This window comes from Oncorhynchus mykiss, chromosome 18 (assembly GCF_013265735.2).
Source record: "Oncorhynchus mykiss isolate Arlee chromosome 18, USDA_OmykA_1.1, whole genome shotgun sequence".
NCBI classification, from domain to species: Eukaryota; Metazoa; Chordata; class Actinopteri; order Salmoniformes; family Salmonidae; genus Oncorhynchus; species Oncorhynchus mykiss.
In genome coordinates, this window is record NC_048582.1 from 61,716,948 (window position 1) to 62,005,305 (window position 288,358).

The window sequence follows — 288,358 nt, forward strand, 5'->3', positions numbered from 1 at the left end:
CGAGGACGATCAGCTGTCCGTCCTGTCTCCCTGTAGCGCTGTGTTAGGCGTCTCACAGTACAGACATTGCAATGTATTTCCCTTGCCACATCTGCAGTCCTAATTTCTCCTTGCAGCATGCCTAAGGCACGTTCACGCAGATGAGCAGGGACCCTGGGCATCTTTATTTTGGTGTTTTTCAGTGTCAGTAGAAAGGCCTCTTTAGTGTCCTAAGTTTTCATACCTGTGACCTTAATTGCCTACCGTCTGTAAGCTGTTTGTTCATTAATTGTTTATGGTTCATTGAACAAGCATTGGAAACAGTGTTTAAACCCTTTACAATGAAGATCTGTGAAGTTTCTGGGATTTTTACAAATTATCTTTCAAAGACAGGGTCCTGAAAAAGGGATGTTTCTTTTTTTGCTGAGTTTACCTCCTTTTCTAAGGGAGCGCACACACTGCACTGAATGTCGATGTGCCTTTCATCTGCTGTTCGTTTACTGCTCGTTCACCGCACGTTTGACTGCCAACATTTCTACATGTAGAATCGGTTTGCACTCGGTTAGCAAATTACGGCTGGTGGTCAGAGGTGCTAAGTACTCTCGGGGTCAAACGCTACCGGTCTGTCTATACTAGATTCTTGCTATTTTGATTATTAGCCAGTTGGTGGAAATACGGAGTTACAAACTAAGACAAATAACTGTCCTTAGCTAAGGTGAAAAGACTAGATATACTTTATCAACTCTATTTTTCATCATCCTTTACAGAAAATTGTTAAAGAAATCACAGAATCTCTCTCAGAGTTGAGGACAATACAGTACATTTGACTGATGCTGCCTACCAGAAGGCTGTTAAACTGTAGTCAGTCTTGGCATAGATTTAGTGGATAGCCTAAAAATAACCCTGCTCTCCAACACAAAGCCAGTGTTTCAATCCAAAGTGTTTCTTAGTTTTTTCTAATCCACACTTTTATACACACAGTATTTGACACATTATGTATTAAACATGTTTGATGAATAAACATATCAAAACAGGTTTACGTGTAAACCTCTGTCGCTTACATCTCTAAATAAACTTCTTTGAGCAAAGTGATATGTCTACTTGACTGATTTCCATTCTTGAACCATGTCCGATTGTTAAAAATGAATCAAATTGAGATTGTATTCCAACATAACAAACAGGATTAAATAATGGTGCTTTATTTACAGTAAATGGCCTTGATTAGCTGGCATTTCAGAATGCTTTTCTTATTCTGGTTAACATGTAAAATCTTGATAGAACACCCACATGTTCTACTTTAAATCATTTCTAACTGTTTCAAGGCAGGGTATCTGGAAATGAAAATTAGACATGCAAATATGAGGACCCAAGTACAATGCTAATAATATTTAATTAATTTTATTACCATTTTCCATCTTATTATATACTGTAAGTGGTCTTTTTGGTACAGTTCATGCAATTAAGTGCAACCATATTTTGTTTACAGTGGGGGTGTGCACACTGCTCTCTGTTTCTGACCTGAAGCTTCCTGTGTTCTGAATACCAATCCTGGAGTCACTGCTCTGTTTCTGACCTGAAGCTTCCTGTGTTCTGAATACCAATCCTGGAGTCACTGCTCTGTTTCTGACCTGAAGCTTCCTGTGTTCTGAATACCAATCCTGGAGTCACTGCTCTGTTTCTGACCTGAAGCTTCCTGTGTTCTGAATACCAATCCTGGAGTCACTGCTCTGTTTCTGACCTGAAGCTTCCTGTGTTCTGAATACCAATCCTGGAGTCACTGCTCTGTTTCTGACCTGAAGCTTCCTGTGTTCTGAATACCAATCCTGGAGTCACTGCTCTGTTTCTGTCCTGAAGCTTCCTGTGTTCTGAATACCAATCCTGCAGTCACTGCTCTGTTTCTGACCTGAAGCTTCCTGTGTTCTGAATACCAATCCTGGAGTCACTGCTCTGTTTCTGACCTGAAGCTTCCTGTGTTCTGAATACCAATCCTGGAGTCACTGCTCTGTTTCTGACCTGAAGCTTCCTGTGTTCTGAATACCAATCCTGGAGTCACTGCTCTGTTTCTGACCTGAAGCTTCCTGTGTTCTGAATACCAATCCTGCAGTCACTGCTCTGTTTCTGACCTGAAGCTTCCTGTGTTCTGAATACCAATCCTGGAGTCACTGCTCTGTTTCTGACCTGAAGCTTCCTGTGTTCTGAATACCAATCCTGCAGTCACTGCTCTGTTTCTGACCTGAAGCTTCCTGTGTTCTGAATACCAATCCTGCAGTCACTGCTCTGTTTATGACCTGAAGCTTCCTGTGTTCTGAATACCAATCCTGCAGTCACTGCTCTGTTTATGACCTGAAGCTTCCTGTGTTCTGAATACCAATCCTGCAGTCACTGCTCTGTTTATGACCTGAAGCTTCCTGTGTTCTGAATACCAATCCTGGAGTCTGCCAATATGAGTCTTGAGCTTTTCTCCAGCGTACTACTACTCTGGCATGCACTGTTTTAACATTTCCAAACTACCTAGTGTATATATTTGACATTAGTGACCCCATTACCTGTGTGACTGCACAGAAAGTGGGTAACCCTACTCGAGGTTGCTTCTAGTGTAATGGGATTTTTCAGCAACCTGAAATAAAGTCTGACTTTTAATCCCCACACTGAGCCATCAGAGTTATGAACCACCAATACAACAACAGCATTACCTGTTCTATTCCCTCCATAAAGGTCAAGCCATTCTCAGTCACACACTGAAGCTGATACTCACCCGCTACTGGACACCCCTGACTGTTTCCCTGTGACGTCTGCAGTCCGATATGTTCAACTTCTGGTGCCGGCATGAGCCCTTTTCGGATGGATAAGCCCCTGGATCCGGCCCCTCCTCAGAGAGGGGCAACCAGGGTCTACTTTCTCTCTCAGCCGAATCCCACACCACCATGCAAGAAGGTTTAAGAGGACAAGCCTCCAAGCCTATCTTATGAGGCACTAAGACTACCTCAACTCCCCATCCTTCACTCCATCCTCCCAGATCTTATATTTTCTTTGAGGGGTTTGACTTCTAAAGTGACACACAAACACACACCGGCAGGACAAAACAACACTCAGCCCGGTTCCTCCAGATTCTGTCGACCTTTTATGGGTCACTGGTCTCCGGTGTCACCTTCCTTTGCTGGGTTTCCCCCCTCTTCGCTGCGACCACAAAACGGCCTGTGTTGCAGGTACAGTATATCTCAGTGAAGAGAAGGCTCTATGTTTATCTCTCTGTACCACCTCAGTGTGTTTCTTAGTTGTGTTAGAATCTTTCATGAAAGGTTGTAAAGGTTTGCAATATTTGAAAGAGGTTAACGACAAACCTATCCTGCCTTATACAGTGCATTTGGAAAATATTCAGACCCCTTGATTTTTTCCACATTTTGTTATGTTACATCCTCATTCTAAAATGGATTAAATAAAAAATGTTCCTCATCAATCTAAACATAATACCCCATAATGGCACAGTGAAAACAGTATTTTTGAAATTCTTGCAAATGTATTAAAATTTAAAACAGAAATACCTAATTTACCTAAGTTTTCAGACCCTTTAGCTATGAGACTCGAAATTGAGCTCAGGTGCATCCTGTTTCCATTGATCGTCCTTGAGATGTTTCTACAACTTGATTGGAGTCCACCTGTGGTAAATTCAATTGATTGGACATGATTTGGAAAGGCACACACACCTGTCTATACAAGGTCCCACGTTTGACAGTGCATGTCAGAGCAAAAACCAAGCCATGAGGTCGAAGGAATTGTCCGCAGAGTGAGACAGGATTGTGTTGAAGCACAGGTCTAGGGAAGGGTACCAAAACATTTCTGCAGCATTGAAGGTCCCCAAGAGCACAGTGGCCTCCATCATTCTTAAATGGAAGAAGTTTGGAACCACCAAGACTCTTCCTAGAGCTAGCCACCCTGCCAAACGAAGCAATCGGGGGAGAAGGGCCTTGGTCAGGGAGGTAACCAAGAACCCGATGGTCACTCTGACAGAGGTCCAAAGTACCTCTGTGGAGATGGGAGAACCTTCCAGAAGGACAACCATCTCCGCAGCACTCCACCAATCAGGCCTTTATAGTAGAGTGGCCAGAAGCCACTCCTCAGTAAAAGGCACATGATAGTCCGCTTGGAGTTTGCCAAAAGGCGCCTAAAGTACTCAGACCATGAGAAACAAGATTCTCTGGTCTGATGAAACCAAGATGAAACTATTTCGCCTGAATGCCAAGCGGCACTTCTGGAGGAAATCTGGCACCATCTCCACGGTGAAGCATGGTGGTGGCAGCATCATGCTGTAGGGATGTTTTTCACCGGCAGGAACTGGGAGACTAGTCAGGATCAAGAGAAAGATGAAATGAGCAAAGTACAGAGAGATCCTTGATGAAAACCTGCTCCAGAGTGCTCAGGACTCAGACTGGGGCGAAGATTCACCTTCCAACAGGACAAAGCACACAGCCAAGAAAATGCAGGAGTGGCTTCTCGACAAGTCTCTAAATGGCCTTGAGTGGCCCAGCCAGAGCCCGGACTTGAACCCGATCGAACATCTCTGGAGACACCTGAAAATAGCTGTGCAGCGACGTTCCCAATCCAACTTGACAGAGCTTGATCGGATCTGCAGAGAAGATTAGGAGAAACTCCTCAAATACAGGTGTGCCAAACTTGTACCAAAGAAGACTTGAGGCTGTAATTTCTGCCAAAGGTGCTTCAACAAGGTATTTATTTCGCAAAAAAAAAACACAAAAAAAATATTTTGCTTTATCATTATGGGGTATTGTGTGTAGACTGATGGGGAAAAACAACATTTTAATCAATTTTACAACAAGGCTGTAATGTAACAAAATGTGGAAAAAGTCACAGGGTCTGAATACTTTCAGAATGCACTGTACACTCCCTTAGAGATGAGTAGAGTTGTGCAAAGGAGCTCTAGCCCAACAGCAGCCTGTGTGGAATGGTGTAGTGGTAAAAAAAAATGGTGTGTAAACTCTAATCGCCGGTCTCTGTGAAAAAAGTAACGCTTCCTCTACTTTCAATGTATTTTTCTGCAAAAGGTGGGTAAACTGTTGGGCAAAACAAAAAGTGGGTAAACTGTGTTTACTTGCATTTACCCTCCACTACACCCCTATCTGTGTTCCCTTTGTGCCCACTGACAAACTCCTCACGTCGGCCGTTTAGATTGGCGGTCCTTCATAGAATCCCTTCCTCTGCACATACAGTATATGTGACAAAGGAAATCTGAGAAGAGCTCCCAAATCAATATAGGAAACAATTCAAAGTTCTATCTTTGCTATGACTTGGATTAATACGTTACATCCTAAAACAGCTTTAAAGGTGAACTGACTAGCTAAAGTTACAGCAGCATCAATTAAACTCAGCACAGACTCTGAACACAACAACTTTAAAGCGGTTTAAAGCTCCATCTCTCCTTTCTCTGATGTGCTGTCATTCAAAAACCTTCCTAACATGCACTAGGTGGCAGAAAGACAAAGATGCTCTGTTGCTCTAGTCTTTCACTTAACTCACATGAAAAAGGATCAAATGAAAAAGTATATGTTAAACATGAACATGCTCCCTGAAGTACCACATGTCAAACTGACACAGGATCATAGAAATATCTCCTGCATGTTTGTATTTTGTCCAAGGTTTTTGTAGGGACCCAATTCTGAACTGAATTCAGAAAAGGATGTAGCTACTATAAAGTTCAGCTAGTATGTCCCATATGAAGTTTGAGTAAGCCCATCCATGCACAGTTCATCAGGGGGGGCATCACTGCTGCCCCCTGCTGCTCCTGGGAAGTATTGCTGACAAGTAAGATAAAGTGATTCCATTGATTCTTTCCACTGAATTTAGTAAGACTGCATTTGTTGTCCTAACTTTTCACAAGACAAACCACAGTGAATACAAATTAAACAAGGATGAAGAACTAATATCATAATCACACATAATAAATCAAATGAAGAACTACTGTTTTTATATTAGTTTTAGGCCTTCTTAGAGACCAGGCCAAACACAAACTTCAGAAAAGTTTATTGCTCACTCAGGGCTGTAAAATATAAAAAGGCAAACCAGTTTCTCTCTGCGTGACTTCACCATCATTAAACACAGACACTGAGGTAGTTACGATTAGTGCCTGGGAGGGGGGCATTAGTCAGAACTAACTGGTAACTTATTTTCTCTCAGGCTGGAGGCATACCTCAACCACCCAACACGGTTGCTATGGACACCCAACAACAAGAAAAGGGGTAAGGTGTAGTATAGTAGTGGGATTTCAACCATGTCCCAGTCAGTTAGGCCTATAGAGAAAGAGGTGGGACTCTTGTTAACCAATACCATTTATTATGTTAACTCTTCTGCGAGATCTGGGGTTTTCAAGTCCTGAGTAATCTCTCTTACTCTCATTAAGAGCAGTTTGCTTGCATACCACTGGCTTCCAACTGTGAAGAAAACAGTTGAGGAAACCGAGCAATGAAAAGAGTTTGGCTGGCTAGCTTGTGCTTTCACTGAATGTTCTCCGTCTTCTAACAGAGGTGTCTGTCTTCGAGATTTACCTTTCTCTTTTTTAGTGGATCCCTCATTTAACCTCACTTTGTTGTTGTCTATTTTCTGGGTTTTCTGTCCAGGCCTGTGACTGTAGCTTTATGGGGCATGGCTACTGAAGGGTATGGCGTGCAAGCAGTCAGCTAAAGGAACAAGCCTTTCCTTATGACGCTGCACATTCACAGGCAAGGACTCTGTTTCCAAAGAGGGATTAGCTATACAGGACTGGTTTTCAAAAGAGGGATTTCTACAGCTCACGTATATGCACATTTATCATTTGTTCCTGGTCTCAGCCATGATCACAGAGAGAACCATGACAATACATAATGAATTCCACAAAAACAACCCCCCTCCATAGGCCACAGTGCTATTTTTAAATGTTATAAAATATTTGGTATGGCCCTTCCAAATGGGCACAAACAATGTTCTTTCCACGTCTTTTCAACAAAGAAAAAAATGTATGTTTTTCATTCTTAGGACATTGAAACAACACGGAAAATGAATTGGATTTGCAAAAAAAAATCATAATTATCGTAAAGGATTTTTTTGCATTTTTTGTTTTTTATTCACCCAACTTTGAACCGAAATCCAATGACATGGTTCACATGTTGGTCGATTTCACTTTTAATTTACTTTAGTTGACAACTCAATCAAATTGACGTCTGTCAGTACATTATTAATACAAAGTAAATATATTGAATTCAATGCAAAAAGGTATGCTTCAACAGTATTGATGGTTGAGTAAATACACTGCATTCATTGCAAAGAGCTATACTTCAAGAGTGCTGACTCATACGTCAATACTTTGCATTCAATACAAAATAGGTGGTGATAAAGCTGCAATGAGTAAATTCGTTTCCTTTTTGATGACATTACAACAATATATTTGAAAATGTCACAAAATAGATACAATCTGGCATGTTCTTCTCTATTTCCAGTCAACACTTGCCTAACCAGGAAGTCCCTTGACATAGTCAATTATTGTCTGACAGAGATGTGGCAAACACAGCCGCTAACATTACAATGGCTTGCGAAAGTATTCACCCCCTTGGCATTTTTCCTATTTTGTTGCCTAACCAGGAAGTCCCTGGAATTAAAATTTATTATTGGGGGGTTTGTATCGTTTGATTTACACAACATGCCTACCACTTTGAAGATGCAAAATATTTTTCATTGTGAAACAAACAAGAAATAAGACAAAAAAACAGAAAACTTCAGCGTGCATAACTATACACCCCCCAAAGTCAATACTTTGTAGAACCACCTTTTGCAGTATTTACAGCTGCAAGTCTCTTGGGGTATGTCTCTATAAGCTTGGCACATCTAAGCACTGATATTTTTGCCCATTCTTCAAGGCAAAACTGCTCCAGCTCCTTCAAGTTGGATGGGTTCCGCTGGTGTACATTAATCTTTAATTCATACCACAGATTCTCAATTGGATTGAGGTCTGGGCTTTGACTAGGCCATTCCAAGACATTTAAATGTTTCCCCTTAAACCACTCAAGTGTTGCTTTATCAGTATGCTTAGGGTCATTGTCCTGCTGGAAGGTGAGCCTCCGTCCCAGTCTGAAATCTCTTGAAGACTGAAACAGGTTACCCTCAAGAATTTCCCTGTATTTAGCGCCATCCATCACTCCTTCAATTCTGACCAGTTTTCCAGTCTCTGCCAATGAAAAACATACCTACAGCATGATGCAGCCACCAAGCTTCACTGTGGGATGGTTTTCTCAGGGTGATGAGAGGTGTTGGGTTTGCGCCAGACATAGAGTTTTATTTGATGGCCAAAAAGCTCAATCTAACCAGAGTACCTTCTTCCATATGTTTGGGGAGACTCCCACAAGCTTTCTGCCGAATACCAAACGTGTTTGCTTATTTTTTTCTTTAAGCAATGGCTTTTTTCTGGCCACTCTTCTGTGAAGCCCAACTCTGTGGAGTGTAAGGCTTAAAGTGGTCCTATGGACAGATACTCCAATCTCCGCTGTGGAGCTTTGCAGCTCCTTCAGGGTTATCGTTGGTCTCTTTTTGCCTCTGATTAAGGGGGCTGAGAACGCACCCTTGTGGTGCCCCAGTGTTGAGGATCAGAGGGGTGATGTTGTTTCCTACCCTCACCACCTGGGGGCGGCCCGTCAGGAAGTCCAGGACCCAGTTGCACAGGGCTGGGTCGAGACCCAGGGTCTCGACATTAATGACGAGTTTGGAGGGTACTATGGTGTTGAATGCTGAGCTGTAGTCGATGAACAGCATTCTTACATACAGTGCCTTGCGAAAGTATTCGGCCCCCTTGAACTTTGCGACCTTTTGCCACATTTCAGGCTTCAAACATAAAGATATAAAACTGTATTTTTTGTGAAGAATCAACAACAAGTGGGACACAATCATGAAGTGGAACGACATTTATTGGATATTTCAAACTTTTTTAACAAATCAAAAACTGAAAAATTGGGCGTGCAAAATTATTCAGCCCCCTTAAGTTAATACTTTGTAGCGCCACCTTTTGCTGCGATTACAGCTATAAGTCGCTTGGGGTATGTCTCTATCAGTTTTGCATATCGAGAGACTGACATTTTTTCCCATTCCTCCTTGCAAAACAGCTCGAGCTCAGTGAGGTTGGATGGAGAGCATTTGTGAACAGCAGTTTTCAGTTCTTTCCACAGATTCTCGATTGGATTCAGGTCTGGACTTTGACTTGGCCATTCTAACACCTGGATATGTTTATTTTTGAACCATTCCATTGTAGATTTTGCTTTATGTTTTGGATCATTGTCTTGTTGGAAGACAAATCTCCGTCCCAGTCTCAGGTCTTTTGCAGACTCCATCAGGTTTTCTTCCAGAATGGTCCTGTATTTGGCTCCATCCATCTTCCCATCAATTTTAACCATCTTCCCTGTCCCTGCTGAAGAAAAGCAGGCCCAAACCATGATGCTGCCACCACCATGTTTGACAGTGGGGATGGTGTGTTCAGCTGTGTTGCTTTTACGCCAAACATAACGTTTTGCATTGTTGCCAAAAAGTTCAATTTTGGTTTCATCTGACCAGAGCACCTTCTTCCACATGTTTGGTGTGTCTCCCAGGTGGCTTGTGGCAAACTTTAAACAACACTTTTTATGGATATCTTTAAGAAATGGCTTTCTTCTTGCCACTCTTCCATAAAGGCCAGATTTGTGCAATATACGACTGATTGTTGTCCTATGGACAGAGTCTCCCACCTCAGCTGTAGATCTCTGCAGTTCATCCAGAGTGATCATGGGCCTCTTGGCTGCATCTCTGATCGGTCTTCTCCTTGTATGAGCTGAAAGTTTAGAGGGACGGCCAGGTCTTGGTAGATTTGCAGTGGTCTGATACTCCTTCCATTTCAATATTATCGCTTGCACAGTGCTCCTTGGGATGTTTAAAGCTTGGGAAATCTTTTTGTATCCAAATCCGGCTTTAAACTTCTTCACAACAGTATCTCGGACCTGCCTGGTGTGTTCCTTGTTCTTCATGGTGTTCTCTGCGCTTTTAACGGACCTCTGAGACTATTACAGTGCAGGTGCATTTATACGGAGACTTGATTACACACAGGTGGATTGTATTTATCATCATTAGTCATTTAGGTCAACATGGGATCATTCAGAGATCCTCACTGAACTTCTGGAGAGAGTTTGCTGCACTGAAAGTAAAGGGGCTGAATAATTTTGCACGCCCAATTTTTCAGTTTTTGATTTGTTAAAAAAGTTAGAAATATCCAATAAATGTTGTTCCACTTCATGATTGTGTCCCACTTGTTGTTGATTCTTCACAAAAAAATACAGTTTTATATCTTTATGTTTGAAGCCTGAAATGTGGCAAAAGGTCGCAAAGTTCAAGGGGGCCGAATACTTTCGCAAGGCACTGTAGGTATTCCTCTTGTCCAGATGGGTTAGGGCAGTGTGCAGTGTGATTGCGTCGTCTGTCGACCTACTGGGGTGGTAAGCAAATTGGAGTGTGTCTAGGGTGTCAGGTAGGGTGGGGGTGTTATAATGTTCCTTGACTAGTCTCTAAAAGCACTTCATGATGACAAAAGTGAGTGCTACGGGGTGATAGTCATTTAGCTCAGTTACCTTAGCTTTCTTGGGAACTTGAAGCATGTGGGAACAGCAGACTGGGATAAGGATTAATTGAATATGTCCATAAACACACCAGCCAGCTGGTCTGCGCATGCTCTGAGGACGCGGCTGGGGATGCCGTCTGGGCCCGGCAGCCTTGCGAGGGTTAACACGTTTAAATGTTTTACTCACGTTAGCTGCAGTGAAGGAGAGCCCGCAGGTTTTGGTAGCAGGGCGTGTCAATGGCACTGTATTGTCCTCAAAGTGAGCAAAGAAGTTGTTTAGTTTGTCTGGGAGCAAGACATCGTGGTCCGCGACTGGGCTGGTTTTCTTTTTGTAGTCCGTGATTGACTGTAGACCCTGCCACATACCTCTCATGTCTGAGCCGTAGAATTGCGACTCTACTTTGTCTCTATACTGACGATTAGCTTGTTTGATTGCCTTGCGGAGGGAATAGCTACACTGTTTGTTTTCGGTCATGTTTCCGGTCACCTTGCCCTGATTAAAAGCAGTGGTTTGCACTTTCAGTTTTGCCCAAATGCTGCCATCAATCGACGGTTTCTGGTTGGGGAAGGTTTTAATAGACGCTGTGGGTACAACATCACCGATGCACTTGCTAATAAACTCGCTCACCGAATCAGCGTATTCATCAATGTCATTGTCTGACGCTATCTGATTGGTCGGACCAGCGTTGAACAGACCTGAGCACGGGCGCTTCCTGTTTCAGTTTCTGGGAGCAACAAATTGTAGTCGTGGTCAGATTTTCCAAAAGGAGGGCAGGGGAGGGATTTGTATGCGTTGCGGAAGTTAGAATAACAATGATCCAGGGTTTTGCCAACCCGGGTCGCGCATTCGATATGGTGATACAATTTAGGGAGCCTTGTTTTCAGATTAGCCTTGTTAAAATCCCCAGCAACAATAAGTGCACCTTCAGGATATATGGTTTCCAATTTAGATAGAGTCAAATGAAGTTCTTTCAGGGCCATCGATATGTCTGCTTGAGGGGGATATACACAACTGTGATTATGATCGAAGAGAATTCTCTTGGTAGATAATGCGGTCGGCATTTGATTGTAAGGAATTCTAGGTAAGGTGAACAAAAGGACTTGAGTTCCTGTATGTTGTTATGATCACACCATGTCTCGTTAATCATAAGGCATACACCCCCATAACTATAGGACTGACAAGAGCAGGGTCAAAGATCAAGCACTGATCTCTATCTCTCTAGCCAAGTTGAAAACCTTGGATCTAGAATCTGCATTAACACATTTGTCAGTATGTTTAAACTGGAAGGTTGTTGAAATCGTGTAAGGTCATACCTCACACTTGATAGTCCACATGTTGGGAAGTTAACTGTTATTTCAAATTGTATTGTTGAGGACCTTTCAAAAGCCAACTAGTGAACCACTGAATATGGGTAAATATGTCATCTGACACCATTGATATTGAAACCCAATTTAATTCATTCTACCACAATATCTTCATTGCTCTGTTTTGTCTAATCACAAGAGTCCAACAGACTCTATGTCGTCATTATACAACAGCATCCCTCCTCAACAGATCAGCTTGTTCTATCAAAACTGAACATTAAACAAAGACGTTTCATTGGGTCTGCTACCTCCCTTATTTACAGTTAAGCTTTTTTTCCGAGAGATTTCAATAGATTGAATTGTAATACGATGCAATTCGTTTGAAATGCCAAGCAAGCAACCTGGTAAGCAAAAACCTGAGTTCACTCCCATGTTCATTCACTGAAATGTTGTGTGACTGAAAATAACAAGGAATGAGGACTATTGAGGTGTTCTGAGAAATCTCCCGGGGATTTCCAGGCATCGAGAATCAGGAAGAAGCAAAGGAGAAAGAGAAAGATATCAAATGCTTATTTGTTACACAGGCTAACTAATTGACTGTGTCGAAAAGCTTAGTCCTTCCGCCCATTATAGGGTGGAAAAGCCCCTTCTGAAAGATAGCATCTGTACCAAGCTTATTAATGGTACTGAGTCATTTAAATGAGCCTCTACAACCTGACTATGGCTCTTTGAATTGTCTGCAACTTAGGCCCACTAGTATAGGATGGAAAGGCCCTTCTTAGTCAGATATGGAGGACTCATTGTGGGCCGTTGCCAACACAATGCTAAACTGAAGACCCAATGAAGCTAACAGCAGGGGGTTAATATCAGTGGAAGCTAGCTAATAATCTATTATTCTGTTACACCACTAATCTATTATCTTTATCTCAGTGATCACCTATTCATCCATTTACCATACAAACGGTTAGCATTAGCATCAGATTAGCATCTGAAACAGTCAATCCCCAATCCTCAAAAGAGTTTAATCTGACCAGACAAGACCCATTATAATCCTGCCAGTGTGGTCTCTTGCATGTGAAAATGTCATATCTGACTGTTTTCATCAGGTCAGTAGAAGAGTTTTTTAGTTGTAACAAAGAAACGTTCAGACAAGCATGCAAGAACACTTTTGGTTGGTTCATTCTCTTCAAATGCGGCTTATAAAAGTTGCCTCAGAGTGTGCGTGTAAATCTCTGATGCAACTTGTTTGGTGTGAAATGATAAGGTTGATAATGTAACGACTGTTTGTCCATGGGGATAATACTAAAGCTCTCCGTGTTTATCTTTACATCAAAGTCTTAAAACGTAGCACGCTGAATCATAATCATCACTAATGAAGTGAGAGTTGAGTGGGGGGAATAAAGTCACAGACTATCACAGAGGAGCATAACGACTGTTAGAAGTCTTCATTAAAACCTTACAAAGCTTTAAACATGTTACAAAGCTTGTAACCATGGAAACATCTAGGCACACTATATGCCTTGATGTCTGTGTCATGTTCTCTGTTTCAACCATTATAAACCTCATGAACAGATTCTCTCTACTGCTTTAGGAAAACAAAGAAAGACTGAAGGTTTCTCAACAATATCATTTTCCCAACAAAGGATTTGAGGAAGTGTTTTTTGTTGTTGTTGAAGCAACCCGTTCAACACAAACACTGAGTATACAAACATTAAGAACACATGCTCTTTCCATGACATAGACTGACCAGGTAAATCCAGGTGAAACCTATGATCCCTTATTGATGTCACTTGTTAAATCCACTTCAATCTGTGTAGATGAAGGGAGGAGACAAGTTAAAGAAGGATTTTTCATTCTTGAAACAATTGAGAATTGGATTGTGTATGTGTGCCATTTAGAGGGCGAATGGGCAAGACAAAACATGTAAGAGCATTTGAATGGGGTATTGTAGTAGGTGCCAGGCGCACCGGCTTGTATCAAGAACTTCACGCTTAATAGTTTCCCATGTGTATCAAGAATGGTCCACTACCCAATGGACATCCAGCCAACATGACAACTGTGAGAAGCATTGGAGTCAACATGGGCCAGTAACCCTGTGGAACACTTTCGACACCTTGTTGAGTCCATGCCCCAACGAATTGAGGCTGTTCTGAGGGCAAAAGGAGGTGCAACTCAATATTAGGAAGGTGTTCCTAATGTTTGGTATGCTCCATGTATATTAAGTTAAAGTGATGAATCCTGTGCCATTGTTCGTTCCATAAACTTCATAAATAGCCTGTTCCTCTACTGCTATGAACTCTGTTCATGCCATCACATCACTTCAACATCCCTACTTTATATCTGGCTTCATCATACCATTAGCACTGGATAACTTCCAATCAGGTAGTCTATTAGTAGCCTACTATGTGGAGAAACCAGCGTAGAGAAATCACTTGGTTTAAATCAAAGACAATTTCCTGCCTGACCATATACAGTATCTGTGGGCTGTTCCGCCAAAAAACACACCAATCACAGCTCAGTTGACAAACACAAATAAATCCCATGGACAAACAATAGAAATAAAACAACAAAACGATCTACAGACTAAAGTGTTATCTGTGGGTACTTTGAGAGGGGGACGGGGTTAGTGTGTAAGCTATGAGTGTGTGTGAGGGGCTGAGGGTTTTTAAAGGGAGATATGGGGGTAGATTCAGATCAGAGGGGGATGGGGTTAGTGTGTAAGCTATGAGTGTGTGTGAGGGGCTGAGGGTTTTTAAAGGGAGATATGGGGGTAGATTCAGATCAGAGGGGGACGGGGTTAGTGTGTAAGCTATGAGTGTGTGTGAGGGGCTGAGGGTTTTTAAAGGGAGATATGGGGGTAGATTCAGATCAGAGGGGGATGGGGTTAGTGTGTAAGCTATGAGTGTGTGTGAGGGGCTGAGGGTTTTTAAAGGGAGATATGGGGGTAGATTCAGATCAGAGGGGACTTTAGAACATGAGCTGTTTGAAAACACAAAAGTGTGAGAGCCTCACGCTCAACCCTGTTTTAAACTAGTTTAATGCTAGCTGTTCCTCTGCAACGCCTCTGTCAATTCAATTCAATTCAAAGGGCTTTATTGGCACGGGAATGTAAACCTTAACATATGTTTACAATGCCAAAGCAAGTGAAATTGACAATAAACAAAAAGGGAAATAAACAATCAGAAATTAACAGTAAATGTTACTCGCAAAAGTGTTAAAAGAATATAAACGTTTCAAATGTCATATTATCGCTATGTACAGTGTTATAACGATGTGCAAATAGTTTGAAAGATAAAATAAATAAACATAAATATGGGTTGTATTTACATTGGTGTTTGTTCTTCACTTGTTGCTCTTTTCTTGTGGCAACAGGTCAGAAAAACTGCTGCCGTGATGGCACACTGGGATTTCACCCAGTAGATATGAGAGTTTCTCAAGATTTGTTTTATTTGTATTATTCTTCTTTGTGGGTCTGTGTAATCTGGGTGAAATATGTGTGTCACGACTGGCTGAAGGACGGGACCAAGGTGCAGCATGGTAAGCGTACATTTCCTCTGTTTTTTAAATGACGCCGACAAAACAAAGAACAAAACCAAACCGTGAAGCTTTGGGCTATGTTCCCTGAACAAAGACAAACTTAACTTCCCACAAAACAGGTGGGGGAAAAGGCTACCTAAGTATGGTTCTCAATCAGAGACAACGATAGACAGCTGCCTCTGATTGAGAACTACAACCGGCCAAACACATAGAAATAGAAAATCATATAACATAGAACATAGACTGCCCACCCAAATCACACCCTAACCAAACCAAAATAGAGACATAAAATGCTCTCTACGGTCAGGGTGTGACAATGTGTCTCTAATATGGTCGTACATTTGCCAGGAGGTTAGAAAGTGCAGCTTGGTTTCCATCTCATTTTGTGGGCAGTGTGCACATGGCCTGTCTTCTCTTGAGAGCCAGGTCTGCCTATGGCGACCTCTCTCAATAGCAAGGCCACACTCACTGAGTCTGTAAATAGTCAAAGCTTTTCCTAATTTTGGGTCAGTCACAGTAGTCAGGTATTCTGCTACTGTGTACTTTCTGTTTAGGGCCAACTAGCATTCCAGTGTGTTCTCTGTCTGCCAGTGTGTATCTGTAGCTCACAGGCTCTGCCCCCTAGGAGCAGAGGGGGTCGTGAAAGTATAAAACCTCTTGGGCTCCCTCCAGCCAGACTGTAGACCTACTGGAAACCATAGAGACACCTGAGTGTCGCCCCACTGGCTAAACTATCCCGTCACAATGCTGTCACGGTAAGTGAGCACTAACACAAGGGTGGCTTGCATTGGGTATTTGGTTTTGACTTACGTGTGTGTACTGGAACTTTTAAAATGACACAATCTATTTGGCATATTTGGACAGCTGTATTCTTGGGGGAAGTGTATTTGTTAGTCTACCTGTAGAAGGAAACTTGAGACATTTAGACCTGCTGAGGGTATTTCAATGATAGAGAGAGGCGAACCGTTTAATTCATTGTTTTTGTGGGATCGCAATAGCTTGGCAATGTGTGTGTTATTTTTGTTGTTGTTCCAGATTTCCTTTTTTCTTGTTCAATCCTAAAATTCAATAACAATAACTTTACAACTGATGTCAATGTTGATACTGGTACAAGATAAAGTGATGGGACTCTAAATAGTCTTTAAAAAGATTTTTGAGAATTTACCTTTAAAGTCAAAATAGTTCACAATAATCCTTTATTTGACTTTTCATGATATTAAAAGATCAAAAGTATATCATGTACCAACATATCATTGATTCATTTTTATGAACTTTTCATTGATAATTCATTATCCATAATATATATTGAACATAAGAACATCCATAAGATACTTGGCATTGCTGCAAGTTACACATATTCTTATTATAATGTAATGAGCAGGAAAAACACAGTTCCTCCTACCTGCTTCCATTCAAATACTCTTTTTCCTTTTCCACTGCCACTATGACCTTAAGATGGCTTCTGGGAGAAGTCATTACATCTGTTTGACTAAAGTATTGTTTTAAAAGTGTACTGACCAGTTCTATCCCCGTGTTCTTCATTCTAACAGAACGTTGATTGTTCCTTTGATCTTTGCTTTGGCTGGTCTTGCTCTCTCAGCCCCCATTACTGGTAAGAAAACACTAAATGAAACCTTCTGTTAAATCTTATAAATGTTGGGGAATTTAGAATATTTCCATCAGTAACTACAGCTTAATAATAATGTACATTTTTTATAATAGGTGAACAAGACGGTTTCCATTTTAGTTTAATTTCAGTTTCAACGACAAAACATGCTTTACCTTTCCAGTTATCCAGTCTGTAAGCTACTATAAGCTACTATAAGCTACTCTAAGCTACTATAAGCTACTCTAAGCTACACTGCAAACATCAAGTGAGCAAACAGATAAACCAAAATGACCATTACATTATGTTTAAGGAGGCCTTTGCAATGTATACGACGACCTCCATCCATCCCATTGACTCACAACTTCTCCACAACGGTAGTGTAATCAGAACCCAGGTCACTCTGTGGAGACACAAAAGAGGTCTGTTCTCTTGTGCCTGATTGTGGGATAGAGAGAGAAGTAGGCTGGGCCTTACATATGGTCTATTCAAATGGAGATAAATCCCCAAACCCCTAATCATGCTCCCCTATGCATCTTTCATTTGCAGATGGAACAGAGGGAGATAATGACGGTGACGTGTAATTTGTGTTTTATCGCGCCGTTCATAATTACCACAACAGTTAGAAAATGACAGGCTAATAAGCTTTGTTAATTATAAGTAGTGTATACACATGAATGTATTTGTATTTAGTCAGAAGTAGTGTTTATGATGGAACAATGACACCATTCATTGTGCTGTGTTTCAGAGAGAGCTGCTGCTTTGCTAGAGCACCTTAATGTTAAGCACACTGACAAGCCCTCCAGTCAAAGCCTACACACATAGGTTACATATGGACCGCTTCCGATATGTGCTTTGTCTTCTGATTTCATTTACATTCATTTACAAAACACTGGACTGAAACCAGTGTTGCATGATTGGATACATTAAGATATTGAGTTTTATAGTTTGGTATTGGCTTAGCTGGGTGATCATTGGCAACTGACAAAATGGGTGCTATGATACTTTTCTGGTCTCAGGTGCCAAAGATGGCGAAGGCCCCACTGGCAGCCCGGTAGTTGCAGCAGCAGCTGGAGACTCTGTAGGTTTGTATTGACTCCAATGTATCTCCTACCCAATACATAGTTAAACACACCAGGTATGTACCATTTCATACCGACAGAAACTAAACAGAAAACCTCTGTTGTTCACAGGGACCACAGATGGGACTGACTCTAGTAAAGAGCTGGCTGGAGGTATGAGTGGCTGGGTTTGGGGACTGGGGGAATCTGTCTTTCTATCAAGGAAGAAGTGTATGACGTAGAATCAACTCAACTCTCAAGGAAACCAACTCTGTAGATTAGAACAATAATTACGATGGTGATTCCCCCTGAAAGTAAAAACCTTAACTGCACAGTACCAGTGAAGGACGTTCAACATGAGAGAATTAAAAACGGAGCTGTTGATTGTGACGCTAATTTGTTTTTAGGTAGCAGACAACATGGGCCTGCTTTGAGACTATCATGGAGACACTTAACTATCCTCTATAGAGGAACTGTAATATTGGACACTCACATAAACCTGTATGTATACACTATAACAACAGCACCCATGAGACATATCTAGACAAATGCTTTCTAGACCAGACATGAGTAAATTGTCATAGTTTCACCTGTCCCCAGAGAGCGGCAGAGACCGCCCTAGAGACTACTATGACACTCAGGTGTTTTCTGTTAATAATTATGATTCCCTTTTAAGTGAGGTGTGTTTTCTGTTACTAATGATGATAACTTTTAAGTGAGGTGTCTTTTCTGTTACTAATGATGATGTCTTTTAAGTGAGGTGTGTTTTCTGTTACTAATGATGATGTCTTTTAAGTGAGGTGTCTTTTCTGTTACTAATGATGATGTCTTTTAAGTGAGGTGTGTTTTCTGTTACTAATGATGATGTCTTTTAAGTGAGGTGTGTTTTCTGTTACTAATGATGATGTCTTTTAAGTGAGGTGTGTTTTCTGTTACCCTTTGCAGAAGCTTGATTTGTTTTCTGTGTGCGTTGTCTCCTTAGTAGTTATCGAGTCTTAGTGTTTGTTGTTTTCCCAGTTTTACATGGTACCTACTGTTGAATGTTTCCCAGTAAAGTATTTACATTTCTTCTAAACCAAGGGTTCCTTGATTGGTTCTCTTCTCTGTTCCTGGGTCCTACCTCATCATGCCCCATAAATGTGTCAGAGTCTGACTATTTGCTGTGGGGCCATGCTGAAGGTTTAGACAGTTGACCGAATAAACCAAAGGCTTCTCAAATCCAAGCCAAAGTTATATCAATTCCCCAAACCTTTTCATGCCATAAAACATTTTACTTACTGCCTTCTTCAAACACACATTCTATAACATCCACTTTAAACACTATTTGAAAGACAGTAAGCCCAATCAAAACCATTTACCAATTAAAAAATATAGTAATATTGATCTTGTCCAGACCAATTTTATTACTGAAGAGTCCATGGCTAAAACAAGTTCAATGGCCAGACGACAAACTCCAACTCACCCAATGTTTTCTTCTTCATTTATCAGATGTGAGTAGCAGTAATACATCCACAGACACAAGCAGTGAGTCACCAATTCATTTGAATGGAAATGAAGCTAACTGGCTACTGGGGATTTCCTGATAATTACAGTAATGGTGACTTCAATGACAGCATCAAAGTCACCCGTCCTTGTCTTCTAGATGGAGATACCAGCGTGGAAACCACAGGCAGTCCTGATGCCCCTGATGCCCCAGGTGAGGCCTAGGAGTAAAATACACAAAGGTCAAATGTCAAAGATAAGGGTTATGGCCAAAGGTCGAAATCATTCAATAAGAATGAGCCGGTTGACATTTATTGTCATGAGTCTTGTCCTGGAGGAAGAACTGAGAAATTCCCCCTTAGATTGGCAAGCTGCAAAGTCAAAATTGGCTATATTGTAAAAATTAATGGTCTTAATTTCAGGTTAGGGTTATGCATCAGGGTTTTCATTGTGGTTAAGGTTAGGGTTAGAGTTCAAATCAGATTTTATGACTTTGTTGCTGTGCCAGCTAGTGACTATTCTGCAGAGCTGCCTCCAGAACAAGATTAATCACGAAAAATGCTAACCAGCTGGTCAAAATATGTGAAAGTCCCTGTTGATGATGAGGATTTGTTATTTCAATTCATGCAGTAAAATATTTTTTGCCCAGGCGGGTGTCACGTGCTGTGCCTTGAAGGGCACATCAAATACAGTGCCTTGCGAAAGTATTCGGCCCCCTTGAACTTTGCGACCTTTTGACACATTTCAGGCTTCAAACATAAAGATATAAAACTGTATTTTTTTGTGAAGAATCAACAACAAGTGGGACACAATCATGAAGTGGAACGACATTTATTGGATATTTCAAACTTTTTTAACAAATCAAAAACTGAAAAATTGGGCATGCAAAATTATTCAGCCCCTTTACTTTCAGTGCAGCAAACTCTCTCCAGAAGTTCAGTGAGGATCTCTGAATGATCCAATGTTGACCTAAATGACTAATGATGATAAATACAATCCACCTGTGTGTAATCAAGTCTCCGTATGAATGCACCTGCACTGTAAAAGTCTCAGAGGTCCGTTAAAAGCGCAGAGAGCATCATGAAGAACAAGGAACACACCAGGCAGGTCCGAGATACTGGTGTGAAGAAGTTTAAAGCCGGATTTGGATACAAAAAGATTTCCCAAGCTTTAAACATCCCAAGGAGCACTGTGCAAGCGATAATATTGAAATGGAAGGAGTATCAGACCACTGCAAATCTACCAAGACCTGGCCGTCCCTCTAAACTTTCAGCTCATACAAGGAGAAGACCGATCAGAGATGCAGCCAAGAGGCCCATGATCACTCTGGATGAACTGCAGAGATCTACAGCTGAGGTGGGAGACTCTGTCCATAGGACAACAATCAGTCGTATATTGCACAAATATGGCCTTTATGGAAGAGTGGCAAGAAGAAAGCCATTTCTTAAAGATATCCATAAAAAGTGTCGTTTAAAGTTTGCCACAAGCCACCTGGGAGACACACCAAACATGTGGAAGAAGGTGCTCTGGTCAGATGAAACCAAAATTGAACTTTTTGGCAACAATGCAAAACGTTATGTTTGGCGTAAAAGCAACACAGCTGAACACACCATCCCCACTGTCAAACATGGTGGTGGCAGCATCATGGTTTGGGCCTGCTTTTCTTCAGCAGGGACAGGGAAGATGGTTAAAATTGATGGGAAGATGGATGGAGCCAAATACAGGACCATTCTGGAAGAAAACCTGATGGAGTCTGCAAAAGACCTGAGACTGGGACGGAGATTTGTCTTCCAACAAGACAATGATCCAAAACATAAAGCAAAATCTACAATGGAATGGTTCAAAAATAAACATATCCAGGTATTAGAATGGCCAAGTCAAAGTCCAAACCTGAATCCTGTTTTGCGAGGAGGAATGGGAAAAAATGTCAGTCTCTCGATGTGCAAAACTGATAGAGACATACCCCAAGCGACTTCCAGCTGTAATCGCAGCAAAAGGTGGCGCTACAAAGTATTAACTTAAGGGGGCTGAATAATTTTGCACGCCCAATTTTTCAGTTTTTGATTTGTTAAAAAAGTTTGAAATATCCAATAAATGTCGTTCCACTTCATGATTGTGTCCCACTTGTTGTTGATTCTTCACAAAAAAATACAGTTTTATATCTTTATGTTTGAAGCCTGAAATGTGGCAAAAGGTCTCAAAGTTCAAGGGGGCCGAATACTTTCGCAAGGCACTGTATATACATTACCGTTCAAAAGTTTGGGGTCACTTAGAAATGTTCTTGTTTTTGGAAGAAAAGCACAAAATGTTGTCCATTAAAATAAGGACATTTGTAAGTGACCCCAAACTTTTGAACGGTATTGTATATATACTTCATCTGCATGTCCACTTTAAAGTCACTCCGAATTGGACAAAGCTGTTAGAGACAAACTTTAGCCTCATATCTACTGTCAACAAAAACAATGGCCAAAATGTTGTATAGTTGTATAATCAATAACAAGGTAAGAAATTACACAGTATTTTCAAGACTTCCAATAACACTAATGTTATTATGTTAAGATGCAGCTGAAGCAGCAGGCAGCCAAGATACAACTGATGCAGCTGGTGAGTGAAGCGATAATGTCATTATGTTAAGATGCAGCTGGTGAGGGAAGCGATAATGTCATTATGTTAAGATGCAGCTGGTGAGGGAAGCGATAATGTCATTATGTTAAGATGCAGCTGATGCAGCAGGTGAGGGAAGCGATAATGTCATTATGTTAAGATGCAGCTGGTGAGGGAAGCGATAATGTCATTATGTTAAGATGCAGCTGGTGAGGGAAGCGATAATGTCATTATGTTAAGATGCAGCTGGTGATGGGAAGCGATAATGTTATTATGTTAAGATGCAGCTGGTGAGGGAAGCGATAATGTCATTATGTTAAGATGCAGCTGGTGAGTGAAGCGATAATGTCATTATGTTAAGATGCAGCTGGTGAGGGAAGCGATAATGTCATTATGTTAAGATGCAGCTGGTGAGGGAAGTGATAATGTCATTATGTTAAGATGCAGCTGGTGAGGGAAGCGATAATGTCATTATGTTAAGATGCAGCTGGTGATGGGAAGCGATAATGTTATTATGTTAAGATGCAGCTGGTGAGGGAAGCGATAATGTCATTATGTTAAGATGCAGCTGGTGAGTGAAGCGATAATGTCATTATGTTAAGATGCAGCTGGTGAGGGAAGCGATAATGTCATTATGTTAAGATGCAGCTGGTGAGTGAAGCGATAATCTCATTATGTTAAGATGCAGCTGGTGAGGGAAGAGATAATGTCATTATGTTAAGATGCAGCTGGTGAGTGAAGCGATAATGTCGTTATGTTAAGATGCAGCTGGTGAGGGAAGAGATAATGTCATTATGTTAAGATGCAGCTGGTGAGGGAAGCGATAATGTCATTATGTTAAGATGCAGCTGGTGAGGGAAGCGATAATGTTATTATGTTAAGATGCAGCTGGTGAGTGAAGCGATAATCTCATTATGTTAAGATGCATCTGGTGAGTGAAGCGATAATGTCATTATGTTAAGATGCAGCTGGTGAGGGAAGCGATAATGTCATTATGTTAAGATGCAGCTGGTGAGGGAAGCGATAATGTCATTATGTTAAGATGCAGCTGGTGAGGGAAGCGATAATGTCATCATGTTAAGATGCAGCTGGTGAGGGAAGCAATAATGTCATTATGTTAAGATGCAGCTGGTGAGGGAAGTGATAATGTCATTATGTTAAGATGCAGCTGGTGAGGGAAGCGATAATGTCATTATGTTAAGATGCAGCTGGTGAGGGAAGCGATACGTTTTGAGAGATGTTCTTGCCACCCAAGGCCACAGCTTCCTCGTTCATTTGTGTACAACAGCTACTTTTACCCCCAGAAAGTCTAAGCACAACTGGGTACAACAGCTACTTTAGTCAAAACAAAGATACAAAGTGAAACACAAATTCTTCTAGAGTTATTATACATTGTACAAAATGGTAGTTAGAGGTGACGCTTGGATCCCCAATTCCCCCTTCCATGATGCATGTGTAAATATTGTACTATAAATTGTGCCTTTCAGTATTATACTTAGTGTCTTCAGAAAGTTGTCATACTTATTCCAAATGTTGTTGTGTTACAGCCTGAATTCAAAATATATATTTTTTTTCTCACCCAGCTACACATAATGACAAAAGTGAAAACCTGTTTTTAGAACATTTTGTAAATTTATTGAAAATGTAATACAGAAATATCTAACTTACATAAGTACTCATACCCTGAGTCAATACTTTGTAAAAGCTCACCAATTACACCTGTGAGTCTTTTTGGATAAGTCTTTAACCTCTACGGGACGGTTGAGCTAATGTAGACTAATGTGATTAGCATGAGGTTGTAAGTAACAAACAAAAAATCCCGGGACATAGACATGATGACAGTGAGAAGGTGTCAGCAGAGGTTTTGGGTAAGACATTTTCTCTCTGAATTCCTTGTTCAATAACCAAGCTCTGACTTCACTGATCATCAGAACATAGTATCATTATAACTGTAACAAACATCATCAGTGTAATAAACATTTCTATAAACATCAACAGGCAGACTTAAAATATATAATACATCTATGTTGCTTTAAATTATGATTTCAGAATCAGCAGATGTGGATAAGTCTCCAGAAGATGACTCCACAGAGTCTCCAGAAAGTGATTCCACAGAGTCTCCTGACAGTGACTCCACAGAGTCTCCTGACAGTGACTCCACAGGTAAGTGTTAAAAACAGACTGATTCAAAAGCTAAATCTGTAAGTTAAAGTACATGGCAGCTGGTGAAGATAAAGACAGATGAAAAACATGCCAAAAATATGAGGACAGTATGATGTGGAAAAGTGCACAATACCCAACATTAACGTTGGAGATACATATCTAAGAGTATTTTTCTTTGTCCATCAGATCAGTGTTTCCCAACTCCAGTCCTCAAGTACCCCCAACAGTACACGTTGATTCAACTCATTGAGGTCTTGATGATTAGTTGACACGTTGAATCAGGTGTGCTTGTCTGGGGCTACACCAAAATTGTGTGCTTTTGGGGTTCTAGAGGACTGGAGTTGGGAAACTGCATTAGATGACAATAAAGTCAGATGATGCCTCTGAGGATAAGGGACTAAAGACTTGGATTATGTATTTACAAAAAGAAATACTTGGATTCTGACATTAACTAATCATAACATGAGGCAGGTGAACTCCTTGCTGAGAAAGACACAACATAGTTATCTTCACAGTATTTTCAATACTGTGAAGTAAAAAACAGTAAAAAACTGGCAGTAAAAAACAGTTCCTTTGTTTTGGTCGTGAAGAACTAGAATGGTCACAGTGCAGTTGGTCATCCTCTGTCATTCCACAGACAAGGACGACAGGGACGATGCTGTAAATACCACCGTTAGTACTGTACCCCACCCCCCCCCCCCCCCCCCCCCCCTCAAAGCATTGATAAATAGACAATACATGACCCTGTCTAATGAAAACATGATTAGGTACTCATAATAATACACACAATGAACTTTGTGTTTCTTTTTAAGATGAAGTGTTGACAGATGTGCAAGCTGACTCTGGTAAGTATGAAGAACAATGTCAAGGTTTTCATCATAATGTTGTACTAGATAGATTGGCAATACAACGATATCAAATAATAGCTTGCAAAAGTTTGATTACATAAATCATGTGTGATTGTAGATGTGACCAGTGATAACACGGAGCAGGCCATGGCGACAGACAAAGATGACGACAAGAGTGACTCAGGTGTGCTAAATTGACATTTCTGAACTGGATATTCATTGTCTGGGAAACTGTCATTTGAGTCATTCTACCCATCAGTTGGTCCTAAACCTGTTATTTTCTTCAGCTCAAGAGGATGCAGATGGGAAGGATACTGCAGGTGAAGAAGAAATGTTAGATAATGACTCTGCAGGTGAGTCTGCTCATTGAAGGTTGTGCATCTCTCACCCACAAAGGGTCATTATAGGGAAGGTCTCTCTACTGTTGTCCCCCAGGGCTCAGTACTATGACCTCTTTTGTTCTCACTACTGGTGTCCCCCATGACCTCTCTTGTTCTCAATTGGTTCAGAACTACATATTCTACGTCATATACCGTAATAATTAATTACCAGAATGTCTAAACACTGTCACTTTTCTGCAGATGCTGCCACAGACAAAGACGATAGTGATGAGGATAAGGACATTGAACTAGATGGTAAGGCTCCTGCAGAAGAGAAGGACAGCGCAGAAGACACAGAGACAGAGGAAGCGACGGACAGCGACAGCAAACAAGACGACGCAGACTCAGACACTAAGGATGACAAGCCAGACAAAGACGACAAGAAAGACAGCACAGATGACAGCAGAGACAGCGACAGCTCAGACGACCGCAAAGACAGCAGCGAAGAAGAGGCCCAGGTTCCGGAGGAGGAACCAGAGCACCAGGAAATAGAAGAAAAGGACAGCGAGAGCCAACAGGACACCTCAGAAGAAAACGACAAGCCAGACAAAGAAGATGAGAAAGACAGCGACAGCTCAGACGAAAACGACAAGCCAGACAAAGAAGATGAGAAAGACAGCGACACCTCAGAAGAAAACGACAAGCCAGACAAAGAAGATGAGAAAGACAGCGACACCTCAGAAGAAAACGACAAGCCAGACAAAGAAGATGAGAAAGACAGCGACAGCTCAGAAGAAGATGAGAAAGACAGCGACAGCTCAGAAGAAAACGACAAGCCAGACAAAGAAGATGAGAAAGACAGCGACAGCTCAGACGAAAACGTCAAGCCAGACAAAGAAGATGAGAAAGACAGCGACAGCTCAGACGACAGCAAAGACAGCAGCGAAGCGGATGTCCAGGTCTCGGAGGAGGAACCAAAGCAGCAGGAAATGGACATGAAGGAGAGAGGTGACGTGGGGGAAGAGCAGGCCAGCCCTGAAGACAACATCAAGGAGGGAAGCCCTGTAGGGAGCCAAGACTTTGAGCCTCTACAGGATTCGGAGGAGGAGGCGGAGATGGAGTCAAAGGAGGAGGGAAAGCTGGAGGAGGCGGAGAAGGAGGAGGAGGAGCTGGATGCGGAGATGAACCTAGACACAACAGAGTCCGACAGTAAGGAGGACAGTAAGGATGACAGTAAGAATGAGATTAAGGATGAGAGTGAGGATAAGACTGAGGCTGACGCAGACTCCAACAGCAAGGAGGACATTGGGACCAGGGATGCCCCTAAACCACAAGAGGATGACAGTGAAGAGGACACTGATGATAGCATGATGAAGGAGCCCAAAGGTGCGGTTACCACTACTAAACCATAGAAATGTAGCTAATAATTAGGCCATAATGAAATGTACATATGTGATTCCCTGTAAAATGGGCTCCCTAGTGGCCCAGCGGTCTAAGGCACTGCATCTCAGTGCTAGAGATGTCACTACAGACCCTGGTTAGATTCCAGACTGTATCACAACCAGCCGCGATTGGGAGTCCCATAGGACGGCGCACAATTGGCTCAGCGTCGTCCGGGTTTGGCCGGGGTAGGCCATCATTGTAAATAACAATTTATTCTTAACTGACTTGCCTAGTTAAATAAAGGTTAAATAAAAAATATAAAAGCACTAAGTACTATATTGTGAGTGGTAATGGTACCATATTGTGATAACTGAAACACCACTTTCTGATACAGATTCTGATGATGCTGACAAAGATGATATGGACAAGGATGCCTCTGGTATGTCAATCTTTCTTGCATGTCACTTGATCCCCTTGCTTGTTAATCAGCTGATCCATGCAGCACTGAATCAAAGAGCCTGGAGTCATTCGTATCAAACGTTCCATCATTTCATATTATTTCTCGATGTTATGCACATTTTCTTTTCATAGACTCAGAGGATGACAAATCTGAATCTGATGCAGAGCCAGGCACAGATTCACACAAAGGTTTGTTTCCTCTTATCCTGAATCATATCACCTGTGCTTTCAAATGGCTTGGTCTTTAGCTGTTGTAACGTTCTAATTCATTATTGTGGGTCAACATCATGTATATTAATCTGGTCTTTAGATGAGGATGAGACCGACGAGGATTCCCAGGATGTGTCAGAGTCCATGGCGAAAGGTTAGTCAAAGCCATACAAACAAACGTTCACATTTGAATAATTGAAATAGTAAAATAAAGTCTGTTTCGTGTTTTTTCCCCTCAGATGACGATATGGATGATGATGACATGATTGGGGAAGAAACAATGGCTCCAGATTCAGAAGGTAAGGACCAAAACTGACTTACATCTTTGGGTAGTTACCAATGAAAGGCCCTATCATTCTAAGGCTTCCTCGACCAGGGGAGGAAACAGTGCATGTGTGTGCACCAACCAACTCAGTCAATGTGCCATGAAGTAAACATATCTTTTGTCCCTGTGACTTCTCTGATCAGATGTCTGTTTGTTTGAACAGAGATAATGAAGTCTGATGAGATGTCTGTCTGTTTGAACAGAGATAATGAAGTCTGATCAGATGTCTGTTTGTATGAACAGAGATTACATCTCACAACATTATGCAGACACAAACACACATGCACACACACACACACACACACACACACACACACACACACACACACACACACACACACACACACACACACACACACACACACACACACACCACACCACACCACACCACTCTTAGCACTGTGCAGGGAGTTATCTGACTCATTTATCCAAACACATGAGGTACAATGACAAGTATGAGGAAGAGAACAACACAAGGATGAAAGAACGTTAAAAAAAGACATATAAACCTGCATACTGGGAGCACATAACAGAGCTTTACTGGGAACAGTGTGGATTGGAATAAACATCCTTTTCTCCCTCAGCTGTTCCAGCTGACATTCTGGACCAACCAGACCAACAGGATTACATGACACAGGGTGCCTCTCACGGTAATGTCAGCAGAACATTATGATCCACCAAGCCACATTAGCATATTAACATATCATATATGCAATTTAGCAGACACTTATTTTCCTCAAATAATCTATACCCACACACATTGACTCAGTACCGGTACCTCCAGTATTTTTTTATTTAACTAGGCAAGTCAGTTAAGAACAAATTCTTATTTACAATGACGGCCTACCGGGGAACAGTGTAGTTAACTGCCTTGTTCAGGGGCTGAACGGCAGATTTTTTACCTTGTCAGCTCGGGGATTCAATCTAGCAACGTTTCGGTTTCTGGCCCAACGCTCTAACCACTAGGCTACCTGCCACCCCGTATATAGCCTCGTTATTGTTATTTTATTAGTGTTCTATTAATTTTTACTTTAGTTTATTCAGTAAATATTTTTCTTATTTTTCTTCAAACTGCATTGTTAGTTAAGGTCTTGTAAATCAGCATTTCACAGAAAGGTGTATTCGGCGCAAATACAATTTGATTTGATTTACAGTCCTGTGTGCTAACATTTGACTTGTGTACATCTCACATCCGTTTCAGATATATTTAACCCATCTGTCACACTCTGACATAGACCACCATGGATTCCTAAAGAGAGATGGAGGTGATCCATTGTACTGTATGATACTTTCAGAATGTATTCACTTCTATGTACTGTATATCTCATTTTGTTTGCAGGCGCTGATGCACCGACAGCCCAGTCTTAGCCCTGAGGGTTGAGGCCACATGACGCTGTGAATGGAAACAGTTTGATAGGTAGATAAAGCCATATCCATTGATTTGTACTTACTATAAGAGGAGAGGTACATTGTACATTGAATAATTTTTTGACTTCATTCCATCTCTTTTCATTGCAGTCCCATCATGGTGAATCCCACTTAAAACCAACAGGTCCTCCTGTAGTCATGACAACAAACAGCGTAAACGAAACTTACGTTCCTTAACCCTCTCTTGCCACTCAAAATGGTGAAGGTGTCAACGGGGATACAATTAAATTATTCTACTGTTTTGGTGTACATTACATTTTTACCCACTTTTTGACTGCATTGTTGTTTTTTTGGCATCTCAAGGGTAGTTTAATATTTGATCATGGAGAATATATATTTTTTCAACTTTGTTTTTTGTTAAAGGCAGTTTATTTAAGTTGTGACATCATCATTATACAAGTTACACCCCTGTCTTATCAACTAACGTGTTGATAAAATGGTCAACATGTTGCCTTACAATGCCCTTGAAAAAAACAGAAGTCTGTTTTTTAAAGATAGCATTCAGTCATTGTAGGTTTGCTAGGTTTCTGCAGGTTGTGGGTTACTACAGTTTTCCTCTTGCTTTCATGTGATGCATTGCTGTCTCAGTCCTTGACCGATAACGGCTGCTACATTTGAAAAATAACTCCTACTGGCTCAGTTCAACATTCATTTTAAAGTTATGAGTAACATACGGTTCTTTATTTTAAAAAATGAAGTGTACATACAATGTCTTTGATTAAGTATAATTTACATTCGTTGGACAAATGGTAAAATAACAATTGCATAGACATAATGAGAATTTAATTTCATAACTGTATGCACACAGGGGGAAAATCTAATAAATATTGAGTTGTCAGATCATTTTGGGGGGGCGAGTTTGTTGGGATAAAAAGCAGTATGTGTGTGTTTTTGTGAATGTGTAAAGGATGTGCTGATGAAACGAGAAGCAAGTAAGAAGCCTACTCACCGACTACCAGGACATTACAATAATATCAACTATAAATAATATGATAATACAATGAACAAACTAAATATAATGTCATAATAATAATCAATGGAGTTACATTGTGATACATTGACAATTGAAATACAGACACGTGTCAAGTTCAATACTAGCATACAAAGTCCTACATCCAGGGTCTGGGATAATATACCACATTAGTAACCAACACAGCAGATAACCTTTTCAGACATTGTAACACTACAACAACACTGAATAACAACACTGTAATAAAAGAGATTATGCCAATGATGACATGAAGAAGAGGTGTTAAGTGCACTGGCCTGGTAGCAAACACTGTATAACACTGTACTATACAGGTAAGTCAGGGCCTGGTAGCAAACACTGTATAACACTGTACTATACAGGTAAGTCAGGGCCTGGTAGCAAACACTGTATAACACTGTATAGCTACAGGTAAGTCAGGGCCTGGTAGCAAACACTGTATAACACTGTATAGCTACAGGTAAGTCAGGGCCTGGTAGCAAACACTGTACTATACAGGTAAGTCAGGGCCTGGTGCCACACATTTCTTCTAAATGGTATCTTGAGATACCACATTCCATCAATTGTTTTTCATGTCTTCCAGTATATGCTGTTCAAAACTCATGTTTCTGACAAACCTTTCATTGTGGATGGATGAGTATTTCCAGGTAATGATATTCCTTTGGCCTTCTTTTATTTCAATCCAACAGTGTCACTGTGGCATTTTGTCTTATAAGAAAGCATCATGGCATTGCTTATTTCCTCGTTCCTTGGCCTTGTTGACAAAGCGAGCCACTTTGTGGTGGTTTCTGAAAGTGGCGCAACTGTCCAAGCGTCCCGGTAAGAGGACGGAAATGACCAGTAAGAGACAGATGTACAGAACACACGTTTATTGCAACACTCAAGACATGCATGCACACACACACACACACACACACACACACACACACACACACACACACACACACACACACACACACACACACACAGCAAACAGGATGTGGACTAGGTGGAAGTGAAAGTGTTGTAACGTAAGAGATTTACGGTCAAAGATGCCCTAAATACCAGTCAGGGATTCCAGAAGAAGCATTGTACATGTGGATGTGAGTTGAGGTAGAGGACAGGAATTTCTTGAGGTTATTTCAACCTGTCCTTGAGACAACAAAAGAGTTCAGGGACCAGGTCAGCTGACTGTTCTCTGGCAACCTGGTCCCTAACACATACTGTAGTTGTGAAGTGGCCTTTCGGCAGCAGGACAGTAGACTCAAGGCGTCTGCATGCTTCCCAACCGAAGCAATTCGTAGGAGTTTGTGCATATATTATGACAACGTTGATTTATATTTTTATTATCCCTTTTTCTCCCCAATTCATAGTTACAGTCTTGTCCCATCACTGCAACTCCCGTGGGGAGTCGGGAGAGCTGAAGGTCGAGAGCCATGCGTCCTCTGAAACACGACCCTGCCAAGCTGCACTGCTTCTTGACACACTGCTCACTTAACCCAACCGCACCAACGTGTTGGAGGAAACACCGTACAACTGAGCATGTCAGCATGCATGTGCCCGGCCCGCCACAGGAGTCGCTAGAGCACGATAGGACAAGGACATCCAAACCGTTCCCTAACCCGGATGACGCTGGGCCACTTGTGCGCCGCCTCATGGGTCTCCCGGTTGCGGCCGGCTGCGACACAGCCCGGGATCGAACTTGGATCTGTAGTGACACTACAAGACCACTGTGCCAGTCGGGAGGCCCCTATTTTGTGACGTTTTGTCAGTGTTGGACTTCGGTGAGGCTTTTTCAGATGTTTGGGCCCCTGAAACCTGGGGGTCTTCTCACATTACAAATAAACCAAATCTGGTGGTCCAGACAGGACCCAGACTGCATGGAGACGGAGGAAGAGGAGGAGAAAGAGGAGGTGTCACACACTGATCTGTTTCACCTGTCTTTGTGATTGTCTCCACCCCTCTCCAGGTGTGACCCATCTTCCCCATTACCCCCTGTGTATTTATACCTGTGTTCTCTGTTTGTCTGTTTCCAGTTCATCTTGTTTGTCAAGCTAACCAGCATTTTTGTGTCAGCGCCCGCTTTCCCCAAATCTCTCTTTTCTCGTCCTCCTGTTTTTTTACCCTTGCCTGTCCTGACCCTGTGCCCACCCACCTGACCTGACAGGACGGCAGGCAGGCTCAGGGTCAGGTCAGGCAGAGGTTGGTAATCCAGAGGTGGGGCAAAGTCCAGGACGGCAGGCAGGCTCAGGGTCAGGGGCAGGCAGAGGTTGATAATCCAGAGGTGGGCCTGCCCCTGACCCTGAGCCTGCCTGCCGTCCTGGACTTTGCCCCACCTCTGGATTACCAACCTCTGCCTGACCTGACCCTGAGCCTGCCTGCCGTCCTGTACCTTTACCCCTGTTGCTTTAATAAACAGTGTTACTCCGACACGGTCTGCATCTGGGACTTACCTTGATACCTGATAGGAAGAGATGGAAGAGGAGGTGAGGGGAAGTGAACCAAAGACAAAAGCCTCCAAACAGCTCAGAACAAAGGGTCTGTGCCCTGCCAGAAGACGAAGTAGAAGGCTACATATTGTCCTCTGTGTGAATGGCTGGTCACCTCTAACCTGAGTGGTGGTCTGGTTGATGAAACAGAGAGTGGTGGTGGTACTGGAGCGTACAATGGGGACTACACCTGTAAAGACAGACTACATCTCCACTGGTTAACCTTTGAGGGTGATGCTGGATCAATCCACCAGCCCGTCAGGCCTCTAATCTCGGCCGTTACCCAAGCTTGGCTCCAAGGCCACTTTCAGCCCACAACAGGAACCCATTGTCCCAGCCCAAGGAGCCTAGCGGTCGCATGATGTGGGGAGGTCGGACATGGATCTAGCTAAGAGGAATCTTTAGGAGTCCATAACATGCTGACCACACCATGTGTGTGAACATGGCAAAATAGATGTACACATAGATGTTATTCAATCATTGCATCCACACTCCTTGTGCACGTCAATGAGCGTCTGCGTAGCCAGGCACTAAAATATAACTTGTTTCTGTTTGTGACGCATGATGCACTGCAAGATCCGCCTCTCCCATCTACTCATTAGGTTTTAGGAGCATATACCCACGTGGGTGATTGAAAGACAAACTGAGGTCCACACTCCAATCCAGTTGGTGGTGGTAATGCACCTTAAAGTTGGTTGGTAACCGCTATATAAAGTCAAAAGAAGAAGAAGAAGCGTGAAGGAGAAGAGATTACTAGAAACTAACTCGGTTAACCCTTTTATCTGTGAATTAATTGTCGGATTAGATGACCTTGTGCATTTCAGGTAACATAACTACCAAGTATTCATATCCCACGACAAATTAGCTAGCAACAGCAAGCTAGCTAGCTAAATTGCCATAAATGTTTAATGCTTTTCGACCTGTCCACAAATTAATATAGTTGGTTCAGGGTTCGTTTTGATATTTCAACCTGCATGTTCTGATGGTGTCTGGTGTGGGTGGACAAAATCAACATGCACGCGATGGCACACACCCGGTAAAGTCAGCATGTAACACTATAAAAAGGCAGCCTTTCTATATGTTCTCCCCATCAACCCTGTTATTTTGATATCCAAAGGGAGGAAGGGTCGCATCTCCTGCAGACACACTTCCTCCCAGTACCAGTCAGTCCCAAACGTTCTAAAGAGAATTAGGCCATAGTGCTGGTTCTGTTCAGTTGACTAATGAACATAAGAACTGGATACTAGAACTACACGTGTACTACATTGAAAATGTCCCAAATTGACTTGAATTACAAAAAGTAAAGTCACGGTTGTTGCTAAATCAACTATTCAAGTAACGGGGCGATTGATTTAGAAACGTGTAAAAAAGATATGAATCAATGTATACAGATGAAGTTTCTCTGTGCCACTGAAGTCTATAGAGTTAAAGTTATTGGGTTGATTAAGGGAACATTTGGTCTTATATTTCAGTGAACAACAGCTGTCTGTTTTAATGGCAGAAGTAATTACTTTTGTTATGAAAGATATATTTATCCAGTTTATCAGGAAGAATTTATTAAATCAATAAGTCTCTGAGCCTCGAGATATTAATGACAGTGTAAAACACTCAGTCGGCTGGTGTTGACCTGGGCTGGGACTGATGTGAATTAGCAAGCTCAGCAGGAATGCAATCACCCAATACTGGAGAAGAGGGCTGAATTAACAGTGGCTCTCTGGACACCATTGGGTGTAATGTACTATTCTAGTTGGCAGACAGAGGAGGGACTAAACAGCAGTGTGCCCCACCTAAGAACAGCCCTTAGCCGTGGTATATTGGCCATATACCACACCCACTGTGCCTCAGGCTCACGAGTGGCACAGCGGTCTAAGGCACTGCATCTCTGTGCAAGAGGCGACACTGCAGTCCTTGGTTCAAATCCAGGCGGAATCACTTCCGGTCGTGACTGGGAGTCCCATAGGGCGGTGCACAATTGGCCCAGTTTCGTCCGGGTTTGGCTGGGGTAGACCGCCATTGTAAATAAGAATTTGTTCTTGACTAGTTAAATAAAGGTTAAATAAAAATTGCTTCATTATAAACTGGGTGGTTTGAGCCCTGAATGCTGATTGGCTGAAAGCCCTGGTATATCAGACCATATACCAAGGTCATGACCACAACATTTCTTTTACTGTTCTATTTACGTTGGTAACCATTTTATAATAGCAAAAGGCACATCAGGGGGTTGTGTTATATGGCCAATATACCACGGCTAAGGACTGTTCTTAATAATCCCGTCCTCAGAAACACCACTGCTGCGCTTTTCACCTCTCCTATCTGTCAGCGAACAGGAAATGAGAACAGAATGCAGAAGGCTGCTCTTTTTCATTTCATAAGAAGGGCGGCTGTGGCCTCCACTGTCAGAAGGGTGGCTGTGGCCTCCACTGTCAGAAGGGCGGCTGTGGCCTCCACTGTCAGAAGGGCGGCTATGCCCTCCACTGTCAGAAGGGTGGCTGTGGCCTCCACTGTCAGAAGAGTGGCTGTGGCCTCCACTGTCAGAAGGGCGGCTATGCCCTCCACTGTCAGAAGAGTGGCTGTGGCCTCCACTGTCAGAAGAGTGGCTGTGGACTCCACTGTCAGAAGAGTGGCTGTGGCCTCCACTGTCAGAAGAGTGGCTGTGGCCTCCACTGTCAGAAGGGTGGCTGTGGCCTCCACTGTCAGAAGAGTGGCTGTAGCCTCCACTGTCAGAAGAGTGGCTGTAGCCTCCACTGTCAGAAGAGTGGCTGTAGCCTCCACTGTCAGAAGAGTGGCTGTAGCCTCCACTGTCAGAAGGGTGGCTGTGGCCTCTATTGTCAGAAGAGTGGCTGTGGCATCCACTGTCAGAAGAGTGGCTGTAGCCTCCACTGTCAGAAGAGTGGCTGTAGCCTCCACTGTCAGAAGAGTGGCTGTAGCCTCCACTGTCAGAAGAGTGGCTGTAGCCTCCACTGTCAGAAGGGTGGCTGTGGCCTCTATTGTCAGAAGAGTGGCTGTGGCATCCACTGTCAGAAGAGTGGCTGTAGCCTCCACTGTCAGAAGGGTGGCTGTGGCCTCCACTGTCAGAAGAGTGGCTGTAGCCTCCACTGTCAGAAGAGTGGCTGTGCCCTCCACTGTCAGAAGGGCGGCTGTGGCATCCACTGTCAGAAGAGTGGCTGTAGCCTCCACTGTCAGAAGAGTGGCTGTGGCCTCCACTGTCAGAAGAGTGGCTGTGGCCTCCACTGTCAGAAGAGTGGCTGTGGCATCCACTGTCAGAAGAGTGGCTGTGGCATCCACTGTCAGAAAAGTGGCTGTGCCCTCCACTGTCAGAAGGGCGGCTGTAGCCTCCACTGTCAGAAGGGTGGCAGCACCCTCTACTGTCAGAAGGGTGGCTGTGGCCTCCACTGTCAGAAGGGCGGCTGTGGCCTCCACTGTCAGAAGGGTGGCAGCACCCTCTACTGTTAGAAGGGTGGCTGTAGCCTCCACTGTCAGAAGAGTGGCTGTAGCCTCCACTGTCAGAAGGGTGGCTGTGGCCTCCACTGTCAGAAGAGTGGCTGTAGCCTCCACTGTCAGAAGAGTGGCTGTGGCCTCCACTGTCAGAAGGGTGGCTGTGGCCTCTATTGTCAGAAGGGTGGCTGTGGCCTCCACTGTCAGAAGGGCGGCTGTGGCCTCCACTGTCAGAAGAGTGGCTGTGGCCTCCACTGTCAGAAGGGTGGCTGTGGCCTCTATTGTCAGAAGGGTGGCTGTGGCCTCCACTGTCAGAAGGGCGGCTGTGGCCTCCACTGTCAGAAGAGTGGCTGTGGCCTCCACTGTCAGAAGGGTGGCTGTGGCATCCACTGTCAGAAGGGCGGCTGTGGCATCCACTGTCAGAAGGGCAGCTGTGGCCTCCACTGTCAGAAGGGCGGCTGTGGCCTCCACTGTCAGAAGGGTGGCTGTGGCCTCCACTGTCAGAAGGGCGGCTATGCCCTCCACTGTCAGAAGGGCGGCTGTGGCCTCCACTGGCAGAAGGGCGGCTGTGGCCTCCACTGGCAGAAGGGCGGCTGTGGCCTCCACTGTCAGAAGGGCGGCTGTGGCCTCCACTGTCAGAAGGGCGGCTGTGGCATCCACTGTCAGAAGGGCGGCTGTGGCATCCACTGTCAGAAGGGCAGCTGTGGCCTCCACTGTCAGAAGGGCGGCTGTGGCCTCCACTGGCAGAAGGGTGGCTGTGGCCTCCACTGGCAGAAGGGTGGCTGTGGCCTCCACTGTCAGAAGGGTGGCTGTGGCCTCCACTGGCAGAAGGGTATCTGTACTCTTAATGTTGGTCTCAGTGCTGAGAGGTTAGACTAGAGGTATAGAGGTTACAGCTCATGTCAGGGGGATTCAAGGAAGGCAAGATGGTTGAGCAACCTGGCCCGTTTTCTCTCCCCTAACTAGGCTTACTCTAGTATATCTGGCTGCATATTGAACTTTGAGATTGCTGAAATGCCAATATCTTTGGCAATGACAAGGAGTGACAAGGAGTGGAATGTTATCTACAGAGACTGGTACTCAGGATTACTCTTCATCACTGTCCAGATCTGTCCACAGTCTCACTCTCAGCAAGATCCATCAGTTAGAGACTGCCTGCCTCCGGGTTTGTTTGGATAAATTGAATGCTCATATTGGAATGACCTTTTTTTTAAATTATTCCTGTTTGTATCTCTATCTCTAATGTTAATGTGTTTTAGTAGTATGTTCACCTGTAAGCAAAGAAACCTAGCTAGGGAGAAGCTGAGCTCAATTGGTAGGGGCTGGGGTTATCCCACAAGTCCTGAGAGGGTTTAAAACATATAGCAGTCAAGCTTAAGGAAGTCTAAAACCCCGTGTGCTACAGTTGCCTGCTGTGGTGGTTCATTTCTTTACTATGGAATGAGGAGAGACAAACTTATCACACAAGTCAGAGTTATACTAAACTAAATCTTTAATCACTTATTAATAAGGGAGCAGGTCAAAACAACGCACACATATAAAGTGAATCGATTGAGTGCTCTACGATAATGATGGCTGGTCATGGCTGGTCGACAATTCACACTCAGATGATTCGTTGAGAGCCCCGAGACAAAAGTACAAATGTATTTTATAGCCAAGATACATACAACCCTTTCAACCGACATGATGAACAACAGATATATAGAATGGGTCACAAGGTCAAGATTTATATGAAAGATACTTATAATCCATAGCAGACAGTATCTGCTGTGTCAACAGCTTTCATTGTGTAGAGACCAGTGTCTGGCCCTGTATAGAACAGAAACATTAACTCATGCTCTGGAATGCTCTTTAGGTTTTATCACCCCAAAAAACATTGTAAATCTCCTGTCAGTGTTATCTCCCAGAGGCCCATCCTCAGTAGAACACACACACAATAGTTAAGAATACTCTATTCTGTTGCTTAAAACAACCACTTGATGCTTCTGTGTTTCCCACATAGACCTTTACAAAACATGTTGCCACGGTGAGTAAACAATGAATAGCTGCAAATGTTGCGTATAATGAATCCTGTAATTGGTCATATTGGTAATGAAAGATTGCATATTGGTCCAGGCTTATTGTTTTGTTTTGTTCAAAGCGTGAGATTTTGGTTAGGCCTTGAATATGATTATTGTTCTGTAATGTTGATGTGATTGATCAATGTATGATTTGACTCTCTGGGCTGGTATCCATCCACACAATGAACAATTTACTAGTAATGCATTGACATTTCATATGATTGGGGTAGTTGGTTTTCAAGCGCTTGAGAAATAATTGATAAAACCTAAATCCATTTTTGCTGTTGGTATTGTTGTTGAAGATGACATCAGATCTGATAAAATAGATGACTCTGATTCTCAGTTCTAGTCTTGGCTTTATTGGCTTGGTTTGGCCCTCTTTCTTGATTCTTCCTCTTAATGTCATACAATTGATATGATTGCTTTGGAATACTGCGCCCTAGTGACATCTCATATGTATGCAGGACATAAATATGACATGGATGTACTGTAGGTTTATGGCAAATTTATCAATCCACAATGAAACTTCACTTCCATCTGCAAAACTGTATTTCAATTTAAATCATACACTTCAGATTGGAGAAGGAATATAATTGATCCTTGATATTAAACGGTTGATATAAACTTATACATCCCTCCATCTTTTGATATACATCTTTATCTGCAGAGATATTTAATTACTTCTGTGGTTGTCTTTTTGGCAACAACAATTTCAACTGCTCCCGTGGAAGGTATGGAAGAAGCTCATTGAATTAAAGTTGTATTAGTATTCATTGTGATATTTGAACAGATAATCAACTTAATACCTTCTTTCTTTAGAGAAAAAGCCAGAGAAGATAGAAATTGAGGTAGAGGAGGGTGAAGTGGAACTCTCAGAAGAAGGGGTATGAGATGGGAAGGGAGGGAGGGAGAAGGAGGGGAAGGCAGATAGTTGTGTCAGGATACCACAGGACCAGCCAGTGCTGGTGAGACGAGGATAATGCTATGCTAAATGTGACATTTTAATGCTATTAACAAACTAAAATGGTGTCCTCAATAATCCCAACAACAAACAAAATATAAAAGTGAAAATCTGAATATGATAAAGTCACAAAACAGGACAAAAGAGTACATTTAAAGTAAATGATCACATATTCTTGGAAGAAAAAAAAACTGTCATTAATCATATTCCTCTCCAATGGAGTATTATACCAGAATGATTTTTGTTTTGTTTTTTAAATTGATAAAGACGTAATCATATGAGTCCCTATGTGGTGAAGGGCTAGCTATGAGTTGTGTTCCCTCATGTACTTTCTGTATTGATTTGTTGTTAATAATAATTTTAAAAAATAATAAAAAGGGCTAACTATGAGCATCTGACCAATCAGAGAATGCGTGATCAGTGCATGGACAGAGTCTGATTGGCTGAAGCCACGAGCGTGTGGGTGATCGATATCGCTCAGTAAGGAGGGAGGACGTGTACCCGCCTGGTCTCAGTCGCAGCGGTGCCCGACAAGGGTGCAGGGAGGGAGTATGGACCGCGGTTTGAGTCTTTTAACGTGCTATTTGATGCCTATAGCTATTTGACGTGTCAGATAAGCTTGTTGACCAATCAGAACCTACAAACATTTTTAGTTATTACACATTGATTACACTATCACTCGTATGTCATATGTCACAACGATTAATCGATAGGCATGCTATGATGCTGGTAAAGTTTTGTTTCGCGCACCTGCCCTTCCCCAATCTCTGGACAGTGCTGGTCATAAACAAGGCTAGCTAGCTCATGTATGCAAACAATGTTCTTCCCCAAAAACATAGCAAAACGACATAATATGTATCAGTAGCTGTAGTTAGCTAGCTAGCTGTCATCATCTAAAACAGTTCTTATTTGATTAATGGTGGTCGGACCCATCTATGTGAAGCTAGCTACAATAAGGATTAGTGGAATTTACCGTTAGCCTTCGGAATAAAAGTCTGTAATTGACAGTGATTCAAATTAATACAAAACGTGGAATTATGCCATAATTTAATAGATCATGCTAAATGAGCCTTGAATGTTGTTATATAAAAATACAATAATTTGTTCATTTGACAAAAATTGGTTGAAATCACACTGGATGTAGGGTTAGGGTTAGCACTTAAGAATTGCATTGGTGGCATACTTATTTCACTGTACAGCCTTACCTATGGATTTTGGATCAATGACATGTTGTATCAGTCTACTCAGTGACACCCAGAGAACCTTTAGCATCGTAGCTCTTATTGCGGGACTCTGAAACCACTGTGAATTGAGCCACATTTATTGTACCAGTCAACCTACTGTGTGTATTGAACACTAATCCAGAGGAAAAACAATACAACATGAATGTTTTGGAGACTGATAACTCTGAGGAGGACTTTGGGAAAAAAGTACTTGGGTACTGAGTAGACTGATACCCCATTTCATTAATCCCCAATCCTTAGGTAAAGCTGTGTATTGCAATATGAATGTCAATACGCACAATAGGCTGACTGGGGAGGTGATTTCACAGTCCCGCAATAAGAGCTACAATGCTAATACTTGTGTAAACTCTTCACAGTTGTGTTCTGTGGGTGTCACCGAGTAGACAGATACACAATTTCATTGCTCCACATTCCAACCTTGTTTAACATTATCTAGTCTAAATATGGCATGATTACACCAAACCTCTGCGTCACTTTCAAAGAGGGTCTTTTATTTTGAATGCGAACCGAAAATTCCACCATTGTGGCTAATCCTTATTGTGGCTAGCTTCACAATACATAACCCGGTCCAGTCGAGCTGAACTAGCCAGTTGAAGTTAATTGGCTGATTATAACTTTAGTTTTGATCAACAGGTTTGAGTAGATGGCTGGCATAGTTATTTTCATGAATTGAAGTTCAAATTCAATAGGCGAACAGCAAGTGGCTACCTAGCGAATACTTACTTACATTGATTCCTAAATCATTGCTAAGAATATTCAAAATGACTGCAGTTTATATCAAATCAAATGTATTTATATAGCCCTTCGTACATCAGCTGATATCTCAAAGTGCTGTACAGAAACCCAGCCTAAAACCCCAAACAGCAAGCAATGCAGGTGTAGAAGCACGGTGGCTAGGAAAAACTCCCTAGAAAGGCCAAAACCTAGGAAGAAACCTAGAGAGGAACCAGGCTATGTGGGGTGGCCAGTCCTCTTCTGGCTGTGCCGGGTGGAGTTTATAACAGAACATGGCCAAGATGTTGAAATGTTCATAAATGACCAGCATGGTCCAATAATAATAAGGCAGAACAGTTGAAACTGGAGCAGCAGCACGGCCAGGTGGACTGGGGACAGCAAGGAGTCGTCATGTCAGGTAGTCCTGAGGCATGGTCCTAGGGCTCAGGTCCTCCGAGAGAGAGAGAGAAAGAGAGAATTAGAGAGAGCACACTTAAATTCACACAGGACACCGAATAGGACAGGGGAAGTACTCCAGATATAACAAACTGACCCTAGCCCCCCGACACATAAACTACTGCAGCATAAATACTGGAGGCTGAGACTGGAGGGGTCAGGAGACACTGTGGCCCCATCCGAGGACACCCCCGGACAGGGCCAAACAGGAAGGATATAACCCCACCCACTTGCCAAAGCACAGCCCCCACACCACTAAAGGGATATTTTCAACCACCAACTTACCATCCTGAGACAAGGCCGAGTATTGCCCACAAAGATCTCCGCCACGGCACAACCCAAGGGGGGGGGGGCGCCAACCCAGACAGGAAGATCACATCAGTGTCTCAACCCACTCAAGTGACGCACCCCTCCTAGGGACGGTATGAAAGAGCCCCAGTAAACCAGTGACTCAAGCCCTGTAATAGGGTTAGAGGCAGAGAATTCCAGTGGAAAGAGGGGAACCGGCCAGGCAGAGACAGCAAGGGCGGTTCGTTGCTCCAGAGCCTTTCCGTTCACCTTCCCACTCCTGGGCCAGACTACACTCAATCATATGACCCACTGAAGGGATGAGTCTTCAGTAAAGACTTAAAGGTTGAGACCGAGTTTGCGTCTCTTACATGGGTAGGAAGACCATTCCATAAAAATGGAGCTCTATAGGAGAAAGCCCTGCCTCCAGCTGTTTGCATAGAAATTCTAGGGACAATTAGGAGGCCTGCGTCTTGTGACCGTAGCTTAAGTGTAGGTATGTACGGCCGGACCAAATCAGAGAGATAGGTAGGAGCAAGCCCATGTAATGCTTTATAGGTTAGCAGTAAAACATTGAAATCAGCCCTTGCCTTGACAGGAAGCCAGTGTAGGGAGGCTAGCACTGGAGTAATATGATCAACATTTTTTTGGTTCTAGTCAGGATTCTAGCAGCCATATTTAGCACTAACTGAAGTTTATTTAGTGCTTTATCCGGGTAGCCGGAAAGTAGAGCATTGCAGTAGTCTAACCTAGAAGTGACAAAAGCATGGATACATTTTTCTGCATCATTTTTGGACAGAAAGTTTCAGATTTTTGCAATGTTACGTAGATGGAAAAAAGCTGTCCTTGAAATGGTCTTGATATGTTCTTCAAAAGAGAGATCAGGGTCCAGAGTAACGCCGAGGTCCTTCACAGTTTTATTTGAGACGACTGACAGAAGATCTCTTTGTTTCTTGGGACCTAGAAGAAGCATCTCTGTTTTGTCCGAGTTTAAAAGTAGAAAGTTTGCAGCCATCCATTTCCTTATGTCTGAAACACATGCTTCTAGGGAGGGCACCATGTTTCATTGAAATGTACAGCTGTGTGTCATCCGCATAGCAGTGAAAGTTAACATTATGTTTTCTAATGACATCCCCAAGAGGTCAAATATATAGTGAAAACAATAGGGGTCCTAAAACGGAACCTTGAGGAACACCGAAATTTACAGTTGATTTGTCAGAGGACAAACCATTCACAGAGACAAATTGATATCCTCCCAACAGATAAGATCTAAACCAGGCCAGAACTTGTCCGTGTAGACCAATTTGGGTTTCCAATCTCTCCAAAAGAATGTGGTGATCGATGGTATCAAAAGCAGCACTAAGGTCTAGGAGCACGAGGACAGATGCAGAGCCTCGGTCTGATGCCATTTAAAGGTCATTTACCACCTTCACAAGTGCAGTCTCAGTGCTATGATGGGGTCTAAAACCAGACTGAAGCATTTCATATACATTGTTTGTCTTCAGTCAGGAAGGCAGTGAGTTGCTGCGCAACAGCCTTTTCTAAAATGTTTGAGAGGAATGGAAGATTCGATATAGGCCGATAGTTTTTTATATTTTCTGGGTCAAGGTTTGGCTTTTTCAAGAGAGGCTTTATTACTGCCACTTTTAGTGAGTTTGGTACACATCCGGTGGATAGAGAGCCGTTTATTATGTTCAACATAGGAGGGCCAAGCACAGGAAGCAGCTCTTTCAGTAGTTTAGTTGGAATAGGGTCCAGTATGCAGCTTGAAGGTTTAGAGGCCATGATTATTTTCATCATTGTGTCAAGAGATAAATGTACTAAAACACTTGAGCGTCTCTCTTGATCCTAGGTCCTGGCAGAGTTGTGCAGACTCAGGACAACTGAGCTTTGAAGGAATACGCAGATTTAAAGAGGAGTCCGTAATTTGCTTTCTAATAATCATGATCTTTTCCTCAAAGAAGTTCATGAATTTATCACTGCTGAAGTGAAAGCCATCCTCTCTTGGGGAATGTTGCTTTTTAGTTAGCTTTGCGACAGTATCAAAAAAGGAATTTCGGATTGTTCTTATTTTCCTCAATTAAGTTAGAAAAATAGGATGATCGAGCAGCAGTAAGGGCTCTTCGGTACTGCACGGTACTGTCTTTCCAAGCTAGTCGGAAGACTTCCAGTTTGGTGTGGCGACATTTCCGTTCCAATTTTCTGGAAGCTTGCTTCAGAGCTCGGGTATTTTCTGTATACCAGGGAGCTAGTTTCTTATGAGAAATGTGTTTAGTTTTTAGGGGTGCAACTGCATCTAGTGTATTGCGCAAGGTAAATTGAGTTCCTCAGTTAGGTGGTTAACTGATTTTTGTCCTCTGGCGTCCTTGGGTAGACAGAGGGAATCTGGAAGGACATCAAGGAATCTTTGTGTTGTCTGTGAATTTATAACACGACTTTTGATGTTCTGAGCAGATTATTTGTTGCAATTGCAAACGTAATAAAATGGTGGTCCGATAGTCCAGGATTATGAGGAAAAACATTAAGATCCACAACATTTATTCCATGGGACAAAACTAGGTCCAGAGTATGACTATGACAGTGAGTGGGTCCAGAGACATGTTGGACAAAACCCACTGAGTCGATGATGGCTCCGAAAGCCTTTTGGAGTGGGTCTGTGGACTTTTCCATGTGAATATTAAAGTCACCAAAGACTTATACTGATCATTGTTTTCATTGGTGCTAGCTAGGTACCAAGCTAAAGCTAGCTAGCTACCCCAGAAATTGCTAATAACATCAATATGAAAGATATTTGCATATTTTTTTTCCTGCTTGTTTGATCCTGATCTTATATCAAAAGCTTACACCGACGTTTTCCCATTCGGTCGAACAAATAATGGCTTATTACCAACGCGGTATTGTAAACACATCGTTCGTGGCCGGCGTATGCTTGTTTGCAGACTTTGTACAGCTTTGACAGTGCTACTGATAGTAATGACAGCACTTAGCTTGCAAGTGCAAATTCAGCACACACAACATTCGATAATATAATTGTGTTATTTGACGTGCCAAATTAAAAGTTTATTTGACGTGTATCTTTTTTGACACGCAAAGACCCAAAAGGCGTTCCATACTGGAGAGGCAATGTAGTCACACCCGATGGTCACAGTCACACCTGGCAACGGTGCCATGCCGAAGAACTGATGGAGAGGGCTCCCCTGACAGGAGGAAGCCCGGGATCTGGTCTTCTGTTGCATAAGTCCAAGAAGACTGTATATTCTGCTCAATATGGGCAACATGAGCGTCCTGTACTCCGTATGACATCTGCGGCAACGTCCACTGCGCTGCAACTCCCTGGTATCCAAACGTATAAGAACAATCCGCATGCTGGGTTGTTGGGGATGCAGCCCCATCTGGTGCCGAGTAATATCCCACAGATGGAGGAAAGGGGCCACATGGTCCATGCTGCATCGTAGGCAGGCGTGGCTCCAGAGAAGGGGTATAATCCACATCGTAGTAGTTCACTGGATACCCCGGAGCCATACTCCACTGCACTGCAGGGGGTCAGTGTGGAAAATACATTGTGTGGTCTCTGTGGGCCTCCATACTGAAGTGGTGTCAGCAAAGTCACAAATTTGTCTCTAAGGACCATGAAAGAGAGCGACCTGGCTCTATGTATTTTCCTGGTTTGTGACTCACTGACACCTAATAATTCCCACCTCAAAGTTGTGTCTCAAACAGACCGTTTCCTCATTGAACATGTTGTCATGTTGGCTCATTGGCTGAGCTGGCCAATCAGCAGTCAAGTCACATGAATATTTTTACTGACCGGTATGCACCCACACCATTCTATTGTTGGGGTGCGTACGCCCACACTGTTCCAGCACAGAAGAGCTGCTTTTTAACATACTTAATTAAAACAATTTGTAAGGGAAACTATTTCACTTTGTGACATTTTATTTGAGGCTTTCATCCATCAAAAACAGATCTTACATTGTGAGTTAAACTCACTACAGAAGTCTGTAATATGTTTCAGTCTTACAATACAGGATATATATTTGTAAGTGAATGTATTGACATGTTTTTAATGGACTCTTAAATAAGGTTGTCTAGACTTAAAGGCTGCTTTCCCTGTAGGTATAAGCGCTCAGCCTGACACCTCGTTAAGGTGCTAAGGGAGGATTTCCTTTATAACACTCAATCCAAATACAATTTGTACATTTGAAAAATATTTTCTAGGAACCCATTCACTTCCTTTCCTGGTTTGGTAATAGTATTGGCTGTAAATTGGTAGTGTATCAGGTTACATATGGACATTATGTGTAGGCTGAATCTTTATTTTATTTATTTCACCTTTATTTAAACAGGTAGGCTAGTTGAGAACACCTTTATTTAACCCGGTAGGCTAGTTGAGAACAAGTTCTCATTTGCAACTGCAACCTGGCCAAGAAAAAGCAAAGCAGTTTGACACATACAACAACACAGAGTTACACATGGAATAAACAAACATACAGTCAATAATGCAATAGAAAATCTATACACAGCATGTGCAGATGAGGTAGGATAAGAGAGGTAAGGTAATAAATAGGCTATGGTGGCAAATTAATTACAATATAGCAATTAAACACTGGGATGGTAGGATGTGCAGAAGATGAATGTGCAAGTTGAGATACTGGGGTGCAAAGGAGCAAGATAAATAAATACAGTATGGGGATGAGTTAGATTGGATGGGCTATTTACAGATGAGCTATGTACAGGTGCAGTGATCTGTGAGCTGCTCTGACAGCTGGTGCTTAAAGCTAGTGAGGGAGATATCAGTCTCCAGCTTTAGTGATTTTTGCAGTTCGTTCCAGTCATTGGCAGCAGAGAACTAGAAGGAAAGTCGGCCAAGAAAGAATTGGCTTTGGGGGTGACCAGTGAAATATACCTGCTGGAGCGCGTGCTGTGGGTGGGTGCTGAGATAAGGTGGAGCTTTACCTAGCAAAGACTTATAGATGACCTGGAGCCAGTGGGTTTGGCAACGGCTATGAAGCAAGGGCCAGCCAATGAGAGCACACAGGTCGCAGTGGTGGGTAGTATATGGGGCTTTGGTGACAAAACAGATGGCACTTAGTTAATTAAAGCTACAATTTTAAAAAGCATAACTTCAATATCAGAAGGAAGTAATGGCATTAGGCCATACCATTGCATTCTCATATTAAATATACAATACATAATATATGGGCTGCGTTAGCACAATAGAAAAACAAATCTCACTAATGATTATTTTGGCTGATCAGATCAGTTCTTTTGACAATGATTGGATCAGAATTGGGCTTCCTGTGTAAACGTAGCCATGGTGGCACTGAATGGCCTGAGGTGTTTCTGTCTGCTTCAGGTGGTGGAGGTGGTGAAGGACATGGTGGTGGAGGAGGATGTGGTAGTGGAGGAGGAGGTTGTGCAGGTGGAGGTGGTGGAGAAGGAGGAAGTGGAGGACTTGGTGGAGGATGACGTGGTGTAAGAGGAAGTGGTGATGGTGGTGTAAGAGAAGGTGATGGTGGAGGAGATTCACATGCTTTACCCTCTGACCCCAACTCCCATGGTAAAGCCTTGTTCTGTCATCTACTGACTATCACCATGTTATTACCACTTTATTCTAGGCTGTCATGTTAAGTGCTACGAGGAGTTTCATTTAAACAATCTGTTTTTACTGACCTCTTAACATCCCCTGTCTATCAGATGCTTCTTTGCCTGTACATGCAGGTTCCTCTTTAGATACCAGTATTGCAGGTAAAATGACTTATTTATATTTTGAATTATCACACAATTAGCTTAATTAATCAAGACGTATAATGATTGAAGTGATGTGTATATTGAATCTGATAAATTATTTTGTCTTATCTACTGGAATTTTTAAAGCTGTCTTGCATTAACTTCCGCTACCTGACCCAGTCTCAGGGATGGCTAACTCTGGAGATCTCTTTGATCTCCACTGAGTTGCGTAAATCAGATTTTCACTAAATCAGCTTTTCACTTTCATAAATACACCCAGTCATTACAAAAAATACAGGCTTCCTTCCTAACTCAGTTGTTGGAGAGGAAGGAAACCGCTCAGGGAGTTTAAAGGCTGTGATATGAGAAAACTGAGGATGGATCAACAACATTGTAGTTACTCCACAATACTAGCCTGAATGACAGTGAAAAGGACTCCTGTACAGAATAAAAAATATTCCAAAACACGTATCTTGTTTGCAACAAGGCACTAAAGTAAAACTGCGAAAAAATACAAAGTGTTATATTTGGGGTCAATCCAACATCACTGAGTACCACTCTTCATATTTTCAAGCATGGTGGTGGCTGCATCATGTTATGAGTGTGCTTTTCATCGACGAGGAAAAGGGAGTTTTTTTTTAATGAAAAGAAAGGAATAGCGCTAAGCACAGGCAAAATCCTAGAGGAAAACATGGTTCAATCTACTTTCTAACAGACACTGGGAGACAATTCACCTTTCAGCAGGACAATAACCAAGGCCAAAATTTGGAGTCCAATATACACTGGAGTTGCTTACCAATACAGCATTGAATGTGCCTGACTGTCCGAGTTACAGTCTTGACTTAAATCTAATAGAAAATATATGGCAAGACCTGAAAGTGGTTGTCTAGCAACGCTCAACAATCATTTTGACAGAGCTTGACATTTTTTGAAAAGATTAATGGGCAAATGTTGCTCAATCCAGGTGTGTAAACTTCTAATCGCTGCCAAAGGTGCTTCTACAAAGTATTTACTCAGGGCTGTGAATACTTATATAAATGAGATTTTTCTGCATTTAATTTTCAATAAATTTGCAAAGATTTCGAAAAACATGTTTTCACTTTGTCATTATGGTATATTGTGTGTAGATGGGTGAAATGTAAAAAATATATATATTTTGAATTCAGGCTGTAACACAAAATGTGTAATAAGTCAGCTGTGTGTACGGCTGCATTCACATAGGCTTTGTAATAGGTGAATTACCTTATCTATCTTGTAGCCTATATTCATTACCAAAACAGCCTTGCTTTAGTGTATAGGGCACTGTCCATTGTGCTGATACAGCACAGTGAAGATATGCAACAACAAAAAAATGCGCCAACTTGTCACTTCAAAAGCACAGTCAATGGTCTCGGAGTGTCGGCATTTGAACTTGAACTAGGTCTGTTGTGGTATAGCATAAAATAAGCACAATTAAATATAAATCCAAAGCAAGAACCCCTCAAAATTGTGCTGCATCACTGATTTCAACTGCCCCCTTAGTCACTTTATCCTGGCGGCGGATCTGCTATGGATCCCCTTGGTGTAAGTTCTCACCTGGACTATACAGGTGAGTGTTTCCTCACCTGGACTATACAGGTGAGTGTTCTCACCTGAACTATACAGGTAAGTGTTCTCACCTGGACTATACAGGTGAGTGTTCTCACCTGGACTATACAGGTGAGTGTCCAGGTGAGGGTGCTATGTTTCACACCTGTCTGGTATATTCAGTTGCTTCTCCATCATTTCTTCCCTTAATTGCGTATTCTCATTCAGGCATTATCGAGGCACAACTTCCTCATTGGTGTAATAGGTGAGTGTTTGTGTGAACTTATTGACTTTTCTTTTAAGGTGCTTAAAGTTGGTTCTTCATCAACTGTCTGTCGTTCCAGGTAGTGTGGAGGATCTTTATGGTCCTGACATCCGTATTGACATCTCAGGTGGGTTTGTCGTAATAGCCTTTCTGTGTCTGCTTTGTGTTGATTCTTTGCTGACCACCCATAAGTAACACTGATGGAGGTTACCATAAAGGATCTGTTGTTCTTTGTTCAATCAGAAAGATCTAACCAACTCTGTTCTGTTAATAGATGACACTGGAATAACTTCTCAATTAGATTCAACAGGTACAGTTGAAATTACATGGAAACAACGTTGATTCAACCAGTTTTTGCCCAATGGGATTTCAGTAACAGGTGCAAAAAATCTAACTAACTGATTGGATTAGTTTAGAAAAATATTTGTCATGTATCTTTGTGTTGCATAAGATTAATCAATCAACCAATGTACATGCAAAAACACAGGTATTATTATTGTTTATATAAATAAATAATCTGCAGTAGAGCATGCTGGGAAATATGATGATGATAATATGGTACAAATTTGCCACACCAGTGACAAAGCCGTTAGTTCCTTTTAAGTGGCAGAAAAGTATCCCTTTTTTTGAGTGTGATGAAATAGTCAAAACAGTTTAGTATTTTCCTGTTTAAAAACATATTTTTGTCAGTGTCAAATATCAGACAGGTCAGAGGCAGTAGTGATGACAATGCATTATATTAAAAGGTGTGTGAATCAGACCGTATTGTTGTCCTTCCTGAGCATTCTAAATGTAACTACTACTTTTGTGTGTCAGGGAAATTGAATGGAGTAACGAGTACAGATTTTCTATAGGTGTCATGTTGTGTCTTGTCTCTGTCCTTTCCCTTCACCCTGTCTCCCTCTGCTGGTCGTTGTTAGGTTACCTTTTCTCCCCCGCTTTCTCCCAGCTGTTCCTTGTCTCCTCTAACTACCCATTCACCCCGTTTCCCACCTGTTCCCTTTTTCCCTCTGATTAGGTCCCTATATCTCTCTCTGTTTCTGTTCCTGTCCTTGTCGGATTCTTGTTTGTGTTTCATGCCTGAGCCAGACTATCGTCATGTTTGCTGTAACCTTGTCCTGTCCTGTCGGAATCTGCCGGTCTATCTGAGCCTACCTATGTTTGGTCATTAAAGAAGCTCTGTTTAAGTTAGTTCGCTTTTGGGTCCTCATTCACTCACCATAACAGAAGAATCCGACCAAGAATGGACCCAGCGACTTCGGATCCTCTCCAATCAGCCGTCGGGATCCAGGGAGCGATGCTAGGCAGACACGAGCAGGAAGTGTCTGCTGCTCGACATGCCGTTGAGACCCTGGCCACCCAAGTCTCCAACCTCACAGAACAGGTTCACCATCTCCGCCTCGATCCACCGGCCACTTCCAGGGCTTTCGAATCTCCGGAGCCCAGAATCAATAACCCGCCGTGTTACTCTGGGGAGCCCACTGAATGCCGCTCGTTCCTCACCCAGTGTGATATTGTGTTTTCTCTCCAGCCCAACACTTACTCCAGGAGCACTGCTCGTGTCGCCTACGTCATATCTCTCCTTATTGGACGGGCTCGTGAGTGGGGCACGGCAATCTGGGAGGCAAGGGCTGAGTGTACTAACCAGTATCAGGACTTTAAGGAGGAGATGATACGGGTTTTTGATCGATCTGTTTTTGGGGAGGAGGCTTCCAGGGCCCTGTCTTCCCTATGTCAAGGTAATCGATCCATAACAGACTACTCTATTGAGTTTCGCACTCTTGCTGCCTCCAGTGGCTGGAACGAGCCGGCTTTGCTCGCTCGTTTTCTGGAGGGTCTCCGCGCAGAGGTAAAGGATGAGATTCTCTCCCGGGAGGTCCCTTCCAGCGTGGATTCCCTGATTGAACTCGCTATTCGCATTGAGCGACGGGTTGATCTGCGTCACCGAGCTCGTGGAAAGGAGCTCGCGTTCTCCGTTGCCCCCCTCTCCGCATCACTACCATCTTCCTCTGCCGGCTCGGGAGCTGAGCCTATGCAGCTGGGAGGTATCCGCATCTCGACTAAGGAGAGGGAACGGAGAATCACCAACCGCCTCTGTCTCTATTGCGGTTCTGCTGGTCATTTTGTCACTTCATGTCCAGTAAAAGCCAGAGCTCATCAGTAAGCGGAGGGCTACTGGTGAGCGCTACTACTCCTGTCTCTCCTTCAAGATCCTGCACTACCTTGTCGGTCCATCTACGCTGGACCGGTTCGTCAGCTTCCTGCAGTGCCTTAATAGACTCTGGGGCGGAGGGCTGTTTTATGGACGAGACCTGGGCTCGGGAACATGACATTCCTCTCAGACAGTTAAGGGAGTCCACGGCCTTGTTCGCCCTGGATGGTAGTCCTCTCCCCAGGATTCAGCGTGAGACGCTACCTTTAACCCTCACTGTTTCTGGTAATCATAGCGAAACCATTTCTTTTTTGATTTTTCGTTCACCTTTTACACCTGTTGTTTTGGGCCATCCCTGGCTAGTTTGTCATAATCCTTCCATTAATTGGTCTAGTAATTCTATCCTCTCCTGGAACGTCTCTTGTCATGTGAAATGTTTAATGTCTGCTATCCCTCCTGTTTCCTCTGTCTCTTCTTCACAGGAGGAGCCTGGTGATTTGACAGGGGTGCCGGAGGAATATCACGATCTGCGCACGGTGTTCAGTCGGTCCAGGGCCACCTCTCTTCCTCCACACCGGTCGTATGATTGTAGTATTGATCTCCTTCCGGGAACCACTCCCCCCCGGGGTAGACTATACTCTCTGTCGGCTCCCGAACGTAAGGCTCTCGAGGATTATTTGTCTGTAGCTCTTGACGCCGGTACCATAGTCCCCTCCTCCTCTCCCGCCGGAGCGGGGTTTTTTTTTGTCAAGAAGAAGGACGGGTCTCTGCGCCCCTGCATAGATTATCGAGGGCTGAATGACATAACAGTTAAGAATCGTTATCCGCTTCCTCTTATGTCTTCAGCCTTCGAGATCCTGCAGGGAGCCAGGTTTTTCACTAAGTTGGACCTTCGTAACGCTTACCATCTCGTGCGCATCAGGGAGGGGGACGAGTGGAAGACGGCGTTTAACACTCCGTTAGGGCACTTTGAATACCGGGTTCTTCCTTTCGGCCTCGCTAACGCTCCAGCTGTCTTTCAGGCATTAGTCAATGATGTCCTGAGAGACATGCTGAACATCTTTGTTTTCGTTTACCTTGACGATATCCTGATTTTTTCACCGTCACTCCAGATTCATGTTCAGCACGTTCGACGTGTCCTCCAGCGCCTTTTAGAGAATTGTCTTTTTGTGAAGGCTGAGAAGTGCACTTTTCATGCCTCCTCCGTCACATTTCTCGGTTCTGTTATTTCCGCTGAAGGCATTAAGATGGATCCCGCTAAAGTCCAAGCTGTCATTGATTGGCCCGTCCCTAAGTCACGCGTCGAGCTGCAGCGCTTTCTCGGCTTCGCAAACTTCTATCGTCGTTTCATCCGTAATTTCGGTCAGGTGGCCGCTCCTCTCACAGCCCTTACTTCTGTCAAGACGTGCTTTAAGTGGTCCGTTTCCGCCCAGGGAGCTTTTGATCTCCTCAAGAATCGTTTTACATCCGCTCCTATCCTTGTTACACCTGACGTCTCTAGACAGTTCGTTGTCGAGGTTGACGCGTCAGAGGTGGGCGTGGGAGCCATTCTTTCTCAGCGCTCCCTCTCTGACGACAAGGTCCACCCATGCGCGTATTTTTCTCATCGCCTGTCGCCGTCGGAACGTAACTATGATGTGGGTAACCGCGAACTGCTCGCCATCCGGTTAGCCCTAGGCGAATGGCGACAGTGGTTGGAGGGGGCGACCGTTCCTTTTGTCGTTTGGACTGACCATAGGAACCTTGAGTACATCCGTTCTGCCAAACGACTTAATGCGCGTCAGGCGCGTTGGGCGCTGTTTTTCGCTCGTTTCGAGTTCGTGATTTCTTATCGTCCGGGCTCTAAGAACACCAAGCCTGATGCTTTGTCTCGTCTCTTCAGTTCTTCAGTAGCCTCCACTGACCCCGAGGGGATTCTCCCTGAGGGGCGTGTTGTCGGGTTGACTGTCTGGGGAATTGAGAGGCAGGTAAAACAAGCGCTCACTCACACTCCGTCGCCGCGCGCTTGTCCTAGGAACCTTCTTTTCGTTCCCGTTCCTACTCGTCTGGCCGTTCTTCAGTGGGCTCACTCTGCCAAGTTAGCCGGCCACCCTGGCGTTCGGGGTACGCTTGCTTCCATTCGCCAGCGTTTTTGGTGGCCCACCCGGGAGCATGACACGCGTCGTTTCGTGGCTGCTTGTTCGGTCTGCGCGCAGACTAAGTCCGGTAACTCTCCTCCTGCCGGCCGTCTCAGGCCGCTTCCTATTCCCTCTCGACCGTGGTCTCACATCGCCTTAGATTTTGTCACCGGACTGCCTTCGTCAGCGGGGAAGACTGTTATTCTTACGGTTGTCGATAGGTTCTCTAAGGCGGCTCATTTCATTCCCCTTGCTAAGCTTCCTTCTGCTAAAGAGACGGCACAAATCATCATCGAGAATGTTTTCAGAATTCATGGCCTTCCGTCAGACGTCGTTTCGGACAGAGGTCCGCAATTCACGTCTCAATTTTGGAGGGAGTTTTGCCGTTTGATTGGGGCTTCCGTCAGTCTCTCTTCCGGCTTTCACCCCCAGTCTAACGGTCAAGCAGAACGGGCCAATCAGACTATTGGTCGCATCTTACGCAGTCTTTCTTTTCGCAACCCTGCGTCTTGGTCAGAACAGCTCCCCTGGGCAGAATACGCCCACAACTCGCTTCCTTCGTCTGCGACCGGGCTATCTCCTTTTCAGAGTAGTCTCGGGTACCAGCCTCCGCTGTTCTCATCTCAGTTCGCCGAGTCCAGCGTCCCCTCCGCTCAGGCTTTTGTCCAACGTTGCGAGCGCACCTGGAAGAGGGTCAGGTCTGCACTTTGCCGTTATAGGGCGCAGACTGTGAGGGCTGCTAATAAGCGTAGAACTAAGAGTCCTAGATATTGTCGCGGTCAGAGAGTTTGGCTCTCCACTCAGAACCTTCCCCTTAAGACGGCTTCTCGCAAGTTGACCCCGCGGTTCATTGGTCCGTTCCGTATTTCTCGGGTCATCAATCCTGTCGCAGTTCGACTTCTTCTTCCGCGATACCTTCGTCGCGTCCACCCGGTCTTCCATGTCTCCTGTATTAAGCCCGTTCTTCGCGCCCCCGCTCGTCTTCCCCCCCCCCCCCATCCTTGTCGAGGGCGCATCCATCTACAGGGTCCGCAGGATTTTGGACATGCGTCCTCGGGGCCGTGGTCACCAGTACCTTGTCGATTGGGAGGGGTACGGTCCTGAGGAGAGGAGTTGGGTTCCCTCTCGGGACGTGCTGGACCGTGCGCTGATCGAGGATTTCCTCCGTTGCCGCCAGGTTTCCTCCTCGAGTGCGCCAGGAGGCGCTCGGTGAGTGGGGGGGTACTGTCATGTTGTGTCTTGTCTCTGTCCTTTCCCTTCACCCTGTCTCCCTCTGCTGGTCGTTGTTAGGTTACCTTTTCTCCCCCGCTTTCTCCCAGCTGTTCCTTGTCTCCTCTAACTACCCATTCACCCCGTTTCCCACCTGTTCCCTTTTTCCCTCTGATTAGGTCCCTATATCTCTCTCTGTTTCTGTTCCTGTCCTTGTCGGATTCTTGTTTGTGTTTCATGCCTGAGCCAGACTATCGTCATGTTTGCTGTAACCTTGTCCTGTCCTGTCGGAATCTGCCGGTCTATCTGAGCCTACCTATGTTTGGTCATTAAAGAAGCTCTGTTTAAGTTAGTTCGCTTTTGGGTCCTCATTCACTCACCATAACAATAGGAATCTAGTGGAGTAAAAGTAAAAGTAGTCTAAAATATAAATACCCCAAAAAATGACAATTTAAATACATATGTAGCTTCCAGACAATGTCTACACACCACGTCTAGAGTCTCATCTTTCAGAACTGAGTTGATAGCCCATAGCTTTCCAAAGTTAAAGCTAAAAGAGTGATGGCACTGGCACCCATATCGCCTAAATCAGGTATGTAAGATTAGCTCACAAATTTCTCAGCTTCTGAGTATCACAGAAACATAACCCTTTGATTGAATAACAGACAAATGTTCATAACAAGTGGCTATGGGGGAAATTTATCCAAATATTTGTTAAAAACATTCAACAACAATTTGTTTGAAAAATCAAATTTGACTATAATTGTGGGAGATTTTTAGAATATATGATATTTTAGGGAATTTAAACAATTTACCATTTATTTAGGGTCTAAAATTACCCTGTTGGTGCTTTTAGGGTTTTTAAAAAACAGTCTAGGGATGAAAATTCCCAGAATGTCTATCTGTCAGAGTAGGCATAATGTGTCCTAGTATTTCCAAAATGTTAGCCATCACCACTCACCGGTAAATTTTTCTTCATCCCTTTCCTGCTGGTGAACATGGCCTCGTCTTTCACGACAACATGACAGGTGGGTCCTACCTACAGGTGTAGGATCTTCATTTTGCCTATATTGTCACAGCAAAAATAATCCTGCAGCAACAGGATTTGAATTTTTAGTCCATACTGTTACTTGATCGGTGGTTAGGCTATTAGCTGGCCAAAAGTAGGCTACATTAAAAGTGAAATAATGTTAATATAACCGTGTTTTAGTGTTTTTATTTAAAACACAAAGCTCATTTGGGATTTCCCGCGGTGTAGGAAAATGATCAGCAGCAAAAGAGTGATCAAATTAAGATCTGTAGGGTTGCAAAATTACGGCAAATTTACCAAAATCCCCTGGTCTTCCTGATTCTGGGAATCTTCGAATAGGGGTTTCTGGATAAACTGAATTTGGGGAATGTTACCGGAATTTTGTAACCCTAGTCCGACAATAATGGAATCAATGATGCAAGGTGTCCTAGGGATTAGAGGGATCACTTTTTACAATGTACTGTAGTTGTACGAGATTTTGCAAAATACAAAATTGTTTAGGCTATATTTAATTTGCCACTATGTTCATTTCACGACTGAATGTGTGAAGTGACGATGATGCGCCACAGTTTGGGGGTTCGCGCAGTAGGCTACGCTAATTTTGCGGTATATCAGCTTTTAGAGCATAATTATGACTTTCACTCTATCGGCCCTCAAACAGATACTAAAGGTAAACCACCGCCTTGAAACCTTGAGATTACAGTGAGTTTTTAGCAAAGGCCGAGACTGTGGATCCGTCGGTAACCGCATCACTCCACCCCCATCTCACCCCCTCCCTTGGAGCTCCTGGAAATATCTGTATCATGTATTTCTTTACCTCTACTTTAGGCAAAACATTTTGTGGACACTGTAATAGGAATTTTCAAGGTGAATAAAAGAAAAGTTGCAAATAGTAAATAAAAATTAATCTGGTTTAATACAATTCAATCAATGTGGTTTATTACAAGTTGCAACAGGGAGACAACGTCCAGCATCAGAAAATGTCTAACTCGCCCTCTCTAAGCAGGCCCTTATATATTAATATTCCATAAACACCCCCGAGAGTCTTGTAGGAAGTCACAACATCAGCTGCTACAGAATTACACAGGGTCACAGAATATAACAACAATCAGTGTCCTTGGTTCTTGTTCCTGCAGTCTGGCGTCAACCACTATCAACAGACATGAGAACAATCCATAACATTCAGTATCAAGTCTAGTGACCATCAACCCATACACAAATGAGTGTCTCAAAGTAAACTGGAAATCATGTGTATTACAGAAAGGGGAATCTATTCAACTAAATAAAGCGAGTATTGCACTCTATATATAAACTCCCAGTAATTTATTGGGTAAACCTGAAGGCACAGTGATGCCGAAACATTGGTGTTTTACCCAATAAATTACTGGGAGTTTATATATATATATAGAGAGAGAGTGTGTGACTCTCTTTATTTATTTTTATAGCTTCCAGTTTATTAGAATCAGGGGGTAGATTCAGATCAGAGGGGGACGGGGTTAGTGTGTAAGCTATGAGTGTGTGTGTGAGGGGCTGAGGGTTTTTAAAGGGAGATATGGGGGTAGATTCAGATCAGAGGGGGACGGGGTTAGTGTGTAAGCTATGAGTGTGTGTGAGGGGCTGAGGGTTTTTAAAGGGAGATATGGGGGTAGATTCAGATCAGAGGGGGACGGGGTTAGTGTGTAAGCTATGAGTGTGTGTGAGGGGCTGAGGGTTTTTAAAGGGAGATATGGGGGTAGATTCAGATCAGAGGGGACTTTAGAACACAAAGGTGTGAGAGCCTCACGCTCAACCCTGTTTTAAACTAGTTTAATGCTAGCTGTTCCTCTGCAGTGCCTCTGCCTATCTTTCTGTCTCTCAGTGTGTCTCTGTGGCCCCCTAGGAGCAGAGGGAGGGGTGAACGTATAAAACCTCTTGGGCTCCCTCCAGCCAGACTGTAGACTTACTGGAAACTATAGAGACACCTGAGTGTCGCCCCACTGGCTAAACTATCCCGTCACAATGCTGTCACGGTAAGCGAACACTAACACAAGGGTTGCCACTTTTGGGTATTTATTTTTGACTTACATGTGTGTACGGGAAATTTTTAAATGACACAATCTATTTGACATATTTGGACACCTGTATTCTTGGAGGAAGTTTATTAGTCAGTCTACCTATAGAGTGAAACTAAAGATGTTTACAGCTGCTTGGGGTACTTCAATGATAGAGAGTGGTGAACAGTTGAATTCATTGTTTTTGTGTGTTTTTTGTGTGTGATCACAATAGGTTGGCAATGTGTGTGTCATTTTTATTATTTCAGATTTCCTTTTTTCTTGTTCAATCCTAAAATTCAATAACAATAGATTTACAACTGATGTCAATGTTGATACTGGTACAAGATAAAGTGATGGGACTCTAAATAGTCTTTAAAAAGATTTAGGGAATTTGGGAAAATGCTCAAGTCTTAGTCAAGATGTTTAATAAACATCCTTTGTTTTTGACTTTTCATTATATTACAAAGATGAGTTGTATAATGTACCAACATTTCATTGATAATTCATTATCCATAATATATATTGGACATAAGAACATCCATAAGATACTTGGCATTGCTGCAAGTTACACATATTCTTATTATAATGTAATGAGCAGGAAAAACACGATTGTCCATTTTACTTAGTCCTATTTGCTTTGCATTTTCCACTACCACTAACTACCCTAAGATGCTTTCTAGGAGAAATTATCTCTGTTTGACAAAATTACGGTTCTCTTTCAAATAATCGTTTGGTGTCTCACAACGGAAATTTGCTGAATAAGTTATTCACTACGGAAGATCCAATCACACGACATCTGTAGTAGGCAGACAAGTCGCGTGGCCAATGAGGAGTGGAGCCTCCTCAACAAAAGGTGCCACAGTAAAAGTATAAAAATAAAGTCAAAATAAAACAGAACAAAAAGTATGTTTGAATGACACCGAGGGGCAGTGTTTTTACAGCTAATGCCGGTTTGCCTGAGGCAGATGCCTTGCAGGTGTTTGTGCACATACACAGGTAAATAGTGCCATACATGCACTCAAACATATTCAATTGGCCTTGCTGTTATGATTTTTGTTGTCCTTGATGTTTTTTGCATTGTTTTGTTTTCGTCTTTTTTTCCTCTTTTGTTCATTTTCTTGGTTATTGGGGGGATTATTTTAATCTTATTTTCTCGGATGGTTGAGGGGCAGCTCTTGGGGAACTGTGGGGGGGGATCTAGGAGTGCTGGTGGCCTGGCGGTTGTGAGCTTGGGCCGGTGGCCGATGGATCGCTGGTCCGTGTCCCCGTTTTTTACCTTGTGGGAGATCTGTCAACGTGCCCTTGAGCAGGGCGTTGACCCTGGTTGCCTCTGTGTGTCGCTCTGAATCGGAGTCTGTTAGATGACTAATATAATGTAGTTGTTGAGCGGCTTCACAGCAAGTATATTGTATGTTTTAGCCTATAGACAGAAACTAAAACAGGAAACCCCAGTGCTCAGGTCTGTCAGCTTCTATGTCAAGGCCATCAGACTGTTAAACAGCCATCACTAACATTAAGTAGCTGCTGCCTCAAATCTCTAGCCACTTTAATAATAAAAAAAATGATGTAATAAATGTATCACTAGTCACTTTAAACAATGCCACTTTATATAATGTTTACATACCATACATTACTCATCTGATATGTATATACTGTACTCTATACCATCTACTGCATCTTGCCTATGCCGTTCGGCCATCGCTCATCCATAAATTTATATGTACATATTCTTATTCATTCCTTTACACTTGTGTGTAAAAGGTAGTTGTTGTGAAATTGTTAGATTATCTGTTAGATATTACTGCATGGTCGGAACTAGAAGCACAAGCATTTCGCTACACTCTCATTAACATCTGTTAACTATGTGTATGTGACCAATAAAATTTGATTCGATGTTTTAAATATAAAAAAGTGCCACGGTATTTGTCACTCTCTTTCTAGCAAAGATCATTACACTCTCCTCAGCATGACTTGGTCCCTGTATTCACCACGAGATAATGCTACCGAACGTAGGACTTCAACCTCTATATATACAGTGGGGCAAAAAAGTATTTAGTCAGCCACCAATTGTGCAAGTTCTCCCACTTAAAAAGATGAGAGAGGCCTGTAATTTTCATCATAGGTACACTTCAACTATGACAGACAAAATGAGAAAAAAAATCCTGAAAATCACATTGTAGGATTTTTAATGAATTTATTTGCAAATGATGGTGGAAAATAAGTATTTGGTCAATAACTAAAGTTTATCTCAATACTTTGTTATATACCCTTTGTTGGCAATGACAGAGGTCAAACGTTTTCTGTAAGTAATCACAAGGTTTTCACACACTGTTGCTGGTATTTTGGCCCATTCCTCCATGCAGATCTCCTCTAGAGCAGTGATGTTTTGGGGCTGTTGCTGGGCAACACGGACTTTCACTCTCTATGGGGTTGAGATCTGGAGACTGGCAAGGCCACTCCAGGACCTTGAAATGCTTCTTACGAAGCCACTCCTTTGTTGCCCGGGCTGTGTGTTTGGGATCATTGTCATGCTGAATGACCCAGCCACGTTTCATCTTCAATGCCCTTGCTGATGGAAGGAGGTTTTCACTCAAAATCCCTTTGCAGAAAAACAGCCCCAAAGCATGATGTTTCCACCAGCATGCTTCACAGTAGGTATGATGTTCTTTGGATGCAACTCAGCATTCTTTGTCCTCCAAACACGACGAGTTGAGTTTTTACCAAAAAGTTATATTTTGGTTTCATCTGACCATATGACATTCTCCCAATTTTCTTCTGGATCATCCAAATGCTCTCTAGCAAACTTCAGACGGGCCTGGACATGTACTGGCTTAAGCAGGGGGACACGTCTGGCACTGCAGGATTTGAGTCCCTGGCGGCGTAGTATGTTACTGATGGTAGGCTTTGTTACTTTGGTCTCAGCTCTCTGCAGGTCATTCGCTAGGTCCCCCCGTGTGGTTCTGGGATTTTTGCTCACCGTTCTTGTGATCATTTTGACCCCACGGGGTGAGATCTTGCGTGGAGCCCCAGATCGAGGGAGATTATCAGTGGTCTTGTATGTCTTCCATTTCCTAATAATTGCTCCCACAGTTGATTTCCTCAAACCAAGCTGCTTCCCTATTGCAGATTCAGTCTTCCCAGCCTGGTGCAGGTCTACCATTTTGTTTCTGGTGTCCTTTGACAGCTCTTTGGTCTTGGCTATAGTGGAGTTTGGAGTGTGACTGTTTGAGGTTGTGGACAGGTGTCTTTTATACTGATAACAAGTTCAAACAGGTGCCATTAGTACAGGTAACGAGTGGAGGACAGAGGAGCCTCTTAAAGAAGAAGTTACAGGCCTGTGAGAGCCAGAAATCTTGCTTGTTTGTAGGTGACCAAATACTTATTTTCCACCATAATTTGCAAATAAATTCATAAAAAAATCCTACAATGTGATTTTCAGGATTTTTTTTCCTCATTTTGTCTGTCGTAGTTGAAGTGTACCTATGATGAAAATTACAGGCCTCTCATCTTTTTACGTGGGAGAACTTGCACAAATGGTGGCTGACTAAATACTTTTTTTGCCCCACTGTATATATATATATATTTATATAAACTCAGCCAAAAAAGAAGCATCCCTTTTTCAGGACCCTGTCTTTCAAAGATAATTCGTAAAAATCCAAATAACTTCACAGGTTTTCATTGCCATGCTTGTTCAATGAACCATAAACAATTAATGAACAGGCACCTATGGAACGGTCGTTAAGACACTAACAGCTTACAGACAATTAAGGTCACAGTTATGAAAACTAAAGAGACACTAAAGAGGCCTTTCTACTGACTCTGAAAAACAACAAAAGAAAGATGCACAGTGTCCCTGCTCATCTGTGTGAATGAGCCTTAGGCATGCTGCAAGGGGGCATGAGGACTGCAGATGTGTCCAGAGCAATAAATAGCCGTACTGTGAGACGCATCATCGGACTGAACTTGTTGTCATTGCAGGCAATCTCAATGCTGTGCTTTACAGGGAAGACATCCTCCTCCCTCATGTGGTACCCTTCCTGCAGGCTCATCCTGACATGACCCTCCAGCATGACAATGCCACCAGACATACTGCTCGTTCTGTGCGTGATTTCCTGAAAGACAGGAATGTCAGTGTTCTGCCATGGCCAGCAAAGAGCTCAGATCTCAATCCCATTGAGCACGTCTGGGACCTGTTGGATCAGAGGGTGAGGGCTAGGGCCATTACCCCCAGAAATGTCCGGGAACTTACAGATGCCTTGGTGGAACGGTGGGGTAACATGTCACAGCAATAACTGGCAAATCTGGTGCAGTCCATGAGGAGGAGATAGATGCACTGCAGTACTTAATGCAGCTGGTGGCCACACCAGATACTGACTGTTACTTTTGTTTTTGACCCCCCTATGTTCAGGGACACGTTATTCCATTTCTGTTAGTCACATGTCTGTGGAACTTGTTCAGTTTATGTCTCAGTTGTTGAATCTTATGTTCATACACATATTTACACGTTAAGTTTGCTGAAAATAAACACAGTTGACATTGAGAGGACGTTTATTTTTTTGCTGAGTAACTGTAATTGCTGTATTGTGAAGTGGAAACATCTAAGAGCAAAAACGGCTTATCCACAAAGTGGTAGGCCACACAAGCTCACAGAATGGGACCGCCGAGTGCTGAAGCTCGTAAAATTTGTCTGTCCTCAGTTGCAACACTCACTACCGAGTTCCGAACTGCCTCTGGAAGCAACATCAGCACAATAACTGTTCTTCGGGAGCTTAATGAAATAGGTTTCCATGGTCAAACAGCGGCACACAACCCTTAGATCACCATGCGCAATGCCAAGCATCGGCCGGAGTGGTTTAAAGCTCACCACCATTGGACTCTGGAGCAGTGTACACACGTTCTCTGGAGTGATTAATCACGCTTCACCATCTGGCAGTGCGACACAAGAATCTGGGTTTGGCGGATGCAAGGTGAAGGCTACCTGCCCGAATGCATACAGTCAACTGTAAAGTTTGGTGGAGGAGGAATAATGGTCTGGGGCTGTTTTTCATGGTTCGGGCTTGGCCTCTTAGTTCTAGTGAAGGGAAATCTTAATGCTACAGCATACAATGATATTCTAGACGATTCTGAGCTTCCAACTTTTTGGCAACAGTTTGGCGAAGCCCTTTCTTGTTTCAGCATGACAATGCCACCATGCACACAGTGTAAATGCTTTGTCGAGATCGGTATGGAAGAACTTGACTGGCATCCATAGAGCCCTGACCTCAACCCCATCGAAAACCTTTGAAATGAATTGGAACGCCAACTACGAGCCAGGCCTAATCGTCCAACATCAGTGCCTGACCTCACTAATGCTCTTGTGGCTGAATGGAAGCAAGTCCCTGCAGCAATGTTCCAATGTCTAGGGGAAAGCCTACCCAGAAGAGTAGAGGCGGTTTTAACAGCAAAGGGGGGGACCAACTCCATATTAATACCCATGATTTTAGAATGAGATGTTCGATGAGTAGGTGTCTACATACTTTTGGTCATGTAGTGTATACACTACTATTCAAAAGTTTGGGGTCACTTAGAAATGTCCTAGTTTTTGAAAGAAAAACACATCTTTTGCCCATTAAAATAACATCAAATTGATCAGAAATACAGTGTAGACATTGTTAATGTTGTAAATGACTATTATAGTTGGAAATGGCAGATTCTTTATGGAATATCTACATAGACGTACAGAGGCCCATTATCAGCAACCATCACTCCTGTGTTCCAATGGCACGTTGTGTTAGATAATCCAAGTCTAGAGTGAGGAAGTGTCTCCATCATTTATGGCCAAGTGTTTACTTCATAGGCATGACGCTAAGGCAACTCTTTTCAGACTACAGGTCGACCGATTATGATTTTTCAACGCCGATACCGATTATTGGAGGACCCAAAATGTTGATACCGATTAATCGGCCAATTTTTATTTATTTATTTGTAATAATGACAATTACAACAATACTGAATGAACACTTATTTTAACTTAATATAATACATCAATAAAATCAATTTAGCCTCAAGTAAATAATGAAAAATGTTAAATTTCGTTTAAATAATGCAAAAACAAAGTGTTGGAGAAGAAAGTAAAAGTGCAATATGTGCCATGTAAGAAAGCTAACGTTTCAGTTCCTTGCTCAGAACATGAGAACATATGAAAACTGGTGTTTCCTTTTAACATTAGTCTTCAATATTCCCAGGTAAGAAGTTTTAGGTTGTAGTTATTATAGGAATTATAGGACTATTTCCCTCTATACCATTTCTATTTCATTAACCTTTGACTATTGGATGTTCTTATAGGCACTTTAGTATTGCCAGTGTAACAGTATAGCTTCGGTCCCTCTCCTCGCTCCTCCCTGGGCTCGAACCAGCAACACAACGACAACAGCCACCCTCGAAGCAGCGTTACCTATGCAGAGCAAGGGAAACAACCACTGCAAGGCTCAGAGCGAGTGATGTTTGAAACGCTATTAGCGCGCGCTAACTAGCTAGCCATTTAATTTCGGTTACACCAGCCTCATCTCGGGAGTTGATAGGCTTGAAGTCATAAACAGCCAATGCTTGACGCACAAAGAAGAGCTGCTGGCAAAACGCACGAAAGGCACGAAAGTGCTGTTTGAATGAATGCTTGCTCCTGCTTCTGCCTACCAGCACTCAGTCAGATACTTAGAAACTTGTATGCTCAGTCAGATTATATGCAATGCAGGACACGCTAGATAATATCTAGTAATATCATCAACCATGTGTAGTTAACTAGTAATTATGATTAAATAAAGGTATATAAAGGTATATTAAATTAAGGTATATAAAAATTTAAAAAAATCGGCGCCCAAAAATACCGAAATCGGCCCTAATTATTCGGCCTATCCGATTAATCGGTGGATGTCTATTTCAGACACTGGTTTTCTATGGCTCTATGGCCCTGATTTGTTGTTATGATCTGAGGGATGAATCTGTCCGATTATCCTGGCTTTGGAGAGCATATGGGAGTTGGCTACATCCCATTGTGAGGTGGCAAACTATTATTACTTATGTAACCCCGGTTCTCTGAGTGAGTATCTCACTGCAGTTCCCTGCTTGCAAGAGCGCAAGGAAGAGGGACATGCTTTAGAATGACCAGAGAGCAGCTCCATGGCACTTTTTATTGAGGAGGCTCCCCTCCTCATTGGCCACGTGACTTATCTGTCCACGACAGACGCTGTGTGATTGGATCTTCCGTAGTGAATTGCTTATTCAACAAATTCCCATTGTGAGACACCTCTATCATCAGAGAACTGGGGTTACAGAAGTAACCTTAAGTTTTAAAAGTGTTGTGACCAGTTCTATCTCTGTGTTCTTTATTCTAACAGAAAGCTGACTGTTCATTTGATCTTTGCTTTGGCTGGTCTTGCTCTCTCATACCACGTTACTGGTAAGAAAACATTAAATTAAACCTTATACATCTTATAAATGTGGGTGAATTTAGAACACTTCCATCAGTAACTACAGTTTAACAATAATGTACATTTTTATAATATGTGCACAATATGTTGTCGAGAGACGATGGTTTCCATTTTAGTTTGATTTCAGGTTCAATGCAATGACGAAACAATGCATTACGGATTTCCTGCTTCACCTTTCTAGTTATCCAGTCTCTAAACTACACTACAAACATTAAGAGAGGGAATATGAGACTGTCATGGAGACACTTAACTTTCCCATATAGAAGAACTGCAATGTCGGATACTCACATAAACACACCTTTACTTTTTCCACATTTTGTTGTCTAACAGACTGGATTTAAAATGGATTCGATGGATTTTTTTTGTCACACCCCATAATGTCACAGTGAAATGTATATGCTCATTTTTTTTCACTAATTAATACAAAATGAAAAGCTGAAATGTCTTGAGTCAATAAGTATTCAACCCCTTTGTTATGGCAACTGTAAATACGTTTAGGAGTAAGACTTTACGGAACAAGTCACATAATAAGATGCATGTGTGAAAGAATAGTGTTTAACATGATTTTTTTAGTGAACACCTCATCTCTGTACCCCACACAATGCAAAATAAATGTGGCAAAGCAGTTAACTTTTTGTCCTGAATACAAAGTGTTATGTTTGGGGCAAATCCAATACAACATGTTACTGAGTACCACTCTCCATATTTTCAAGCATAGTGGTGGCTGCACCATGTTATTAGTGTGCTTGTAATGGTAAAGGACTGGGGAGTTTTTCAAGATAAAAAAAGAAACAGAATGGAGCGAAGCACAGGCTAAATTCTACCTGCTTTCCACCAGACACCGGGAGATGAATTCACCTTTCTGCAGGACAATAACCTAAAACACAAGGCCAAATCTACACCACAGTTGCTTACCAAGAGACGGTGAATGTTCCTGAGTGGCCGAATTACAGTTTTGACTTAGAACTACCTGAAAATAGTTGTCTAGCAATGATCAACAACCAACTTGACAGACCTGAAAATAGTTGTCTAGCAATGATCAACAACCAACTTGACAGAGCTTGAAGAATGTTGCACAATTAAGGTGTGGAAAGCTCTTAGAGACTTGCCCACAAAGACTCACAGCTGTAATCACTGCCAAAGGTTCTTCTACAAAATATTGACCCAGGGGTGTGAGATATTTCTGTATTTCATTTTCAATAAATGTGCTAACATTTCTAAAGACATGTTTTCCCTTAGTCATTATGGTGTATTGTGTGTAAATATACAGTACCAGTCAAATGTTTGGACACACCTACTCATTCAAGGGTTTTTCTTTATTTGTACTATTTTCTACGTTGTAGAAAAAAGAAGAGTGAAGACGTCAAAACTATTAATTAACATATGGAATCATGTAGTAACCAAAAAATTGTTAAACAAATCAAAATATATTTTTGATTTTACATTCTTCAAAGTAGCCACCCTTTGCCTAGATGACTGCTTTGCAGACTCTTGCCATTCTCTCAACCAGTTTCATAAGGAATGCTTTTCCAACAGTCTTGAAGGAGTTCCCACATATTCTGAGCACTTGTTGGCTGCTTTTTCTTCACTCTGTAGTCCAACTCATCCCAAACCATCTCAATTGGGTTGAGGTCAGGTGATTGTGGAGGCCAGGTCATCTGATGCAGCACTCCATCACACTTTCTCGGTCAAATAGCTCTTACACAGCCTGGTGGTGTGTTGGGTCATTGTCCTGTAGAAAAACATATGATAGTCCCACTAAGCGCAAACCAGATGGGATGGCGTATCGCTGCAGAATGCTGTGGTATCCATGCTGGTTACGTGTGCCTTGAATTCTAAATAAATCACAGACAGTGTCACCAGCAAAGCACCCCCACACCATCACTCCTCCATGCTTCACGGTGGGAACCACACATGCAGAGATCATCCGTTCACCTACTCTGCGTATTACAAAGACATGGCGGTTGGAACCAAAAATCTCAAATTTGGACTCATCCGAACCAAAGGACAGATTTCCACCAGTCTAATATCCATTGCTCGTGTATCTTGGCCCAGGCAAGTCTCTTCTTATTATTGGTGTCCTTTAGTAGTAGTTTCTTTGCAGCAATTCGACGACCATGAAGGCCTGATTCACGCAGTCTCCTCTGAACAGTTGATGTTGAGATGTGTCTGTTACTTGAACTCTGTGTAGAATTTATTTGGGCTGCGATCTGAGGTGGCATTATCTTCCTTTCCTGGATCTTCCTTTCCTGTGACGGTCCTCATGAGAGCCAGTTGTCATAGCGCTTGATGTGTTTTGCGACTGCAATTGAAGAAATGTTCAAAGTTCTTGAGATTTTCCGCATTGACTGACCTTCATGTCTTAAAGTAATGATGGACTGTCGTTTCTCTTTGCTTATTTGAGCTATTCTTGCCATAATATGGACTTGGTCTTTTACCAAATCTTCTGTATACCACCCCTACCATGTCACAACACAACTGATTGGCTCAAACACATTAGGAAGGATAAAATTCCACAAATTAACTTTTAACAAGGCACACCTGTTAATTTAAATGCATTCCAGGTGAATACCTCATGGAGCTGGTTGAGAGAATGCGAAGCGTGTGCAAAGCTGTCATCGAGGCGAAAGGTGGCTACTTTGAAGAATATAAAATATAAAATGTATTTTGATTTGTTTAACACGTTTTTGCTTACGACATGATTACATATGAGTTATTTTACAGTTTTGATGTCCTCACTATTATTCTACAATGTAGAAAATAGTAAAAATAAAGAAAAACCCTGAGTAAATGTGTCAACTTTTGAATGGTACTGTATATATATATATATATATATATATATATATATATATATATATATATATATATATATATATATATATATATATATATATATACACACACACACAGTTGAAGTCGGAAGTTTACATACACCTTAGCCAAATATATTTAAACTCAGTTTTTCACAATTTCTGACATTTAATCCTAGTAAAAATGCCCTGTCTTAGGTCAGTTAGGATCACAGAATAATAGTAGAGAAAATTATTTGTTTCAGCTTTTATTTCTTTCATCACATTCCCAGTGGGTCAGAAGTTTACATATACTCAATTAGTATTTGGTAGCATTGCCTTTAAATTGTTTAACTTGGGTCAAATGTTTCGGGTAGCCTTCCCACAATAAGTTGCGTGAATTTTGGCCCATTCCTCCTGACAGAGCTGGTGTAACTCAGTCAGCATTGTAGGCCTCCTTGCTCGCACACGCTTTTTCAGTTCTGCCCACAAATTTTCTATAGGATTGAGGTCAGGGCTTTGTGATGGCCACTCCAATTTCAATGGCCAGACGACGAACTCCAACTCACCCAATGTTTTCTTCTTCATTTATCAGATGTGAGTAGCAGTGATACATCCACAGACACAAGCAGTGAGTCACCAATTCATTTGAATGGAAATGAAGCACACTGACTACTGGGGATTTCCTGATAATTACAGTAATGGTGACTTCAATGACAGCATCAAAGTCACCCGTCCTTGTCTTCCAGATGGAGATACCAGCGTGGAAACCACAGGCAGTCCTGATGCCCCTGATGCCCCAGGTGAGGCCTAGGAGTAAAATACACAAAGGTCAAAGATAAGGGTTAAGGCCAAAGGTCGAAATCATTAGAGTGCAGGATGTAGTTATTACGATTAGTTATGAGGATGCATGGCAATTTGTATTTCAATTTAATGCAGTGGAATATTTTCTCACAGGCAAGTTCTGCATGCTGTGCTGTACTGAAGACTGCATCGAGGAAAGCAGCCATGTCGGGAGCCAAGGTTGTTGGGTGCCCTGTATGGAGGCATGTTGGAAGGAATGTATGGAGCCTTATATGGATCTCTGTATGGAGCCCTGTACACAGGATTCGTCAAAGGTGTGCGACAGTAAGGGGGACATTAATGAGGACAGTAAGGGGGACATTAATGAGGACGGTAAGGGGGACGGTAAGGGAGACAATAAGGAGGACAGTAAGAGGGATGGTAAGGGAGGCAGTAAGGAGGACAGTAAGAGGGACGGTAAGGGGGACGGTAAGGGAGACAGTAAGGGAGACGGTAAGAGAGACAGTAAGGGAGACGGTAAGGGGGGCGGTAAGGGAGACAGTAAGGGAGACGGTAAGGGGGACGGTAAGGGAGACGGTAAGGGAGACGGTAAGGGAGACAGTAAGGGAGACACTGAGGACAGTACGGGGGACGGTAAGGGAGACGGTAAGGGAGACGGTAAGGGGGACGATAAGGGAGAGAGTAAGGGAGACGGTAAGGGGGACGGTAAGGGAGACAGTAAGGGAGACACTGAGGACAGTACGAGGGACGGTAAGGGAGACGGTAAGGGAGACGGTAAGAGGGACGGTAAGGGAGGCGGTAAGGGAGGTGGTAAGGGAGACGGTAAGAGGGACGGTAAGGGAGACAGTAAGGGAGACAGTAAGGGAGGCGGTAAGAGGGACAGTAAGGAGGACATTAAGGGAAACAGTAAGGAGGACGGTAAGAGGGTCAGTAATGAGGACAGTAAGAGGGACGGTAAGGGAGGCGGTAAGGAGGACAGTAAGGAGGACAGTAAGAGGGATGGTAAGGGAGGCAGTAAGGAGGACAGTAAGGAGGACAGTAAGAGGGATGGTAAGGGAGGCAGTAAGGAGGACAGTAAGGAGGACAGTAAGAGGGATGGTAAGGGAGGCAGTAAGGAGGACAGTAAGGAGGACAGTAAGAGGGATGGTAAGGGAGGCAGTAAGGAGGACAGTAAGGAGGACGGTAAGGGAGGCAGTAAGGAGGACAGTAAGAGGGATGGTAAGGGAGGCAGTAAGGAGAACAGTAAGGAGGACAGTAAGGAGAACAGTAAGGAGGACAGTAAGGAGGACGGTAAGGAGGACGGTAAGAGGGATGGTAAGGGAGGCAGTAAGGACAGTAAGAGGGATGGTAAGGGAGGCAGTAAGGAGGACAGTAAGGAGGACAGTAAGAGGGATGGTAAGGGAGGCAGTAAGGAGGACAGTAAGAGGGATGGTAAGGGAGGCAGTAAGGAGGACGGTAAGGGAGGCAGTAAGGAGGACAGTAAGAGGGATGGTAAGGGAGGCAGTAAGGAGGACAGTAAGGAGGAAGGTAAGAGGGATGGTAAGGGAGGCAGTAAGGAGGACAGTAAGAGGGATGGTAAGGGAGGCAGTAAGGAGGACAGTAAGGAGGACAGTAAGAGGGATGGTAAGGGAGGCAGTAAGGAGGACAGTAAGAGGGATGGTAAGGGAGGCAGTAAGGAGGACAGTAAGGAGGACGGTAAGGGAGGCAGTAAGGAGGACAGTAAGAGGGATGGTAAGGGAGGCAGTAAGGAGGACAGTAAGAGGGATGGTAAGGGAGGCAGTAAGGAGGACAGTAAGAGGGATGGTAAGGGAGGCAGTAAGGAGGACGGTAAAGGAGGCAGTAAGGAGGACAGTAAGAGGGATGGTAAGGGAGGCAGTAAGGAGGACAGTAAGAGGGATGGTAAGGGAGGCAGTAAGGAGGACGGTAAAGGAGGCAGTAAGGAGGACAGTAAGAGGGATGGTAAGGGAGGCAGTAAGGAGGACAGTAAGGAGGACGGTAAAGGAGGCAGTAAGGAGGACAGTAAGGAGGACGGTAAGAGCGGCGGTAAGGGAGACAGTAAGGAGGACAGTAAGAGGGACGGTAAGGGAGACAATAAGGGGGACAGTAAGAGGGACAGTAAGGAAGTCAATAAGGGGGACAGTAAGAGGGACGGTAAGGAACTCGATAAGGGAGACAATAAGGGGGACAGTAAGAGGGACGGTAAGGAAGTAGATAAGGGAGACAATAAGGGGGACAGTAAGAGGGACAGTAAGGAAGTCGATAAGGGGGACAGTAAGAGGGATGGTAAGGAAGTAGATAAGGGAGACAATAAGGGGGACAGTAAGAGGGACAGTAAGGGGGTTAGTAAGGGAGACAGTAAGGGGGACAGTAAGGGAGACAGTAAGAGGGAAAGTAAAAGACAGTAAGTGTGAGTGTAGTCTAACATTGCTCTTAAGTTCCTTAGCCCTCCCTTGGCCCTCAAAATGGGGAAGGTGTCTACAGAGATACAATTGAATTATTATGCTGTTTTGATGTGCATAACATTTTTCCCCACTTTTTTTGACTGTATTGTTGTTGTTTTTAACTTCCTGATGTTTTGAGATCCTCTCTAGTGTTTACAGGACATAAGGGTCTGATTGGTGAAATCAATGCTAGCAGTAATATACAGAATGACAATGTATGAGAAGTAATGTGTCGCTGCAATACTGACAAGTAATGTATCCAATTCCAATGATAATGAGTACATGATGCGTGAGATGTTCAATAAAGAATCATTTTTGTGATGTGGATTTTTGCCACTATGCACAACCTGACTCCAGGGCCAAGCCTCTCCCCCTTCAGAAGAAGGCCTCTGTCAGGTTTATTATGGGTTTTATGGTATAAAATCACATTTTATAATGAAGTTCACTGCTTTACTTTGAGTTTATTTTGATTTCTCGGTTCTCTTTGTTTTAAGATACTTAGTATGTTGCATTTATTCAATATAATCACTTATGACAATCAAAGTTGTAACACATAAGATAAGAACGATTGACAGGTAACATGTTTTTTGTTTATTGATTGTTTCTGCTGTTCAGGATTTCCCCTTCTGCTATACAGATAATGTTATGCCTGTTCAGTGCATTTTGGTTCCTGGAAGACTGTTTGCTCTCCCACTGCAAGATGTGCCCCGTTACAGTGCTGGATGAAGAGGCACGTCTGTCAATCCACTAAAGAAAAGTATGGAATGTTGGATTCAAAATTCTTGGTGCCCCTTAAATTTGGTTAACCTCTCTTAGGTCAGGAGTCTTCTTCTCAAAAACCCATTGGAGGAAAAGCTTTCTCATCCAATGGGTTTTGTGAATGAGACGAGGAAAGAGAGGAGAGGACATGAGGAGTGTGCAATTGAGATCTTCCCAATGTATCCTAGGTGACCTACCTGAGTTGAAAGGCCAATGGCTGTAATTCAGCTATAGGTAGTTTCAAGTGATAGATATACAGTATCTAATATACGGTCTTTTCTGACCAAGAGGGTGGACAACATTGACTAAAAGTTTTGACCAGGGTCTACGTACTTGGAGAGCAAACAGTGATAGGATGACTTTGTAATGATGATTTTGTCCTTCAATTGTTGGGATATTCCAAGGAACCTGCCTGTCGGGGGGGTGTGTATCTTAGGTTAAGCCAATGCTGGTGCGACGAGGAAAATGCTAGACGGGCCTAGGTTAAATGCAACAATGTAATGCTATTAAAAAACTAAAATCGTGCCTTTCGCCCCCATGACTAACAGAGGTCAAAATAAGGATAAATGCCAGACTTTTCTGAATAAAATGAGGTAAAGAATACACAGAGCGTAGAAATTTCTAATATAACTAAATAAATTATATGCAACTAATAAAAAATGACTAACTTTCTTTAAAAAAAACTATAAAGTTATTTTTGAAGGGCACCACTCAGACCTATAACGTTAGGACCAATTTCCATCGCTCAGACCTATAACATTAGGACCAATTTCCATCGCTCAGACCTATAACGTTAGGACCAATTTCCATCGCTCAGACCTATAATGTTAGGACCAATTTCCACCACTCAGACCTATAACATTAGGACCAATTTCCATCGCTCAGACCTATAACCAATTTCCACCACTCAGACCTATAACATTAGGACCAATTTCCATCGCTCAGACCTATAACCAATTTCCACCACTCAGACCTATAACATTAGGACCAATTTCCACCGCTCAGACCTATAATGTTAGAACCAATTTCCACCACTCAGGCCTATAACGTTAGAACCAATTTCCACCACTCAGGCCTATAACGTTAGAACCCATTTCCACCACTCAGGCCTATAACGTTAGAACCAATTTCCACCACTCAGGCCTATAACGTTAGAACCCATTTCCACCACTCAGGCCTATAACGTTAGAACCAATTTCCACCACTCATGCCTATAACGTTAGAACTTATTTCCGCCACTCAGGCCTATAACGTTAGAACCAAGGAGGACGAGGAAGTGGAGGCGGAGGTGGTGGTGGGTGATGTGGTGTAAGAGGAAGTGGTGATGGTGGTGTAAGAGAAGGTGATGGTGGAGGAGATTCACATGCTTCACCCTCTGACCCCAACTCCCATGGTAAAGCCTTGTTCTGTCATCTACTGACTATCACCATGTTATTACCACTTTATTCTAGGCTGTCATGTTAAGTGCTACGAGGAGTTTCATTTAAACAATCTGTTTTTACTGACCTCTTAACATCCCCTGTCTATCAGATGCTTCTTTGCCTGTACATGCAGGTTCCTCATTAGATACCAGTATTGCAGGTAAAATGACTTATTATTAACTGTTAGGGCTGTCAGAGTTTATCAGTTAACTCTAGTTAACTTTTTATAAAACATTTTTTTTAAATTGACATAATCTATACAGTTAAAAGGAAGAATTCTATGTTAAAACAAGGTCAAAGAAAGTGTGCCTTATCAATTTAATAGATGTTGCTAAATATGACTTTTGTAAATCAGGATGTCAATATTGTTGTAATGCTTTTGGTTTAAAAATAATCTTTAATTACAGCTCAATTTCAGCAAATTAAGAATTTGCGTTTAATTGTTATTTTTACCATTTCAAATCTCTATTAATGGTTAATTATCACACAATTACCTTAATTAATCAATTCCTATAATGATTAGTGATTTCTCTATAGAAACACCAGGTTGTTTTACAAGCTCTGTCTGAATGGCTGTGGTTTGCCTCTATTCAAGAGATTGAACTAACAATCTCTTAGTAGGTGCAGGGAGTCATGGCAGTTCAGTGTCACACGTGCAAGCCCTAGGTAATCTCTCTGCCTTGCCTTGGTTCAACTAGATCTGCTCAGCATTACACCTCTATAACAATAGTCCAATAATGCATTACATACATCCTGGATACATTGTATTGACAGTAGACCAAAAGGAATTAGAAACTTATTTTAGGAACAGTGGTTGTCCTCTCAGGAACAGGGGTTGTCCACCCAGAAACAGGGATTGTCCACCCAAGAACAGTGGTTGTCCTCTCAGGAACAGGGGTTGTCCACCCAAGAACATTGGTTGGTTGTCCTCTCAGAAACAGGGGTTGTCCACCCAAGAACAGTGGCTGTCCTCTCAGGAACAGGGGTTGTCCACCCAGAAACAGGGGTTGTCCACCCAAGAACAGTGGTTGTCCTCTCAGGAACAGGGGTTGTCCATCCAGGAATAGGGTTTGTCCACCCAGAAACAGGGGTTGTCCACCCAGGAATAAGTCATATCCCTCTAAATGTACACTGCTCAAAAAAATAAAGGGAACACTAAAATAACACATCCTAGATCTGAATGAATGAAATATTCTTATTAAATACTTTTTTCTTTATAGTTGAATGTGCTGACAACAAAATCACACAAAAATTAAAAATGGAAATCAAATTTATCAACCCATGGAGGTCTGGATTTGGAGTCACACTCAAAATTAAAACCACACTACAGGCTGATCCAACTTTGATGTAATGTCCTTAAAACAAGTCAACATGAGGCTCAGTAGTGTGTGTGGCCTCCACGTGCCTGTATGACCTCCCTACAACGCCTGGGCATGCTCCTGATGAGGTGGTGGATGGTCTCCTGAGGGATCTCCTCCCAGACCTGGACTAAAGCATCCGCCAACTCCTGGACAGTCTGTGGTGCAACGTGGCGTTGGTGGATGGAGCGAGACATGATGTCCCAGATGTGCACAATTGGATTCAGGTCTGGGGAATGGGCGGGTCAGTCCATAGCATCAATGCCTTCCTCTTGCAGGAACTGCTGACACACTCCAGCCACATGAGCATTGTCTTGCATTAGGAGGAACCCAGGGCCAACCGCACCAGCATATGGTCTCACAAGGGGTCTGAGGATCTCATCTCGGTACCTAATGGCAGTCAGGATTCCTCTGGCGAGCACATGAAGGGCTGTGCGGCCCCCCAAAGAAATGCCACCCCACACCATGACTGACCCACGCCAAACCGGTCATGCTGGAGGATGTTGCAGGCAGCAGAACGTTCTCCACGGCGTCTCCAGACTCTGTCACATCTGTCACGTGCTCAGTGTGAACCTGCATTCATCTGTGAAGAGCACAAATGAAAAACGTCCTGCACGGTGTTGGGCTGTAAGCACCCCCCCCCCCCGTGGACATCGGGCCCTCATGGAGTCTGTTTCTGACCGTTTGAGCAGACACATGCACATTTGTGGCCTACTGGAGGTCATTTTGCAGGGCTCTGGCAGGGCTCCTTCTTGCACAAAGGCGGAGGTAGCGGTCCTGCTGCTGGGTTGTTGCCCTCCTACGGCCTCCTCCACGTCTCCTGATGTACTGGCCCGTCTCCTGGTAGCGCCTCCATGCTCTGGACACTACACTGACAGACACAGCAAACCTTCTTGCCACAGCTCACATTGATGTGCCATCCTGGATGAGCTGCACAACCTGAGCCACTTGTGTGGGTTGTAGACTCCGTCTCATGCTACCACTAGAGTGAAAGCACCGCCAGCATTCAAAAGTGACCAAAACATCAGCCAGGAAGCATAGGAACTGAGAAATGGTCTGTGGTCACCACCTGCAGAACCACTCTTTTATTGGGGGTGTCTTGCTAATTGCCTATAATTTCCACCTGTTGTCTATTCCATTTGCACAACAGCATGTGAAATGTATTGTCAATCAGTGTTGCTTCCTAAGTGGACAGTTTGATTTCACAGAAGTGTGATCCACTTGGTGTTACATTGTGTTGTTTAAGTGTTCCCTTTATTTTTTTGAGCAGTGTATTTGTATAAGCATATCTCAATGGTCCCTTGCAGATTAACTTCGTATCATATTCAATGTGTTTACCTTATAGGCTCAATGGAACAAGCAGGAGGGAGCTCCACTCTCATCATCATATATGAGACTCATCCACTACATACAGCCTGCAGGTATCATTCACTACATACAGCCTCACAGCTTCACCTCGTGGCTATGACCACATCACAGCCATGATAAAAAATGCCATAACACATGGACATGAGTGTATTATTGGTTTTATACAACAGATTACCAGCATTAAAAATCAAGATTATTTCCAAAACCATCCATTTTTCAACAAAACGTGATGCAACATTCACTAACACTTGTTGTCAAGTGACATTTTAGGCGTTCTATTTCGCTATTCGTATTAACTGCCATGTAAAGCAAAACTACCCAAGAGCTGGTTGATAGTTCCAGAACCTTAGTTTCTAGGAACGCTGTCCATGGTTCTGAAAACAGCGCTGAAACATTGTAGCAAAGACATTGATACAACAGATCAAAATAGAAACCACAATGTCACAGCAGTGACTGCTATGTATTTTTGATACTGAATTGCACATTTCCACGGGGCAGAGATCCTTCCCTAGGGACTCATACACGCAGCCACAATGATTCTCTCTGTCTCTTTCCATTGGATTTTTTGTGGTTCTTGGTTTCTTCATTTACATTTTTTTTTCATTGCAAATGAGTCTGGCTGCAGTTTGTGATTTCCTTCTTTGCCACTTCGGCCTAAGTGCAACTGCAAATCAAACCACACCTTATTTAGTAGGTGGCTACACATTCTGGAGAATATTACCCTTCTCCTGTTTTGAAACAGTTGCCAGATTGATGTTTATCCCCGTTTCTAACAGCCATTACAGAAAGCACTTCACTGCCCAGTTGGTTTGTCTTGATGTAGCTAGCTTCTTCATTTTCTCCTTTTCTTACAAAGTTGTCCATAGCAAAGTCCTCCTCCTCCTCTTCTTGTTGGAACCATTCATTAAACGTTAGTAGATAAAACAAATCAAAAGTAACTTTAAAATCATCTATGACGAGTTAGGTAAGACTAGTAGTTGTAGTAGTGGTAGTGCGCTGCTTGGTAACGATGTAAACAATGCCAATTTATATGAAAGTGGCCAATGTGTATGCTGTCTCATATACAGTTGAAGTCGGAAGTTTACATACACCTTAGCCAAATACATTTAAACTCTGTTTTTCACAATTCCTGACATTTAATCCTAGTACAAATTCCCTGTTTTAGGTCAGTTAGGATCATCACTTTATTTTAAGAATGTGAAATGTCAGATTAATAGTAGAGAGAATGATTTATTTCAGCTTTTATTTCTTTCATCACATTCCTAGTGGGTCAGATGATTACATACACTCAATTAGTATTTGGAACCACTGCCTTGAATTGTTTAAAACTTGGGTAAAATGTTTTGGGTAGCCTTCCACAAGATTCCCACAATAAGTTGCGTGAAATTTGGCCCATTCCTCCTGAACGAACTGGTGTAACTGAGTCAGGTTTGTAGGCCTCCTTGCTCGCTTTTTCAGTTCTGCCCACAAATTTTCTTTAGGTTTGAGGTTAGGGCTTTGTGATGGCCACTCCAATACCTTGACTTTGTTGTCCTTAAGCCATTTTGCCACAACTTTGGAAGTATGCTTGGGGACATTGTCCATTTGGAAGACCCATTTAAGACCAAGCTTTAACTTCCTGACTGATGTTGCTTCAATATATCCACATCATTTTCCTGCCTCATGATGCCATCTATTTTGTGAAGTGCACCAGTCCCTCCTGCAGCAAAACACCCCCACAACATGATGCTGCCACCCCTGTGCTTCACGGATGGTGTACTTTGGCTTGCAAGCCTCCCCCTTTTTCCTCCAAACATAACGATGGTCATTATGGCCAAACAGTTCTATTTTTGTTTCATCAGACCAGAGGACATTTCTCCAAAAAGTATGATCTTTGTCCCCATGTGCAGTTGCAAACCGTAGTCTGGCTTTTTTATGGCGGTTTTGGAGCAGCGGCCTTTCAGGTTATGTCGATATAGGACTTGTTTTACTGTGGATATAGATACTTTTGTACCTGTTTCCTCCAGCATCTTCACAAGGTCCTTTGCTGTTATTCTGAGATTGATTTGCACTTTTCGCACCAAAGTACGTTCATCTCTAGGAGACAGAACGCTTCTCCTGCCTAAGCGGTATGACGGCTGCGTGGTCCCATGGTGTTTAAACTTGCGTACATTTGGAAATTGCTCCCAAGGCTGAACCAGACTTGTGGTCTACTTTTTTTCTGAGGTTTTGATTTTCCCATGATGTCCCATGATGTCAAGCAAAGAGGCACCGAGTGTGAAGGTAGGCCTTGAAATACATCCACAGGTACACCTCCAATTTACTCAAATTATGTCAATTAGCCTATCAGAAGCTTCTAAAGCCATGACATAATTTTCTGGAATTTTCCAAGCTGTTTAAAAGGTACAGTCAATTTAAAGTATCTAAATGTCTGACCCACTGGAATTGTGATACAGTTAATTACACGTGAAATAATCTGTCTGTAAACAATTATGTAAACAAAAATGACTTGTCATGCACAAACCAACTTGCCAAAACTATAGTTTGTTAAAACTTTTTATGGCTGCAGGGGCAGTATTGAGTAGCTTGGATGAAAAGGTGCCCATTGTAAACGGCCAGCTCCTCAGTCTCAGTTGCTAATATATGCATATTATTATTGGTATTGGATAGAAAACACTCTAAGGTTTCTAAAACGGTTTGAATGATGTCTGTGAGTATAACAGAACTCATATGGCAGGCAAAATCCCGAGGAGAAATCAAAACAGGAAGTGAGAAATATGAGCTTGGTATGTATTCACCACAGTTCCCAATGAAATCCCTGAGATATGATGTTGCACTTCCTAGGGCTTCCACTAGATGTCAATCGTCTATAGAAATTTGAATGAGACTTCTGTGTTGTGGGACTGAATGAGAGCAGAATCTATCAGGTGACTGGCAGTCAGTCATTTTTTGATCACGCACATTCCTCATGGCATCTATTGCTCATCAAGACACAAAGAATACTCCGGTTGGAACTTTATTGAAGCTATATGTTAATCAGCATTTGAAGGTAGTTGAATTGCAGGTGTGTCAGACTAAAATATATCTTCACTTCTTAAGGTGCAGAAAATGTGGAACTGGAACCTGCTGACTTCCATATGAAACCTTGTATCAAGTTTCTACGCTACAGATTTCAGTGTACTGACCAGTCGGCAGGACAGAGAGACAGTGATCAAGCCCACTAGCAAATTTTGTTGTTTGTGTTGGTCTATTTAAACTTAAAGATGACACTGTATATAAACTTTTTGCGCAATTATATACAAGTTATCCTGTACGTTATATTTTATTTGTTGCATAAACGAGAAAGACAAGAGGCTACCAAAAACTGATTCAGATGAATACGGATCAGTGTTTTAAATCCCTGTGAAAATTGCACAAAAGCTCAAACAATATACTCAATCTTTATTAAGGTTTGTTATTTTGGAATTTCAGCAAGTACTGTACTTCCCAGTAGAGAAAATGTGAGAAATATTAATCTCCACTGTCAGAAACGGTACATTGCTAAATGTATGTTACTTGAAAGTAAACTCTACATTAAAAGTAACATCTATTTTTGACCATCAAACTAATGTCTCCATATTTTTCATGTTCTGAAGGGGGAGCACTGTTTGTTCTCCAATTGCCCGTTCAACTGATTACTCAATCAGTTGCAACTACAATATCACCTTAAATGCAGCAGATAATGTACAATTCATTTATTTGATTTGAAACATACCATATACAAAATATTGTTCTCGTGCGTAATATGGGATTCTCCGGTAATATGGGATTCTCCGGCGGTAAAATTGGTAAAAGTTCTTAACTCAAAACTCCGCACATCAATACACTCCAATAATTCCCCCTTCTCCGTCTCAATGGCCATTAATAAAAAAAAACTAACTAGTTTGAACAAACTAAAAATGACCTCCGGGGGCAGTAAAAGTAACATTTCACAAAGTTCCTCACACTCGAACCAATATTCAATTGTTTTCCTAGAAAAGGATTTGACATCAAAAAAAAAAGAAGAAGCTTGAAGGAAACAGGCTTCCAAATGAGGACCATAGGACTGAGTAGACATTGAGGGAGGATAAACATGTAATCCTGCTTTAAGTTAAGCTATTTTCCAAAAAGCAACTCATAATGGGATGTGCTGGCTCGCAAATAATTCACTCGGGGATATTATGTCCGTCTCTTGTCATAGACAGAAAGCGTCCTAAAAGCAGTCTGTACAATTGCATAAAGGGCCAGTCTTAATTCAAAGGATTTGATTTCAAGACATGAATACTTGCTGTGAACAAAAGGGTTATCCACTAAAAGAGGGTTCAAATGCATTCCTGACCACCCCCTTTTGGTATTTGCCCTAGAACTGCACTGCTGATTCCCTGCACTAGAACAGTGTTCCCCAACTCCAGTACCACCAACAGCACACGTTTGCTCCAGAGAATCTCACCTGATTCAACACAGAGGACTTGATGGTTATATGGCAAGTTGAATCAGGTGTGCTGTTGGGGCTCGCATGGTCTGACCTAGGTATTAGATGGATGTACCTAATAAACTGGCCAGTGGGTGTATATACACTTTAAAGCTAGAGTCCTTAATCAAAACAATAAAGCCCCCCCCCCCCCAGATTCTGCATTGGTAAAAAGCTGAGGTATAGGCCTAGAGAAATGTAACCTCTCAACTTCATAGAGCTGAAGATGCAAGGACCCCAATTAGAGATCCCAATTAAGTTATTCCCCCTAATTTCGTGGTATCCAATTGGTAATTACAGTCTCATTGCTGTGACTCCCGTACGGACTCGGGAGTCGAAGGTCGAGAGCCATGCATCCCCCGAAACACAACCCAACCATGTTTTGAGGCTATATAGTGTTTGTTTACAGTTACACTGAACAACAATATAAACACAATATGTAAAGAGTTGGTCCCATGTTGCATGAGATGAAATTTCCCAGAAATGTTCCATACAGACAAAAAGCTTATTTTTCTCATTTTCTGCACAAATGTGTTAACATCCCTGTATTTCTCCATTGCCAAGATATTCCATCCACCTGACAGGTGTTGAATATCAAGAAGCTCATTAAACAGCATGAACATTATACACGTCTGACTTGTGCTGGTGATAAAATGCCACTTCAACATGGGCAGTTTTGTCACAACACAATGCCACAAGTGTATCAAGTTTTAAGGGAGTGTGCAATTGGCATGCTGAGTGCAGGAATGTCCACCAGAGCTGTTGGCAGAGAATTGAATGTTAATTTCTGTACCATAAGCCACCTCCAAAGTAATTTTAGAGAATTTGGCAGTACGTCCAACCGGCCTCACTAAAGCAGACCACGTGTAACCAGGCTAGCCCAGGACCTCCACGTCTGGCTTCTTGTCTGAGACCAGCCCCCAGACAGCCGATGAAACAGGAGTATTTCAGTCTAATAAAGCCCTTTTGGGGGGAAAAACATATTCTGGTGGGCCTCTACACCCTCCAAGGCCCATTCATGGCTACATCCCTGCCCAGTCATGTGAAATCCTTAGATTAAGGCCTAATTAATTCCAATTGAATGGCTCCCTTATATGAACTGTAACCAATAAAATCTTTGAAACGGTTGCATTTATATTTTGGTTCAGTATACATTGTTTACAAACAAAACAAGATTTTAACTTGGGGTTCTGATGGGGAGCGACAGTTGAACTAAGCTCATGAGGCATTTCTAAGTTATATTCTTCTAGAATGCTTAGATGTAGCAACTAAAGGATTCTATCATTAAAACTTCAATAACTGAAATACCAACAGCATTCCATTATGAATTATGCAATGAAAACATGTCAAACAAAACACTTTCTGCATCTAATGTGAATAAATCAAGATAATGGTGCAGTACAAATATTTAAAAACACTTAAAAGTATAAAGGTACTACCATTATATCAATAGGTAAAATAAAATAACCCCCCCCCCCCCCTCCAGAAAAAATCGAAATAAAAAATATAAAGTGTTTTTTCCCCAGAAACAGTAATGTACTGGATCGATGCCCTGTGTTACAACAATTATTCTGAATACTTCCACTTTTATTCATTAAAGAAACTTGGTTGTCAATGCTTAACTTGACCCGGTAATGATTACGCTTTTAGGGAGTTTTATTTAAGGCCCGCCAATAAGACCACAGATAATTCAACCCTGGAAGTCATTTCCAAGAGCTGAACAAACCATTGCAGTAATTTAAAATCGAACTTCTGTTTCGATTAATCTAAAGCAAAATTCTTTCACTAGGAAGTTTAAGCCTTGAAATGAATGAAGCTCAATAGCTCAGAGAATAGTGAAAAACCATAATTTGGATTCAACCGGGTTGTTTTGTCATTATCTGCACATGAACACGACAAAATAAAATTAAACATACTAGTTCATCCCTTTATAAAAAGTTTCTTCAGGATAATTTGGGCTTGTCTGGTGCTGCTATGTCAGAGGTGAGTGAGATGGTAGGTTCCTCTTCAGGGTCCTGGCTGAAATACAAGTCCCCCTCCAGCAGAGTGGGGAGGTCCGCCCCCCCGTTCTCATTGGTCAATGGGTCAGTTAGTAGCATTGGCTGGTTGGTGTACTGGACAAGCTGCTTCCCTGCTTTAATCAACATATGAAAACACATGAGATCATTTTTTGCATAGGAAAATAAGCATAATTAAATATAATGGCTGAGCATTGTATAATATAAATCAAGGTAAATTGGAAGCACAGTGTAGTTTATTTTATTGACTACTGGCGTTAACGTAATCCCAGTGATACGCTTGCTGGAGTTAGTGTTGATAACTGGAGTTGATTGAGAGGAGTACGTTTAACTCCATAAGAGTAACCAGAGACAGGGAGAGATATCCATGGGGTGAGTATCCACAGCCCCTTTACACATCTTTTGAGAATACAGCAAGAAGTTTAAGCCGCACATATTCAGAGTTGATTCAACCGTGTGAATTTTGGCAGTATGTAGTATGTGCGGAATATGTTGCTTTTTGGGCGACCTGACCAAATTCAGATAGAAATGTGAGTTATACATCAGTCACTCATTTAAAGCAACTCGGAGAAGTGGCAGCTCCATTCTACACTCCCCATTTGCCTGCTTCCCATTCTTAAGTTTCATTTTTTCACAGCTGAAGGGTTTTTCCTCGGCTTCGAACAGCTGATAACCAAAAATATGGTATTATCGAAAACATATTTCACACTGGTTTAAATGATACAATGATTCTCTGCACTGCTTGTTCTGTCACAAACTTAAATTAGGCGAACAGTTGAGAATTTTTAGCAACCAGGAAATGTTGGAGCAAATTCCCAGCATGCTCTTTTGCAGGAAGATTTTTTTGTTTGTTTTTGTTCATTGATCGTTATTAACCTTATGGTATACAAAGATAAATACACATTTTTCTAAACTAATCCAATTTTTAAGTGGTTAGAATTATTGCAGCCGTTAGTATACCTGTTCTAGGTAGTCATTTAAAATGACACCTTTCAGTCTGGCAATCACTGACAGCCGGTTGTGGTGGATGTAAAGTTACGATTGTTGGATGTCTTTCTGGCTGGATTCCATAAGGAATTAGATGTCACAGTAATTGGTGGTAACCTGATCATTCATTCATTCAAATAGCAGTGGGAAATATGCTAATTAGGCTTTACTCCCTACAGTGTTAAAAAAGGTAATCTACTAAAGTGGAAATGTACTCCAATTGAGTTGATTATTCAAAACACAGAAAAATCTAAAATGACATGAGTTTATTAAAAACACAAAACTGAAACCAGAGTAGTTTTGACTCTAAAATGGGGGTGGGATCAAATGGTGTTGAATTTGACTCCATGATGGTAGCAGCAGCGGCGGTACTATCAGCGGCGGTACTATCAGCAGCAGTAGAAGTGGCAGTACTATCAGCAGCAGTAGAAGTGGCAGCGGCGGTACTATCAGCAGCAGTAGAAGTGGCAGTACTATCAGCAGCAGTAGAAGTGGCGGTACTATCAGCGGCAGTAGAAGTGGCGGTACTATCAGCGGCAGTAGAAGTGGCAGCGGCGGTACTATCAGCGGCAGTAGAAGTGGCAGCGGCGGTACTATCAGCAGCAGTAGAAGTGGCAGCGGCGGTACTATCAGCAGCAGTAGTAGTGGCAGTACTATCAGCAGCAGTAGAAGTGGCAGCGGCGGTACTATCAGCAGCAGTAGAAGTGGCAGCGGCGGTACTATCAGCAGCAGTAGAAGTGGCGGTACTATCAGCAGCAGTAGAAGTGGCGGTACTATCAGCAGCAGTAGAAGTGGCAGCGGCGGTACTATCAGCGGCAGTAGAAGTGGCAGCGGCGGTACTATCAGCGGCAGTAGAAGTGGCAGCGGCGGTACTATCAGCAGCAGTAGAAGTGGCAGCGGCGGGACTATCAGCAGCAGTAGAAGTGGCAGCGGCGGTACTATCAGCAGCAGTAGAAGTGGCAGCGGCGGTAGTAGCAGCAGCAGTAGAAGTGGCAGCGGCGGTACTAGCAGCAGCAGTAGAAGTGGCAGCGGCGGTACTATCAGCGGCAGTAGAAGTGGCAGCGGCGGGACTATCAGCAGCAGTAGAAGTGGCAGAGGCGGTACTAGCAGCAGCAGTAAAGTGGCAGCGGCGGTACTAGCAGCAGCAGTAGAAGTGGCAGCGGCGGTACTATCAGCGGCAGTAGAAGTGGCAGCGGCGGTACTATCAGCGGCAGCGGCGGTACTATCAGCAGCAGTAGAAGTGGCAGTGGCGGTACTATCAGCAGCAGTAGAAGTGGCAGCGGCGGTACTATCAGCAGCAGTAGAAGTGGCAGCGGTGGTACTATCAGCGGCAGCACTATCAGCAGCAGTAGAAGTGGCAGTGGCGGTACTATCAGCAGCAGTAGAAGTGGCAGTACTATCAGCAGCAGTAGAAGTGGCAGTACTATCAGCAGCAGTAGAAGTGGCAGTACTATCAGCGGCAGCGGCGGTACTATCAGCAGCAGTAGAAGTGGCAGCGGCGGTACTATCAGCAGCAGTAGAAGTGGCAGCGGCGGTACTATCAGCAGCAGTAGAAGTGGCAGTACTATCAGCGGCAGCGGCGGTACTATCAGCAGCAGTAGAAGTGGCAGCGGCGGTACTATCAGCAGCAGTAGAAGTGGCAGCGGCAGTACTATCAGCAGCAGTAGAAGTGGCAGTACTATCAGCAGCAGTAGAAGTGGCAGTACTATCAGCAGCAGTAGAAGTGGCAGTACTATCAGCAGCAGTAGAAGTGGCAGTACTATCAGCAGCAGTAGAAGTGGCAGTACTATCAGCAGCAGTAGAAGTGGCAGTACTATCAGCAGCAGTAGAAGTGGCAGCGGCGGTACTAGCAGCACACGGTCACTCCCATAAAACATCACATAAAAATGAAATGGATATTCAGCATGATATACAGTATATTAGGAGTTCTTACCGGTGTAGTTGTCACTTCTCTCAGCCCCTTTAGGTGGATCCGATGAAAGCAAGTCCTGGATCTAGAACAACGGGGGCCACAGTGAGACTAACTTATTTCATGAACAAAACAAAAGCAGTAAACAGCTAAAGACACAATCATCTTACCCTGCCAAGGCAGAGGGTCTATATCCATACCTCTTCCACCCCTTCAGGTCAATCACAACCAAAACCTCCCACCACCTGAACAGGTTCTTCCCTTGTATAGTGGCCCTTACCAACCCGGCCACAGTGATCTTCTCATTCATGGACTACAGTTCACTATTCATCCACTGACTATGCATCCTGAGTAGCGCAGTGGTCTAAGGCACTGCATCTCAGTGCTAGAGGTGTCACTACAGACCCTGGTTCGATCCCGGGCTGTTTCACATCTGGTTGTGATCGGGAGTCCCATAGGGCGGCGCACAATTGGCCCAGGGTTTGGCTGGGGTAACCAGTCATTGTAAATAAGAATTTGTTCTCAACTGACTTGTCTAGATAAATAAAAAGGTAAATAAAAAAATTCAAGCACATTGCTCTTTGCGCTCAGAATTGATCCAATCCAGATTGTACGTACACAATGAACACCAAGCGATCATGCCCTTTGCCCTGAACCCGTAAAGTGCTTTATTTACACAGTCAAATTTTAAGAACCTTGCTAATATTGAGTTGCACCCCCACGTTTTTCCCCTCAGAACAGCCTCAATGTGTCAGGGCATGGACTCCACAAGGCGTCTAAAGCATTCCACAGGTATGCTAGCTCATGTTGACTCCAATGCTTCTCATAGTTGTGTCAAGATGGCTGGAAGTCTTTTGGGTGGTGGACCATGATACAAACAGGAAACTGTGGAGCGTGAAAAACCCAGCAGCATTGCAATTCTAAACACAAATCAGTGCGCCTGGCACCAACTACCATACCCCGTTCAAATGCACGTAATTTGTCTTGCCCAGTCACCCTCTTAATGGCACACATACACAATCCATGTCTCAGTTGTCTCAAGGCTTAAAAATCTATCTTCAACGTGTCTCCTCCCCTTCATCTACACTGATTGAAGTGACATCAATAAGGGATCATAGCTTTCACCTGGTCAGTCTGTCATGGAAAGAGCAGGTGGTCATAATGTTTTGTACACTGTGTATAAATCTGTATGCGCAACTCATAATGCAGCTTATAGTGTTGTCTGTAGATTTTAGCCTGATGTTCATTGTGTACATAAAGTGGATTGTGTAAATTCTGTCTGTATATCGTCTCTGTATATTCTGTTCATTGTCGCAGCACCATTTCACAGAGTCAAATTCCTGTTCATGCAAATGTATTTGGCGAATAAAGGTGATTTTGATTCCGTCTAACTTACACTGTCAAGGCTCTCCAGGTCGAATTCAGAGCCAGGCAGGGAAGAACTGAAGAACTGAAAGACAAGTAGTGGTAGAAAACATTATTATCCCATGGGGTTCAGATGAAGCAGATGAACAAAAACAAGACACCGGAGGAATTAGAAAATAGACATGAACCATAACTAACTCTTGTTGGTTTCATCTAGTCATTGTCCTCACTCACATCAGGTTGACCACCTAGCATCATCCTTCACAAAGCCACCGTCCCTTTAAAACACACCTAGAATTGCCCAGCAGCGACAAATCTCTAATCTGACCGGTTAGTGTTCCACATAGGAAACGCCCCAGCATACTGTTGTTGGGACAGAATATAGTAGCCCGATGTCAATCTGGTCCCACAAACAGATCCGGGATCAGGCTAAGAAAAAGGCTAAACTTACTTCAAAGAAGGGTGAGGACTCAAAATTGATGGACTGTGCATTCAGGATAGTCTGGAGGTTTTCCAGGCCATTGTCGATGCTGTCCAAATGGTCACTGAGCTCACTCCTACACCAAAAAGAGAAATCAACATGGTTCATATTCATCTTTGAACATCTCCCTGACTAAGCACACGCATTAAAGCAAATTAGCTGCTTAAAACGAATGGTAGTTAAATCAACCAACAACTCATTTCACTTGAGCTGCAGAAGCCATTGGAAAAGCAATAAGTGGGACACACAATCACTGAGTTGTGAACCTGAAGCCCAGAAAGTGGAATGGTTTGCCTATAGTTCACTGGGCCTGTCACATCAGGGTAGCCTAGTGGTTAGAGCGTTGGACTAGTACCCGAAGGTTGCAAGTTCGAATCCCCGAGCTGACAAATCTGTCATTCTGCCCCTGAACAGGCAGTTAACCCACTGTTCCTAGGCTGTCATTGTAAATAAGAATTTGTTCTTAACTGACTTGCCTAGTTAAATAAAGGTAAAATAAAATAAAAAATTAAAACCACTCACAGAATGATTGCCGTTTGACCTAAATGGAGGGTAGACTTTGCGGATGAGCCGTATGCAGTTAGATTAACATTTGGACAAACCATGCCAAAATCAGCCATTTTTTCAAGCCCATGTGTGTTCAAAACACTGTTAATAATCAACAATGACACAAGTTGGTGCCAAATACTGAGGAGCACAATCCGCTTGTAGACAGGGATATGGTAAACTATTAGAAATGATACAAGCCTTAATAATGATTCAATATATATTTGCTCAATAGATACACAAATCACTTTGTTTATTTCTCTTACTACAGACCACACAGGCTTGACAGTTTGTTTTCTGGGCTTGTTGCTGGTGGCAATGCCAGGTACAGCAGCGTCAATCAAACATTCTGGGAGATGACAACAACAGTGTTTGTGGGCCAACTGAAATGCTAACCCTGGGATAGGTCTGAGGTGTAGAGACGAGGAGGGGCAGGGGAAGAGGCGGGAGACCTCTGACTTCTGTGTAGAACTGAAAAGATAAAAGAACAACAGCTGGAAAGAGGAGAGCAGACTACTACACACGGCACCCCATAGGTTGACTAAAGCCCAGGGGTGGGGATTACATAGGCTACGCGGCTTCTCATTGGCTGAAAATTAGAATAATGGGCATTGGGGGCACAGGAACAGAATTCGTAGCTGGTTTAAAAAGGAATCCTGTAATAAAAAATTTAAATGTACGGACACTCTAGGATACATGTATTTTGTCAGAGTACGATTTCAATAAAACAAACACTTTCATTTCAGCAGTGACACCGAAACTGTACAAGTCATTGACAGACAACACCCCCCCCCCCCCCCCCCCAAAAAAAGAGGTAAAAGAAGGAGGATGTTTGAGTGAGAGATGAACAGCATCGCTAATATATCGTAAACCATCTACATAAAGATAGAGTAGATTAAGATATACAGTATGCATTAGTTTGATTAAACATTGAGCAGCTTATTATGTACCGTTAGTAGCAACAGCCAGGATCCTACAACTAAAAAGCCAAGATGAAATGCAAAAAATAAACAGAACTATGTCTAAAATGCCAAATAATCCATGTTTGGTTTGAAAGAATTAGCTAAGTCTTTGAAGTGTATACTTAGCAACACTCGGGACAAGCCAGTGGGTTTGTTTATGTAGAGCTTGTTGAACGACGGTGCTTATTAAACTAGCATAAAGTGCTAACAGCTGCCCTATTTATCAGTGGAGAGCTGCTTTGCGTCGCTAGCACATCCTCCTGATGCAATGTGATACACACAGAGATGGTGGCGCATGGGGAGAAACCTAGGGCATTAGGCTGGTTGCAGACGTCGACTGGCATGGGACAACAGAATATAAAAGATAATGAAAGGCTAGTGTGATGCAAGTGGATCGTAAGCGATGGACACACCCCGCCACGACCAACGGTTAAAAGCGTCAGGTGGAGTTCCTATCACTTGCTGTTGCCGCAGTGTGTTGAACAAATTTGAAATACAAGAGGTGAAAAAAAAAAAAAAAAACCTTTTTAGTAGAGAACTAGGCTCGTTGTGGTAATCTGTTGCTAGGTGTTCGGTGGGAGGGGCTGAGGGACAGACTGGCAGTGGAACCTGGACACGGTGACATAATCTGGGGATTACTCACTTGTCTAGACAGGCGAGGCTGAGACACTTCTGCTCCGTAGGGGTCGTGGGGGTGGGGGCCGCATTAGGCTCGTTGCTCTCCTGCAGGATGGAGTTGATGAAGTTGATGGGGGACAGAGGCGTGTCAACCTGGACCCCTGCCCCCCCGATCACAACCTCAGCAGGACACACCTCCTCCAAAACGTGACTGGACGGCTCCTCCTTTATGTGGACCAATGGACTCGTGCTGAAGACAGGAAGAGAAATTGACATTTTTTAAATTAGTGTTTATTTGGTATAGGGTAAGGAGTGGTTCCTGAATTTTAACAGTCACTAACCTTTCCTCCATCCACTCATTGGTGACCTCCACATGGCTGGCCTGAGCCAGGTCAGTGACATCTGAGATAATGGGGCCGTTGTTAAGTGACGACTCCGCCGTGAAGAGACCTGTACTGGTGAATGGGGAGCCCGAGGGCTGGGAGTAGGACACACGTTCACAAGAATACTAAATCTGCCCTGACATCCTAACAAGATCAGTTATGTAACACAGGCTTAAATAACATTACACCTTAGTGGTGCTCCAGCAACCACACCTCTCGGAATGCATTACCTCTGGCTGATTAACAGCCTGAAAAAAAAGTGACTTACAGTAGCTACATTCCCATGTCTGAGATATGAGTTGTTCATCTTTCCTGGGGAGCATCACACTTCTTGGTAACTTCACTAGCCTACATCAAAACATGCCTTGCAAATCCCTCAAATTGTAAAGTACAGCTGTATCAATAGCATAATTTGGCCTAAATATATTACTGTGAATTCAAATCAGCCCCCCCCCTCCAAACTCACAATACAAGAAGAGTGCTTTCTATCTGATATTACTACAGTATTTCAAGAGTGCAGGCCTGTTCCATTTATACCACCAGAAGGTGCCAATCTAGGCTAGGTTCCAGGAGAAGGTGAACTCACAGAGATAGAGGACGAGGCCTGAAGGTGTTCCAGAGAGTACTGCCTGCTGTACTTGGGCATGGAGTGGGCGGAGCTGCTGTCGTTCAGCATCAGGGGACTGTAGTACCATAGAGAGACCAGACAAGAGTCAGACAAATAAAAAAAACAGACCACTATTTGAGTGAATGAGAGGTTGCTATTCTAAATGACTTGCATCTTTCTCTTCATCCCCAGGACTCTGTTGGACTGCACCAGGGTCACTAGGAACTGGATGAGCTTGGGGAGACATTAGCACAGTAAGCAGTTGAACAGGGTGATATGGACAAAAAAAACATTTCACAATACATTTACTGGATTATCACAATAATGACAAATAGAATGTTAGGTTTATAACATGAATGTGAACTGAGTAGGCTACTTGTGTATATTACTGTACCCATAGTACTACCACCACCTTTGAATATGGTTGTTAAAACCTCTTTAGGCTAGGGGGCAGTATTTTGATGTTTGGATGAAAAACGTGCCCAAAGTAAACTGCCTATTTCTCCGGCCCAGAAGCTAGAATATGCATATAATTAGCAGATTAGGACAGAAAACTCTAAAGTTGACAAAACTGTCAAAATATTGTCTCTAAGTATAACAGAACTGATATGGCAGGCGAAAACCTGAGAAATCCATCCAGGAACTACACTTTTCCATTGCAAGCCTATCCTCCATTTAAAGGGATATCAACCAGATTCCTTTCCCTATGGCTTCCACAAGGTGTGAACAGTCTTTAGACAGTTTCAGGCCTTTATTCTGAAAAAATGAGCGAGAATGATCACATCGCGTCAGTGGATAGTCAGATGTCCTCAGATTTGTGCATGCGTGTGCACCTGGAGCGAGGCCTTTTATTTCTCTTCTATTGAAAAAGCTACGGTCCGGTTGAAATATTATCGATTATTTATTGTAAAAACAACCTGAGGATTGATTATAAAAAACATTTGACATGTTTCTATGAACTTTACTGACACTATTTGGAATTTTCGTCTGCCCCGTCATGACCGCACAAGCCTGTGGATTACTGAACAAAACACGCTAACCAAATGGAGGTTTTTGGATATAAAGAGAATCTTTATCGAATAAAACAAACATTTATTGTGCAACTGGGAGTCTTGTGAGTGCAAACATACGAAGATCAAAAGGTAAGTGATTAATTTTATTGCTTTTCTGACCAATCTACTTTGCTGCTAGCTGTTTGTAATGTTTTGTCTGCTGAGAGCTGTCCTCACATAATCACATGGTTTGCTATCACCGTAAAGCCTTTTTGAAATCTGACACGCCGGCTGGATTAACAACAAGTTAAACTGTTTTGGTATATTGTACTTGTGATTTCCTGAACATTAAATATTTTTAGTATTTTTTTTATTTTTACATTTCTATTACTCAAGCTGCCACTTTCCATTACTACATGCCTTTAGAAACACAAGACCGGCTGCTCGCTTTTTAGTCAGACAGCCAGCAAGCTGTTCCTTTGTGTCTGACCACAGAATCTGTTTGATTCTCTGTGTTTGAATTAGTTCATCGATGGTGCTAATCTCAAGACGAAGTTGTTTCTCTGTGACAGACTTGGTTGACTTGACAGCATCAACTAGGGAGAGTAGTAAGTTGCCAGTGACAAACTACAGTTGAGAACAGATGTGTCAAAAAGACGGCATAGCCAATTCCATCCGCAAGAACAAGGGGTTTTCCAGCAGGTGTGCTTCGGACAACCCTTCTGTTCCGTTTTGACTGCTAACAGATAGGTGAGAAACTTCCTCCTTCACCCATTAACACGATTATATGTCCACCTTGTGTGCCTCCATCTGTAAGGTTCCCTAGGGAAGCATCACTAAAGACAACTCGTTTCAGAGTCATCTTTTCCAACATGCTGAAACTTCAGTCACTTGTTGTGATTTCAGTTTACGAACAACTTTGTTTGCCCCATGGATGGTTTGTACAGTGGCGTGTTGTGTTGGTTGCCAAGTTGCAGTCAAACAATACATGAGATCTACTCTGTCTAGCAACCCATAGAATTTGACCTCAATTGATCAGCTTCAATTCCACAGAGAGGGGATTTCCTTTGTACGGCTCTTGAAGTATCCATGTGGATGGGTTGAAGATTCTTGACAGAGCTTTCCTGTTGCATCAGTATAGTTTAGTCAACTGTAATAAACTCTATGCCAACATAAAAACTATGATGATCCTCACAGCCAACCTAGAAAACAGCTTTGAGGTGTGGAATCACAGTTGTAGCAAAGGTCTGTTGAGCCACCCCAGATGAAGTCATCAGCATGATCGGCAAATACTTCAGTCACATTGCAGTCTTGATCAAGCCAATAGAAGACTGCAGGATCCACCTGTGGCATTTTCCCACCTGTACTCAGCCTTGTTGCCTTGACTTTGTTGTACCAGTAGAGTGATTCATCTGCCAGGCCCCACACACACACACTTTTTTCGTTTCCACAGTGTTCCTCCGCACTTAGCTTCAGGCGGAAGTTAATGTGAATTTCCCTTGACAGATCTGTTCCCTGCAAAACTGCAGATTTGATGTCTGTGGAATGAAGTTTCCATTTATTCTGGCAGATCATCGTCGGCAGCAATTGGAGTGATTCTGAGGCGCATGTCAGTGAGTCTTTTGGGAGTCCATTAGCAGCCAGCACCTCAAAACCTCTAGCCACTAGACATGGTTTTGGCACAATTCCAGTCAAGGATTCTTTAAGGGTACAAGCCCACCTTGTTGAGACACATTTTTGGCCAATGTCTGACTTCCACAAACACTAAATTTTTCCTCCAATTACTGAGTCTATCTAGTTTAGCGGAGTCAAATGACACGTCCTTGGTTTCAAGTATATCATTTTGAATGTCATTCTACTTTTCTCGATCTTCCATTGGTTTAATTCTGAGATGGTCTACAAGTGACAGGTCAGCTGACCCCGTTGTACCAGAAAGTGTAGCTGGTTCAGAGTACTGCAAGCTGTACCAGTTCCGGTGTTTTCCTTTGGATTTTCCTGCTCGTCCAATGACTGAATACCACTTTCTCTGTCCATGTATTTAACAGTTTGTCCAGTTTTTAGATTGGAACAACCATGTAACTGTTGAATGTTTTCCTAATTTGAATCCTCAACAATATTACCTGTATCATGGTTGAAGGTCTCTGCTCCATTTCCTGTGTCAGTTTCCATATCATTGGATGCGACATCTGATAGGTTTGTGTCTGATAATGTGTCGTTGTCATTTTCAGTAGGAGGCGGAATCTCAGCAACAGCAATCGTGAGTGATGCACCAGGACACTGGTGCCTCACAAATATCACCACACCACCTTGATGACTCTGGGTCCTTTCCACTCTTGACAGTCAACTCGTTTGTAGTACACTTTGTTTCCAGTCTCGTACTTCTTATCTGTGGATCGAAGCAGTTGACGCAGAGCCCTGTGAATTCTCTCTGAACACACTTCTTCAGTGAATGCTTTTGTCACTGCATGTAGTTCTGAAAAGGTGCTGTCCCATCCATGCACTCACACTGGTCCCTTCTAGTGGTGGTAGCTTGTCAACCAGTACAGAGGGAAGATTATGGTTCTGCCCGAACACTAGTTGGTATGGGCTGTAACTATGAACATTGAGTTTATGGCCATCAAAGCCCAATCTAGGACGGTTTTCCAGTCACACCCATTGTCTTGCTTCACTTTAAGCATGATCTCTGTGAGTGTTTGATTATGACTCTCCAGAAGTCCATTGCTCCATGGACTATATGTGGCAGTTGTCTTTACTTCCATGTTGAATTTCTCAGCCATTTCTCTTATTTCATTATTATTGAATTCTCCATTGTCACTGTACAATTTCTGGGGTGGGCCATGCACACATATCCAGGAATGAATGAAGTGCTTGAAGATTTCACTGGGTTTCTTTTTATTCACAATGCTTCCAGCGCTGAAGCATGTGAAGTGGTTTATTCACAATGCTCCCAGCGCTGAAGCGTGTGAAGTGGTTGATTATGTGAAGGTTCCACACACTTGGTCCCAACTCATGTAGATCTACAGCCACTGGTTCATTGTATTTGGAAGCCAGTGGCAAACCAACAGCTGGTCTGGGCTTAGGTTTGCTGTATTTCTGGCATGTCTCAAAACGGTTAACTATCTGCCATAGAATGGAAGTACTCTCATCATCATTATTCCCAAAACTGCTGAGTAACTTCTGAAGTCTGTCAACCGTAGCATGTCCAAACTGTTTGTGAAGTTAACAATACTTTGTTTTTCTTCTGTGGCCATGTGCTCCGTGTCCCTGAGAATCGCCATGCGCTCCGTGTCCCTCAGAATCTCCATGTGCTCCGTGTCCCTCAGAATCTCCATGTGCTCCGTGTCCCTCAGAATCGCCATGTGCTCCGTGTCCCTCAGAATCGCCATGCGCTCCGTGTCCCTCAGAATCGCCATGCGCTCCGTGTCCCTCAGAATCGCCATGCGCTCCGTGTCCCTCAGAATCGCCATGCGCTCCGTGTCCCTCAGAATCGCCATGCGCTCCGTGTCCCTCAGAATCGCCATGTGCTCCGTGTCCCTCAGAATCTCCATGTGCGCCGTGTTCCTCAGAATCTCCATGTGCTCCACGCGCAATGGCGCGCTCGTCTGGTTGTCTTGCGAACGTTTGAATGTCTTCTCTGCTGCTCAGAGTAATATGCCGCGTCACTCACTTGCATTCCATCAGTTATTGACGTGACAAGTCTTCTCACCAAAAATCATTTTTAGTGCTGACCTGAATGACGCAAGTCAGCACAGTACAAGCAGTCAAAGACAACTGTTTCTCGCTCCCATCCAGACAGGCAGAATATAGCAACTTGAAAGCTAACACGGCATCCGGGAGAACCATGTCGTACTTGCGCATCCTATTGCTCAAGTACAAAATAAATGACGTAGTCCATTCGAAATCCATTATGTAGTCTGTCATTGCAAACACAGAATCCAGTGCCTTGATCAAAGTTATCATACCGTCGTCCTTGTTCAAATCCTCCACCGATATTTCCAGCGCTGTATGTCTCACTCTTCCCTCAAGTGATAATACCATTGCAAGTGCTTGCTTTCTCTCATCCAAATTAGTAACCTGTGTCCAGATTCCAAGTTAGAAAAATTAACTTTCATACGACCTCTTCTCATCGAAGCGAGGTGGCACATTGTAGTTATTAGCCATCCTCTGCTACCAATGTTAACTCAAAATGACACAACAACTAGGTTCCAGTTTAATAATGTTTACTTCACCATAGTACATAGTCGCCATCACACTCAGGCCAGGTCCATCTAGTCAGACTACTGGGCAGGCGTACTAATAGCAGAGTGATAGCACCATAATAACAGAACTATAGGGATACTTAAAACATGAACTTAACAGTTGTTACAATCACATTTCTCTAGTACAGGCTACTTATCGTGATTTCCGATGTCAATAAAACGGACTCGATAATTGGTTGGTATGGTCTGTGTTGATAATGTTCAGTTTATGGTCCCAGCTCTAGTTAACAGGAAAATATTTGTTGATTTACACTGAACAAAAATATAAAAAACACAACAAGTGTTGGTCCCATGTTTTATGAGAAGAAATAAATAAATCCTTATTTCCTTAGTGAACGTCATTCCAAGAGTTATCACATGAACTACTATGTTAAACATAGAAGAGTCTACTTGTTCTGGGTGGTCAGAGAAGAGGCAGGTAACGCAGGTTTACCTTGTTGACGACTTTCTGTTGCTGGACGTGTTTCTGTCGGAGGCTGGCCACCTCTCTCCACAGAGTTTCATTCTCACTGGAAAGACAAAGGGGATACTCGTTTACAGATAAATAAACCACACATAACAAATCCATTGAACTTTAAATGGAATACAGGGACAGTACATTTCCCTTCCATTCCCAATCCCATGACCTCCTCTAAGGGTATGTCAGGGATGCTTGCTGTAATGACAGCAGTCCTTGACATTGTGATGTTGTTTCCTACGTCAAAGTTGAATAGCCTAATAACCCGTTGCAAAGCATATTTGAAATAAATCAGAAAGTACAAATCTCAGAACAGCAAGTCATCCCTAACAGACCTAAATCTCCACAGTACATGTAGCCAAGATTGGGGGGGGGGGGGCCTTAGGCTCTCATCTTTAAGACCCACCCATACTGTGGAACACCTATCAAGGCACAGCAGATTTTTTACTGCGCTGGTAAAGATTTGAGGAATAGTTGAGGCAGTTTATTTTGTTAAGTTAATGGCTATTGAAAGATCTTAGCGCGACGTGTTTATTCAGCTTTTTTAGTGCAGTCTATAAAGACCCTGCCCCTCCACCTGGCTCTTAAAGCCTGGCCCCTCAGACTCTGGTTTAGATACTTTGTAGGTGTGCTCATGGGCCTGATTCATCCATACACATGTATCACATTAAATGACATGCCCTGGACTCGGACAACACCTAGCCCAGTCCCACATCTATTTGTGCTGTCCTGCAATCTCCTATGGTCTCAGTCCCACTGGAGTTATCAGAGTAAGCAGTTCTAGAACCAGGCCAGAACCAGGCTAGACAATACCTTGGTGAAATATGTCAGATCGAGTCTTCTGGCTCCATCATAAAATATTTAAGAATCAAAATCTTTATTTGCAAAGTACATCAACATGTACCAAGAATTTGACCTGGTGAAATGGTGCTGCCACAATAAACAGAATACACATTTTAGATATTTCAGAGTTTGTTTAGCATTTTAGTCTTTTGTCTTTATTAAGGCTACTCTCAGATTCTGCAAATGAAACTATTCTAGACCCCCCCCCCCCCCCCCCCCCCCAATTTTTTTTTTATTTAAAACAAACATTAGGCGTAGCTTCGAGGACAAAATGAAAAATAAATTTGCTGATAATCAAAGCTTAGGCCTTACATCCTGGCATTGTTACAGAGTAACGCATGTTAACCTTAAGAACCTCCAGCACACTGATGTGATATTAAAACCGCGACCAAACCAGGGTTGAAGGACATGAGTACTGGGGTGCCATCGGAGTGCTACAGGGCCCCCATACTTCCAGTGTGGGAAAGAGAGGTGCTTTATCAGTGGTCTCTGTTGCCTTGTAAACCACTCTGCCCTGTAAAAGCCCACCATCTGTGCTGACCTCCCTGTGGGGCAGACGAACAGGGATTTATAGGGTCAGGTGTGGATTCCTCACCATAGGGCCCAACCCAGAACACCATTCTAACCAATACTGAGGGATTATTTGACATGTGAACGGGATCAGATAATTGGAAACATACCTATTACTTTTTGGCGCGTCAGATTTGTTCAAGGGTCAGAGGGGAGGTGGAATATGGTAATAGAGAACAATACAGTTTTTTTTCTCCCTAAGAAAGCGTGAGAGCCACCCACCTCGGGTGATGGACAGCCATCATTCTTGAGTAACATATCTTAATCAAATAGGCAAATTGGATAAAACAGATTAGATAAAACAAGGTAAATAATCCCATCTATTCTAAGACATGGTGAGAGACTGTCATGCTGTGCCGATGGACACGATGAATGAGGTCACAATAAAATCTGCTGTGCGTATTGCATCATGGTACCATGCAGAAAAAGTCTGGTTTATTAACCTGTTTGGGACAGGAGAGAAAGCCCTTGGTGGCAATGAAGAGTCCAAGGGTGAGGTCCAGCTGGAGAACCCAAGCGCGCCTGTGTGCGCGTGTAGGAAGGATTGTAATAATGATGTAGGTTCTGACATGCACCCGGACGGGCTACAGGCAGCTGGTGAACAGCACACCCACATCATCCCAGCTGCATGAGAAGAACCTCATGCTTTTAGAATGGCAACGTGGTGTCCTGAAAGATGAGCCACCATTATATTGTCCCAGAGTGGGGCACACTGACACAACCCAATGGGTTATCCCACATAACTGCTACAAAATGGGAACTCTCCACTTTGAAACCACATCTGATGAAGACATTATAACCAATAACTAACCAGGCTGAGTTATGTCAGTATCCACATCATTACTGCTACAAAACATGGAACTCAGTCTGATCAAGTCCTCCAGAAAAAGACCACACAAAAACAAACCCTGGACCTAATTCAATCCAAACCTGGAAACACACTTGATCACAACATGGAAACAGACCAGGTCCAACTCTCAATTGAATGTTTTTTGTTTTATAGATTAAATAAGTAATTTAGCATTTTTAAATATTGGTTTTATGTTCTACCACCATAAGAATGTATATCAATAGACATACTCTATTAATAATTGTTTAAAGTTGGTGAAAAATATTTTGAAAGCTATAATTTATGATAGCTCTGTAGATTTAAACAGCACACGGACATAGTCAGGTGCCAGCATTAGTGGATTCGGCTATTACAGCAGAAAATCGAGGACATAGCCATGCAATCTCTATAGACAAACATTGGCAATAGAATGGCCTTACTGAAGAGCTCAATGACTTTGTGACGTAGAAGTCCATCACTGGCCGCGGGCAGCATTTGGTTCTTTAACGCACACACACATTCATCACTCCTCCCTGCTCCGTTATCAGATAAGGTCACAATGTGGGTCGACACACAAGTTAACTTCTCTGTCTTAGTACATACATTTCACACTTATGTCAATGTTCATAGTTAATATAAGCAATATGTATTATACTCATCCATGTTGTGGATGAGCGTTTGTTTGTTTGTTCTGTTCCTCTCTATCTCTGTATCTTCCGGGTATGCTGGGTAAGGACCCGAGCTAAGAGAATTGGGCTGACTTTGTAGTGCCTGTCCCAAATGGCTCATTAATGTAAATGAGAATATTGAAAGACACTGTCAGTAGTAATGTCATTTTATAACTGTTATGTTGTGATAGTTTCATAAACATGTTGCAATGTATATCCTTTAGTATGTTTAGTTAAATGGAAAATGTAGGTTTGTATTGGTAATTGCTCAATGAATTAGTGTTAATTGTTCTGAGGGGAGAGGCTAGCCCTACAAAAGGAGCCTTTCTTTCAGTTCATGGAGAGGCCATTTTGGATTGAGCTGTGAATGGGGCAGCATTGTGTTTAGCTGGCCCATAAGGTATATGTTTGATGGCAGTACTGTGGATGGGGCAGCATTGTGTTTAGCTGGCCCATAAGGTATATGTTTGATGGCAGTACTGTGAATGGGGCAGCATTGTGTTTAGCTGGCCCATAAGGTATATGTTTGATGGCAGTACTGTGGATGGGGCAGCATTGTGTTTAGCTGGCCCATAAGGTATATGTTGGATGGCAGTACTGTGAATGGGGCAGCATTGTGTTTAGCTGTCCCATAAAGTATACGTTTGATGGCAGTACTGTGGATGGGGCAGCATTTTGTTTAGCTGGCCCATAAGGTATATGTTTGATGGCAGTACTGTGGATGGGGCAGCATTGTGTTTAGCTGGCCCATAAGGTATATGTTGGATGGCAGTACTGTGAATGGGGCAGCATTGTGTTTAGCTGTCCCATAAAGTATACGTTTGATGGCAGTACTGTTGTTTTCGTTCCAGAATCACTTTGTAAATAAACACCCTGAAGCACAGAAGAACATTTGGGGCTCCGCCATCTTTTTATTTTGATAGAGGTTAGGTTTTCCAGTATAGCTTTCTGGCCTACTCTACGTGACAGACTTTCAATGTGGCATTATGAGATGAAAGTCAGTTCATCAAATTTCTGCCCTGGTTAACTAAGTGCTGTTATTGTCAAGTGGAACCGTTTAGGAGCAACAACAGCTCAGCCGTGAAGCGGTAGGCCACGCAAGCTCACAGAACCGGACCGCCGAGTGCTGAAATGCTTAGCGCATAAAATTGTCTGTCCTCGGTTGCAACACTCACCACCGAGTTCCAACCTGCATCTGGAAGCAACGTCAGCACAAGAACTGTTCTGCAACTCCACATGAATGCCCATGATTTTGTAATGAGACGTTGGACGAGCAGGTGTCCACATACTTTTTGTAACGTAGTGTGTATATACAGTACTTCAGCCTATGACAGGCCTTTCGGAATCCTGCCTCATGCAGCCTAATCATCAGCTTTAAATAAACTGGCTTCCACCGCCTTAATGCAGCATGGTAGGCTACTGCAGTACTATAGGGACACACAGTATGCATACTTGCTAATATAGCAACACAGCAGCAAGGGGGTGGGGGGGGGGGGGGGGGGGGGGGGGGGTGGGAGAATATCTAATTGTGTGGAACTTAAAGGGTAAGCTGGTGAAGAGCGTTTTTGCATCATTCAAGGGGCAGTCAATTCTGAAACTGTTTTTGAATCTTGCATCTGTGTGGAGTTGTGGACTTGGGGGTTTGTACGTTGTACTATAGTTTGTTAGACATTCTGTTTGATTTAGTTCCCTTCAATGTATTAGTTAAGCTGAGTCGACCATCTAACATGCATGAGATTGAATCAGAATATACCTCTCAACGTTTCACTTACTGCTTCATGGCGATGATTTGGGAGTCTATGGTCTCCTGCTTGCCTTTTATGTTCTGCACGTTGGTCAGGATTTTCGAGACATCGTCTGAGCTCATCTTGAGGTCTTCATGTTTAACATTGGACACCTGAAAGGGAGAGAGAACATGACGAAATGGTTAAAGCAAAGAAAACTGCTAAAGCAAAAGAAAAGTATTAAAGTGAGGAGGGAAAGAGATAAAAACGAGCCTTCAGTGTAGGCCTTGGCCCCGACTGCAACCCTGAGGGATAGACAATGGAAACACAATGAAAAGAGTATGATTTGGTTATCAGTTTTTAGCCTGAACTGATCAGTTGGCCCGAGGCAGACTATATCAAGGTGCAGATGGAAGCGGCTGTAAATAAACAGACTGAGTAGAGTAGAAAGTGGCTGTGTCAGGCAACATCAGATTACCATCTCCCTGGCCTGCCTTCTCTAATCCTCCCATCCTCAGCTGTCTGGCTCCACAGAGGCCCCTAGATCAGCTCAATCTGGCCTGGGAGGAGAGCAGAAGAGCAGGCCAAGAACTTGGAGCACATGCTGTCTGACATGCTGTCTGTCTGAGGAGCCTGACTATACATTTTATATATTGGTAATACTGTCTAGGCTATGTCAAGCCCAGTATGAAGAAAGGTTTGATAGGTGATTCAAGACACGTCACATGATGCCATCTCCTCGTTTTGCACTTACATTGGTAACTTTCCGTTTTATATTTTCAAGTAGAGGCTCCTGTCCGCGGATGAAGTAGGGATGCTGGAATTCCATGTCATCCTTCTCAGGCTTCACCAGACCGCCCTGCTCAATGTGGACTACTTTGCGGAAGCCGTCTGTAGAAAGTTATAACAACAACTTACAGTTGACTATGGCACTACCATTCAATTTCTAGATACGTGGCAATTACCGTGCCTGTATTTACTGTTTCTAAAATGTGCCTGGTTTCTAGGTCATTGCATGCAATTATATCTTCCTCTTCCAAATCTTCTCAGTCTTAATAAATAACGTAAGTGGATTATATAACCAATTATAAATCAGGTGGTTCGAGCCTTGAATGCTGATTAGCTGAAAGCCGTGATATATCAGACCGTATACCACGGGTATGACAAAACATGTATTTTCATTGCTCTAATTACGTTGGTAACCATTTTATAATAGCAATAAGGAACAAGGGGGTGTGGTATAGGGCAAATATACAGTGCCTTGCGAAAGTATTCGGCCCCCTTGAACTTTGCGACCTTTTGCCACATTTCAGGCTTCAAACATAAAGATTTAAAACTGTATTTTTTTTTGTGAAGAATCAACAACAAGTGGGACACAATCATGAAGTGGAACGACATTTCTTGGATATTTCAAACTTTTTTAACAAATCAAAAACTGAAAAATTGGGCGTGCAAAATTATTCAGCCCCTTTACTTTCAGTGCAGCAAACTCTCTCCAGAAGTTCAGTGAGGATCTCTGAATGATCCAATGTTGACCTAAATGACTAATGATGATAAATACAATCCACCTGTGTGTAATCAAGTCTCCGTATAAATGCACCTGCACTGTGATAGTCTCAAAGGTCCGTTAAAAGCGCAGAGAGCATCATGAAGAACAAGGAACACACCAGGCAGGTCCGAGATACTGTTGTGAAGAAGTTTAAAGCCGGATTTGGATACAATAAGATTTCCCAAGCTTTAAACATCCCAAGGAGCACTGTGCAAGCGATAATATTGAAATGGAAGGAGTATCAGACCACTGCAAATCTACCAAGACCTGGCCGTCCCTCTAAACTTTCAGCTCATACAAGGAGAAGACTGATCAGAGATGCAGCCAAGAGGCCCATGATCACTCTGGATGAACTGCAGAGATCTACAGCTGAGGTGGGAGACTCTGTCCATAGGACAACAATCAGTTGTATATTGCACAAATCTGGCCTTTATGGAAGAGTGGCAACAAGAAAGCCATTTCTTAAAGATACCCATAAAAAGTGTTGTCTAAAGTTTGCCACAAGCCACCTGGGAGACACACCAAACATGTGGAAGAAGGTGCTCTGGTCAGATGAAACCAAAATTGAACTTTTTGGCAACAATGCAAAACGTTATGTTTGGCGTAAAAGCAACACAGCTGAACACACCATCCCCACTGTCAAACATGGTGGTGGCAGCATCATGGTTTGGGCCTGCTTTTCTTCAGCAGGGACAGGGAAGATGGTTAAAATTGATGGGAAGATGGATGGAGCCAAATACAGGACCATTCTGGAAGAAAACCTGATGGAGTCTGCAAAAGACCTGAGACTGGGACGGAGATTTGTCTTCCAACAAGACAATGATCCAAAACATAAAGCAAAATCTACAATGGAATGGTTCAAAAATAAACATATCCAGGTGTTAGAATGGCCAAGTCAAAGTCCAGACCTGAATCCAATCGAGAATCTGTGGAAAGAACTGAAAACTGCTGTTCACAAATGCTCTCCATCCAACCTCACTGAGTTCGAGCTGTTTTGCAAGGAGGAATGGGAAAAAATGTCAGTCTCTCGATGTGCAAAACTGATAGAGACATACCCCAAGCGACTTACAGCTGTAATCGCAGCAAAAGGTGGCGCTACAAAGTATTAACTTAAGGGTGCTGAATAATTTTGCACGCCCAATTTTTCAGTTTTTGATTTGTTAAAAAAGTTTGAAATATCCAATAAATGTTGTTCCACTTCATGATTGTGTCCCACTTGTTGTTGATTCTTCACAAAAAAATACAGTGTTATATCTTTTTGTTTGAAGCCTGAAGTGTGGCAAAAGGTCGCAAAGTTCAAGGGGGCCGAATACTTTCGCAAGGCACTGTATCACGGCTAAATGCTGTATCCAGGCACTCCGCGTTGAGTCATGTCTAAGAACAGCCCTTAGCTGTGGTATATTGGCCATATTGCTTAAAGACACAAACAAAAAGCACAAGGCTTTCACAGTATAAGAAATACATTTTAACTTCTACCTCAACTTCAGAGAAATAGCATCTATTAAAAAAGGTCCTCCGTTGAGTCTAATTAAAGCAGGGACCAGCGGGCCGGATACTGCCCGAGAAGGGGTCTAATCCGGCCAATGGGAAGTTTGAGTAAAAACAAACTCAATATACACTGCCCAAAAAAATAAGTGTTCCCTTTAAACAACACAATGTAACTCCAAGTCAATCACACTTCTGTGAAATCAAACTGTCCACCTAGGAAGCAACACTGATTGACAATAAATTTCACATGCTGTTGTGCAAATGGAATAGACAACTGGTGGAAATTATTGGCAATTAGCAAGACACCCGCAATAAAGGAGTGGTTCTGCAGGTGGGGACCACAGACCACTTCTCAGTTCCTCTACTTCCTGGCTGATGTTTTGGTCACTTTTGAATGCTGGTGGTGCTTTCTCTCTAGTGGTAGCATGAGACGGAGTCTACAACCCACAAGTGGCTCAGGTAGTGCAGCTCATCCAGGATGGCACATCAATGCGAGCTGTGCCAAGAAGGTTTGCTGTGTCTGTCAGCGTAGTGTCCAGAGCATGGAGGCGCTACCAGGAGACAGGCCAGTACATCAGGACACGTGGAGGAGGCTGTAGGAGGGCAACAACCCAGCAGCTGGACCGCTACCTCCGCCTTTGTGCAAGGAGGAACACTGCCAGAGCCCTGCAAAATGACCTCCAGCAGGCCACAAATGTGCATGTGTCTGCTCTACGGTCAGAAACAGACTCCATGAGGGTGGTATGAGGGCCCGACGTCCACAGGTGGGGGTTGTGCTTACAGCCCAACACCGTGCAGGACGTTTTTCATTTGCCAGAGAACACCAAGATTGGCAAATTTGCCACTGGCGCCCTGTGCTCTTCACAGATGAAAGCAGGTTCACACTGAGCACATGTGACAGTCTGGAGACGCTGTGGAGAACGTTCTGCTGCCTGCAACATCCTCCAGCATGACCGGTTTGGCGGTGGGTCAGTCATGGTGTGGGGTGGCATTTCTTTGGGGGGCCGCACTGCCCTCCATGTGCTCGCCAGAGGTAGCCTGACTGCAATTAGGTACCGAGATGAGATCCTCAGACCCCTTGTGAGACCATATGCTGGTGTGGTTGGCCGTGGGTTCCTCCTAATGCAAGACAATGCTAGACCTCATGTGGCTGGAGTGTGTCAGCAGTTCCTGCAAGAGGAAGGCATTGATGCTATGGACTGGCCCGCCCGTTTCCCAGACCTGAATCCAATTGAGCACATCTAGGACATCATGTCTCGCTCCATCCACCAACGCCACGTTGCACCACAGACTATCCAAGAGTTGGCAGATGCTTTAGTCCAGGTCTGGGAAGAGATCCCTCAGGAGACCATCCGCCACCTCATCAGGAGCATGCCCAGGCGTTGTAGGGAGGTCATACAGGCACGTGGAGGCCACACACACTACTGAGCCTCATTTTGACTTGTTTTAAGAACATTACATCAAAGTTGGATCAGCCTGTAGTGTGGTTTTCCACTTTAATTTTGAGTGTGACTCCAAATCCAGACCTCCATGGGTTGATGAATTTGATTTCCATTGATAATTTGTGTGATTTTGTTGTCAGCACATTCAATTATGTAAAGAAAAAAGTATTTAATATGAATATTTAATTCATTCAGATCTAGGATGTGTTATTTTAGTGTTCCCTTTATTTTTTTGAGCAGTGTACATCAAAATGACTTAAACCAAATGGAAACTGGAGTAAGGATAATGGACCTATAGTCATATAGTTTTTAAATCACTACAGTTAGGGAGCACCGGAAATTAAAACAATTACGGATAGAGGACTTTTCCCCCCCCAACTTTGACTGCAAGGAAACATAACCGATTTTTGGTGCGGCCCTCTGGACCTCGTTGAAGACCGAATGCAGCCCCTGGGGCAAAATGTGTTTGACACCGCTGGTTTAAAGGCTCATCATAATATAAGCAAATAATTAGGTAGAATCTACCAAAACACCCAGAACCAATCAGTGTAGATGCTGGAGGCAAATGTAAATGTATACGTGTGGATTTACATGAGTAAAATCTCTCTTCAACATAAGATTTGCTACTTTTCAGTTTACACTATACTTACTTTATAGCCTTGTGTGGGATGTGGCAATTACTACGTCATGTGTCATACCATAAATACCATAGTATATAGACAAACAAAATAAAGACAGCAATTCAAACTATACAGGAGCCTCTCATATAAACGATATTGCATATAACATGATTATGACGGCACGTTTTAATTCCATGGCATTGCCATGCCTAACATGTTAAATACATGAATGACAACTCACACATATTGAGCTGGCGTACAAAGCTGGTCATGTTACTGTGTTTGAAATACTTGGGAAGCACGTCCTTGGAGAATTGGCCCTGATCAAACACATGGAAGCTGTTGCCATTCTGTAAAGGAAGAGAAAGAACAGTAAATTATTTTGGCATAAAGACCTTTATCTACTGTATCCCTTTAAATAAATAGTGCACAACCCGTTTACCTTGGCTATGCCTATAATTATAACCACGGCTCATTTGTAAAAGAGACATTGGTCTCAACATGACTCCCTGGCAAAATAAAAATGGACTAAAGTAAGAATCAAGTTAAGCTGCTTTGGATGGCCTACGACAAAGCTAAACTAATTCACTACTTTGGGTCTGATAAAGGCTCTACTTACACTGATTATGGAAGGTAGAGAATGGTGTGAAGTCTAAGGCAATGGACAAGTTGGATCATGACGCAAGAATTTACTGATTATGTAGGTTAAAGAGAAAACAATGACGCCGGCCACTAATGGCAATGCATCCTAAAAACTTCATCAAATCAGTTAAGAAAATGTCCTAATTAGTAGATTTGTTTGTACATAATCTCAATATTCTGGGGTTAGTTCACATACACAAAACCTCCTACAATTTCACCATTGTGAAGCAATTCCTGTGCAATGACGGCTGAAATGATCCAGTGTCAAAGCGCAATAGAAGTGTTTTGTCTGAATGTTTGTCAGTTATTTTGCTATTTATTCACTTCCGGGGAAATGGATGCACAGATAGAAGTCCGCTGTTTGGACCAGAGTCCATAAACAGAGGATGCCCTTGGATAGACAGTGTATCAACACACACAGGATTGTCTCCTACCCAGTAGTAAGAGAAAACATAATTATGACTGTCAACGAGTGCAAAAGGTAGAGGCCAGATAATTCCTTATTAGTCAGCAACATCATTTGACATTTAATAAAATAAGAATAATAAATTGGCAGGTAGCCTAGCTGTTTGAGCGTTGGGCCATTAACCAACAAGGTAAAACAACATTTGTCGATGTGCCCTTGAGCAAGGCACTTAATCCTAATTTGTTCCACAAAACAACACATTTCACAGCACCTATCCGGTGTATGACATACCCTCCTTTGACACATCACATATGCTGCTTCAACGGTTTATTGTCTATCGTGTTGCCAAGTCACTTAATCCCTACCTACAGTGCCTTCGGAAAGTATTCAGACCCCTCGACTTTCCCCCCCATTTTTTAACGGTACAGCCTTATTCTAAAATTGATTAAATTGATTTGTTTCCTCAATCTATACACAACAGCCCATAATGACAAGGCAAAAATAGGTTTAGAAATGTTAGCAAATGTATTCTAAATAAAGAAACAGAAATAGTGTATTTACAAAAGTATTCAGACCCTTTGCTATGAGACTCGAAATTGAGCTCAGGTGCATCCTGTTTCTACAACTTGATTGGAGTTCACCTGTGTTAAATTCAATTGATTGGACATGATTTGGAAAGGCAAACACCTGTCTATATAAAGGTCCCACAGTTGACAGTGAATGTCAGAGCAAAAGCCAAGCCACGAAGTCAACGGAATTGTCCGTAAAGCGCAGACAGGATTGTCAAATCACAGATCTGGGGAAGGGTAAACAAAAATGTCTGCACCATTGAAGATCCCCAAGAACACAGTGGCCGCCATCATTCTTAAAATGGCAGAAGTTTGGAACCACCAAGACTCTCTTCCTAGAGCTGGCTGCCTGGGCCAAACTGAGCAATCAGGAGATTGCTCCCTGACCAAACGGTCACTCTGACAGAGCTGCAGAGTTCCTCTATGGAGATGGTTGTCCTTCTGGAAGGTTCTCCCATCTCTGCAGTACTCCACCAATCACTCTCAGACCATGAGAAACAAGACTCTCGTGTCTGATGAAACCAAGATTGAACTCTTTGGCCTGAATGCCAAGTGTCACATCTGGAAAAAACCTGGCACCATCTCTATGGTGAAGCATGGTGGTGGCAGAATCATGCTGTGGGGATGTTTTTCAGCGGCAGGGAGTGGGAGACTTGTCAGGATCAAGGGAAAGAGGAGCTGAGTAAAATACAGAGAGATCCTTGATGAAAACATGCTCCTGAGTGCTCAGAACCTCTGGGGCGAAGGTTCACCTTCCAACAGGACACTGACCCTAAGCACACAACCAAGACAACACAGGAGTGGATTCGGGACAAGACTGAATGTCCTCGAGTTGCCCAGCCAGCGCACCGACTCGAACCCAATCAAAAATCTCTGGAGAGACCTGAAAAAAGTTGTGCAGCAACCCATCCAACCTGGCAGAGCTTGAGATGATTGGCAGAGAATGGTACAAGCTCCCCAAATAGACGTGTCAAGCTTGTAGCATCATACCCAAGAAGACTCAAGGCTGTAATCACTGCCAAAGGTGCTTCAACAAAGTCCCGAGTAAAGGGTCTGAATATTTATGTAAATTTGATATTTCCATTTATTTTTTTAAACTGGCAAATTTCAAACCTTTCCTTTTTCAACTTTGTTGTGTGTTGATGGGGGATGGGTGGAAAATTCAAGGGGTCTGAATTATTTCCAAATGCATTGTACATACATGTCTACCTCAATTACCTCGTACCCCTGCACATCGACACGATACTGGTACCAAGTTATCGTTACTCATTGTGTATTTATTCCTCGTGTTATTCATCTTTTTTCTATTCATTGTTGGGAAGAGCCGGAAAGTATTTAACTGTTAGTCTACAGCTGTGGTTTATGAAGCATGTGACAAAAAATGGATTTGTGAACAAATTATAAGATTTGTTTTTAGACATAATGACCCGGCGTTAGCTGTACAACTTAGAGTAACATCAATTTATTGGCTACTGAGAATTCCAACATTGCGGCTAGCAAAGGGAAAAGGCTGTCAAATTGTTTACACAGCCACACCCCTTTTCACACACCCCCTTTTCTCATTACAATGCTGTAGCTAACGTTAGCGAGTTTCAATTAGTTTTATTTTTTTTGCATGGCTTTTTGGACACACAGACAGCTACATACTGTCTACACTCACAGTTAACCAAATTAAGTAGTTAGCTGCAGACAGGTGGCTTGCTAACATAGCTAGAAAATGATCATTGACACCCAGGAACAGCTGACGCGTGGACTGACAAAACCTTCCGCCACGAAGCTCCTCGGCCCTTGGCCTAGTTTTTTTTCGCTGATTAATTGCAGCAAATAAATGTATCACGTTTGACCAAATTACCAAATTAGCTAAATTGTCTAGTTAGCCAGCTGGATAGCTAACCTAGCTACATCTTTCAGACTCAGTTCATTACTCGTATAATCTGGTTAGGAAGTTAGCTAACGCTAGATAATTTTTTTTATTTTATTTTACCTTTATTTAACCAGGCAAGTCAGTTAAGAACAAATTCTTATTTTCAATGACGGCCTGGGAACAGTGGGTTAACTGCCTGTTCAGGGGCAGAACGACAGATTTGTACCTTGTCAGCTCGGGGGTTTGAACTCGCAACCTTCCGGTTACTAGTCCAACACTCTAACCGCTACCCTGCCGCCCCGTTAGTTCACTGTTAACGTTAGTTCACTGTATGTTTTATCATATAACTAAAGTTATATATATATATATATATATATATATATAAAAGTGATGCCCCGCTAACATCACATATGAAATGTGAAACCATCTTGATTGACAAACTGTCTATAAAGCGAACCAAGTCTATGTTAATTTACTTAGATGTCCAGCAGCTAGCTAGCAGGTTAGATAACTAGTTTGCTAGCTACTAATGCTAACTCACTGGGCTCCAGCAGATCAGAGGATCGGTGTCCGGATCCTCAATAAGAGTCCAAAGTTTCATAAGAAATGCAGGTACGTTACTGCCACTGACCACGACCCCACCAGACCCACCACCGTGGAACTCCATATCAACGAAAAATAATAACTTCAGAAGTTGATCAACTTCAAAAAATAGCACAAGGGAAAGAAGTCCAGTGCTCTTGACAGTTCAATATTTGCTGTAACAATTCTATAATTCCGTTTGGCAATGACGCAGAATTCGCCTAAATGATTTTTTTTCTAAAACGAGTGAATATATGACTTATAATTGAGAAACTATTATGAACGGAAATTTCCATCAACAAGACACAGCTACAAAGTGCGTAGAAAAAGGCCATTGCACAGGCGCATGGTGGTCGCCATTTTGTGACGTCATCAAGGGAAAGAACAATATTAATATACCCACAAGTCACAACTAAAATGTCATGAATTAAATGCCAAAATATTATATAGTTAACTTATAGTATTTATAAAATAATATAACACAAGATGCAACGATAAAATATAAAATACACCAAAACTATTTTAAAAATGTTTTACTTTGACCTAAATTAACAATTTGCAACGTATTGAGGCTGAATCACTTTAGGTATCAAATTATGTTATGTACAAAAAAAAATCATATCATCTATATTTTTATAATCGTTATAGGAAACCGCAGTTTTAAAACAGACGTTCAACTTTCAACTTTGACCTCTTACCGGAGTCCCACATGGTCGGCTGTTGATGTTAAAGAAGCATGCGTACGGTGAATCTTGAATCACAGAAAAACGGCACCATGAGTAAAGCTAAGGAAAAGAGTGCGAAGAAAAGAGTTGTTGAAGAGGACGATGACCAGGTACGAAAGTATTTTGAAATGTATATGCGGTAAAAGGGTAACGTTAGCTAAAACATGTCATTCGGAGCTAACCAGCTAGCTAGGCTAACACGTTGGCTATGCAGGAAAATATGTATGTGCAGACGAACACTGCCGTTGTTTTTCTAACTAACTTTTATGTGTTAATCACAGCCCCCTGATGTATTTGGTAATAAAATAAGTACGGATGTTTTTGTATAAATAGTAACTAGCTAATTGTCTGTCTCACCTTGATCAGCTAGCAAGCATCCCTGTGCTATTGCCAATGTATCACTTCGGTCAGGTAACTAACTAGCTAACGTTCGAAGATTCTATATTCATTTTGTGTCCGTTAAAGTGCTTACTCATTCATGTTTCGCCCATCAAATCTGTATGTGTTTGTTTTTCTCTCTCAGATATTTCAGCTTCCCATATTTGGCAAAGATGAGAAGAAGGCTGGGGAGGAGGACGATGCAGACCTCTCAGATAGCGAGGAGAGTGTGTTCTCTGGACTGGAAGACTCTGGGAGTGACAGCCACGATGAAGAAGAGGATGCTGAAGAAGGGGATGATGAAGAAGATGATGATGCTGTAATTCTTGATGAGATTCTGACGAAGAGTAGAGGTGTTGAAACAGCTACTGAACCGCCTGCAACGGATAAGAATACACCTACGGTGAATATGGGAGTCTTATTTCTTTTACAGAAGCAATATAGTAGGGTCCAGAGTTTTTCCTGCCCACGTGACCTCGCCAGGAAAAACATTAGGCTAGTTAAAGGCAGTTTGATTGAGTGCAAACGTTTTGACCTAAAGGTCTTGACTTTATCAGACCTTGCACTCAATAAACTGTGATAGCATTCAACAGTGTGCAGGAATCTATTTAATTTTGTGACTTTACTTTTTGTACCTTGGCTGCTCAGGACTCAACAAGGTGACATATTTGTGTGCTTGCAAAATACATCTACACTGAACAAAAATATAAACACAACAAGTGTTGGTCCCATGTTTCATGAGCTGAAATAAAAGATCCCAGAAATTTTACATATGCATGAAAAGCTTCTCTTAAATATTGTGCTCAAATTTGTTTACATCTCAGTGAGCATTTCTCCTTTGCCAAGATAATCCATCCACCTGACTGGTGTGGCATATCAAGAAGCTGATTAAACAGTGTGATCATTACACAGGTCAAAAGGCCACTCTAAAATGTGCTGTTTTGTCACACAACAATGCCGCAGGTGTCTCAAGTTTTGAGGGAACGTGCATTTGGCATGCTGACTGCAGGAATGTCCCATAGAGCTTTTGCTTGTGAATTTAATGTTAATTTCTCTACCATAAGCCACCTCCAATGTCGTTTTAGAGAATTTGGCAGTATATCCACAGACCATGTGTAATCACGCCAGCCCAGGACCTCCAAATCAGTCTTCTTCACCTGCGGGATTGTCTGAGACCAGCCACCCGGACAGCTGATCAAACTGTGGGTTTGTACAACCCAAGAGTTTCTGCACAAACTGTCAGAAACCATCTCAGGGAAGCTCAAATGCTCACCGTCGATGGCCGCTGGCACGCTGGAGAAGTGGGCTGGTTTCAACTGTACCGGGCAGATGGCAGACAGTGTGTATGGTGGGTGAGCGAGTGGTTTGCTGTGGTCGACGTTGTGAACAGTGCGCCATGGTGGGGTTATGGTATGGGCAGGCATAAACTACGGACAACAAACACAGTTGCATTTTTATCAATGGATATTTGAATGCACAGAAATACCGTGATGAGATCCTGAGGCCCATTGTGCCATTTATCCGCCACCATCACATGTTTCAGCATGATAATGCACGGCCCCGTGTTGCAAGAATCTGTACACAATTCCTAGAAGCTGAAAATGTCCCACTTCTTCCATGGCCTGCATTCTGACTAGGCATGTTTGGGATGCTCTGGATCGACGTGTACGACAGCATGTTCCAGTTCCCGCCAATATCCAGCAGTTTCGCACAGCCATTGAGGAGCAGTGGGACACCATTCCACAGACAACAATCAACATCTTGGTCAACTCTGTGAAGGAGATGTTGTGCTGCATGAGGCAAATGGTGGTCACACCAGATACTGACTGATTTTCTTATATTTGACCCTACTTTTTTATTTATTTAAGGTATCTCTGACCAACCAATGCATATCTCTATTCCCAGTCATGAAATCCATAGATTAGGGGCTAAGGAATTTATTTAAATCGACTGATTTCTTTACATGAACTAACCTGGTAAAATCTTTGAAATTGTTCTATGTTGTGTTTTTATTTTTGTTCAGTGTATACTTTCTTTATTACAGCAGTAAATGGCTATTCATTAATTGCAGTGTTGGTGGATGGGTGAAGTGAGTTGTGTGATTACAAGCTGGGTAATGTCAGACTGCTGGTTTGCAAATTTGTTTTCTCTCCGAGTGCTCAGAGCACAATGGACATTCTGGCCGAAATGGTGGATTTCGGAGTGTTTTGATTTCTCCAATGTAAGGAAGAAGCACTATACAGTATGCTACTTCCTTATATCAGCTTTTCGTAAAGTATGAGTCGTGGACATGTCAGAGTAATATTGTTTTGTTGGAAATCCGTCGGGGTCTTAACTCACTGTTGAGAGTTAAAATAGTAGAATACACAAGGTGCAATATAGTAATGTGGTTCTTTATCAGCAGTTTTTCTTCTGTCAGTCGTTGATAGTCCCTCAATTAGCCATATCAGCCAAACATTTTAGATTGGTAAGTTAGGCTTGCCAGCTATCTAAACTTGCCAGTTGTCTAAACTGACCTGGTCCATGTCCAGGGGCCCTGACTTCCAGGGGGCCCCCCATTTGATTTTGTTAGTCACTCTCACTCAGATATCATATTAACATGGCAGAAGTTATAGAATTGCAGGAAAATAGCTTGAAAACCGGAAAGATTTCTCTCCACCCCATGGCAAGATGTGTAGGATTGCAGGAAATGTACTGTAAAATTGAGAGATGTTCTCCACCCTAATACTTGAGTTATCAAGGAATGGTAGCCATTTCGTGTGACATTTTCCACCCAGGCATACATATCTTTGTCTGATAAATGTGTGTGGATATCAAATGCTAGAAATACATTCAGAAAATTTTGACCCACAGTCAACCACCCTCGGGTTACTACAGAAACATAATATCCAGTGACATGTACCCGCAGGGGAGGGGACGTGTGTCACTTAATTTTGAGCTGACAGACGATCTGCTGCAGAAGTAGAGCTCGTCATATGCTCTACTGACATCCCTGAGAATTTTTATTTGCCAGGTATAACGATATGAAAAATCTAAATGACCTTATATTTGTTAATAGATATTTTTAAAGTGTTATTTATAACACATTATGCTAGATGGATGGGGGCAATCTGTCTTAAAGCTAAAACATTTACCTTCGTCTTGAGTTCCACTCTTCAAGGTAAATTTGGGTGACTCCAATGTTTTTATTTTCAGTTAAAAATGTCGGCAGGAACACGCAGGACAATTCAGGGAGTGGTTTCGATCCTATTTCAGAGACTTCTGTGTATAGTGACACTGACGTTGCACCCTTGCAGGCTCTCTCTGAATGGGGGCGAGAAGAGTGGAGGACTGGGGTCAAAGGCCATGGGAGCAATAAAGGCTTGCAGCTGAGAAGCATGGTGATGAAACACCATATCTGGACAGAAATGGCACCGTGTGGAGGTCAGAGGTGTGCAGCAGCAGAGGACTGTCTACATCAACCAGATATTACAAAGCAGTTGAAGAATTTGTTTCTGACCTTAGAGATGATTGACGATTGCGCTTGAAACAAACGGAAGCTAAATAAAGAATACATGAACTGAATAAGTGCCATCCCTGAAAAAAAATCTACATCTACATTTTATTTAACTAGGCAAGTCCGTCAAGAACATTGTTATTTACAATGACAGCCTATTGGTCTTTTGATTATAGCAGGATTGTTCATAAATGAGACTCAAACTTCCCTCTGGTCAGAAGCTGACGGCTGACCAGTGTTTACTGCAACTATGTCCTGGAAAGATTCCAACACATTATGAAATACATGAGGTTTGACAACAGAGCAACGAGGCATGAACAAATTGCAGCAGACAAGCTTGCCCCTTTCATGGATATCTAGAGCATGTTTGTAGCCCAGCTACCAAAAATATCTTATTCCTTACACAGATCTGTGTGGATAAGCAGCTCTTTATTTTCTGAGGTTGATATAGTTTCCGACAAAGCATCCAATTGAAGCCTGACAAATGTGATAAAGATCTGGTGGAACTGCGACCGAGATCAGCTTCCCCAGGCCTGAGCTACCCTCAAAGTAGAGGCATACCTCGGCAAACCACATGGAAAGACACACATTTGCTCTAAGTAAGTTTTCAAGGGCTTGTGGCTCCTTGGCGCAAAAGTGAAATATCACCACAGAGAACTATACATCTGTACCATTATCTGAAAAGCTTAACTTCTTGATGCACCCATCCCGTTAGAGGGATCATTTTCGTCAACCACCGCTGAATTGCAGAGCGCCAAATTAAATTACAAAAAATGTAATTTTCATGAAATCACAAGTGCAATATAGCAAAACACAGCTTAGCTTGTTGTTAATGTCAGATTTCAAAAAAGCTTTTCGGCGAAAGCATACCAAGCGTTTATGTAAGGACATCTCTCTCAGTAGACAAAATATTACAAACTGCTAGCAGCCAAGTAGATTGGTCACGAAAGTCAGAAAAGCAATAAATTAAATCGCTTACCTTTTGATCTTCAGCTGTTTGCACTCACGAGACTCCCAGTTACACAATGCATGTTCCTTTTGTTCCATAAAGATTATTTTTATATCCATTTGGTTGGCGCGTTATGTTCAGAAATCCACAGTCACGACATCGCAGACAAATTCCAAATAGTATCCGTAATGTTCGTAGAAACATTTCAAATGTTTTTTTTATAATCAATCCTCAGGTTGTTTTTACAATATATATAATCGATAATATATCAACCGGGAACTTGGCTTCTTCAATAGGAGAGAGAATGGCTGCTCCAAGCTGTTGTGCATACAAAACGCTGCTGGCACCCAGCCATACAATGACGCGATGTGATCTTTCTTGCTCATTTTTCAAAATAAAAGCTTGAAACTATGTCTAAAGACTGTTCACACCATGGGGAAGCCATAGGAAAGGGAATCTGGTTGATATCCCATTAAATCAAATCAAATGTATTTATATAGCCCTTCGTACATCAGCTGATATCTCAAAGTGCTGTACAGAAACCCAGCCTAAAACCCCAAACAGCAAGCAATGCAGGTGTAGAAGCACGGTGGTTAGGAAAAACTCCCTAGAAAGGCCAAAACCTAGGAAGAAACCTAGAGAGGAACCAGGCTATGAGGGGTGGCCAGTCCTCTTCTGGCTGTACCAGGTGGAGTTTATAACAGAACATGGCCAAGATGTTCAAATGTTCATAAATGACCAGCATGGTCTAATAATAATAATAATAATAATAATAATAATAATAATAATAATAATAATAATTAATAATAATAATCACAGTAGTTGTCGAGGATGCAACAGGTCAGCACATCAGGAGTAAATGTCAGTTGGCTTTTCATAGCCGATCATTAAGAGTATCTATACCACTCCTGCTCTCTCTAGAGAGTTGAAAACAGCAGGTCTGGGACAGGTAGCACGTCCGGTGAACAGGTCAGGGTTCCATAGCCGCAGGCAGAACAGTTGAAACTGGAGCAGCATCACGGCCAGGTGGACTGAGGACTGCAAGGAGTCATCTTGCCAGGTAGTCCTGAGGCATGGTCCTAGGGCTCAGGTCCTCCTCAGAGAGAGAGAGAGCATACTTAAATTCACCCAGGACACCGGATAAGACAGGAGACGTACTCAAGATATAACAAACTGACCCTAGCCCCCCGACACACAAACCACTGCAGCATAAATACTGGAGGCTGAGACAGGAGGGGTCAGGATACACTGTGGCCCCATCCGATGATACCCCCGGACAGGGCCAAACAGGAAGGATATAACCCCACCCACTTTGCCAAAGCACACCACTAGAGGGATATCTTCAACCACCAACTTACCATCCTGAGACAAGGCCGAGTATAGCCCACATAGATCTCTGCCACGGTACAACCCAAAGGGGGGCACAACCCAGACAGGAAGATCACGTCAGTGACTCAACCCACTCAAGTGACGCACCCCTCCTAGGGACGGCATGGAAGAGCACCAGTAAGCCAGTGACTCAGCCCCTGTAATAGGGTTAGAGGCAGAGAATCCCAGTGGAGAGGGGGGAACCGGCCAGGCAGAGACAGCAAGGACGGTTCGTTGCTCCAGAGTCTTTCCGTTCACCTTCACACTCCTGGACCAGACTACACTCAATCATATGACCCACTGAAGAGATGAGTCTTCAATAAAGACTTAAAGGTTGTGACCGAGTTTGCGTCTCTCACATGAGTAGGCAGACCATTCCATAAAAATGGAGCTCTATAGGAGAAAGCCCTGCCTCCATCTGTTTGCTTAGAAATTCTAGGGACAATTAGGAGGCCTGCGTCTTGTGACCGTAGCGTACGTGTAGGTATGTATGGCAGGACCAAATCAGAGCGATAGGTAATGTAATGCTTTGTAGGTTAGCAGTAAACCTTAAAATCAGCCCTTGCCTTGACAGGAAGCCAGTGTAGGGAGGCTAGCACTGGAGTAATATGATCAAAACATTTTTGGTTCTAGTCAGGATTCTAGCAGCCGTATTTAGCACTAACTGAAGTTTATTTAGTGTTTTATCCGGGTAGCCGGAAAGTAGAGCATTGCAGTAGTCTAACCTAGAAGTAACAAAAGCATGGATGAATTTTTCTGCATCCTTTTTAGACGGAAAGTTTCTGATTTTTGCAATGTTACGTAGATGGAAAAAAGCTGTCCTTGAAACAGTCGTGATGTGTTCGTCAAAAGAGAGATCAGGGTCCAGAGTAACGCCGAGGTCCTTCAGTTTTATTTGAGACGACTGTACAACCATTAAGATTAGTTGTCAGATTCAACAGAAGATCTCTTTGTTTCTTGGGACCTAGAACCAGCATCTCTGTTTTGTCCAAGTTTAAAAGTAGAAAGTTTGCAGCCATCCACTTCTTTTTGTCTGAAAACACAGGCTTCTAGCGAGGGCAATTTTGGGGCTTCACCATGTTTCATTGAAATGTACAGCTGTGTATCATCCTCATAGTTGTGAAATTTAACATTATGTTTTTGAATGACATCCACAAGAGTTAAAATATATAGTGAAAACAATAGTGGTCCTAAAACGGAACCTTGAGGAACACCGAAATTTACAGTTGATTTGTCAGAGGACAAACCATTCAGAGACAAACATATCTTTCCGACAGATAAGATCTAAACCAGGCCAGAACTTGTCCGTGTAGACCAATTTGGGTTTCCAATCTCTCCAAAAGAATGTGGTGATCGACGGTATCAAAAGCAGCACTAAGGTCTAGGAGCACGAGGACAGATGCAGAGCCTTGGTCTGATGCCATTTAAAGGTCATTTACCACCTTCACAAGTGCAGTCTCAGTGCTATGATGGGGTCTAAAACGAGACTGAAGCATTTCGTATACATTGTTTGTGTTCAGGAAGGCAGTGAGTTGCTGCGCAAGCAGGTGTTCACATACTTTTGGTCATGTAATGTGTATGTGTACAGATCTACCTACCTACCGTGGGGCAAAACAGTATTTAGTCAGCCACCAATTGTGCAAGTTCTCCCACTTAAAAATATGAGAGGCCTGTAATTTTAATCAGGTACACTTCAACTATGACAGACAAAATGAGAGAGAGAAAATCTCATTGTAGTATTTTTTAATGAATTTTTTTTGTCTTTTTTTGCAAATTATGGTGGAAAATAAGTATTTGGTCAACTACAAACAAGCAAGATTTCTGGCTCTCACAGACCTGTAACTTCTTCTTTAAGAGGCTCCTCTGTCCTCCACTCGTTACCTGTACTAATGGCACCTGTTTGAACTTGTTATCAGTATAAAAGACACCTGTCCACAACCTCAAACAGTCACATTCCAAACTCTACTATGGCCAAGACCAAAGAGCTGTCAAAGGACACCAGAAACAAAATTGTAGACCTGCACCAGGCTGGGAAGACTGAATCTGCAATAGGTAAGCAGCTTGGTTTGAAGAAATCAACTGTGGGAGCAATTATTAGTAAATGGAAGACATACAAGACCACTGATAATATCCCTCAATCTGGGGCTCCACGCAAGATCTCACCCCGTGGTGTCAAAATGATCACAAGAACGGTGTGCAAAAATCCCAGAACCACACGGGGGGACCTAGTGAATGACCTGCAGAGAGCTGGGACCAAAGTAACAAAGCCTACCATCAGTAACACACTACGCCGCCAGGGACTCAAATCCTGCAGTGCCAGACGTGTCCCCCTGCTTAAGCCAGTACATGTCCAGGCCCGTCTGAAGTTTGCTAGAGAGCATTTGGATGATCCAGAAGAAGATTGGGAGAATGTCATATGGTCAGATGAAACCAAAATATAACTTTTTGGTAAAAACTCAACTCGTCGTGTTTGGAGGACAAAGAATGCTGAGTTGCATCCAAAGAACACCATACCTACTGTGAAGCATGCGAGTGGAAACATCATGCTTTGGGGCTGTTTTTCTGCAAAGGGGCCCAGGACGACTGATCCGTGTAAAGGAAAGAATGAATGGGGCCATGTTCGTGAGATTTTGAGTGAAAACCTCCTTCCATCAGCAAGGGCATTGAAGATGAAACGTTGCTGGGTCTTTCAGCATGACAATGATCCCAAACACACCGCCTGGGCAACAAAGGAGTGGCTTCGTAAGAAGCATTTCAAGGTCCTGGAGTGGCCTAGCCAGTCTCCAGATCTGAACCCCATAGAAAATCTTTGGAGGGAGTTGAAAATCCGTGTTGCCCGGCAACAGCCCCAAAACATCACTGCTCTAGGGAAGATCTGCATGGAGGAATGGGCCAAAATACCAGCAACAGTGTGTGAAAACCTTGTGTTTTACCTTGTATTGAGAAACGTTTCTTATTGACCAAATACTTATTTTCCACCATACTTAACAAATAAATTCATTAAAACTCCTACAATGTGATTTTCAGGATTTTTTATGTTGTCTGTCATAGTTAAAGTGTACCTATGATGAAAATTACAGCCCTCTCTCTCTTCCCCCCCCCCCCCCCCCCCCCCCACACACACACACATACACACACATACAGTGGGGCAAAAAGAGAGAGAGAGGTGAGGATCTTCAGAATTTATACATTCCTGTTAAAAAAAATGTATCAACTTTATTTTACCAAAATGTGATTAATGTATTTTACTTTGGCTATTTGAAGTAGAATCCATTTTCTTGTCTTAATAAATAACTTGTGCTCTTGCAATAAAATCTAATTATTTTTTTCAAAGCTTTTCATGATCATCAACTCACACATTTGTCTACAACTCTAGATTAGTCTAGATAATAATATCCATCATCCTGTTATGCGCTGGATGAAAGATCTCAGTTTGTGTGGATTTAATAGATATTACTCTTTACTTCCCCGTAGTGGAAGTTATCTTTATTACATTCTTTGGAATCAGGAACAGGCAAGTGTCTTTTGGTCTCTATTCTCTTGCCAGTCTATAGTTAAGCCTGCCATAGTACCATCAACCCTCCTTCTGACTCCCATCTTCAAATGCAGAAAGTCCTCTGTCAGAAGTTTGTTTTGCAAATTGAGATGTAGCCACTCCAGCTATGAGAGGGGAAATGGATAGGATTAATAGGTAGGTGGCAGGTGTCTGGTACTTCCTGGGATAGTTGCTATATTTATCAGCCAACGTTAAGCTCATTGTTCTGTCTGGTGGTGTGTTCAAAAATCTCCAACTGTCATGCAAACGGCTGGGAATGACATTGTATTACGTCAGCTTATCCTCCCCAACACCTTCATTGTATTACGGCAGCTTATCCTCCCCAACACCTTCATTGTATTACGTCAACTTATCCTCTCCAACACCTTCATTGTATTACGTCAGCTTATCCTCCCCAACACCTTCATTGTATTACGTCAGCTTATCCTCCCCAACACCTTCATTGTATTACGTCAGCTAATCCTCCCCAACACCATTGTATTACGGCAGCTTATCCTCTCCAACACCTTCATTGTATTACGGCAGCTAATCCTCCCCAACACCTTCATTGTATTACGTCAGCTTATCCTCCCCAACACCTTCATTGTATTACGTCAGCTAATCCTCCCCAACACCTTCATTGTATTACGTCAGCTTATCCTCTCCAACACCTTCATTGTATTACGGCAGCTTATCCTCTCCAACACCTTCATTGTATTACGGCAGCTTATCCTCTCCAACACCTTCATTGTATTACGTCAGCTTATCCTCCCCAACACCTTCATTGTATTACGTCAGCTAATCCTCCCCAACACCTTCATTGTATTACGTCAGCTTATCTTCCCCAACACCTTCATTGTATTACGTCAGCTAATCCTCTCCAACACCTTCATTGTATTACGTCAGCTAATCCTCCCCAACACCTTCATTGTATTACGGCAGCTTATCCTCCCCAACACCTTCATTGTCTCTTAATTGTAGAATTGAGACGGGTCACAGTTATGTTTATTGTCCCCCCGCGATGAAATCCGGGAGGGGACTGGATCTGTCTCCGTTCATTCTTCAGTCTCCGACAGCACTGGCCTGGTTTTGACAACTTTGGTGAATGATGCATCTTTCCATAGAGATCAATTACACTGATTGGCGAGCTGGTGGCGCTATGATGCATCTTTCCATAGAGATCAATTACACTGATTGGCGAGCTGGTGGCGCTATGATGCATCTTTCCATAGAGATCAATTACACTGATTGGCGAGCTGGTGGCGCTATGATGCATCTTTCCATAGAGATCAATTACACTGATTGGCGAGCTGGTGGCGCTATGATGCATCTTTCCATAGAGATCAATTACACTGATTGGCGTGCTGGTGGCGCTATGATGCATCTTTCCATAGAGATCAATTACACTGATTGGCGAGCTGGTGGCGCTATGATGCATCTTTCCATAGAGATCAATTACACTGATTGGCGAGCTGGTGGCGCTATGATGCATCTTTCCATAGAGATCAATTACACTGATTGGCGAGCTGGTGGCGCTATGATGCATCTTTCCATAGAGATCAATTACACTGATTGGCGTGCTGGTGGCGCTATGATGCATCTTTCCATAGAGATCAATTACACTGATTGGCGAGCTGGTGGCGCTATGATGCATCTTTCCATAGAGATCAATTACACTGATTGGCGAGCTGGTGGCGCTATAACAAGAGTTTGTATTTTCAAACTTTGAAAGGTCATGTCCCTCACCCCATTTGACCTAAAGTCATGAAATTCGGGACATAGGTCCCTCTCCTCACAAGGAACAAATTTGCCTCCGGGACTCATAAGGTCTGCTATGATGGATTTTCCACCATTTTAGAATTTTGTGAGAAACCCAACGCTACTCTACTGGCACCGACTGACTGATCTGCACGAAACTTGATGTGGAATTTTGGTTCAAAGTTGTCAGACTCGTACCTAAAACAACATGGCTACTGTTGATCAATAAGTATTCACGTAGGTGTGGTCTGGCAAATCAATCACACGAAGATATTAGTATTTGAACAATTTTGTTGCAAACGCTGTCGAGACTTAACATATGCAAGAGCATTCATATCAACCACATGGTGGCGCTATAATGGGTGGATGTTTATATATCTTGCTCCGTTTGCCTCAGTGCTGAAATTTTGCACACATGCTCAGGGATATGAGTCTAACCCACGGCGATATCTGACACCACTGGCTCAATTTTGACAACTTGGGTGAATGGTACATCTTGCAAAAGAGAGCCTTCATTTTACAAAATAACAATGATTGGTACGAGGGGCCTTGCATCATTCATCAGGGACAACATGTTTACTGTTGTCTTTTATTTCATTACTGCCATGTGGATTTTAGCATCACTCAATTCAAACACTGGTCTTGGCTGTTTTTAAGTGTGCAGTCCTTCAAGTAAGTTTGGCAATGCCAAGAGATGCAAACAAAGGACAAAGTTTAAGCAAAAAAATAATTGTATTATGTTATTGCAAAGGCAATTTTGCGTATTTGAAACCTTGAAATCATCATGTGCTGTTGTCTGGTAGCGGGAGGCACATCTGTTCCCCACTGCAGCCTTCTAATCCATCCAGACTCATTGTTTTTTCTCTTTTCTCCTCCCTGTTCTTGTGAATAAAGAATCTGGGCCTTCAACACACCAGGCAGAAGTTAATGTGGCTGCTGGAGGCTTTATGGTCCCTGGGAGAGTCCCCTGGTGCAACGGCCGGCTGCGGCCAGCTCACTTCGATCGGGCCAGCCAGCTCTGCCGTTGGCCGGCCAGCCGATCCGCGCTCTCGGCGTGTGAGTGGGTGGGAGATGCCGATTAGAGCGGGGGAGGAAGGGGTAGACTTTGACTGGGGGGGGCTCATCTTACAGTAACCAGGAAGGCTTTGCTCCTAATGCACCCACGCAGGAGCTCTGGTCTTCAGACGTGTCTGGGCCACTTCCACCGTGGGTTACACATGTCTCCTCCATCCACCAGCCGTTAAAGTTTTGGAGAGGTGGAGGAATGTGAGGACATGGGTCAAAATGATGGTGGACATGGGGGAATGGTATCCCAGACAACAAGACAAAGTGCATCCCCTTTGTTTACTCGATTTTAGTCCCTTAAAACACTTAACTCCCACCCCGCTAATACAACTCCCACCCCCGCTAATACAACTCCCACCCCCGCTAATACAACTCCCACCCCCGCTAATACAACTCCCACCCCCGCTAATACAACTCCCACCCCCGCTAATACAACTCACACCCCCGCTAATACAATACAATACAATACAATAATTTTTCCCTGGGCCCTGTGTGAGGGTTGTGTAGCAGAGTTCACCCCAGGATGACCCCTCTCTCTAGATGGAGGTGCTGTAGCAGGCCAAACCAGGGACCGGGAGCCTAAGTGGGCTTATCGTTTGGGTTTTGCTCCCAATTAAGTGGAAGTGTGAATGCAACGTGAAGTCCTTCTGATGGATCCATTCAGGCTTCACCCTGTAACTCAAAGGATGCAGCATGGTATTGGGGAACCTGGGGCCTGCTTGCGTCCGCTTTGGAGCATTAAAAACAAGTTGTTGGCCAATGTGTGGAGAGTGTGTGTGTTTGAACCACTGTGTGTGTGCTCGGAACCAAAAGGCCTGCAGGCGGTTCAAGCCAGAAATGATTCATTTCACAGATTTTGTACATTACCAGCTATAACCCTGGTAATGGATGTATATTTGGCTCTATACGCCAATATATTTTGAGTATCAAGACGTTCATTTGAATGTCCCTACTAAGAGCATTAATTATGGGGAAAAATAATGGCCTTAGCAAATGGCTTCTCCTAAATGACTCTGTGCAGTGCCTTCTAGTCCTCAGCCTCTCTCTCTCTCTCTCTCCTGACTGACTCTGTGCAGTGTCTTCCCAGCCTCTCTCCTGACTGAGTCTGTGCAGTGCCTTCCAGTCCTCAGCCTCTCTCTCTCTCTCTCTCCTGACTGACTCTGTGCAGTGTCTTCCCAGCCTCTCTCCTGACTGACTCTGTGCAGTGTCTTCCAGTCCTCAGCCTCTCTCTCTCTCTCTCTCTCTCTCTCTCTCTCTCTCTCTCTCTCTCTCGACACTCTGTACAGTGCCTTCCAGTCCCCAGCCTCTCTCTCTCTCTCTCGACTGACTCTGTACAGTGCCTTCCAGTCCCCAGCCTCTCTCTCTCTCTCTCTCGACTGACTCTGTACAGTGCCTTCCAGTCCCCAGCCTCTCTCTCTCTCTCCTGACTGACTCTGTGCAGTGCCTTCCCGTCCTCAGCCTCTCTCCGGACTGACTCTGTGCAGTGCCTTCCCAGCCTCTCTCCTGACTGACTCTGTGCAGTGCCTTCCCAGCCTCTCTCCTGACTGACTCTGTGCAGTGCCTTCCCATCCTCAGCCTCTCTCTCTCCTGACTGACTCTGTGCAGTGCCTTTCCAGCTTCTCTCTCTCTCTCCTGACTGACTCTGTGCAGTGCCTTTCCAGCCTCTCTCTCTCTCTCTCTCCTGACTGACTGTGCAGTGCCTTTCCAGCCTCTCTCTCTCTCCTGACTGACTCTGTGCAGTGCCTTTCCAGCCTCTCTCTCTCTCTCCTGACTGACTCTGTGCAGTGCCTTTCCAGCCTCTCTCTCTCTCTCTCCTGACTGAGTCTGTGCAGTGCCTTTCCAGCCTCTCTCTCTCTCTCTCTCTCCTGACTGACTCTGTGCAGTGCCTTCCCAGCCTCTCTCTCTCTCTCCTGACTGACTCTGTGCAGTGCCTTCCCGTCCACAGCATCTATCTCTCTCTCCTGACTGACTCTGTGCAGTGCCTTCCCGTCCACAGCCTCTCTCTGACATTTTATCCTCGACGGCGGTTGTGGTCACATGGGCTCCGGGCCAAGCTCAGCTGGAAGTCCAGCCCACTGCGTGTTTTCAAGCTGTATGATCCACTCTGCAAGCCCTTCTCTTTTGGCTGATCTGTTGCACATCATCTGGACAAGTCGTCTGTCGTGGTCTCACTCTCTCCCTCCACCCCTGCCCCGCAATCTCCTCATCCCTGTAACAGTAAACAGATTAGCTTGGCCATCCTCCAGCAGACTTGTAGCGTAGCCAGGAAGACCCACTCTTCTATCTGGTCTGCTATTTTACAAGCGTTGGCTTCTGTGTTGTGAAGTAAACAAGGTTCTCTCTTGGCTTTATTAAACAGCCTCCTACTCAAACCCCACTTTACCTTGTTTGTTCAGTTCAAGAGGAGGCCACAGCAGAGCGAAACTCAGGTCTGACTGAAATCCCCTGGGCGTAAAAATGCATTTAGTATTAAAGCTGGGCCCAGGCAGCTCTGTCTTGATGGGGATTTAACTAGGCATCAGGGAGGAAGTGTTTCACTTAGAGCTGCAGGCCAAAAGATACCGGGACCCATAGGAGGCATAAATCATAGCAGGTTACTCACCTGCCTGTCACTGCCTCTAGGGAAATGAGACTGCAACCTCAAAGAACTTATCTCTCTCCCTCCCTCTATACCTCTATCTCCTTGTCTCAAAGCAGTTCATTCCCCCTTCCTCCCTCTGTGCATCCACCCCCTCTTTCCTCCATGCATCCATCCCCCCCCCCCCCCCCCCCCCTCCTCCATGCATCCATCCCGCCCTCCCTTACATCCCTCTATCCCTTCATTCCTGTTAAGAGAGCCTTTGACGGCTCTGCGTCTGTGTGACTGATGGCTCACAGTAAAGCACGTCTAGTGGTGGGTCCTTGGATCCTTTCATCCTCGCTGGCCTTCCACTCACACAGGATGTGCCTTTCTGGTGACTGCTCCTAGTGTGTGAGTGTGAGAGAATCATGCAAAGGAAGCTGTGTAAATAAATGGGAATCCTAAAACATGGGAACTGTCATTGAGCCATTTAAGGGCATCAAATAATCAGTCGTCTCTTCAAGCCTGCAGGAAGTTTTATTTCCTAAAACTGCTTCTATTTTACTTACAGGTCTGACCGAGTTGATTGGCTTAGATAATTAGACAAAAATGCCTTTAACAGCACCAAGCAGGGAAGTAATTCCCCCCTAAGCTTAAAAAATGTACCAGAACTTGTTAGCATAGCAACCGGTTGCTATGAACTCTAAATGTCAATCCTTGGTGTCTTGTTTTCATAGCAGCCAGACGTTAAAACTGCACCAAAGCAGAAGAGGAAGATGAAAAAAGGCGAGGGAGTCGCCATGGACGACGGAGGAGAGAAGGGCCTGAGCACCACCCGGCTTGGGGACGAGTATGAACACGACACCTCCGATGAAGAGGTAAGGTCATTGTTTTAACATCAGTCAACTTGATATCATGAAATCAATCATGAAAATGCTGCTGAGACAAACCCTGCATTTGTCACTCAATTTGTTTTCTTCCACTGGGCCTCCTTTTTATTTGAGTAGTCATTTGACTAGCATTTCTAGATGTATTTGGATGCCTAACATATTGGGGATTTGGTGTACAAATAAGCTGATAATTTACACTGAAGGCCATGAACTGCTGTTCTTTACCTACCCAGAACAGAGTTCGTTGGAGTAATGTGCTTTTTCAGAACCATCACATATAAATTATCCTCAAAGTTTGTACGGATATTTGGTCCATGGAATGTCCACCAGTGAGAACACACACACACATTTTCCAATGTCCTATACTCTAGAAATAAGATGCATTCTGTCTGAGGCTCAAACAGAATAGAAAAGAACAAGGGACAATTTCATTGAGATTTGAATGAATAGATTTAGCAGATTGTAGTGAAACACACTAACCACCATGCATTGTTGTTTCATCACCTTGTACTATAGCAACATCTCATGTGTTCCTGCTGTAGTGCTTCCTAATACACTGCTGTTCTGATCCCTGCAGTCTGGTGAACGTGTCCTCCAGTCTGTCTGTAGTCAGAGACTCAACAGATTGGCTTCCACTCGTTTCTCATTATTGGGTTAAACAGACACACTGTACTTTTTATGGTGTTGCTTTTCAAGTGAGCTCAGAAGCAGCGTATGATGATGTAGTCGTGTGTGTGCTTCATGCCACCGCAACCAAGCAGGAGACCTGCAGGACGGAGATTTTTTTTCCTTATTTGCATGTTGGCCTATTAAAGCCTTATTTTTGTACTCTGCTATTTAATTTACAGGGTCCGTTGAGAAGCGTTGAACCCTGTGGTTTAGATCATTTGCCAGGCCATACAACCTTGAAACTGTCAGCCATCCAACACTGTTTCTGGCACTTGGCTCTGGGATGAGGAATGTGTTGTAGCTAGTGAAGGGGCCATATTGTTCTTGGGAAGGGCTTTGCTTTTAAAAGAGAGTGAGGTGGGTTTAATGCCCTGTGAAATAATATAGGACACAACTGGAATCAAAACTGCTTACTTGATTTAGTTTCTAAAGAGACTTCAGCAGAGCTTTTGAAAGCTGAGGGCTTTTTAAGAGACCCGGGGCTTGTTTAAACAGAGGTGTTTCAGATTCAAGTCACTTTGTCCATAGTGGGGGGGCATCATGTGTGCGAGCCGGAGCCCACAGGTGTCTGTGGTACTATGACTCAGGGGTCGGGGGTGGGGCGGTGTGTGTGTGTGGAGAGGAAAGGGGGGGTCGGGGGTGAAGAGGAGGGAGAGAGAGTGTGTAATGGGTGAGTGAGTCAAGAATAGGTGTTCCAGAGGGGCAGAAACTCATCCCACCCTAAACCTGATCCTTCCACTGATGGCATTATCCTCCCCTACACAGTCTAACAGTGTCAGAATAGTCCTCTATGGCGAGATGGAATGAGTCTCTTATTTCATGAAAACAGATGTTCCATGTGTTCCCCTCCCTCAACTTAAGTTCCCCTTATTTAAGGATCTACTGTCTTCAACCCTTGTTAGAGTTTAGGGTTAACGGACCGTCCGACGAGAGGACAGAGGAAATGGAAAACATCACTGGTTCCATCTTGTCATTCTGATCATTTCCTCCAGTAGCCGGCCTGACCCTAGACTGACCCTAGACTGGCCGGCCTGACCCTAGACTGGCCCTAGACTGGCCCTAGACTGGCCCTAGACTGGCCCTAGACTGGCCCTGGACTGGCCCTGGACTGGCCCTGGACTGGCCCTGGACTGACCCTAGACTGACCCTAGACTGACCCTAGACTGACCCTAGACTGACCCTAGACTGGCCCTAGACTGGCCCTAGACTGACCCTAGACTGGCCGGCCTGACCCTAGACTGACCCTAGACTGGCCGGCCTGACCCTAGACTGACCCTAGACTGACCCTAGACATACCCTAGACATACCCTAGACTGACCCTAGACTGGCCCTAGACTGACCCTAGACTGGCCGGCCTGGCCCTATACTGACCCTAGACTGGCCGGTCTGACCCTAGACTGACCCTAGACTGACCGGCCTGACCCTAGACTGGCCGGTCTGACCCTAGACTGACCAGCCTGACCCTAGACTGGCCCTAGACTGGCCGGCCTGACCCTAGACTGACCCTAGACTGGCCCTAGACTGGCCGGTCTGACCCTAGACTGGCCGGCCTGACCCTAGACTGACCCTAGACTGGCCCTAGACTGGCCGGTCTGGCCCTAGACTGGCCGGCCTGACCCTAGACTGGCCGGCCTGACCCTAGACTGGCCCTGGACTGGCCGGTCCGACCCTAGACTGACCCTAGACTGGCCGGCCTGACCCTAGACTGACCCTAGACTGGCCGGTCTGACCCTAGACTGACCCTAGACTGACCCTAGACTGGCCGGTCTGACCCTAGACTGACCCTAGACTGGCCGGTCTGACCCTAGACTGGCCCTAGACTGGCCGGTCTGACCCTAGACTGGCCCTAGACTGGCTGGTCTGACCCTAGACTGACCCTAGACTGGCCGGTCTGACCCTAAACTGGCCGGCCTGACCCTAGACTGGCCCTAGACTGGCCGGCCTGGCCCTAGACTGGCCGGCCTGGCCCTAGACGGGCCGGCCTGACCCTGGTCGGTGTGGTCACTGTGTTGCTGCTGCCCCACATGAGTGGAACCACGGTGGTCCTGGTCCATTTGGCATGCGTTATATTAGTCCCCTGCCTGGGAACAGGAGATGGGATTCCTCCTCGCCGTCCTGTTGCAGGTAGCCTGTCGGCGCACAAGTTATCTACAAACAAACCTGCGGTCAAAAATGTTGCTAGTTTATTCTTCTTCTCCTTCCTTTTGTAATAAAGGGCTATTTCCTGTTTCGCGGAGTGAAGGGGGAATACGTGAGACTGCAGCAGGGCCTGTCCGAGGCCTCCTCGCCCGGCAGGAAGGGGCTTTTTCTCCCGCAATTGCTTTTCCATGTGCTCTTTGAGATGAATGAAGACACATTGTGGAATGGAGGGGGGGAAGTGAGGGAGAGAGAACCCTGGATCCCCACTACGCCTCCTTCTTCCTGCCTCTGCATAGCTACTGCTCAACGGGACCTGTGCACAATGCAGGAGAACTCAATTCGGTAGCACACTAGACCGGGAAGGGTGTGCATGTGCGAGTGAGTGAGGGACGGGGAGCTCAGGGGGAAATGCTCAATTGGGAGATTGGCAAACAGGGTTGGCAGGGCTGCCAAAGCTCTTAACAGGATGGGAGTGTTAGTGAGTGCATGTGTGCCCCCTGCCTTGTGCATGTGGCTGTGCTCACTGTGTAGGAGGCTTGTGGATGTGCTCACTGCGTAGTAGGCTTGTGGCTGTGCTCACTGCGTAGTAGGCTTGTGGCTGTGCTCACTGCGTAGTAGGCTTGTGGCTGTGCTCACTGTGTAGTAGGCTTGTGGCTGTGCTCACTGCGTAGGAGGCTTATGGCTGTGCTCACTGTGTAGGAGGCTTGTGGCTGTGCTCACTGTGTAGGAGGCTTGTGGCTGTGCTCACTGTGTAGGAGGCTTGTGGCTGTGCTCACTGTGTAGGAGGCTTGTGGCTGTGCTCACTGTGTAGGAGGCTTGTGGCTGTGCTCACTGTGTAGGAGGCTTGTGGCTGTGCTCACTGTGTAGGAGGCTTGTGGCTGTGCTCACTGTGTAGGAGGCTTGTGGCTGTGCTCACTGTGTAGGAGGCTTGTGGCTGTGCTCACTGTGTAGGAGGCTTGTGGCTGTGCTCACTGTGTAGGAGGCTTGTGGCTGTGCTCACTGTGTAGGAGGCTTGTGGCTGTGCTCACTGCGTAGGAGGCTTGTGCGGTATCCAGATGGTCATACCATCATACCGACCTTGTGCCATACCAGGATATTTGGTAATACCGGCACTGAACACAAGGGACGCTGTTTTCAAACCCCACTAATACTCAGTAAATCGAAGGTTGGCGATAAAGAATGCTAACTAAATGCTAAAGAGCACATTGTGAACATATTTTAAACAGTCTCGGACCTAAACTATACAAGTCCCAGTTTGCTACACACACAAACCAAATATCAAACAGCAAGGCTCTTGATCCAGGAGGGAATTCTCTACTGTTACCAAGTGAATGGTTGATTTTGGAAGAAGTAACTTGCTACTAAATTAGTGAACCAAATGCTTAGCTGCAGAGCATTTATCACATTTTAGACTGGTACCTTAATAGTTAGAACATATCTAGCAGGCAAACATTTAATTGTTAATTCCATACTGTAACTAGGTCACCTGGTGAATGCTGCATGACAGTGAGTGACTCACAAGGCTCCCGTCTCTCCTCTGTCTGCTTGTAAACAAACACCATGTGACTGGGGACTACCAATAAGCTTCATAATGACAAATTGTGAAAGTTGAAATGAAGAACGCCATCTTCTTTATCTCTTAACCTATTGAATATGTTGACTGCAGGTCTTCACCACAAATATTGACATTTGATTAAAAATTGTATTGTTTTGATGGTATTGAAAAACCATCCTGTGTCTTCTTCTAAATACCCATAACCGCCCAAGCCTACTGCGTAGCCACCTGGTTGGTTGTTCTTGTGGCTGTGCTCACAGCGTAGCTTCTTGGTTGGTTGGTTGTTCTTGTGGCTGTGCTCACAGCGTAGCCTCCTGGTTGGTTGGTTGTTCTTGTGGCTGTGCTCACAGCGTAGCTTCTTGGTTGGTTGGTTGTTCTTGTGGCTGTGCTCACAGCGTAGCCTCCTGGTTGGTTGGTTGTTCTTGTGGCTGTGCTCACAGCGTAGCCTCCTGGTTGGTTGGTTGTTCTTGTGGCTGTGCTCACAGCGTAGCCTCTTGGTTGGTTGTTCTTGTGGCTGTGCTCACAGCGTAGCCTCCTGGTTGGTTGGTTGTTCTTTTTAAGCTCGGCACGGGAAGTTAGAGCTCTTTCGAATGACAAGGCACTCATCCGGGAATTTGGTGGACCACAGACAAACCTAAAATATGTGGGTCCTTTTGATGGTATTGAAAAACCATCCTGTGTCTTTTTCTAAATACCCATAACCGCCCAAGCCTACTGCGTAGCCACCTGGTTGGTTGTTCTTGTGGCTGTGCTCACAGCATAGCCTCCTGGTTGGTTGGTTGTTCTTGTGGCTGTGCTCACAGCGTAGCCTCCTGGTTGGTTGGCTGTTCTTTTTAAGCTCGGCACGGGAAGTTAGAGCTCTTTCGAACGACAAGGCACTCACTCGGGAATTTGGTGGACCACAGACAAACCTAAAATATGTGGGTCCTTAGGCAGACACTTTAACGGCTCTCTTGAAGGCTGCATTGATATTTAGGACATCCATGATGTAGGCTCCCACCTCTACACTCCCCATCCCAGATCTTGTCTACTTAGTTTGGGTACCCTTGCCAAGCTTCCCCTATGATGAAAACTCCAGCATGGTGGGCCTCTTGCATACCTGAACTCTTGTGGTGCTAGTAGTAGACTGTAGACATGATGAAATCAGTATTATTATTTTTGGTTTCTCTCTGTAAAGCTGTTTTTGTGAGACTACGGCTCAAGGGTACATTTACATCACAACATTTCCGTGTTTGGTGCACTCAACTCTGACATGGCATAATATCAATTTTAGTGTGCGCATTACTGACGGAGCGGACAGGGGAGATGGAGATGCATACTTGGCAGCCATTTTAAACTCTCCGCCTGACAACCTTAGATTACCCTGCAAGGCTGTGCTGCCTGACTTACCAGCAGGTCCACAGGAACAGAACACAGTTCAGCCAGGCTTTTGAGTGCACCATTCGGTGTAGAAGCAACATCCATGCCAAGACGTGAGTTTCCTGAGAGTGAATTCGTATCAACATGCACGGCACACCATCACGTGCTGTGCTGGGAATAAAAAAATAATAATACTTCATCATTGCTGAAAAGTTTCCTCAAAATGTTTTGGTTAAATCAAACCTTTTTTCACAACCTCAAGATAAAAGTTCCTTGAATCGCCAGCCTACGTCTAACGTCTAGGATATGTTAGTTATCTTCCTCTGGCATCTCCGGCATGTGCTGAGACGGTCTACCTTTAAAAAAAAAATTTTCCTGAAGCCCTTGACACCCCCCCCCCCCTCCTGTTATTTCAGCCTAATCAACGATAGGATGATTCAGATGTGGACTGGCTTTAATTGTGTGATCCTATCTGTTTCAGGAAGGCTATTCCTCTGTCAGAACTCTCAGGTGCTCAGTAGCAAGCAGCCTGTAGAAGGAGGCTTATTTTCATTTCATTACCAACCATAACAAACAGGCTCTCTACGTTGTGACGTGTTGGGTGTCCCGTTTAACCATGAGCTAAGAGACCAGACTCGTATTCTCCTCCACGTCCTCCTCTACCCTCCTCTCGAAAATCTGATGAAACCAGATTTTGAAAAGGGGGTTGGAAATAGAGGTACTCATGTCTGGAAGTGAGGGTTTTTTTTCTTCCGCAAAATGTTAGTAATCCCAAAGTTTAATTTTGTGATTGGGATGTCTCCAGGTGGTGGTTTCTAATGCCTTCCAGATGGTATCCACCACAATCCCAGTCCAATTCGTGATGGCAGTTAATTTCTTTTAAAGCAGGGATTTTCAGACTTTCTTTCGGACTGGGACTGGCGGCTCTCTGACTGGATGAGGGGAGACCAGACCACAGCGTCCTTCTCTCTGTTTTTATTAGCACCTCTGATTGACAGCAGACAGGGAGAGAGTGGTTCTATTTCCAGTGTTGACATCTGGGCCCAGCTCGAGAGGACAGGACACGGTGTGATCTGGACCCAGTGTCCCTTTGACTAAGGTCAAACTCTCTCTTTTGTCTCTCTCCGCTTTTCCCTCTCTGTCACTCTGTCTCCATCTCTCCTCCCTCTCACTTTATCACTCCCTCGCTCTTTTCTTCCCTCCCTCTGTCCTCCGTGCTCAGCCACAATGCGCTGATTGAGCCAGAGTCTCATTGGGAACAGCTTGTTACCTAAAGCAGTCAAAATAAATGTATTCAGGTTCCTCCTGGGTGTAGTAGCTGTGGTAAAACGTAACAAAAACCTGCCTGTGTGGATTAGGAAAAAGAGAACCGGATATCAACTCTGATTTCAGGAGAGGCTCAGAGGCATGTTTAGCTATCAGTGCTTCAGCAGAGTTTGCTGGCTGTTTGTATTGGCTAAACTGAGGCCATGGGCATTGGTCTTAGTCCCTCCATAGCTTCTCCCAGGTCCTTCTTCCCCATTATTGAGTTAAAAGCTGTCATGGAGGGCGGTCCATGGTTTCCTCTGGTCGTGTTGCTGCGTTCCAGCCATGAAATTGAATTGAATTGATTCCCCGATTAAGGGAACGTGGACTAGGGGGGTCTATTTCAACACAACCTTAGCCCAGGAAAGGGCCTTAGGAGCGGGCCCCTCCTCCAGTACATCTACTGGGAGTCTACTTCTATTATCTGTCCTAAATGTTCCTGAAGACCAGCACCTATAGCCAGGGTGTGAGTGCGGCCTTTTTTAATTGGGAAAGCAGAGGGCCCATACATGTGTGAGACTGGAGAACATGTTTCATCTATGTATGTATGTATGTATGCATGTATGGAGAGGTTGTTTCAACGCTGTTCTGGTCATGCCGTGGTTAAACAGATAGCCCCATGCCCTGTACAGACTTCTAGTCTACAGCGTTGAACTACGATTTTTTTTTACCCCCACTCCTGTTCATTCAATTAATTTCACTCCAACCAACCTCCCTCCCCAAATATGAAGTATTTTTATATTTTTACAAGCAGTAATGTCCATGTTGCCGCAAAGGAGTTATGGCCAAACACCGCCAGCCAGGTACATCAGCAGCGGTCGGAGAATGGGGCCTTGCGTTCGACGGCTGAAATGAAATAACCATTGCCAGCCCTCAGCGGCCACTAAAACTTCCTTTATGGAAGTCGATGAAGCCGACAGGAATGGTGGAAGTGCCGTTGGTTGGTTACGCCTTAACCCAAAGACATAATCAACCCTACTTTTCCAATATCTGCGTCTGATTTCAACTGAAACCCACCGCTTATTCGCTTAGTGGATTATTCCCTTGTTTTTTCTTCTCATTTTATTAGAGGAACAACCAGACCTGACATTTAAATAGAGTATAGGATCTTTTGTTTCGCTTTTTTGTCCCTCAGCCATTTGGATGACATTTTCGTGGGAGAGAAACAAATGAGGAATATATTTTGTGCTTCGGCAGACACGGCCATGGTTTTTATGAAATGTCTGCTGCGGCGCTAGAGTGGTTTTGTTCTAGAATCCATTCTTAAAGATTGATCAAATTGAACCTAATAGAACGGTGATCTGTTTAACAGCATTAGACAGTAGGATATTGATATATAGCCATATAGACTCCTCTGACTACCTCTCTCATACTGTTGCCATCCAGATGGATGTCATAACCAATATTTATCTCTTTTTGAGGGTGTTAATCTTAATATATTATGACGCCAACTATACTGAAGTAGAGTAGTTTTTCCATTCCAACCCATTTGAGGATTGTTACCTGGGTAAAGAATCTTCCATACCTATATGTGACCGAGAGATTTCCACTTGGTACAACTCATTTTTGACACAAATTTTTGTCATGGGCTCAAATGGCTTCCCGTCCATAGACTTGTTGGAAATGATCTGAAGTCTAGACCTTCTAGACCGTCTAGTCCCAGCCACTTGGTCTCATTTAACCTCCTACAATAGTTAGCCCATACCCAGTCAGTATGGAATTTATGTCCATCCACTATTAGTCAAGTCAGTTGACGGCCAAACCCTAACCCGGACGACGCTGGGCCAATTGTGCGCCACCCTATGAGATACCCAATCACGGCCAGTTGTGATACAGCCCGGAATCAAACCAGGGTCTGTAGTGACGCCTCTAGCACTGAGATGCAGTGCCTTAGACCACCTTGCCACTCGGGAGACTCAGTGTGGTCATCTGAATGCAGCTAGCCCTACGGTTGGTGCTGACGTGTTTTGATATGAACCCTGAAACAATGTCATGATTGATGGAGTCACCTTAGCAGGTTACCTAGAAGATACATTCGGTGTCTCCTTAAACAGTCTAATATTGTTCAGTGAACGCTGTGCTGCCCCCGGGCCAAACAAAGGGCCGTGAGAGGTCTCCGAGGAGAGGACCAGGTCTGCCATTTGTATTGGCCCAGGATAAACTACTTATCAAACCTTCCTGTCCTAGGGACACAAAGATTTGCATTCAAGCTCCACTACACTGCTGAAATCAATATGGTGATAAAATGAACAGACAGGTAGTAAATGATGTGTAATCTTGGCCTGTCACTGCACTGTCAGCAGGAAATCTCTTTTTAATAGTCTATTTAAGGAGACGCAGGGTTGTGTTTTTCTAAGTCAAAGGCGGGGATGTTGATCCAGAGTCTGGGTGGATGGGGGGGGGGGGGGATCTTGAGAAGTGGCTGGGTGAATCGCGTGCTGCTCCGAGTCTAAACCTGGGCCGTGGCGCGTCGGACCCTTGCAGGTGCGCGGAGGTGGGGGGGTGTGAGTGTGGGGCTGCCAGAGCAGCCACCTGTCGTTCCGTAGTTTTTAGGACTTCCTTTTCATCCGGTCTTCAGCACGGCTCCCAGTTGGCCCAGTGTGTGTCCTGTTGCCAGAAGGCCTGATTGAAACCAACTGCCAGCGGGGGCTGCCATGTGTTTCAGTTAGAAGGGGGAAGTTCCGAGATGGAGGGGTGGGATTGTGAGGCGAAACCCTGGAGTGGGAAGCGGGGGACGGGGTTTGAGTGAAGAGGGAGTGGGAGGGGAGGGGGGCAAGCTGAAAGCTTGAAGCTCTCATCTTCTGCACAGCTGAGAGATGAGCTGTCTAGACTGCTTTATTTTTCATTTACACCATGTTGGCTCCCCCCCCCTCTCAGAGCTGCAGAGTTTCTACACAGAGACTGGGGTTGTAAAAATCTATTACGGCGGCTCTGGGTGAGGAAGAGCGTAGTGTGGCTGAAAAGCTGTCCTCACCTCGACTCCCTTCTGTCTTCATCCCATCTCCCTCTTTTCCTCTCGTATAAAAGTCTTCCCTCTATCTATGTACTCTGGCAACGGCCCTCATTTTTACCTGAAAATATGCGTTTGCGCCATTGAAACCTATGGTGGTGGCTGCCGTGGCGAAAGTGAATGGAATTGACATCACTGGGCTATTGGAGTTTATGGTTAGTTGGGAAATCTGCGTTCTCAGAGGCAAGCAAGCGAGGGATCGCCTGGTTCTCTTTTTACCCAATGTTTTTCTCTTCTGTCATAACTGCAAGCTTTAGCAGAGTGGAGGGGAAAGGGAAGCTTCAGGGCATCATTAGATATTTAATTCCCAATAAATAACTACTTTCTCTGAATGATGTACCGGACGCTTTTCCCCCAGGTGGAAAAACCATTTTCAAATAAACCTGGACGGGCTCAGTCGGAATGCAAAGTTTCCACATGCCGTACACACTCCAAGGTTAAACGGCGTGTACGAGGATCCTCCAGAGTGTTTATCAAGTCAGCGTGTCGTGTGGTCCTCACAGTGGCCTCGGCAAGCAGCGACTAGACTCAGCCTCACTATGAATAATGAGTGCCTGACCTCGCCGTGACCTCTGAAATTGTGGTTTTGCTATTTTGCGAAATAATAAACAGATACATTTTTATAGGCCCCGGTTCCTACAGTACGACCGTATAGTATAAGACGTTGGAAATGAAAAGTTGGAGGAGGAGGTTGGGACTCCTGGTCTCCAGCTGCAGTGACAGATGAGGGATTCGTCTGGCGGAGCTAAGGGCCTTCTGCGTCGCTAAGTCTGGGTTCCTACACCCCCCTGTGGTTATCCCTAGCCCTGTGTAGGGTAAGTCTGGGTTTCTACACACCCCCCTGTGGTTATCCCTAGCCCCGTGTAGGGTAAGTCTGGGTTCCTAAACCCCCCTGTGGTTATCCATAGCCCTGTGTAGGGTAAGTCTGGGTTCCTACACCCCTCTGTGGTTATCCCTAGCCCTGTGTAGGGTAAGTCTGGGTTCCTACACCCCCCTGTGGTTATCCCTAGCCCTGTGTAGGGTAAGTCTGGGTTCCTACACCCCCCTGTGGTTATCCCTAGCCCTGTGTAGGGTAAGCCTCCACCCCTGGCCTCTCTCACGGTCATCCTCTCAGTGGGCTTTGGCTGGAGAGGAGCCGGCTGATGTTGAACAGAGCTTCTACAGTCTTTAGACATGAGTCTCAATGGGCTGGCTGCTAACTGCTAACCATTCCCTATGCCAGATTGGGACGCATGGGGACTTAGAAGAGACAGACCAACCAACAGCACCATTTCCAACCCCATATGTTGAATCAGAGTAAGCTTCCTAACTGTCATCAACGCCATGCAGAGACAGTACTCTGGTGTTCATCTGTCGGGGGGGGGGGCTTCACTTGTTGTCTGATTACTCCTGTCCTGTACTCCGTCTCTTTGAAGTGTCTCTACACCAGGAGGCAGAGGAACAGGAGAACAGACAGTATTTTACCACAGATTATTTTGTCTTTCTGTCTCTACACCAGGAGGCAGAGGAACAGGAGAACAGACAGTATTTTACCACAGATTATTTTGTCTTTCTGTCTCTATAGCAGGAGACTGAGGAACAGGAGAACAGACAGTATTTTACCACAGATTATTTTGTCTTTCTGTCTCTATAGCAGGAGACTGAGGAACAGGAGTAGCGTGTGTTTTACTTGGAAGTGTAACAGGTGAAACCCATGTACTTTAAACTTGAAGTAGTAAATTCCGCCACCCAGTACATTCACAATGGCTTCCCACTGTTGGTGCCACAACGTGGGCTGAAGTGATCTCTAGATTGCTCTACACAAAGGAACAGTAGTAGGTTTCCATCCAATTGGCAACAGATTTTCATGCAAATATGAAAAAATATGCATCAAAAAAATGTGTGCATTTCCCACCCAACGGACTTGTTGTGGATAAAAACCAGTGCGTGATGATATGGTCCACACACGATGTACCATTCACTTCATTTTTGCATGTACCGAATGAAAATTCAAAGTTCATTGTGTTTTGAAATGATGGTTAGTCATATCAATATTTGCGCATCACATCGTTTCCACCACCATTTCTCGCATAAATCATTTTACAGACGCAAAGAGAGCCCACCATGGAAACGTGGTTAGTGTCATGTTCTTAATGTCAATTTCAGCTTTTAACGCAAATCCTGTATGCATCTTGGCAACATCTGGGGCAGTAGGTACCCTAGCGATTAGAGAGGCGTGCCAGGAGCTGAAGGGTTGCCAGTTTGAGTCCCGGGTCAACAGGAACAATTTGTTGGGAATTGAGCTGGCAAAGGGGGGGTTGCTGGTATCAAATCCTAGATGCCATTGCCTTCCGTTGTGCCCTTGAGCAAGGCACTTAACCCCCCACAACAACTCCCTGGGCGCCCAGAGTGGCAGCCCCCCCCAGCACCTCTCCAATACCCGTATATGTGGTTGGACGTTGTGTTACGTTGACTAATAAAGTGAGAGGGCGAGGGAGAATTTTTGCAAAGATAAAAGAACTGAGAGATTTAGTTTTTCTTCCTTTCCAACATAACATTTGAATCTATGGTCATAGTGTGCCTTTTAAACATTACTTTGCAAATATTTATTTTAGTTGCCATTAGAAAATGTGCACACGTACACAGAAGGTTAGTGGGCTCGTCCAGATTGTCATGAATGAACGGAAAAAGAGCAGCTAACCTGGCTCCCAGCGGTCGTGAACATTTCCACATTTAGTTTCCACCGCTGACTGTGACAGGGCTGATGGGTGAGAGTGACAGCAGGGGTCAACCAATAGGCCAGGCCCCAGCGGGTGGCAGCCCTGGTGGGGGAGAAAGACAGGAGGGAGCAGAGGGTGGCCTGGAGGTCAGGGAGTAGGGGACACACAGCTTTTTCTGGCAAGACTGACAGACTGAGAGAGACAGATTGGGAGACAAAACTTTTGGATTAGCTGGGGAGAAGGGGTGTTTTTTTTTAGGGGCGTGGAGACATTATGCGAAAGGGGAAGGAATTCCAGACGTGTGCAGGCTTCCTTTACAGACAGATGGCATGGTCTGTGCTGGGGGACAGTGTGGATGCCAGTGTTCATTTCGTCAACAAAAATAGTGACTCAAATATTTAGTTTTTTTTTTATTGATGAGACGATAAGTGACTAAATAGACCCATAAAAAAACGAACCAAATTAATTATTTTTAATTTAATTTTACTATAATGAGACGAGACAAAATGATCCCTGTGACTAAAATCTGACTGCTAAATGGACTAGATATTTTTGTAGAGATTGAGAGCTTTTCAGCGGCACAGATGCACAGCGCAGTTCTGTTCAGCAGTGGGAAGGACGTGTCCGGAGAACAGCCTACTCAGCTGGTGAGCTGTGAGGAAGTCATGAGTGTAGGCAGACCGGCTCTATCTCCAATTCTAGCCTACACATTCACCACCAGCCTTCTAGTTAGCAACCCTGGGCCTGGTTAAGAAACACACGAGCTGCTTTACAAAAGTAAAAAACAATAGCAGCATTGAGTTTAATAGTAAAACAACAGTCTAGCTATGTTTTTATCTCCCTTGAGTAGACCATAGAAAAGTAAATCAAAAGTTTTGAATTTGTATTCTTGCACAACACTTCCATTTTTTCCCCCTGCATTTCATATACTGGTTCTGTAGCCAAGTCACACTCTTTTCCTCAGAGAAAATGTCTTGATTGCACCGTTCAAAAGACATGACCTGTAATACCGACGCTACGTTTTGTTCTATCTTACATTGGCGGCTGCATTTTAAATTCCTGAAACGTATCACGGGCCGTTCTTAAAGTAGGCCACTTGTGGACCGGATCGGTAACCTTCTTCAATCATGTTACCTCATTATCTAGCTATAACTAACAACCAGGGGGCGCGTTCAGCAGGATGCATCGTTTTGGATCGTTCAGATAGGCATGTTTGTTCTACATAGAATATTTTTGTCTGAAATGGTGAGTATGGAATAAATTCATAGATATTCTATCTGCAACGTTCAATAATGTTTTATAACTGAGCGTGGCCTGGTAACATTACCAGTAGCCTATATGCAAACACTTGGTGGCGCAGAAAGAAAGGAAAATGTATAGCCAACAATTTAACTAAATTCCCCTTGCCTCTACACTATATCTGACTCGGAAAATAGCTTTATTTTCAGTGGAACCAGTGACTCAGAGTTGAGCACTTGAACCAGGATTCCAGCAGAGTGACTCAGACTTCAGCCATAGGGACTCGGACTCAGGCGCAGGGACTTGGGACTCGATATGAGTTTTAGTGACTTGACTAAATCAATGGGCAAAGCAGTCTTTAGCTCCTGGTGAGCCATTAGCTCCTGGTGAGCCATTAGCTCGTGGTGAGCCATTAGCTCGTGGTGAGCCATTAGCTTGTGTTGAGCCATTAGCTTGTGTTGAGCCATTAGCTCGTGTTGAGCCATTAGCTCGTGTTGGGCCATTAGCTCACGTTGAGCCATTTAGCTCATGTGCCTACTTGTGGATGTAAATGTGGCTGCAGCGTCTGGGTAACGTAGATAACAATGGCAATGACGCAACCGAGGGATGGAGGTGCAACCCATACTACTTAGCCAGTACTTTGCTGGTGATTGCTCTCTCGCACACTCTCGCTCTGCATGTTTGTTTTGTATGTGATGTGGGCCAAAATTAGGGATTCACATGGCCAGATAATTCTCCTATAATATTCTTCCTACATGTTCCATTTCTGCTATTGGGAAGAATAGGATCTTATTCAGGAAAACATGTTGGTAGGACATATGTTGGTGCACATAAAAGTCTGTGATTTTATGTTTACTATAGGTTCATGAGGCAATACAAATGTGATGTGACTAAAATGAAAGGACATTGAAGACAGTGGGCCATGTGTGTCATCATTTTGCCAATAACTAGACTGTCATTGTTGAAATAGCAAAAATGTGACCTAAGACTTAATTTCATTTCAGTCAAAATGATTTAGACTAGAGTAAATATTTTTTTTAAAGAGTGCCATAATGAACACTGGTGGGTGCAAGGGGGGAATGGGCTGGGGGAAAGTGTGGGGGCTGTGGCAAGCAGCCAGGACCCTGTACCTGCAGATCCAATCATCCCCCGCTAACCCACACAGCTGACCCTTAAAAGGCCCGAGCAACCGGGGCTGCAGCACCTCGCAGCCCTCCCTCCTTAGTGTGTTAGTCTGTAGAGACAGTAGCTTACTCCTGTCTCTACGGACTAAGAGAAGGCTGCACAAATCACCTGGCTGATTCAAAAAACAAAAGTTCTGTTTGTTTCAGTTGTTGACGCCTTTACTGGCCAGTCTAGTTTTCAATAGTTGCAATATGATATTTTTGTTGAAGAAGCTAGATGTGGTCTTAAAAAAATCCCAGTCCCATTTCAGGTCTCTCTCCAGTATAATAAGGGCTTGAGTGAACAGCTGTGTGCGTGAGTAGTGAGGTGTGGGAAAGACAGTAATCTAGCTGGAGAGAGAAGAGAAAGTTGGGGTTCCTTCCTTATCACGTCACTGTTTTTATAGCTGTTTGTAGTGCTATAAGATCCTCTTGACCTGATTGGTGTTTGTTTTGACCCTTACTAGTGTTCCATACAGTACGTCGTCAAACCCATCGGCAAAAAAAGATTTATCACCCTAAGGGCCAGACTTCAAATATCTAGAAATGTCATTTTGAGTTTTGCAAAATAACAATAAAAATAAAGGAAACTTACATGTCTGAAATAAACATAATTAATTCATAAGCATATTTATTTATTAACATGAATTTTAACAAACATCATTGAACAGCATATGAAATAGCATCAAGCCGCTACATGTTGTCCTATCTTCTTCAGGAGAAAGGCAGTTGTCCATGGGTGTAGAAACTCACTGTCCAGAACAAATATCAAGTGAAAGCTGTTGTTATATATTTGGCTTGTTGAACAGTTTGGTAATTTTTCAGAAAGTAACCTGATAGCCAATCATCAGTTCCTGTTTGGCCTGTCCTTGTCCTTGAAGTCCCTCCTTACCACACCTCTAAGTAACTGTGGCGCTTCTCAGAGTCCGTCTCATGCAGAGGCTGTTGTGGTTCTAAAGTTTCAGCATTATCAGTCTGCGTATGCAGACGTTCTCAGGTAAAGAGAAAATAAGACCTCTTTTTGGTGTTCTCTTCAAGTCTTTGTGAGGTCATGGAATCAGAAGTGTAGAAAGTTTTATTTTGAAATGATTCTTCATACTTCCTTTGAGTCAGGGCATGCTTCCACTGTCCAAGAAGTCCCACCGTCTCTTTCAATCAAACATGATTACCTCTTCAGAAACTAAACTTAGCAGTCCTGAATTATAATTTTTTTCTGTTTTTTGGGGGGCATATAATTAAATACCAATTTTGATATTTATGTACAACTTAAGTGTGTCAAGTTTTTTTTTTTTGTCCACAGTTCTGGTCCATATTCTGTCGTCCTCCAGACATTAACTTCTTAGAGCAGTTTTTTGCCTGTCTTTGCTCTGAAAGGAAGAAGACAAACGGTTACAATTTCTCATTCGGCTCTTTATAGTCAACAATGCAAACACTGATGTGAAGAATACATTTCCTGGATTGATTCTAACTCCTAACAATTTTACAAAACACTTATTGTTGAGGTAAGTAAAGAAAATAAATTGTTTAATTTATTTTGTATAAAGTCTGACGGTCCTTTGAGTGAGTGCACGGCTCGCTACTGTCAGCCTGGCCTAGTTCTAGTCTAACCCCCAATGTGTTTTTTAAAATGTTGTTATTTATTTGACCTTTTATTTAACTAGGCAAGTCAGTTAAGAACAAATTTTTATTTACAATGACGGCCAAACCCAGATGACGCTGAGCCAATTATGTGCCGCCCTATTGTACTCCCAATCACAACCGGATGTGATACAGCCTGGATAATGCCCACTGGTCCAGGCTGCTGTGGAGGCTGCCTGTGGGGCTGTGTGGACTGGGGATGGATGTGTGGAGGCTGCCTGTGGGGTTGTGTGGACTGGGGATGGATGTGTGGAGGCTGCCTGTGGGGCTGTGTGTACTGGGGATGGATGTGTGGAGGCTGCCTGTGGGGCTGTGTGGACTGGGGATGGATGTGTGGAGGCTGCCTGTGGGGCTGTGTGGACTGGGGATGGATGTGTGGAGGCTGCCTGTGGGGCTGTGTGGACTGGGGATGGATGTGTGGAGGCTGCCTGTGGGGCTGTGTGGACTGGGGATGGATGTGTGGAGGCTGCCTGTGGGGCTGTGTGGACTGGGGATGGATGTGTGGAGGCTGCCTGTGGGGCTGTGTGGACTGGGGATGGATGTGTGGAGGCTGCCTGTGGGGCTGTGTGGACTGGGGATGGATGTGTGGAGGCTGCCTGTAGGGCTGTGTGGACTGGGGATATTTGCTGGTCTGGGGCTGTAGCATTGCCATGGGGAGGTATGATGGCTGTGGGCTTAAGTATTGCCTTGGTTCATGTTTTCCTCCTCTCACCATATACTGAGTGGCAGCACTAGCATTAGCACACCTGGCTCACGGAGACCATGGAATGCAACCGTTTCCACGGCTACATCTGACGTAGGCGGGCCCGGGCACTCGCAGTCAACTATCGGATTGATGAGGTCAGGCATTTGAAAACAAACGAACCAGGAGTTTTTTTTCTCTATTTTATTTTTTAGTGCCACTTTAAAGTCGCAATTTAATTTCTTCAGCTCCAGGGATCACTTACACCCAACTAATAGGGTTTTTGTTTAACATTTGTTTTTCATATCCTGTGTAACACATTGTAAAGATGTATAGGGTTCATTCTGCCGCAGCAGCTGAAGCGTGAGGCTTTGTTGATTGAACTTGCAGCTTTTTCTCTCTCCTATTTTTAAAAGGCTTCCACTTTGTTTATACAGTATCTAATGGCATGGGAAGGTTTTGTTGTTTTCACGAATACAAGCAACACAACATATTACATTTCCACAGACACAGAAGCCGATCTGTTTTTTTCTCTCCTCAGTTGTCACCTCAGGCTTCATTCTTTAGGCAAATATTTGGTTTGGTCTCGGCCTGACGGGTAACGTTGGCAGATTGGTTCAAGATTACAATGGAGGCACTTGTCAGCTGCTCTCACTGCTGGCCTGCGTGTGGGTGTGTAGATTTTCAGACATGTAACTCAAGCCTTAACAGACCATTCATCTGTTTGGGTTATTAAACGCAGCCAGCCCCCTTCTGTTCATCCTAACTATTCTGAGTGTGGGTTCTTTACACCCTCTGTTTGGTCTTTGGACAAAAGTTGGATGTGATATTGTGTGTTATTGAACAACTTGTTGGACAGGTGTTTGTGGGTGGGTGTGTGTGACAGAGTGAAAGTGTCCATTTTTATTATCACATGGGATTATTTTACAGTTGGACCGGTAGATTGAAGATGAAGTTGAATAGTGTGTAAACTAAATATTTCAAGTGCTCTTTTTTTGTTCTGGCTTGCTCCTCAGTCCACTGTTTGGTTCACACTGGGTAATTTCATAATGTGTTACATGTTCACACTGATTGGCTCCTGTTGCAGGGAGAAACGCTGCTCTAATAACTTCCATATGGCTGTAATGAAGGAACTCGAGATAATTACAGTGCATATGAGCCTTGGGCTGCTAGGCTAGCGCATCGCTTTGGGAGTGGACTCTGAGGCTGACTGAATATACTCAATTAGTAATCCATTGGGTTACCCCCAGTCCCAGTACACAGAGAGAACTCTCCAAGTCCTTTCCCCTGCACTCCTCGAAACCGTTCCTGCGCACGTACCGTCCATTTGACTAGGGTTTGTCTGCCCCTGTGTGTCCCGTTATGCAATCCCCTCGTCGTCCTTCATAACCCCTGTCTTCACCTGCTACAGCTATTAGGGAGAAGGAATGCTCCCTTTTTTTCTAACGGACTGTGCTTTGCAGCCCCCAAAGAAAGAGGGGGTGGGGGAGAAACACAGCCTCAATTTTGGTGAATTTCTGACTGTCTACTTATGGGGGCTGTAGTTGAAATGTGCTTTTACACAATTAATTAGCTGTCAATAGAAATGGAAGATGTAAAATGTTTTGATGGTCTGACTCATATTGTGTGTGTGTAAGCATAAGATATTTAGCTCATCTATGTTACATAAATTATATATTCCACTCGGTCCAAGCAAGTCAAATCTGTGCCAGATGGATAACATTTTGGACTGGAAAACAGTTGTATCTGATAAGATCACAAACACACACACATCTGTTAGCCACTAATTGATAACTCTGTGTGTGTGTTTTTACACATTTGCCTTTGACTTCAGGGGCAGGAAAAAGCTTCTGTCATTCCGTGTGAGCGTATGACTTTGTGTCTCTGATATAAAATGTTCGATATGACGGCTGATCCGAGGAGTAGATTACAAAAGACCACATTGGGAGCACGTTGAGTCCAAAACACTAACAGGTGATATCCAAACAGTATGCTCATTTATTAATGACGCATTTTAGCATCTTCTAGATCAGACAACAACTCTGGAGTGGTGTACTTTTTCACCATCCTGTCCTCAATTTGTTCTGTCAGAATTGAGAAACTGTTTGGCAACATATCGTTCTGTCCATTTTAACGTGTTCTACTTTACCTCAATGGGTTCCTCTTTATTTTATTTTCATCTTTCTTTAGAAACTATAAAGACGTGTTGGCCGAGAAATGCCTTTCTGAGTAATGAGCACTAAGTACGGGTAAAGAGCAATGTGTTTCACCGGGTAATGAGCGCTAAGTACGGGTAAAGAGCAATGTGTTTCACCGGGTAATGAGCACTAAGTACGGGTAAAGAGCCATGCCTTTCACCGAGTAATGAGCGCTAAGTACGGGTAAAGAGCCATGCCTTTCACCGGGTAATGAGCGCTAAGTACGGGTAAAGAGCAATGTGTTTCACCGAGTAATGAGTGCTCTTTACCCGTACTTAGTGCTCATTACCCGGTGAAACACATTGCTCTTTACCCGTACTTAGCGATGTGTTTCACCGGGTAATGAGCACTAAGTACGGGTAAAGAGCAATGCCTTTCACCGGGTAATGAGCGCTAAGTACGGGTAAAGAGCAATGCCTTTCACCGGGTAATGAGCGCTAAGTACGGGTAAAGAGCAATGCCTTTCACCGGGTAATGAGCGCTAAGTACGGGTAAAGAGCAATGTGTTTCACGGAGTAATGAGCGCTAAGTACGGGTAAAGAGAACAGTGCGGTTTGGAGCGGGTCGCTTCGATTCTTAAGCCTCAACTACAAAGCTGAGGCCCAATCTGTTTCAAATATCGTCCCGGCTCAGCCCTCCTATAGACAGGCCTTTAATTCAGAAAACTCTTAAACTGCCATTATCTCATTTGCTGCTTTGTTCTGCCTCACTGAAATCAATGAAATGGAGGAATAGAATTGCTTCCAGTCAAGGCGAATGTTGTCCATTTAGTTTTTATTTTATTAATTGTGTGACTCTTGCATCTCTGCTTCCATGCTCTTTTTAAAGGCCTTTTATAGCAGTGAATAAACTGGAAGGAGTCTGCAGAGCATTACATTAATAGTTGGCTTTAACTTGAATTAGTTTGGATTGATTTATTAATCACTCCTTGGTGACACTAACTAGGTTGATCCAGATATGGTTCACGGTGGAGCGGGCCTGTGCTATTACACTTGTGATATTACACTAGTGCTATTACACTTGTGATATTACACTAGTGCTATTACACTTGTGATATTACACTTGTGATATACACTAGTGATATACACTAGTGATATACACTAGTGATATTACACTTGTGATATACACTAGTGATATTACACTTGTGATATACACTAGTGATATTACACTTGTGATATACACTAGTGATATTACACTTGTGATATACACTAGTGATATACACTAGTGATATTACACTTGTGATATACACTAGTGATATTACACTTGTGATATACACTAGTGATATTACACTTGTGATATACACTAGTGATATTACACTTGTGATATACACTAGTGATATTACACTTGTGATATACACTAGTGATATTACACTTGTGATATACACTAGTGATATTACACTAGTGATATTACACTTGTGATATACACTAGTGCTATTACACTAGTGATATTACACTTGTGATATACACTAGTGCTATTACACTAGTGATATTACACTTGTGATATACACTAGTGCTATTACACTAGTGCATAGTTTTTCTCTTAGATTTGTCTGGGGTCAGGAGTTGTGACTTATCACTTTTTTTTCATCATAAAATAAATCGCTAATTTCAAGAACATTTCAATACATGAATCAGTGAAGAATACTGTAGGGTTCTGTGGATGTGCAAATGAACATCTCTAGTGAGTTGGTGGTGTTGTCCAGAATCTCAAGTCATTATAGTCTTCATCATTATTTATTTAGGAAGCCGGAGGGGGGTTTGTTAACATTGTTATTAATTGGACACCTAAGAAGAGCCTTAGGTCAAAACAGGATGTGTGTATAAATCGCTCAGGATGGCTCACTGGCAGATTTGGGAATACAGCAGATGTTCCCAGAATGCTGTGGACCGGCGATCTACCTCTTGGTAAGCGCTTAACCATAATCTTATGTTGTGACTTTGCTCCACCAGGAGTCAAAAGGAATGTCAAGTGTCTTCTTTTTTAAGTTTAGGCTATTTGTCATTTTAGAGGCCTAACAAATCACTCAAACCACATCCAGCTCTAAATACATTGTGCACTCCAGGCATTTTCCTCTGTGCTTTTTTCAACTAAATGGGTTTTGGACCTGCTTCAAGTTTGAGGGTAGAATACATATTGTGGTGGTTATATACCTAACCAAAAAATGTTCCAGTGTCATGGTTGACTCTAATTATTTTGGGCGTATGGTGTATTTCAAGTTTGAAAGCTGCTTTGCTCTTGTGAGTTGAAATGACAGTTTCCCCCCTCTGTTTTTGGTTTTGGTTATTGCGTTTCCCATGCTGTGATTTAGGGTTTGATTTTGAATTCGGCGTGGTGTTGGCTTTATGAGCCAGAGTCTGCCCAGGCGAATGCTGAGGAAGAGAGATGGATGTGTTTGTGTTCGCTGTGACAGTTCCTTGTTTCCCGTTAGCCTTGGTTCAGTCGGTCTCTCGCTACTCAGACCAAAGAGACGATGGGAAGTGCTACTGAATGCCGGCACCAAATTGAGATGTCTGGGAGAATTGTCTCGGAGTTGGGGATTAGGGTCTTACTGTTAGGAGGTTTCGTTGAAGCTTGCCTACTGAGCCTCCTCATCTCACTGTCTCGGAGTATTGAGGGGCTGTTCTCTTACCCTTTGGGACAGCAGAGACCATATGATACTCTATAAATTCACATTTTGAAAAGGTTAATTTTTTTGTGGGTGGAATTTTCTAACGGTTGCTTGTCTTCGAGTAAGTTTGAAAGCCATTTTTTAGTCTGAAATGTTTTTAAAGAATCAAATATAAACAACCATTCACTAAACCATGAAGCGTCATAAGTAAAACTCCCACTTCCTGGATATTACTGCCCTGAAGAGATTGGAGTTGTGTGCTGTTATGTTGTCCTAGTTGTGACACGATGGCAAATGCATGGTGAGGACAGATGGGACATCTACAGCCAAACTCAACTCACCATTTTCCTCTGGTTGCTGAGGCAGAAGGTGCAGATCTGTTTGGGCTGGGAGTTCTCTGCGTCGCGGCCTGGCGATCCGTGGTGATTTAGGTAGTGAGCAGAGGAGGTTGTTCCACCGTGGCAGGGCTGCCCATCCCCACACATGTCCCCAACCAGCAGCACATTGCCCAGGTGGGAGATGTAGCTGGACGCCAGTCGCAGTGTCTCGATCTTGGACAGCTTCCTGTCGGCCGGTTCAGTGGGGATAAGGGTCCTCAGGGCGGTGAAGGCTGTGTTCACACTGTTGGTGCGGTCCCGCTCCCGAGCGTTAGCTGCGTTGCGTTGCCGTGGCAGCCCGCTCGTCGGAGAGATGGATCCGTCTGAGACCTGGAGGTGTGACATCTGGGGCGGGAGCTGGCCCCCTCCCAGACGGCCCCCTCCGATGCTTCCAGGCTTCCTTTTGCGCCCCCCGACCTTTATGTCATAACCTCTGGCGTCCAGCCGGAAGGAGCGTTCGTCGGAGCCCGAGCTCTCGTTGCCGTTCTCTTCGTCCTCGGACAGCATGGAGATGTCAGAGTACAGGTACCGGCTGGGCGCCGGCCGCACCATGGCGAAGGACATCGTCAATGTTACCGTGCTCTGCTGTTCCACCAATTAGCTAACTCTGCTCTGGGCTTTGTTTACTACTGTGACACCTGGACTCCCCACTGCTGCTCACACATGCATGGATAGTTAAATGATAACACAGTTTTACCTCAGTATACTTTTCTAATCCTTAGCTGCCAGTGCACTACAGTCCAGTATCACAGGCTCCTCTGTCATTAAAGTCCCATGTAGAGTTTGGACTTTTCCTTTGGTGGGAAAAACGAAATCAAATGGCTGAATGGCAGGTTCCACTGTGTTTTTCTCAGGTCCTCTTAGGATATGGTTGGTCTTTCTTTATTTCTCTCTTGCTCTCTCCTCTCAGATCGTCTGTCTCCCTCAACTCAGTTCCACATCTGTCCCTTGCGCTTTCTCTCTTACCCTCCCTCCTGCTCGCTCTCCCTCTCTCCCAGTGCTCAGATCCACGTGTGGTTTCTGTCTGAGCGTTTCAGTATGGTTGGGCTTTATAGCCAGTGGGAGTGTCTGTCTCCCCCTTCCCTCTTTCTCTCCCTCCTTCACTCCGTATGCAAATGTCCCAGCTGGCTGTGGGAGCTTTGGGAGGGAGTCCAGCACAGTGTGGATCTACTATCTGCAACTTTCTGCTTCCTTATTTAACCCTTCCAATACTGGGTCTTCCATATTTAAAGGCGCAATATGCAGAAATCACTCCACCAAATTCTAAAATTTTGCCTAATTTCAGTTTGTGACAGAACAAGAAATGTAGAGAATTGTTTTACCACTGTGAGATATCATTTCAATAACCAAAAATATTGTATTTTCAGCTGTTTGAAGCTGGTGTACAACACTGAATGGAAAAGACATATAAAAATGAAACTTAAGAATGGGAAGCATAGAAATAGCACACACACAAAATATTTACCACTTCTTAGACTTGATTTCAATGACAGATACAATAGGTATTCAACCCCTTTGTTGTGGCAAGCCTAAATAATTCAGGAGTAAAAACTATTTGCATGGACTCTCACTCAGTGTTGATTGTTGTATTACTACCTCATCTCTGTACCCCACACATGCAATTATCTGTAAGGTCCCTCAGTTGAGCAGTATATTTTAAACAAAGATTCGACCACAAAGACCAGGGAGGTTTCCAATGCCTCACAAAGGGCACTTATTGGTAGATGTGTAAAAATGACACTTTGATGTATCAATACACCCAGTTACTACAAGGATACAGGCATCCTTCTTAACTCCATTGCTGGAGATGAAAGGAAACTGCTCAGGAATTTCACCATGTTACCAATGGTGACTTTAAAACCTGTGATAGGAGAACACTGAGGATGGATCAACAACATTGTAGTTACTCCACAATACTAACCTAAATGACAGCGTGAAAAGAAGGAAGCCTGTACAGAATAAAAAATATTCTAAAACATGCATCTTGTTTGCAATAAGGCACTAAAGTAAAACTGAAAAAAAATGTGTCAAATTAATTTACTATGTCCTGAATACAAAGCATTATGTTTGGGGCAAATCCAACACATCACGAAGTACCACTCTTCATATTTTTAAGCACGGTGGTTGCTGCATCATGTTATGTGTATGCTTGTCATCGGCAAGGACTAGGTATGGCAAGGATAAAAAATAAACGTAATACAGCTAAGCATAGGCAAAATCAGGAAAACCTGGTTGTCTGCTTTCCAATAGACACTGGGAGACAAATTCACCTTTCATCAGGACAATAACTTAAAACACAAGGCCAAATATACACTGGAGTTGCTTACCAAGGCAACATTGAATGTTCCTGAGTGGCCTAGTTACAGTTTTGACTTAAATCGCCTTAAATCTATGGCAAGACTTGAACATGGCTGTCTAGCAATAATGTGCAAATACTGTACAATCTTGGTGTGGAAAGCTCTTAGAGCCTTACCCAAAAATACTCACAGCTGTAATCGCTGCTAAAGGTGATTCTAACATGTATTGACTCCGGGTTGCGAATACTTAAGTAAATGAGATATTTATGCATTTCATTTTCAATACATTTTCTTAAATTTAGAAAAACAAGTTTTCACTTTGTCGTTATGGGTATAGATGGGTGAGAGCGAGAAATCAATTGAATCCATTTTGAATTCATACTGTAACACAACAAAATGTGGAATAAGTCAAGGGGTATGGATACTTTCTGATATCACATTTCTATGTGAATTTGGTCAGGTTGCCCAAAATGTTACATAATGCAGCTTTGAACCCTTCCAATACTGGATCTTCCTGATTGAACCCTTACAATACTGGATCTTCCTGATTGAACCCTTACAATACTGGATCTTCCTGATTGAACCCTTACAATACTGGATCTTCCTGATTGAACCCTTACAATACTGGATCTTCCTGATTGAACCCTTACAATACTGGATCTTCCTGATTGAACCCTTCCAATACTGGATCTTCCTGATTGAACCCTTCCAATACTGGATCTTCCTGATTGAACCCTTACAATACTGGATCTTCTTGGGAAACGCCCTGTTAAAAAAAAAAGAAATGAATACAAATAAATCTTCCTGAAACCAGTGCTTGAACGAGGGCGTCAGGTTGTTTTGTTGAGGAACGGCTGCTCTGGGCTTTCTCTGTTACTGACAGATTGTGTGTGAGAGCTCATAAGAAGCCCATAAAAATCCTGCAAAGTTCAAGATGGATTAAATGTCAGCGGTTCAAAGTGGGAACCCCTTTCCTCATCTTTTTTTCTTTCCCTAAATTTGGGGCATAGCCCCTAAATTACCCCCAATGCAGTCAAGCCGGGAGTCGAAACATCTTACTTAGCTAGACAATGTGTCATCATTCAACTCCATCTCTTCCTCCATCAATGTTTTCCTCCCTATGACAGAGTGATTTGTTTTGGTGTTTTATTTAGGTAGTGAAAGGACTTTACTCCCACTGTAAAGACCTGATGCTGTCACCGTGTCTACACAGCTCCTCTAGTTTAGGTCCAACCCCCACAAGACTGATGCTGTTACTGTGTCTATACTGGTTCCACCACACTGGGGTGGGAATGAGTTGTTTCTCATTTATGAGTTCCTCCGTTAACTCGGACTGGATCCATTTAGTCATGCTGCTTGAAGCAAAAATATACAATCTGGTCCAGAGGGACTATAGGTCAGGTAGTTTGTCTAGCACACCTGTTTGTCACTGAATCATCCCGTGGCAGAAAGACGAATGGAATAACCGTTTTAAAGACTCATTTGTTAGGTTTGCACAAATACAGTGCATTCGGAAAGTATTCAGACCCCTTGACTTTCAATACTTTGTTACATTACAGCTGTAATCTAAAATGGATTTTTTTTATATATATATTGTTTTTAGACAGGTTTTTAGATAAAAAAAAATTGTAAATGTGATTTCAGGTTTTTATTTTGAATACAGTATTCAGACCCTTTACTCTGTACTTTGTTGAAGCACCTTTGGCAGCGAATGAAGCCTAAAGTCTTATTGGGTATAATGCTGCAAGCTTGGCACACCAGTAATTGAGGAGTTTCCCATTATTCTCTGCAGATCCTTTCAAGCTCTGTCAGGTTGGATGGGGAGCGTCGCTGCACAGCTATTTTCAGGTCTTCCCAGAGTTGTTCGATCGGATTCAAGTCCGAGCTTGGGCTGGACCACTCAAGGACATTCAGAGACTTGACAGTGCACACTCTGACATATTGTCAACTGTGGGACCTTATATAGACAGGTGTGTGCCTTTCCAAATCCTGTCCAATCAATTGAATTCACCACTGGTGGACTCCCAAGTTGTAGAAACATCTCAAGGATGATCAATGGAAACAGGATGCACCTGAGCTCAATTTGAGTCTCATAGCAAAGGGTCTGATTACTAAGGTAAATAAGGTATTTCTGTGTTTTTATTTTTAATACAATTGAAAAAATGTCTAAAAAGCTGTTTTCACTTGTCATTATGGGGTATTGTGTATAGATATTTTATTTAACAAGGCTGTAACATTTTTAGAATAAGACTATAACATAACAAAATGTGGAAGAAGTTGAGGGGTCTTGAATACTTTCCGAATCTACTGTGTATGACAGATGTCGGCCCTGCTGTTTGTGTGATTGGACGTTGAAACATTGAGGATGGATATGTTTCCTCATTACTGAAAGCAATTTGAACTCATGTAGGCTAAGTCTTAATGTTCCAGAAGCCCCAGAGATATTTTCCTGTTGCCTGACACCAGACGGGCATTAAGCAGATTGTTCTTGTAGCGTGAAAATTCTCAATTACTCACAGTACTATACGTAATGTTTACACACAGACTGGGACAGATTGTAAGGGTTGACGGGGTCATTCTCATAGGGTTACGAAATGTTTGGTAACAAACATTAACTTTGGATGTGCCCAGTACTTTCTAACTCTTTCACAGGGGTATCATCCAACTGCTTTCAATTGTGTCAGTTGAAAGAATATAAAATGAATTTCACTGGTCAAATTATTAAGGAAGTCCTTCAAGTGACAAAACCAAACATTCTATTCATGTCTGAATATTCTAATCCTGTCTGAATATTCTAAAGTTTGACCAGCCCTCTCCCCTCTTTGTCCTTATAATTCATATCCCTTATACCGGTCTGTCGGTTCAGGGCTAGACGACTAGTCTGACTAGTCCTATTTAATGATGTGGTGTCTCCTTCGTCTGTCTTGAACAATTCTTCACAAATTGATGGCTTTGATATTCAATTTAATAATGGTGATTCAAAAAAACCTTCAACCCAAAGCCATTCTGGTTTTGGGATTGCCGTAAATCCACTTAAATGGCAAGTCTGGTTCCCCCTTGGTCTGAGCCGACCGAGCCTGTGCCGTCAGCCTCTTCCTGGTGTGACTTGGAGTCTAACCGGGCTGCTGGCCTATAGAGGACAGGTCATTTCCAGGAAGGATGGTGACGCTCCTTTTGTCTGATTCTTTGTATCTAGTTCTACCAGGGACAATCCCTTTCTGGCTTCTCCTACTGGACATACAATGTAGCCTGCTGTCCACTTGAAGTCCTATTTTCTACATTTCATTAGCACTTTAGGTAAGATGTTTATCGTTTTGTCAATGTCACTGCTAAGTGAACTTGTTTTAACGAGGTTGGGACATAAAAATGGCATTTCAAGATTTCATGGAACAAGGTGGGCTAACCGGAGGACATGTTTGGAACCAGGTGGGCTAACCGGAGGACATGTTTGGAACAAGGTGGGCTAACCGGAGGACATGTTTGGAACCAGGTGGGCTAACCGGAGGACATGTTTGGAACCAGGTGGGCTAACCGGAGGACATGTTTGGAACCAGGTGGGCTAACCGGAGGACATGTTTGGAACAAGGTGGGCTAACCGGAGGACATGTTTGGAACCAGGTGGGCTAACCGGAGGACATGTTTGGAACCAGGTGGGCTAACCGGAGGACATGTTTGGAACAAGGTGGGCTAACCGGAGGACATGTTTGGAACCAGGTGGGCTAACCGGAGGACATGTTTGGAACAAGGTGGGCTAACCGGAGGACATGTTTGGAACCAGGTGGGCTAACCGGAGGACATGTTTGGAACAAGGTGGGCTAACCGGAGGACATGTTTGGAACCAGGTGGGCTAACCGGAGGACATGTTTGGAACAAGGTGGGCTAACCGGAGGACATGTTTGGAACCAGGTGGGCTAACTGGAGGACATGTTTGGAACCAGGTGGGCTAACTGGAGGACATGTTTGGAACCAGGTGGGCTAACTGGAGGACATGTTTGGAACCAGGTGGGCTAACTGGAGGACATGTTTGGAACCAGGTGGGCTAACTGGAGGACATGTTTGGAACCAGGTGGGCTAACTGGAGGACATCTTGTTCCAAATACACGGTTCCTTCTTTTTCTTTTTTTTTGAGTCAAAGCAATTGGAATAGAATCTTGAGTTGTCTGATTTTGTTTTTTATTTCCCTGTGAAACCAATTTTGAAATAGAATGGATTTAACAGTCAACGTTTTATAATGCTCTCCGCAGACTAAAAAGTATCAATTTGCCCTCGTAGGCTGAAATACAGTATTAGTCTTATTCCATGAAGTTAAGTAGGCTATAAGTCAATGACAATTGAGGTATTTTTATATACTTATTTGTCCCTTGTTCGTTGCAATTTATTTTGACAGAGATATGTCTAACAGTGGTTCCCCAAACAAGCAAGGTTGTAAATCGTGAATGTTTTTCACTCCAAATTTTCAGCACTAAATATTTATGATCGTTTTTACAGTAAAGAGAAATGGGCACCATTTATTGAGAATGCTGAATGCATCTTTTAATCCTCTTGATGGATTCATAGTGCTTGAAATTGGCAATCGATGACCAACATCAGATCAAATGCATGTGGTCTGACTGCAGTCATATGTAGCATATGATTCAGTTCGAGTAACTAAGTTCAGAAGTTTCTCATTTGACCAATACAATCTATGATCTCTTTTTAGGGTTGAGCTAATGCTCCCCCCCCCCGTCTTGCTGTCACAGACAGAGGGCCATTTATCTGGCAGCACTCAATTAACAAGGGAAGGAATCGTCTCATAATGTGACGGCATTCATTGAGGCTCTGCAGCCCTACTTAGGTCCTCTTCTTCAGATGTCTCGTTTTGTTACCTCATAAATGCTGACATGCGGAGTAACAAATGACAATGCTTATTATCTCCCTGTCACAGAGCGGCCCTCCCACTCTTTCCTTCCCCCTTAAAGGGGAAATGCAGTCAGTCTGCCATCTGACAGTCATTAGCTCCATAACCTCCTCTTCCACGGTGCGACATCTAATCCAGTCCCCCATCTGTTGAAAGCACTCTCAACCTCCTCCATTCCCCCTGCCACAGACCCCCCCCTTCCTCCCTCCCTCTAGCCAGACACCAGCCCCCTCGCGTGGGTTTGTCTCAGGCCAGAGTCCTGTCAGGAGTCGGATACGACTCCCACTCTCCCCCGTGCCTGACCACAGCTGGCCCCAAACGGCCCATCAGAGAGGAGGCTTAGGCTGCTGCCCGGTGCGACGTGCTGTCTCTTTCCTCTATCGCTCTCTTGTGGGCTGCTGGACCTGTGGGTGTCTGTCTGGTCTGGACGGGCCAGAGCCGAGTAAAGGGCCTGTATCACATTCAGCCTCAGTACTGCTCCTAATGTAACCCAGACGACATAGCGGCGAGAGCAGCTGCGCTTATAAAATAAAGTACAGAGTGGGACGGCAGAGGACCTGTTAGGGTCACAACAAACCATGACTTCAATTAATTTATTCAATGGGGACGAGGTAAGTTCAAACCCCTGGAAAAAAAATTGCTTAAAAAATGCAATTAGGTCGGACCTTTTGTTCTCGAGTTTGAAATGGTTCTTACTCCTGCTTTTCCGTCGTTAAAGTGTTCTCTTCTGACCCTTTTTCTTTTATGGCGTGTTTTCTCTCGGGTACATTTACAATCCATTAAGCATATAAACAGGCTGGAAATACAAGGGAACCAGAGCAATACTGCTCAGTTCTGTTGGTCCAAAGGTCTAGTAATAATGAGAGATGGAGAGCTGGAGAAGAGGGGACCACATTTGGACCTAATCGTCTTGATGTGTTCTGTCCAGTCACCCATGGATCACTCTACCCTGTTACAGTTTAATGATCAAGAGTGTATCTTTTTAACCTTAGGTTGGCTTTATTTAGTTAACATGTATTTATGAGATATCATACCGAGGAATTACATTTATTCAATTAAGATAAGGCTAATAAGAGTAACACATTTTTATAGCGCCTTTTCAAGGACCCAAAGTCAAAATTCATTCATTTTTCTCTGCAAAATATATTGTGGAGATCTCAAAGAGTAAATTGAAACAAACTCTCAAAGCACAGCTGAACGTCTCAGTCGTTGATATGAATTATGGTGGAGGTTTTCATATTTCAGTGATGCATGTAGGTAGCATCACTGTTCTTCTGTCTAAACTGCAGCAGCATATCTCTGACCAGAAGGATCTTGCTTGCTGCAAGCACCAGACCCTTAAATGGACCTGAAGTAGTTGTAATGGGAATCTTTTCCCCCTGGAGTGTTCTAGGCCCGTGTTGATTTTCACGTATTATTCATGCATACTTCTTGGGTTTTGGATATTATTCCATGGTCATTTTCCAGTTTCATTTTTCCAGAGGCTGTTAGTGGTGGCTGTAAGCGACAACTCTAATGGGCTGCGTGCTGCTGCCACTCACAGAAGCCACACGCTCGCTCGCTCGCTCGCTCACTCACTCACATGCAACACACACACTCTCGCACTCTATAACACACATCGCACAGGCGCACTCCACACACATTATAATACACACAGCCACATCTTACACACCAGTAACACACACACACAGTAACACGCGTTTGCACATGTTCTTTCAGCAGGCGCATCCTTCTGTTCTGGATGGGCTGAGTGGAAAGTGTAGGGGTGGTTAGATTCCTTTAGTAGAGATTACTGGGATTATAAATGATCCCATTAGAGGGAAATGCAAACCTACATTTGTGGAGGGAGGAGGAGGCTGAGGCAGGCTGCTGTGTCTGCACATGCCTGTTCCCAGTGACTAAATCTAGCTATACGCTGAAGAATGGGCTTCAGAAAGCGTCCATCTAAAGTAACCAGGCTCCAACTGCTACCCATTTTGAAGTGACCTTTTTAATGGCGCTTTTCCATTTGCTTTTCAGGCCAAGACTAGGCTCAATCTGCGTCCAGGCAGAAAACCAGCCATATCTCCGAGTAGCTAAACCAAGTAACCATGAATGTACATCATCTTCAGCTTCAATGCATTTCCATAGATGGCTACTGTATGTGTGACGTCAATTGAACTGACCAAAGAGGACCTGCCCAAACCAACCAGCCTGGCAGTGCCCGTATAATTAGGCCCATTTCAGCAACTGGGAAGGGGAAAAAAACATGGAGGCCGCAGACACAATTATAAATCATATCTGAAAATGTCAGGACTTTAAGTTTTCTAACACTTTGCAAACTTTAAAGCTCTGTACTCTCATATTGCTTATACAATATAATTTGCCCCAATAAATCATGAAATGTAGTTCATTTCATTAAACTCGTTTTTTTTGTGTGAACAAGATGGCCAACCGCTCCAAGCAAGCGGAGCAATTTTTCAAAGTTCAAACCCCCTCACTAGTTACGCTCTAATCCATCCAATCCCAACTTAAAGTTGCTCATACAGGGCTTTCTTTATATTACAGACACTGCAGTCAGAGAACTGTTGCATGTGACTTAACTGTGCAGCCTAGCCTACTGGCTGTTGTTCACAATCGGCAATACAAGTTTAAATGTGTCATGGTCATGACAGCCTCAAATCTTGGTTGTTTAAGAAGCAAAAGCATATTAATGACAGAACGCACAGGCAGATCAGCAGACTAAAAATGCATAGAGACCATATTCAAGGTCATTCCGGTTAATCCTGAATGCTTGGACAACATGGTCACGGGTGCAGTCGAGGTGGAGACGGATGGTCATGGTTCTCATCAGAAGGCCACAGGAGCGTGATCGGAAGACTAAAGAGGAATGCATGCGATGATGTCCCCTTTTTAAAACCTTTTTTTTTTATGACTTTCCAGTTAAAACACAAATAAAAGGGGACATTTGTGACCATTTGAAACAGTGGCTTTGAATAAACAAATCCTCCCCATCTAATAAAGTTGTCTGTCATTGAAAAGAAAATGAGCAGAAATGTGTGGTTGGTTTTACATCAGGCCAGCGTAGCATTGCGGAGCGGGGACTTTCATTATTGTTTGATCAGTTGGAGATGGGGGGGGGGGCAAGGAAAACTTTATTTTAAGAGTCCTTAATATACCATTTTATATGACATTTATAAATTGTTTTCACCATTTATTAATCATCATTCCCGTGTTTATGAACCATTTACTAATCATTCATGTATTTTTGCTGTCCCTAATCTTTAGTGAGCGTTTGTTTATTAATACTTTATAAATGTTTTCAGGGTAATTGCTCACAAAAAGATTGCCTCACTGATTTTTACAGGTTTAGGGCTTAATGTAACATTCCTACTAGTCGTTTCTTCTAAATTATTGCTTTTTGTCTTTAAAAAAAAAAAAACACCACTTATGTCTTAGTAGGATAATGTGGATATGATTTAATGCTGTTGACTTGCTTTTCTCTATGGCTGTCTGTCTTCTATAGTAACTGTCTGTCACTTGACAACCAGTAAGACAGCAGCTCTGTCTGTTCCCCGGAGGGTCTGTTCTCCTCTGTTCCCCGGAGGGTCTTGTTCTCCTCAGCCTCAGAGACCGACATAAACGTCTGAAATATCAAACACACTTTGCTAATAGACTTCTGTGGTTGTGCAGGGCCCAGGGAACCCGGACCACAAAACCTGCAACACAAACCGGCACATCCACCCTCTCGTCAGCTGGTGAAAGCATTAGCTAGCTAGGGGTCTGGTCCTGATTCCTGTTGTCTTTCATATGGGCCCCCTCCACCCTATCTGTCCCTTCTTTTTTTCTTTATTTTTTACGTGTTAAATCAGGAAAGCAGCTTAGTTTTACATGGGAAAAAGATGGATGTTCTGAGAACTAAATTCTCGGTTATCATGAAGTGCCCCTGTCGTTATTGGGGAACCATGATGTCAGTTGGTCCAGAACCACGACGTCAGTTGGTCCAGAACCACGACGTCAGTTGGTCCAGAACCACGACGCCAGTTGGTCCAGAACCACGACGCCAATTGGTCCAGAACTTTTTTCTAGTGCAGAAACACTGACCAGTGGGTTGGACTTGAGAAACTGCAGGATCAGTTGAGTTCCATGGTAGTTAAAGTCGGCATAACAATTTGTTCGCTGAACCAGAACAAAGTTTTGTCAATTTAATGTTTTATGAATGGATCCCCTAGACTAATGGATCATCAACTAAATTCAGCTGCAGGACCATTTTTTTAATTGAGAGGATGGTATATTTATCTATACTTGCCAATTGATGTTCGTTTTTGTATTGTGCAGGGCTCGCTTGCAAAATAGACCGACTTTAGTCTCTGACATCCCTGTTGAAATAAAGGTTTTTAAAAAATGATGTCCTAAAAACTTGGGGAACCAATGGATCCACTTGCTGAGTGTTGTTTTTATTGCAAATAAGTAATCTGGGCAGTGTCACTGGGTTGCACAATGACTTTGAGGCGGGTCTGAAATCACTTAGTGGAGAGAGAAATCAAACAGACCTGTTACAGTGAAGTAGCAGTGGGCGGCCATGTTCAGACGTGTTTCTGACTGCGACGGACAGACAGCGGTCCAGAGGGCTGTGACAATGGCAGAGGGAACGTCTTGGAGCAGAGCAAAGCGTAAACCTGCTTCGGCTACATAACTACATCCTCTTAGGGGAGAGACTTGGGAAGGGGTGGAGAGATGGGAGGGGATGGGACACCCCCGGGAGAATCCTTAGACTTTTCTCTAGGGACCAGCAGAAGCATCTCTCATATGCAGAGCCACTCGTCTAAAATCCAGGCTCCTCTACTCTGCTATACTCAGCAGGTCTGGCTACAGCCTACAGGATCCAAAAGGAGAAATGGACTTTTACTTGGGGGAGTTGTTGGGAAGAAGTGATGTCAAGCGGGAACTATTGTGCCCATCCAGAGTTTGTTCACCAGTTTGTCTCAGTTACCTACAGTCCAGTCACTTTATTTTTAGGGAAGCTATTTTCGAGAATTCTCAACCAAAAAAATTCAGCTTCCAGGATTTAGCCTTGCCGGAGAGCTGGGCATGCTGCACGTGTTCCAGGAATGTGGCTCCTGGTCCAAAAACAACTTCCAGACTAGTGGTCCCAAGTGACAGGAGCCTGGCGAGGGAGGGAGAGGAGGGTAGCTAAAGAGGTTCGTTGGTTTCGGGTCATACGGTAAAGGGAATTTTCTTCTGTCTAGTGATGTGGCTCTGTTGCAGACAGAAACACTATCCCTCTGACCTCCGTCTCATTGATAGACATAGACCTTTGTTCTTCACTAGACATAGTTTGTAGGCTAGAGGTAGAGTTCAACATTTATTCCAAAATTACAAGATTTTCATGAAATCCTGGCCTTAGGATTCCTGGAATCAGGGGGGATTCAGTGTGAAATCAGGAAACCTCTAGCCAGAATTGTGCAACCCGAGCTAGACTGAACAGTAATGTTGACTGAGTCTTCAGACTGAGATATTTCTAACGGACAGTCACATACATGTGTTGATGATTTGCTGGTTCCACTGAGTCATTGGGCTGATTCATTCCCTATGACACACAGTGGACTGACTGGACTGAGACATCACCCATCCCCGTGACCTTAGATTGTCATTCCTTCTTTCAGACGAGTGATAAGCTAGTGTCTTTCCATCGCAGAGAGAGAACCAGAGAAGGTGAGAGTAATAGGCTAGTATTTTTGTATTTATTAGGGTTCGCCATTAGCTGCGGCCAAGGCAGAAGTTACTCTTCCTGGGGCCCTAACACATGAAGGCACTTAGATTACACATAAAACAAAAAGAAAACAGTACATCATATAACATGTATTACACCACAACATATCTACAATACAAAATGTATAATACCACCATACAACAATATTACAATGTACGTGTGTGTGTGTGTGTGTGTAGAGTGTCTTACCATCGCAGAGATAAATGAGCGCCTAAAGGTCATGACCCCCTCTGACATCAAATTCACCTCTGTCTGATTCAGGATGGCACCACTGACCACTTCATTTCCCACTAAGGATCAATACAGTTAAATGTAATTGTTTACATGATAGAACAGATAATCACGTTGGTCTACTAGTCTGTATCTGCTCTACTAGCCAGAAGGTTGATGCTTTTGATTGTGATAACACTATAAACTACACTGAACAAAAATATACACACGTGTAGTGTTGGTCCCGTGTTTTCATGAGCTGAAATAAAAAAAATCCCAGAAATTTTACATATGCACAAAAATGTTATTTCTCTAAAATGTTGTGCACAAATGTGTGTACCTCCCTGTTAGTGAGCATTTCTCCTTTGCCAAGATAATCCATCCACCTGACTGGTGTGGCATATCAAGAAGCTGATTAAACATCATGATCATTACACAGGTGCACCTTGTGCTGGGGACAATAAAAGGCCACTCTAAAATGTGCAGTTTTGTCACACAACAGAATGCTACAGCGGTCTTAAGTTTTGAGAGAGCGTGCAATTGGCATGCTGACTGCAGGAATGTCCACCAGAGAATTGAATGTTCATTTATTTTCCACAAGCCGCCTCCAAAAGTTGTTTTAGAGAATTTGGCAGTGCGTCCAACCAGACTTGTAACCGCAGACCACGTGTGTGGTGTCATGTGGGCAAGTGGTTTACTGATGTCAACATTGTGAACAGAGTACCCTATGGTGGTGATGGGGTTATTGTATGGGCAGGCATAAGCTACGGGCAATGAACACAATTGCATTTTCTTGACGGCAATTTCAATTTCAGATACCGTGATGAGATCCTGGCCCATTTTCCTGCCATTCATCTGCCGCCATCGCCTCATGTTTCAGCATAATACTGCACTGCCCCATCTCGCAAGGATATGTACACAATTCCTGGAAGCTGAAAAATGGCCCAGTTCTTCCATGGCCTGCATACTCACCAGACATGTCACCCATTGAGCGTGTTTGGCATGCTTTGGATCGACTGCGTGTTCCATTTCCCGCCTAAATCCAGCAACTTCACACAGCAATTGAAGAGTGGGACAACATTCCACAAGCCAAAATAAACAGCCTGATCAGCTCTATGCAAAGGAGATGTCGCGCTGCATGAGGCAAATGGTGGTCACACCAGATACTGACTGGTTTTCTGATCCACACCCATACTGTGACCAAGAGATACATATCTGTATTCCCTGTCATGTGAAATCCATAGATTAGGTCCTAATGAATTTATTTCAATTGACGGATTTCCTTATATGGACTGTAACTCGGTAAAAACTTAAATTGTTGCAGTTATGCTTTTGTTCAGTATATGTAAAAGTTGCTATAGCTGTTTTTGTTTTTCAAAGGGCCCTTCAGCTTCACTCTGGCTTGGAGCTGTGCTCACTCTGGAAAGCACTAGTAGGCGTGAAGAGAGGCTCATTGGAGCACTTTGAAGCATTTGGTAGCAGTGAGCCAGTCTGCTTCCCCCTCTGTCTAGACAGACTCAGGTTATAGTCCATTTAAATAAGTGGTTGTGAGTGAGCAATATGGAGTGTTTTTTTTTTCTCCCTCTGCCTAGTGGAATAATGGGTACATTAGTGATGTCATTTCTGTCTGACTAGAGGAAAGGAACCCTGGGATTTAGTCAAGAATGCACAGAAAAGTCTCCTCGTCATCTGGTGTAATCTAAATCACACACACACACTCTGCTTCTCTAGTGTCTAAATCAGACACACGCATCTTCTCCTACTGTAAATCCTAAATCAATCACCCCACACCCACTCGCCTTAGCAAATATGATTGACATTTTAACTCAGCGTTATAGGGAAGGGGCATGTAAGTAAGCATTTTATGTTAGTCTACACCTGTTGTATTCGGTGACCAATAAAATGTGATTTGATTCTCTAGTGTTAATCTATACTGAACAACAATATAAACGCAACATGTAGTGTTGGTCCCATGTTTCATGAGCTGAAATAAAAGATCCCAGAAATGTTTCATATGCACAAAAAGCTTATTTCTCTCAAATTCTGTGCACACATTTGTTTCCATCTCTGTTAGTGAGCATTTCTCCTTTGCCAAGATAATCCATCCACTTGGCAGGTGTGGCATATCAAGAAGCTGATCATTATGATCATTACACAGCTGCACCTTGTGCTAGGGACAATAAAAGGCCACTAAAATGTGCAGTTTGGTCACACAACACAATTCCACAGATGTCTCAAGTTGACGGAGCATGCAATTGGCATGCTGACTGCAGGAATGTCCACCAGAACTGTTGACAGAGAATTGCATGTTCATTTGTCGACCATAAGCTGCCACCAATGACATTTTAGGGAATTTGGCAGTATGTCCAACCAGCCTCACAACCGCAGACCACATGTAACCAGCCCAGGACCTCCATGTCTGGCTTCTTCACCTGCAGGATTGTCTGAGACCAGTCCCCCGGACAGCTGAGAAATACCCCTCAGTTTCATGTCTGTAATAAAGCCCCTTTGTGTAGGAAACTCATTCTGATTGGCTGGGCCTGGCTCCCCAGTGGGTGGGCCTATGCCCACCCATGGCTGGGCCCCTGCCCAGTCATGTGAAATCCATGGATGAGGGCCTAATGAATTTATTTCAATTGACTGATTTCCTTATATGAAATGTAACTCAGTAACACAGTTGAAATTGTTTCATGTTGCATTTTATATTTTTGTTCAGTATAAGTAAGTCATCTTTTTGTTTTAGACCAACAGGAAAATGGCGACGGTGGGAATGAGCCCTCATTAAGTTATCAAAATGGATACAAACCATATGTGTTCTTGTTTATCAGCAAGACAGACTGGGAGGAAGCCTGGGTACTGTTATATAAATTGTCCCATCATGTTGGTCCTCATACTTTGTATTCTGTTTGTTCAGATGCCCCATTTCTCATTTTTCTAAGAACTCCCTAGGCCCCTGTTCCATCCACACCCCTTATAAAATGGTAGCTCTATGTGCCCACCTTTCTATTTGTGACCCACCTACTGGATTCGGTCCTATGTAGCAAAATTTGAAATATTATTTTCTACATTGTATAAAAGTAGAGACTCTGAGCTGGGGCGGCAGGGTAGCCTAGTGGTTAGAGCGTTGGACTAGTAACCGGAAGGTTGCGAGTTCAAACCCCCGAGCTGACAAGGTACAAATCTGTCGTTCTGCCCCTGAACAGGCAGTTAACCCACTGTTCCCAGGCCGTCATTGAAAATAAGAATTTGTTCTTAACTGACTTGCCTGGTTAAATAAAGGTAAAAAAAAAAAAAAAAAAAAAAAAAAAAAAAAATAGATGGTATATCATACACTGCAGGTGAGGAACAATGCGAAAGTAATTATTGCCACCTTGAATGTTTTGGTATACCTACTAAAGAGCTCTTTGTCTACACCCATTCCGTGTAGTTCACACCCTCTTAAGCCCCACCCATCTCTTTAAGGATTCACATGTGAGGCCTTGTGCTAAACAGAGTGAACAGAGTGTAGTAAACAACCAAAGGTTTCAAGACAAAGTGGTAAAAGTAGTAGTCTATAATAAAAATACACTGTATCTAGTCCTTGGCCTATATCCTAATCTGACTTTGGTGCAGGTCATGTTGTTGTTCACATTACTATCTCTGGTAAACACACACTAGAGGGGCGGAGGGATATGCCTTATGATTAACGAGACGCGGTGTGATCATAACAACATACAGGAACTCATGTCCTTCTGTTCACCTGACTTAGAATTCCTCACAATCAAATGTCGACCGCATTATCTACCAAGAGAATTCTCTTCGATTATAATCACAGCCGTATATATTCCCCCCCAAGCAGACACATCAATGGCCCTGAACTAATTTTATTTGACTGTATGTAAACTGGAAACCACATATCCTGAGGCTGCATTCATTGTAGCTGGGGATTTTAACAAGGCTAATCTGAAAACAATACTCCCTAAATTCTATCTGTATATCAATTGTGCTACCAGGGCTGGTAAAAACCCTGGATCATTGTTATTCTAACTTCCGCAACGCATATAAGGCCCGCCCTCCTTTCGGAAAAGCTGACCACGACTCCATTTTGTTGCTCCCTGCCTATTGACAGAGACTCAAACAGGAAGCTCCCTCGCTCAGGCCATGTTTCCGTGAAGCAAAGAACGTTAGTCTCTGATGTCTCTCTGGAATGCTACCCTTGCTCAGATTTCATCAACCTTGTTGTCAAGAGACTGGACATTGGCGAGTAGTATGCTAGGGACTGGTGAGGTATGTGGCAGGGTCTACTGTCAATCACGGATTACAAAAAGAAAACCAGCCCCGTCGCGGACCTGGTTGTCTTGCTCCCAGACAGACTAAACAACTTCTTTGCTCCGCTTGAGGACAATACAGTGCCACTGACACGGCCCGCTTCCAAAACCTGCGGACTCTCCTTCACTGCAGCCGACGTGAGTAAAACATTTAAACGTGTTAACCCTCGCAAGGCTGCAGGCCCAGACGGCATCCCCAGCCGCGTCCTCAGAGCATGCGCAGACCAGCTGGCTGGTGTGTTTATGGACATATTCAATCAATCCTTATCCCAGTCTGCTGTTCCCACATGCTTCATGAGGGCCACCATTGTTCTTGTTCCCAAGAAAACTAGTCAAGGACCATATCACCTCCACCCTACCTGACACCCTAGACCAACTCCAATTTGCTTACCGCCCCAATAGGTCCACAGACGACACAATCGCAACCACACTGCCCTAACCCATCTGGACAAGAGGAATACCTATGTGAGAATGCTGTTCATCGACTACAGCTCAGCATTTCACACCATATTATCCTCCAAACTCGTCATCAAGCTCGAGACCCTGGGTCTCGACCCCACCCTGTGCAACTGGGTTCTGGACTTCCTGACAGGCTGCCCCCAGGTGGTGAGGGAAGGTAACAACATCTCCTCCCCGCTGATCCTCAACACTGGGGCCCCACAAGGGTGCGTTCTGAGCCCTCTCCTGTTCACCCACGACTGCGTGGCCATGCACGCCTTCAACTCAATCATCACGTTTGCAGACGACACTACCAACAACGATGAAACGGCCTACAGGGAGGAGGTGAGGGCCCCCGGTGTGTGGTGTCAGGAAAATAACCTCACACTCAGGAAACAGCAGAGGGAGCACCCCCCTATCCACATCGATGGGACAGTAGTGGAGAGGGTAGTAAGTTTTAAGTTCCTCTGCGTACACATCACGGACAAACTGAATTGGTCCACCCACACAGACAGCGTGGTGAAGGAGGCGCAGCAGCGCCTCTTCAACCTCAGGAGGCTGAAGAAATTCGGCTTGTCACCAAAATTTCTTGTCACTCACAAACTTTTACAGATGCACAATCGAGAGCATCCTGTCGGGCTGTATCACCGCCTGGTGCGGCAACTGTTCCGCCCACAACCACAAGGCTCTCCAGAGGGTAGTGAGGTCTGCACAACGCATCACCGGGGGCAAACTACCTGCCCTCCAGGACACCTACACCACCCGATGTCACAGGAAGGTCATAAAGATCATCAAGGACAACAACCACCCGAGCCACTGCCTGTTCACCCCGCTATCATCCAGAAGGCGAGGTCAGCACAGGTGCATCAAAGCAGGGACCGAGAGACTGAAAATCAGCTTCTATCTCAAGTCCATCAGACTGTTAAACAGCCACCACTAACATTGAGTGTTTTATGTTTACTTTCATAGTAGCCAGTGGTGGAAAAAGTACCCAACTGTCATACTTGAGTAAAAGTAAAGATGCCTTAATAGAAAATGACTCAAGGAAAAGTCACTCATTAAAATACTGCTTGAGTAAAAGTCAAAGTATTTGGTTTAATATATACTTTAGTATCAAAAGTTAAAGTGTAAATAATTTCAAATTCCTTTTTATTAAGCAAACCATATTTGTATTTATGGAAAGCCAGGGACTTTTGATTTGACGCACTCCAACACTCGTAATTTACAAACGAAGCATGTGTGTTTAGTGAGCCTGGCAGATCGGAGGCAGTAGAGATGACCAGGGATGGTCGGTTGATACGTGTGTGAATTTGCTAATCATTCAAAATTTAACGAGTACTTTTGGGTGTTAAGGAAAGAAAATATTTTACTTTTTACTCCATATACTTAAAGAATATTGTGAAGTAAAAGTAGTCAAAAATATATAAATATGTAAGTACAGATACCCCAAAAATACTACTTAAGTAAAAAATACTTTCAAGTACTACTTAAGTACTTTACACCACTGATGGTAGCAATATCAAAAATTGAACGTGTTCAGATAAAAATATTTTATTATTATTAGATGATGCTTACCCAGACAATTGTTTTTAAATTGATGGGTTATGTGAAATAAATGTTATAATCAACCCCTAGCCACATCACTATTGTCTCTGACAACCCCTAGCCACATCTAGCTAAATGAATGGGTCACTTGTCTCTGACAACCCCTAGCCACATCTAGCTAAATGGATGGGTCACTATTGTCTCTGACAACCCCTAGCCACATCTAGCTAAATGAATGGGTCACTATTGTCTCTAGACAACCCCTAGCCACATCTAGCTAAATGGATGGGTCACTATTGTCTCTAGACAACCCCTAGCCACATCTAGCTAAATGGATGGGTCACTATTGTCTCTAGACAACCCCTAGCCACATCTAGCTAAATGGATGGGTCACTATTGTCTCTAGACAACCCCTAGCCACATCTAGCTAAATGGATGGGTCACTATTGTCTCTGACAACCCCTAGCCACATCACTATTGTCTCTGACAACCCTTAGCCACATCACTATTGTCTCTGACAACCCCTAGCCACATCACTATTGTCTCTGACAACCCCTAGCCACATCACTATTGTCTCTGACAACCCCTAGCCACATCTAGCTAAATGGATGGGTCACTTGTCTCTGACAACCCCTAGCCACATCTAGCTAAATGAATGGGTCACTTGTCTCTAGACAACCCCTAGCCACATCTAGCTAAATTAATGGGTCACTTGTCTCTAGACAACCCCCAGCCACATCTAGCTAAATGGATGGGTCACTATTGTCTCTAGACAACCCCTAGCCACATCTAGCTAAATGGATGGGTCACTATTGTCTCTAGACAACCCCTAGCCACATCTAGCTAAATGAATGGGTCACTTGTGTCTGACAACCCCTAGCCACATCACTATTGTCTCTGACAACCCCTAGCCACATCACTATTGTCTCTGACAACCCCTAGCCACATCACTATTGTCTCTGACAACCCCTAGCCACATCTAGCTAAATGGATGGGTCGCTATTGTCTCTGACAACCCCTAGCCACATCTAGCTAAATGAATGGGTCACTTGTCTCTGACATACCCTAGCCACATCTAGCTAAATGGATGGGTCACTATTGTCTCTAGACAACCCCTAGCCACATCTAGCTAAATGAATGGGTCACTATTGTCTCTAGACAACCCCTAGCCAAATCTAGCTAAATGGATGGGTCACTATTGTCTCTAGACAACCCCTAGCCACATCTAGCTAAATGGATGGGTCACTATTGTCTCTAGACAACCCCTAGCCACATCTAGCTAAATGGATGGGTCACTATTGTCTCTAGACAACCCCTAGCCACATCTAGCTAAATGGATGGGTCACTTGTCTCTGACAACCCCTAGCCACATCACTATTGTCTCTGACAACCCCTAGCCACATCACTATTGTCTCTGACAACCCCTAGCCACATCACTATTGTCTCTGACAACCCCTAGCCACATCACTATTGTCTCTGACAACCCCTAGCCACATCACTATTGTCTCTGACAACCCCTAGCCACATCACTATTGTCTCTGACAACCCCTAGCCACATCTAGCTAAATGGATGGGTCACTATTGTCTCTAGACAACCCCTAGCCAAATCTAGCTAAATGGATGGGTCACTATTGTCTCTAGACAACCCCTAGCCACATCTAGCTAAATGGATGGGTCACTATTGTCTCTAGACAACCCCTAGCCACATCTAGCTAAATGGATGGGTCACTTGTCTCTGACAACCCCTAGCCACATCACTATTGTCTCTGACAACCCCTAGCCACATCACTATTGTCTCTGACAACCCCTAGCCACATCACTATTGTCTCTGACAACCCCTAGCCACATCACTATTGTCTCTGACAACCCCTAGCCACATCTAGCTAAATGGATGGGTCACTTGTCTCTGACAACCCCTAGCCACATCTAGCTAAATGGATGGGTCACTATTGTCTCTGACAACCCCTAGCCACATCTAGCTAAATGAATGGGTCACTATTGTCTCTAGACAACCCCTAGCCACATCTAGCTAAATTAATGGGTCACTATTGTCTCTAGACAACCCCTAGCCAAATCTAGCTAAATGGATGGGTCACTATTGTCTCTAGACAACCCCTAGCCACATCTAGCTAAATGGATGGGTCACTATTGTCTCTAGACAACCCCTAGCCACATCTAGCTAAATGAATGGGTCACTTGTCTCTGACATACCCTAGCCACATCTAGCTAAATGGATGGGTCACTTGTCTCTGACAATCCCTAGCCACATCACTATTGTCTCTGACAACCCCTAGCCACATCACTATTGTCTCTGACAACCCCTAGCCACATCACTATTGTCTCTGACAACCCCTAGCCACATCTAGCTAAATGAATGGGTCACTTGTCTCTGACATACCCTAGCCACATCTAGCTAAGTGGATGGGTCACTATTGTCTCTAGACAACCCCTAGCCACATCTAGCTAAATGGATGGGTCACTATTGTCTCTAGACATTCATGTTCATGAAATACAATAGATGGCTGTAATCACCTCCAGACACACCTGGCTAACTTGATGTAATCATCCGGGGAAGTGGAGTCTCTTGTTTAGACATGTAGCTATCTTGCTAAACAATGAACCAGAATAATCCCAACTCCTACTACTACCAATACAAACATTGTCATACCTGCAGATTCGTACTGCAGCTATCTAAAAATAAGCACCTACATTCAATGTTATCTAGTGAACATTAGGCTATAACTAGCAATGCAAATGGCTGTCTGATTCAAATCATATCACAACTTAGCTCATACATGTAACCTTAGTTAGCAAGCCAGAAAGCTAACGTTCGCTAGCTACGCTTTAACTTGCCATGAAAACAACTTTCTGACAAAATTAGAAACTTTTACTATCTGAAAATGTAGCTAGCCTCTTACCCGTTTTCATGGATGAACGCTTCACGGCAGACTGGAACCATTTAACACTGCGTTGTTTGTAGCTGCATCTTGTTGGGCCAGTGTTGTCAAGTCACTCCAGTTCACACTGACCGTGGGGTGTGGAGAAAGTAGCCCATCACAACTTTTCCAACTGATCTGTTGATAGCACCTGCTAAATTCAGAGCATTAATGTTTTTGAGAAAAGTAGCTTTAGTAGTTCTCAATGGCTAATGTTATATCTTAAAAAAAAAGCTGCAGTAGAATGGACTATCAACACGTACTGAGCAGCTCACATGATAGACAGAAGCATGCTACATGGCAGTCTAATTGAAACTCCTCTCCCGGCATTTCCAGCCCAGCCATTATCTCAATCATGGCTAGGTTCCTGTCTTTTTCTGTGGCTAAACCAACTAGGCTCGTAATTTAACATATCATTTGTATTTACAGATGGAATACAAGTTATTTTTATTAAGGCACATCAAAGTGTGCATGTCCCAGAAGACATTTCTGCCATTTTGATTAAAACATTTTTTTTCCCAAATGCCTTTCCTGTGAAGTAGTGACATACGCCTAGCTTCCTGAAATGGGTCATATTAGACTATTCCAATATTGGTGGACTGTATAGTGATTTTGCTTTGCCTTCCAGCTTTCACTTTCAATTGCTTTTTGGCCATTCTGTGTCCACATTTGTGTTGATCTGTAGAGCACTGTCAATCAGTGACCTTCAAATGCACACTGACTGCGCTACACTATGTCACCACTGGGATAACAAGCAACAGTGAGGGGAGATTAATTATCTTAGGTGCCTTGACCATCAAAAAATACCTGAAGGCATATCTTTCTATTTGTAATGAAGGAGGAAGTCATGCTCTTACCCACATTGCATGCTGCAATCCCCCTGTTATTCCTGCAGCCAAGGAATTCCAGCCACTGTGAGAAGGAAGAGGTCAGCAGCACAAAGGAGTGGAAAAAGTGAAACTCACTCCCTCCTTCGTTATGGAGAGAGAGAGACAGACCTGGATTTTCCTCCACCAACGGCAGCTGGTCTTCTCTCTGACAGCAGCACCAGTTTACCCATCCAAAGCTGCAGGCTGGGGGCCCTAACCAAAGCTGCAGGCTCGGGGCCCTAACCAAAGCTGCAGGCTGGGGGCCCTAATTAAAGCTGCAGGCTGGGGGGAACAGATTAGGGGACTCGGTGTATTGAATGATTATCATTTCTTTCTCTTTAATTCTCTCCCTCTTTCAGTGTCTTCTCTTTCTTTGTTTCAGTCTCTTTCCCCTTTCCCTCTTTATCTTTATTTCTCTCTTCCTTTTTCTCTTTCTCTTTATGTGATGGTTGAGGTTTTGGGACCTAGTAGTAGAGGTCGACGATTATGATTTTTCAACGCCGATACCGAGAGAAAAAAAGGACCAAAAAAAGCCGATACAGATTAATCGGCCAAATTTTTTAAATTGTATTTATTTGTAATAATGACAATTACAACAATACTGAATGAACACTTATTTTAACTTAATATAATACATCAATAAAATCAATTTAGCCTCAAATAAATAATGAAACATGTTCAATTTGGTTTAAATAATGCAAAAACTAAGTGTTGAAGAAGAAAGTAAAAGTGCAATATGTGCCATGTAAGAAAGCTAACGTTTAAGTTCCTTGCTCTGAAAATGAGAACATATGAAAGCTGGTGGTTCCTTTTTAACATGAGTCTTCAATATTCCCAGGTAAGAAGTTTTAGTTGTAGTTATTATAGGAATCATATGACTCTTTCTCTCTATACCATTTGTATTTCATTAAACTTTGACTATTGGATGTTCTTATAGGCACTTTAGTATTGCCAGTGTAACAGTATAGCTTCCGTCCCTCTCCTCGCTCCTACCTGGACTCGAATCAGGAACACATCGACAACAGCCACCCTCGAAGCAGCGTTACCCATGCAGAGCAAGGGGAACAACTACTCCAAGTCTCAGAGCGAGTGACGTTTGAAACGCTATTAGCACGCACCCCGCTAACTTGCTAGCCATTTCACATCGATTACACCAGCCTAATCTCGGGAGTTGATAGGCTTGAAGTCATAAACAGCTCAATGCTTGAAGCATTGCGAAGAGCTGCTGGCAAAACGCACGAAAGTGCTGTTTTGAATGAATGCTTACGAGCCTGCTGGTGCCTACCACCGCTCAGACTGCTCTATCAAATCATAGACTTAATTATAACATAATAACACACAGAAATACAAGCCTTTGGTCATTAATATGGTCGAATCTGGAAACGATCATTTCGAAAACAAAACGTTTATTATTTCAGTGAAATACGGAACTGTTCCGTATTTTATCTAACGGGTGGCATCCCTAAGTTTAAATATTCTTGTTACATTGCACAACCTTCAATGTTATGTCATAATTACGTAAAATTCTGGCAAATTAGTTCGCAATGAGCAAGGCGGCCCTAACTGTTGCATATACCCTGACTCTGCATGCAATGAACGCGAGAGAAGTGACACAATTTCACCTGGTTAATATTCCCTGCTAACCTTTCTTCTAGCTAAATATGCAGGTTTAAAAATATATACTTCTGTGTATTGATTTTAAGAAAGGCATTGATGTTTATGGTTAGGTACACGTTGGAGTTCTTTTTCGCGAATGCGCACTGCATCGATTATATGCAACGCAGGACACGCTAGATAAACTAGTAACATCATCAACCATGTGTGGTTATAACAAGTGATTATGATTGATTTATTGTTTTTTATAAGATAAGTTTAACGCGTTACAGGCAGGCTCCTCGTGAGGCAGGTGGTTAGAGCGTTGGACTAGTTAACCGTAAGGTTGCAAGATTGAATCCCCGAGCTGACAAGGTAAAAATCTGTCGTTCTGCCCCTGACAAAGGCAGTTAACCCACCTTTCCTCGGCCGTCATTGAAAGTAAGAATGAGTTCTTAACTGACTTGCCTCGTTAAATAAAGTTGTAAAGAAATATATATTTTAATCGGCTTCCAAAAATAACGATTTCCGATTTGTTATGAAAAATTAAAATCGGCCCTAATTAATTCCGATTAATCGGTCAACCTCTACCTAGTAGAGTCTGTTGGCCTGTCTATGACAGGCTTTGTCCCACCATGTCACCCATGAGCCCTGGCGGCCTGGCATCATGGTCTGCATAATCGGCGCTGTGGATGAAGGCACGCCTACAATGCTATTCTTATGGGAAGTGCTGTCCCATTCAAGTTCTTGGCCGTTGTTATTCTAAACCCAGGTTGAGTTAAGTTGGATGTTTGTTTGGTTCACGATTTTCCTTTGCTTCCTGAGACAAGTTTCAAACCAAAACACATACAACAAGTTCACCGCTGGATGGTAGTGCTGCATTCCTCAGACATATTGCTGTCATTGAAAACCATTGGTTTAGCTGAGTTTTGAATGCATCAGTTTGTCTGGAAGCACCCTATACCATTACTGGGAGCTGAACCAAGTACCATAGAAGTCATGATTCAGTTATGATTGGCCCGTTGGTCCTATCTTATTTCAAGTTGTCATCACCCGTCCTCATGTTGTGTCTCTCCCCATAGGCCTGTGAGAAGTGTTGGCATCATGTTTTTACGGATTGAGGTGGCTAAACATTCTCTGTTCTCGTTTGGTAGATGACTTGATAATAGTCATGATTGTACAGTGATCAGGCTGGGTGACTTAACCAGTGTTGTGGTAGAAATGGTGTGGCCCTAGTCTTGACGGGGGTGGTCACGCAAATGCGCATACACACACACGGATACACCCTGGAAGGGGGTCAGAAGGACCTCTTTAAGAGCAGGTCTTACTGAAAACAAGGGGTGTCAAGTTGCACCCAATTTGTAAGATCTGTGAGAACGCTGAGGTGTCTGTTTTGATGTTGTCATCTCATTAAGACACTGGTTTGGCTGGGCTGGCTATGACACACTAGCTGAAACATTGTAAAGAATAATCAACCTGAGAGGAAATTTGTAAAGTTTTAATACAGTGAGCTCCAACAGTATTGGGACAGTGACACGTTTGTTGTTTTGGCTCCGTACTCCAGCACTTTGGATTGGAAATGATACAATGAATAGGTAAAGTGCCAACTGTCGGGTGAACCGTTTTGAAAGTAGTGTGTGTATGCATGCATGCATACATACATACATACATACATACATGCATGCATGCATGCATACATACAGTTGAAGTCAGGAGCTTACATACACCTTAGCCAAATACATTTAAACGTAGTTTTTTTTTTCTTTTTAAATTTTTTTTTTTTTTACAATTCCTGACATAACATTTTTGTAAGAATTCCCTATCTTAGGTCAGGTAGGATCACCACTTTATTTTCTGACTGTGGAATGTCAGAATAATAGTAGAGAGAATGATTTATTTCAGCTTTTATTTCTTTCATCACATTCCCAGTGGGTCAGAAGTTTACATACACTCAATTAGTATTTGGTAGCATTGCTTTTAAATTGTTTAATTTGGGTTAAACGTTTCGGGTAGCCTTCCACAAGCTTCCCACAATAAGTTGGGTGAATTTTGGCCCACTCCTGACAGCTGGTGTAACTGAGTCAGGTTTGTAGGCCTGCTTGCTCCATGTGCTTTTTCAGTTCTGCCCACAAATTTTCTGTAGGATTGAGGTCAGGGCTTTGTGATGGCCACTCCAACACCTTGACTTTGTTGTCCTTAAGTCATTTGGAAGTATGGTGGGTGGAGCACAGGGCCTGGCCTGGTGGGTGGAGTACAGGGCCTGGCCTGGTGGGTGGAGTACAGGGCCTGGCCTGGTGGGTGGAGTACAGGGCCTGGCCTGGTGGGTGGAGTACAGGGCCTGGCCTGGTGGGTGGAGTACAGGGCCTGGCCTGGTGGGTGGAGTACAGAGCCTGTCCTTAAGTCAACTTTGGAAGTATGCTTGGGTTCATTGTATGTTTGGAAGACCATTTGCGACCAAGCTTTAACTTCCTGACTGATGTCTTGAGATGTTGCTTCAATATACAGTGCCTTGCGAAAGTATTCGGCCCCCTTGAACTTTGCGACCTTTTGCCACATTTCAGGCTTCAAACATAAAGATATAAAACTGTATTTTTTTGTGAAGAATCAACAACAAGTGGGACACAATCATGAAGTGGAACGACATTTATTGGATATTTCAAACTTTTTTAGCAAATCAAAAACTGAAAAATTGGGCGTGCAAAATTATTCAGCCCCTTTACTTTCAGTGCAGCAAACTCTCTCCAGAAGTTCAGTGAGGATCTCTGAATGATCCAATGTTGACCTAAATGACTAATGATGATAAATACAATCCACCTGTGTGTAATCAAGTCTCCGTATAAATGCACCTGCACTGTGATAGTCTCAGAGGTCCGTTAAAAGCGCAGAGAGCATCATGAAGAACAAGGAACACACCAGGCAGGTCCGAGATACTGTTGTGAAGAAGTTTAAAGCCGGATTTGGATACAATAAGATTTCCCAAGCTTTAAACATCCCAAGGAGCACTGTGCAAGCGATAATATTGAAATGGAAGGAGTATCAGACCACTGCAAATCTACCAAGACCTGGCCGTCCCTCTAAACTTTCAGCTCATACAAGGAGAAGACTGATCAGAGATGCAGCCAAGAGGCCCATGATCACTCTGGATGAACTGCAGAGATCTACAGCTGAGGTGGGAGACTCTGTCCATAGGACAACAATCAGTCGTATATTGCACAAATCTGGCCTTTATGGAAGAGTGGCAAGAAGAAAGCCATTTCTTAAAGATATCCATAAAAAGTGTCGGTTAAAGTTTGCCACAAGCCACCTGGGAGACACACCAAACATGTGGAAGAAGGTGCTCTGGTCAGATGAAACCAAAATTGAACTTTTTGGCAACAATGCAAGACGTTATGTTTGGCGTAAAAGCAACACCGCTCATCACCCTGAACACACCATCCCCACTGTCAAACATGGTGGTGGCAGCATCATAGTTTGGGCCTGCTTTTCTTCAGTGGGGACAGGGAAGATGGTTAAAATTGATGGGAAGATGGATGGAGCCAAATACAGGGCCATTCTGGAAGAAAACCTGATGGAGTCTGCAAAAGACCTGAGACTGGGACGGAGATTTGTCTTCCAACAAGACAATGATCCAAAACATAAAGCAAAATCTACAATGGAATGGTTCAAAAATAAACATATCCAGGTGTTAGAATGGCCAAGTCAAAGTCCAGACCTGAATCCAATCGAGAATCTGTGGAAAGAACTGAAAACTGCTGTTCACAAATGCTCTCCATCCAACCTCACTGAGCTCGTGCTGTTTTGCAAGGAGGAATGGGAAAAAATGTCAGATGTGCAAAACTGATAGAGACATACCCCAAGTGACTTACAGCTGTAATCGCAGCAAAAGGTGGCGCTACAAAGTATTCACTTAAGGGGGCTGAATAATTTTGCACGCCCAAGTTTTCAGTTTTTGATTTGTTAAAGAAGTTTGAAATATCCAATAAATGTCGTTCCACTTCATGATTGTGTCCCACTTGTTGTTGATTCTTCACAAAAATATACAGTTTTATATCTTTATGTTTGAAGCCTGAAATGTGGCAAAAGGTCGCAAAGTTCAAGGGGGCTGAATACTTTCGCAAGGCACTGTATCCACATACTTTAGATACCTCATGATGCTATCTATTTTGTGAAGTGCACCAGTCCCTCCTGCAGCAAAGCACCCCCACAACATGATGCTGCCACCCCCGTGCTTCATGGTTGGGATGGTGTTCTTCGGCTTGCAAGCCTCCCCCCTTTTCCTCAAAACATAACGATGGTCGATATGGCCAAACAGTTCTAATGTTGTTTCATCAGACTAGAGGACATTTCTCAAAAAGTACGGTCTTTGTCCCCCCCCCATGTGCAGTTGCAAACCGGAGTCTGGCTTTTTATGGTGGGTTTGGAGCAGTGGCTTCTTCCTTGCTGAGTGGCCTTTCAGGTTCTGTCGATATAGGCCTCTTTTTTTTCTGTGGATATAGATACTTTGGTACCGGTTTCCTCCAGCATCTTCAAGGTCCTCTGCTGTTGTTCTGAGATTGATTTGCACTTTTTGCATCAAAGTACGTTCATCTGTAGGAGACAGAACGCGACTCCTTCCTGAGCGGTAGGACGGCTGTGTGGTCCCATGGTGTTTATACATGCGTACTATTGTTTGTACAGATGAACGTGGTACCTTCTAGCGTTTGGAAATTACTCCCAAGGATGAACCAGCTTTTTAAAACTTTTTTCTGAGGTCTTGGCTGATTTCTTTTGATTTTCCCATGATGTCAAGCAGAGGCACTGCGTTTGAAGGTAGGCCTTGAAATACATCCACAAGTACACCTCCAATTGACTCAAATGATGTCAATTAGCCTATCAGAAGCTTCTAAAGCCATGACATCATTTTCTGGAATTTTCCAAGCTGTTTAAAGGCACAGTCAACTTAGTACATTTCTGACCCACTGGAATTGTGACACAGTGAATTATAAGTAAAATAATCTGTCTCTAAACAATTGTTGGAAAAATTCCTTGTGTCGTGCACAAAGTAGATGTCCTAATCGACTTGCCAAAACTGTAGTTTGTTAACAAGAAATTTGTGGAATGGTTGAAAAATTTGTTTTAATGACTCCAACTTAAGTGTGGGTAAACTTCCAACTTCAACTGTACATACATACATACATACACTCACACACTGTCCAGCTGTGACAGTCAAAGTCTTCTCAGGCCCACAGCAGTGACCAGTCCAGCAGTGACCAGTCCAGCAGTTACTCCCATCAGCACAGTCTGACACTCTGTCCTGAAATCCCGTCCTAACAGGCCAGCCAGGCAACAACCGGCAGCCTTTTGTAAGTGCTAAAAAAAACAGCGTTGAGTCAAGCCAGCTAATAACCTGGGCGGTCAATATAAGAATAGTTCTTGGCGACATGACTGTGAGGGTAGAGTGTGCCATCTCAGTTCTTCTGTGTTTTTTGTTGATTCTCGTTGCTTGTTGGCGTACTGACTCCTTGTCTCTTGTCAACCCCGGGATCAAATCATTTTGTTCTAAGTCTATTTAAAATCTTATTTCCAGCTGAATCCTATTGGATTGTCATGTTTGTTTTTCTTTGTCCCTGTAGTGTTATATCAATGTATTGGAGTCATCCTTACCATAGTAAAATAAACGGTTGTGTTTGAAAGTTGAGGTTAAGAAAACAGGAGTTAACATTCTGGCAACACGTCGGAAACAATGATGCATAAATCACGAATCTAACCCATCTTGTTGAATCTCATTTGCTTCGCTGGCTTCCTCTCGGTGCATTGGAGGAGGTGAGAGCCCACTCTTTGGTGAAACTCGATCCCCCGGACCGAAACACTGTCTCTCTTGCCCAGAAGTCGTCTGTGTGATTCTGGAGCTCGTCAAATGGAACATTTTGTCTGTCGTTGACCCCGTTACACTCTCTCTTTCCTCCAGTCTTCCAGGCCCCAGTGAAGCAGGGAGGCATTGGTGACAGTGACACAGGCCAGGGGGACTGGGGTTGGTTGGAGTTGACCATCGGGCTGTGACTGGGGCTTGCTGACTGGTCCTTCTCTCATTCGCTGCTCCTCAGTTTAGTAGCTTAAAGTGGAGGGTCTGGGCCTCGTACAGTTTAGCAGTTGACTGTAGCTTACAGTGGAGGGTCTGGGCCTCGTACAGTTTAGCATGTTGACTGTAGCTTAAAGTGGAGGGTCTGGGCCTCGTACAGTTTAGCATGTTGACTGTAGCTTACAGTGGAGGGTCTGGGCCTCGTACAGTTTAGCAGTTGACTGTAGCTTACAGTGGAGGGTCTGGGCCTCGTACAGTTTAGCATGTTGACTAGCTTAAAGTGGAGTGTCTGGGCCTCGTACAGTTTAGCAGTTGACTGTAGCTTAAAGTGGAGGGTCTGGGCCTCGTACAGTTTAGCATGTTGACTAGCTTAAAGTGGAGGGTCTGGGCCTCGTACAGTTTAGCATGTTGACTGTAGCTTAAAGTGGAGGGTCTGGGCCTCGTACAGTTTAGAATGTTGACTGTAGCTTAAAGTGGAGGGTCTGGGCCTCGTACAGTTTAGAATGTTGACTGTAGCTTAAAGTGGAGGGTCTGGGCCTCGTACAGTTTAGCATGTTGTGAATGGTCCACTAACTTAGTAATACAAGTTCAGGTTAAGTGCTAACCAGGCTACATCAATGTGAGGGATGCAGTTAGATGTGGATGTTCGACCGGCAGTTTTGAAAGTTATGGTTAGGCATAGATATTGAAACTGATCCAGGCTAGGGTTGGGGAGATAGACAGTGAATATACAAAACATTAGGAACAACTTCCTAATATTGAGAAGCTGTTGCACGTGACAAACCCAGCAGCGTTGTTGCAGTTGTAGACACAGATCCAGTGCACCTGGCCTCTACTACCATACCCTGTTCAAAGACACTTCACTCTATAAATAGCAGACATACGGGCCTCCCGGGTGGCGCAGTGGGCTAGGGCACTGCGTCGCAGTGCTAGCTGTGCCACCAGAGACTCTGTGTTCGCGCCCAGGCTCTGTCGCAGCCGGCCGCAACCGGGAGGTCCTAAAGATCCTTCTTTAATGTGTCTCCTCCCCTTTCATCTACACTGATTGAAGTGGATTTAACAAGTGACATCAATAAGGGATCTTTCACCTGAATAGTGTACAGTATGACATGGAAAGAGCAGGTGTTCTTAATGTTTTGTGCACACAGTATATCAAATCAGTATATTTATCAGATGCACAGGACACAGCAGGTGTAAACAGTACAGTGAAATGCTGACTTGCAAGCTCTTTCCCAACAATGCAGTATTTCATATCAAAGACTGCCAGCAGGGTAAATAATACACATTTAAAAAATATAAAAAATGTTTGACCTATATTTAACTAGGCAAGTCAGTTAGGAACAAATTCTTATTTAAAATGACAACCTACCCCGGCCAAACCCTAACCCGGACGACACTGGGCCAATTGTGTGCTGCCCTATGGAACTCCCAATCACGGCCGGTTGTGATACAGCCTGGAATTGAACCAGGGTCTGTAGTGATGCCTCTAGCACTGAGATGCATCACCTTAGACCGCTGCGCCTAGCCCATACGAAGTGCAGCAGTGTATATGGAGAATGTGTGTGCATGTTTGAGTGTGGAGTTTTGTGTGTGTGTGAGACGAGGCTAGGTGAAGGGCTAAGGTCAGGCATACAGTCAGTGAACCACCACACGGAATCATTCTACATGTTTTGTTTTTGCAGTAGCATGTAGTTCTGTCTCCAGAGGTGGCGTGATAGCTCTCTAGAGGTCTGGACTTAGCAAGGCAGGTGACCTTTTATAGAGGTCACCCATTAACAACCAGCCAGTTAGATTGTGTTTCCAGACAGGAAGTATCACAATAGTATTTATTCTGTTTCTGCTTCCTGACTGTCACGTTTCTGTAGTCGCAACAACACAACCTTCTCAACCTCTCAAGGGTCACCTGGAGCTAGAGTTGGTGCCAATGCCCATTCTCTGTGTGTGTGTGTGTGTGCGTGTGTGTTTGTTGAGTGGGGCTTTGAGGATGGACAGTGTGTGTGTGGGAGGGTCTCCCCAGCTGGCTGTGAGAAAAAGCGTGCCACCTCTGCCCAATCCCTTCCAATTGGATCTGGTGTTTTTATTGAAATCACTCACAGGTGCAGGCTCCACATTAAAGAGTGGCTCACTACTTCTGAGAACTTTCAGCTGTGTGTGCGAGCGTGTGTGTGCGAGCGTGTGTGTGTGCGAGCGTGTGTGTGCGAGCGTGTGTGTGCGAGCGTGTGTGTGTGCGAGCGTGTGTGTGTGCGAGCGTGTGTGTGTGCGAGCGTGTGTGTGTGCGAGCGTGTGTGTGTGTGCGAGCGCGTGTGTGTGTGCGAGCGCGTGTGTGTGTGTGCGAGCGCGTGTGTGTGTGTGTGTGTGTGTGTGCGAGCGCGTGTGTGTGAGCGCGTGGGTGTGTAATATGTGTGTCATTCCTCATACAAAGGAATCTCTATTTTCAGACTGTACTCATTTGGTTTAATAACTCCGATCGTCGTATAATGAGGTTGTGGAATGAGCTGAGTTATTTTACCTGCTGGATTTCTCACCAGGCCAGGCTCTGTACTCCACCCACCAGGCTCTGTACTCCACCCACCAGGCTCTGTACTCCACCCACCAGGCTCTGTACTCCACCCACCAGGCTCTGTACTCCACCCACCAGGCCAGGCTCTGTACTCCACCCACCAGGCCAGGCCCTACCCTGTACTCCACCCACCAGGCCAGGCCCTACCCTGTACTCCACCCACCAGGCCAGGCCCTGCTCTGTACTCCACCCACCAGGCCAGGCCCTGCTCTGTACTCCACCCACCAGGCCAGGCCCTGTACTCCACCCACCAGGCCAGGCCCTGCTCTGTACTCCACCCACCAGGCCAGGCCCTGCTCTGTACTCCACCCACCAGACCAGGCTCTGTACTCCACCCACCAGGCCAGGCCCTGTACTCCACCCACCAGGCCAGGCCCTGCTCTGTACTCCACCCACCAGACCAGGCTCTGTACTCCACCCACCAGGCCAGGCCCTGCTCTGTACTCCACCCACCAGGCCAGGCCCTGCTCTGTACTCCACCCACCAGACCAGGCTCTGTACTCCACCCACCAGGCCAGGCCCTGTACTCCACCCACCTTACCGTCCCAGGCCTCATCCAGCCAATAGCATTCATAGAATGGAGGAAAAGGATGATGAGGGTGAGAGTGTTTGCAGGCCAGTCCAGCCTGAGGGTCTATTCATGAGGGTAAAGAAAAACTCTATTCCCAGAGTACAAATATCCACTCTGTATTCCACTAGGCCAGAGGGGTTCTATGAAAAGTGATATGAAGGATTGTAACAGCCCTTGTGCAAGCTTGTCTAATGCTAAGACAAACATTTAGTCCTCAAGTGTTTTTTTCGACACAGTTATTGACACGGTTCTCTCTGTCTCCCTCCTTTCTCTCCCAGGACATTCGTAACACGGTGGGCAACATTCCCATGGAGTGGTACCAGGACTACCCTCACATCGGCTATAACCTCGACGGGAAGAAGATCTTTAAGCCCATCAGGAACAAAGACGAGCTGGATGAGTTCCTGGACAAGATGGAGAACCCAGACTACTGGTGAGATGAGGAGGAGGAGAGGATGAAGATGAGCTCTCTCTCTCTCTCTCTCTCTCTCTCTCTCTCTCTCTCTTGTATGTGTATACCTGTTTTCTGACCTGGCTTCTCTCTCTTTCTCCCTCGCTCCCTCCCTCTCTCCCTCCCTCTGTCCCTCTCTCTCTCTCCCTCCCTCCATCTCCGCCAGGCGTACGGTCCATGACAAGACGACAGCCTCAGACATCCGTCTGTCAGACGAGCAGGTGGACCTGGTGCACCGTCTTCAGAAGGGCCAGTTCGGCGACGTCAACTTCAATGAGTATGAGGTAAAGACTCGGGTCAGGTTATGACTGCTCTCAAGTCTGCTCGGCACCAAGGTCCTATTCATCAGGGCCAAACGTAGCAAAACGTTTTGCAACGGCAAACGTTTCTTATTGGATAACGTTTTAAGTATTCCCTCCCTGTTTCAGTTCGTCCGTCCCCTGTTTGGTGTGTAGGGAATATGACCCAGTTTTGACTTGACGCGTTAGCGGCTGGTGGCTCTGTTCAATGACTGAGCAGATAATGACTACAGCATACCCGCCATTAGAGAGGGCAAACTAGACCTCAGTCCATTAACCACTTATGTTCCTAACGTAACCCAAACCTCGTCTGCACTCCCTGCTCTCTTCACCACTTAGTCCACAAGTCCTTCGAACGCAGACATGGGTTGAAATACAATTTGAATACATTTCAGGTACTTTAGCTGTGACTGAATGAGTTTGCTTGTTGCAATGGAACCAATTCAAGTGTCCCACAATTGTAAACCCTGTCCACCTGGCACTGCAGGCAGACTGGCGCAAATGCTTGAGTCTGTTAAAGAATTTAAGTAGTATTTGCACCCACAACTGGAGAGGGAAGAGTTGTCCTGTACTGCAATAAGCAGGGTTTGCTGGAGAGGTTTTAATTGGGTTAGATGCATGCACACACACACACACTGAATTGTTAAGGCCCTGCTGTAGTGTCTGGAACCTAGCTGGTGTCATGGATGTAATGCCTCAGCTCTCTGTCTCGTGTTAATGCCAGTGGGATTACAGAAGCATGTAAACTAAACCGATCACTGCAAAGCAAGCGACAGATGAGTCACTTGGCACTTCGGGAGACCTGTACAAACATATATGAAAATGTATGCACTCAGTAACGTAAGTCGCTCTGTATAAGAGCGTTTGCAAAATAACTCAAATGTTAATTATATTTTTTAACTTTTAACACCAGAACTGTAAAATAAAGAAAAATCCCAGGCTGTCAGTCAGTCATGTCGTCATCAGCCTGTCTTGAACCTTTGGTGGTCCAATGATTCTAGTTCAGTCAATTGGGCTGTCTATTAAACTTCCCACAGCTTGTGATATACACTGCTCAAAGAAATAAAGGGAACACTAAAATAACACATCCTAGATCTGAATGAATGAAATATTCTTATTAAATACTTTTTTCTTTACATAGTTGAATGTGCTGACAACAAAATCACACAAATTATCAATGGAAATCAAATTTATCAACCCATGGAGGTCTGGATTTGGAGTCACACTCAAAATTAAAGTGAAAAACCACAATACAGGCTGATCCAACTTTGATGTAATGTCCTTAAAACAAGTAAAAATGAGGCTCAGTAGTGTGTGTGGCCTCCACGTGCCTGTATGACCTCCCAACAACGCCTGGGCATGCTCCTGATGAGGTGGCGGATGGTCTCCTGAGGGATCTCCTCCCAGACCTGGACTAAAGCATCCGCCAACTCCTGGACAGTCTGTGGTGCAACGTGGCGTTGGTGGATGGAGCGAGACATGATGTCCCAGATGTGCTCAATTGGATTCAGGTCTGGGGAACGGGCGGGCCAGTCCATAGCATCAATGCCTTCCTCTTGCAGGAACTGCTGACACACTCCAGCCACATGAGCATTGTCTTGCATTAGGAGGAACCCAGGGCCAACCGCACCAGCATATGGTCTCACAAGGGGTCTGAGGATCTCATCTCGGTACCTAATGGCAGTCAGGCTACCTCTGGCGAGCACATGGAGGGCTGTGCGGCCCCCCCAAAGAAATGCCACCCCACACCATGACTGACCCACAGCCAAACCGGTCATGCTGGAGGATGTTGCAGGCAGCAGAACGTTCTCCACGGCGTCTCCAGACTCTGTCACGTCTGTCACGTGCTCAGTGTGAACCTGCTTTCATCTGTGAAGAGCACAGGGCGCCAGTGGCGAATTTGCCAATCTTGGTGTTCTCTGGCAAATGCCAAACATCCTGCACGGTGTTGGGCTGTAAGCACAACCCCCACCTGTGGACGTCGGGCCCTCATACCACCCTCATGGAGTCTGTTTCTGACCGTTTGAGCAGACACATGCACATTTGTGGCCTGCTGGAGGTCATTTTGCAGTGCTCCTCCTTGCACAAAGGCAGAGGTAGCGGTCCTGCTGCTGGGTTGTTGCCCTCCTACGGCCTCCTCCACGTCTCCTGATGTACTGGCCTGTCTCCTGGTAGCGCCTCCATGCTCTGGACACTACACTGACAGACACAGCAAACTTTCTTGCCACAGCTCGCATTGATGTGCCATCCTGGATGAGCTGCACTACCTGAGCCACTTGTGTGGGTTGTAAGACTCCGTCTCATGCTACCACTAGAGTGAAAGCACCGCCAGCATTCAAAAGTGACCAAAACATCAGCCAGGAAGCACAGGAACTGAGAAGTGGTCTGTGGTCACCACCTGCTGAACCACTCCTTTATTGGGGGTGTCTTGCTATTTGCCTATAATTTCCACCTGTTGTCTATTCCATTTGCACAACAGCATGTGAAATCTATTGTCATTCAGTATTGCTTCCTAAGTGGACAGTTTGATTTCACACAAGTGTGATTGACTTGGAGTTACATTGTGTTGTTTAAGTGTTCCCTTTATTTTTTTGAGCAGTGTATATCTCTCTCCTTTTCACTCTCATAAACTCTGTTTTTCTTTTAGCCGTCAGTGGACTTCTTCACCAACGAGGTCATGATCCATCCGGTGACCAACAGGCCCCAGGACAAACGCAGCTTCATCCCCTCGCTCATAGAGAAGGAGAAGGTTCTCTCTCGCTCTCTCTCGTTCTCTTTCTCTCCTCTCCCTCGTTCTCTCTTGTTCTCTCTCCTCTCCCTCGTTCTCTCTCTCGTTCTCTCTCTCGTTCTCTCTCTCGTTCTCTCTCTTGTTCTCTCTCTCGTTCTCTTGTTCTCTCTCGCTCTCTTGTTCTCTCTCGCTCTCTTGTTCTCTCTCTCTCTCTTGTTCTCTCTCTCTGTGTCTGTGTCTATCTGTGCCCCCTCTCTCCCCCCCTCAATACCCCTCTGTTCTTCTCTCTCTGCTCACTCAACATCTTTGTTTTATGCTGTAAATCTGTATTTATATTAACAGTAAATAGTGGGAGTAAAATGAAAATGCTCACATTACCTCCAGTTTGACTCCTAACTGCACCCACATGTGGCATTGTAATGTAATGATCCCCTCATAGTTGAAATGCAAGCAAAGGTGACATTTAGTTAAAATGGGGATTCTGAAATTGGAGGCTTACAGACCCCCCGCTTGCATTATAAACCGTAGCATTATTAACCCACCAATACCATTAGAGACTCCCCTTGCATTATAAACCGTAGCATTATTAACCCACCAGTACCATTAGAGACTCCCCTTGCATTATAAACCGTAGCATTATTAACCCACCAGTACCATTAGAGACTCCCCTTGCATTATAAACCGTAGCATTATTAACCAACCAATACCATTAGAGACTCCCCTTGCATTATAAACCGTAGCATTATTAACCCACCAGTACCATTAGAGACTCCCCTTGCATTATAAACCGTAGCATTATTAACCCACCAGTACCATTAGAGACTCCCCTTGCATTATAAACTGTAGCATTATTAACCCACCAGTACCATTAGAGACTCCCCTTGCATTATAAACCGTAGCATTATTAACCAACCAATACCATTAGAGACTCCCCTTGCATTATAAACCGTAGCATTATTAACCCACCAGTACCATTAGAGACTCCCCTTGCATTATAAACCGTAGCATTATTAACCCACCAGTACCATTAGAGACTCCCCTTGCATTATAAACTGTAGCATTATTAACCCACCAGTACCATTAGAGACTCCCCTTGCATTATAAACCGTAGAATTATTAACCAACCAATACCATTAGACCCCCCCCCTGTTTGCATTATAAACTGTCTCTTTATTAACCAAATACCTTCGATACCTTCTAATCATTTTTTGACATTATTATTATTATTATTTGTGGGAACACACACACACACAAGTTTCACCACTACTGTTGTCCCCTCTCTCCCAGGTTTCGAAGCTGGTCCATGCCATAAAGATGGGTTGGATCAAGCCCCGTAAGCCCAAAGAGACCACCCCTCAGTACTACGACCTGTGGGCCAAGGAGGACCCCAACGCCATCCTGGGGCGCCACAAGATGCACGTCCCCGCCCCCAAGATGAGGCTGCCCGGACACGAGGAGTCCTACAACCCTCCACCTGAGTACCTGCTCACAGAGGAAGAGGTAAATAGTTCATTATGCCTAATTGTGAAATTATTTGCTGCACACACATACTTGGACAGATATTTTTTTTGCAACATCATGAATTACCTCATTCTCTTAGTAATTTGGCTAAAATTGTACTGCAGCAGATCAATTGGTAGCATAGAACAACTGTAGCATTTTGGTCCTTAGTTCCCTCCTTGTAACTACAGTCACAGTACACAGACCAATCATTAACCAGTGTACAAGCCAGTCATTAGTATACTCACCCACCATTGGTTCTTTATCCCCATGTCAGAGAATGGCGTGGGAACAGCAGGATGCAGAGGACAGGAAGCTCCCGTTCCTCCCCCAGAAACACTCCTGTCTGAGGGCCGTGCCCGCCTTCTCCCGCTTCATCCACGAGCGATTTGAACGCTGCCTCGACCTCTACCTGTGTCCCCGCCAACGCAAGATGAGGGTGAGACTACAGACCCTGCCTTTAATGTCTGGATAAATAGGACATTGATTTGAAGATGCTCATAAAGAACAGCAGCTCATTTTGAAGGACCCATCTTATGGTCAGTTGGTTCTCAACACGTTCCTCAACTCTATTCATCTCACTTGGTCTCCACAGGTGAATGTGAATCCAGAAGATCTGATCCCCAAGCTGCCCAAACCCAAGGACCTGCAGCCCTTCCCCACCACCATGTCCCTGGTAGGTCAACCACTGGAACTGCTGGGAATATATTTTGTCCTGTATTTTGCGCAATCATGTGACATGCCTGGATCTGAACCTTTTTTGTTTCAAAGCTTTTTCATCAACTTGTCCCCTTCTTTATGTCAAATGATCCAGCACCATTCTCAGAAAATTGCTTTACATGTTTGGTCTAATTGTCATTTCTGGATAAGCCTTAAAATACAGGATCATTTATTATTTTATTAGAATCCCCATTAGCTGTTGCCAAGGCCGCAGCTCCTCTTCCTGGGATCCAAACAGGAAACTACATGAAACAAAACAATGTGCATTATACAAATGTACATTTCTCCACTATTACATTACGCAATTACAATACTACATTACTAAGAGTAGTGTGTGTGTGTGTCTTTTCACAGTCCTCTTTGAGATGTTGTTTTATGTTTTTTAAATCTGATTTTACTGCTAGCTTGAGTTACCTGAGATGGAAGACTTCCATGTATTTGTTAGAAAATCTTGCTATGTCACATGGTGGGGTGATGATCCGAAATAAGTAAGTTAAGTCAGTACCAATCATAATGATGTGTCCTCTCAACAGGTGTACATTGGCCACAGCAGTCTGGTGCGTTCCATCAGTGCGTCTCCCACTGGCCAATGGCTGGTCTCAGGTCAGTGTTAACTCCCTATTCATCTTTCATGTGATGTAGTAACATCTCTGACTCAGCTGCTGCTTGGCTAGCTCATCAGTTTGCCTTTTTCTCAGTCAGTAGCAAACTGTCTTGCTGGCACTCTATTTCTTTATTATGCCTGTTTCTGAGTCAGTAGTTAACTGACCGCTTAAATCTTCCTGAAAGTGTGAGCCATGATGTCACACAGCAATGACTGTGTGTTCCAGGAAGTGTCAGTGAGTGAGTGAGGGAGAGAGAGAGGGGCAGGCCATACTTACTTTCTGGCACACATCTAGAAGGATAAATCAATCACAGATAGCTTCCTATAGCCGGTCTCCTTTTCCCCTCATCCATCTTAGACTTAAATAGTCTTTGTCTTTTCTAACTTCTGGCTAGCTGGCTGTTCTCCACGGTCAGTCAGAGAACAGTAGGCTAAGACTTTACTTGGGTTGTGAATGTTAGTACTATGTAGAACAGGGATCATCAACTAGATTCAGCCGCGGGCTGATTTTTTTTCTTGAGCGGATGGTCTGGGGGGTTGGAGCTGGAACATAATTACAAATCATTTCTAGAAGGCAAATTGACTGCAAGAAGCCCAAACGGATATAATATTTTACTAAAACATAATCTTTTGTCATACCTTGGTTACATTTGTATACGATCACTTCTCTCTATTATCCATGGGATTACTTGGGAAGTGTTCCTAAATTAAAATCACTTATAGCTGATTTCACAGTCTATGTATTGTCTCTGAAAACCAGGCTGGCCCACGGGCCGCCAGTTGAGGATCCCTGATGTAGAAAGTCATCCCTAATTGTTCTCCTTTTGGTGATAAAGAGTAGCCGTTAGAAGTAGATGTAATTATACACATTGACTACAGATTCTTACCAGGAAAACAACGTACGATTTCAAAGCAGTAACACTTGATAGACATGGATGTGAATTTAATAACATGGAGGTGAGGGAAGGAGGGTCTGTAGATTACTCACTCAGTGTTGGCTAGTTTCCCTCAGTTTAATATGTTCTGAGCCTGGGGGACACTGTCAGATATGAAGTAAAGGCCCCAGCCATATAAAAAGAAGGTGGCTTTGTCTTTCCACAGTCATGAGGTATTGCTGACTGGAGATTTGAACTCTTTACTCAGCACCAGGACAAAGGCCAGTGTAACTTGGTCTGAATAGGTAAATTATTGTAGTAACTGTACAGTATGAAAAGTTCAGGACGTATTGAGAAAAATATACATTTATGAAATACACTGAACAAATATATAAACGCAACAATTTCAAAGATTTTACTGAGTTACAGTTCATTGTGTGTGTGTGTGTGTGTGTGTGTGTGTGTGTGTGTGTGTGTAAATATATATATATATATATATACACATATGTAAATATATGTGTGTGTGTGTATATATATATATAGATTTTTTTTCTTCACATGACTTGGAATACAGATATGCATCTGTTGGTCACAGATACCTTTAAAAAAGAAAAGGTAGGCGTGTGGATCAGAAAACCAGTCAGTATCTGGTGTGACCAATACCCTCCTGCAGCGCAACACATCTCCTTCGCGGAAAATGGCACGACAATGGGCCTCAGGATCTCGTCACGGTATCTCTGTGCATTCAAATTGTCAGCAATAAAATACAATTGAGTTCCTTGTCAGCTTATGCCTGCCCATAACATAACCCCACCGCCACCATGGGGCACTCTGTTCACAACATTGACATCAGAAAACCGCTCACCCATACAACGCCATACACGTGGTTTGTGGTTGTGAGGCCGGTTGGACGTACTGCCGAATTCTCTAAAATGACGGAGGCGGCTTATGGTAGAGAAATTAACATTCAATTCTCTGGCAACAGCTCTGGTGGACATTCCTGCACTCAGCATTCCAATTGCACGCTCCTTCAACTTGAGACATCTGTGGCATTGTGCAGTTTTGTCACACAACACATTTTAGAGTGGCCTTTTATTGTCCCCATCACAAGGTGCAGCTGTGTAATGATCATGGTGTTGAATCAGCTTCTTGATATGCCACACCTGTCAGGTGGATGGATTATCTTGGCAATGTAGAAATGCTCACTAACAGGGAGGTAAACAAATGTTTGCACAGAATGAGAGAAATACACTTTTTGTGCATATGAAACATTTCTTGGATCTTTTATTTCAGCTCATGAAACATGGGACCAACACTACATGTTGTTTAAGAACTTTATTCCCTGGCCTTACTCTTCTATGACAGCCATGGAAATCTCTATTCCCCAAGCCATAGTCATACTGTAGGGATGTTTTACTGTATGGTATGTAGTTTAATATCAGCACTGAATTGACGGGTCAGTCGCCTACAGGGACGACTACAAAATGGTGGCAATAGCACCTGTTTTGATTATGTTTCCGTTCACACTAGTACCAGGCCCTCCAAGTCGAGGAAGGAGTGGGAGAGGGGTGACGTGGGCTAGTCAGAGAAAGACTGGAGAGGGAGGTGAAGAAGGAAGGATAGAGTGAGTGAGCGAGGCTGCCTGGCAGCAATTTAGTGGCAATATCTGTTAAGCCGTCCATAATAAAGGATTCATAAAGACCCATATGCAAAACCACTACAGTCAGCGGCACTCTTTTGTATTGCTGTAAAATATATTAAACCAGTCGTAAAACCCTCTTTCCCACAGTAAAAATGGCAGTTGACAACCTCCCAGGAATTGCAGCTCTCCCCTTCTTCAATTTGTTTTCCTATTGTGTGAGGGTTGACAGATAATTCATTCCATATCAGTGTGTGGTGATTTTTAATGATGGCTGTTTCTTCGACCCACCCTGTCTCCAAATAGGGGACTGTCTGGCGTAGTGCTAGCTAGCGCAGGGGGCTAACGCCAACCCCACCAAGCCTGTACTCACTACTCACTAACTCAACCACGATAAAGTTGGAAAATGTTATTACGAAGAAGCTACCAAGGCCAACAGCAGTAAAAACACAGCCAGACAATGTCCCCATGTAAAAAAATATATAAAAAAATCAACAAAAAAAACCCCCCTTGTAACAGGAAACCAAAGTAATGCTGTGAAATCATTTGTCGGTTGTGTCATACATTCTTCTGGAGACGTCCAAAACTGTAAAACATGACGATGACCTACCCCACACCCAGCATGCCCTCTCTTCTTTCAGGACTGGAGTGACTTTTATACACTTTATAAGTATGCCAATTGTTTTTTAACTGTTGTTAGAGGCATTCCGAACCTCTTACAACCGTTATAGTCTCAGTCCCAAGTGGAATCCTCTTCCCTATATAGTGTACTACATTTTACCAGGGCCCATAGGTACCAACCACAGGGCTTTGGTCAAAAGTAGTGCACTGTGTAGGGCACTGTTTCCCAACACTGGTCCTTGAGTACCCTCAACAGTACACATTTTTATTGTAACCCTGGACAAGCACACTTGATTGAACTTGTCAACTAATTATCAAGCCTTCAGTGAGTTGAATGAGGTGTGTTTGTCAAGGGGTACAACAAAACTGTGCAGTGTTGGGGGTACTGGAGGACCAGGGTTGGGAAACACTGATGGAGGGAATAGAGTGTTATGAGACACAGACGTGGGTGGGACATTGTACTGATCATCCTGGGTTGGACTCGGGCTTGATTCTGTGTACTGTATATTCACACCCACACTCCCAGCAGTAAACAAACTGGGGTTCTGGTGTTCCCAGCTCCACATTCCATACTAATGATGTGGCCACAATGGGTAACTTGGTGTGGTGGCAGCTCCTCCAGCTCCAGCCCTGCTAGTGGTGTTCCCTCTGAACTCTGGATAGGGCTGAACACTCAACCTTCAACCCTTCCCTGGTGGTTATGACCGGGAAGGACGGAATGCCTTCCTCCACACGCTGGTCGGGTTGGGATTAGAATGTCACTGGCTTTTTATGGAACTACGGAATCCTATGTATGGAACAGGTTTGTCTCATAGAAATGTAGCCTGCCTTTCACTAACCACATCTGGTTGGGCCAGAGCTGGCCCCTCACATTTTGTTTTGAAGGACCTGTGCCATCATAGACACTAAGGTTAGGTTAACTCCCCTAGTTAATCCCCTTCTCTCTCTTTCTCCTATCCACAACATCAAACCCAGCTGAATATAGCTAGTCATTCTTGTAAAAGAACACACAAGTGTTGCTTTGGAACATAACTGCAAATTATCTGGGCTGGTTGTGGACATGTGAGTGGTCCGTGCCAGGCGGGCAGCCCAGGGACAGAGGCCTCTGTGAGGTCACAACAGGAAGAACACAGCCCTGAGAACCAGAGGGAAATGACACCCACCAGCGGCACCACTACCAAGATGGTACCATAACAAACTGATTGTCATGTTTTTGTGAGTTAGTTGACTGTTTCTGTGAGGGTCCTTGTCAGAGATGTACAAAACATTAAGAACACTTGCGCTTTCTATGACAGACTGACCATGTGAATGCTATGATCCCTTATGTCACTTGATAAATCCACTCAAATCAGTGTAGATGAAGGGGAGGAGAGAGGTTAATAAAATATTTTTATGCCTTGAGACATGAAGGGTGAATGGGCAAGACAAATGTATTTAAGTGCCTTTGAATGGGGTATGGTAGTAGGTGCCAGGCGAACCGGTTTGTGTCAACGACTGCAACGCTACTGGGTTTTTCATGTCTATCAAGAATGGTCCACCACCCAAAGGAACCTGCCTACACATGGTTGGAAGTACAATATACCAACATAGCTACTGTGGGTCAAAGCTGTGTCTTTGAAAACTTTTCGTAGCACATGGGTGGTGCTCATGTAAAATGTCCTTTTATTTTTCAGCTTCAGACCAATGCCTACTTCTGTTTTTAATGTCCATGGTTTTTACATTGGAAGGTGATGATACCAGGGATTTGTCTGCCATATAAACCATTGGGCTGCCCGCCTAAGCCGACATTGTTATGGAAAAACACTTTCAGTGTAAACTTAAGACAAAAAAAAACAAAAGTATGTAGAAAAGAAAATGGACCTATATATTGTTTTATAAGATTCACCAAAATAAAAGCTAAACAATCAGAGGAATTACATTTAAAAAACAATTAATTTAACCGTGTTGATTTTTACGTTTCAGCAAAAGAACACCGCATTAGCCATGGGAAAATGCATAGAATTGCGGCTACGTGGTAGAACGTGTAGAATTTCAGGAAATGCACTATAAAACTGATAAAGGCTGCACCCACTGCCACCGCCCACCACCTAAGGCCCTTTTTGATCCAGAAAAAAAAAACTGGATTATACAACAAATGGCAACAGAAATAATGTAGTTATATGTATTTATTTCATTAACTACTGATTTTAAAGGTAAACAAAAAAAACAAAAAAAATGTAAGCCAATCAGTAAATGACAAAGCGAAAACAGATTTTAGCAAATTTATTAAAAACAAGAAAAAGACCTTATTTACATAAGTATTCAGGCCCTTTGCTATGAGACTTGAAATTGTGCTCAGGTGCATCCTATTTCCATTGATCATCCTTGATGTTTCTACAACTTGATTGGAGTCCACCTGTGGTAAATTCAATTGATTGGACATGATTTGGAAAGGCACACACCTGTCTATATAAAGATCCCTCAGTTGACAGTGCATGTCATAGCAAAAACCAAGACATGAGGTCGAAGGAATTGTCCGTAGAGCTCCGTGACAGGATTGTGTCAAGGCACAGATCTGGGGAAAGGTACCAAGCACATTTCTGCAGCATTGAAGGTCCCCAAGCACACAGTGGTCTCCATCATTCTTAAATGGAAGAAGTTTGGAATCACCAAGACTCTTCTTAGAGCTGGCCAAACTGAACAATCGGGGGAGAAGAGCCTTTGGTCAGGGAGGTGACCAAGAACCCGATGGTCACTCTGACAGAGCTCCAGAGTTCCTCTGTGGAGATAGGAGAACCTTCCAGAAGGACAAGAATCTCTGCAGCACTTCACCGATTAGGCCTTTATTGTAGAGTGGCCAGACGGAAGACACTCATCAGTAAAAGGCACATGACAGCACACCGAGTTTGCCAAAAGGCACCTAAAGGGTCTCAGACCATGAGAAACAAGATTCTCTGGTCTGATGAAACCAAGATTGAACTCTTTGGCCTGAACGCACAGCATCACGTCTGGAGGAAACCTGGCACCATCCCTACGGTGAAACATGGAGGTGGCAGCATCATGCTGTGGTAATGTTTTTCTGAAGCAGGGACTGGGAGACTAGTCGGGATCAAGGGAAAGATGAACGGAGCAAAGTATAGCGACATCCTTGATGAAAACCCGCTCCAGATTTCTCAGGACCTCACACTGGGGCGAAGGTTCACCTTCCAACAGAACAACGACCCTAAGCACACAGCCAACACAACAACGCAGGAATGGCCGCGGGACAAGTCTCTGAATGTCCTTGAGTGGCTCAGCCAGAGCCCGGACTTAAACCCGATCGAACATCTCTGGAGAGACCTGAAACTAGCTGTGCAGAGTTGCTCTCCATCCAACCTGAGAGTTTGAGAGGATCTGCAGAGAATAATGGGAGAAACTCCCCAAATACAGCTTTACAAGCTCGTAAAGTCATACCCAAGAAGACTTAAGGTTGTAATCGCTGCCAAGGTACTGAGTAAAGGGTCTGAATACTAATGTAAGTGTGAGATTTCAGTGCTACATTTTTTTAAAACTGTTTTTATGGGGTATTGTGAAGATTTGAGGGGTAAAAAACGATGTAATATATTTTAGAATAAAGCTGTAATGTCACAGTGGAAAAAGTCAAAGGGTCTGAATACTTTCCGACGACACTGTACAATTCAGGGATGGTCTCCATGAACAGCCGAGGTCTCCTTGAACAGCCGAGGTCTCCGTGAACAGCCGAGGTCTCCGTGAACAGCCGAGGTCTCCGTGAACAGCCGAGGTCTCCGTGAACAGCCGAGGTCTCCGTGAACAGCCGAGGTCTCCGTGAACAGCCGAGTTGTAGAATCAGGTGTGGTAGCACTGGGCTTGAACACACAAATCCTGCATAAACCTGTGGCTCATCAATAGCAATTTTGGTAACTCCTGACACACTAATAAAGTCATTAGACAAGTACAAAACAATACATATTTACAAAATTGACAATGGATAGGTGTTGTAAATCCTTTATCTACAAACGTGCTTAGTAATGCTGTACACAGTGGCAGGTAGCCTGGCGGGTAGGAGCATAGGGTCAGTAACAGTACAAATATGTTATGTCCCTGAGCAAGGCAGATAACCCAGTGTTCCCTGGGCGTCGATGGCGTGGATGTTGATTAAGGCAGCCCCCCGCACCTCTCTGATACAGAGGAGTTGGGTTAAATGCAGAAGACACATTTCAGTTGAATGCATTCAGTTGTACAACTGACTAAGTCTCCCCCTTTCCACAGCTGTCCAACTCCACTAAAAGAGCACAAATTCCCAAATGGCAGTACAAATATGAAAACAGATGGGAGTACTCACAGATTTGGAACAGACCATACATACTGATAGTGTGCAACGTACTGTGTGCTTATTAATAAGCATAGGTCGTTTGTCAGCTCCACTTGGGCCAACTTGACACGTTTCTTAGCTTCTCAAATGACAGAAAGTGGCGCCTGAAAAGGATTGTTTACAACCTGTGCAATTTATCTCGTGCATTTGTACCGTAGGGATGGTGTGTATCTGACGGATGAGGACAACGTCTTCCTTGAGAGTTTGAGAGCTGGTGTCCACTGTTCTGTCCTCCGTAGTAGCAAGACGTGCGTACTAGTACACATCACACTTTTAAGAGACACATAGTAAATTAAAATAAGCGCAGACCGTGCATTACATTTTTTTTTTTTTTGCATGTGCCCGCCTGTGTGTGTATCGGGAACGGGGGTCAAAATAGCCAGGTTAACGAACCCACGGTGGTGATGCTCACCGTTACAAACCATGTTATGGCTACGTCTACTTTTAACACTATTTAAATGGACAGTCCGGTGATGACAAAGTGTTTGTTCATTCACTCCGTACTGATTGAACATTTGTTTGTGCTTTGATTTAAACCTACTATAGCCATATAACGTTATATATAACTACTAGCCTTCTAACGTACCTAGCTGCTACTGTTGCGCTTAAGATTCGTCTGTGAAGATGTTAGCGTTGTCAGCACATCGTGTAGTGAGAGTGATGCATTGTGAATTGAATACATTTTTGCCCCTACAAATGCATTCAGTCCAAATGAGCCTAATTGTCACACTGTAGCCTCGTTTTAATCTGATATCAAGAATTTGAGTTAGGTTTGGGCAACAACAAAAAAATCTGACGCCCCAATGCTAACGACCCTGTCAAAAATCCGCTATATTGATTCTCGGTAGAAGAATAATGCTGTTGCTACATGGCTTTCAAGCCAAGGTGCCCTAGAAAGTCCTCCGTCCGTCATTCCCACCGCCTGGAGTCAGTTGATCGTCTCCTGTCTGTTGACTTACATTGTGGTTTGCACTCGTCCACTGTGCCTTGAACTGTGCTCTGATGTTACAAACCACGCGTATGTTTTAGTTTTATTATCTAATTTTGCTAAATGTTCTTAACCTGCCCAGTGACACAGCCTTGTATTTATGTCAGATTGATGTCCATAGCCCCCCCCCCCCCCCCCCCCCCCAAAAAAAAATATATATATCCTTGTCGTATTCTCAAGTAGGTGAGTATAAGCGCACTCCAAACTCTTGGATCTGCCCCAGTTATGTTTTTCAAAGTAAACCATTGACATTGATCTATAATTGAAGGAAGTCCCCTCAATAGAAAAGAAGAGGAGCCTTCTTAACCCAGTTTTACAGCCTTAGACCTCTCCCTCTCCTCAAACACAAGTGTTGAGTTTCCAATGTGTCCACATGCGACTCCCTCGACCCTTCGGCCAATCCACCGGCTGAACCACAGCTATGCGCTGCCAGACGACTGGTCTCGCGCTCATACTCTCTCTCTCTCTAAACCGCAAGCTGGACACAACCTCACCGCGGGGTCGGGCCTGTCCCTCCAGTTCTATATCTGTCGCTGCCGCAGGGCTCAGTACTTAAAAAGTGATTATGGTTTTTCGAGTTATTACACTCCACCCTCCGGTCTGGAGCCTCTCCCCCCCCCCCCCCCTTGTTTATGGAGCATGCAGGTATAAAAGTAAAAATAAGACCTTTTATGTGACTTCTACTGCCTCCTGCTCATATGTTGGAGTAGCATAGCGTCTGTGGTGTTTTCGAAGGTGGTTGGTTTGCGTAGTGCCTGCGGGTTCACAGTTTTCCTTATTGTGTGCCAGCAGTAAGGAGAGATGTGGTATTGATTGGGACCTCTCTTTTTTTCACTCTTTCTCAACAAACCCCCTAACAGGAAAAGGGAGACAAACATAAGCAGGGGTTCATTCATGCCAAAGTATTGTCCAAAGAAAAGGTATATTAGAACTGTCAGTGCTCCGTTGGCTCCTAACAGAGGTGTGGTGGCAAACCAAACAGCAAAAGCAGACCAGTACAGGAGGTTGCCAAAGATTCTAGAAAGATCTATTTGAATATGACGGCTCCATGGCTAGTAGACACATTATGACAAAGAAAAACATGTCAACCTGAATGCAAATTATCTTTTGGCAGTGCTCTCCAGTGATACTGCATACACTCCCAGAAGGCATTAGTCCCAAATGGCATCCTATTCCCTACATAGTGCACTACTTTTTACCAGAGCAGCCCATACACATGTACGATGTAGGGAATTGGAGCGCGGCCTTAGTGGGTCCAGATCGGCCAATGATGTGTCAGGCAGCGGCGGTGGTTTCACAGGCAGTTGGAGAGGAGAGGCAGAGCGAGTGAGCGAGAGCTGCGTTCAGGAAGAGCGTCTGTTTTCACTCTGATGAGCAGCGGGCAGCCCAGGAAATCTGTACCGTCCCTCTGTATGGCTGCTTATAAACAGACAGACACACACACACACACACACACACACACAGTTAATTGATAATGTATTTAAGAGGCGTACGTTCTATTTTTGCTATATAAAGATGAGCTACATTACCCTGACGTAATGTCTGAACTTCTCCTACTATTACTGTGTATCACATTATTATTATTATTATTAATCAACACAGGCTGCTTCCCAAATGGCACCCTATTCTCTATATAGGGAACTATTGTTGACCAGGGCCCATAGGGTCTGAAGTAGTACCCTACGTATGGAACAGGATACCAGTTAGAACGCGTGTGCAGTCTCCCATAAACTAACCCCTGTCTAAGCTGTGACACAAACCAGGTCCAATCCCCCTCTACCCCTGCGCCATTAGTTTGTGATCCCCTCTCATATAGGTTAGTCCGCCTGCTAGCCTCTGAGCTCTCCCGGTTTATTTATAGGCTACTTTAACACTTTCACGCTGTGGTAACTCAACGAGGCCTGGTGTCCAGAGACCACACTTTCTGCCAGGGCACACACAGTCACACACACTGCTGTTATGGGCCCCCTGTTGTCTCTGGTGGTCTGACCTTTGACCCCTCTCTCTCCCTCCAGGCTCAGACGACTGTACGGTGCGCCTCTGGGAGGTCAACACGGGGAGATGCATGAAGACGCTGGAAGTGGGCGGCGCTGTGAAGAGCGTGGTGTGGAACCCCAACCCGGCCGTCTGCCTGGTGGCTGTGTGCTTGTAAGTCTCCTCCTCCAACAGTCTCTTTCCTCCTAATGGTTGCTCCACTCTTTCCTATGTCCTGAGTTCTCCTCTGTGTCTTCATCACTGAACATACAGTATACTTTGTATGGGTTCACAGACCGAATGATTTCATAGTGTAGTTTCAGAGGTTAACCAATAACCACTGCAACCAGTTTATAATTGTTAGTATGTGGTACTACTGATGCCCCTGTCAACAAACATTGAGAGAACTTTTCCTCTTTACTGATGTGACTTTAGCAACCTAACTTCTAGATAACCCTGTAGGGTCCTATAGTCCACTGTCACTCTGACTCTTTCTCTCTTGGTCTCTTTCTCCCTTGGTCTCTTTCTCCCTATCACTCCCTCCCCCCTCTCTCCCTCAGTGAGAGTACAGTGCTTCTGTTGAACCCAGGTCTGGGAGACAGGCTGGTGGTGAGCTCCACAGACCAGCTGATTACCTCCTATGAGCCCCCAGAGGAGGACAAGGAGCAGGCTGTTACGTGGGCTCTGTCTGAGGGCCCGGAGCACGACAATGGCCACCGCCTCACCCTCACCCACCCCAAGGTAAGAGTCCTGAACCTACCCTCACAGACTAACCCTCACCCCACCCCAAGGTAAGAGTCCTGAACCTACCCTCACAGACTAACCCTCACCCCACCCCACCCCACATTTCCTATGTGCAGTGGTTGTATGAATTTTGGATCTGAGGCAGTTTTTTTCCCGTAGACCCCAAAAAAGGACGACTGGACACCATTAATTCTGAGCCCAGGAGGGAATTATGTTATAAAGATATTAAAATAATTTTGGTTGTAAATGTTTCTATATTTTATAGGCTGCCCAACCATCCTCCAGGAGAGCCTTATTAAAGGGGCAGTGTTGTATTTTGAGGCAGGCTTGAATATGCAAAGATCCTAAAGGCAGAGTTTAGCCTACATTTTGTCTTATTCTTTATGTTATAAAATATAGTAATGCATTTTAAGGGGTTCATTGCATCATACAATGATGTTAACATGGTGTTACTTGAGCTTTTGGGGACAAGTAAAAAATCTGTCCTCATTGTCTGAAGGAAAGCCCTGCCTCACCCACCCCAAAGTAAGGCCCTGAAACACTCCCAATCCATGTTAAGTCCCTACCTAACCCAACTCATTTACTCATTCACTCCCACCCAACCCTTATCACTTTAAAGTTAGTACCCTTCCCTAACCTTCCTCAAGGTAAAGGCTATCCTTAAACCTTGTGCAGGTTCCTAGGGAGGTGCCCAAGGTTTATCTAGTACCTCCCTAGGAACCTGCCCAAGGTTTATCTAGTACCTCCCTAGGAACCTGCCCAAGGTTTATCCTTAGTACCTCCCTAGGAACCTGCCCAAGGTTTATCTAGTACCTCCCTAGGAACCTGACCAAGGTTTATCCTTAGTACCTCCCTAGGAACCTGCCCAAGGTTTATCTAGTACCTCCCTAGGAACCTGCCCAAGGTTTATCCTTAGTACCTCCCTAGGAACCTGCCCAAGGTTTATCTAGTACCTCCCTAGGAACCTGACCAAGGTTTATCCTTAGTACCTCCCTAGGAACCTGACCAAGGTTTATCCTTAGTACCTCCCTAGGAACCTGACCAAGGTTTATCCTTAGTACCTCCCTAGGAACCTGACCAAGGTTTATCCTTAGTACCTCCCTAGGAACCTGACCAAGGTTTATCCTTAGTACCTCCCTAGGAACCTGACCAAGGTTTATCCTTAGTACCTCCCTAGGAACCTGACCAAGGTTCATCCTTAGTACCTCCCTAGGAACCTGACCAAGGTTTATCCTTAGTACCTCCCTAGGAACCTGCCCAAGGTTTATCCTTAGCACCTCCCTAGGAACCTGACCAAGGTTTATCCTTAGTACCTCCCTAGGAACCTGACCAAGGTTTATCCTTAGTACCTCCCTAGGAACCTGACCAAGGTTTATCCTTAGTACCTCCCTAGGAACCTGACCAAGGTTTATCCTTAGTACCTCCCTAGGAACCTGACCAAGGTTTATCTAGTACCTCCCTAGGAACCTGACCAAGGTTTATCCTTAGTACCTCCCTAGGAACCTGACCAAGGTTTATCCTTAGTACCTCCCTAGGAACCTGACCAAGGTTTATCTAGTACCTCCCTAGGAACCTGACCAAGGTTTAAGTCACAGGGACCTCCGAATACCAGATAGAAACATATTCCAATGGAGATACTGGGAACCCCTGTGATGACGATCAGACATAGGTTTACTGGGGTAAAGACACAAACGTTCTAACATGTGAGCTGTAGCTTGGATGCCTTTCAGGATTGGCAAAAATGTAGTAGATTGTGGTTAACCTTTTTCCTCAAGTAAATGGAAAGAAATATAAGAGTTCTCTATTTTTTTTCCTCAATTAAAACAAATAATTTATTGTCACAGAATGCTTATGGCATTTGGAAAGCCTACAATACTAATAGAAGCTAAAATAACTGCAGGGAGATTTTCAAGTGTCTGGAGAGGTTATCATTGGATTAATGTACCTTAGCTGTAGTCCTAGATGCACTATAAAACATGTATTATAATGTGTAACTATAATAGTGTATAGTAAGTAGTAATATCTCCTCCTGCTTTCTCTTTGTATCCCTCTCTCCCACTCCCTGCTTCCTTCCTTTTCTCCTCCCTGCTTCCTTCCTTTTCTCCTCCCTGCTTCCTTCCTTTTCTCCCCCCTCCCTGCTTCCTTCCTTTTCTCCCTCCCCTCCCTGCTTCCTTCCTTCCTTTTCTCTCTCTCCTTCTCCCTCTCCTCTCTCTCCTTCTCCCTCTCGCTCGCTCCTCCCTCCCTCTCGCTCTCTCCTTTTTCCTCTCTCCTCCAGGCAGTGAAGCAGGTAGTTTGGCACGGTAAGGGTGACTACCTGGCCAGCGTCATGCCTGACAACAGCAGCAACCTGCAGGTGCTCATCCACCAGGTGAGCAAGCGGCGGACGCAGAACCCCTTCCGCAAGAACAAGGGCCTGGTGCAGTGCGTCTCCTTCCACCCGCTGCGGCCCTACTTCTTCGTGGCCACGCAGCGCTACGTGCGCGTCTACAACCTCATCAAGCAAGAGCTGACCAAGAAGCTGATGACCAACTGCAAGTGGATCTCCAGCATGGCCATTCACCCTGGAGGTTAGTGCCGCGCCAGAGGTCACAGGTCACCCTCAGAGAATAATTATGTTGTACTGTAAAGGGTGTGGAGTGAAGGTGAAATGCACTTTCAATAAAGTTTGATTTGAAGTTCATTCTCAAGAATTCAAAGTGTTAATATGATCGATAGAGAAGTCTGAGATGAGTGGAATATCTGGACCACCGTCATATTGGATCAAATTGTTTAAATATGTTTTGATCTACGGCTACTTAGAGAATCCAGGATATTGAGTTGTTCTGACCCATCTCTACATTTCCCTCCTTAATCTTCCTGGTCAGGTGATAACCTGATCTGTGGCAGCTATGACTGCCGACTGGCCTGGTTTGATCTGGACCTCTCCACCAAACCCTACAAGATGCTGCGGTGAGTGAACACCATCCATTCACTTATTCATTTGGAATTATTGACAATTAATCATATTTTCTGACCATGGGTTTTTGTTAAATGATGGTTATTTGTAAGATCTGTGTTTTAGTGGTTCTAAAGTTTTTTTTTTTGTCTGTTTTGTCCCAGGCACCACAAGAAGGCTTTGAGGGGCGTGGCCTATCACAAACACTACCCCCTATTCGCCTCTGGTGCTGATGATGGCAGTGTGATCATCTGTCACGGCATGGTCTACAAGTGAGTCGTCACACCTACTGTACAATACAATATTACCTCTTCTCTCTCTCTTTAATCTTCCTCACTTCTCTCTTCTGTCTGTCTCTCAAGTCTCGCTCTCTCTCTCAATGTCTCTGAACCCATTTTTGGCTGTCCTCCATCACATATCCACAACCATAGAGCCAGTTAGGTCATAAACATCTATTTTAGTAAGGGTAATGAAGCGTAAGGGCAACACATCTCTCCATCCAACCCCTTCACCAGTCTCCCTCTAATTAGTTCTCTTTAAATTACAACCAAAGATGGAATGGGTTTTTTGGCCCGTTTCCAACTCGCCGAAATGTGGATGCCTATTGTACAGACTGTTTCCTGTATTCTACCTTTTTATTTAGACAGTATAACCCACAACAGCTGTGTTCCATCTTCTGTAGTGTTCTGATGTCATAACTCATCTCTCTATCCATCCATCTTTCTTTCGTTATCTCTCCCTCTTCCCCATACCCCTCTCTTTCTCTCACAGTGACCTGCTCCAGAACCCTCTCATTGTTCCAGTCAAGGTACTCAAGGGTCACCAGATCACACACGACCTGGGGGTCCTAGACGTGACCTTCCACCCCACCCAGCCCTGGGTGTTCTCCTCAGGGGCTGACGCCACCATCCGCCTCTTCACCTAAACCATCTCTACTGTCACCTTGGTTACGTCAAATTACTCCATATTCCCTATATAGTGACAAAAGCTGTGCACTATATAGGAAATAGGGATACCTCCGGTTACATCTCAAATGGCACCCTATTCCTGAGACGGTGCACTACTTTTGAACAGGGCCCCTATGTGGGTGGAGCACTATGTAGGGAACATGGTGTGACTTGAGCCAGACCACATTGAAGTACCTGACCACAGCTTGTTTTAACCTGCAGCCTCACCTGAAAACAAATGACCAACAGAGGCTGATTTTGAGATATGTGTGTATTTAAGAAGCTTCCCAGACTCCTCCCCTGTCCTCTGATAGCTATCCCTGAGGGAAGAATCAATCAAGTGCCTGATTTCATGCATATTATCCACATGTTTAGTAGCCATGTTAGTATTTGTCCAACCTAAGAGAACACCAACCACACAGCCATAATCTCTCTCTCTCTCTCTCTCTCTCTCAGTGAAACTGAGACCGTAAAATCATGTCATCTGGACTGGGCAGGAAAGCCCATTTCCGTCTCTGTAGCTGTTCTGTACAGCTGCCTCATAGCAGCGCATAAGAGTGGAACCACTAATGCTTGGACACTTCAGACATCCCATGTGACAAAATATACTGTATATCCAGAGAAGGAACTTGCCAATAGAAACAACTATGGAGAACAAAGCTGTTGTGGGCCCCCAGAAGGACCCTGTCCTATAAGTATATGTGTAAATCTCTCTGAGTGTTCGCAGTGAATGTCCTGTTGAGGTTCCGGAGGACTACTGTCAATGACATCAGACTAGTGTTACGATATATGATACTTTTTTTTAACCTCGTTTGAATTGTAAAACCTTCTGACTGCTTTTCACAACAACTTTGTCTGCTACAAGTATTTCTTTATAATTAAAACTGGTGTTCCCTGAAGTGTCTGAAGTGTGTTTTGTTTGTCTCGCTCTTCATTCTCTTTAGCATCGCCGGGTCAGGGAGGGTGAACTCAAAACCTCTGAAATAAATGCAACCAGGGATGTGGGTTTTCCTGCTCATCTCGGCCCCAGACGAGAGCCATCACAAAGTGGTGGATTATAGATCAGTCTCTGTCAGGGCCGTGCTGTGCTACACTGCACACCTGTGTTTCTATCACACACTCTCACACAGCGCTCTATCAGAGCCTTTGCCTGAAATTACACCCTATTCCCTATGTAGTGCACTACTTTTGGCCAGGGCCCATAGGTCTCTTAAGCACTACATTTGACAAATGGGCTCTGGTCAAAAGTATTGCACTATATAGGCAATAGGGTGCCATTTGGGTCTCAGCCCAGTCCAGTGGATACAGTGTACTGCACTGCTGTCTGAGCTGGTTAAACATTCATGGCTTCACTCTACATGGTCACAGAAGGTTTCTGGCTCAGAAACGGTCAATGTTTTAGCTATGGTTGGACTCTGAAAGCATTGTGAATGAAATGTGATTTGAGAAGAGTTGACATTGTCTTCAAAGCAATGCTGTATGCGATGTTCTAGATTACAATACGAACAATGACAACCGTGACCGTGGGGGAACAGAAGTAGACAGTACAGCTGAGTGATACGCATGTTCTAGATAATGGCTGTATGTTCTAGCCTGGGCTCTAGATATTTGTACCTCAGCTGTTGGAGTCATCTCAGCTGTTGAAGTGTTATGTTGTTTATCACAATGTATGGCCATGAATCAAATGCCAGGTCATTTTATAAACCGTCTAGCATTTCTAGCCGTTAACCCTACATTTCCTCCTACACCTAATCAGTTGGTTTTTGGAATATCCTCTCTTCCTGGTTTGTGGGTTAGGTTGGCTCTCGTGGAATGATTTGGCCAATATTGTGCCAGGATTTGTATTGAAATCACTAACACTCATACTAGTCATTGGCCAATATTATGCTAATATTCAAAGAGTTGATTGATCCGTAAGGCTTTTAACACACTTGGCATGTTCACAATGGGGAGTGGGCTTTTAATGGGTTTGGGGAATACAATGCAGTTGGTTCACTTCAAACCACTTGTCTACAGCAGCTCTGACAGATGGCAGTTTGTTTCTTCACTGAACACCATATATACATGTAGAATGACTCGGGTGGTCTTGAAATCAACTCTCAAATAGGGTCCAAATAGAAATAAATAAAAGACAACTACTTTAAACCACAAAACTGTTTGACAGGACAAATATAAGGTTGTTTTTCTAGTGTTAGTTTAGATGAAGTTTCTTCATTCCCTTTGTCCTGGAAAGCATGCTAGAGCTAAAGAGATGGAAAACTTTAGCCGTTGCCACGAAAGCCCATTCAGAGGGCAGTGACATTAGTTTCCCCCGAAGCTTCTTGTTGCTGACGGGGAACAAAAAATTAGAAGATCCATTTAAGGAGTAGTTCGAGTAAGTATGGAAGGGCTTGATATTGCACACATGCATGAGATTGGTGAACAACTCCAATGCCTCAAAGTGTATTTCAGTCTCTCCCCCACCATTTAATCTGTTTCCACTCTTGAATTTCCACTTTAAAAAAAAAAGCAAAGCAGGAAAATGTTGGCCTAGGTTCGTCTTACCACATTTATCAATTAACACTGGCAGTAGCCTGGGAAACCATCATATTGATTGCAGCTGCCCCCGTTTTGAAGTCCTGTTTTTCCCAGGTCTCCCAAGTCGTACCGGGACAGAGGAAATGGACACGCATAAAAATAAATATCAACGCAAAGGGATTGGTCCCATACATGGCATAAGAAAATCGGAGGGTTTCACAAGGCCATGTGGGCTCAGTCAGAGCATGTTATTAGCTGACGGGTAGGGCCTCCTGAGTGGCGCAGCGGTCTAAGGCACTGTAGACGGTGCACATTTAGCCCAGCGTCATCCAGGTTAGGGGAGGCTTTGACCGGACAGGATTTCCTTATCCCATTGCGCTCTAGCGACTCCTTGTGGTGGGCAGGGGGCCTGCAAGCTGACTCGGTCGCCAGCTGGATGGTGTTCCCCCCCAACACATTGGTGCGGCTGGCTTCCGGGTTAAGCCGAGGAGTGTGTCAAGAAGCAGTGAGGCTTGGCTCTCGACCTTCGCCTCTCCCGAGTCCATAGGGAGTTGCTGCGATGGGACAAGACTGTAACTACCAATTGGATACCATGAAATTGGAGAGAAAAAGCGGTAAAAAAAAAAAATTATAATAATTTGCTGGTCGGTTGCCAGTACAGGTGAAACTCTGTAAGAACATCAGACCAAGCAGGGCCTCAAGGCTGAGACTGGGTTCGGCGGGAGGCACCTCCTCGACCTACTTCAAAACTGAAAATGGCACGAGACAAATTCCAAAGGGAAAACCTCTGTCTGAAACTCTGAGATGACGTCAGACTTAAGACTTGATGACCTTTTAATGACTTTCTGCTCTGTTCCTCTGACTCACCACTGCCACACCACTTTGAGCCCTGCCCAGAGTCCCCATCGTTACACTCACACATACTCTGAGCAGGGGCCCCACTACCACGGAGCTTTGAACCTAGCCCTGCCTGCATGGTGGCCCCACCAAGAGCCTCCATTGTAAATGTGTTGTAATGGCCCATTATTATGTGTATGTTTTGTGTTGTATGTGGGTTCCTATGTAAGATAAATGCCCCTGTGTGTCTCTGTAGTTCTGTCATTACGGTTCTCCTCCGTTTCTGTGGAAGACTAGACGGGCACTGAAGCAGTCTGAAAAGCACAGACTCTTTGGAGAGGCCTTGGATGTCTGTTACTGTGTGTCTCACCCACAACACTGAGCTGTGTGTGTGTGTACCTGTGGTTTTCCTGTCAGTGAAACCCAATAACACTCCCATTGCATCACTCTGAATAGTTTTAAAATAAATTGCTGCAGTTCTGGCAGACGGCAAGTGTTTCCATCGCTCTTTCTTGCCTTCTCTTCCTCCTTTTCTGTTTTTTTCACCCTAAGGGAGCGTGATCAAAACAAACAGCAAATATGCGGTCGGTGTAGAGAAACTGGGCTTGGGGAAGGTCACATTCCAGGATAAGTGGAAAAAATTTGAGCCCCATTCTCTCCTGCCTGTGTTCTGAGGCTCCTTGAGATCTCGCTTCCACAAAGTTAATTTGGGAACCTAGTAGCTCTGGGGATTGGTTTCCCCAATGGGCTCTCTGGGTTTTCTGTGATTGTCAGCAGCTTTGGACGAGGCTGCCCATGTGGGTATTCCATTGCTGGCTACCATTCAGACTAACTATGGAACACTGGTGTGTTATTACAGTGTCATAATGAACTAGTTTTGGAATTCACGTCTACACTACAAAGTGGTCTACACTGAACAGGCAAGATTTGTACCATCTGTGTAATGATGTTGAACAATGTGGTGATTTGTAGTTATTGGGGTGTTTTTAGTGGCTTCGTCCTCTCTCTGAGGTAGCCAGCAACGATGAGGGATGAACGTACATGACAGGAAGAGAAATATGAGCTAAAGATGCAGAAAAGAGAGAGAGAATGCAAAAAGAGGGTTGAAATCCAGATTTTTAAGAGCCTTTGCTATTCAACCATTGAGTCACTCCAAACAGTAGCAGCCAAACAAATTACTGACATTATGAGGGCACATTCATATTTTCCTCGCATTTGATGTTTGTGGCCCTGTTTTTTACTTCATCAAGACCACCGCTAAGAGATGAGGTTTTCCTTTTGGAATCTCTAGGATTGGAACTATGAGCCACTTTTGGTTTTGAATGGTTTTTGGTGAGCTTCACATTTCTTCCTCTCTGAGTTAATTTTTTATCATAGGTCTGCGATGACATACACCACACTCAGCTAGCCCTATTGGTACAATATGTATGAACAATACAGGGTCCTGCAGAGACCTTTATTATAGCACCCACTCACCTCAATAAAATAAGTCTTTAGCTACTATACCAGCGACTAAGTTTTGTTAACTTCGACGGGCACATTTGATCACAGATTCTGCCCCAAAATGGACCTCATCTATCATGTGTCCCTGGACCAGGAATAGACTCCCTCATAAACAAAGCTCTCATAGAGGGATGGGACGCACGCATGTGCACACGCACACACACACACAGGTTGATCTGGTCTTTCCCAGAGGCTTGGTGACACAATAGTCAACAGACAGACAGACAGTGAGGCACACAGAGCTCTGAGGCTCAGGTCAGCGTACAGTAGGCCAGGCCAAGGCGTTCTCTTTCACAGGTCTTCAATCTTGTTTCGTCTGTCTGCTTTCCCTCGCTGACAATGGAGCCCTTCTTCCACTTTGAAGACTTTGGCAGATGTAGCGTGAAAAACATTCCTGTGCTATTTTCTTTCTCTCTCCTTAGGGCGGGAGGGGTTACTAAAAAACATGCGAGGAACCAAAGCCCCCACAGGCAGTTGAAACGGGTTATCTTTCATCGAAAGAGAGAGAGTGGCCAGATTTGATACTCCTTGACCCCAATTTGCGGCACCTGCAAAATCCAAACTTTTGGGAGTTTACAGTCTTTAATTGGAGGGAAAACAGCTCTGTGAACTCTTGGCAGTCAGCTTAATTTAGATCTGTTATAAATTACCCCTAAATAGGGCTAACCTTTTTTTTGTGCTCTGCCTGCCTGCACATGTCCTTACTACAGCCCAGGCCCGATGACATCATGGTGCTCCAGCCGTGCAGACGGTGGTGGAAGTAAACCACAGTGAAATTGAGTTGCCTGAGCTCATCTAAAGAAAAGTAAAAGGCCACTCTCTGGTTACTTTAAGCACCACATTTGATATGGAGGAAGGGCAGGTCAGGCCCAAGCTGATGCAGCAGTCTCCTGCCCTCCGCGTGCCAGTAACGAGGGCTGGCGGCACCCAGCAGCAGTCTCCTGCCCTCCGCGTGCCAGTAACGAGGGCTGGCGGCACCCAGCAGCAGTCTCCTGCCCTCCGCGTGCCAGTAACGAGGGCTGGCGGCACCCAGCAGCAGTCTCCTGCCCTCCGCGTGCCAGTAACGAGGGCTGGCGGCACCCAGCAGCAGTCTCCTGCCCTCCGCGTGCCAGTAACGAGGGCTGGCGGCACCCAGCAGCAGTCTCCTGCCCTCCGCGTGCCAGTAACGAGGGCTAGCTGCACCCAGCAGCAGTCTCCTGCCCTCCGCGTGCCAGTAACGAGGGCTGGCTGCACCCAGCAGCAGTCTCCTGCCCTCCGCGTGCCAGTAACGAGGGCTAGCTGCACCCAGCAGCAGTCTCCTGCCCTCCGCGTGCCAGTAACGAGGGCTAGCTGCACCCAGCAGCAGTCTCCTGCCCTCCGCGTGCCAGTAACGAGGGCTGGCTGCACCCAGCAGCAGTCTCCTGCCCTCCGCGTGCCAGTAACGAGGGCTAGCTGCACCCAGCAGCAGTCTCCTGCCCTTCGCGTGCCAGTAACGAGGGCTAGCTGCACCCAGCAGCAGTCTCCTGCCCTCCGCGTGCCAGTAACGAGGGCTGGCTGCACCCAGCAGCAGTCTCCTGCCCTCCGCGTGCCAGTAACGAGGGCTGGCTGCACCCAGCAGCAGTCTCCTGCCCTCCGCGTGCCAGTAACGAGGGCTGGCTGCACCCAGCAGCAGTCTCCTGCCCTCCGTGTGCCAGTAACGAGGGCTGGCTGCACCCAGCAGCAGTCTCCTGCCCTCCGCGTGCCAGTAACGAGGGCTGGCTGCACCCAGCAGCAGTCTCCTGCCCTCCGCGTGCCAGTAACGAGGGCTGGCTGCACCCAGCAGCAGTCTCCTGCCCTCCGCGTGCCAGTAACGAGGGCTGGCGGCACCCAGCAGCAGTCTCCTGCCCTCCGCGTGCCAGTAACGAGGGCTGGCTACACCCAGCAGCAGTCTCCTGCCCTCCGCGTGCCAGTAACGAGGGCTGGCTGCACCCAGCAGCAGTCTCCTGCCCTCCGCGTGCCAGTAACGAGGGCTGGCTGCACCCAGCAGCAGTCTCCTGCCCTCCGCGTGCCAGTAACGAGGGCTGGCTGCACCCAGCAGCAGTCTCCTGCCCTCCGCGTGCCAGTAACGAGGGCTGGCTGCACCCAGCAGCAGTCTCCTGCCCTCCGCGTGCCAGTAACGAGGGCTGGCTGCACCCAGCAGCAGTCTTTTATTATCTGTACACAGAGGACTTCCTCCAGTGGGGAGAGGGGGAGTGCAGCCGAGGTGTGGTGAACAGAAAGAGAGGGAGAAATGGGGAGGCAGCTTGGGAGACATACACACCTACCTCCTTTTGTGTGTGTGTGTGTGTGTGTGTGTATAACTCAACGGGGTTTCAGATCGCTTTTAAGTGTTTCCAATATGGTAGCAAATCTGTTATTGTACTGTAGGCCTATACTGTACCATATGTACATACTGTATCAAAAGTGTATTTTGTTAATTTAAAAAAAGATGGAACCACACTTTAACTTTCATTTTTACAATGTCAAATTGTCTCCCCCTTACCCAAAATATGGAACTGTCTCTAGTTCCTTTCTATGGTGTTGTTTTGAAACCATGATTGTATTTATCTCATACCAGTGAAATTATGTAACTTTGAGGAATAACCTGATTGTCACAGATTGATAATACATGTGGACTAGCTAGTCAAATTAAAAAAGGTAGAGTACAGTTCACCTCTTCTAGGTCTTTCATCATATCTTGAAGGCAGGAACAGGGAGGGCTGTTACAGTCTGGGTTGTGGCTTTAGGGGAGTATTAGGAGTTAGCTGGAGTATTAGCCAACCGACAACCATAAAAATACCTCGGTACCCACTACTGGGCACGATCCCTCTATGACGGCCATGATTCTTCCGTAAATTGACATCGGCATCTCTCTCAAAACAGGATGTGGGTAACTAGCTTAGCTATAGCACTCGAATCCAGCAGATGACCAGTTTTCACCAGGCAGCTCTTATATGGCTCTGTGTATATCAGAAGCCTGCAGCCTGTTTGGGTCCCATTCATGTTGTCCTAATTCTCCACCCTTCACCCTTCTCTCCTCTCTTAGATGTCAAAGCATTGGATTAGTGTAATAATTGTCTGGAAGGGGTTTCAAATCCACAAGAAGAGCAGAAGTGCACACGTTGGGAAGAAGGTGGAAAATCAGGACGAAGCCCCAAATGACATCCCAAATGGCTCCCTATTCCCTATATAGTGCACTACTTTGGACCATTTGGGGCCGCCACATCAAATCAAATTTTATTAGTCACATGCGCCGAATACAACAGGTGCAGACCTTACAGTGAAATGCTTACTTACGAGCCCCAAACCGACAGTGCAGTTTCAAAAATACAGATAAGAATAAAAGATAAAAGTAACAAGTAATTAAAATAACAATATATACAGGGGGGTGCTGGTACAGAGTCAATGTGCGGGGGCACCGGTTTTTGAGGTAATATGTACATGTAGGTAGAGTTAATTAAAGTGACTATGCATAGATGGCAACAGAGAGTGGCAGTGGTGTGGAGAGGGGGGGGGGGGGCAATGCAAATAGTCTAGGTAGCCATTTGATGAGCTGTTCAGGGGTCTTATGGCTTGGGGGTAGAAGCTGTTTAGAAGCCTCTGGTGGGCCTCCCGGGTGGCGCAGTGGTTAAGGGCGCTGTACTGCAGCGGTTACGACAGAGCCTGGGCGCGAACCCAGAGTCTCTGGTGGCACAGCTGACGCTGCAGTACAGTACCCTTAACCACTGCGCCACCAGAGACTCTGGGTTCACGCCCAGGCTCTGTCGTAACCGGACGCGACCGGGAGGTCCGTGGAGCGACGCACAATTGGCCTAGCGTCGTCCTGGTTAGGGAGGGTTTGGCTGATAGGGAAATCCTTGTCTCATCGCCCACCTACGACTCCTGTGGCGGGCCGGGCGCAGTGCAAGCTAACCAAGGTTGCCAGGTGCGCAGTGTTTCCTCCGACACATTGGTGCGGTTGGCTTCCGGGTTGGATGGCGCTGTGTTAAGAAGCAGTGCGGCTTGGTTGGGTTGTGTATCGGAGGACGCATGACTTTCAACCTTCGTCTCTCCCGAGCCCGTACGGGAGTTGTAGCGATGAGACAAGATAGTAGCTACTAAAACAATTGGATACCACGAAATTGGGGAGAAAAAGGGGTAAAATTCACACAAAAAAAAAAAAAAGAAGCCTCTAGGACCTAGACTTGGCATTCCGGTACCGCTTGCCATGTGGTAGCAGAGAGAACAGTCTATGACAAGGGTGGCTGGAGTCTTTGACAATTTTTAGGGTCTTCCTCTGACACCGCCTGGTATAGAGGTTCTGGATGGCAGGAAGCTTGTTGTGCCTGCTTCACGACTGTCATGGTGTGCTGGACCATGTTAGTCTATTGGTGATGTGGACACCAAGGAACTTGAAGCTCTCAACCTGCTCCACTGCAGCCCCGTCGATGAGAATGGGGGCGTGCTCGGTCCTCTTTTTCCTATAGTCCACAATCATCTCCTTTGTCTTGATCACATTGGGGGAGAGGTTGTTGTCCTGGCACCACACGTCCAGGTCTCTGACCTCCTCCCTATAGGCTGTCTCGTTGTTGTTGGTGATCAGGCCTACCACTGTTGTGTCATCTGCAAATGTAATGATGGTGTTGGAGTTGTGCCTGGCCGTGCAGTCATGAGTGAACATTTCAGACCAGACCTGGGCAGAAAATAGTTGTATTTTGTAGTTTATTTGAAAATAACAACTTTTCCAATACTCCAGGTAGTCTAATATGGTTTATGTAGAGCTCCAATTAAAAGGCAACTATTTTCTCTGATATTGAAATACAGGTCTCAGAGAAGGGTATTTTGAATACCTCTCAGACACCCGTATAATATTTGAAGGTAACAGATCAGGTGGACCTTCACGCTTCAGGAGGAATGCACAACAACAATGACAAAAAAAATCATGAGAAGGACTTACCAAGAAAAAAACTTCCAAGAGGCCTAATTTGAGGCAGAAAGGAGTTGGAGGCCTCCACAAAAAAAAAAGTCAGAGATTGATTTATTTTAGCTCGCTTTAATCCATTGTACAGGACGAGAACAGATGTCTGACGTTTCGATGTCAATCTGACTCCTTTCTGCCTCCAATTTGTCCTTTTTTATGTTTATCTTGGAAAGCCATTCTCAATATTTGAAGGTGTTTTCAGAAAGTATTCATACCCCTTGACTTATTCCACATTTTGTTGTGCTACAGTCTGAATTCAAAATGTATAAAATATTATTTTCTTCTCACCAATTTACACACAATGACAAACTGAAAACGTTAGATTTTTTTTGTGCACATTTATTGAAAATTAAATACAGAAATATATAATTTACATAAGTATTCAAAGCCCTAAGTCAATACTTTGTAGAAGCACTTTTGGCAGTGATTACAACTGTGAGTCTTTCTGGGTAAGTCTCTAAGAGCTTTCTACACCTGGATTGAGCAACATTTGCCCATTATTCTTATAAAAATGTCAAGCTCTTTCAAATTGGTCGTTGATCGTTGCTAGACAACCATTTTCAGGTCTTGCCATTGATTTTCAAGTAGATTTAACTCGGCCACTCAGGAACATTCACTGTCTTTTTGGTAAGCAACTCCAGTGATAGATTTGGCCTTGTGTTTTATGTTATTGTCCTGTTGAAAGGTGAATTCATCTCCCAGTGACTGTTGGAAATCAGACTGAACCAGGGTTTCCTCTAGGATTTTGCCTGTGCTTAACTCTATTCCGTTTCTTTTTATCCTTGCCATCCCTAGTTCTTGCCAATGACAAGCATACCCATAACATGATGCGGCAACCACCATGCTTGAAAATTTTAAGAGTGTTACTTCGTGATGTGTTGTATTGGATTTGCCCCAAACATAACATCAAATCAAAGTTTATTTGTAACGTGTGCCGAAAACAACAGGGAAATGCTTACTTACAGGCTCTAACCAATAGTGCAAAAAAGGTATTAGGTGAACAATAGGTAAGTAAAGAAATAAAACAAAAGTAAAAAGACAGGCTATATACAGTAGTGAGGCTATATACAGTAGCGAGGCTATATACAGTAGTGAGGCTATATACAGTAGTGAGGCTATATACAGTAGCGAGGCTATATACAGTAGTGAGGCTATATACAGTAGCGAGGCTATAAAAGTAGTGAGGCTCGTACAGACACCGGATAGTCAGGCTGATCGAGGAAGTTCATTGAGGGGAGAAAGTATTTGATCCCCTGCTGATTTTGTATGTTTGCCAACTGACAAATAAATGATCAGTCTATAATTTTAATGGTAGGTTTATTTGAACAGTGAGAGACAGAATAACAACAAAAAAATCCAGAAAAAACGCATGTCAAAAATGTTATAAATTGATTTGCATTTTAATGAGGGAAATAAGTATTTGACCCCTCTGCAAAACATGACTTAGTACTTGGTGGCAAAACCCTTGATGGCAATCACAGAGGTCAGACGTTTCACCAGGTTTGCACACATCTCAGGAGGGATTTTGTCCCACTCCTCTTTGCAGATCTTCTCCAAGTCATTAAGGTTTCGAGGCTGACGTTTGGCAACTCGAACCTTCAGCTCCCTCCACAGATTTTCTATGGGATTAAGGTCTGGAGACTGGCTAGGCCACTCCAGGACCTTAATGTGCTTCTTCTTGAGCCAGTCCTTTGTTGCCTTGGCCGTGTGTTTTGGGTCATTGTCATGCTGGAATACCCATCCACGACCCATTTTCAATGCCCTGGCTGAGGGAAGGAGGTTCTCACCCAAGATTTGACGGTACCTGGCCCCGTCCATCGTCCCTTTGATGCAATGAAGTTGTCCTGTCCCCTTAGCAGAAAAACACCCCCAAAGCATAATGTTTCCACCTCCATGTTTGACGGTGGGGATGGTGTTCTTGGGGTCATAGGCAGCATTCCTCCTCCTCCAAACACGGCGAGTTGAGTTGATGCCAAAGAGTTCCATTTTTGTCTCATCTGACCACCAACACTTTCACCCAGTTGTCCTCTGAATCATTCAGATGTTCATTGGCAAACTTCAGACGGGCAAGTATATGTGCTTCTTGAGCAGGGGGACCTTGCGGGCGCTGCAGGATTTCAGTCCTTCACCAATTGTTTTCTTTGTGACTATGGTCCCAGCTCCACGAGGTGAGATCTTGCAGGGATCCCCAGGCCGAGGGAGATTGACAGTTCTTTTGTGTTTCTTCCATTTGCGAATAATCGCACCGACTGTTGTCACCTTCTCACCAAGCTGCTTGGCGATGGTCTTGTAGCCCATTCCAGCCTTGTGTAGGTCTACAATCTTGTCCCTGACATCCTTGGAGAGCTCTTTGGTCTTGGCCATGGTGAGAGTTTGGAATCTGATTGAATGATTGCTTCTGTGGACAGGTGTCTTTTATACAGGTAACAAACTGAGATTAGGAGCACTCCCTTTAAGAGTGTGTATAAAAGACACCTAGGAGCCAGAAATCTTTCTGATTGAGAGGGGGTCAAATACTTATTTCCCTCATTAAAATGCAAATCAATTTATAACATTTTTGACATGCGTTTTTCTTGATTTTTTGTTGTTGTTATTCTGTCTCTCACTGTTCAAATAAACCTACCATTAAAATTATAGACTGATCATTTATTTGTCAGTGGGCAAACGTACAAAATCAGCAGGGGATCAAATACTTTTTTCCCTCACTGTATGTACATGTAGATATGGTTAAAGTGACTACGCATATATGATGAACAGAGAGTAGCAGTAGCGTAAAAGAGGGGTTGGCGGGTGGGACACAATGCAGATAGCCCGGTTAGCCAATGTGCGGGAGCACTGGTTGGTCGGCCCAATTGAGGTAGTATGTACATGAATGTATAGTTAAAGACACTATGCATATATGAGAAACAGAGAGTAGCAGCAGCGTAAAAATAAGGGTTGGGGGGGTTGGGAGGGGCACACAATGCAAATAGTCCGGATAGCCATTTGATTACCTGTTCAGGAGTCTTATGGCTTTTGGGTAAAAACTGTTGAGAAGCCTTTTTGTCCTAGACTTGACACTCCGGTACCGCTTGCCATGCGGTAGTAGAGAGAACAGTCTATGACTGGGGTGGCTGGGGTCTTTGACAATTTTTAGGGCCTTCCTCTGACACCGCCTGGTGTAGAGGTCCTGGATGGCAGGCAGCTTAGCCCCAGTGATGTACTGGGCCGTACGCACTACCCTCTGTAGTGTCTTGCGGTCAGAGGCCGAGCAACTGCCGTACCAGGCAGTGATGCAACCAGTCAGGATACTCTCGATGTTGCAGCTGTAGAACATTTTGAGGATCTCAGGACCCATGCCAAATCTTTTTAGGTTCCTGAGGGGGAATAGGCTTTGTCGTGCCCTCTTCACGACGGTCTTGGTGTGTTTGGACCATTCTAGTTTGTTGTTGATGTGAGCAGCCAATACAATAGTTTCTGAAAAGTAGTCACTTCCTTGTTTTTAAGTTGTTGCTTTCTCAGATCTGTATTCAAATAGTTTTTAAAAATAGTTACTTTATGAGGTCTGTATTCAAAAGGTTTTGAAAAGTAGTCATTTTTTCACCATCAAAGTAACAATTTGTTCCCCTGGAAGTAGCATAGTTAAAACTATCATTATCTATCTCTGTTTGAAAAGCAGTTCTAGTCATATTGTCCCTGGGCCTGCGGCTGGTTTGGGGATCAGCCTTCCCTCCCCGCGGTGTGCAACATCACTCACTCACTTGGGGGAGTGTGTGTGTGTGTGTGTGTGTGTGTGTGTGTGTGTGTGTGTGTGTGTGTGTGTGTGTGTGTGTGTGTGTGTGTGTGTGTGTGTGTGTGTGTGTGTGTGTGTGTGTGTGTGTGTGTGTGTGAGAGAGAGAGAGAGAGCGTGTGAGAGCGTGTGTGTGTGTGGCTCAAGGCCACAACCACAGTTTTGGTTTAAAACCCTGACCTTGACTGTTTGAGTTTGTTGTCTTTTTACACAAAAAAAAGATGAATGAACTTCGAAATAACTAATACAGAGAAAACCCCTGTAGGGCTTTATTCAACTCTCTGATTGTAGGTTTTAACCCTGGTCAATTCTTTCTTACTCTCTTGTCCTCTCATCCCTTCCCTTCCTCTCATCATCCCCTCCTTGAGTTTTGAACAAAAGTCCCTGATTTATCCCCCCCCACCATTCCCAAACCTTCCTTCCCCAGCCCTGGGTCTAATCCCCAACCCAGCTGTGGGGTCCCCCCGGGGCCTTAAATCAGAGACCCTAAATCCTTACCTGGACAGCCCCCTGAAAGTGCTCTCCCCTCAGGCAGGATTCAGGAAGACTGGGGGTGGCTAGGGTGGAAGTGGGAGATGGAGCCTGAGCTAGCCCTTTGAATGAATCACACCATCAGAGAGCGAGAGAGAGAGAGAGAGAGAGAGAGAGAGAGAGAGAGCTAATTCCCCTGTCCTCTTAAACACACAATGCATCTTTTATACCCAGGAAAGCAGACAGACTCAGTCTGTCTGAACTCTTTTAAGGTGTCTTCTTTGTGGAGCTGTGTTCTCAGTTAGGTGATGCTAGCTAACTGCACTCTGCGCTGGGCTAGCCGGTCCAAGTCCCTGCAGGGTAAGTGAGCTCCCTATTGCTCTGCTGGTCTAGATTCTTAATGTTTTGTGAGGAGATGCTTACAGGAACAGGAAGCAGGTTCTCTGTTTGTTTGTTTCTGTTTGTCCAGCGCTCCCTCCTGCTGCTCGTCCTGGGATCAGGGCCCAGGGTTGGTGCACAGGGAGGGGAGAGAGGGGGGCGGGAAGAGGGAGGTCTGGAGCTGGGTGTCAATTACCAGTGAGTGCCCACGCGACCTGTAGCGGATCACTGAAAATGAAGCATGTGTTTGTTGGACAGCAGCTCTTTCGCTGGTATGAAATTAAGTGAATGTGAGCATGGAGCAGGACAATTCCCCTGTTTAGCTAGCTAGCACCAGACTAAGTCACACAGTACTGAACTGTCCCATACCAGGGCAGGCGTTACACTTGTAGCCAGCGCAAGACTGAGGATGTGTCTGAAATGGCACCCTATTCGCTATATATAGCACTTCTTCTGCAAAAGTAGTGCGCTTTATAGGGTGCCATTTCAGACACAGCTTTAGGTGGGCTCTACTTTAGGTGAGGCAGAAGGATCATGCCTACCGTTGGTTCTTCTATCCTTGTGGGGATCTGAAATCCCTCAAAGCCCCCACAAGGATAGTGAAACAAGGACCATTATATTTTAAGCTAGGTATGGGTAAGGTTACAATTAGGGTTAGGGGTTAGGGTTTAGATTTTGAATTGAAATCAATTTTAGGTCCCCACGAGGATAGAAAAATATGTGTTTGTGTGTGTGTGCATGTGTGTGTGTGTGTGTGTGTGTGTGTGCGTGCGTGCGTGTGTGCGCGCCTGCGCGTGCGTGTGTGTGCGTGTGTGTGTGTGTGCGTGTGTGACCCCACACAGCTTTAGAGGACTCAGGCTGATCCCTCCAATAAAGAGGGACGGGTTAACAGGGTAATGATGGGATACTCTTACATCCAATAACCCCTCATTTCTTCATTACTAGACTTCTCAATTACCCAGGGTTCTCATGAGAAAGCACTCTCCAGAGATTGTGTTACAGAGTTTTACTGTCTTATCATGGTGAATGTTTATTCCATAAGAGGTTTGGCTGATTTACACTGAACAAAAATATAAACACAACATGTTGGTCCCATGTTTCATGAGCTGAAATAAAAGATCCCAAAACGCTTCTTTCTCTCAAATTTTGTGCACAAATTTGTTTACATCCCTGTTTGTGAGTATTTCTACTTTGTCAAGATACTCCAGTCACCTCACACGTGTGGCATATCAAGAAGCTGATTAAACAGCATGATCACACAGGTACACATCGTGCTGGGGACAATAAAAGGCCACTCTAAAATGTGCAATTTTGTCACACAACACAATGCCACAGATATCTCAAGTTTTTAGGGAGAGTGCAATTGGCATGCTGACCGCAGGAATGTCCACCAGAGCCGTTGCCAGAGAATTGAACGTTCAGTTCTCTACCATAAGCCGCCTCCAACGCAATTATTCAATCAGATTCCAACCGGCCTCATAACCGCAGACCATGTGTAACCACGCAAGCCCAGGACCTCCACATCCTGCTTCTTCACCTGTGGGATTGTCTGAGACCAGCTTCCCAGACAGCTAATGAAACTGTGGAGTATTTCTGTCTGTAATCAATCCCTTTTGTGGGGATAAAATCATTATGATTGACACCCATGGCTGTTCCACTGCCCAGTCAAGTGAAATCCATGGATTAGAGCCTAATTTTTAAAATTTCAATTGACTGATTTACTGTAACTCAGTAACATTGTTGAAATTGTTGCATGTTGCGCTTATATTTTTGTTCAGTATAAAAGATACCTCAACGGCTGTGTTTGAAGAAAAAAAGAATCTCAACAATTATATGCAATTACAATGGCTGTAAATCGAACGCTTGATGTAGGGGCTAAGTGAAATACAATTCATATCGAATGCAATCAATCTGGCCACCATAAGATGTGGGTGCGATGGCGCTGAAGCGTGCCTGGTTCTAGGGGGTGGGGTGGGGGGGGGGGGGGGGGGGGGGTTCCAGAGGGGCTGTTAAGGGCCTGTATCATACTGGAGGAGGGAGACAGATGCTAAATGGGAGACAGATGCTGTCTTCCTCAGACTGGCCCTCTGAGTAGTCTACACAGTTATAGCAGGACCACAGGACATCATGATGAGAGGGCCAGCTCTGACAACATCAATATTGTCACTGTTTCACTAATGTGAAATGGCCTGTCATGAGAGAAAGTGCAGTTTGCTGAGTTTGAGTCTGTCATTGTGTATTTACTGTAAGAGAAAGTGCATGTCACATGTCTGGGATTGCCTTCAACAAGATCTGACGGTAACATGTTGCTTTACAGCAGTGGTTCCCAAACTAGAGGGGGTCGCGAAACACGTCGATATTACTGGTCGCAATTGATATGGTGAAAACAAAGAGCCGAGCACAGAACTCAGAGATACACTGCAGCAGGTAACTTTGATTGTAAACTACATCAAATCACATCTACTGCGCGCGCCTGTTCACAAAACTATGTGGAGATACGGGATCAGAGCGTGCGCCTGTTCACAAAACTATGTGGAGATACGGGATCAGAGCGTGCGCCTGTTCACAAAACTATGTGGAGATACGGGATCAGAGCGTGCGCCTGTTCACAAAACTATGTGGAGATACGGGATCAGAGCGTGTGTCTGTTCACAAAACTATGTGGAGATACGGGATCAGAGCGTGCGCCTGTTCACAAAACTATGTGGAGATACGGGATCAGAGCGTGTGTCTGTTCACAAAACTACGTGGAGATACGGGATCAGAGCGTGCGCCTGTTCACAAAACTATGTGGAGATACGGGATCAGAGCGTGACAATGTTCACAAAACTATGTGGAGATACGGGATCAGAGCGTGCGCCTGTTCACAAAACTATGTGGAGATACGGGATCAGAGCGTGCGCCTGTTCACAAAACTATGTGGAGATACGGGATCAGAGCGTGCGCCTGTTCACAAAACTATGTGGAGATACGGGATCAGAGCGTGCGCCTGTTCACAAAACTATGTGGAGATACGGGATCAGAGCGCGCGCCTGTTCACAAAACTATGTGGAGATACGGGATCAGAGCGTGCGCCTGTTCACAAAACTATGTGGAGATACGGGATCAGAGCGCGAGCCTGTTCACAAAACTACAAAACTACGTGGAGATACGGGATCAGAGCGCGCGCCTGTTCACAAAACTACGTGGAGATACGGGATCAGAGCGTGTGTCTGTTCACAAAACTACGTGGAGATACGGGATCAGAGCGTGTGTATGTTCACAAAACTACGTGGAGATACGGGATCAGAGCGTGCGCCTGTTCACAAAACTATGTGGAGATACTGGATCAGAGCGAGCGCCTGTTCACAAAACTATGTGGAGATACGGGATCAGAGCGTGCGCCTGTTCACAAAACTATGTGGAGATACGGGATCAGAGCGTGACAATGTTCTAGTTCACACTAAGGCTTGGTGGTTATCGAGAGGGAGTGTTGGAAAGATTATTCACATTGATAGGGGAACTGTTGTCATTCACAATGGATGTAAAATGTGTGTCCTTGCCTTACGTAACAGACATATTTGGAAAACTGAACGAACACAAGCATACAGGGGAAATACAAAAACAATCTACAGATGAGTGACCAAATCAGTGGATTCAGAGGAAATCATTCTTATTGGAGAGAGAGTCATTCAAAAGCCAACCATGTCCCCCTTCCCTCGGCTGTGCATGTTTCTAACAGAAAACAGCATCAGTAAGTGTCCCACACGAGTGATGACTGCTCACCTCCAACGCTTGGAAGAGCACTTTGGGACCTATTTCCAATCCGTTTGAATGTGATCCTGGCTCAGTTGACATGCCTGTAAGTGAAATCGAACAGCTGATCGAGCTGTCATGTGACCGAATACATTCATGCGTCACTACGGAGGAGTTTTGGTTCCTGACTCAAAGGGAATAAATACCATTCCCTCTCCCTCTGGGCATTAATGCCGTGTTCAAAACAACTGAGAACTGGAAACTCAAAAATCTCAGTCTTCCGACATCAGTGTGTTCAAGACAACTGGGAACTCTCAGAAAAAAAAATCTAAGTCGGGAACTCTGGCCTCTTTCTAGAGCTCCGACTTTTTCTCCCCAGGCCCATCCTCTCCCAAGGCCCATCCTCTCTCCAGTCTCTCCCTAGGCCCAGCCTCTCCCAAGGCCCATCCTTTCTCCAGCCTCTCCCCGGGCCCAGCCTCTCCCCAGGCTTTCCCCAGCCTCTCCCCTTGCCAAGCCCCTCCCCAACTTCCCTCCAGCCTCTCCTTGAAGTAATCAGATGGTGTTTGGAGCAGAAAACCAAAGCCACAGAGTCAAAGTTGCAGAACACTGTGTATCTTAATGTATCATAGAGGGAGCGTGCAGCAGAGTGCAGTACACAGACCCTTCTAATCTAGAGCACTTTGGGCCATAATAATGAGGGAATAACCCTGGCGCTGACCCTCCCTCCACTGTGGACCTTCTATCCATCTTGATCAGCCCTCTGTGACACAGTCCGTTCACAGCTCTACAGGATGTCGAACCTGAGACCTCGCCAAGCCAGGTAGCGGACCCCTCAGCTGTGTCACTGTCATTTACCCCTGGTGAAAGGCCAGCGAGAGCAGGCAGATCAGGAAGGGAACCTCGACAGAGCAGAGTGACTCAGGACTCAGACCTAATATGATGCTAATAAGCTACACATGTGGCTTTCATATGGCTCACCGTTTCAGGCAGCAACAATAGGAATAACTTAGTGATAGGTAAATAAATAATGAATAAATAGATAAACGACCTGTCTGTCCAAACACCCGGATGGACGTAGGCCTCCTATGGCGTTTTCCGAATATTATTTTATGTTTAACAATGAAATCTAACTCCATCCAACGTTTTCTAATGCAGTGATAGGTAAATAAATAATTCATATATAAACATCCTGTCTGTCCATACAGCTGGATAGACGCGGGCCGAAGTAGCCTCTTATGGAGTTTGCCAGATATAATTTTATGTAAAACAATGAAATTAAAGACAAAGGTATCAGTAACAGTACATTTTAAGGGCCTTTAGTAACCAATATAAATATACTATTTTCCTCAAGTTAGGGGGAAGAATGAGTTATTGATGTTAAGTCCTCTATATGAAGGATTTTGAGTGTTTCTGGACTGGTTCCGACAGACATTTTGGTGTACAAAGAACTCTGTGAACGTCGTAGGGTCCCGTGCCTTTTAGTGCCACAAAGACCCATTTTGACCTGGCAATTAAGGGCTTGGTTATCCAAACACTATTACTCATCACAGCATGTTTCATTCAGACTTTAGACAGGCCAGGATCAGACATCACTGGCGGATTGTGTCATTTATGGTTATAGTTTAGATGGCACATTTAACCAGAGTGAGAACAGTGGCTCATTTGCAGCAAAGTATAACAAATATTTAAGATCAAATTCAGTGGTTTGGGAACTGGCAGGGATCACTTAGTGAGGCAACTGGGAGAGAACTGGGTCTGGGTGGGACCCCCGTTTTTCACCAAGTGTTGACGGTACTCCAGAGATAGCGAATTGTAGTTAACAGCTGTTTAAACACAAAGATACATTCTCTGTGGTCAATAAGAGAAAGCCCAATTAGGTAGTAAAATAGTGCAGTAAAAAAGGGTATCTAAGTCCCCGAACTAGTGGTGCAATGCACAGTGAGTTGGACAGAAAGTAGCCTTGAGTCGGTCTGGAGCCATTTGGCAAGGAAAGACACTGCCTGAGTTTCTAGGAGAAACAGGAGCTCTATAGGCAAGGCCCAAACACTGGTGTTCCTCAGATTTATGGAAGGACAGGGTTTATGATATGTCAAATTTAGTTCACAACTCATGAGAAGGTGAAGGAGAATTTCAGAAGTATATCACTCGTTGCCTCTGCTCAGTGTACGTTCACAGTTAGGGTGCTCAAATTGGATGGCACAGTTTTCCGAAGCGTAACAATCAGTATTTGGGTCTTGGAGTCAATCAGACTTCGTTCAAACAGACCTGATGTAACCTTGCTGCTGGCTACTTTGTCAATGAGCTCTTTCTCTATTGCATACACCTTGTTTGCAGTGACGTGCGGTGAGGTCTGAGGCCTGGTGGGCCCTTTCTATGAGCCCTCCCGGTTCCCGTCTCTCACTCACACACACTCAAACATAAAGTGGATTTTTGTTACGCTGTTTATCGCTTTGTTTATCTTGAAGTATAAATATTTTGAGAGCGTCCCCTGAGCTATGTTCTCCAGAGAAGCAATCTGGGTCACCCCCTCAGGGATGGTCCTGTGGCTGCAGCTGAAATGGCAATCCTATTCCCTATATAGTGCACTACTTTTGAAATGACAACTTTTGACCATACTCTGAAATGGAACTGAAATTGCATTTCTGAAATGAAAATGGTACTGAAATGGCATTTCAGAGGCAGCCCAGGTCTCTCAGGGGAGACAGCATCTCTTCCTGTGTGAGTGACTGATACCACCCATCTTCAGGGAGGGAGGGAGGGAGGGAGGGAGGGAGGGAGGGAGAGAGAGAGAGAGAGAGAGAGAGAGAGAGAGAGAGAGAGAGAGGGAGGGAGGGAGGGAGGGAGGGAGGGAGAGAGAGAGAGAGAGAGAGAGAGAGAGAGAGAGAGAGAGAGAGAGAGAGAGAGAGAGAGAGAGAGAGAGAGAGAGAGAGAGAGAGAGAGAGAGAGAGAGAGAGAGAGAGAGAGAGAGAGAGAGAGAGAGAGAGAGAGAGAGAGAGGAGAGAAGAGAGAGAGAGAGAGAGAGAGAGAGAGAGAGAGAGAGAGAGAGAGAGAGAGAGAGAGAGAGGGAGGGGTACATACCAAAGGAAAACAGAAGTATCACAACCTACACCTCCATAACCCTCCTGAAAAAAAGAAAGAAGCTAAAAAAGCTAAACCTATCAGATGTTTACTTCAGCAGCTACCCGATTTTACTTACTTTATGTCATTTGTCATTCTTCCTCGTTTACCCTGCCGCATGAATTGGAGGAGATTGTTTTTGGTGGCGTGTGTCCATCTGGTTTCCGACTTCTTTTTGGATAATACTCTTACCACCTGTTCCATCTCCACATTTGTTTGGTCTACGGCGCTGCTCTTTGCCTTAGCCCTATGTTGAGGAGAGTTGATCAAACTGCAATTTCACTGTAAAATATGGGGACTGCTCAAAATGGGCCCTAGAAAAACCTAATAGTATTGATGATTTATATGCGAAACAAAGTTGTTTTTTTATCAGGGTGGAATCACAAATAATGGCAGGAATTTCTCCTGACTATGTGACCTGTCTTGACCCAGAAACACTCTGGGCCCCAGTTGTACACTGTTACTGAAAAACTCTGGACCCTAGGTGTAGCACAGTGGATCTGGCCGATTCTGGCTGGGAGTCGGGGCGCTTGACCGAGAGTCAGACTCGCCCGACGTCATGTGGCCAGAGTCTGGCCCGCCTTCGGCACTATTACTAATGAGAAGGATGCGGGGATTGAGCTCGGGCCGATTCTGGTGTGAGTTATCTGGCCCAAATGTATTAATAACCCTCTCTATAATCTGTCCAGTGATGTTAGGCCAACCCCTCTCAATAATATGTCTACTGATGTTAAGCCGACCTGTCTCTAAAATCTGCCCAGTAATGTTATGCCTACTCCCCTCTATAATCTGTCCAGTAATGTTAGTCCTACGACTCTCTATAATCTGTCCAGTAATGTTAGTCCTACCCCTCTCTATAATCTGTCCAGTAATGTTATGCCTACTCCCCTCTATAATCTGTCCAGTAATGTTAGCCCTACCCCTCTCTATAATCTGTCCAGTAATGTTATGCCTACTCCTCTCTATAATCTGTCCAGTAATGTTAGTCCTACGACTCTCTATAATCTGTCCAGTAATGTTAGTCCTACGACTCTCTATAATCTGTCCAGTAATGTTAGTCATACCCCTCTCTATAATCTGTCCAGTAATGTTATGCCTACTCCTCTCTATAATCTGTCCAGTAATGTTATGCCTACTCCTCTCTATAATCTGTCCAGTAATGTTATGCCTACTCCTCTCTATAATCTGTCCAGTAATGTTATGCCTACTCCTCTCTATAAACTGTCCAGTAATGTTATGCCTACTCCTCTCTATAATCTGTCCAGTAATGTTATGCCTACTCCTCTCTATAATCTGTCCAGTAATGTTATGCCTACTCCCCTCTATAATCTGTCCAGTAATGTTAGTCCTACCCCTCTCTGTAATCTGTCCAGTTATGTTAGGCCGACCCCCCCTCTCTATAATCTATCCAGTAATGTTAGTCCTACCCATCTCTGTAATCTGTCCAGTAATGTTAGTCCTACCACTCTCTATAATCTGTCCAGTAATGTTATGCCTACTCCTCTCAATAATCAATGATGTTATACCTACCCCTCTCTATAATCTGTCCAGTGATGTTATACCTACCCCTCTCTATAATCAGTGATGTTATACCTACCCCTCTCTATAATCAGTGATGTTATACCTACCCCTCTCTATAATCTGTCCAGTGATGTTATACCTACCCCTCTCTATAATCAGTGATGTTATACCTACCCCTCTCTATAATCTGTCCAGTGATGTTTTACCTACTCCTCTCTATAATCTGTCCAGTGATGTTATACCTACCCCTCTCTATAATCAGTGATGTTATACCTACTCCTCTCTATAATCTGTCAAGTGATGTTATACCTACCCCTCTCTATAATCAGTGATGTTATACCTACCCCTCTCTATAATCAGTGATGTTATACCTACTCCTCTCTATAATCAGTGATGTTATACCTACTCCTCTCTATAATCAGTGATGTTATACCTACCCCTCTCTATAATCTGTCCAGTGATGTTTTACCTACCCCTCTCTATAATCAGTGATGTTATACCTACCCCTCTCTATAATCTGTCCAGTGATGTTATACCTACCCCTCTCTATAATCAGTGATGTTATACCTACTCCTCTCTATAATCTGTCCAGTGATGTTTTACCTACCCCTCTCTATAATCAGTGATGTTATACCTACCCCTCTCTATAATCTGTCCAGTGATGTTATACCTACCCCTCTCTATAATCAGTGATGTTATACCTACCCCTCTCTATAATCTGTGATGTTATACCTACTCCTCTCTATAATCAGTGATGTTATACCTACTCCTCTCTATAATCAGTGATGTTATACCTACCCCTCTCTATAATCAGTGATGTTATACCTACTCCTCTCTATAATCAGTGATGTTATACCTACTCCTCTCTATAATCTGTCCAGTGATGTTATACCTACCCCTCTCTATAATCTGTGATGTTATACATACTCCTCTCTATAATCAGTGATGTTATACCTACTCCTCTCTATAATCTGTCCAGTGATGTTATACCTACCCCTCTCTATAATCAGTGATGTTATACCTACTCCTCTCTATAATCTGTCCAGTGATGTTATACCTACCCCTCTCTATAATCAGTGATGTTATACCTACTCCTCTCTATAATCTGTCCAGTGATGTTATACCTACCCCTCTTTATAATCAGTGATGTTATACCTACCCCTCTCTATAATCTGTCCAGTGATGTTATACCTACTCCTCTCTATAATCAGTGATGTTTTCCTACCCCTCTCTATAATCAGTGATGTTATACCTACTCCTCTCTATAATCTGTCCAGTGATGTTATACCTACCCCTCTCTATAATCAGTGATGTTATACCTACTCCTCTCTATAATCAGTGATGTTATACCTACTCCTCTCTATAATCTGTCCAGTGATGTTATACCTACCCCTCTCTATAATCAGTGATGTTATACCTACCCCTCTCTATAATCTGTCCAGTGATGTTTTACCTACCCCTCTCTATAATCAGTGATGTTATACCTACTCCTCTCTATAATCTGTCCAGTGATGTTATACCTACTCCTCTCTATAATCAGTGATGTTTTACCTACCCCTCTCTATAATCAGTGATGTTATACCTACTCCTCTCTATAATCTGTCCAGTGATGTTATACCTACCCCTCTCTATAATCAGTGATGTTATACCTACCCCTCTCTATAATCTGTCCAGTGATGTTTTACCTACCCCTCTCTATAATCAGTGATGTTATACCTACCCCTCTCTATAATCTGTCCAGTGATGTTATACCTACCCCTCTCTATAATCAGTGATGTTTTACCTACCCCTCTCTATAATCAGTGATGTTATACCTACTCCTCTCTATAATCTGTCCAGTGATGTTATACCTACCCCTCTCTATAATCTGTCCAGTGATGTTATACCTACCCCTCTCTATAATCTGTCCAGTGATGTTATACCTACTCCTCTCTATAATCTGTCCAGTGATGTTATACCTACCCCTCTCTATAATCTGTCCAGTGATGTTATACCTACCCCTCTCTATAATCTGTCCAGTGATGTTATACCTACCCCTCTCTATAATCTGTCCAGTGATGTTATACCTACCCCTCTCTATAATCTGTCCAGTGATGTTATACCTACCCCTCTCTATAATCAGTGATGTTTTACCTACCCCTCTCTATAATCAGTGATGTTATACCTACTCCTCTCTATAATCTGTCCAGTGATGTTATACCTACCCCTCTCTATAATCTGTCCAGTGATGTTATACCTACCCCTCTCTATAATCAGTGATGTTTTACCTACCCCTCTCTATAATCAGTGATGTTATACCTACTCCTCTCTATAATCTGTCCAGTGATGTTATACCTACCCCTCTCTATAATCTGTCCAGTGATGTTATACCTACCCCTCTCTATAATCTGTCCAGTGATGTTATACCTACTCCTCTCTATAATCTGTCCAGTGATGTTATACCTACCCCTCTCTATAATCTGTCCAGTGATGTTATACCTACCCCTCTCTATAATCAGTGATGTTATACCTACTCCTCTCTATAATCAGTGATGTTATACCTACTCCTCTCTATAATATGTCCAGTGATGTTATACCTACCCCTCTCTATAATCAGTGATGTTATACCTACCCCTCTCTATAATCTGTCCAGTGATGTTTTACCTACCCCTCTCTATAATCAGTGATGTTATACCTACTCCTCTCTATGATCTGTCCAGTGATGTTATACCTACCCCTCTCTATAATCTGTGATGTTATACCTACTCCTCTCTATAATCAGTGATGTTATACCTACTCCTCTCTATAATCAGTGATGTTATACCTACTCCTCTCTATAATCAGTGATGTTATACCTACTCCTCTCTATAATCAGTGATGTTATACCTACCCCTCTCTATAATCTGTCCAGTGATGTTATACCTACCCCTCTCAATAATCTGTCCAGTGATGTTATACCTAACCCTCTCTATAATCTGTCCAGTGATTTTAGGCCTACCCCTCTCAATAATCTGTCCAGTATTTGGAGTTTCAAATTATTACTTTCAAATTATTCTATACACAGGACTTGTTGGCTGTAACACCAGATAGGCCCACAGACTGCTGTTTAGCACAGATAAGTATATCATTCCCAAACCAGCTACACCTTTTTCTTCTATAAGGACATTAGCATGATACATATAGACTCAGGGCGCTCCATCCATACTACATACACGTAGTCACCAATAAAATGTCACCCCGCTTTCTGTTCACATGATGAACTCTTATGCCATCAAAACCAAACTCTCCAACTAGTCTCTCCCCTGGAACCCAGCCTCTCAAGGTTTCAAGTTCCTTCTGAGAGCATTAATGTTCAGGTGATGGTAAATCTGCAGCTACTGATCAAAACCCGCCGTCGAACACAAACACCAAGATTTACTTCCTGGTCATCGGTTTCAACAATTAAGGCTCCAAGGTAAACCAGGGTATTATTAAGTACAGTAGAAAGTTTAATTTCCAGCTCCTGAAGGAGCCAAGAGAAATAGGATGTGTGGAGAGCAATAGTGAAAGTAGAGTAATGTGACGCAGGGCGCAACTTTCACTGGGGACCCCAACCCCACATTCTGAAATTGCATTTTTGACCCCCCTCCCCACAGTTTTAACATTGGAATGTGATACAAAAAGAGGCAACTGTGTGCTTTAGGACCACGCGGACGTCTCCAAGCGGTCAGGTAGGCTGTTTGGAGTGTTTATCCGACTGGATAGAAAATACAATATTCATAATAATTATGCCCCACCCCCCACTTCCAAAACCAAAGTTGCGGTACTGATGTGACGTGTTGCGGCTCTACTTCCTTGTCCACTGGTACGTCTCAAATGGCACCCTATTCCCTATATAGTGCACCTCTTTTGACCAGGGTCCGTAAAATGTATATAGTATGAATAAGGTGGAAGTAGAAGCCTAAGAGTTGGTGTTTGTGAGTTTACTCCAATTAGGGGAGGGGTAATGGAAAAGAATAAAGGAAAATATATTTAAAACATATTTGTATATTTATATTTACAGTACCAGTCAAAAGTTTGGACACTCCTACTCATTCAAGGGTTTTTCTTTATTTTTACTATTTTCTACATTGTAGAATAATAGTGAAGACATCAAAACTATGAAATAACACATGTGGAATCATGTAGTAACCAAAAAGGTGTTAACTTTAAAAAATCGTTTTTCAAAGTAGCCACCCTTTGCCTTGATGACAGCTTTGCACACTCTTGGCATTCCCTCAACCAGCTTCAAATAGTAAAATATATATATACAGTGCCTTGCGAAAGTATTTGGCCCCCTTGAACTTTGCGACCTTTTGCCACATTTCAGGCTTCAAACATAAAGATATAAAACTGTATTTTTTTGTGAAGAATCAACAACAAGTGGGACACAATCATGAAGTGGAACGACATTTATTGGATATTTCAAACTTTTTTAACAAATCAAAAACTGAAAAATTGGGCGTGCAAAATTATTCAGCCCCCTTAAGTGAATACTTTGTAGCGCCACCTTTTGCTGCGATTACAGCTGTAAGTCGCTTGGGGTATGTCTCTATCAGTTTTGCACATCGAGAGACTGAATTTTTTTCCCATTCCTCCTTGCAAAACAGCTCGAGCTCAGTGAGGTTGGATGGAGAGCATTTGTGAACAGCAGTTTTCAATTCTTTCCACAGATTCTCGATTGGATTCAGGTCTGGACTTTGACTTGGCCATTCTAACACCTGGATATGTTTATTTTTGAACCATTCCATTGTAGATTTTGCTTTATGTTTTGGATCATTGTCTTGTTGGAAGACCAATCTCCGTCCCAGGCTCAGGTCTTTTGCAGACTCCATCAGGTTTTCTTCCAGAATGGTCCTGTATTTGACTCCATCCATCTTCCCATCAATTTTAACCATCTTCCCTGTCCCTGCTGAAGAAAAGCAGGCCCAAACCATGATGCTGCCACCACCATGTTTGACAGTGGGGATGGTGTGTTCAGCTGTGTTGCTTTTACGCCAAACATAACGTTTTGCATTGTTGCCAAAAAGTTCAATTTTGGTTTCATCTGACCAGAGCACCTTCTTCCACATGTTTGGTGTGTCTCCCAGGTGGCTTGTGGCAAACTTTAAACGACACTTTTTATGGATATCTTTAAGAAATGGCTTTCTTCTTGCCACTCTTCCATAAAGGCCAGATTTGTGCAATATACGACTGATTGTTGTCCTATGGACAGAGTCTCCCACCTCAGCTGTAGATCTCTGCAGTTCATCCAGAGTGATCATGGGCCTCTTGGCTGCATCTCTGATCAGTCTTCTCCTTGTATGAGCTGAAAGTTTAGAGGGACGGCCAGGTCTTGGTAGATTTGCAGTGGTCTGATACTCCTTCCATTTCAATATTATCGCTTGCACAGTGCTCCTTGGGATGTTTAAAGCTTGGGAAATCTTTTTGTATCCAAATCCGGCTTTAAACTTCTTCACAACAGTATCTCGGACCTGCCTGGTGTGTTCCTTGTTCTTCATGATGCTCTCTGCACTTTTAACGGACCTCTGAGACTATCACAGTGCAGGTGCATTTATACAGAGACTTGATTACACACAGATGGATTGTATTTATCATCATTAGTCATTTAGGTCAACATTGGATCATTCAGAGATCCTCACTGAAATTCTGGAGAGAGTTTGCTGCACTGAAAGTAAAGGGGCTGAATAATTTTGCACGCCCAATTTTTCAGTTTTTGATTTGTTAAAAAAGTTTGAAATATCCAATAAATGTCGTTCCACTTCATGATTGTGTCCCACTTGTTGTTGATTCTTCACAAAAAAATACAGTTTTATATCTTTATGTTTGAAGCCTGAAATGTGGCAAAAGGTTGCAAAGTTCAAGGGGGCCGAATACTTTCGCAAGGCACTGTATATATATATATATATATATATATATATATATACACAGTTGAAGTCGGAAGTTTACATACACCTTAGCCAAATACATTTAAACTCAGTTTTCACAATTTCTGACATTTAATACTTGCAAAAATTCTCTGTCTTAGGTCAGTTATGATCACCACTTTATTTTAAGAATGTGAAATGTCAGAATAATAGTAGAGAGAATGATTTATTTCAGCTTTTATTTCTTTCATCACATTCCCAGTGGGTCAGAAGTTTACATACACTCAACTAGTATTTGCTAGCATTGCCTTTAAATTGTTTAACTTGGGTCAAACATTTTGGGTAGCCTCCCACAAGCTTCCCACAATAAGTTGGGGGAATTTTGAGCCATTCCTCCTGACAGAGCTGGTCTAACTGAGTCAGGTTTGTAGGCCTCCTTGCTCGCACACTCTTTTTCAGTTCTGCCCACAAATGTTCTATAGGACTGAGGTCAGGGCTTTGTGACGGCCACTCTAATACCTTGACTTTGTTGTCCTTAAGCCATTTTGCCACAACTTTGGAAGTATGCTTGGGGTCATTGTCCATTTGGAAGACCATTTGCGACCAAGCTTTAACTTCCTGACTGATGTCTTGAGATGTTGCCTCAATATATCCACATAATTTTCCTTGTTAATGATGCCATCTATTTTGTGAAGTGCACCAGTCCCTCCTGCAGCAAAACACCTCCACAACCCCCGTGCTTCACAGTTGTGAAGGTGTTCTTCTGCTTGCAAGCCTCCCCCTTTTTCCTCTAAACATAACGATGGTCATTAAGGCCAAACACTTTCAACTGACCGGAGGACATTTCACCAAAAAGTACAATCTTTGTCCCCATGTGCAGTTGCAAACCGTAGTCTGGCTTTTTTATGGCGGTTTTGGAGCAGTGGCTTCTTCCTTGCTGAGCAGCCTCTCAGGTTATGTCGATATAGGACTCGTTTTACTGTGGATATAGATACTTTTGTACCTGTTTCCTCTAGCATCTTTACAAGGTCCTTTGCTGTTGTTCTGGGATTGATTTGCCCTTTTCGCATCAGAGTACTTTCATCTCTAGGAGACAGAACGCATCTCCTTCATGATGGCTGCGTGGTCCCATGGTGTTTATACTTGCGTACTATTGTTTGTACAGATGAACGTGGTACCTTCAGGCGTTGGCTGATTTCTTTTGATTTTAAGCGAAGAGGCAATGAGTTTGAAGGTAGGCCTTGAAGTATATCCACAGGTACACCTCCAATTGACTCAAATGATGTCAATTAGCCTATCAGAAGCTTCTAAAGCCACAACATCATTTTCTGGAATTTTCCAAGCTGTTTAAAGGCTAATTATTATTTTTTTTTACAAATGTTAAACATTTTCTTCCACTTTGACATTACAGTGTAGTTTGTGTAGATCATTGACAAAAAAATTACAATAAATCCATTTGAATCCCACAACAAAATGTGTAAAAAGTCAAGGGGTGTGAATACTTTCTGAATGCACTGTCCATGCCGGTAAGATAAAATTACTTCATAGTTGTCCACAAGAGGGTGATATACCACAAGCTATGGCGATATACACTTGTCAGTATACACTTGTCAGTACAGCCCTGAATGCTGATTGGCTGACAGCTGTGGTATATCAGACCGTATACCAGGATTATGACAAAATATGTATTTTTACTGCCCTAATTATGTTGGTAATCAGTTTATAATAGCAACAAGGCACCTCTGGGGTTTGTGGTATATGGCCAATATACCACGTCTAATGGTGGTATCCAGGCACTCCACATTGCGTCGTGCATTAGAAACAGCCCTTATCCGTGATATATTGGCCATGTACCACACCCCCTTGTGCCTTATTGCTTAAATATCAGAACCTTACATAAACACAATCTGAGAAAGTAGTTAGCTCACCTCTTTTTCTATTCCATTTGACTTGACAATTTTCTCTTCTATTGGCCAGGCCATATGCACATCAGTATTCGTCTAAGCAGTTATACAAATGAAAAGGCTAATGCATTATGGCCACAACATCACATAGGCCAGAACAGCATTCACCTCCAAGGCTAACTTCAACTGGCCCAAGTATGCAGTGCTGAAACTAAATTGGCCTGGATGGTGAACCATGAGCTATTGATATATCACTTACACTTATGATGTGTCTCTTCCTCAAACTGGCCTTTCCAGCGCGAATAACTAAGTCAATGTCATACTCTTAATTGTTTTCAGCCCTGTATATTAATGTGGGCCTGGGCCAAGGGTGCATCCCAAATGGCACCTTATTCCCTATATAGTGCACTAGTTTTGACCAAAGCCTTATGTGCCCTGGATAAAAGTAGTGCACTATAAAGGGAATATGTTGCCATTTGAGACGTGACCCATGTTTTCCTTGTCATGCATTCCTAATGAGTTGGTCTCACGAGTCGTCCGTCACTCCTGTTGGCCAGACATTTTGATTCATCACATTTTAAATCGTCACTCTATTTAGCTATTTTTGGCGAGGAGAATGAAATCATTAGTGGAAGGAAAATATGTGGAGTTGTGAATGCACTGAATGCACTGTAAAAGCCTTAATTACGGTACTGTAGCTAGAGAGCAAATAATGATAAGCTAATAAACATTACAATGGATAACAATGGATTATCAGCAAATGGTTCCATTCCATTCATGTTGAAGCAAAGAGAACCACCTCAACATTCTATTGTAGAATTAGTTTGTACTATGTCATTCATGTTGCCATGGAGAAGGTTCCAAATATATTGTCATCATTTCAGCAAGTTCACACCTTGAGTGTGGGCATGCTTACAGCTAAATATTACATGGATAAATATCAAATACCTCAGTCATACATCAAATAAATTTGACTGAGAGCTTAATTTGAGATGCGCAGGAAAAGAGATGTGGCCAATAGGAGATAGTAGACAGGTAACACCTCACTGTCTGTCATAACAACCACATAGTAGACATGTAACACCTCACTGTCTGTCATAACAACCACATAGTAGACAGGTAACACCTCACTGTCTGCCATAACAACCACATAGTAGACAGGTAACAAACACCTCACTGTCTATCATAACAACCACATAGTAGACAAGTAACACCTCACTGCTGTTGCTGCAACAATCTTATTCTATATCTGCAAAATCATAGGTAATGCCAACAGCATCATATGTTGTTGAGTAAAACCACAACAATCATTGTAATTTGCAGGTAATACAACAGCAACCAAACACAGGTAATACGATAGCAACCAAATACTGGTAATACTATAGCAACCAAACACAGGTAATACCATAGCAACCAAACACAGGTATTACCGCAGCAACCAAACACAGGTCATACCACAGCAAGCAAACACAGTTAATACCATAGCAACCAAACACAGATAATACCACAGCAACCAAACACAGGTAATACCATAGCAACCAAACACAGGTAATACCACAGCAACAAAACACAGGTAATACCACAACCAAACACAGGTAATACTATAGCAACCAAACACAGGTAATACCACAGCAACCAAACACAGGTAATACCACAGCAACCAAACACAGGTAATACCACAGCAACCAAACACAGGTAATACCATAGCAACCAAACAGGTAATACCACAGCAACAAAACACAGGTAATACCACAACAAAACACAGGTAATACCACAGCCAAATACAAGTAATACCATAGCAACCAAACACAGGTAATACCACAGCAACCAAACACAGGTAATACCACATCAATCAAGCACTGTTGCTGCCTGCCACACCCAGATTAGTCACAGAGGTAATGTCAATATTTCTTGCAGTCACCATGGCTTGCAACACCTGCCTTTTTTCATGTATTTCCTATTCCTTTCCAGAGACTTAAAATGTGAAAACATACTGTTGGATGAGCAAGGATTTGTGAAATTGACTGGTAAGATAACTATGCATTCCACCTCCCACCTCATCAGACAGTGTTTTTTAATCCATTTTATAGTAAACCCTGTGCATCACTGACTCTGTGTGTGTGTGTATGTTGTTTGTGCTGTGCCTGGTAGACTTTGGCTTTGCCAACCACGACACAGACAGGAGTGCTTTGATGAACACATTCTGTGGCTCGGTGGCCAACACTGCCCCAGAGATCCTGCTGTCTCACAAATACAACGAAGAACAAGCTGACCTGTGGAGCCTGTGAGTCATCAGAGATTTGGGTCTCAAATGGCTCCCTATTCCCTAAATAGTGCACTACTTTTGACCTGGGCCTATAGGGCTCTTGTAAAAAGTAGTGCACTTTATAAGGAATAGGAGGGGCATTTGGGACACCCCCTAGAACAAGTCTCACACTTCATTAAATAGCTAAATGAGTATCATCCAATGACTTCTACAGAACTAGCCTACTCATTGGTCCCAGTGTACCAGTATAATAGTTACCTACTGTGTATGTTGACAGTCATGTTACCAATAAATAACACAGCAAAGGAGCATCACATATCACTGTCATAGTTTTGAACGCAACAATTTTCTGCTTACTGGAAGTTAGTTGGTCCCATGTCTCTTCTATCCATAGGGTTGTTTCTGTATGCCATGGTCACAGGGAAGCTGCCCTACCATGAGAAGCATCTCATCAGGAAAGAGCTGCCGTTCCACCACCCAGTTTCCCTAGGTATTCTGCCAGTGATCAACAGGGGCCATACTAATAAAGCATCTTGGCGTAAGAGTACCATCTCCGTCTCGTCTAAGTAATCGTATTCCTTGAGAAAGATTTAGAAAAGCAAAACTGATCCTAGAACAGCACTCCTACTTTGAGATACTCTTTTGGATACGGGCCCTGGTCTGTAAAATGTGTTTAAAAAAACAACAACACTTCTCTGGCCCTTAAGCCCACTTCTCCAATCGAACACTACAGTCGTGACCAAAAGTTTTGAGAATGACACAAATATTAATTTTCACATTGTCTGCTGCCTCAGTTTGTGTGATGGCAATTTGCATATACTCCAGAATGTTATGAAGAGTGATCAGATAAATTGCAATGAATTGCAAAGTCCCTCTTTGCCATGCAAATGAACTGAATCCCCCAAAAACATTTTCACTGCATTTCAGCCCTGCCACAAAAGGACCAGCTGACATCATGTCAGTGATTCTCTCGTTAACACAGTTGTGAGTGTTAACGAGGACAAGGCTGGAGATCACTGTCATGCTGATTGAGTTCGAATAACAGACTGGAAGCTTCAAAAGGAGGGTGGTGCTTGGAATCATTGTTCTTCCTCTGTCAACCATGGTTACCTGCAAGGAAACACGTGCCATCATCATTGCTTTGCACAAAAAGGGCTTCACAGGCAAGGATATTGCTGCCAGTAAGATTGCACCTAAATCAACCATTTATCGGATCATCAAGAACTTCAAGGAGAGCGGTTCAATTATTGTGAAGAAGGCTTCAGGGCGCCCAAGAAAGTCCAACAAGCGCCAGGACCGTCTCCTAAAGTTGATTCAGCTGCGGGATCGTGGCATCACCAGTACAGAGCTTGCTCAGGAATGGCAGCAGGCAGGTGTGGGTGTATCAGTATAACAGTATAACTTTAGACCATCCCCTCGCCCATACCTGGGCGCGAACCAGGGACCCTCTGCACACATCAACAACAGTCACCCACGAAGCATCGTTACCCATCGCTCCACAAAAGCCGCGGCCCTTGAGAGTAAGGGGAACTACTACTTCAAGGTCTCAGAGCAAGTGACGTCACCAATTGAAACGCTATTTAGCGCGCACCGCTAACTAAGCTAGCCGCTTCACATCCGTTACATCTGCATGCACAGTGAGGCGAAGACTTTTGGAGATTGGCCTGCTGTCAAGAAGGGCAGCAAAGAAGCCACTTCTCTCCAAGAAAAACATCAGGGACAGACTGATATTCTGCAAAAGGTACAGGGATTGGACTGCTGAGGACTGGGGTAAAATCATTTTCTCTGATGAGAAAGGGCATCCGAAAAAAAGCTTGTCCGGAGAAGACAAGGTGAGCACTACCATCAGTCCTGTGTCATGCCAACAGTAAAGCATCCTGAGACCATTCATGTGTGGGGTTGCTTCTCAGCCAAGGGAGTGGGCTCACTCACAATTTTGCCTAAGAACACAGCCATGAATAAAGAATGGTACCAACACATCCTCAGAGAGCAACTTCTCCCAACCATCCAGGAACAGTTTGGTGACGAACAATGCCTTTTCCAGCATGATGGAGCACCTTGCCATAAGGCAAAAGTGATACCTAAATGGCTCGGGGAACAAAACATTGATATTTTGGGTCCATGGTCAGGAAACTCCCCAGACCTTAATCCCATTGAGAACTTGTGGTCAATCCTCAAGAGGCGGGTGGACAAACAAAAACCCACAAATTCTGACAAACTCCAAGCATTGATTATGCAAGAATGGGCTGCTATCAGTCAGGATGTGGCCCAGAAGTTAATTGACAGCATGACAGGGCGGATTGCGGAGTTCTTGAAAAAGGTCAACACTGCAAATATTGACTCTGTATCAACTTCATGTAATTGTCAATAAAAGCCTTTGACACTTATGAAATGCTTGTAATTATGCTTCAGTATTCCATAGTAACATCTGACAAAAGACACTGAAGCAGCAAAGACACTGAAGCAGCAAACTGTGGAAATTAATATTTATGTCATTCAAAACTTTTGGCCACGACTGTACATGTCTTGGAAAGAAAGCATACCCAAATAAGCATTAAGCCCAGCTCGAAAGAAACCTAAATACGAATGCCTTCAATTATACATTTGTATGATTATTATAGAACAGTGGTGATGTAAATTGAAAAAAAAAAAGATTACTTTTGTTGGATGTGAGCCTGTCTTTACTTGTTGATGTTGCTTTAAAGTCAATAAAACTACTTTGCCATAAAGAGCTGCAGTCCTAATGTCCCCTGGCTGTGTGTGCCCCTCCAGGCTGCCAGGACCTGATTTAGAAGCTGTTACAGTGGCAGCCCTCCACCCCCAAGCCCTTCCACAACCTACCTAACAGCAGGAAGCCCAGCTCAGCCCATAAGGACCAGCAGCCCAACAGGCAGCTGCACAGCTTCTCAGGTAAACTGTCTGAAGGCAGCCTGAGGATTCCTACTCCTGGCTACGAGCCTAGTGGCCGCTAACCATGGTACCTAGTGGCTGCTAACCATGGATTATGTTACCATGGACTACTATGGGCTCAAACGTGATTCCATTTGGGACTCAAACATTTTGGGGTTCCTACAGAAAATAAATCAAGGGCAGACTCTTTTCGTTAAAAACAAAATGATATTATTTTAATGGTTACTTGACTTTTGTTGTCTAAATGTACATTATGTGAAAATACAACACAGTCCTCCCCGACTCCTGTTTACATGCAAGTTTGTTGTTGTGATGGCGAGAATTATCTTCTGTTCGTTCCAGTCAGCAGTTGGTTTGGTTCCATTGTTCATCAGATGGTGGCTCAGATGAAATGTAGAAAAGACCTCTCTGCTACATCATCCTCACTATGCCAGCACACTGCTGGGGCTTGTCTGGATTTAACAGATCTTCCTGGTCCTTCTCCAACTGCTCCTGCTCCTTGGCATCCATGTCTTTGAGCTTCACCACCACATCCTCAGGAATCTCCACCTCCAACAAGTTCTCCATGCCTGGCTCCGGTTCGTCCCCGATCAGCACCTGACAGAGAGAGACAGACAGGAGACATGCCCATACAAAAAAGGATGCATCAATGCTGGTGGCAAACACATTAACAAAGACTTACTTTAAGTGAAAAAAAACTGTAGAGAGCAAAATATTCCAATGACATCCTCCACATTACTACAGACTGGAGTTGACAACAAATTAGCTCAAGAAACGGCAAAACGGCATCAGGACGTGTTCCCAAAATTTTGAAAAAAATGTATTTTTAAGTAATATGATAAAATGTTACAACCTTGTTAAGCGCAAGATTCAGCATAAAAAGACCATTAATCTTAGATAAATATCATGCTTGGATTTCAACTCGCTAGATGTATATGCTTTATGACTGTGGTTAAACTGTCTGGGTAGCTAAAGACTGAACTCGTACCTCTGGACCAGAACTCAAAAGGGATCTCCTAGCTGTATGGAGTGTATCAGGGGGTTTCACCCAAGACCGAGTGACATCTTTTCCACTCAGTCGTTCCCCACTACCAGAATGCCACTGCAGAGCAGGCACTATGCAGGGAAGGAACAGTGGAAGCTTTTTCCAGGCAATCAGAACATCCTGTCTGTGACCTAAATGGATCCCTATAGTACACTACCTTTACCGAGGGCCGATAGGGCTCCACAGGGCCCTGGTTAAAAGTAGTGCACTATGTAGGGACTAGGGTGCCATTTGGGATATAGATTCCATTTTCTCAGTCAGCCGCTGCTGTAAATTACAGCACTCAGAGTACTGACATGTCATGAGATTAATTGGCATTGTAGACTGGGGTGTCTTACCAAGCACAACAAGAAGCCATGAAATTCCCGAACGTACTGGTTACCAAGGTGCCATGACGACAGCTGGAAAATCTGGACTTGCTTGTGAATAACGCAGCAGCAGCAGCAGCTCACCGTGAGGTTGCTCTGGGTTGATTTAATAGGGTAAACCTAAACCCTAACTGCAGAGGTCTGCCTCAGAATTACAGCAACCGTTTGTTGATCTTAGTACAAACCTAACACACATTAAAAATGACTGTAAATTATACACAGAGTACACAAAACATTAAGGATACCTGCTCTTTCCATGACAGGCAAAAGCTATGATCCCTTATTGTCGTCAGTTGTTAAATCCACCTCAATCAGTATAGGTGAAGGGGAGGAGACGGGTTAAAAATCCTTCTTTAACCTTTGAGACAACTGAGACATGCATTGTGTATGTGTGCCATTCAGAGGGTGAATGGACAAGACACAACAATTAAGTGCATTTGAACGGGGAAAGGTAGTTGGTCCCAGGCACACTGGTTTGTGTCAAGAACTGCAACGCTGCTGGGTTTTTCATGTTCAACCGTTTCCCATGTGTATCAAGAATGGTCCACCACCCAATGGACATCCAGCCAACATGACAACTGTGAGAAGCATTGGAGTCCACATGGGCCAGCATCCCTGTGGAATGCTTGACCCCTTGTAGAGTCCATGCCCCAACGAATTGAGGCTAATTTGAGGGCAAAAGGAGGTGCAACTCAATATTAGGAAGGTGTTCCTAATGTTTAGTATACTCAGTGTATATTCGTAGTTTACCTGTATGAGCTTCTCACAAGCAGCGGCCACGTGAGGTTCCTTTTCCCAGTTGTGGAACTCCCTCATGATGACATAGGTGTTCTTGGTCTTCAGAAACTGCCGGCCCACTTTGGTAGCAGTCAGCTGGGTGCGTCAAGAGAAAAACGTCAGGTTAGGAGTATTTCCAGCTGCTAAAATCAGTTTGGGTTATACAGAAAGAGCTTTTCTGGTTTAGTGACAAAGATGGAGCCAGAAACAAAGCATTTTGTTGCACCTGCGGCAACATCTGAAAATCTGTAAACGTGACAAATAAGCTTTGATTTGAAGTGTTGGCGGAAGCATGGCATGGTATTGACTAATGGGTACACCAACCAGTATCATGGTCTCAATGAGCATCTTGCGAATGTCGGGATCCTCCTCTCTTTTCTTGTCCTCGGGCAAGTACTGGAGGTCGACGGGTAACCCTTCATTGAATAGGAATAATGTACAGTCAGTATTAGGCTACATTTTAATGCAGATATCTTACTGTATTACATTAGCAGTAGGCTATATCAAGGAGTTGACGTGTTTTAATCAATGCATGTTGTTCACAGTACAAACGGAGGGCCTTGTGAAGCAAACCATCTCTTTCTGAATTCTTCTCTAGCATCTCAGGCTGTGTAGCCTTCTATAAAGACTGGTTAACGTGGCCATGTGCCACAAGACTGTAAAACATCAAAACAAATGAAAAATGTTGAACTATTTTTACGTGACCACCGCCTTTAAAGTTGAACCCCGGGCTGAGTACAGCACAGATTCACAACTTCCTTGGAAGGATCTTCAACATTTTCTATTTGGGTCCCTCTGACATTATTGTGATGTAAAACATTTTTTTATCAACTCTCCATGCACAAGGTGGGGACAAATACACATGCCTTGAAATTTCACCTGCCATCTGCACAGAACAAACACATTGTGTCCTATGGAGGAGAGGGTTACTGTAGCAGACATGCTCATGCCACAGGCACAATGATTTCCTGTTGCAGCTGGGAATAGGAATGAGCTCTGAAGTTATCCCTAGGTATAGATCTAGGATAATCGTCCCTTCCCCTAATCCTAACCATTAGTGGGTAAAATGTCAAACTGACTCAAAATCGAGGGAACTGCAGTGGGGTCGGCAAAATGTTTTTTTTTTGTTTTTTTGGGGGGGGGGGGGCGCAACAATACTTTTTGTTAGGATCCCCATTAGCTGTTGCGAAAGCAGCAGCAGCTACTCTTCCTTCCTCTTCCTCCACACAGAACATGACAATACAGAACATTAATAGGCAAGAACAGCTCAAGGACAGAAAATATACAAACGTTTTTTGAGAAGGACGATTTGAAATAAAATAGTATTGAATAAACGTATTTATTGGTTTTTAATTCATTTTGATAAGAGCTAAAAATGCAATAAATTGAAGGTTATTTGTTGACGTAAAACTCAATTTCATTATTTTAAGGTTGTCATTAGATTTGGGGTGGGATCGCAAGAAATTTTTTGGGGAAAAAAATGGGGACCCAGAAATTCTGTCCCCCCCAAAAAATGGGATCCTCGCTGAAAAAGTTTGAACCGATTATGTCAGCGTCTACCAACTAACCTGTTATGTCAGCGTCTACCAACTAACCTGTTATTTTACCAGCTGCCCACTGCACTGACGTTAGGAAACAAATCTACGATTATTGAGAATTTCAGTAAGCATTTTTCTACGGCTGGACTTGCTTTCCACCTGGCTACCCCTACCCCGGTCAACAGCTCTGTCCGCGGTAACTTGCCCAAGCCTCCCCATTTCTCCTTCACCCAAATCCAGACAGCTGATGTTCTGAAAGAGCTGCAAAATCTGGACCCCTACAAATCAACTGGGCTAGACAATCTAGACCCTTTCTTTCTAAAAACAATCTGGACCCTCTCTAAAATTATCCGCTGCAATTGTTGCAACCCCTATTACTAGCCTGTTCAACCTCTTTCGTTCTAGACCCAAACTGTTACAGAACTATATCTGTCCTACCCTGTCTTTCTAAGGTCTTCGAAAGCCAAGTTAGCAAACAGATCACCAACCATTTAGAATCCCACCGTATCTTCTCTGCTATGCAATCTGGTTTCCAAGCTGGTCATGGGTGCACCTTAGCCACGCTCAAGGTCCTAAACGATATCATAATTGCCATCGACAAAAGACTATACTGTGCAGCCGTATTCATCAACCTGACCAAGGCTTCCGACTGTCAATTACCACATTCTTATCGGCAGACAGCCTTGGTTTCTCAAATGACTGCCTCGCCTGGTTCACCAACTACTTCTCAGAAAGAGTTCAGTGTGTCAAATCGGAGGGCCTGTTCTCCAGACCTCTGGCAGTCTCTATGAGAGTGCCACAGGGTTCAATTCTCAGGCCAACTCTCTTCTCTGTATACATCAACGATGTCGCTCTTGCAGCTGGTGATTCTTTGATCCACCTCTATGCAGACGACACCATCCTGTATACTTCTGGCCCTTCTTTAGACACTGTGTTAACTAACCTCCAGACGAGCTTCAATGCCATACAACTCTCCTTCCGTGGCCTCCAACTGCTGTTAATTGCAACTAAATGCATACTCTTCAACCGATCGCTGTCCGTACCTACCCGCCCGCCTAGCATCACTACTCTGGACGATTCTGACTTAGGTATTTGTAGTTGTCCACATATTCTAGGTGTCTGGTTAGACTGTAAACTCTCCTTCCAGACTCACATTAAGCATTAAAATAAAAATTTAAATCTAGAATCGGCTTCCTATTTCACAACAAAGCATCCTTCACTCATCCTGCCAAACATACCCTCGTAAAACTGACTATCCTACCGATCCTTGACTTCGGCAATGTCAATTACAAAACAGCCTCCAAAATGGATGCAATCTATCACAGTGCCATCCGTTTCGTCACCAAAGCCCCATATACTACCTACCACTGCGACCTGTATGCTCTCGTTGGCTGGCCCTCGCTTCATATTCGTCGCCAAACCCACTGGCTCCAGGTCATCTATAAGTCCTTGCTAGGTAAAGCCCTGCCTTATCTCAGCTCACTGGCCACCATAGCACGCGCTCCAGCAGGTTTATTTCACTGGTCACCCCCAAAGCCAATTCCTACTTTGGCCGCCTTTTCTTCCAGCTCTCTGCTGCCAATGACTAACGAATTGCAAAAAAATCACAGAAGCTAGACTCATAGCTTTAAGCATCAGCTATCAGAGCAGCTTACAGATCATTGCACCTGTACATAGCTCATCTGTAAACAGCCCATCCAACTACCTCATCCCCATATTGTTATATTTTTTGCTCCTTTGCACCCCAGTAACTCCACTTGCACATTCATCTTCTGCACATCTACAGTGCCTTGCGAAAGTATTCGGCCCCCTTGAACTTTGCGACCTTTTGCCACATTTCAGGCTTCAAACATAAAGAGATTTGTCTTCCAACAAGACAATGATCCAAAACATAAAGCAAAATCTACAATGGAATGGTTCAAAAATAAACATATCCAGGTGTTAGAATGGCCAAGTCAAAGTCCAGACCTGAATCCAATCGAGAATCTGTGGAAAGAACTGAACTGCTGTTCACAAATGCTCCCCATCCAACCTCACTGAGCTCGAGCTGTTTTGCAAGGAGGAATGGGAAAAAATTTCAGTCTCTCGATGTGCAAAACTGATAGAGACATACCCCAAGCGACTTACAGCTGTAATCGCAGCAAAAGGTGGCGCTACAAAGTATTAACTTAAGGGGGCTGAATAATTTTGCACGCCCAATTTTTCAGTTTTTGATTTGTTAAAAAAGTTTGAAATATCCAATAAATGTCGTTCCACTTCATGATTGTGTCCCACTTGTTGTTGATTCTTCACAACAAAAATACAGTTTTATATCTTTATGTTTGAAGCCTGAAATGTGGCAAAAGGTCGCAAAGTTCAAGGGGGCCGAATACTTTCGCAAGGCACTGTATCACTCCAGTATTTATTTGCAAAATTGTAATTATTTCGCCACGACGGCCTATTTATTGCCTTACCTCCCTAATCTTACTTCAATTGCACACACTGTGTATAGACATTTCTATTGTGTTATTGACTGTAAATGTGTTTATTCCATGTGTAACTGTGTTGTTTTTTTTGTCACACTGCTTTGCTTTATCTTGGCCAGGTCGCAGTTGTAAATGAGAACTTGTTCTCAACTGGCCTACCTAAAGGTGAAATAAAATAAAAAATATCAGTCTATACTAACTAACCTGTTATATCAGTGTCTACTAACTAACCTGTTATATTTTATTTCACCTTTATTTAACCAGGTAGGCTAGTTGAGAACAATTACATTTACAACTGCGACCTGGCCAAGATAAAGCGTAGCAATTCGACACATACAACAACACAGAGTTACACATGGAATAAACAAAACATACAGTCAATAATACAGTAGAACAAAATAAACCAAAAAGTATATATACAGTGGGTGCAAATGAGGTAAGTTAAGGAAATAAATAGGCCATGGTGGCGAAGTAATTACAATATAGCAATTAAACACTGGAATGGTAGATCGGCAGAAGATGAATGTGCAGGTAGAGATACTGGGGTGCAAAGGAGCAAAATAAATAAATAAATACCAGTATGGGGATGAGGTAGGTAGATAGATGGGCTGTTTACAGATGGGCTATGTACAGGAGCAGTGATCTGTAAGCTGCTCTGACAGCTGGTGCTTAAAGCTAGTGAGGGAGATGTGAGTCTCCAGTTTCAGAGATTTTTGCAATTCGTTCCAGTCATGGGCAGAGAACAGGAAGGAAAGACGACCAAAGGAGGAATTGGCTTTGGGGGTGACCAGTGAGATATACCTGCTGGAGCGCGTGCTACGAGTGGGTGCTGCTATGGCGACCAGTGAGCTGAGATAAAGCGGGGCTTTACCTAGCAGAGACTTGTAGATAACCTGTAGCCAGTGGGTTTGGCGACGAGTATGAAGCCCTCGCTTCATACTCGTCGCCAAACCCACTGGCTACAGGGGAGAGTACAATGGGAGAGTACAGGTCGCAATGTAGTGTATGGGGCTTTGGTGACAAAACGGATGGCACTGTGATAGACTGCATCCAGTTTGTTGAGTGTTGGAGTGTTGGAGGCTATTTTATAGATGACATCACCAAAGTCGAGGATCGGTAGGATGGTCAGTTTTACGAGGGTATGATAAAGGAAGCTGATTCTAGATTTAATTTTGGTCTGGATGCTTAATGTGAGTCTGGAAGGAGAGTTTACAGTCTAACCAGACACCCACTACATATTCTAAGTCAGAGCCGCCCAGAGTAGTGATGCTGGACGGGCGAGCAGGTGCAGGCAGTGATCGATTGAATAGCATGCATTTAGTTTTACTTGCGTTTAAGAGCAGTTGGAGGCCACGGAAGGAGAGTTGTATGGAATTGAAGCAGGTTAGTTAACACAAGGAGGGGCCAGAAGTATACAGAATGGTGTTGTCTGCATAGAGGCTGATCAGAGAATCACCAGCAGCAAGAGCAACATCATTGATGTATATATCAGTGTCTATCAGTGTCTACTAACTAACCTGTTATTTTTTTATTTTATCTTTAGGCTAGGCAAGTCAGTTAAGAACAAGTTCTTATTTTCAATGACGGCCTAGTGGGTTAACTGCCTGTTCAGGGGCAGAACGACAGATTTTTACCTTGTCAGCTCGGGGATTTGATCTTGCAACCTTTCGGTTACTAGTCCAACGCTCTAACCACTAGGCTACCTGCCGCCCATTGTTATTAAATTGTTAGTAGTATGTACTAACTAGAATTGATTTTTGAATACCACTGGTCTAGGGGCAACTTCACCCTATTCCTTAGGGCCGAGGATGTATTTAAGGACTGTTGAAACATCTGAAATCACAGTGCCTGGTACAGTACATGATACGCTGTCTGCTGCAGCTGGATCCTGTCTGTTCTGCAGGGAGATGAGAAACACTTTTTTTTGTATTTATTTTTTACCTTTATTTAACTAGGCAAGTCAGTTAAGAACAAATTCTTATTTTCAATGACGGCCTAGGAACAGTGGGTTAGTTGCCTTGTTCAGGGGCAGAACGACAGATTTTTACCTTGTCAGCTCGGGGATTTGATCTTGCAACCTTTCAGTTAGTCCAACGCTCTAACCACTAGGCTACCCTGCCGCCCTGCCATTTTGCCGTGGTGTCCTCCTTACCTTCATTCTCCTCGTCAGACAGTTCCTCAGGCCCAGCGAGAGGCAGCAACAGGAAAGGCAGAATGTCCACTGCATCACTCAGCAACCACTCATGATGAGCTGGGGGAAATCGTAAGATATCCAAATCAAGAACTTTTTTTCTCTTACCCTTTCTTGGAAACATATGTTACAAGGTCAAAGGTCAACATAGCTAGAACGTTTACCGAAAATGAATCCTCTTCAATTCAACACAAAACGGGCATGAACTAGGAAGGTTAAAACTGACTGTCCTACAGCCATTAACATGTATGTGTGTGTGTCTTTTCATCACTTACCATGGTCAAAGCAACAATTTCTCAGAGTGCCAATGACTCCCCCTCGTCTGATTGTGGAGGCCTCGTATTGTATGTAGGGAAGGAGTCTCTGCACTACACACCTGTGGACCATCAAACATACACACAAAGATCAGGCATCATCATTGGACAGGGAACAGACAGGTAACACTTATTGGGCAGGAAGTTTGACATCTCTTTAGGCATGTATAGCATGTAGCATGTATTACCAGATGATGAGAAAAGTCAAAAGACATAACCTAGCCTAGGCTAAACCTGGATCTCATGAGCTAAACACCCAGCCACTGACCTCTCCCTATCCAGGATAAAGTGTCTGGTCTCGGGCAGCTGAGTCAAGTTGGAGAGGAGGGGGCCCAGGTAATGGAGTGACACCTGCTTGTTGTAGCCCTCAGTGCAGAAGATTTCCACTATCTGCGTCAGACCTATCTCCTGCTCCTGCATAGCCTTAAACACCTCTTTACACGTCTTCACGTGCCGCGACAGGTTAGTGAGGATCGTACAGATACGGTCTGCAAACATAAACTCTGGGTCCAGGAGGTTTTTAAACAACATAGGGAGGAAGTCAGCGTCTTTCACCAGCGGTTGGTGCATGGTCTCGTCAGCCGAGAGGTTGATGAGAGAGTGGTAACAGTCTTTGACGATAGCGATAGAGGGGTCGGTGGTGAGGGTCACCAGGGCTTTAAGGAAGTCAGGTTTTGACTGTAGGTAGCGACAGCCGTCCCTGTTGCCAGATAGGCCCAGGATGTACTCTGTGGCCTGGCCCTTGAGGTCCGGCCTGGTGTTCAGGGTGAGGAAGGACAGCAGCTCTTTTGCCTCCACGTCACTCAGCATGATGGTGGACAGGCAACGTGTGATGGTCAATCCAAATCTTCACTAATCCAAAAGTTGACAGTCACAAGATACAGGGTTACAATTCCACAAGTGTAAAGAAAGCTTGCTACAAAGAGAGAGGACAATTAGACCAATGACAACTGGTTAGATACAATGTAGCTAGAACACAACATAAACATACATGGTGAATATAAATTACAAAGTCAGTAATAGTTACAATAAACTCATGCTGTCACATAGCAGGATCATATCCGAGTCCTTTCGATCGTGCTAGCTAGCCAGTCGAACATGGGTTCACTGTAGTTTCTATATCTCAGGCGATATAAAACCATCCGAATTCCTTGACTGTTAAAAGTTTCGTAGCTAGCTACATCGTACATCGTAGCTAGCTGGCTTGATACATATTTCTGTATTTAAAACCAATCTTGAGGTTCTGTAACATTGATCAAACGTTTATTATGACGCACACTCACCTCATCCACATGGGTCGTTCCATGCTGATAACTAAGCACTTCCGCATTTGACATTTTGCGTCTCCAATAGGATTACAGATAATATAGATATATCCGCTTCCAAAAGTAATCCTTAGTTCTGATTGGTTTCATTTTCTCAGCAGCCTTTCGATTGGTAGATTACTGCATGTCGTTTTAAAGCGCGCTAAAAGAGTGGAAACAACATATACTCAGCACGACATAAAATTCTCCTGGTGTAAGAAGCTGATTTAGTCTCTTTCAAAGCAGCGTTTAGGATTCTTATTGCCAGCAGTCAGGTAAGAAACGTCGAATTTATTTTTATTGGGACTTTTTGAACCCACTGTCGGAGCAAAGATGTTTTTAAACTAACCCATTGTTTTGTCTCTCTGTGGTTGTAGCTTGCCTACATTGTAGGGCTGGGCGGTATACTATACAGTATTTTACGATATACCGGTATTGATGCACGGACGGGATTGTGTTTTTACTTTACCTTCTATAAAGGTATTTGAATGTTTTATTTTTATGTGATACGCCGTGTGTAACGTCCATTTTGTATAGTTTACTTCGCTACTTGAGTCCTCTCTCACTCAACTCAATTGAAATCAATTCAAAGGGCTTTGTTGGCATGGGACACATATTGTAGCGACTCGCACAGACAGCTGTGTGTTATTTTACTAGTTGGTTGTGTTGTACTTACCAGTACCCAGTGTTCGCGGGGTCCGACATGCCAATCAACTTGCTATCTGTCAATCACGGGAATGTTCTGATGCCGGGCATCCTGGTCGAGTGGAGTGGTGTGGTTTAATTTTTTTTATAGGGTATCTTTCATTAATTTGGCGTGGGCTACGGCCAAACAGTAGCCTATGTGGAGTTGGGTTAATAAACAGGACATTCGTAAACTGAATTCTGTCTGGACAATTGTTCCTTTATGATCTAGCTAGTTCATTGCAATATGTTTACATTGCCAAGCCAAGTTAAATAGATAATAAACAAAAGCAGACCTGCCAAACCTGTCCAACTTTTTAGAGTAGTTGACGCGCGCGGTAAATTGGAATTTGGTGGTTTCTTTCCCCCGCACGCTCGTGCACGCGCTGTTTGAGTCTGATCGCAATTCTAGAATTGGACCAAATCAAGTCTATAAAAGGTTGGAATACTTTTCTTTCTTGACTGCATTCAATTTATACATATGATCAAATTCACTAACAAACTCTAATTAGAAAGAACACACAAAGGCCCTTTATTCTTGGAGTTGTTTTTATTTTATTAAACAAATAACACGTTGTTTGTTTAGGTACAAATGTCTTATCCAATTATAATTTCGTAACTCTATGATAAGAATAACAAATGTTTGAAGCAGAGCATCAGTATGAAATATACATGCTATCCATAATAAAAACGAAAAAGCTATGATAGGAAACAGTGGGTGAGAACAAATATTCTGGCGACCCTCAAATGTTCAGGAAATCATTTCCTAGACAGATTTGCCTGGTAGCTAGCAGATTTAGCCTTATGTAGCTGGGCATTAGGGTAGATTTCTCTGTGGCAATCATTGAAACCTTCTTGGTAGAGGGCACCCCCCCCCCCCCCCCCCCCCCCCCCCCCCCCCCCCCCCCCCCCCCCCCCCCCCCCCCCCCCCCCCCCTCCCCCCGAACACATGGTTTGTATTTACAATGTTTCTTCACTGGTTGTGGCAACAGGTCACAAATCTTGATGCTGTGATGAGACAGTGGTATTTCACCTAATAGATATGAGAGTTTATCAAAATTGGATTTGTTTTGGAATTCTTTGTGGGTCTGTGTAATCTTGAGGGAAATGCATGTCCTCCGATATGGTCATAAATGTGGCAGGAGGTTAGGAAGTGCAGCTCCATTTCCACATAATTTTGTGGGCAGTGTTTTCTCTGGAGAGCCAGGTTTGCCTAGGCGGCATCTCAATATCAAGGCCATGCTCACTGAGTCTGAGTCAAAGCTTTCCTTAATGTTGGGTCAGTCACAGTGGTCAGGTATTCTGCCACTGTACTCTTTGTTTAGGGCCAAATAGAATTCCAGTTTGCTCTGTTTTTTTGTTAAATTCTTTCCATTGTGTCAAGTAATTCTCTTTTTGTTTTCTCATGATTTGGTTGATTCGAATTGTGTTGCTGTCCTGGGGCTCTGAGGGGTCTGTTTTTGAGCAGAGCCCCAGGATCAGCTTACTTAGGGGACTTGTCTCTAGGTTCATCTCTCTCTGTAGATGATGGCTTTATGGAAGGTTTGGGGAATCGCTTCCTTTTAGGTGGTTATAGAATTGAACGTCTATTTTCTGGATTTTGATCATTTGCGGGTGTCGGGCCTAATTCTCAATGCAGAGTCTCAATTTGGTGTTTGTCCCATTTTGTGAATTATTTGTTGGTGAGGGAACCCAGACCTCACAACCATAAAAAGCAATGGGTTCTACAACTGATTTCAAGTATTTTTTTTTTAGCCAGATCCTAATTGGTATGTGAAATTTTTATGTTCCTTTTCTATGGCGTAGAAGGCCCTTCTTGCCTTGTCTCATATGTTTCACAGCTTAAAAATCAACAAAGCATGAGAAGACTTTGCCTTTGTTTTGATTTGTTTGTTTGTCAGTTATGGTGTGCAAGGTGGTCTGTCCTATGTAAATTTGGTAAAAAGCCCATTTGATATTTGCTCGGTACATTGTTTTCACTGAGGAAATGTACAAGTCTGCTGTTAATGATAATGCAGAGGATTTTCCCAAGGTTGCTGTTGACCCATATCCCACGGTAGTTATTGGGGTCAAATTTGTCTCTACTTTTGTGCATTGAGGTGATCAGTCCTTGGTTCCAAATATTGGGGGAGATGCCATAGCTGAGGATGATATTGTTTTGTTTTTTTAAAGTATAACCAATTGAAATTTGTGGTCTGTATATTTTATTTTACCATCAACACCACAGGCCTTTTGGGGTTTGTATTTTGTCCTGTAGTCCATTCAATGTAATTGGAAAATCCAGTGGGTTCATGTAGTCTTTTTAATAGCTGATTCTAAGATTTGTATTTCATCATGTATATGTTTTTGCTGTTTGTTCTTTGTTATAAAGCCAAAAAGATTGGAGAAGTGGTTTATCTATACATCTCCATTTTGGATAGATAACTCTTCGTGTTTAGTGCTTTCCAATTTTCCCAGAAGTGGTTACATTGAGCTGATTTCTGACATGCTGTTCCCTCTTTTTCCGTAGTGTTTTTCTGTATTGTTTTAGTGATTCACCATAGTGAAGGTGTTGACTCAGGTTTTCTGGGTCTCTATGCTTTTGGTTGGATAGATTTCTCAATTTGTCATTGTTTAAAATGTTCTTAGGTTGTCTGCTTGACATTTTTTGATTTGATAGGGAAGCTGAGAGGTCAAATAGTCTGTTAAGGCTTTCTGCTGCCAAGTTTACACTCTCACTATGACAGTGACATATTTTATCCAGGAAGTTGTCTAAAAGGGCTTGAATTTGTTTCCTAATTGCTTTTTTGGTAGGTTTCTACACTACTTTCCTTCCATCTATAGCGTTTCTTAATATTATTCAGTTCCTTTGGCTTTGATGACTTGTGATTTGAGTATTGCTCAGTTCATGATTTTGCTGTCATCTGGTAGGGGTGTCAGTGGGCTGACTGTGAACACTCTGAAGGACTCTGTGATGAGGTCAGTGATAAAGTAATCTACGGTACTACTGCCAAGAGATGCGCTATAGGTGTACCTCCCATATGAGTCTCCTCGAAGCCTAGCATTGACTATGTACAGAGCTGCAGTTGTTTTTGTTGGTTGTTTTGTCATAGTTGTGTATTTGAAAAATAATGTTGTTCGCTCTCTCTATTTATATATATATATATATGCGCCGCTTTCCACACAGACCTAGCCTTGTCCCCTGTCACTCAAGGAGCGCATGTGTTGTTCCTCAACCAGAGACACTTGCGTTCAGTCAACATGGTCAATTCAGCAGTACTGATGACCGTTTCTTAGCAAGTTGGCTCTAAATCTTGTTAGCTGCTAATCACTAGCTCGCTATGTACAGTACTGAATCAGAACAAACGTAATTAGCTATTCAGCCTGATAATACCAGTGAATGTTTGTGCAACAGTATTTTCTAAATCAAAAAGGAATATGCGAAGCATGAATATGTTAGCAAAATGAAGTAGCTAACAGAACATTTTAATGTAACCAAAGATAATTGGGTCCCCTAGGAAACACTTCTTTGGTTCCTACTAATTAGAATAATCATATTTCCATATTGCCAACAGTTCACCCAATTGTTTTGCTCTAAATCGCAATTGCAACATTTGGTAAAAAATAAGGCCTATAAGTGTGGAAATGATCTGAAGAGTGCAGGAAATACAGAAATTGATAAACAATTTGTTTTGGTTAAATAGAACAATATAAAACAATCAGAATGGAGAAAGACCCATTGAAGTCACTTAGCATGTATGTGTTGCCACCCTGGGATCACTCACCACTCATAAAACATGGAGAACTTATTTTATTATTAAAAAACATGAAATACCATCATACCGCCATTTAAAAAATATATATATACTGTGATATGGTATTTTGGCCATATCGCCCAGACCTACTAAATGTTCACTTCAAGTCTCATATGTGGCTCTCTTGTCTAAAATAATAGTTCGCTACTTTATGTTTATAATGAATGATAGCATTGTCTGACTTGCAGTTTTACTGTCATGAGAGCCAGCTGTTTAGATACAGTTGAAATCCCTGACTGACTAGCTAGATAACTTGCCCAAACTCTAACATTTGAAATTGCTGGCGATTTTTATAATATTGCTTATTTTTAATTTCAACAAACGTTGATGCCTACAGAGTGATGGATCGATACAATGATGTGAAGATTCTTCTGAAAACCTGGGAGCAGTCATTTGTTCAAGAAAATCAAAGAAAGCCCAACAAGGTACTATATCTACCTAGCTATCTATAGGTAATTAGCTATTCAATTACCATGTATTACTAACCAGAGACCTACAGTAACTAACTCGTATAGTCTTTCTCACGGTTGTGTCCTATTATTCAGGGTGATATTGACGCAGCCCCAGAAGAGGCTAAAAGTAAGTGCATGCCAATATTTTAACTGGCTAAAAAATCAGATCTGAAACACAGGGGAGAAATGTTGCTGCTCTCAGGCTTGTGTTCATTGGTTATCACCATAGCAAAACGTTTTGTAACCGATTTTAAAATAATAATTTTAAAAAATACATTTCTTATGGGACAAATTCAGGTAGGTCCCTCCCTGTTTTGGCCGGTTTGCTTCCGTTTGCTGCCTACTGAATAGGACTCAGGTATTCTTCTATAATTCATTTCAGTTACTAAAATGCATTGCTTTGAGTTTTGTGTTTCTGCATGTGTTTCACAGAGCTCTACAAAGAATATCGAACACTCAAGCAAGCAAAAGAAAACGGCAGCAATGGGCATACAGACCCAACACCTACCGCACAGACTCAGTCATCTGAGAAGGTAGGTTATGTTCAGTGTAATTATATTGTTATAAAACTTGTCATCCACATTTATTAGTTAACGGTGTTTAAAGGGACAATATGTGATTTTTCTTTCATACATTTTTTTACTTTTAAATGAATGATACATACCCATTTACCGCTTTTGTTAACCGAAAGGTTGCTAAATCGAATCCCTGAGCTGACAAGGTAAAAATCTGTTGTTCTGCCAACTGAACAAGGCAGTTAACCCACCGTTCCCCAGTAGGCCGTCATTGAAAATAAGAATTTGTTCTTGACTGACTTGCCTAGTTCAATATATTATTATTTATTTTGTTGGCGTTGAAGAATACCCCTTTTTTAATGTTTTCTCTTTGAAGGAATCCGATTGCTGGGGCACTCACCTGAACCGTAAGAGCATGCCGGTGGCTGCTCCCAAACTGACGCTGACGCCCAAGGACAAGGAGTCCCTCCAAGCCTCGGCCCAGTACTTTGGCATGAAGCTCAAGTCAAACCTGGGTGCTCTAACAAAGGTACAGTCTGTGTGTAGTTTGGCTGTGTCTAGTTCCACACGTTGTTTTTTGCAAACTCTGTTGCATACATTTGATTTTGCATCCTGTTAGTATAAATTGCAAACTGCTATTGCTAGTTAATGTGATGATGGAGATGTGGGGAATTTGGACCTCTGCCATTTTGAATATATACATTTTTCCTGCGCTATAAACTGTTTCTAGGAAAGACCTGTTTCTCTGAAGAAGTCGTTCACGCCACGTCGAACACCTCTGAAGTCCTGGAAAGACGGCCAGAGCCCAAACCCTGCAGCTGGTGCTGCAGGCAGCGATACACTGTTATCCCCTCTGCTAAAGCCAGCCAACACACGTCCACACCTCCTGGCCTGTCCAGTGCAGACAGGGACAGAACACCCACATCAGCCCTTTGAGCCAATACCAGCCTTCACGCCCTCCAAGCTGTGGTCTCCTGCAGCGGGGGCATCCTCATCAGACAGACCGGCAGGAAGTAGGGCCCAGCAGCTCAGACAGACCTTCACCAAGAGGTTATCCTCTGTAGACAGCAGCTGGCTCGAGAGATGTCAGGTGTTTGACGAGGTGGGTGTCGCGGAGAAGCCGGTTGTGGGTAATTTGTCTCTCGCCGTGGTGTCGGCGGTAGATTCACCACAGGCCAAAGGGGGAGGTGTTGGCGAGGGAGAGAACCCAGGACGTGCCGCCAGTTCCTTTGTCATTCCTTCCATGCAGAATGAAGGGACAACTCTCCTGGGGGAGAGGGCTTCCAAGAGTACCATGCCACAGGCTCTGCCTTTTTCAGACGAGCAACAGCCCAAAATTGGTTGTGGCGTAACGTCTGCAGCAGTCCCAGCCAGTCTGCGGTCCACTGGACAACACTCCTCATTGGGGTCTGGCTCCGGAGAGGGAAAGGATGGAGAAACCAGACCAGGTCTCAGAGGACAGGCCGAGGGCGGAACGTCAGAAGAGACAGCCATCGGCGCCTCCACCGCCAAGAAATCTCGAGCAAGGGCCAGAAAGGGCCGGGTAGGAAGGGTTGAAGAGGAGGCGGAGGTGTCGACGCAGCCACCACAGAAGGCCGAGGGTGACGAGCTCGGGACGGAGAAGAAAGGTACGAAGAAAAAGGCCAAAAAGAGGCAAAGGGACCTTGACACAGATGGAGAGACCCCTGACGACACAGAGAAAGAGGGGGCAGTGAAAAAGAGGAGAACCAAAAAGGTTACAGAGGCTACACTTGATGGCAGGAGTCCCAAAAAAGTCCCCAGAGTGAGGAAGAAGAAGGCTCAGACGGGTGATGGAAATGCTAGCGAGCAGGGGAGTGGTGATGTCACAGAGAAGGAAGCAGTGAAGCAGAAACCAAGGCTTCCACAGGAGAACCTCCTAGGAGAGGTGGATGAGGAAGATGTCAAAGCTGCCAGGAACAGAGGGAGCAACACTATGAGACCTAAGTGGGTTATACTCTATATTACCCTTGGACTACTAAATATTTCAACAAACAATATTATTTAGATTTACAAATTGATCTATGCGCTCTTGAGAGCCCCTTTTTAAATATATATTCCTCATTGACTGTAATTGTCATAACTATCTTATTTTTAATAATCTAATTGTTTTTGTATTAATGTGATTTTTCTTTCGCACCATCTGTCCAGACCCATCAAGAACTCGGACTGTAACTTTGTAAAGCTCAACCTGAAAAATAAGTCTCATGTCAAAGGATACGCATGTAGGGGCGCTGGCCTACGGAAGCAGGTAAGGAAACTAGTACGGTTGGTACATAATGTGCATTCAGAAACTATTCAGACCCCTTGACTTTTTCCACATTTTGTTACGTTACAGCCTTACTCTAAAATGTATTAAATCGTTTTTTTTTTTACCTTCATCAATCTACACACAATACCCCAATGTATAAAAAAATTGAAGTCACATTTACATAAGTATTCAGACCCTTTACTCAGTACTTTGTTGAAACACCTTTGGCAGCGATTACATGCTCGAGTCTTCTTGGGTATGATGCTACAAGCTTGGTACACCAGTATTTGGGGAGTTTCTCCCATTCTTCTCTGCAGATCCTCTCAAGCTCTGTCAGGTAGGATGGGGAGCGTCGCTGCACAGCTATCTTCAGGTCTCTCCAGAGATGTTTGATCGGGTTCAAGTCCGGGCTCTCGCTGGGCCACTCAAGGACATTCAGAGACTTGTCCCGAAGCCATTCCTGCGTTGTCTTGGCTGTGTGCTGAGGATCGTTGTCCTGTTGGAAGGTGAACCTTTGCCCCAGTCTGAGGTCTTGAGCGCTCTGGAGCAGGTTTTCATCAAGGATCTCTCTGTACTTTGCTCCGTTCATCTTTGCCTTGATCCTGACTAGTCTCCCAATCCCTGCTGCTGAAAAACATCCCCACAGCATGATGATGCTGCCACCACCATGCTTCACCGTAGGGATGGTGCCAGGTTTCCTCCAGACGTGACGCTTGGCATTCAGGCCAAAGAGTTCAATCTTGGTTTCATCAGATCAGAGAATCTTGTTTCTCATGGTTTGAGAGTCCTTTTGGTGCCTTTTGGCAAACTCCAATCGGGGCTGTCATGTGCCTTCTTACTGAGGAGTGGCTTCCATCTGGCCACCTACAATAAAGGCCTGATTGGTGGAGTGCTGCAGAGATGGTTGTCCTTTTGGAAGGTTTTCCCATTTCCACAGAGGAACTCTGGAGCTCTGTCAGAGTGACCATCGGGTTGCTAATACCTGCTTTCGCTTTGTTATGGGTCTAAAAACCCGTTTTCGCTTTGTCGTTATGGGTTATTGTGTGTACAATTGAATCCATTTTAGAATAAGGCTGTAACGTAACAATGTGGAAAAAGTCTAGGGGTCTGAATGCTTTACAGCATACAGTCCCTGCCTAGGAAGACAGTACGTGTATATATGATATCAGAACATTTTATCCTGTTTTTCTCTCTGTTTCAGTTGACCATGGAGAAGTTCCAGCTAAAGGGGGAGAGGTTTGGAGGACCAGACTCACGGTTTAGAGGTGGAAGAGGCAGAGGAGGGTTTAGAGGTGGAAGAGGCAGAGGAGGGTTTAGAGGTGGCTTCGGAGGGTTCAATCGTCCAGGGGACCCCTGCTTCAAGTGTGGAGGCACAGGACACTGGGCTATGAACTGCAAGGGCAGAGGTGAGCGGTCACAGCACAGACGACTGAAGCTGTGGTAGCTAAATTGGTTTGTTTCGATGAGTGGTTCTTTAGAAACTAGTTTCATTGACCACATCACGCTTGTCTTTACTACGTTGATGCATAAGAAATACTGTGCTTAAAAAAAAATATTTGATGCACCTGGGGTCTGTTGAGGAAGGTGCAACATTACAGAACATTCAGTTGGAAATGTATTTTGCTCAACAGATCTGATTAGCTGTCCTTTACATGTGCAAGAGTCATTTTCAACTTTTGAACGCTTCTCCTTACTGAATACATCCCTGTATCCTGTGAATGTTATATATTGATTCTAATATATAACCCCTATTTAACCTGTTTTGCCCTTCCTGTTTCTAGTTGGCGCTCCAGCAGACAGTGCTGCTGCTGATGATGCGTCTGCGGTTGAGGAGCCCTTCGAACTGCCAACCTTGGAAGAAGTTGCCCGGGCAACGGGAACTCTGCGTTCCGAGCCTCGGGGTATGCTATTGTCACCCCTTCTGGCGACGAGATCTACATCAGTGAAAATGTTGAGGCAGGCAGATTCTCCCCCCAATCAAAATATCCCCAAGGGTGCACCCCAAATGGCACCCTATTCCTTATATAGTGCACTACCTTTGTCCTTAGCCCTATGTGCGATGGTTAAGAGTTGGGCACTATTAAGGGAAAAGGGTGCTATTTGGGACATATAACAGTGCATTCGGAAAGTTTTCAGACCCCTAGACCTTTTCCACCTTTTTGCTACATTACAGCCTTATTCTAAAATGCATTAAATAAACAATTTTCCTCGTCCAGCTACACACGATACCCCATAATGACAAAGCGAAAACAGGTTTTTAGAAAATGTTGCATATTTATTAAAAATGTAAAACAGATACCATATTTATATAAGTATTCAGACCCTTTGCTATAAGACTTGAAATTGAGCTCAGGTGGGGCATCCTGTTTCCCTTGATCATACTTGATGTTTCTACAACTTGATTGGAGTCCACATGTGGTAAATTCAATTGATTGAATTGATCATCCATCATTCTTAAATGGAAGAAGTTTGGAACCAAATGTAGCAATTGGGGGAGAAGGGCCTTGGTCAGGGCTCAGAGCTCCAGAGTTCCTCTCTTTATTGCAGAGTGGCCAGGCGGATGCCACTCCTCAGTAAAAGGCACATGACAGCCCGGTTTGGCGTTTGCCAAAAGGCACTAAAAGACTCTCAGACCATGAGAAACAATATTCTCTGGTCTTTTGAAACCAAGACTGAACTCTTTGGCCTGAAAGCCAAGCATCACTTCTGGAGGGAACCTGGCACCATCCCTACGGTGAAGCATGGTGGGGATGTTTTTTAGCGGCAGGGACTGGGAGACTAGTCAGGATCAAGACAAAGAGGAACAGAGCAAAGTACAGAGATCTTTGATGAAAACCTGCTCCAGAGTGCTCAGGACCTCCGACTGGGGCAAAGGGTCACCTTCCAACAGGACAACGACCCTAAGCACACAGCCAAGACAGCACAGGAATGGCTTCGGGACAAGTCTCTGAATGTCCTTGAGTGGCCCAGCCAGAGCCCGGACTTGAACCCGACCAAACATCTCTGGAGAGACCTGAAAATAGCTGTGCAGTGACACTCCCCATCCTATCTGACAGAGCTTGAGAGGATCTGCATAGAAGAATGGGAGAAACTCCCCAAATACTGGCGTGACAAGATTCTAGCGTCATACCGAAGACTCGAGCATGTAATCGCTGCCAAACGGTGCTTCAAGAAGGTACTCAGTGAAGGGGTCTGAATACCTGTGTAAATGTGATATTTCTATTTTTTTTTCTAAAAACCTGTTTTTGCTTTGTCATTATGGGGTATTGTGTGTAGATGGGGGGGGGGGACAATTGAATCAAATTTATAATAAGGCTCTAATGTAACAATGTGGAGAAAGTCAAGGGGTCTGAATACTTTCCAAATGCACTGTACTTTGAAGCATCACAATAAGCTAAATAGACAACTTAGAAGTTGGACCAATCAGAATCATCACCATACACTCACTCACTTTGTTGATAAGGGTCATTTTTCCAGTGTATCTGTCAGCAGTGACTATTTCTCCCAAGTCTAGCTCCCTTCAGTATCCCATAACATCTGTTTTAGCAGTAGAGACATAACCTAACGTTATGACTGTAACTACTACTCCCTGAAGGAGGGAAATGAGTTACAACATACTATGGGGAGTTGCACTTGCGACTTCAGTTGAAGGATCTACAATCACTCCTGACAAGGCCAATGAAATGCACACCTCGCTGGAAGCCCCGCCCACCACAGGTGATAAGCGTGAGGCTCGGATTCATTCTTTCAATTTAATACCGCTCTTCACCGAGCCCAGGAACGGGCGGTGTGGGGCCAAACAGATGTTGTACCTTGTTTCCCTCCTCCAGGGAACAGTAGTTTTAGTCATAACGTTACATTCCCTTTCAGTCTGTCAACTTTTGGTACAACGTACTGTAGAGAAATAGAATTTCGCCCCAAGCCGACCCCAACGGATACTAAATGAAACTGCCCATGGCAGACCACCCAGACCTGACCCCGCCAGATGCGACAGTCTGGGTATTTCCACACGGCGCGCTGCCTAGTGACGTTCCCCTGTCCCAGCCATTAGCACCCTGTGGGCTACACTGAGGCCAGTGACATCCAAAAGAGAACCTCACAACCGTGATGTCCAACTCAACCCTTTAAACAACGCCCAAGACGCTGCCAGACCCCTGGTGGAGTGGGCACAATCACCACTAGGTAACCTTTGCCCCCTAGCAAAACAGACAACAAGTTTGTCACATAACCAGATATCCCGGGTCTATTCAAGGTCTCTTTGAGTAGCCTCCCATAACCGGCGGCAGAGCGCACAGCAGCCGGGTTGGGCGCCGGCAGCCACCACACCCCACGCCCAGGCGACCACCTAATCCATCTTCGCTTCCTGCACCTCGGTCCCAGCTGAGGTACCGGCATCCGGGAAAGGAAAGTCCCCATCGGTAATTACAAGCTTCCTCAAGAATACTACCGTACCCCTCTTTTCGTGGAGATTGCAGCAGTACAGTGTCGTCTCGGTCGTTTTCTTAGTCATCTTACTCATTGCACCAGAACATTTGAAGAATAACTAATTGTTTGTGATTAGAAAACTTACGAGAGCAAGTACACACAACTTCCAGGGGTGAGCAGCTGCACACAAGCCTAAGGTCACCATGCGCAATGCCAAGCTAGTGAGCATTACACATGGTGATCTTAGGCTTGTGTGCAGGTGCTCGGCCGTGGAAACCCATTTTATGAAGCCCAGGACGAACAGTTATTGTGCCGATGTTGCTTCCAGAGGCAGTTTTGAACTCCGTGGTGAGTGTTGCAACCGAGGGAAGACTATTTTTACGTACTTCAGCACTCGGCGGTCCCATTCTGTGAGCTTGTATGGCCTACCAATTCGCAGTTGAGCCGTTGTTGCTCATTGATGTTTCCACTTCACAATAACAGCACTACAGTTGACCGGGGCAGCTCTAGCAGGGAAGACATTTTACGAACTAACTTGTTGGAAAGGTGGCATGTTGAAAGTCATTGAGCTCTTCAGTAAGGCCATTCTACTGCCAATGTCTATGGAGATTGCATGGCTGTGTGCTCAATTTTATACACCTGTCCGCAACAGGTGTGGCTGAAATAGCTGAATCCACTAATTTGAAGGGGTGTCCACATACCTTTGTGTGTGTGTGTATGTATATGTCAAGCCGAGACTTAAGTGGGTAAAATGTCACTGTTAAGACCACTCGGGTATGGTCCCCACGGAAACGATCAACGTTCATTTTCATAGATCGGGTTACGCCCCAAATGGCACCTTTATTCCCTATAGAATGCCCAGATTTTTTTTTCTCCCCTGGCCCATAGTGCACTACTCTCAACCAGAGCCCTATGTAGGGAATAGGGTGCCATTTGGGGCGTACTTGGAGTGAAATACAGTTCCACAAACAGACAATGTCCAGCGAAAGTCGGAGCGATTGCGCAGACAGAAACCGATGCCCCTGTAAGCCTAAAAAAGTAGCTGCCATCTAAAGCAGTAGATGCGCATAACAGCTCCTACAATGTCTGGCACGGCAATGATGTCATGCTACTAAACTAACCTGCATGCCAAAAGGTCAAAGAGCTCATTCTTACCCCCCTGCAATTCTCTCACGCTGTTTACTTCCTCCCAGTTCCCTGCCCATAACAACTGATTTCGATTCAGTTTCTCCCGACTCCAATTCAAACCTCAGTCATAACGAACTCCACGCCAAAGCTGACTCCAGCCCAGTGGAGGAGGAACTAATTAATGACATCTGTGTACATGAGGTCCCCCTGTCTATGTGTGGGTCCCAAATGACACCCTATTCCCTTTTTATGATGCATTACTTTTGAACAGGGCCTATAGGGCTCTGGTCAGAAGTAGTGTATAGTAATAGGGTGCCATTTCGGATGCATACTATATCTATCTCATTATTACAGTGGCGCCCCCCATTGTTAAAGAGGAGAATGAGGGTCTGGGGGAGAAGCAGCAGCAGGAGGATGGTGGTGATGAGGTCTTGTTGAATGTGATCAGGCCGGATTACGAGCGCCTGCTCCCTCCGCCCCCCATGCAGCCCCTCTACCCCCTAGGGGAGGACGGCAAAGTACAAGGTACCCCGTTTTTAAAATTATTAATGAATGAATCTAAACAAATCAATCAACCAGTACAGTATAATTTATACTCCTTTTGACTTCCAATTAAATTTTGTTTCTGCAGCGGTGCCCTCTGAAGTTAATGAAGCACTTAAAGACTTTGGGTACAAGTCTTTCAGACCAGGGCAGGAACAGGCCATCATGAGAATTCTATCAGGTATGCAGGAAGAGGATAAAACAGTGTTTCCTTTATCGTACCTCAGTTAAGGGATTTACATGAGAAGATGTACAGATCCTGTAAGTTGCTCTGGATAAGAATGTCTGCTAAATTACTCTAATAAATGTAATGACTAAATGTAAGTAGTTGCTTTCCCATATGTATGTTTCTTGTTTGTTACAAGCAGGGCTCCCACCCACTTTCACTCCCTGTGTGTGTGGTGTCTTGGGGGGGGGGGGGGGGGGGGGAGCTGAACAAATGACACTTACTTTGCAAGATAGAATATAACTTTGTCCATTGTTTTTCTATTCTCTCCAGGTCTGTCCACGCTAGTGGTGCTCTCCACGGGCATGGGCAAGTCTCTGTGCTACCAGCTGCCTGCCTACCTCTATGCCCAGAGGTCAAACTGTATCACTCTGGTGGTGTCACCACTGGTGTCTCTTATGGATGATCAGGTAACGCCCCATATCTGTAGCCCCTAGTTAACGCCCCATATCTGTAGCCCCTAGTTAACGCCCCATATCCGTAGCCCCTAGTTAACGCCCCATATCTGTAGCCCCTAGTTAACGTCCCATATCTGTAGCCCCTAGTTAACGTCCCATATCTGTAGCCCCTAGTTATACAACACCTTATTGATACAGACATTGTCTTGTGAATGTCTCAAAATAAGTGATTTGAATGAAATACTGAAAGCATATTATTTTGTCTCCTTAGCTTTCTGGACTTCCATCCAAGCTGAAAGCGGCTGCCATTCACTCCAATATGTCTAAAAAACAGAGAGAGGTTGCCATTGAGAAGGTACTGTTATCCTCTTTCAATCCACTTAGTTAGAGCATAGTTTATCTAGGCCTAAACCTTAGCGTTTTTGCGTAATGTTTAACTGCATTGATAATTTTTGTTTCCTGCATTAGACTTCTATAGCTGTCAGTGATATTTTTGTTATTCATACTGTGTGTGTGTGTGTGTGTCTGTACCTTCAGGTGCACATTTGTATGTGTTGTGTGATACCATGAAGATGCCACTACAAGGATGTCAGTCATATTTCCATTGCTGTTGATGTCTTATCTATTGTGATCTACATGACGACAAAGTTTTCTGCTTTGTGTGTGTGTCCTCCAGGTTAAGGCAGGTGAGGTCCATGTCCTGCTCCTGTCCCCTGAGGCGTTGGTAGGTGGAGGTCACTCTGGCCCTGGCTGTCTTCCCCCAGCTGACCAGCTCCCCCCGGTGGCCTTCGCCTGTATCGACGAGGCCCACTGTGTCTCAGAGTGGTCACACAACTTTAGGCCCTGCTACCTGCGTCTCTGCAAGGTGAGCTCTGATGACCACTTCATTCATATTTACCTCTATCCTAACCCACCATTTGGGGGACACTTGTATTAAAGGCAAGGGGAGTTTTTTTCCCAAAACACTTGCTTCTTTAGAATGAGCCTGTCTCTCACCATAGCTGTAGATGGCTAGCCCGTGCGTGCCGTTCTACCCCTCAGAGTGGAAGAGCCCTGTACGTCTCTTTGACCAACTGGGTTTTAATCTAGGTTGTCAGTGCACCACAATAATTTTAGCTTGCTGACCTGAAGACCTAGATCCTCAGGTCTTAGGCCAGATTACTGAACACATGAGCATGGTTCACCAAACCACCTCCATTCCATCTTCTAGGTGTTGAGGGACCGTCTGGGCGTGCGTTGCCTGTTGGGTCTGACTGCCACCGCCACCCTGTCCACAGCCCTGGACATCGCTCAAAACCTGGGCATCACTGACCAGGACGGTGTTGCTGTCCGCTCAGCCGCCGTGCCTAACAACCTGCAGCTGTCTGTCTCCATGGACCGAGACAAGGACCAGGTAGGGTACATGCCAACCACAAGACCAGGTAGGGTACATGCCAACCACAAGACCAGGACCAGGTAGGGTACATGCCAACCACTAGATCAGGACCAGGTAGGGTACATGCCAACCACTAGACTAGGACCAGGTAGGGTACATGCCAACCACTAGACCAGGACCAGGTAGGGTACATGCCAACCACTAGACCAGGACCAGGTAGGGTACATGCCAACCACTAGACCAGGACCAGGTAGGGTACATGCCAACCACTAGACCAGGTAGGGTACATGCCAACCACAGGACCAGGTAGGGTACATGCCAACCACTAGACCAGGTAGGGTACATGCCAACCACAGGACCAGGTAGGGTACATGCCAACCACAGGACCAGGTAGGGTACATGCCAACCACAGGACCAAGTAGGGTACATGCCAACCACAGGACCAGGTAGGGTACATGCCAACGACGCGCACAAACAATGGAGTTTGCAATTGAATCAAATTTCATTGGTTGCATTGTGCCAGGAAAGCCCAATCAAGCACAGCTAAAGTATTTGAAAGCAAACAAATGGAATTTGAACCCAGGTCTGATGCTGTGTCTCCTGTCCAGGCCCTGGTGTGTCTGCTGAAGGGAGAGCGGTTCGGGTCTCTGGAGTCCGTCATCATCTACTGCACCAGGAGAGAGGAGACGACCCGTATATCTGCCCTGCTCAGGACCTGCCTGCAGGGGGTGCTGTTGAAGGAGTCTAACCGTACAGCTAGTCAGGAGGCAGATGACAACCCTGTAGGGAAGAAGAAGAAAGCTTTGGGTACCTGTCTGTCTGGGTTTGGCTGGAGCTGGGTTGATCGGGATGTTATATTTATCAACTGGGTGGTTAGAGCCCTGATTGCTGATTGCCTGACAGCCGTGGTATATCAGACAGTATATCACGGGAATGACAAAACATTTATTTTTACTGCTCTAATTCCGTTGATAACCAGTTTATAATAGCAATAAGGCACCTCGGGGGATTCATGGTCAATATACTCCGATGTGTTGTGTCTAAGAACAGCCCTTAGCCGTGGTAGATTGTTTTTATATTTAACCTTTATTTAACTAGGCCAGGCAGTTAAGAACAAATTCTTATTTACAATGACCGCCAGTGGGTTAACTGCCTTGTTCAGGAGCAGAACGACAGATCTTTACCTTGTCAGCTCGGGATTTGATCCAGCAACCTTTCAGTTAATGGCCCAACACTCTAACCACTAGGCTACCACCCCCTTGTGCCTTATTGCTTAAATATTTTATTGGGATGTTGATATTCACAGAAGTCTAGGTAAAGGGCTGAATCCTGTCTTGAATCATACATTAATGACAATGGAGAATAGGAATTTTGGAAACTGGACAATTTGCATTGCTCTGATGCCGTTGTCAAAAAGTCTCATCAAAGTGCTAGGATCAGTTTTCCCTTTTAGATCATATTGAATCAGATTATATAGATATGCTAGATCAGCATTGCTACTCAGAGATGCTCTGTGACTATGGGCCCTGACACCTCTCTCTGCTGTTTGCCCTCAGCCAGGAAGAAGATCCGTAAGCCTCTGAAGTGGATGGCTGAGTCCTACCATGCCGGCATGTCGTCCTCCGAGCGCCGTCGCGTCCAGAACAACTTCATGTGTGGTGAGCTGCGAGTGGTGGTCGCCACGGTAGCCTTCGGCATGGGCCTGGACAAGTCGGACGTGCGCGGAATCGTGCACTACAACATGCCCAAGAGCTTTGAGAGCTACGTGCAGGAGATCGGGAGGGCAGGGAGAGATGGGGAACCGGCCCACTGTCATCTCTTCCTGGATCCTGAGGTTCTGTCTCCTCTCACCTTTTTCAGTCGTTATTTATTTCATAGTGTTTATTTACTTTTCATCCAAATTCAAATGTGTTTTGATGACAATGTCTAGTAAGTAATAGTTAAGTGATGAATTGATATTTGGTGAGTAGTGTACAGGGGCTGTGCTACAATACTTTTCTTCAAATTATTAGGTTATTCACAAATAAATCTATTATTCAATAGAGTGCCAAGACATGTGTGTATGCTCATTATGTTGATTAATCCTACGTTCTTGCCTGGTGGTGTTGTAGGGAGGAGACCTGCATGAGTTGCGGAGGCACATCTATGCCAATACGGTGGATTACTATACTGTGAAGAAGATAGTGCAGAAGGTGTTTCCTCCCTGCAGGTGCAGACAGATCCACCAGAACCAGCAGGACCTAGCCAGGGTAATGTTGGTATACTTACATATTCAACTTTTTTTCTTCCCTTCTCTCAGGTCTACAATCATCACACATTAACAGCCTATGACCATTATGTGAACCCCAATTTAATGTTTAGGATTATGTTTTTTTTTAAACAAGATGTATCAGGCACAAACCAAACAGTATTTACATTTTTTATTTTTATTCTAACCATGTCTTAGACTCAGGAGGAGGTTGATGACTCTGAGATGATGGAACTGATGGACACCTGTGATGAGAACCCAGTTGAAACACCGGAACACACAACAGAGACTGGTCAGAACACCCCCGTCGAGCAGTTGGAACAGGCCAAAGTTCCTACTGAGGATGTATCAACTTTTCAACCACTGGACGGGGAGCAGAAACACCCATCAGAGTCAAGTGTTCCATTTCCCCAGAGAGGCGAACATGAAGAGGAGGAGCAGACAGGGGGAGGTGATGATTGGCCCACGACTAGGGTGTGTCACACCCATGAGAGGGCCATATCTATGCAGGACACTGTGGAAGCCCTGGACATCACTGAGGAAGGTAGGTACCTCACTATACTGAACACAAGACAGGTGAAATATTTTTGCTTGTATAGTTGACTCAAGGATCAGAAACCCATAAATAAATAATTAGAATGATATCCCACTTTTAATTCAGCTTTTCTTTGTCAAGACCAGTGAGTCTCCCGCCTTTTCTTCAGATATCAGACTGTATTACACAATAGACTTAAAATGATTGAAGTTCTATCACTGTGTCTGTCAGGTTTGGAGACTCTGCTGTGCTATCTGGAGCTGCACCCTCAGCAGTGGGTAGAGCTGCTCCACCCCACCCTCTCCAACTGTAAGATGGTCTGTTACAACGGCCCGCATCAACTCCGCAAACTCACCAAAATGTAGGACATCACAAAACCAGGGTCATAGAAAAACGTGTTTAGAAGTTTTGCAATGGAGTTCTGCACAGTCACTCAACACCTGGCCAGTCTGTTACAGTAGACCGTTTAGCTGTACCATACAAAGTCTTGTTTGCTGGGTTGTTTTTTTTATATGTAGGTGTGTATTTCATACTCGTGATGTTATTTTGGTCCAGTAAAGGCAGCGGGACATGTGAGCGGTTTGGTGTTTTCATGTACAGGCAATAGATGACTAATGTTTACAATGTGCTTAAACTGTTTTTGTGTAGGTAAGTCATGTTTACAGTACCAGTCAAAAGTTTGGACACACCTACTCATTCAAGAGTTTTTATTTATTTTGTAGAATGATAGTGAAGACATCAAAACTATGAAATAACACATATGGAATCATGTAGTAACCAAAAAAGTGTTAAACAAAACAAAATGTATATTTTTAGATTTTATATTCTTCAAAGTAGCCACCCTTTGCCTAGATGACAGCTTTGCACACTCTTGGCATTCCCTCAACCAGCTTCATCTGGAATGATTTTCCAACAGTTTTAAAGGAGTTCCCACATATGCTGAACACTTGTTGGCTGCTTTTCCTTCACTCTGCAGTCCAACTCATCCCAAACCATCTCAATTGGTTTGAGGTCAGGTGATTGTGGAGGTCAGGTCATCTGATGCAGCACTCCACTACTTCTTGGTCAAATAACCCTTACACAGCCTGGAGGTGTTTTGGCTCATTGTCCTGTTGAAAAACAAATGATAGTCCCACTAAACTCAAACCAGATGGGATGGTGTATCGCTGCAGAATGCTGTGGTAGCCATGCTGGTTAAGTGTGCCTTGAATTCTAAATAAATCACTAACAACCTCACCAGCAAAGCACCATCACACCACCACCTGCATGCTTCACAGTGGGAACCACTCATGCAGAGAACATCCATTCTCCTACTCAGCGTCTGACAAAGACGGCAGTTGGAACCAACTCAAATTTTGACTCATCAGACCAAAGGACAGATTTCCACTGGAAATCCATTGTCCATTGCTCGTGTTTCTTGGCCCAACCAAGTCTCTTCTTATTGGTCTCCTTTAGTAGTGCTTTCTTTGCAGCATTTCGGCCATGAAGGCCTGATTCACCCAGTCTCCTCTGAACAGTTGATGTGTCTGTTACTTGAACTGTGAAGCATTTATTTGAACTGCAATTTGAGGCTGGTAACTCTAATGAACTTCTCTGCTGCAGAGGAGAACTCTGGGTCTTCCTTTCCTGTGGCGGTCCTTGTAAGAGCCCGTTTCATCATAGCGCTTGATGGTTTTTACGACAGCACTTGAAGAAACTTTCAAAGTTCTTGAAATGTTCTGGATTGACTGACCTTCATGTCTTAAAGTAATGATGGGCTGTCGTTTCGCTTTGCTTATTTGAGCTGTTCTTGCCATAATATGGACTTGGTATTTTACCAAATAGGGCCATCTTCTGTATAGACCCCCCCTTACCTTGTCACAACACAACTGATTGGTTCAAACTAATTAGGAAGGAAATAAATCCCACAAATGATCTTTTAACAAGGCACACCTGTTAATTGAAATGGATTCCAGGTGACTACCTCATGAAGATGGTTGAGAGAATGCCAAGAGTGTGCAAAGCTTTTATCAAGACAATGGGTGGCTACTGTGAAGACTCTAAAATCTAACTCTTTTTTTGGGTTACTACATGATTCCATATGTGTTATTTCATAGTTTTCATGTCTTTATTCTATAATGTAGAAAAGTCCAAATAAAGAAAAACCCTTGAATGAGTAGGTGTGTCCAAACTTTTGACTGGTACTGTATGTTGAGGGGTGGAATCTGCATGGTGATGATGGATATGTGCCGTCTGATTGGCAGCTGCCCACCTGTTGCCGTAGTGTTAGCCCGGAAACGGCTGGCAGGGGAGCGAGTGGAGACCTGTGATTCGGTCGACTTTGATGTGGTGGAGGTGGCAGACACTATGGGCTGGCAGCTGGGTCTGGTGAAGAGAGGCCTCAGACAACTACAGTGGGCCACAAACAGAGGTGTGTGTTTTTATAGTTAAAAAATGCAAACTACAGTGGAGCATAGTCAAAGATGGTATGATTACAAATATAATATTATTTCCTACAGAATTTAAAGTGTCTGTGTGAGTGTTACATTTGGATAAAAGAGTGGAAAAGTATAATTATTTATATCTCCATATCATACATCTCCTGTCTTCTCCAGGAGTCTTGGTGGAGTTCTCCAACCTGTCCTTCTACTTCCGTTCCTACGGTGATTTGACCCCGGATGAGATGGACCGGGTGTGTGAGTTCCTGCATGGCAGGGTGGTGGCCCAGGAGAGGACCAAACTGTACCAGCTCAAAGCCTGCTTCAAGGCCTTCCGCAGGTCAGCACCAACCTACACTACACCAGTATTCAGAACTCGTACCAACACTAGGTTGCACTACACCAGTATTCAGAACTCGTACCAACACTAGGTTGCACTACACCAGTATTCAGAACTCGTACCAACACTAGGTTGCACTACACCAGTATTCAGAACTCGTACCAACACTAGGTTGCACTACACCAGTATTCAGAACTCGTACCAACACTAGGTTGCACTACACCAGTATTATAGCAACAAATGTGACCGTAGACACATCCTGTTTACCTGATTTTCATGGCTTTGTAGGGCTGTTATTGGAGCTGTTAACACAATGGTGCTTGAAGTATGTTTAAGACATTGATATTTATACACGTTGTGTGTATTAGCCTTAACTTGGAAAGGTCTCTGCCTGCATTGAGTTCTGCCACACTATGTCTTTCTGCAGCGTTGCATTCAAGAGCTGCAGTTTCTGTACGGACAAGCTGGACGAGAGCAGAAGCCTGAAGCTGAAAGGGCTTCTGGGGGATTACTTTGATAAGAGGAGAGAACTGGACCTGAGCAGGAAGTTCCAGGAGGAGAAGGATGGCGAGGACGAGGAGGAGCTGTTGTTGAAATGCAAGGTTCGTCTGTCCTTAAAATTCCCTGAAGGTTTTTTACCAAGTGTAAGTGAAGCTAATGCCTTTAGCGAGTTCTAAATGTAATAAAGTACCTGTATAATGAATGACCTAATAGAGCTGAATCTGGTAAGAACAGGACTTTTCCATTTAGAGTAATGTAGTGAGTTTACAATATTTCTACTTTATATTGAATGTCCTTGAAGTTTAAACAATACTTTTTTTTACATGTAATTGTTCTGTTTTTACTGCATGTGGATTGTGTAAATGATTTTGTCTAAATTCTGTTTATTGTTGTCAGCACCATTTCACCAGGTCAGACTCCTGCCTGGTAAATGTACTATGCCAATAAAGGTGATTCTGATGGCTTTTGTTGGTCTTCAGATGAAGGACTTCGAGGGTCAGATCAGAGCAGATATTCAGAGTTTCCTGGGCAACCGCAGTGATGAGAAGTTCTCTGGCAGAGCCGTCGCTAGAATATTCTTTGGAATTGGTGAGTTTTCCTTTCTTTTTTTTTGCAAACATCCAGAACTACTTCAGTGTCTAATGGTACAGTATGCTGGCTCCTTGTCACTAGGGGGGGGGGTGGCTTGTTTAGTGCCATGTGTCTGAACTGTATGGGCTCAGTCGTGCCAGTCAGTTTTATGCAGTCAGTGATGATCATTGATTTTCAATTTGTGTTACATTGTCCAACTTGAGCCTACATGATGTAAGGTCATGCAGTTTTTGATGCAGTCCACTGCACCAACTGCACCCTGAAGCCATTGCAGGAGGTTCATTCATTTAGTGTTTTTGCTTGACCCACTCAAACATGGCCAAAGACGTGACTGAAACTGGAACCAACTTTGTGGCCTTGACTCATAGCTACACTACAATAGTGTAGGCTCTCTGTCTAACCTATTGATTGTAGACATGTGTTTTCAGTGTGAGGGTGTGATACAGAGGTGGGGTAGATAAAAGTTTATTTTGTGTGACGGATCAGCTAGTCTGAAACACCTTAAAAGGTGAGAGAAATGAACAGACCGGAGGCAGTGGTTGTGGTTCCTTTTCTTTCGGATTGTCTCTAAACAATCAGCAGCAAACTAAACGGCCGTGGCCAAAAAACACCAAGCGGCTCCCCTTGTCTTTAGACTATCATCTACACGTCATATTTACAGGGCGAACGCTTCCCTCGATCTATAGCCTGCCTTGTTTAACATAGAGCCAAGGTGCGTCAGATGAAGAAGCTTTCTCTGAGGTATGAAAGTCTGACGTCTGCTTCCAATCCCACCGAGCACATCTCCTGGCACACCTATATAGAGGGAGACGCCAAACCAATCAGTGGGCCCAGGTGTGTACTAATGGGCTTTACACTGTGTAGCTGTCCCCTGAGGAGGGTGCTGCCATATCTTCCCCCAGCTGGTCACTGAAACCTATAAACAATGGCTGCTATATTGACACTGCCAAGTTGAAATAAGACTTGTTTTTGGAAAGCCGCTTTAGTAAGTCAACTGGAACGCCCTCTATGGTGTCAGTAAGTCAACTGGAACGCCCTCTATGGTGTCAGTAAGTCAACTGGAACGCCCTCTATGGTGTCAGTAAGTCAACTGGAACGCCCTCTATGGTGTCAGTAAGTCAACTGGAACGCCCTCTATGGTGTCAGTAAGTCAACTGGAATGCCCTCTATGGTGTCAGTAAGTCAACTGGAACGCCCTCTATGGTGTCAGTAAGTCAACTGGAACGCCCTCTATGGTGTCAGTAAGTCAACTGGAACGCCCTCTGTCTTTTTGTTTTCAGGGAGTCCATGTTACCCAGCTCAGACCTTCGGCAGGGACAAGAGATACTGGAGAAAATACATCCAATTTGACTTTAATGAAATCATCCGCTTTGCTATTCAGGAGATCATTCGATTCAAGTGATGAAATACCTACTCTATCTAAAAAATAAAAAAAGTAAATGTTAAAAAAAATATATATAAAAATAAATCTTACCTCGGCTGCAACCATTAACATTTTTTCTGTATTTTTTTCATGTTTGTTTGGTGTACTGTACATTTCATGTAATGTTCTTTGTATGCCAATTTAATAAAATGTATTTTGTACGAAATGTAAGGGCTTGACGTTATTGAAACTTGTGTATGCTCAGAACACTTTGAAGGTTGAAAAAGGTTCTCGGTCAATGGTTCACTGAGTTTTACAGTATGGGTCAAGTGCATTGCATTATTATAGTAGCTACACTACCGTTCAAAAGTTTGGGGTCACAGAGTTCTAGGCAGAGTTCCTCTGTCCAGTGCCTGTGTTCTTTTGCCCATCTTAATCTTTTATTTTTATTGGCCAGTCTGAGATATGGCTTTTTCTTTGCAACTCTGCCTAGAAGGCCAGCGTCCCGGAGTCACCTTTTCACTGTTGACATTGAGACTGGTGTTTTGCGGGTACTATTTAATGAAGCTGCCAGTTGAGGACTTGTGAGGTGTCTGTTTCTCAATGTGTGTTTATTTTATCTGAAAAAAATAACTTTTTGAGAAGTTGTACAGCTGTATTTCTTTCTTTTATAACTCAAGATAATAAACCTTATCTCTTTGTCGACTGTGAACTTTGTCAGGTAGCATGCATTCACTGTATGGAGAGCTATGTTCATATGCTTGCAGTTCCTGGCAACTTTGTTGTATGGGAGAGGGTTATCTGTGAAACAATACATTAGAAATAGGAAATTATAATTTTGTCTATGGGAATTGTCGTGGCAAAATGTGTATTATAATAATGTCATTTTTTAAGATGTTATAAAAACCATTTTATCAGATGACTGTTCTTTGATAGCGGGATGTTATAATTTTAAGGCTGACAGGTCACAGATTCACTGTATAGTATCTTTGATTACAGGTCAACGGTGATCCTCTAGACCAGGGGTGGGTAATTCCAGTCCTCATGGGCCTGATTGGTGTCAGTTTTGCCCCAGCTAACACACCTGACTCCAATAATCACCCAGTCATGATATTCAGTTTAGATTGCAATGTGAATAATCAGCTGTGTTTGCTAGGGATGGAGAAAAAGTGTGACACCAATCAGGCCCCGGAGGACTGGAGTTGCCCACCCATGCGTAGGGGGTTGGCCCACGTGGGGGGAAATGTTGACATGCAAGACAATGGCTCAGCACACTTTCCAGAAAACAGTCTCTTTCAAACTAGGGATTTTGTGGCTCTTTGGGTTAAAACAGTAATTCTGCTCATAGATTATGAACTACACATTGACACACCCAGCCCAAAGCAGGAGGTTTAAAAAAATACTAAGTAGTTTCCAAAGAACCGGAGCATGTCTTTTTAAGTTGATTTAAACTTACAATACAGACATTTTGTAACTCTTGTTTTGTTACAATAACATACCATACTCTATATTTTCAAGCTGCTGCTACAAAAGTATATTTACAAATGTAATCTTTTGGTGCAATTAGCATATTTCTTTGTTTCTCCCAACTACAAAAAAAACTACAACTTCAGATCCAATTGCATAACAGAGAATTCATTAGGGAGCAATGCTGTCATCTCAATAAGCTCTGTCACTGCAGAATTAGACACTTATCCACATTTTATACAAACGTTAAATTTAGTAGTTGCTCCAAAAGTCAATTTTAACATTTTAAAGGGGAACTCCACTCAAACTCTTTGAATTGTTTTCATTAGTCCACTTGATAGAGTTCCAAAATGTCTTGCATGTCAGCAGTCAAGTTATTGGCCTTTCAAGAAACGGTGTCACCGGCCACATCCTGATGGTGCTAAATGTTTTTGGGGCAATTTGTTGCATTTTTAAAGTTACAATAGAGAAAAGTGACAACATTTAAATAAAAAGTCATTAGTACCAAAAAATGGCACTATTTTCATAGGAAGGCAAAAGAGCGAGTGCTCCAGCACCCTTAGGGCCCTATCTGTGCACGTGCCTGATGTTCAGAGTATAAGAGCAGTGAGAGAGACTACTGCCTCCTGGGAGATTTTGTTCCAGGTATTGTATGTCTGATTAAACTGTGTTGGCCTAGATAACAAGATATGTTTTGGCTGTTTCTTTTTACAGGCTTAAGGAAGAGGTTTAGATGGACTTTTTCAACAGCTGGGTGAGAGGATGACCTTTCATAAACTTACCCAGTTCTCTTTGACCTGTATGAGCAAGCTCCTGTATCTCAGACCTGTCTTTTTTTTTGGGGGGGGGGGGGCACTCTTGAAAACAACATGGTGCATCTCAAGAGATTTCATCCTGCAAAATGTATTAAAAAAAACATTGCTTTAAATGATTTCCACCTTTTGGGTACCACCATTTGGATGTTCATACTTCAAACAGCTTCATGTTTGACCTCATTTCCTGCTGACCATTGACACAAGGATGTGTTTGGTAGTTCTGCCAGACCAGCCTCACCTGGGCCAGTCACTGATTGTGGTGTAGAGTGAAGTCATCAGTGCCTTAATCATTGTGAGTAGGGCCAGGAGTTTCTCTTAGCCATGGTCAGGAAAAAGTATTGGCCCTAAATATGAAACCCAATCATCCAGTCACACGGTCAGTGCATATGTTGAATGATGTCCATGGAAAGTAGGTTTAGTCCACATAATGATTATACATGGAGAATGGGGCCTCTGAATTAATTCATCAGTCAATGTCCTCGACTATGTTGGCTGTTTCAAAAAATATATCAATCAATTAATGTATCAGAATACATTTTTTACATAAAGGTTCTGTAGAAATGTGTATTTGTTTTTACGCTGTCGGTAATGGTTTGTGTTACATCATGTTTATTCATTTTCCCAATACACAATCTTTTAGTAAATGGGAATGTTAGCTAATAGATTCGTTTTCTTCATCCAGTGGAGAGATAGCAGGCAGAAAAAAATTCCCATAAAGGGTCATCAGGGTCACCATTGAGGATGTAAGTGAATCACTTGGCAGTTGACACACATTTTTGCCTGTATTCTTCGCAACATGTCTTATTGACATAACTCTTGCCATTATGTCAGCTGATGCTGAGTGTACATTGAAAACAGGTGATTTTGGACCAGTACCCCATATTCAGGTGAACTGCAATGGTTTCCTATTTATGGACTGGTAGCGAAGCGCAACTCGCCTCTGGACCAATCAAAGGCGAGCTAACAGGTCAAGGAAATCTGTAACTTAGCTGATTTATAGATAGCTGTTTGGTGAACTTAAAACCGTGTGTGGACTGCATATGCGCCACTCGGAATCATCTCTTTCTATAAACTCACTGTTTTTGCACTTTTATTTTATTTTTTAAAGGGGATTTATATTTTAATAGAACAATGGAAACTATATATAGGTATTTTCCCGTTATTCTCCTATGTCTGAGTTTGAACCTATTCAGCTATGCGTGGGGTTCACCTGTGGATGTATATGGGAAAGTGGTGGAGCTCGTGTCGCCAGGAGAGGAATACCTGGATGAAATGTCAGTTCGCTCCTTTTTCAAACTGTTGGAGAAGCGTGTGCAGTGCCCTGGTGTGTCGTGTGAAAAGGTAACTTTTTTCTTACACTCGCTTCAACTTGGTTTTAGGAAAGGTCGAGGTCCAATCTGCACCTGTTACTGTGCCGTGCGCTACACAATGGAATACAGCGCTGTACATTTGTCATAGTGCTTTTTCAGACCTAGCTTGTTTATTAAGCCTAAATCTGTATTATAATTTTTTTATTGACCAGTCTCGAACCAAGTCTTTTTTAAATTTTATTGATACATATATCGTGAGCACTGAGCAATAATAATAATTATATGATAATGATAACCGTAATGATTCTGACTATTAATATGTAGGTATTATATAGAGAGAATACACGACGTCAGCATTGCAGATAGTTTTGTAGCAGATTTGTGTAATTTATGTATTAAAATCATTAAGTTCTACCAATGATGTAAAACACCCTGATCAATATTTAACTAATTCCATGTGTTAGGGTATTATCATAGATTATAGCAATGGCTTTGACTTAAATCACTTATGTGTAAAACAAATAAATAAATATATATATATATCGTGGTTGTATTACCCTTTTACTGTGCAGCCTGTTTAAACGTCTAAATGATTGGGCATTCTGTTTCACGTAATTTAATACATTCAATGTAAAAAATAATAATAAATTACTCTGTCCATCATGCCATTGCACCACAAGTACTCCAATAAGTGTTCATTTTGGTTTAATTTGACTACAGTAGAAAAACATGTACACATCCATTTTTTTGAAAAAAAATGTATTTCTGTTATTCAGACATTGAAGGCCTTGGACTTTACCGTGGCAGGTGTAATCTACCCTTGTGACCATGTAGAGGAAGTTTTCTGTCACATGCTATGTGAGACGTGTGTTATAGATTGGCCAAACATGTTTGGGACTAACACTAATGATCAGTAGTTAAACAGCATGTTCTGCTAATGCAACAATGGCTTGAGATCTTACTCATACGTGGTCATGATGCTGGAGAATCAGGAAGAAATCTCTGCACACTTCCAGTGAGATGCACATTTATTTTAATAGATATGGAGCTTTCGGTCAGTCGACCTTCATCGAGCTCAGCCTCTTTTAAAAGAAATGTGCATCTGACTTGAAGTGTGTCAAGACTTTTTTTTTTTCTTTCTTTCTGTTTCTCCAGTTGAGCATTTAGCCTCCAGCACCACTAATCGGTTCTGGACTTCTGGTAGACTCTACAGAAGAATCTGTTTAGATAATAGGCCAAGTCACTATGTCCTGACTCAAAAAGCCAGAGATTAGCTGTTAAAGATCAGAAAATTAGATTTTTATGTCTCGCATTCACCCAACCTAAACTCCTTTAGCTTTGTGGTCATAATTACTGACTTTACAAGACACTACGTAACCCTAACCCTAACCCTAACACTACGTTGGTTTTCTCTCATAAATTAGGCATATATTTGTACTGGGTAGATAAATAATCTAAATGAAACACTGAAGCCACCCTGCTTCTTTCTAGTGTCTCTCTGTGCAGTCAGTAGACCAGCTGGTGGGTAACTTCACCAGCACTGGTGGTCTCCTTCACAAGGGGGGCTTCTTCAGAGTAGCGGCAGGATGCTGCCTGTACCTCAGCTCTCCCTCAGAGGCCTGCTCTGCCGTGAGGGCAGGGAGGTGGGGGGACGAGACGGACAACTTCATCCATGAGTTCACAGGCTATGACCATGGGGATGGACACGGAGACAGGGAGAGCAGTGGGATAGAGACACTGCTCCATAACTTGAAGAAGCACTACAAGCCCGATCAGCAGTACGACCAGGTTGGTGCTGCTGTGTTAATAAGAATGGCAACACATTTTATATACTGTACCTTCTAAGGTTGTGCAATAGAAACCCAATGAACTACCGTTAGCAACAGTGACCTGTTTTCTAACAAACTCATTTGAGTAGATTTGTTTCAACAAAATATTTATATTCTATTCAACGCTGTATGTCTGTCCCTCGTTATGGTAGCAGTGTCTTACTGGTCAAGACATCCTGGAGGAGATGAATTATGGTGTCCCACACAACATGGATGTGCTGTTTGGATACATAGTTTACCATGCTTTGCAAGGTGACTGCATGACTGCCAGAGCACTGCCTGAAGAGGACTACTTTCTGGATTTCATATTCAACTCCTTCGGTTCTGACAACATTACCATACATGGTACAGTAAGAAACAACTATTCCTATTGGTACGAAATGTCCGTGCTGTAATATTGCCTCATGACAAACTACTATCGCTATTTAGTATGAATCATTTTCCTCGCACTGTTTAGTTTTATTACACTGTAATGTCATGCTCCTGGCTGTACTGTAACATCAACCCACTCATTAATCCATCTTGTGCAATACGTAGTTCATCATTCATTTACCATGATGCTATTAATCTTATCCTCAAACCCTATGTTAATGTTACCCTCAAATCCTATGTTATAACCCCATGAAGCCTGGATAATGAGTTTATATTGCTGTTCCTCAATGGCCTAATATACTCTACCAGCATATTACTGTTCCTCAATGGTCTGCTAATATACTCTACCAGCATATTACTGTTCCCCAATGGCCTGCTAATGTACTCTACCACCAAATAACCATATCATTGTGATTAATCTCTGTAGAGCTGGAAGGTCTTATGAAGAGCCTGCAACTGGGTGGAATCCATGAAGAGGATCACGATCATAGAGATCAAAAGGGACACCACAATGACCATGGTCACGATGACCACGTTGACCATGACCATAGTGACCACAGTACTGTTAGCAGGGGTCGGGGGGGTCGAAGTGGAGGTGATGCCTTCAGGACGAGTCATGAGGAGGGGTACCACCATAGGAACATCAGCAGCTGGGAACTGGTAATTGTTATTCTCAACCACCATGGTGCTTTGTCTGTAATTAGGTCAAGGCCATCGCTCCAATCTTCTGAAGAGACCTTCAGGGGCTTAACGACGCACGCACGCACGCACGCACACACACACACACACATACAGGCTCCTTCACTCTGACTCATTATCAGACTGCTAAACCCCTGGTGTCCGCTGCATCTCCAATGAGCCTCAGATGTGCAGTAGATGGCCTGAGCTATTGGCAGCTGTAGGATTCTCCCCATGGTAATGTCTATATTAGAGAAATCTGAATGAGAAGGAACACTGCTGAGGGATAATAACATGTTACTTGTAATATGTTGGTCCCCACTTTGTGAATGCCCAATGACATCTTACTGTCAGTTAATCAGTTAGCGACAAGGAGTGTCAATTCAAAGAATAGACCAATGGGCTTTGGTCAAAAGTTGTGCACTGCAAAGGGAATAGTGATCCATGTGTTTCAGCCCTGTTTCCTCCACGTGGACGTGTTTCACCCCTGTTTCCTCCACGTGGATGTGTTTCACCCCTGTTTCCTCCACGTGGACGTGTTTCACCCCTGTTTCCTCCACGTGGATGTGTTTCACCCCTGTTTCCTCCACGTGGACGTGTTTCAACCCTGTTTCCTCCACGTGGATGTGTTTCACCCCTGTTTCCTCCACGTGGATGTGTTTCATCCCTGTTTCCTCCACGTGGACGTGTTTCACCCCTGTTTCCTCCACGTGGACGTGTTTCCACCCTGTTTCCTCCACGTGGACGTGTTTCAGCCCTGTTTCCTCCACGTGGACGTGTTTCAGTCCTGTTTCCTCCACGTGGACGTGTTTCAGCCCTGTTTCCTCCACGTGGACGTGTTTCAGCCCTGTTTCCTCCACGTGGACGTGTTTCAGCCCTGTTTCCTCCACGTGGACGTGTTTCAGCCCTGTTTCCTCCACGTGGACGTGTTTCATCCCTGTTTCCTCCACGTGGACGTGTTTCAGCCCTGTTTCCTCCACGTGGATGTGTTTCAGCCCTGTTTCCTCCACGTGGACGTGTTTCAGCCCTGTTTCCTCCACGTGGACGTGTTTCAGCCCTGTTTCCTCCACGTGGACGTGTTTCAGCCCTGTTTCCTCCACGTGGACGTGTTTCAGCCCTGTTTCCTCCACGTGGACGTGTTTCAGCCCTGTTTCCTCCACGTGGACGTGTTTCAGCCCTGTTTCCTCCACGTGGACGTGTTTCAGCCCTGTTTCCTCCACGTGGACGTGTTTCAGCCCTGTTTCCTCCACGTGGACGTGTTTCAGCCCTGTTTCCTCCACGTAGACGTGTTTCAGCCCGGAGGAGCTGATAAAGATCCATGGGCTGAATGGATCTAGCCTGTCCAGGTCTGACGTGGCCCGGCTCAGCCCAGCCCTGGTCCAGCAGCTCCTCAGTGGTGCCTGCAACAGCATCTCTCCCCCCACTGGACCATTAGACCAGCTCAGCACCACAGAGAGTGAGTGAACTGCTACAGTCCGAGCCACTGTGATTCTGCGTTGTGTACTCTTGCGATTGATCTATTGATTTCTACAGTACACTCTATATTCAACACTCATTCCTTTCCTTTTGATACAGAAAGTCCCATTCCTTAATGATAAAGGAATTATAGAGAGACTATGCAGAAATACATTTCCTCTGTTTGTAAATATGAATGCTCCAAAATTCAAAATCACAAAACATGAGGCTCTTGTCCAAAAAGACGAGAGCCTATTAGGACTAGAGCCTATTGCATTCGGTAGGACTAGAGCCCATTGCATTCGGTAGGACTAGAGCCCATTGCATTCGGTAGGACGAGAGACCATTGCATTCGGTAGGACGAGAGCCCATTGCATTCGGTAGGACGAGAGCCCATTGCATTCGGTAGGACGAGAGCCCATTGCATTCGGTAGGACGAGAGCCCATTGCATTCGGTAGGACGAGAGCCCATTGCATTCGGTAGGACGAGAGCCCATTGCATTCGGTAGGACGAGAGCCCATTGCATTCGGGAGGACTAGAGCCCATTGCATTCGGGAGGACTAGAGCCCATTGCATTCGGGAGGACTAGAGCCCATTGCATTCGGTAGGACGAGAGCCCCATTGCATTCGGTAGGACGAGAGCCCCATTGCATTCGGTAGGACGAGAGCCTATTGCATTCGGTAGGACGAGAGCCTATTTCAAGCATAATCACACAATGTTTACTGTATTATCTAACAGACCTTTTGTGGCTTGACTGAGCCCATTACATTCGGTAGGACGAGAGCCTATTGCATTCGGAAGGACTAGAGCCCATTACATTCGGGAGGACTAGAGCCCATTGCATTCGGGAGGACTAGAGCCCATTGCATTCGGGAGGACTAGAGCCCCATTGCATTCGGTAGGACGAGAGCCCCATTGCATTCGGTAGGACGAGAGCCTATTGCATTCGGTAGGACGAGAGCCTATTTCAAGCATAATCACACAATGTTTACTGTATTATCTAACATACCTTTTGTGGCTTGACTGAGCCCATTACATTCGGTAGGACGAGAGCCTATTGCATTCGGAAGGACTAGAGCCCATTATATTCGGTAGGACGAGAGCCTATTGCATTCGGAAGGACTAGAGCCCATTACATTCGGTAGGACGAGAGCCCATTGCATTCGGTAGGACGAGAGCCCATTGCATTCGGTAGGACGAGAGCCCATTGCATTCGGTAGGACGAGAGCCCATTGCATTCGGTAGGACGAGAGCCCATTGCATTCGGTAGGACGAGAGCCCATTGCATTCGGTAGGACGAGAGCCCATTGCATTCGGTAGGACGAGAGCCCATTGCATTCGGTAGGACGAGAGCCCATTGCATTCGGTAGGACTAGAGCCCATTGCATTCGGTAGGACTAGAGCCCATTGCATTCGGTAGGACTAGAGCCCATTGCATTCGGTAGGACTAGAGCCCATTGCATTCGGTAGGACTAGAGCCCATTGCATTCGGAAGGACTAGAGCCCCATTGCATTCGGTAGGACTAGAGCCCCATTGCATTCGGTAGGACTAGAGCCCATTGCATTCGGTAGGACTAGAGCCCATTGCATTCGGTAGGACTAGAGCCCATTGCATTCGGTAGGACTAGAGCCCATTGCATTCGGTAGGACGAGAGCCCATTGCATTCGGTAGGACGAGAGCCCATTGCATTCGGTAGGACGAGAGCCCATTGCATTCGGGAGGACTAGAGCCCATTGCATTCGGGAGGACTAGAGCCCATTGCATTCGGGAGGACTAGAGCCCCATTGCATTCGGTAGGACGAGAGCCCCATTGCATTCGGTAGGACGAGAGCCCCATTGCATTCGGTAGGACGAGAGCCTATTGCATTCGGTAGGACGAGAGCCTATTTCAAGCATAATCACACAATGTTTACTGTATTATCTAACATACCTTTTGTGGCTTGACTGAGCCCATTACATTCGGTAGGACGAGAGCCTATTGCATTCGGAAGGACTAGAGCCCATTACATTCGGTAGGACGAGAGCCTATTGCATTCGGTAGGACTAGAGCCCATTGCATTCGGAAGGACGAGAGCCCATTGCATTCGGTAGGACGAGAGCCCATTGCATTCGGGAGGACTAGAGCCCATTGCATTCGGGAGGACTAGAGCCCATTGCATTCGGTAGGACGAGAGCCCATTGCATTCGGTAGGACGAGAGCCCATTGCATTCGGGAGGACTAGAGCCCATTGCATTCGGGAGGACGAGAGCCCCATTGCATTCGGTAGGACAAGAGCCCCATTGCATTCGGTAGGACGAGAGCCCCATTGCATTCGGTAGGACGAGAGCCTATTGCATTCGGTAGGACGAGAGCCTATTTCAAGCATAATCACACAATGTTTACTGTATTATCTAACAGACCTTTTGTGGCTTGACTGAGCCCATTACATTCGGTAGGACGAGAGCCTATTGCATTCGGAAGGACTAGAGCCCATTACATTCGGTAGGACGAGAGCCTATTGCATTCGGAAGGACTAGAGCCCATTGCATTCGGAAGGACTAGAGCCCATTGCATTCGGTATGATGAGAGCCCATTGCATTCGGTAGGACGAGAGACTATTGCATTCGGTAGGACGAGAGCCCATTGCATTCGGTAGGACGAGAGCCCATTGCATTCGGTAGGACGAGAGCCCATTGCATTCGGTAGGACGAGAGCCCATTGCATTCGGTAGGACGAGAGCCCCATTGCATTCGGTAGGACGAGAGCCCATTGCATTCGGTAGGACGAGAGCCCATTGCATTCGGTAGGACGAGAGCCCATTGCATTCGGTAGGACGAGAGCCCATTGCATTCGGTAGGACTAGAGCCCATTGCATTCGGTAGGACGAGAGCCCCATTGCATTCGGTAGGACGAGAGCCCCATTGCATTCGGTAGGACGAGAGCCTATTGCATTCGGTAGGACGAGAGCCTATTTCAAGCATAATCACACAATGTTTACTGTATTATCTAACAGACCTTTTGTGGCTTGACTGACTGACTGACTGATTGGCTTGAGTCTGGCACTGTTATTATATTTGTAACCCCTTAATGTTAATTCTTTCTCCCCGCAGAGTTTGTGTATGCCTCCATAGCCAATCTGCTGATCTGTCTGGCCGCCCTGGTTGGCGTTATGGTGCTGCTGTGTACCTCCTGCAGCAGTGTCTTCCAGCTCGTCATCCAGTTCTGTGTCAGCCTGGCTGTGGGCTCCCTCACTGGGGACGCCCTGTTGCACCTCCTGCCTATGGTGAGCACCACAGTACCATATCCACATCACTGAGCCCAGCTGATTCAAGCTGAGATGCACTGAACTGGCCTGGTTATGCATCCATCATAGTTGCTGGAATGTCCAATGTGAAAAGAAAACCACTTCTCTAGCCAGCCAGACCTCTTCCTCCTCAACACTTCATTAAAGTGTTGTGGTTAATGTCAGTGTGACCCAATGATCAGCCAGATGTCTGAGAGACCATGGTAAGTCAGAGCAACACATACAGTAGTCCCATCTGATGCTTCCTAGCCTTATTTCCCCCAGGGCAGAAGTCTGAAGGGGATACTTCCTGCTGTTGCAGCTCAATCCATTTAGATCCATCATGTCAACATCGCAGGGCGAAGTATTAGCAGGCTGTCACACTGTGTCATCCCCTACAGTGTCAAATAATAACCATGTGAGGAACAAGAACGACACCTTCAGATCGGGCAAACGGAGAAATGGCCCCTTGTTCCTTCAGGGAACTTTAGGTTATTACAAAGCCAATGATAAGAGCAACATAACAATGTGTCCCAATGGTCCGACATGACTTCCTATCTTCCTCTCCTTCACAACCACTTATTTAGAGGACTTGATTGGTTAAAGCAATATGGTGGATAGGTACTGGTCTCCACTCTAGACTTTCATCTGTCAGTAGTGATTGAAGGAGGTCATTTCAGACTAATGGACCCTGCACAGGTTGATTGCATCTCCAGTATTTGGTATTGTGTAGTGTATTACACTTCACTTGAACCTGCCTTCATAAGAGCTACGCAACACTGTCATAGCACTGTCATAACACTCTCATAGCACTGTCAAAGCACTGTCATTGGGCTGACTGTCAGACTGGGTTGTGACTGTTTCCTCTGTTGGTTCAGTTCCTAGGCCTCCATGTTCACAGTGAAGGAACAGATCACAGCCACTCAGAGGAGGTTCCAGACTACATCTGTAAGATACTGGTGATGATGGCTGGCATCTACTGCTTCTATCTCATGGAGACTATCTTCTCCATCATCACCACTCATAAGGACAGCCATCACCATTCCCTGCATCACCATGGGGTAAGTAGTGTCTATCATCTGGGCTGTGTTCAGTAGGGCATGATGTAGCAAAATGTATTGCAACAGGAAACAAAAATATGGGTTCTTATTGGACACGACCAGGTGGTACCTCTCCATTTCAGACGGTTTCTAAACCTTATCTCCTTACTGAACACCTCCGTTCTGTTAGCTTACTGGTTCAGTGGATCCATGGTGAAAAGAACTCCCACACACGCACACTTGCAATACACCTTTTAATAAAGTGCAATGTTTCGGTCAAAGATATTTCAGGTCTTTCTGGTTCCAAAATGTGAGAATTGTTAGCTATCACCCGTAGATACATTTGAAGTCTGAAGTCTACATACACCTTAGCCAAATACATTTAAACTCAGTTTTTCACAATTTCTGACATTTTATCCTGGTAAAAATTCCCTGTCTTATGTCATTTAGGATCACCACTTTATTTTAAGAATGTGAAATGTCAGAATAATAGTAGAGAGAATGATTTATCACATTTATCACATTCCCAGTGGGTCAGAAGTTTACATGCACTCAATTAGTATTTGGTAGCATTGCCTTTAAATTGTTTAACTTGGGTCAAATGTTTCGGGTAGCCTTCCACAAGCTTCCCACAATAAGTTGGGGGAATTTTGGCCCATTTCTCCTGACAGAGCTGGTGGAACTGAGTCAGGTTTGTAGGCCTCCTTGCTCACACATGCTTTTTCAGTTCTGCCCAATAGTATTGAGGTCAGGGCTTTGTTATGGCCACTCCAATACCTTGACTTTGTTGTCCTTAAGCCATTTTGCCACAACTTTGTAAGTATGCTTGGGGTCATTGTCCATTTGGAAGACCCATTTGCGACCAAGCTTTAACTTCCTGACTGATGTCTTGAGATGTTGCTTCAATATATCCACATGTTTTTCCTTGTTAATGATGTCATCTATTTTGTGAAGTGCACCAGTCCCTGTTGCTGCAAATCACCCCCACAACATGATGCTACCACCCCCGTGCTTCACGGTTGGGATGGTGTTCTTCGGCATGCAAGCCTCCCCCTTTTTCCTCCAAACGGTCATTATGGTCATTATGGCCAAACAGTTCTATTTTTGTTTCATCAGACCAGAGAAATTTTTCCAAAAAGTACGATCTTTGTCCACATGTGCAGTTGCAAACCGTAGTCTGGCTTTCTTGTGGCGGTTTTGGAGCAGTGGCTTCTTCCTTGCTGAGTGGTCTTTCAGGTTATGTCGATATAGAAGAGGCACTGAGTTTGAAGGTAGGCCTTGAAATACATCCACAGGTACACCTCCAATTGACTAAAATGATGTCAAATAGCCTATCAGAAGCTTCTAAAACCATGACATAATTTTCTGGAATTTTCCAAGCTGTTTAAAGGCACAGTCAACTTAGTGTATGTAAACGTCTGACCCACTGGAATTGTGATACAATGAATTATATGTGAAATAATCTGTCTGTAAACAGTTTTTGAAAAATTACTGTACATGTT

At 43.9% G+C, this 288,358-nt stretch overlaps 8 protein-coding genes across 25 annotated transcripts in view; 5 read left to right on the plus strand and 3 right to left on the minus strand.

Annotated features, from left to right (window-relative positions):
* The first annotated feature begins 16,034 nt into the window (after positions 1-16,034).
* LOC110496664 (otolith matrix protein OMM-64-like) lies at positions 16,035-30,168 on the plus strand. Of its 7 annotated transcripts, XM_036953456.1 has the most exons (21): positions 16,035-16,191; positions 16,987-17,048; positions 17,592-17,615; positions 18,062-18,127; positions 18,236-18,277; positions 19,592-19,627; positions 19,746-19,799; positions 22,145-22,189; positions 24,239-24,352; positions 25,165-25,197; positions 25,319-25,384; positions 25,488-25,553; positions 25,782-26,344; positions 26,396-26,906; positions 27,298-27,342; positions 27,495-27,551; positions 27,673-27,726; positions 27,812-27,871; positions 28,482-28,547; positions 29,237-29,314; positions 29,416-30,168. In XM_036953456.1, the coding sequence occupies exons 1-20, from the start codon at positions 16,181-16,183 to the stop codon at positions 29,263-29,265; spliced, it is 2,004 nt and encodes a 667-aa protein (XP_036809351.1). In that variant the 5' UTR covers positions 16,035-16,180; the 3' UTR covers positions 29,266-29,314; positions 29,416-30,168. The 7 variants fall into 7 exon arrangements, with proteins under 7 accessions (XP_036809351.1, XP_036809346.1, XP_036809348.1 ...); XM_036953451.1 differs by having other exon boundaries at positions 25,782-26,906; XM_036953453.1 differs by having other exon boundaries at positions 24,239-24,326; positions 25,163-25,197; positions 25,782-26,906.
* A 27,542-nt stretch (positions 30,169-57,710) lies between these two features.
* Positions 57,711-71,862, plus strand: LOC118941200 (protein qua-1-like). The gene is made up of 5 exons (XM_036953450.1): positions 57,711-58,017; positions 65,415-65,476; positions 68,892-68,927; positions 69,046-69,099; positions 69,254-71,862. Exons 1-5 carry the CDS (start codon positions 58,007-58,009, stop codon positions 71,503-71,505), a joined length of 2,415 nt encoding a protein of 804 aa, XP_036809345.1. The 5' UTR covers positions 57,711-58,006; the 3' UTR covers positions 71,506-71,862.
* Positions 71,863-80,064: 8,202 nt separating this feature from the next.
* On the minus strand, positions 80,065-111,630 carry hsf1a (heat shock transcription factor 1a). 4 transcript variants are annotated; one of them, XM_021570534.2, is made up of 14 exons: positions 110,255-110,672; positions 106,474-106,582; positions 101,888-102,024; positions 101,182-101,306; positions 96,476-96,551; positions 90,964-91,025; positions 90,771-90,867; positions 90,143-90,279; positions 89,827-90,051; positions 88,618-88,692; positions 87,646-87,751; positions 87,226-87,279; positions 85,854-85,914; positions 80,065-83,046 (listed from the first exon to the last, which is right to left on the minus strand). In XM_021570534.2, the coding sequence occupies exons 1-14, from the start codon at positions 110,378-110,380 to the stop codon at positions 82,859-82,861; spliced, it is 1,578 nt and encodes a 525-aa protein (XP_021426209.2). In that variant the 5' UTR covers positions 110,381-110,672; the 3' UTR covers positions 80,065-82,858.
* Positions 110,965-205,968, plus strand: LOC110496665 (ribosome biogenesis protein bop1). Of its 2 annotated transcripts, none has more exons than XM_036953457.1 (16): positions 110,965-111,130; positions 111,544-111,801; positions 126,867-127,007; positions 183,972-184,126; positions 184,311-184,428; positions 187,091-187,192; positions 188,459-188,671; positions 188,949-189,110; positions 189,267-189,347; positions 189,925-189,994; positions 200,485-200,617; positions 201,004-201,184; positions 203,463-203,754; positions 204,052-204,136; positions 204,287-204,394; positions 204,894-205,968. In XM_036953457.1, the coding sequence occupies exons 1-16, from the start codon at positions 111,032-111,034 to the stop codon at positions 205,045-205,047; spliced, it is 2,352 nt and encodes a 783-aa protein (XP_036809352.1). In that variant the 5' UTR covers positions 110,965-111,031; the 3' UTR covers positions 205,048-205,968. The 2 variants fall into 2 exon arrangements, with proteins under 2 accessions (XP_036809352.1, XP_036809353.1); XM_036953458.1 differs by having other exon boundaries at positions 126,870-127,007.
* Positions 142,772-150,728, minus strand: LOC110496666 (basic helix-loop-helix transcription factor scleraxis). Its single transcript, XM_021572685.2, has 2 exons — positions 149,625-150,728; positions 142,772-143,524 (listed from the first exon to the last, which is right to left on the minus strand). Exons 1-2 carry the CDS (start codon positions 150,222-150,224, stop codon positions 143,489-143,491), a joined length of 636 nt encoding a protein of 211 aa, XP_021428360.1. The 5' UTR covers positions 150,225-150,728; the 3' UTR covers positions 142,772-143,488.
* A 35,037-nt stretch (positions 205,969-241,005) lies between the features above and the next one.
* LOC110496668 (protein HGH1 homolog) lies at positions 241,006-251,634 on the minus strand. Of its 5 annotated transcripts, none has more exons than XM_036953463.1 (7): positions 251,497-251,634; positions 249,785-250,368; positions 249,478-249,578; positions 249,164-249,262; positions 243,333-243,424; positions 242,982-243,104; positions 241,006-241,415 (listed from the first exon to the last, which is right to left on the minus strand). In XM_036953463.1, the coding sequence occupies exons 2-7, from the start codon at positions 250,324-250,326 to the stop codon at positions 241,230-241,232; spliced, it is 1,143 nt and encodes a 380-aa protein (XP_036809358.1). In that variant the 5' UTR covers positions 250,327-250,368; positions 251,497-251,634; the 3' UTR covers positions 241,006-241,229. The 5 variants fall into 5 exon arrangements, with proteins under 5 accessions (XP_036809358.1, XP_021428364.2, XP_021428362.2 ...); XM_021572689.2 differs by lacking the exon at positions 251,497-251,634 and adding an exon at positions 250,800-250,916; XM_021572687.2 differs by lacking the exon at positions 251,497-251,634 and adding an exon at positions 250,800-250,880 and having other exon boundaries at positions 249,785-250,432.
* Positions 250,959-274,850, plus strand: recql4 (RecQ helicase-like 4). 3 transcript variants are annotated; one of them, XM_036953460.1, is made up of 25 exons: positions 250,961-251,095; positions 255,636-255,723; positions 255,844-255,877; positions 256,183-256,283; positions 256,642-256,794; positions 256,996-258,230; positions 258,435-258,534; positions 259,736-259,940; positions 260,316-260,435; positions 264,442-264,612; positions 264,719-264,811; positions 265,130-265,266; positions 265,526-265,609; positions 265,931-266,119; positions 266,465-266,647; positions 267,238-267,436; positions 268,186-268,463; positions 268,741-268,878; positions 269,076-269,421; positions 269,644-269,773; positions 271,656-271,822; positions 272,007-272,169; positions 272,597-272,771; positions 273,150-273,258; positions 274,542-274,850. In XM_036953460.1, exons 2-25 carry the CDS (start codon positions 255,640-255,642, stop codon positions 274,661-274,663), a joined length of 4,716 nt encoding a protein of 1,571 aa, XP_036809355.1. In that variant the 5' UTR covers positions 250,961-251,095; positions 255,636-255,639; the 3' UTR covers positions 274,664-274,850. The 3 variants fall into 3 exon arrangements, with proteins under 3 accessions (XP_036809357.1, XP_036809355.1, XP_036809356.1); XM_036953461.1 differs by lacking the exon at positions 250,961-251,095 and adding an exon at positions 251,239-251,300; XM_036953462.1 differs by lacking the exons at positions 272,007-272,169; positions 272,597-272,771; positions 273,150-273,258; positions 274,542-274,850 and having other exon boundaries at positions 250,959-251,095; positions 269,644-269,721.
* A 2,824-nt stretch (positions 274,851-277,674) lies between these two features.
* The window catches only part of LOC110496875 (zinc transporter ZIP4-like), a 15,119-nt gene continuing 4,435 nt past the window's right edge, over positions 277,675-288,358 (plus strand). The window contains exons 1-7 of one of the 2 annotated variants that reach the window (XM_036953466.1): positions 277,675-278,247; positions 279,708-280,004; positions 280,201-280,390; positions 280,845-281,077; positions 282,380-282,551; positions 285,644-285,816; positions 286,695-286,877. In XM_036953466.1, coding sequence (XP_036809361.1) covers positions 278,038-278,247; positions 279,708-280,004; positions 280,201-280,390; positions 280,845-281,077; positions 282,380-282,551; positions 285,644-285,816; positions 286,695-286,877 — 1,458 coding nt within the window. In that variant the 5' untranslated portion in view covers positions 277,675-278,037. Of the gene's footprint in view, positions 278,248-279,707; positions 280,005-280,197; positions 280,391-280,844; positions 281,078-282,379; positions 282,552-285,643; positions 285,817-286,694; positions 286,878-288,358 lie in introns of both variants that reach the window. The other variant, XM_036953465.1, reaches the window with a different exon arrangement.

Coding starts and splice junctions, on each gene's coding strand:
- LOC110496664 (XM_036953451.1), top strand. Junction 22,190..24,238: donor AGATACAACTGATGCAGCTG/GTGAGTGAAGCG, acceptor TTATGATTTCAG/AATCAGCAGATGTGGATAAG. Junction 27,552..27,672: donor AGGCACAGATTCACACAAAG/GTTTGTTTCCTC, acceptor TCTGGTCTTTAG/ATGAGGATGAGACCGACGAG.
- LOC118941200 (XM_036953450.1), top strand. Junction 68,928..69,045: donor TACATCCACAGACACAAGCA/GTGAGTCACCAA, acceptor CTTGTCTTCCAG/ATGGAGATACCAGCGTGGAA. Junction 69,100..69,253: donor TGATGCCCCTGATGCCCCAG/GTGAGGCCTAGG, acceptor ATTTTCTCACAG/GCAAGTTCTGCATGCTGTGC.
- hsf1a (XM_021570533.2), bottom strand. CDS start 110,380: ATGGAGTTCCACGGTGGTGGGTCTGGTGGGGTCGTGGTCAGTGGCAGT. Junction 96,552..101,181: donor CAAATCATCGCCATGAAGCA/GTAAGTGAAACG, acceptor TTGTCTTTCCAG/TGAGAATGAAACTCTGTGGA. Junction 90,868..90,963: donor CTGGGGATGAAGAGAAAGAT/GCAAGTCATTTA, acceptor ATGGTACTACAG/TCCCCTGATGCTGAACGACA.
- LOC110496665 (XM_036953457.1), top strand. CDS start 111,032: ATGCGTACGGTGAATCTTGAATCACAGAAAAACGGCACCATGAGTAAA. Junction 184,127..184,310: donor ATGGAGAACCCAGACTACTG/GTGAGATGAGGA, acceptor CATCTCCGCCAG/GCGTACGGTCCATGACAAGA. Junction 189,348..189,924: donor TCCCCACCACCATGTCCCTG/GTAGGTCAACCA, acceptor TCCTCTCAACAG/GTGTACATTGGCCACAGCAG.
- LOC110496666 (XM_021572685.2), bottom strand. CDS start 150,224: ATGTCCTTCGCCATGGTGCGGCCGGCGCCCAGCCGGTACCTGTACTCT. Junction 143,525..149,624: donor TCAGCAACCAGAGGAAAATG/GTGAGTTGAGTT, acceptor TCTTCCTTTCAG/AGCAAAGACAGGCAAAAAAC.
- LOC110496668 (XM_036953463.1), bottom strand. CDS start 250,326: ATGCTGAGTGACGTGGAGGCAAAAGAGCTGCTGTCCTTCCTCACCCTG. Junction 249,579..249,784: donor TTTATCCTGGATAGGGAGAG/GTCAGTGGCTGG, acceptor GATGGTCCACAG/GTGTGTAGTGCAGAGACTCC. Junction 243,105..243,332: donor TCATTGAGACCATGATACTG/GTTGGTGTACCC, acceptor TGACGCACCCAG/CTGACTGCTACCAAAGTGGG.
- recql4 (XM_036953460.1), top strand. CDS start 255,640: ATGGATCGATACAATGATGTGAAGATTCTTCTGAAAACCTGGGAGCAG. Junction 256,795..256,995: donor ACCTGGGTGCTCTAACAAAG/GTACAGTCTGTG, acceptor AACTGTTTCTAG/GAAAGACCTGTTTCTCTGAA. Junction 272,772..273,149: donor AGCTGTTGTTGAAATGCAAG/GTTCGTCTGTCC, acceptor GTTGGTCTTCAG/ATGAAGGACTTCGAGGGTCA.